Source organism: Rhinolophus hipposideros (genome assembly GCF_964194185.1).
Source record: "Rhinolophus hipposideros genome assembly, chromosome: 2".
In the NCBI taxonomy this organism is placed as follows: Eukaryota; Metazoa; Chordata; class Mammalia; order Chiroptera; family Rhinolophidae; genus Rhinolophus; species Rhinolophus hipposideros.
In genome coordinates, this window is record NC_138048.1 from 56,785,125 (window position 1) to 57,073,482 (window position 288,358).

The 288,358-nt window shown below is 36.8% G+C and overlaps 3 protein-coding genes across 9 annotated transcripts in view; 1 reads left to right on the top strand and 2 right to left on the bottom strand.

Moving 5' to 3' along the window:
* Positions 1-457: 457 nt before the first annotated feature.
* On the bottom strand, positions 458-133,666 carry IL1RAP (interleukin 1 receptor accessory protein). Of its 6 annotated transcripts, XR_013994506.1 has the most exons (14): positions 133,477-133,659; positions 80,053-80,125; positions 47,555-47,840; positions 43,175-43,361; positions 31,539-31,704; positions 28,992-29,063; positions 26,900-27,026; positions 23,815-23,963; positions 17,533-17,682; positions 16,084-16,227; positions 13,049-13,233; positions 5,518-6,096; positions 5,150-5,233; positions 458-1,111 (listed from the first exon to the last, which is right to left on the bottom strand). XR_013994506.1 is itself a non-coding variant. In XM_081067231.1 (12 exons), exons 3-12 carry the CDS (start codon positions 80,114-80,116, stop codon positions 5,378-5,380), a joined length of 2,064 nt encoding a protein of 687 aa, XP_080923357.1. In that variant the 5' UTR covers positions 80,117-80,125; positions 132,434-132,533; positions 133,477-133,620; the 3' UTR covers positions 5,271-5,377. The 6 variants fall into 6 exon arrangements, 4 of the variants coding, with proteins under 4 accessions (XP_080923357.1, XP_080923356.1, XP_080923359.1 ...); XR_013994505.1 differs by lacking the exon at positions 13,049-13,233; XM_081067231.1 differs by lacking the exons at positions 458-1,111; positions 5,150-5,233; positions 13,049-13,233 and adding an exon at positions 132,434-132,533 and having other exon boundaries at positions 5,271-6,096; positions 133,477-133,620.
* A 52,171-nt stretch (positions 133,667-185,837) lies between these two features.
* Positions 185,838-209,424, top strand: TMEM207 (transmembrane protein 207). The gene is made up of 5 exons (XM_081071562.1): positions 185,838-186,048; positions 187,996-188,033; positions 194,297-194,341; positions 198,727-198,869; positions 207,525-209,424. The coding sequence occupies exons 1-5, from the start codon at positions 185,974-185,976 to the stop codon at positions 207,659-207,661; spliced, it is 438 nt and encodes a 145-aa protein (XP_080927688.1). The 5' UTR covers positions 185,838-185,973; the 3' UTR covers positions 207,662-209,424.
* A 9,393-nt stretch (positions 209,425-218,817) lies between these two features.
* Positions 218,818-288,358, bottom strand: part of CLDN16 (claudin 16) — a 75,930-nt gene continuing 6,389 nt past the window's right edge. The window contains exons 3-10 of one of the 2 annotated variants that reach the window (XM_081071577.1): positions 284,084-284,186; positions 247,697-248,356; positions 241,774-241,971; positions 241,027-241,234; positions 228,334-228,436; positions 225,025-225,189; positions 222,291-222,482; positions 218,818-221,645 (exon numbers count right to left, since the gene is read on the bottom strand). In XM_081071577.1, coding sequence (XP_080927703.1) covers positions 221,512-221,645; positions 222,291-222,482; positions 225,025-225,189; positions 228,334-228,436; positions 241,027-241,140 — 708 coding nt within the window. In that variant the 5' untranslated portion in view covers positions 241,141-241,234; positions 241,774-241,971; positions 247,697-248,356; positions 284,084-284,186 and the 3' untranslated portion in view covers positions 218,818-221,511. Of the gene's footprint in view, positions 221,646-222,290; positions 222,483-225,024; positions 225,190-228,333; positions 228,437-241,026; positions 241,235-241,530; positions 241,563-241,773; positions 241,972-247,696; positions 248,357-284,083; positions 284,187-288,358 lie in introns of those variants that run through there. The other variant, XM_081071578.1, reaches the window with a different exon arrangement.

Sequence of the window (288,358 nt, forward strand, 5' to 3'; positions counted from 1 at the left end):
CAAACAGAGAGTCCAAATCACAGAGAAAGCAGATGCATAGATAGCAGCAGACTTCATAATACCCACTTTTTGTCAGCTTTTGTCTCTTCCTTTGTCTGAGCTTTAGCACGTTCAGTTTGAATTCCCTATTTAGCTCTTCGGATAAATGGATCAAGTGATGCTTTCTAATGACCATGTTACATGCTCTGTTGTGTTCTAAATATCTTCAATTCTTCTGAGGCTCCCTGAATATTGAAAAATGAAATGGCTCATTGGCAGATAGTTTGAGCAAAGCCACTGAATGGAAATTAACCAAATACAAGAACTTTCCAACTTTTAAGAATGCTTCCTCTTAAACAGGAACTGTAATTATTATTGTGTATTCCATCAACAGCTTTTCTTTGGGGAACATTTATATACAAGGTCAGGCCAACTCTTTTCTATACATTTTTGTTGTTGTTTTGTTTTGTTTTTGTTTACAGATACTAACTTGGCACATCGGCAAGGTGAGGTGAGATGTTGGCCACAAAGTCCTTCTCTGTTTGAACGTCTCTTGCCTCTTCAGATGATCTTAATATCTCATTCTTAGACAAAAGCAGCAGTGTTCATCAATCATCATTTCATTTATCTCTTCCTAGGAACACAATAAAAGTGCATTTCCCAGCTGTCTCTATGACTATAGTAGTACTCATTGGTAGTTTTGGCCAATAAATTGCAAGTGAGAGTAGTAAGAGTAATATTTAGGCTGAAACAGAACAGCAGGAAGCCACACATTTCAAATGGCAAAGCTACAAAAAAGTAATCCCCTATGCTGGGCATGTAGCATAAACAAGAAAAGTGTCTTGTTAATAAGAAGCTACTGAAATATTGGGGTTATTTATTAGCACAGAATAGCTTATCTGATTCTGATTAAGACACATGATGATCACAGCAATCCTACCAGATTCCAGATGTCAGTGCTTGATGTTTCATGTTTTAGAAATACACTCTACTAACCACTCTTCTATTCAACTGTCTCCTTGTGCCAAGGCAACTCCAGGGGCTAAACATGCCCTACATTTTCATCTATTGCCTGTAAACACCTTGTTAAAAGGATGATTCGCAGTCCTCCTTGGCTGGAGAAAATCAGAGCCTATAAGGGTAAAAGAGGAGTTAAAGAGAGATAAAAATTACTTGTTCTTAAACTTTTTGTGCATCAAAATCACCTGGGAAGTTGATTCCTAGTGCAAATCTGCCCCACTCTAGAGAATCTATGTGGTTAGTTTTGCATGGGGTCAATAAATATGCATTTTAATGTAAACCCAAAATGGACCTGATGTGGATGCATAATGATCTGAAGCCTTGGACTTAAGAAACCTTGGACCAGACACTAATAAGACTTTTTCCTCTTATAACTTGAACAATAATATACAAAATATGGGAAGAGTTTGAAAGAATTCTCAAAGGTAATAGTTTGACCCATGGCAAACCTTACTGAAATCTCAAGGGTACAGTATTAAAAATGCAGACTCCCAGACAATGCTCAGTACCTAATAAATCAGCCCCTCTGGGGGAGGGCCTTATCTGGGATCTTCACTGTAAGATGAACCCCCAAATGATGCTTAGACACACAAAAGTTTGAAACCATTGCCAAAGGAACTCTTTGTCCTTCTGTGCATACCTTTACGATTAGTTTATTATTTGTGGCTTTTTAAATGAACATTAGTTCAGGAACATTATTTTTATCAACCACTTCAACTCTTCACACTGGAAGTGAATATATTATTAATATTACTATAGTTTTTACTAGTTATAAGAGGATGTAATAGAAACTCACAATGTAAATCACAGCTGCTGAAATATTAAATTTCTTTTGCAAAGTAAATAATGAACATATTTTTATTTTTCCTTAAGACAAATACAAATTCTTTATTTCGGGAAAAAAAATTATAGCATGATCATAGAGTATAGAGGACACAAAAAATGACTCTACTTTTTAAATGCTAAAATGAATGTTATAATATTCAAAATTGAAATCATATAAATTCATAATGACAAGGCCAAATGATACATCAGACAATTGATATGACATTTAATTAGCTGCAGTGGGTTTGCATTAACTGCCTTTTTTGATTTGAATGTATAATAGTTCAGATTAAATAGTTGCAATTAGGTGAGAAGGGAAAGAGAGGGGTAAAAAAAAATAGGTGGCTTTGTAATAGAAATACTTCCTCTTGAATCTTATAGGAATAGTTCTAGAATTGGCACTGGTTAGGTGTAATAACCCTAGATTAGAAGCCCAACCCTATCGCTAATTGGCTGAGTGTCATTAGAAAAAGCATTTAACCTAGATAATACGTTCCCATTTTATACTGCTTTGGTGCATTTTGTTAGAGTAAAAAAAAAAAGAAAAAAGTGATGAATATGAAATCAATTTGTAGACCATAAATCATTATGCAAATGTAAGTTTTTGGAACATGAAAATGATTTTATTATAGGTATACTACTGGCCAATACTTATTGAGCAATTATAATGTGCCAGATACTGTGCTATTCACTTACATGCATTATATCTTTTAATGCCCATAAAACCCAATGAGGTTAATCAAATTATCCCCATTTTAGTTAGCAGGAGATTGAGGTCCAGATATCCCGTGGTCAGTTAGGAGAGAAGCAGGACTCATATTCATCTCTACTTGACTTAAAACTTGTAATCCTAAATAGGCTATATTCCCATGTAAATAATATCCATTTAACCCATAACCATATCATTTCAATTATGAATATTCATGACCCATGAGGAAATTTTCTTTCTTATTATCATTTGCCTTACTGAAATATGGCACTAGATATTACATTCATTTGCAGAATGTTGGGTCATAGCCTAATAACATAACCTCCTAGCCTTTCTCCATATAGGAAAAGTATGGTCTATTATCTTTCTGACCCCTGAATAGCTAATTTAAAAATTCATGACTTTATACTGCTTACACTGAACTTATATTGTAAGTGGAAATTGATACAGACCAAAATTTAACTTTTGAGAACACCATGATTATCTTGTTACTCATTCATAATAAGAGCTTATGTTTCATTTTCATTCCTTTGCCAGTAGTCCTTTCATTTATTTTTCTTCACTAAAAAATAATTCATAAAGGACAAAAGTAATTTCTCAGCTTTTACAAAACTATTTAATTGGGTGGGACACTGCTAATAAGGAATAAGACTGATTATGGGGAAAAATATTATCTTCCTTCTTAGGATATGGAGTGACTTTTATTACCCACAATTAACAGATTTGGAGAGAGTCTGCTATCTATTTTCCATATGAAGATCCTTGAACATACATCAAGGATCAACTAATCTTTTTCAGAAGTAATGCAACATAGAACATGGGCTGTGCTCAATAATTTTTTGCTGGACATTCAGGTAGGATGGCCTGTCATTTCCTCATTAGAAGTTCCATGATGAGTTGCATTTACTCTGTGGGGTCCTTATTTTTCCTCATCTTTGTGTTTCAACAGGTAAAAAATATAATAATTTCTTGTTTCAACAGAGAAGGGATCTTTTGCTTTTCTCTGCAAGAGGAGTAGTGTGATAAAACTTCTGGTTTATTTCTCCACCCCTCATTCACCATAAGTGACTAAGAGAGGCTGACACATATTGGGCCATAGTTCAGGAGCAGCCCTGACTAATACATTGACAGTCCATGTCTGGTATAGCCTTTTGCTCTTTTTATTCTGCTCCTGTTCAAGGGTAGTAGATTGTGCTTCTAATTTTCTTGCAGTCAACCCACAGAGTAGATAGAAGGCACATTATCATCCATCTTTTTCTCCTCTGATGGAGTGTTAGGTCAGATCAGCCCTATTCTGAGAGTTCAGATATTTTCAATTCAGGGAGGGAATAAACATCTCCCATTATGTCCTTAGGCCAAAAGGACATAGAAGATATTGTTAGGGACACTTGAATATCTATGTGTACTTATTTTTTGGGAGGTGAATATCTTAGTTCTGAAACTGCAAACTAGTGGCCCACAGACTGAATGTGTACTCGTGTATTTTGATTGGTTCTTTGATTTTTTTCCTTTTCTTTTAAATTTGCACCATCCCATAATTGAGAGATTACATAAAAATCTGAATCTTTTTGATTCACCTTAAAAACGGAACAATCTGCCAACAGTGAGAGTTAACGCTGGGGCTAAATCAGTGACAACAATCCAGATGGAGCTTAAGTAGAGGTTGCTCCCTTTTGAAGAAATAAATTACTCTTCAATTACCTACAAATCCAGTAATCTCCATTAACTCCCTGACAGGGTGATCAAATGTTGTGTGCCTCTTATGATGATGTTTAAATATTTAAAGAAGCACGTATCTGAACCTATGTCCCTATACACATGGGTCTTAAATGGAGAACCTTATATCTGGCCCTTTTTTTTCTTTTTCTTTCTTTTTTTTAACCTTCTAATCCCTGTAGGCACTTGAATTCACTATCCCTTCTCAGAATACTGAGTAGGAAGAAGGGATTCATGCACCAAACTCTACAGCAAACCCCTAACAATACTAAACTTTTCAGCTGTCAGTTCTAAAAAAACATAGATTTTTTGCGTAAACTTCTATTTCATTTGAAATATTTTCTCCACTTTCTTTTGGTCCTTTCCCTTATCTCTCCTAATATCCATTAGAAAGGAAATGAAGATGCATCTCAGCTTTCCCAGTACCTAAACCAAATCTTGATTTCCTAAAATGGAATACTCTTCAGATATAAATTTGAAAGCCATGAAAGTAGAGAGGGAAGAGAGAGGGGTAAACATTTGTTAGTACAAATGAAATCACATAAAAATATAACTTTATTGATGCTAACAACTTTAGGCAGTTTAGAGAACACTAGTTTACAGTGAGACTGAGAACACCACGTATCCCTGTGTGGGTGTGTTTGGTTCTTCCAGGGAAAATATGCTGTAGGTTTTCTGTTGAGCTTAGTTCTACAGCTTTCACTGAAAACAACTCCTTTCCATAATGTTCCCTTGAGATATATACATACCCTGTAAGTCTCATAGCCCAACTACACCTGACTAACTCATAACTTGAGGTTTATCAACAAACTCAAAGGAAACACATTTAAATTCTTTGTTCAGTTTTAAACCATTGGGTGAGATAGAGGATCAGACTTTAGGCAACTTTCACATACTGACCTTCTAGGGGCCAAGAAGAGTGTGCTCTTCTGAGGCCATTAGAGGCAATAATTCTGGATGCAGGTCCTTCGGATCTTTTGTCTCCTAGAAATATAAATAGTTTTTAAAAATCAATAAAGGAGACACAATATGCTAGTCCATTAGATGATAAAAATGTCAGTTATTCCCATAGGTTCGTGACACAAAGAGGGCTGGTACAGATAGCAGTCACCTCCCACCACACAGTTATTATAGGATATAAAAGTCATTGTTATTGGATAAATCCGTGAAATGGTGAAGAGCAAGGGCTGAGATCTGGGGAGCAGGGGTTTCCAATCTGGTGCCATTTTGTATCCATTGAGTTTCTGACTCTTGGGGAACAAGCTTACAGAGGTGTGTCTCCCACTGGGGCTGTGTATGGATCTCTGCCCGGCTCTTGCTCCTAAGGTGACTCTCTCCTTCACAGTAGGTGACACAGCAGCGACAGGCTGCAGAGGGCTTCCCTCTATGCTTGGAAATCGTGCCTGGACCTGGAGAGGCACCTGCAGCCCTCCCCGAACTCTGGAGTTCTGGGGGCTCTTTCAAGCGACTTCTCCTCCTTTGAACATGGTCCAGACTGATGTCAGATTGGGAAGAACAGCTCTCATTCCAGCCAGAGCTGGCACTCAGACTTCTCAGGGGAAGAGCCAACCGCAAGGCCTTCCAGAATTTAGAGCCAGAATGTTTGGACTTTTCTCCCTTCCAGCTCACAAATGACACAGACTCCTTTAGCTGCAGGATGCCGGGGTGTGGATGCTCGAGGGGACGATACTCAACCACAATGAGCTTGGTAGCAATGGAGTTCTGGCACATGACACCCAGTTTAAATTCCAGCATGCTGATGCTCTTTTCTGTCACATAGTCTGGGCTCAGGACAACAATCATCCTTCGGCTCCTCTGAATGAAGTCAAACACTGCTTCCACTGTATCTACAGGAAAATGGAAAGATAGGACAATGCCTAGTGAAAACATATAAGTTCCAGCTTATCATTGTGATTCCTACAAAGGACAGGCAGTGAGTAAACGCTTGAGAATATAGGATCTCATTGTCAAATAATCTACCCAGTTAAGGAATCTCATCTATACCACTAGTACCAAGGGTTGCTAAGTGTCTGCTACTATCAAAGATGAGAAATTAACCACCTTCAAAAGCACCTAATTTAGTTCTGTTGGTAAATTATTTGTTGGTTTGAAATATTTTTCCTTACTCCTTTTTATAGTGATCCTAGATCTGATATCCTCAACTATTTGAAATATTTTGCAACCATTGTGATCTCACTGTTTTTTTCTCATATCTAGGTTAAACAACTTTTATCTTATTCCCCATATGACATGGTATCAAATCTCTTCCCCACTTTTATTATTTTCTTCTGAATAATATTCAGTTTATGTAAGTGTTTCTTAAGAGTTGTATCTTGAACAGGGCTGAACACAATGCACCAGACATAGTCTGATCAGCAAATACCAATATGGAATTACCGTCTTCTAAGATCCATATAGCTACATGTCTTGATACTTAAAAAAGTTTTTGGATACATCAGACAATTCATAGTATTGACCAAAATTCCTTTGTGTGTGTGTGTGTGTGTGTGTGTGTGTGTGTGTGTGTGTGTGTGAATATATGGTCTAAAAATCAATTAAAGGGGCAACAACATTGACAACGGATAAGAATCAATCAGTTAAGACTTCTGGCAAAGCATTCAATTCTAATAATTAACTGAAGTGCATTTGGACCGTTCTGAATGGGAAAGATCTTGAGTTAAATGCAGTTGCATAACTCACTGTTCACTCTAAGTGCTTAATGAACAATGTTATTTTCTAAAGGAAAAGACTTGCAAATATATGAACCACAGCCCTTGACAGCTATGAAAACAGGTGCTGCAGACATATCATGAGGTTGAGTACCAATTCTTGGAGGGTCGGGGGTGAAATAATGGCTTAGAGACGTTTCAGCCTGTGAAGACAAGCTGAAAGTCTGCAGGGAAATTGATCATTACAGATTTGACAGGGAATGAAGGAGCTGTGGACCAGATTAGTTCTTTCCAATTAGTGAATTTAACATGAATTTGAAGGAAAATTAGAAGAGACATGGGCTCAATTTTTAAGAACCTGTGAAGGGTTTTATCAAATGTGAAGAGTGTTTTAGAGAATTGTCTCAATCTTAAAATATAAATCTAAATTTTCACTTATTATCAAAGCCTGTGTGTGTGTGCATGCATGCATGTTTTATAAATTGCTGTGTTCTGTCTAGTACTGCCCAAAATCTTATGTAGCTGCCTTTCATAAACCTGAGAATGTGAGAGTAGGAAGCCTACTGCTTTTCCTGTCTCATGATACATATGATAAACACTTAAAATAACATGGATAGTTTTTCATCAAAAGGAACTTGTGCACTCAGAGTGTGTGTGTGTATGTGTGTTTTACTTCAAAATAGCCACATTAGGAAAATGCACATCCTGTTCAATGGGGTTACCACTATTAAAAATAAAGTTTTATCCTAGATCCTCTAACAAAGAGCCTGTGGCTTTTTAAATTTTCACTTACTAGTACCCCATCCAGAAAGTGTAGGATTTGCATTTGAAAGAGGGCAATGCTAAAGAAACAGATATGAATGGTGAAATTCTCTGACAGGGGATGGTCTATTTATACTTAGAAATCTTCACAGAGTACTTTGAAAGAAGCTGTGCTCTTTATGGCACATATAGCTTACATAGTGTCAAAACTTCGTATCTGAGGATGCAAATTGTGATTTTAATGCTAAAGATTATTTGAAGAGGTTCCTTTATTCTGTCTGGCTCAAATGAGGTGTGGCTATATAGTGATGACACTAGTTTCCTTGTGTGGTACCACCTTTGTTTTGAAGTAACAATTTCTGGTCTAGAACTCCTCAATATTCCAGAATACTCCTGCCTTTATAAACCATAATTCTCTGAAATTCACCTAGAAAAAACCCCAAAAATCTAGGGCTTTGATTTTGTTCTTTGGTTAGGTTATTGGTGTGTGAAAGAGCAGCACACCACTCTCTTTCTTAAAACTTGAAGTGTAGTTAAAAAAAAAGGGGGGGTGGGAGGTTGTCATCCCATTTGGAAGATGAATCTGAATTCATATATTGGTTTTGTCATTTATCAGTCTTTATCTGTTTTTTTCTCTTAACATCTTTAAGTATGAGTTCACCTATCTATAAAACACATATGATAGCAAACATGGAGTGTTGTTAGACAAACTAGAGATACCTAAATGTAAATGTCTACCAAAACCAATATTAAAATAAAGTGTGCTGCAAACACACTAATGTTGATTGAATCTGAATCAATTCTTGATGATGATTTCAGAGAATCACCTTAATATGTAGATTTATGAGAATCATAAGTTTTAAAAGTTCTGTCTGTTCAGTTTAAGATAGATGTTGATTTAAAAAAAATTACTACTGAAACACTTAATCTCCTAGCCCATTGCTAAAGATACTTCATATTCCTTGGTAGAAACAGAGAAACAAGACAGAATAATTGCTGATTGTGTCTCTCCTATCATACTGTGAATTTACTTGTGTGAAAGACCTAGTGACATCAGTAAATGACTGAAGAAAATATCTTGAGAGTTTTAACAAGGTCAGTAATATCCAGTTAGCTGTGATGACCAAACTACTGACACTGAAACTGCTATTATTGAAAGTAATTAATCACCACTATGTTCTAGGAGGTCATTTAATATGTTTAGGGTTGGAAGCAACTTCAGACTCATCACCACTCATCCAATGCACTGAACCCATATACAAAATCTCAGGAAAATTCATCAAATCTCTGATTGTACATCTCTAGTAAAGGGGGCATAGTATCTCCAAAAAACAATGAAATACAGTATTGCTCAACTCTGCTTTAAAGTAGTTTCCGGATTGAGTAAAAATCTGTCTCCTTGTAATGTCCATCTATTGATCTTAGTCTACGTTTTGGAGATGGATTTCAAAGAGAAAAAATTTTCAGTAGGAAAATTTTTATTAATCTAACCAGTTCAGTTATAGGGACTCAATAAATATTTTTTAGTGTAAGTGAACAGAAAAGAAAAAATTAAGCATAAGGCTTCCTGTCACTGTGAATGTAATATTAAAGTATGGATTAACTCAAAAGAAAATGCATTTCCAAATATTTATCACTGATTTATTTGTGACAGAAACACATCTTTGAGTCATTCATTTATATTACCATCTATTAACTAAAAGTAAGGCATTAATTAATTGATTTCATTCTAAAGCAACTGCATTAGGGTTGCATTAAATCGTGTAAAAGGTAAGAGATTCCTGCAAGCTACCCAAGTTCCAAGTTGAACAAAAAGGAACAGGCTGTGTCTTTGTTTTAAAAGAATCTCTCTCTCTCTCTTTCTCTCTTTCTTCTTCCCTCTTCCTCCACTCTCTGCCTCTCTATTATTATCTCCCTGTCTCTCTGGCTTTCTACACACACACACACACCTGGTATACTAGAGCAAATCGTTTTACTTAAGTAACTCTTTTACTCACATGTAAAGAAAATGTTCTTGAGATGAAGTTCCCATTTTTCTCAGATTTCTCTCAGAAAGAGAAACTGAACTAGCATAAGTTATAACATTTTCACATGTATCATTCTTTTTATTCTCATTACGTATCCCCAAACATGAAAATAAAGACATGCAACACATGCACAAAATAAAATTCAAAGCTGAAAATAAGGTTTATTTTTAAAATAAACAAATTTACAAATCAAATGAAAAATGGAAAATACAAAAATTTATGAATAAAATAAAAAAGGTAATCTTAAAATATTAAAACCTATGGAAAGAAAATGGATAATTAACAAGTGGAGTGATGCTTTTATTTCCCAATACAATGGTGTGCTTGTTTATAAGAATACTAGGGACCCATCTAAGTTATAATACAGAAGAGAATTAAATAAAATTCATATGATTGTATAATTAGACATTCTATATATCATGATTGTTTGTTAACTTGTGTGCAGAAGATCCTTATATGTCTGAAACCATTAAGGTTCTTTTTTAAACTTTTGGGGCATTTTTTTTAACATTAGAGAGCAATTTCTTCCTGATTTCTAAATTATGTTTCTCCAGCTCCCTCAAATAGTCTATATGTGGCATCTTCCAGGAGATAAAACAAAGAAAAAATTCTTGAAACAAAGTTCTCTTAGAATGAGCCATATCATGTAAATTTGAGATGCTTTAGATTTTAGCATTTGGAAGAAAACAGTTCCAAAGACAAGAATATAAATAGGGGGGAAAAATCAGGAAGTTTCTAGGGGCACCCCACAGCATTTGGGATAAATATGGAATCCAAAAGTGCAAAAAGAATGCAGTAGTGGCATAAAAATGGCTCCTTAGTGATGGGACTCTCCCCCAGTTACCTAAAGCTAATGCAAGAATTGATATACAACGCTTATTTGGAGTCAGGTCTCCTCTGGACTTGTGAGTGAAGGATTATTAGGAGTTATTGTGCTTTGTAACAAGGAACATCATTAACAAGGCCAAAAAAAAAAAAATAACATCCAAGAATGACTCCCTAGCACAGTTTTATGGTCAAGAATTCACACTTTTCTTCAATTTAAAATAATCAGTAACTCCTTGATAGAGAAATGTTTTATTGTGGTCATTAATACTGTTGAAAGACTTAAATGTAAGAGATAGTTTTAGAATTGTTTAACAGCATTCACACTACTGGATAAGAGCTTCCTTAAATTATGAATTATGGTGGTTCATAGGATACTTAAGCTTATTTCGAGGTATTTTATTTTCCTTTCCTTTATGACTCAATCGTCCAAATAGAGATTTACTTCCCCAACAGTTGAGCACTGAGATTAACACAGCTTAATTTTTAAGTGTGTGCTCAAAGCACAGTAGACGATAAATTAATGCCAGAGGACTGGCTGGCTATTGCTTAGCAGTGACCTTGGAAGCTCTGTGAACAACATATTCCACTGCACCCAGATCAACTGTAGCAGTAGTTATTTATACCAATTTAGGAAAGGCAAGTATGAACAACAGCTACTAGTCTATGATCTGTGAATTCTCAAATAATATTAATGTGTAGAAAACACTGACACAAAAGCATTATAGTAAAAACAAAATTTAAAGACTGGACAAGTGTTCCAGTGGCTTGTGCCAATGACTATTTAATGTTATATGCATGTGTGTGTGTGTATATATATATATGCATGTATGTATACATTATGCAATGTGTATATATGTGTGTATGTGTATATATACAGATATATACATAAATTAATTATGCATATATGTGTATATACACATATATAATTCATGTGTATCTATATGTAATAAATTACATATAGATACACATATATACATATAATTCATGTGGTGTGTATATACACACACACACATATATAAGACAGATATCATCACTCTGTAAACTCTGGATTTAGTTTTCACCTTTTCAAATCTTAAGAACAGTAACATTTTATTTAAAACAAGCTAAAACAAGTTACATTGACAATGACATTTCGGATGACTTGTTTGGAGTGAGTTCATTAACTGTAGCAGTGAATAAAACAGGGAAAACACTAGGGGTCCAGTTAATTCTCTTCGAATATTAATGCTAAAAGCAGCTCTCATGGTCACTGAATCTAACTTCCACACTTTACAACGGAGGAAACAGATACAAGCAAGGAGAAATCTCTTTCCTAATATTCACATTAGCAAGGATGAGATTAAAAGACAAATTGACAAACACCCTGTTCTGTGCTTTTCTCACAAGCCAGAAAATGCCCTAAAAGCACTCAGCTGTTATTTCACTCTCTATTAGCACCATTAGGAGAAGTTTCCTATCAGACTGAATCAAGTATGGAGCCACCTGTAAACTCTGAATTACTTATACAAACAAGATACAGTAGACAGAAGATGGAGTGATAAATGTGAGTTGACATATAGATACTCAGAAGTTTACTATAATAAAAACATTATGATACATTTTTCAAGTTGACAAATATGACATCAATTACCTGAGATAAAGGGTAGAGGGGGTATAGTAGGAGAAAACACAGGCAAGTCCTTTAAATAAATTAGAAGAAACACTTTCAGTAATACTGTTCTGTATCATCCTAAGTGGGTGTCCGTCTTGCTGTGATGGTGTGTCATACAGCAGAATGAGTAAAAGAACTCATTATCCTCAGCTAATATAAACTTAGACCGTGATCATATTTTTAAGGATGAATAATGATGAAAGAAAAAGAAAACTATACCTAGAAACTCATAATGACCCTGTTAATGTACGACTTATCTTTAAGGGGTCTTTCAATCCACAGCAAAGGTCTTCCCCGTAATGTTAAATTATGAGAGAGAGAGAGAGAAGAGAGAGAGAGAGAGAGAGAGAGAGAGAGAGAGAGAGAGAGAGAGAGAGAGAGAGAGAGAATAGAGACATGTAGGAACAAGGACAGAGGATGAAGGTGGCAAAATTCACGTCAACCAAGTCTTTGCCTTCAAAGAACAGTGACATCAGAGACCGGTGACAAACTGGTGGCACTATCATTCTAAATCTTAGTATTGCCTGAAGAAGCAGAACAGCCAGTCATACAGTCACCCTGAATTTATCTCTATGGCGAGGCTACCATAGAACGTTTTTCTGCCCATGAAACAATAAATTGGGTATAAAAAAGGGGGAACTCTTCCTTCCTGGAGTACCCCTGGATCTTTTTACCCCTTTCATACATTTTTCAAAGATGAATAGGAGAGACCCTGCTCGTCACTTCTAGACCACCTGGAACTTTTCTTCACTGGCATGGCCACCTGCAGCTGCTTCCAGAACCTGCCCTGTGGATACTTGGATTTCTCCCCTTTCCATTTAATGACCGTGAGCACCGTCTTAGCCCTCTTCAGCTCTTTCACCTTCGTCTGCTTCACAGCTTTGTACTGTACTAAAATGACGTTGATGTTTCCCCGAGAGGCCATGTTTTCTAGGCCAGCCTTGAGCTCCAGGAGGGCTTGGGTTCCCTGGAGCACGTAGTTGGGGCTTAGAACAACCAGGAGGCGTCTGCTTTTCTGAATGAAGCTCAAGGTCTCGTCTGTGACAACTGAGAAAGAAAACACCACGGGGATTAGTGTTGGCCAAGAACTCCCCAAAAGTATGGGGCCTGAGGAGCAAGCATAGGGAACTTAGGGGAACAGGCTGAGAATTGAGATGAAACTTTTTACCAAGAACACTTTGAACAACTTAATCCTTAGACCCATTCACACTGTTCACTAAACACCAGTCTCCTTAGGAAGAATAGAAACTATATGTACATAGTCCAACCCAAAGAGAATTCCAAACAGGCCAGAGGCCAAAACATACTACTGTGACTTTGGTCTTCAAAAACATTAGTTGGGACATCAAGGAATAAATGAGTTGTACTGAAATAAATTTCTTCATACTGGGTCGCATGTTGGGCCCAGCCAAAGCAACTCCTGAGTCCTTTCTCCCCAAAGATACCCATGTATCAACTCTCTATTGTCAATGAGCATTCAAAAAGATATACATTATAGAGTCAAAATCATAGAAGTTCATTTTTTTTTTTTGCGAACACAGGACAAGAAGAACAGGAAACTTCATTTTTGAAAGTCCCTTTCTGTTGCCACACACCTCCCGACTAGAATGGTATGACTATGTCATTGGAATAGGAACTTAAAACAAAACAAAACAAAACAAAAAAACATTTAGCCAACTGAATGGCATTTTGGCTGGCATCACATTCTCAGATCAGCTTTCTGTTCTGTTCTCTGCTCTGGAGGCTAAATTAATCCCTGGGTCTTTATCCTTAAACTCTTATTGTCACAATGAAGTCATGTGTTTTGGCAGCTGCTGGCTGATGTGTCTGCCTTTACTACCAGGCAAATGTTTTCTTCAGATTAGAAAAGAAGAGCAAGTAAAATGGAAATGCACTGTAATTTTATTCTGCTGTCAAGGGCTTTGACTAGTTCCTGTCACTAAATTCTTGGGAATAATCCATCTTCTCAAGGTTTCTTATCAAAGACCATATAATTCTTTCCCTGGGGTTCAGAAAGGAGCCCACTCCAGGGAATGCACTAATGTTGTGGAAAGCTATTTCATGGCTTATTATACTTTCCTAAGCAGTCATTTTGCCCCTTAATCTTCATAGATACAGAGGGTGTGTGTGTGTGTGTGTGTGTGTGTGTGTGTGTGTGTGTGTGTGTGTGTGTATGTGCGTGCGTGTATGTCTGCAATTAAAACAGTATGTGCAGCCTGGAGAAGAATCCAGGAGAAAGTAATTGTGTACTCCAAGCAGAGTTGCTGGAAGCTGACCCATGTGTAAGCATGGCAAGAGACCCAGAGGCAAAGAGGACCCAGTTAAGAGCAGCAGGGAAAATGAGAAAGATGACAAAGATCAACCATCAAAGCAGATGTAGTAGGGCATTATGTAGAATTCAAATTCTTCAAAGAACTATCAACCCCTAATGGAGAGTCTTGCATTGTTGTTATACTGTGTATCTTTATATACTTTCCACATAGTAGATAAATATTTGTTGAATGGCTGTATAAATGAACAACGACTGAATAAATGATTTCAGATTTTAAGTCTTAAAAGGAGTGGAATTTATTCTTTAACTATAGAATCAAGTCATCATTTCCTGGAAAAATTAACTGAAAGAGATATTCACTGTAGAACCCAAGTGAAATGGGACTTTTGGGTGATGACTGAGGAGATAAAATAAGGGATCCAGTTACTACAAAATGAGAATAAATATTTTGGTCTATTCTGTATTAGAGTTAAACTGAGATATTTTCCATTATCTCTATAATATATAAAAAACAAAACATGTGAAGTGATTAATATAAACAGGATTTTAAGGAAAGAAAATTAGTTTGTTGTGCTGAAGATTAGAGACGTCACATGCATTTCAACAGTACAAAGATTAACACTGGGTTTCGGAATGCTATTATGTATTTATAAGACAAACTCCAGTGGGCCATCATTTTGTGTATTACTGTGTCGATTGGAACAGAAGAGACATACTTTTATTTTAAAACGTTCAACAATTCAAATTTCTTTTTTTTTAACCTACTAGAATATACTGGACTTTGTAAAATTTTAAACATTATCTCAAACATGTAAGCTGATAGAAATGAAGAAACAGACCCAAGGGAAAGGAGAATTTGAGTGGTGTTGGTTTGCTAGAAAACAAAAGTGAGGGAAAGGATTAGCAAATGCCAAAGTGAAATATTCTAATTATTATCAGTGAGTAATAGAAAGAAAAATTCCATGTACTCTATCCTGTAATTCATTTTTAGTAAAATTGAGTAAACCTCAGTCTTTGTAAAAATGTTTTGTTTAAACTTAGTCTTTGTAAACAAATTTAAGGCAAATTAATGTAGATTAGCTAAACCTTCTAAAAATCTAAATGTGGTTAGACATTTATATCATTTATGCAGTGATCCCCTCGATTAGTCTAGTACCCACCTGGCCCTATACATAGTTGCTGCAGCATTATTGACTATGTTCTCTATGCTGTACTTTACATCCCTGTGACTGTTTGCTGTACACCTGAAACTAATATAAAATAATATTGAATGTCAACTGTAACTGAAAATATAAATGATTTTTTAAAATTTGAGTCAACAGGACATTTAAAGCTATGTCATTTAATAGAGCTCTGATCTACGCTGCAACTACACTTTTTTGAAATCGAGTTTTTAAAGCTTACCAGGGAAAATATTTTATACCATAAACTGCACTTGAATAGTCTATACCTTACAAAGTGGTTTCATTCCTAGAGAGTCTCTGCCTATTACATCAATGAATTGGACATTAAATGTCCAAAGATGCCAACGTAGAGTTGTGCCACGAGTCTCATCCATGATCCAAAGCAAACAATCCCTTTTGTCTTTCAGAGTAGCATCACTGGTACCCATCTTAAATACCTACTTCCCCCAGGCAGACTGTCGCGGTCAAAGATGCACAGCTTGTATCCGAATTCATTCTCCAAAACTCCACGGAGGGTCAGTAATACAAACTCTTCTTCTTCAGCATTCCTTGCATAGGATACATAAATATCATACTCCTTCCCATCTAGCAAAAGAAACACAGATCCAATATACATTAAGAAAGTTTCTCAATAGTATTGCATATTTTTCTTAAATCAAACTTCTGCAAATTAAACATTCTCATTTTTTATGTGTATGAAGTATCTGACAGATTGTAGTGTGGTTTTCTACTTATGACAGGTTTCCAGGCAAAATGACCATTTTTAAAGTGTAATTGCAAATTTTATCTGATGTATTTTCTATGCTCACCTCACTGAGTTCAATTTCTATGTTGGAGAATAAGTGAAGATTGATTCATTCAACTATGAACTAACAGAATCAGGAAGCAAATAGTTAATCATAGGTGCTGGCAATTAATACTACGCAGAAAACTTCTAGTTCCTGTCTTAGTATGTCACTCACTAATACATTAGAATTATAAATTGAGCAAAACTTTTAGAAATGGTTTAATTTATACTTTAAAATAACTATAATTAAAAACATATTTAGATTCAATAAGCCAATCTTTTACAAAGTTGCCTAATTATAAAAACTACCTCTCTTTAAAAATATAGGTTCTGTCTTTCTTCTCAGCTTACTGAATGAAAATCTTTATGGGATGGGTCTAAGAATCTGTACATTTAATTGTTTCATTCTTGTCACCAGGAAATTACATAACAGAACAATGCTTCTTAAACTTTAATGAGCACATGAATCACTCAGAAATACTGTAAAAATGTAGATTCTGATTCAGAATAAGGGTTTGGCTTACGATTCTCCTTTTAATAAGCTCCCATGTGATTCTGATGCTTCTGGTACTTGGATCAGACCTGAGTACAAAGAATATGGACCTGCACTGTCCAGTACAGCAGCTATAAGTCACAAGTGGCTATTAAGCACTGGAAATGCAGCTGGTCTGAACTAAGATATGCTATAAGTATAGAATACAATACATACTGAGCTTTGAATATTGTTAGTACCAAAAATAAGACTAAAATATCTCTATTAACTTAATATTAATTACAAGCGAAAATCATAGTATTTTGAACATTTTGAGTTAAGTAAGATCTATTACTATTAAAATTATTTTCTCTTCTCCTAATGTGACCACTAGAAAAAATTTAATTACATTGTGGTTTGCATTTTATTTCTATTTGGACAGTGCCAATATAGACTAAATGCCGTATTGAGCCAAGAAAGGAGAAAGATATACATTAGACAGGTTTTCAATAGTAAGGGTTGAAACAAAAGATAGTCTGATTACACATTCCAGTTAATTTTGATTTTATTAAGCCAACATCTTTCTAAAGATGACAGTAGAATAGATTCATATCAAATTTCCGTAACTCACCTAAAATGGTTTCATCTGTTCCAAAATGAGCCCGGTAAAATAGGACCATCTCCAGCCAGTAAACATGGTAAATGACAATGAGAATCACCACCAGCAGAACTGTGACCCCAAAACCACATGCCAGTTCCACTGTGTATCTTGGAGCTACCACTGGAGTGGACAAAAAAGAAACAATTGATTTCTACATGGTGATCAGAGCCACAATCATCTTGCAGACAGCTGGATAAGCCAAGCAACTGAGCCATCTACCTGCTCTATTTGTGAACAAGCAGAGGTAGTATGGTAAGAGTCAGGCACTATATTTTAATACTAAAGTGTGTAATAGTTAGCTTTTTGTTTCCAGGAACTGGCATAGAAGGCGTTTTTAACTATTAGATGATTTGATAGACTTTGATGATATACAAATTAAAACAGAATCTTAGCATTGGGGAGGATTTAGAAGGTCATCTAATTCAATTTACTATCTGCTACCTGAATATAATCAAAAATATTTTTGGAAAGTGTATTTCCATCTTCTGTTTGTCCATTTCTTGGCATAGAATCCTTATTACTACCTGGATCGGCCCACAATATTGTAGAGTTTTAATATTAGAGCAGTTAAATTAAGCAAAAATCTCAATGTGTTTCCTTCCATTAGTCTGAATTTCATCCTCTTGTCCAGAAACACATGGAAGAAATTGAATTCCTTTTCCTCTATATTTGGAAGTAGGCCTCAAAAATCTTATTTTCATCAAGCAGAAACAGAGGGCATTCACCAAATGCTGAGTGTGCTTGGCTCTGAAAGGATCTTTTAGGTCTACAGTTCTAGGATATACATTCCAAAGACTGACTTGCAATATCCAGGTATGGACAGATTTTATTTTATAGCACTATGTTTACAAGCTTGCTTCTCCACTCTCTCTCATTCCCCACTAAAATACATATTTACAGTCTTCTAGGTAGAGACTATGTCTTCTGCATCCATCTTACACCTAGGATCTGAATGAGCATCTCCAGATATAATATTGTATGTTTCTGGGGTATTTATATAAATATATATATATATATATATATAATATACATAATTATATATATTATATATACATATATATGCATATATGTACATATATACATACATATGTATATATAATATATATAATATATACATATATATATATTCACTACACTATGTATGAGCAACTTCATATGGCTGCTTTACTAGCTTGTGATAATAAAGCTTAAGAATTTGAAAAATGAACAGAATATTTACCACATCTAAAGCAGGAGTGGCTTAAATTATGTATTAATTGATTTGACAATTACCTCTCAACATCTACTATTTGCCAGAAGCTGCTGGGGTTATAATGGTGGATAAGACAAAAAGGGTCTTTATCCTCTTAGGGCTAATATTCTAATGCAGGAACATAAATAAAGAAATGAATAAGATCCTAAATAAGATACATACAAATAAAACCACACCAAAGGATATCATAATAATAATTTTCAGAGAATGATCAGTACTATAAAGGAAATAAACCAGGGTAATGTGATGGAAGTGATTGAGGGATGGGGTTGGGGTAGGAGAGGTATTTTAGTAGGATAATGAGAAAAGGCTTCTTTGAGCACTTGAGCATTGTAGGTGGTTGAGTGTTTGCTGAGACAAGGCAAAGGAGACTTTTGTTCAAAGCTGGGATTATTGAGGCTCCCTGACTCCAAAGTCCAGATCTTTGTACAACACTACCATGAAGTTCAATTAATGATCGTAACTGGGGGAAACACTCCTTTTAAAATGGGTATCTATCTTAAGGGGAAAATGGTAAGCAGCCTGAAGCTGAGCTTGAAGGTCTCTAATTAAGGGCAAATCATAGAGTTTCGAGTTCATTATCCTAAACTCAGGATACATACGAATCCTGTTACAAATATAGTCTGAGACTCACCAGTGCAGAATTATTATCAGGTAGTTTTGAACTCGTTCCATGAGTAATGGTGCTTTAAGAAAACTCCATCATAGAATGCTATAAGCTATGTCTGCAATTTGTTGAGAATATACTAAGTTCAGTTTGGGTAGTTAGCATGAAAATTTCTGTTTCTTTGGTAATTTTGAGTACAAATTAACAGTACACTGGGATGATTTACACTGTCATCTTCATTATTTGCTCAGTTATTTTGGCTCCCTCTGGGTAGACATTTTGTAATAGGGAGGAAAAACAAGAGATCAATGGACCCACTTACCTGAAATGGATTTTTAAAAATATCAATAGACATTTCTCTAAAAAGGACATACAGAAGGCAAGAAGACATATGAAGAAATGCTCAACCTCACTAACCATCAGAGAAATGCAAATAAAAACCACAATGAGATACCACCTCACTCCAGTCAAAATGGCTATTATCAATAAATCAACAAACAACAAATGCTGGCGCGGATGTGGAGAAAAGGGAACGCTAGTGCACTGTTGGTGGGACTGCAGATTAGTGCAGCCACTATGGAAAACAGTATGGAGGTATCTCAGGAATCTGAAAATGGAACTACCCTATGATCCAGTAATTCCACTCCTAGGCATCTACCCGGAGAAATCCAAAACTCCAATTCAAAAATCTGTATGCACTCCTATGTTTATTGCAGCACTTTACACAATAGCCAAGATATGGAAACAACCAAAATGCCCATCGGTAGATGACTGGATTAAGAAGCTGTGGTACATTTATACAATGGAGTATTACGCAGCCATAAAGAAGAAAGAAATCTTATCATTTGCAGCAACATGGATGGATCTAGAGAACATTATGTTAAGTGAAATAAGTCAGAAAGAGAAAGACAAGTACCATATGATCTCACTTATATATGGAATCTAAAGAAAAGACTATGTGAATGAACTAATCAGAGACAGTTTTGGGGACGCAGAGAAAAAACCGAGAGTGGTTAGATGGGTGTGTGGGAGGGGGTTGGGGATAAGGGGAAAGGTGAAGGGATTTGGAAGCAGCTGGTAACCACAAGATGGCCTCAGGGTTTTTTTTTTGAAAATTAATTTGGGGAAGGTATTCTATAATGTTGTAAAGATTTTGTTGGGTATCCGATGGACATGCGTCCTATTTGGGAGACCACCTCAGGGATACTGTGGATACCTGATCATGGCATTGTACATCAGAAGCTAAACATTAATGAATGCCAACTATAATTTTATATATATAATATGATGGTTCAGTGTGAGGTCGGAGGGATAGTGGATGGGGGGAGGGGGGTTCACAGTATGAGGGATATAAATGATGAACGTCTAAGTATTACCTTGTTTTGTACACCTGAAACTAATAAATAAATTAATTAATTAAAAAAAATAAAAAAAAATAAAAATATCAATAGATACCTTGCTTAATGATCAAGAGATCAATGACTCTCATAAATTTTCCTCTGTTACGTTCATTTCATTACCGCCTATTTTATTTCTAGTGGGGCTTAAATTTTGTTTTGTGTCATATAATTACCTGTGTTATATTTACAGATTGTATTTTCTGGGGCCATCTTGATGATATCAAGAAGTTCTTAATGTTTTTTAACTAACTGAACAGTTAAGATAAATAATCTACAAACCTAAATTTCTAAGTGGCTTAAATCACATGCAGGGCATGCTCTAAAAAAGCTTTCATATAAAGCTTTGCTGGCTTACAAGTTATATGTATGCATGTGTATATATATATAACTTACCTGCCCCCACATTTTGTTCTTCATTCAGCCCACATTTTCTGTCTGCCCCAGCTGGGATGTCTCATGTTTTGGCAGAAAGATTTTACTTTGATGCAATCTCAGACCAAAGGGTTTCCAATCAGAAAGGGGTGATGCAATTTGATCAGATTGGACTCCTAAACTGCTTCTCTCTTTGATCTCACTGATAATCTGTTTCAGGATGGAGCCAAATTTAACCATTTGCTCTGCTCCCTGAATCAGAATCCCCTCCATCCCTGTTATGATCCAATAGTGATAAATGGCTCTAAAGCCCACATTTCCAGCTAACTACCCTTGGTGAAACCAGTTCACTACCTTAACTCTACCTGGTCTTTTTCCCTGTTTCAAGTTATTTTTTCCTGTTTCAAGTTATGCGGTATGGTCTACTCACATGTTTCTCCTTGGAAACCTAAGTTATTCTCTTCATTTTCATTATTCCAGCTGGGGCCTTGCTATTTGTTGATTCTCTCAACCAAAACACTAGTTGCTTGGACTTCCAAGTATTCCCTGCCTATTCTTTGCTAATTTGCTGGGACTTCTTGATGATTTTTGCAACTGTGGTGATGACCATTTTCCTGAATTGCAAAGAGAATGCTTTATTTAAAATGATAATAACCCAGAAACCTGTGACTGAATTGCCCTACAGACCTGATTTGTGTGGCTATCATAGTGGGTTAAACCTTGTGCATTTTTGGACCTCAGCTTCTTGTCCCAGAGGAGAAATGCATACTGGAGTAGCCTTCCCTCCATGATATCTAAAATAACGGTTTTTCAGAGTTGGGTAACTGATAGTGCAGGAGTGTGATCTGCACAAAAAAGGTAAGCCCCACTATCACACAGGCTTATTGCCTGAAGGCACTTTGGAGACTGCTACAGAGAAAGGGGAAAACTGTAATTTCCATAGTCACACTGAGCTAAGCAGACAGTATTCAGAGTTGAGAACTGCTGAACTTACAGGCTTAGGTACTGAAGAAAAGAAAAATGTGTAGAAAAGGACCTCTATAAATATGCAAGTTTGGAAAAATACAAAGCTTTGCATATTAAGGATGACACTTCACAAGATCAGGCAAAGAATAGCTAGCTAGCAGTGAAGAAAAAAAAATGACCAGGGAGGAAACACCTACAAGAGCGCTGGGAACTGAACAATTCTTGGAGTACATGCAGGATTGGGAAACACTTGAGTTAAAATCACTCAGAGTGAAGAAATTTAGTTCCTCAAGTATTAAGTAGAAACCCCAGTTGGGCTATGTCTAAAAAATAGGTCCAATCTGGCCTTGGAGAAAAAGCTATTTTAGACCTACTCTAGCAAGGATAAGTAAGATGCTTCAAAACAAAAAAAGCAAGCTGTTGTGTAAGTAAATTAACTACTTGCCAGAACAAAAGTTAACACTCACAAAATTCATACACTCAATGATGCAACATCCATGATGTCCAACATAAAATTAAAAATCTAGACAGATGAAAAAGCAAAAAAAAAGACCCATAATCAGAAGAAAAGTTAGCCAATAAAAACAGGATTAGAATTAAAGGTTTAAATCTCATTGCAAAATGTGACAGGTATGAATTAACTTTTTTTATTTTTTATTTTTTTTACTTTTGGTATAAATATTATAAGCTCCATCTAACACAAGGATCCAGGATAACGCTGAATGACTTGACTGTATGTGTGATAAATCATCATTATCTTTCTCCAGATCATTGAAAAACATTCTTGAATTGGTGTCTGGGATTAGGTGTCTGGGGTTCTGTGCTCAGTGAGAGAACCAAACAGAATTTTAGACATAGTCTGTTTCAGGAGCCACAGCTCACACAAGAAAGCTTTATAATTTTTATTTATTGTAGAAAAATATAGTAATATCAACATAGAAATCATTGTCTATCATTTTAAGTCATAGTTTAAATAATTTTTGTTTCAGCAATTATGGCTAGTAGTATATTATAAACCTGCTTAAATATTGATACACAGTGTTGAACATGAGCATTTTAAAATTATATTTTTTGAGAATTAATATTTTATATATTACTGTTTGCATACAATTAGATGGTTGCTAATTTATAATGTTTCATTCTTATAGATAATGCTTCTAAGAATATTTATCTATAATTCCCTTTCTGTTAATAATTCTGTACATAATTTTCTTTCTGTTATTTATTCAGGAAAAATTTTGAAAATATTGTCATATGGTATGAACATTTTTATGACTCTTGAACTCTTCCAGCAATGATTACTAAAAGGGTCTTTATGATTCACCAACAATATGTGTGACTCTACCTGTTTTATTATACCTTTGGTACCTTTAAATGTTGTCTTTATTTTTCACGACGGTGTAGATATGAAATTATGCCTCATTATCATAATCACATTTTTTAGCCACATTTAGGCACTAAGTTACTAAAACTATTTTGACTATCTTTACATAGATGGAAACTTTCTCTCCAGATTTTTCATGCAACTTTGAGTCATGACTATGTGGTAGATGTGCTAAGTGCGGGAGCTCTTGTCTCAATCTCTCCTTTTTTCCTTAGTCACCACAGCCGTTACACTGGAGTTCACAGATTCGTCCGCTGAGTGCACCCGTTACCTTTCTGTTTCACCTTGGCTGGCTTCTCAACCTCCCCTTTGGCATTTCTAGCATGACAGACATAGTTGCGCTTGAGATCCTCTGCAGTAACTTTCTTGATGCTCAGAATCTGAATTCTTGTTTCATCTTCTGTTTTAGTCTGTCTGACACTAGAAACAGGGGAAAGAAAATCAGAGCATTAGTGAGACTCAAGGACCATGTGCTACGTGCGAATCGGGAAGCAGACAACCAGAGAGCCCCTAGGTGAGGGCAGATGCAATGTCCACAGTGCCAATTGCCTTGTGATCCAATGGTTACATAAGGAGAATAGCTTCTAGATTCCAATATTATTCTTTACCATCTATACTATACACAAGGATGATACCTAGACAAATCTCAGTGTTGGCATTATACTATAGATATAGATCTCTCTTCAAAGCAAAATGTCTCCTTCCCTCAAACTTCTGAGGCAGAATGCTCTGTTGGTTTAGAGAAAAGTTTCTGCTGCCAGATCCATTTGGGTTTTGATTCAGGCTTTGCCACTTACAGGCTATATATTCTTTGGGCACAGTAACTAACCTTTCCATGTCTTCAGATACTCCTTTGATAAAGATGAAAGTAGCAATGCCTGCACAGTGCATTACATGTATTAAGTTACTCAAGAATTCTGAAAATAGAATATGTTAATGCATAAATATTAGAACAATGCTTAATAAATATTTATATTGGCTATTATAATTATCTCACAGTAATAATTGATGCATTTCAGGGATTCCCAAAGATTGGATTTTGAACACAGGTAGATTATTGCAGTCATAATTCTGAAATCTCACAGTTAAATCCTAAGATAAAGAAGAAACTTCTCAGAGCAAGTAAACTTTGTGAAATTAAATATATGTAAATTTCAGGAAGTCAGAGATAAAGTTCTTTGGATCTGAGATCCAGATTTAAAATCCCTTCAAACTACTTTGCTAAAAAGGGGAACAAAAACATATATCTCCTACAGCAGACTGATCCAGTTTCTCCTTGTGATGAGGCTTACTGTCTATCAGTCATGAGAACTTGGTTAAGGGCTGCAGCCTAAGCCTAACTGTACTGCTCAACTGTGAACAGTGACTTGTATTTCAATTGCTTCAAGGAGAAACACCATGACTTTTCATTATTATCCTTCATTTTTACTATGAGAATAGGAAGCACAGTCTTCAGAATTCCTGAAATGATCAATAACTCCCTCTGTGTCTCCAGCCATATCTTTCAACGATTTCTTCTTAAAAAGGCGCCGATTTCAGGAAGCTCCCTCTGTACCTTTAAATATGTTCTGCTTCTCAAACCTCCAGACCTTTGCACATGATGTTCCTTTTACCAGGAACATTCTTTCGATTTTTCCCTCCCTTCCTTCCTTCCTTCCTTCCTTCCTTCCTTCCTTCCTTCCTTCCTTCCTTCCTTCCTTCCTTCCTTCCTTCCTTCCTTCCTTCCTTCCTTCTTTTTTTTAATTATTAATAGTTTCAGGTGTACAAAACAATGTACTACTTAGATATTTACATCCCTCACAAAGTGATAACCTCCCTCCCTCATTCTACCACCCCTCTGACATGGTATATAGCTGTTACAATTCCAATGACTCTATTCCCTATGCTGTGTGTGTATATATATATATATATATATATATATATATATATATATATATATATATATTTGATTATAGTTGACATTCAGTATTATTCAGCTTCAGCCTCAGGTGTACAGCACAGTGATCAGGCATCTACACCATCCATGCAGTGGTCTCCCTAATAAGACAAGTGTCCATCTGAGGACACCCTACAAAATCTTTACATTATTGATTATATTCCCCAAACTATCTTTCATATCCCCGTGGCAAAATTTTGACTACTAATTTGGATTTTATAATCTCTTTACATTCTCCCCCATCCCCGCTCCCCTCTCATCTAGCAACCATCGGTTATTTCTCAATATCTCTGAGTCTATTTCTGTTTGATTTCTTTACCTAATCTATTTCTACTCATCTTTCAAAGTTTTATTTGGGTACTGTATGATCTGAGAAGTATTGCCTAATCCCTGAAAACTGACTGGAATCCCCAACTAAATCTTCCCATAACATGTAATACTTCCTAGCCACTGCATTTATCACCTTACAGTATTGAAATTTCTGCTCTATAATTGTTACTCCTATGAAATTCAATCAGGGACTAAGTATCTGGCACAGTATACTTGAGACAAAACAGATATTTCATAATATCTGCACAAAATCTGAATTTACTACTAGGAAAGAAATATCTTTTGAATTCTAGAAGTTTTAGTAGTCTAAGGTCTATTTACACTTTGGGGATAAGTCTTAAGGTTTTAAAAATACTTTATCATGCAGTTAGTCACCGGCTAATTTTTATTAATTGTTGCAGTGAACCAATTGCTCCCTTGCATTTGTATGCTTCATTTATTTACAGGAACTTTTTTGTCTTCAAAGACCCGTGTTTTTCTCCTTGCCTACCGAACCTCCTTCAAAAAAATTCATGTTTATTTAGAAATAAAATGACCCAGCTTGTTATTTTAAGAGTGAGGTATATTACCACCGCATCCACTTTAAAAATAAAATTTAAAGAACATGAATGGTCATTATTTAAAAAGTGACTATCAATTCTAAATGTGACACATATGTATGTGAATCAAGAAAGACAAAAACGACAATAGAAAATACATGCTTACTGCAAGACAAGAAACTAACACAATTATCTAAAGCACAAATACTTATGGGCCCAAGCTCCAGACTTGAGAAAGAGAAAAACAGGGCCACACTGACAGGATTTCATCTCTCTATAACTCTATATTGCAGCCTTTTCATTCATGTAAAATACACATTCCACCTCCTTTCAAGTATCATAAATGTATGATCATAAAATGGCGTCTGGGCCTCAGATTGCAAGTCTAGCAATCTTACTTTGGGATGCAGCCATTAACAACTTCAAAATCTTGCTGATTTTTTGAATGATAGGAAAAAAATATTTTTTTTAATTTTGTAGATTAGTATCCTCCAGAAAGCATTAGATTGAGGGACAAGTGTGAACCATCCCCTTCACTGCAGCAATGATACCTTTCATTAATGGTTATGTCAATAGTGGTGTCATCCGGCTTTTTTCCATCAATGGTCCACCAAACCTCGTTGCGAGAGTCCTTCAGGAAAGTAAAAAAGACTTGACAGGGAATGAGTAGCTCCTCTCCTAAAAAAAATGAATTAATCCATTAGTTTGTAACCTTCACATGGCTATCTATATTGGTTTTACTCTGTGACTAATTGGAAGCGATAAATGTTATGTGTACCTAACATCCTATTTGGACTAATTTTCTAGTGGGCTCCATAAGGTAACACACTATTCTTCACTGCAAAGCAAACTAAGAAAAGCAGCACATCAGCTTTATATAAAATTAGTAGTATGACCATCTTTTAATAGAATCTATACATGTTCTAAAATAACAGCATTTGTTCAAAGAGCTCTGAAATCATCCTTTTTAGCGCTGAACCTCCATAGTCTACTTTTTTTGGTTATTTCCCTCACAAACAAAGAATGACTAAAGAAAGGTTCTCCAAATCTTTGGTTCTTGTGCAGAGAAGATGAGACAATGCCATTGCTGAGAGGACTGGCTGAGTAGGCCACGTCTTGAAATGCTCCAGTTATTAGGGTGCAGTCAATAAGTGTAAAGACAATTTATCAATAGAATTTCTATATTAACCTTTTGAGATAGAATAAATTGGGGACTATCTAGGCAGAAAATGCGAGTGATAACAATAGTAACGGCAGCATACTCACTGAGACTTTTGTATAATTTACTGTGCTAAATATTTATAGTTATCAGTGTTCTAATTTAACTTTAACAAAATACTATGAGGTTTTCAAATTCATGTTTTACACATATGAAAACTAAAACTTAAAGATGCTAAATGCCAGTTCTAGATCAAAGTGTTGCTAAGCGGCAGACCAGGATTTGACCTAGACTGCCCTTCTGTTCCAGGTTGCCCAGGACAGTTCTGTTTTACGTTTGCCTTCCTATTTAGCTGTTAATATTGATGGCTTTAACTCTCAAAAAGCATCCAGGTTGAGATGATAAATTATATTGTCCAACTAATTTGAACTCAGGTTTGCCTCACTTAGCAGTCATACTCCATCCTCTCTTCTAATACATGGTTCTTATGCCTTCCCCTCCAGTTTTCTATATCAGTGTGTAGAAAGATAAAGTGAACATAGCATGCTTTTGTAACAATAACACGATAAGTAGAGGAAACATATCTAGAGGATTAGCAAGCATTTACTCCGACAGTAGGAAGATTGTTGATATTACTATAGAAAGCCACAACTAATTTGAGGAAATTTGGTTCATTTGAGGTTGGCAGACCCCTTGGTGTGTTCTTGGTATTTTTATAAGGCAGATCACTATTTGAAACCTTATCTGAATTGGGGGGAGGGTATGCTTGTTCTCCATCTATGGTGATCACTGCTTCTATTACCGTTAGTGCATTTTAAACAAATGTTCTTTTATATCTCTCATTGGGATTGCAGTGGCTTTATTATAAAAGATACAATATAGAAAATGTTAACACTTCCTATGGTTTTCAACTTAACTGTGGGAGGCTTAAAGTCAGGAGACTTATAAACAATAGATTACCTGGTCAGTTACAAGTGATTTTTGTGTAGAATGAAAAATTATGAAAACTAAAAAGAGACCCAGACAGCCATAGCGGATATTTGATAGTGTTCCGAATCAGGGTGTATTGGTTCTATCAGTTGTCACCTGTTACATGCACAGTCCTGACTCTTAGCTCCAAACCTGCCCCTTTATAGTGGAACAGAATCGTAAAGGATGCCTTGTGCTTATGTTGCAGCCTTGGCAAACCAAAGCTCTGTGCAACCTAAAGTTTGCATCCAACAGAAATCACTAATCAGGATAGGAAACCCTCTCGCAGAGGAAGAAGGGAGAAGCTGCTGAGAGAGAAGTAGGGAATCCCTGAGCTCCCCATGAGATCGATGAGCTAGCTAATAATACCCAGAGCTGCCTTGGTTTCTGACATCAGTTTCAATTCACGAGTGTTTTTACAGTAGCCCTCTATTCTCTTGTGTTAGCTTATGTGACACTCTATTCCTTGTAATTAGGAGAATCTAACTGAAATTCAGACGCACAGCTATAATTACCTGGTTCTTTCTCATAGACCACAAGATCATTGGGTGAATGGATCTGGGGAGGCAATGCATCTTTTGGAGCGCCTGTGAGAGAGCAAAGAACAAAGGGGGGGATGATGTGAAATCATGTAGTCTTTATCCCTTACAACCCATTTCAAAAATCTTCTCTTCTGTGAATCGTTGCCCAACTTCCTGGCATAGTTTGTCAATTGTTCTTGAGAGGGCCCACAGTCTAATATATAGTCAATTACAACACTTCAGTCATTTGAAACAAAGAAACAAATGATTATCCTCCATATTTCAGGATAGAATGTTAAAACAGTGTTTTTGCTTTCTAAAGCTTTTATGAGATAGACTCCTCATACTACATCATAATTGTTTTCATGTCTTGCTCAATTGTTTCTTTTCTACATTTTCCTCCTCAACAAGTCCAGAGTGTCTAGTATGGGACCTGGTTAAATAATAAGTATTAAAGGAATAAGTAAATGGAAAATTCAAAATCACAACCGTGAGGCCAGTACATAAGTCTATCTGATATCTAATTATGAGTTGAAGGTATATTCATAGGATTGCTGCTCTTTATAACAGTCTGTATTCCTAAATTTAAAGAAAAATATCCTGAAGGAGCTTTACATTGTGTTTAAGAGTAAAGTACAGCCTAGGGAATATAGTCAATGGTATTGTAATAGCTATATATGGTGTCAGATGGGTAGTAGACTTTTTGGGGTTACCAGTTTGTGAGCGGTGTAAATGTCTAATCCTTTTGTTGTTTTATATACCAGACTAATAAAAACTAATACACTAATAAAAACAAACAAACAAAACAATACTGTGATGCAAAAAAAAGAGTAGAGGCTTCAAAGATTTAATGGCCAGGGTGTTCTAATCCAAACTTGGTCATATACTAACCATATGACTCTGTTTTTTAACTAAATCTTTGAAAAGCTAATTTTGCTCAACTCTAAAATGAAGGTGATTAAACTCATCTTATAGGTTCATTATAACGATTAAATTAAGTAATGCATATTAAAGCATCCACTACATTTAAATATATATATTAGAAACAACTGCCAAGATGAATGTAAGTCTAGATTATTCACTTGACTTTTAAAGTCCATTCATGTTAGGCTTTAAATGTAGTCTGATTTTTCTTCTGAATTAGTCCCCAACTCAACACTATGCAGAAAGTAAGCAGAGAAACAGGAAAAGTGATTATAAAAGTGTTTGATTTGAATTTTATTTGCATTATTTTAAAGACCTTTTTAAAGAAATACATATGTTGAATCCGGTGTCAGACTGGTTGAAAAATCCTTAAACAAAAAGTCAGAAACCTGGGATTTAGAATCACTTCTACTAACTCATGGAATGTTTCTAAATAGGTTAATTTTTGTTGTTTGGACTCATTGTTTCCATCTATTAAAAGATGGGGTTTGACAAAATCTCCCTCTTTTTTTTGTTTGCTTAAAATTAAACTTTTTTATTAGTTTCAGGTGTACAAAACAACGTAATAGATAGGCATTTATTATTTATACCCCTTACAAAGTGGTAACCCCCCTCCCCCAACCTACTACCTCTCTGACATCACTTATAGCCATTACATTTCCACTGTCTCTATTCCTTACGCTGTACTCCACTACTTGTGAATATATATATATATATATATATATATATATATATATATATATATATACATATATATATATAATTATAGTTGACATTCATTATTAATCAGCTTCTCTTTCAGGTGTACAGTGCAGTTATCAGGCATCTACACTGTCCCTAAAGTGGTCTCTCTAATAAGACAAGTGTCCACCGGAAAAATCTTAGTCTTGATACGCTCTAGTTTTAAATGCAGTGGTATTTAGGGCTCTTCTGTGACTACTACCTATCCTGACATTGGTTCTCTTGGTTTTGGGTTTGATAGGAGTCTGTCATCTCTGCCTACACACTGTCCTTTCCCTATTTCCCTATTTTCTCATCCCCTCTTATCTTAGTGCAAGGCAATGTTTGAACACTAACGGCAAATACCTTCAGCATTAACTACAACAATTCCAGTACATAGAAATAATACAGAGTTTACTTAATTCGAGAAAATCACTTTTTTTTGTAACATTAACTACCATTCACTGAGTCTCTACCACTTGCCTGGAACTGCATTAGCAGAATATGTATTTTTCTAATCTAATATTCTCAGCTATCCTGAATGTTAAGTAGTCTAAGTCTCATAGCATAGATAAGGAGACTGAGATTTTGACCAAAATCATATTGCAAATAAATGGCAGTGGTTCAAATACAGATTGAACCCAGATATGTCTGGCACTCCTTTCACTGCTCAGACTACTTTGCTTCATTTAGTTACACATTCATTCTATAGACCAATAGTTATTGAATGTCTACTATGTACATGGAATTGCAGAAGGCTCTGGGGATAGTTCAGGAAACAAAAAAGATAAGTCTCTTTTCTTATAGACTTTACACACATGTTTGTAATAAACTATTAAGAGCCAAAACAAGATTATTACATTTTTGTTGTATGCACTTAATGCAAACCATGCTTACCTACCACCTTTACCGTCAGAGTCCTGGTGAGATGGAATGTACGCCCATTTTCTGGATACGTAACAACACATGTATAATTTCCATTATTTGAAACCAAGGCTATGAAAAAACTCAAGTCCATGCCTTCAGGTATCACATTATTAAAGTTCTGTATTTTGTGACAGCCCTAGAAGTAAAAGATGTTTACTATTTAGATACATGCATAGAAAATATACGAGCACATGCACACATCTAATTTTGCATAGAACATACAAATGTCTATGCTGGCCACACGTTTCACAAAGCTGTTTTGCTCAAGTATTTGATGATGTTTCAGTAAAGGGTGAATGCAATAAGTTTCATTATCTTTTCTGCAAAAGAAAATTAAAAGTTCTGATCTGTGATATAAATTCAAATGTACCAGCTTCTTGTCTCAGGATCCAGTATTTGAATTCTGGGAATCTCATGTTAATAGTGAAGCAAGGTTAAAGTTTTGAAAAAACAACTAAGCCAACTAAAACAATAAATAAATAAATAAAATAAAAATTGCTTGCTCCGCTATTTTAAAATATATATATATATTTTTTTTTCATTTTTCTACATTTCTTCACTGTTTATATTAATTCAGGAATCCAGTCAGTCTTCTTGACAAACTAGGCCTTGATTTAGATGTCTGATTCTGGCATTCTTAATCATGCTGTTGAATCACTATATCAGTTATCTCCAAACTTTTTGTGTTTTTCTTATAAATATCCTATTTGTTGCAATTGGATATCATAGACTCCAGAATCTAAAAAATAAAATGCATTTTATGAGTGTTACCAAGAGTTGAGTTATTTCTACTCCATATAACTCTGCTTATTTAAAAAGAAAAAATGAGATTGAAATATCTCATTCAATATAATTAGAATACTGTGTGAATCTCTCAGCCCCACTAACTGGTCATATTGTTTTAATTTGATTGATTTATTTGTTTGTTTTGTTTTAGAGAAAACAACTGATGTAATCATCTGTGTCCAAAACATACATTGAACATGTTCTTTTAGGAAAATTTTGTGTTTGTTTTTCTTTTAAAAATCAATAATTCATCTATGTCAAAAATATTAGGTATCTCTAAGCTCTTTTAGATCTTTAAAATTCTGGAAGTCTATTGCTTGTATTGTCATATATAACTTTAATTCTTACATACTTAAAGTTTTCTTACTTCAATTCCTGGCACATGTTTTGAAATATGACAGTTACACTAAGTGGCACATTTTGTAATTCTTTATAACAGGAAATGCGTCTTTTAAGAATAACACTAAACATTTGATTCATGGAGGTGATCATCACAAGGAAGATGACATATGCTCAGTTAAGCTATCTTCTAAATGCAATTTATCCTGTTTTGATAAAAGTGCTTTTAGGCACTTGTCAAATCAGCAAAAGATTTCAATACTCTTAGGTTATCACAAAATGTAAGACCACAAAGTCTTATACTCTTACAATGAATTTATGTCAGATTCTGTTTAAATTGACTTTAGACTATCTATAGAATTCTGTTTGATTTTTGTGACACCTTCCATTTAAACAGTTCAAAGTTATTTTCATCTTTCATTTGTTAGTGTAGCTGTTCTTAAAGATAAAGAGATATTCGAGATAACACAGTGCAGAGTTAAAACTCAGTTTTCTATACAGCTGAATAAAGGTCTTCTACTAGTTTCTTAACCAAGAACGAACACTTCTCCTCGGCAGTTAGTTGAGGCTGTTTGGAATGCTGTTAGGCCCATTTTATAGATGAGAATACAAAGGCCCGGAAAGGTTAAGGAATTGCCATTGTCAAAGAGCTAGGGGGTGAGTGTCAGCAGGAACCTGAACCTACATCTATCTGTTTTGAGGCCCTTGTTTTTAATCCCACCTGGCATTGTCTCCTTACCCAATACTGTGGTCCTGCATGAATGTCACACCTGGACCAGCTCCAGTATGAACAGTGTGTTGTGGATCTACCACTTATCTGAGGCTGACATCTGCAGTTGGTGGTCAACTTCTCATACTTTTCAGGATGAGAAGTTAGCTATTAGTACTGAACTTGTAAACAGTACTGATTAAGAATAATTGAAAGAAACTCTTTTTGACTTGCCAAGTATAATTTATACAAAAAAAAAACTATTTAAAACACATCACTTTAGGATTCATAATAGGTGCTACAAATATAAAAAGAAAAATGCTTATTTTCATTCATTCATTCACTCACTCATTCATTCTTTCATCCTTGAGTATTAATCAATAAACCATATTGCAGGCACTGTTTGAGGTTCTGAGAATACAGCATAGAATAAAACAATGTGTCTGTCCTCATGGACATATCATTAATAGAAATAGAATCAGACACATATCAATAGCAAGGAAAATGGTACAAAATAGGTGTGTGCCAACCTCTTGCTAGCCCCCTACTACTTTCTCTTCATCTTATTCCAAACCCATGAGAATGAATTTGAATTTTTGTCTGAATATGCTTAAGGCTATTCATTGGGCGTGTATATCAGTGGCATGAGTCTGCTTTCTCTGCGGATTTTCTCTTCTTTCCATAAGGTTGGATAAAGATGTAGGACAAGTACAGGTTTGTCTTGGAGCGCCTTTATTTAGAAAAATATTTCAAATTGAGGCATATTTCACAAAAGCAAAGGTCAAGTGTGGTGTTTAATGTGCTATTAAGAGAAGGCTGACCATTCAAAATTGTTCAATTATTTAGTTTTAAGCAAAATAAATAGAAAGAAAAGAAAAAATATATATTTCAAAGCTACCAGACCTATAGCATGCAAGAAAAGGAAATGAAAGAACTGTTTTACATTTTAAGTATTCCTGTGTGTGGGGGAGGTGGCTTCAGGGTATCACTGAATTACAAATAACCACTACCTTTGGCCTGTAGTGTGTGATGAGCCTATCTCTAGACTCTTCAGTACATGTACCTGAGTCACACAGGATATTTTAAACATAATAAACTATTCCTGAAAATAAAGTCTGTAAATTTTCATATGATTTTAAAATCATTTATTTGGAATCCAGAAAAGAAAAAAAAAAGATAGAAACAAAAATCTAGATACCCACAGAATTAAAAAAAAAAACAAAAACAAAAACAAACATGTTTCCAAACACAAGAAATAACGGTAAGTGGATTTCCACTATGAAGCAAACACTTGTATGACTAGAAGACAAATCATCCATTTAGTTGATCCATCAGTTCCTTATTCTGAATTCAAAAGAGAGAAGTTAAACAAGAGGGCAACTTTTCAACCACATAATAGTAGCCATGGCAACCTTCCATAATATATAGGTTAAGAACAAAATGACTGAGATCCTTGAGAGGAAATACATCATGTGGGTGGGCGGATGTCATGACTAAGGGCAAATATTCCCAGTCAATACACCATTCAAGAACCATGTGAGGGCACGAGAAAATGGAAAGGACACAGTTTCTAACGTACAGGTATGCACAGTCTAGTGGAGGATGGCAACAAATACTATAAAAAGCATATCGAGGTGGGTGGAACAAGAGCAAACATAAAGTCTTTAGGAAAACTTCACGGGGAAGGAAGATTTGAGCTGGATCTTAAAGGATAAGTAGAATATTAAGAGGTATTAACTAGAAAGGGACACATGAGGCAGCGACACTCCAGGCATGGGAAAGGGTTGAGAAAAACTCCCCTGGACTGTCATAGTGTTTTCGCCTCCACATTAGTACTTAACTGACTTTATTATAATAATCTCTTTTCATGTTTACATGGCATATGGTAAGTGCTCAACACATTTGTGTTGCATGATAAAAATATGAATGAGAAAAGCAAAGGCACAAGAATGGAGTTGAAAGCTCATGTAGTATGATAATAAGAAGATAACTATATAAAATATAAGATGTGGGATGGGTGAGTTGTAGGAAGGGTGGGGAAAGTGGGAGTAAGTATATGAAGAGTTTAATTGAGATATAAGGTTAGAACAGTTAGGGATATCTATTTTCATTTTTGTACCAAAGATTAAGTTGGCATAAAAAACATCATACTTGTTGACAAAGTCTCATAAGAATTCTATACATCACTCACTGTCAGTGAACAAAACTAAAGTCACCCAATGTTTAAGCAACAAACATTCATAAAATCCCTCCTATGTGGCAGGCACTGTGTTAAGAGCTGGGCATAGAATAGCCAGTAAAAACAAAAAGGGTCTTTATTCCCATGGAATTTTCCAGTCCAATCTATCTCATTCAATTATTTAATCAATTTCTAAATACAAAGTATATTGGCTCAGTTTTGTGCTGTGTGCTTGGTATTCAAGGGAAAAGAAAAGAGAGGTCACCATCTAGTACAGAGGAGAGAAATACAATCACTATAGTAACAAATATGAGATATAAATTAAGTGCTCTCAAAATAGAGAGAAGTGATTCATTCAGCCTAATTCAGCCTCAAGGCTTCACAGGTATCTGAACTGGGTTTAAGTTTAGAGGTTGAATCTTTGGTCCTCAGAAGCCCTGAAACCATATGTAAAATGCTGTGTACACATGGAATTAAACATGCATAGTTTGGAAAGAAAACTGCTATATATTTCCTTCATACCAAAGATTGAAAATCACTATAGGAAACTGGAGGAAAAGAAAAGAGATAAAGAACCAACCAAACTAAATAGTCAGATCAAACTGAGATAAGCACTTTAAAAATAATGTCTATTACATAGACTTTCAACTTCTCAACAATATGTGCTATGCCAATAGTAAGAAGGCCAAACTTGGCACTTTTTCAGAAATGTGCTTTCCTGGTGGCACTTTGTTAGAAAAAGCAAAGATTTTCCTATTTTCTGAGAGAGATGTATAAATAGTATCTGACCAATCCTGATTAATTTTACACGGAAAATTAGAAGTGGAGGTAATATACCAATTTTAACGATTACACTAAGTACAAGGAAAACCAGTTTTTTGCAAACTGATCTCTGCCAGATACCGATTCTCCTAAATAGTAATGGACAGCACTTCCCCAACTGCTATAAATGTAATAACTAAAACAGCCAATAAAGTAGTTCCTGTGATTCTCAGTAAAAAAGGGAAATTTTCCTTTGTTTTTATAATGAGGAAGAGAAATAATCCAGTAATATGAATGTTAGGATGGCTTGTCATATTTTAAAGTTCAGGTCTCTGAGTAAATCTAGTAATAATTATAAAAACAACAAGATCTCACTTACCTGTGTCTTTACTGCTATTTATTCATATAGAGCCTATGTGAATAAACAGACAATCTCCAATTTATACACATGTCGTGTTCCAGAAGTTCTTTTTAAGCTGGCTATTTGAAATTCAGTAAATCACTTACAAACCATGGTCTGCTTTCCAGGCTGGTTACAAAACCTGGCTCATTCAACAAACATTTACTGAACATCAATTTAACTCACAGGATTGTTGAATTAAAGCACTATGAATTCTGGGCTCTGAATAAGGAAAACTCTGCCATGCAGAAGAGAGGAGGAAAGAACAAAAGACATGCCAAGGAGAAAATTTCAATCCTGCACCATTTCCCCTGGAATTCTGAAATACAAAATTTTCATTTTCTGCTCCCTCCAATCTCAGTTTTTCTGAGCTGCTTCTGGTTTCTGAGGGCCCTCTCTCCACATTGTGTTTCCGTATGTCCCACAATTAGCCTACAACTCAATGCATGTTCAAAGACTACCCTTCAAAGACTACCCCACCCTTCAAAGCACCCTAAGGTCTAAAAGTAAAGATTGGACCTCCCTGTCTGATTTCTGGACAGTACAGGTTTTCAACCAAACAGAACTGGCTTGAAATCCCACATTCTCCCCTGACAAGCTAGGTTGTTTTTGAGTAAACAATATACAATAATGGATACAGATTGCATAGGGCTGAATATTGGCTCCTCTCTCTGTGGCCTTGGGCAAATCTCTCAACCACTCTACCTTTTGGTTTTCTTAACTACAAAGTAAAGAAAACAAGATAACCTACTTCATGCTGAGATACTTAAGTAAAATAATTAAAGCATTTGGAAGAATTCCTGTGCTTAATAAACTTTAGCTTTATTGTTTACCTCTCTGAGTTCCTACTTCCTAATCTGTAAAAGGATGATATCTACCTTGAAGGATTCTGATGAGTATTACATATAAAGTACCTAGCACAGTGTATTTTACTAGTTAAATGCAAAAATTGTTAGTTTCCTCATTTCATTTAATCAGTTTTCATTTTTCTACTAACAGGAAGCAAATTACTGAAACTGATTAATGTCTTTTAACTCTCATAGACTTATTTGTGTTACTAAAACAGACTATGTTTGCCATGTCAAGGTGGGGAATTCAGTGAATAACAATCGAAAGAGAACTACTCTAGGAATGCCAGGACATCTAGGTGGACACAGGGAGTCGCTGTAGAGGGTAGAAAACAGAAAGCAATGTTAGCATTGCTACACAGTGATACCGTAGGAGAATGCAGTTACCAAGAACACTGGCTTTATCCCAAGATGGCAGAACTCTTAGGATAAAAGTTGTCATAAAGACATAAAAGCATTATATCACATATCAATAGTCACCTTTTATAATCATAGAATAGAAAGGCTGGCTGGTTACCAGTTTCTATTTAGACAACCTGAACACTGATGACGGTTTGACCAGTATGACTTTTTGTCTCGGTCTTCTTTCCAGGCTTTCTGCTTTCATTCACCCCATACACATTCTCTCCAGATTTTAACCTTAGCCCTTTTCTCTTCTCACATTTTTGTCTTCTTAAGGGCTCCAACGATCATATAGATGCATCCAATTCTCGGTCTCCACTTTGATTTTTCTTCAGAGCTCCAGACCCATATATACATAGCCAGTACTTACCTGGTCACTGCCACCCACGTGTTTCACAGACATCTCTCACTCAATGTGACATTTTCTAAATATTTTACTTGCTTCCTAAACCTGATCCTCCTGTGCTATTTCATAACTTTGTTTATAGCACCAACATCATCCAACCAGAAAAACCAGAAATCTAGGAATCATTGGCGATACAGAGATGGGCATGACAACCTTACTATCAAGAAATAGTCAATCTCATAGAGTACATATATGTAAATTTCTCCCTGCTATTAAAATCAACAATAAATTCTCTTTGGAACTTAGTGTGGAACTTAGAAGTCTGCTTTTGGATGAGAATAGGAATTATTCTTATTTATAAACTCATCAATTAAATTGTAAAATCCTTTGGAACTACGTAGGGTGGGACATACACATATATCTCATTCATTACTGTATTCCCACAAGCCCCTGGTGTGGAATACAGTTGATTTTCAACAAATATGTGTTGAACGTATACATGAATGAATGACAGTGAAACAATAAAGGAAGTGACAAGTGACACGGAAACAGGAATACATAAATAGCTATGGGATTATAAGAGGGACAATTTTTTTTTTCAGCTGGGAAGAACAGGGAACATTTCATAAGGCAGAATTTGATCTGTCTAAAGGAAAAGGAGGGGGCATTCCAGGGAGAGGGAATACATGAAATAAAAAGGAGAGGAGAGAATGATAGAATATGTAAGAAAATAAAGTTAATTTTTTCAGACTATTGAGTATTCAAATTATAGAAAAAGTGAATAGAACGAGACACAAGAGACTTTGATAAATAGATGAACACTTTTTTAAAACTAGAAGATATATTACACTTTCTCATATAAAATTGTTAATATTATTCTTTAGATCACTTTTTACGCTTTTTACCATGGGAAATTACAGTCATAGAATATACAAGGATCCCTTGCACTCATACCTGGCCTCAAAAGTACCAATTCAGGTTATTTCATCTGTACCCACTCACTACACCCCAAGATTATTTTCAAGCAAATCACAGATAATATATACTTTCATTTGTAAATATTTTTGTGTATCTTCAAAGGACAAAACCCCTTCTGCAAGCATAACTACAGTGCCATCATCACAGTTTAAAAAGTAATAATAATTCATTGATATCCTTAATATTCTGTGTTCAGAGTTCCCTGATTTTCTCATAACTTGTTTTACAATTTGTTTGAAAAAAACATGATCCAACTAAGGTATGTATTTTGCAATTGGTTGTTATATAATCTTAAATCTCTCTCTCTCTCTCTCTCTCTCAGTTTCTCTCTTCCCTCTCCTTCCTTCCCTCTTTCCCTTTTTCTTAATCATTTCATTGCAAAACATAACATGTAGAATGCAAACACTGAAAGCATATGCATGAGTTAATGAGTTATACAGCAAACACCTTTGTAACCACCACTTAGGTTCAGGAATAGAACGTTGCCACTCACCTTTGAAAGCCATCCACATGCCCTGTGTTAATCCCAGCTCTTCAACTACCCCCTAAAGAAGCCACTATCTATACTTTCATAGTACAATCACTTCTTTGTTTTCATTTAAATTTTATCACCTATATGTGCAGCCTTAGACCCTAGAGTCACATCCATTTTTAAATTTATTTTTTATGTTTCTTTTAATCTATACATTCCTACACCATGTCTTTATTTTTCTCACAATTTATCTGTTGAATAACCCAAGGCAGCATTTGGTATATAGAGTTTTCCACAGTCTGGATTTTGCTTATTGCAAACTCATGGTGCAAATCAATACATTCCTCTGTTCTCTATATTTCCTGCAAAATAGCAGCAGGATACAAAGGTCAATCAAACTCAGGTTTATTCCACTTGACACAATTATAAGTAATACAGTGTTCTTTCATCAGAAGGAATATATCTGGCTGATACTCTTGTAATGTTTGCTGTCATTGATGCTTAATGCTTAGACTTATTAAGTCATTAGGGGTTGCAGAGTGATTATATACTTTTATAAAAAATACACTTCTTTACACTATTTCATAATTCAGTGTACATTTCTGATAAGAAATGCAGAATAAATACTTAAGATAACAAATTCACTTCCTATTATCAATTAAATGTGACTGATTAAATATTTTGAAATAGCATTATGAACATTATGGGCTTAAATTTAATTAATGAGATTTGACCCATCGCAACTAATCACCTTACTGAAATTCAGATTGTTCCGTTTTTGGCAAAAGGAAAACTCTTAAAGTTGGCTCCTAAGTCATTTCATTAATGACATAAACAGAGAAAGAAGCTAAAATTTTCAACGATGATTATGAAATTGTCTATTTCTTCATTTAATTCTGTCAACTTTTGCTTCATGCATTTTGAAACACTGTTATTAGGCAAATATACTTTTACTATTTTTAAACATTCCTGATAAATTAACATGTTTACTATTCTGAAAAGTCCTCTTTATCTCTAAAATTACTCATTCTCTCAAAGTCTACTTTATATGATTTTGGTATATCCATTCTACCCTTCTTATTTGTACTCATCATTTATTCTTGATTTAACTTTTTTCACCCTCCCACTTTCTATTAACCTTAAGGAATTATTTATTGTATTCATTAGCTGTTCTGTTCCTCTTAGTTTAGCTTCATTTCTAAAATGACTTACTTGCCTCTTTCTAAGTTTTTACTGAGTTTTATAATTTCTGGACTTTTCTAATTCTTATTTATTTATATTATTCTGTCTCATCTTGTATCATTTCTTAATGTCGTATAGCTCATTTTTGAAATGGACAATATGCCCTTCTAGCATCTTTTTTTTCCTTATAGAATGTTATTCTGCTTCTTATTCTCCTTTTTCTTATAATTTTGAATAGGATTTTATCTTGATTATTTTTGCTGCCAGTTTTTATATGAAACTTTTTTTCTTTTTTCCTGAGCTTTACAATCTGGCAAGATTTTCTAATTTCACAAAGATTCCTCTTCAAAACTATGGTCTTGAGATTTCCTAATTCTCTTCCTATCCTTCTCTGTTCTGCTCTTCTGGTCCTTCTCTTCCTTTCCTCTACCTTGTCCTGATCTTGTTTACTTTCGATTCCACTACCAGACATTTCTCCTCAGTGTGGGTGGTTATTTTTCACAGTTCTGAGGCATTAGAACTATTCCAACCCCTTCAGAATTTCTTAAGATCCATTCACGTTGTCACAAATGGCAGTATTTTATCTTTTCTTATGGACGAGTAATATTCCATTGTATATATGCGCCACATCTTTTTTATCCAATCATCTATCCAAGGACACTTCAGTTGTTCCCATGTCTTGGCCACCATGAATAAAGCTACAATGAACACAGGGGGTACATATATCTTTGCAGATAAATGTTTTTTAGATTTTGGGGGTAGATACCCAGAAGAGGCATTGCTGGGTCGTATGGCAATTCTAGTCTTAATTTTTTTGAAGAAATTCCATATCATTTTCCACTGTGGCTATATTAATTTACATTCCCATCAGCAATGTATAAGGGTTTCTTTTTCTCCACAACATCTCCGAACTTGTTATTATTTGTCTTGTTGATAATAGCCATTCTAATGGCCTTGATTTGCATTTCCCTATTAGCTAGTGAAGTTGAGTATCTTTTCATATATCTCTTGGCTGTTTGTATGTGTTGTAGGGAGAAGTGTCTGTTCAGGTCCTCTGCCCACTTTTATTTCACTCATATGTGGGATATAAAATTGAAAGTAACAAATGAACAAGACAAACAAACACAGAAAAACTCATAGAAACAGACAACAGTTTACTGGTTATCAGTGAGTAAAGAGGGAGGGGAAGAGGCAGAAGAGGGGAAAAGGGATCAAACATGTAGTAACGGAAGGACTTTTGACTTTGGGTGGTGAACATACAATTCAATATACAGATGATGTTTTTAGAATTGTACATATGAAACCCATATAATTTTATTAACCAATGTCACCCCACTAAATTTGATTTAAAAAATTATTGGACTCATCCTCTATTAGAGAGCAAAACGGTTCCCGAATTCAGCTGCTATTTTCAAATTGGCCCACCATAATTTCCAGTGAGTACCCATTGGCTATTTTTGGGTTCTGTTTTCAAGTTTGCCAGACACCACACTACTTCTAGCTATGTACTCCCTTCCCTACTGACACTAATTTTATATGGGTTGTGTTATGGTTTGTCTTAATTGTTTAATTGAAAGTGATTCTTGTGGATAACTTGCCACTGACTTTTATTTTAAATGTCATGTAGTTTTTGGCTTTGGCTTATGTGAATATTTTAAGAGGTTAAAAACAAAAGAAAACAAAACAAAACCAACAAAATAACTATGCTGCTGCCACATGTGCCACATTCCAATACTTTTTTTTATTTTTATTGAATACTTCCCAAATCCCTCAGATGTAGAAGATACTACAGATGGATTATGACCACAAATGAGGGTAAACATGAAAACACATATAAGTAATAAAATATAGTACTGAGTAGTCAAGGAGTTAAAATTCACCAGATGAATTAGCAGCGTCTGATTTCACTGAACAATGAGTAGAAGTGGGCAAAATTTCCGAAACTGTATTTCATAGGAAGTCAATAGAAATAAAGTAGTTCTAGTAGTTCAGTGAATGTAATTTAAGACATGCTAGGCTGAGGCAAAGAGCTCTCTACCACTTCCTTTAAAATGTTACAAGGTGAGGAAGAAGTAAAAGATTTGTATAAAGTCACTAAAGAAGACACTAAAAAATCTGATGAGAAAAATTTCAGATTCTACATTAATTCAACAAATAACTATTGCCATGTTAAGGAGGGTAAAATTCCCTCTAGTTTGCTTACCATATACCAAGTGATGGTTGGTTTGACACTGGAAGGAAAAAATCCATCTACATTTGGACAAGTGATCTTCTGAACACCATGTTCGAGATACAGTCTATGCACTGGCAGTTTCATGGGAGAATTGAAGCAGCTATCTTTTTGAACAACTTCCAGAGGAAATGCAACTTTGCTGCAATATGTGGTGTTCCTGAAAAAAGAAATAAGCAATGAATAAGCAGTCTCATTTGCATTTGTTTTAATGCCATAACACATTAAAATCAGCTAAGTGAAGGAATGCTATGTGTTAAGACTTTATTTATATGTATAGATCTATGTAAGAATTAAATGTATTATAGAGGTATTTCCTATACCAAATGACATCACAGAATAAAAACAGATGCAATTGACTTCTATTGATATATGAAAATATTTATATTTTTAGAAATGCTCTTAAACATGTGTATGTGTTTGTGTGTGTATACATATACATATATACATACGTGTGTGTGTGTGTGTACACATACATACACTGGGGGTACCAAAACAATATATACACATGACTTGTATTCATCTTTTGTTATCGTTGTATATTGGATATTATTACAATTTTAATACAATGTTCTCCTTTTTTAAAATGTGTATACATTTTTTTGGTACCGTATGTGTGTGTGTGTGTGTGTGTGTGTGTGTGTGTGTGTGTGTGAAACCTTACCCTTAAAACATTCTTAATAATACTCAGAATTGGTAAGGGAAAGGTGAAAATAGTATATTAACTCACAGTTGATAATGGTATAAACAAACTTTGGAAAATAAGTATGTTTCTAAAACCATTTTTTAAAGAAGCCTTAGGTTTTGCCCTAGTTATCTCATCTCTGGAAATTTTTTCACCCCATAGAATTATGGAAAATTGGGAATAGAGAGAGCATATGATCAAAATGCTCATCCAGGGCTACATCAGCAAGGAAAACGTTGGCTTCAATGGGAAAAAAAAAGAAAAAGAAGTCTGTGAATAAAATGATGGTACAGCTGTTCAATGTTGTTGTATGCATCTATAAAAACAATCGAGCATGAAAGAAAAAAAACACTAATAAACACATTAAAGTTGTTAGGATGGCAGGAGAATTGTATTTATGTTTTTAATGATCGTAGAGGTCATTACATCTGCCTAGAGGGCTCTTCCGTTATTACACCTTGCACAAGGCAGTCTTCCATGCCATTCTGTATGTATCCCATATCTAAATTAGGTCTCATTCTCTGAGCATCTTGGACATTTCCTTGATTAAATTTATCATAGTTCAAACTAAGGCATTACCATGTGTGTTTTCTGTTATTCTTTGCATCTAGTACAGTGTCTAAACTCTCAGTAGGTGCTGAATAAATATTTGAAACTTGTTTATACATACAGGAAAACAACAAAGGAAACATAAATAAAAACAATTGACTTTTTAGGGTGATGGATAAATGGGTTCACCTTTTTTATAATTTTATTTAAGGGACCAAACCACATAGATACTCAATGACTCATGAATTAAGTCTAAATACAATGGAAGGTGTGGGGGAATGCATCCCCCTCCTCAAAATGGGAAGACAGGGCTTTAAAAATGACTTATGACAATGGCAATAAGGTGGAAGGGATAGAGGCAGATATGATCTCTACCAACAACAAAAGGTGAAAGTTAAAGAAGGTAAATTTCAGTTTAATAAGGTACATGATCTGATTTTTTCAAAAAAGGTGATATACAGTGGTTGGGCTGCCTTTTCCAATTCCAAAAGTCAAATCTGTATGTTATCTTAATTGATAAGAGTATTGAAGCAAAAATACAAGCTGTCAAATCATGGAAGATGATTTTGAACTAGATGGACTTAAAGATATCAGGTTTATGATTTCTCGTGGTTCAGTTTAAGGTCATTGTCAGTTTAGGAATCACCTCAAGGTCTTGAGAAGCTTCTGGTGCCCCCACCAGACAAATTCAATTCTAGATTTCCTTTAGAGGCCTAGATGGACAGACAGGTAAATTGAAGCAGCCATCTGGAAATTGATAAATAACATTAAAGGTATACTTAGGCCTCAACAGCCATGCAACCCTGCTCTTGTAATGTCAAAGAACGTTAGAAAAGCAGCGGGTTGCTGAAGAAAAGGAAATAGAGATGCTGAATTACTAGAATGCATAGGAGAGACCAAGGTCATTCACAAAGCGACTGATGACCCCTTCCCAGATATTGCTGACGTCCATGCAGAAATATTAATGGATTAATAATTGTCACAGATGAAAAAGAGCTTAAAGAGCTTTTAAACTGACTTTCTCATTGTGCGGACATAGACGTGGAAGCTCTCAGACGTGGACTGACTTGACAACTGTCACCAGCTAAGTAGTGACAGAGCTGGGATGATAGCCTAGGTTTTCTGTCTTCTCACCCACTGCTCTTTCCACTGTAATTTTTTTCTAACTTCTCCTACAAATCAGCATTAGAATATAAATAAAGGACACATGGATATTTCAGCTTCCTTCGAAACCCACACACCAGTCCAATTTAATAAAATTAAAGAGTCATGTGAAAGCTTCAGAAGGACATTCAGAAATTACAAGGGACTCCCAATGCCACAGTGATCAAAATGCATTTCTGTGATAGAGAAGAGGTCCTTCTTCACTTAAGCATTACACAGTTTAAATTTATCAAAGCATAGCCATCCTTCTCCATCAGAGAACAGTTAACATCCGTAAGTGGCATGGGGCATGCTGAAGGTCTGGGATTACCTGTCATTATGTTATGTGATTCTAAACTGTTGCGTTGCTATGTTATCCAGCCCTATTGTCATGGACTGAACTTATCCTCTCCAAATCCATACGTTAAAAACCTAACCCCCAGCACCTCAGAATGTAACAGTATTTGGAGATAGGCCTTAAAGGAGGTATTTAAAGAAAAATAAGGTCATATAGGTAGGCCCTAATCCAATACTACTGATGTTCTTATAAAAAGAGGAGGTTAGGACACAGAAGACAGAGAGGAGACGATGTGAAGACATGGAGAGAATACGGCCATCTGTAAACCAAGAAGAGATTAATTAAACCAACCCTGCTGGCACCTTGATCTAGCCTCCAGAATTCTAGCCTCCAGAATTGTGAGAAAACAAAATTTTGTTGTTTAAGCCACCCAGTCTGTGGTATTTTGTTATGGCAGCCCTAGAAAAGCAATGCATTTATTAAATAGCAGGAAACTATGTAAAAAACAAACAAACAAAAAATCATACAAAAAACACACACAAAAACAAAGTCTATAATACAGTTGGGAAATTAAAAAACAAAGGAAAGTCTGGAATCTAAAAAGGAACCTTGGGAGAAAAAATAAAAAAAAAATTCAGAGTGAAAACAACATTAATTGGTAGTAAAAGAAAAATAGATATATTGTGGAATCAAATGCAAAATCTACATGAACTTTCATGAAAAAAAGTGGATTTGAAAGATTTTGCAGTAATAGGGTGCTTTGAATTATATTCTTAGATCCCCCAGGATATTTTATCTACTGTGTTTCCCCAAAATAAGACCTAGCCTGACCATCAGCTCTAGTGCATCTTTTGGAGCAAAAATTAATATAAGACCGGGTATTATAATATATTAGACCCAGTCTTATATTAAAATAAGACCCGGTATTATATTATATGATATTATATGGTATTATATTATATGATATATATTATATGCTATTATATGCTATTATATGGTATTATATGGTATTATATGATATTATATGATATTATATGATAGCCGGTCTTATGTTATATTAAAATAAGACTAGGTCTTATATTAGTTTTTGCTCCAAAAGATGCATTAGAGCTGATGGTCCAGCTAGGTCTTATTATTTTCGGGGAAACACGGTATTTGCTTCTTAGGGGAATTTTGGAAAAAAAGTTTGGTAAAAAAGGTTGAAAAACATTGTTCTAAGTACGTTTGAAGCCTCCCAAATATTCTTTCTCCTATAACAGGCACCTCGCGGTTTTATTCTGTGCCAAGCACTTTGCAATATAAGACTAACAGATAGGAATGGGTTCTACTTCCTGCTCTGCTTATTGTCTAGGGAACGGTATGCCTCCAGATGGGGCAGAAGTGTAGGCAGGTTCCATTGTCAGGGAAAGGGGCCAAACAAACAGGGCTCTATCTTTGGACAACCTTGATTTATGTCAGGGTTTGAAAAGGAACCACCTGTGGAGAATGTTCTTAGGACCACAATCATTTTCTCCTCACCCCTTTTCCAATCAAACTCAGTTAAGCCACTGAGATGAAGTGCATGTAGCTCTTTCTAGAGGCTTCTTTCCCCTCCCCAGTTTCATAGCACATACATCATCTGGATAAAAGCCCAGGAACTAAAGGGAAAAGAGAGAGTTGCCACCAAAAGCCAGGCTACCTTAACATGCAGGTATAGTTGCCAGTGTCATTAAGGAGGGTGGGCCGGAACCAGAGCACATCTTTCTCCTTACTAATGCGGTTCTCAGGGAGGCGGAAGTTAATTGGTTCCTCAAGGTCCCGGTCCTGCCTAATCCAATACCAGATCAGAGTAAGGCCAGCGGAATGGGCTGTACTGTAGTTATATTTCAAGAAGTGTTCAAAGAGTGGGCACTTGATGCGAGCTGGCTCATCTTCAAACACTTGGATCTGCCTCATGGTATCTAGTCCCCAGTCATCGCAGCGTTCTGGAACAATTAAAAAGGGGGAAAAAAAGGCATATGAGTCACTTCATGTTAAAGGCCTCCAGGGAACACACTTTCTCTGCATGATACCGATCTTTCCCACCCTTCTGGGGTCATCTTCAATAGCTTTTCTTTACTATTTGCATTGAATAGGGACCTGTGGTGTGAAGAAATGACTTCTCATTCTTTACCATTTTCTGACTATCTCTTGAATAACAATGTGATTTGACAGCTTGATCCTGTTGACCCCTACAAGGTGTGGGGGAGGATCTCACCTGAAAAAGATGTCAGATGCTCTTTGAGTCCTCTGGGGACAGAGGAAGTTCTAAGGAGAAAACTGTAACTGCAAAGACAACCCTCCAGAACTCCTCAGGGCTCCTGATTTGGGCACCAGATCTGAGCTGTCCAACAGCAATATGATTTGAGCCACATATGTAATTTTATATGTCTTAGTCACCACACTAAAAAAAGTATTATGAAGCAAATACAATTAATTTGCATATTTAGTTAAACTTGATACATCCGGATACATCCCAAATATATTAACAAGCTATTTTGCGTTACATTCTTGTTTGGTACTAAGTCTTCAAAACTCAGTGTGTTTTATACTGACAGCACATCTCAATTGGGGCTAGTGGTGTGTCTACTAGATACCACATTAGACAGTAGAAGTATAGCTCTGGAGAAGTCAAGAGGGTTCAGCGATACTCATTGGGGAACACAGGTGTGATAGCTTCAATGACTCAGAGTCAAATACAATTTATAGTGACTTCTATAATTTATTTTTTATAATGAAAAGTAATCACTATCTATATAGGAAAAAATGATAATAAATATACATATTTTAAGAATGACATGTGAATGGGAGATGCTAGATGTCACCATAAGGAGGTCAGTGGTAATGGAGTACTGTAAGGACAAAAACAATCAGCTTACAATAGTTTTCTTTTTTACTTTGTAACCTAACATATATACATACATACATACATACATACATATGCATATGTTTGTGTGTGTATATTACATATCTTTTTAATTATGTAATAGTCCCTATATTTCAGCTTGAAACCGGAGGGCAACCGAGTCTGGGGCTTGTGCTGCATGCGCAGCTCAGCCAATAGACCAACACACGAGTTGGACTATAGGAAAAGCATTTATTGTCAGAGCACCAGTGATCTGAGAAGACAGTAGGTTAACACCTTCAACAATTGCCTTAACATTCTCAGAACAGCTTAGGGTACTTAAGGGAAAATCTGGGCATTGCTCTAGAGGCTACGTGACAGTTCTGGGGGGATCTGCATGGAGCCTTCCCTCCAGGGACAATGATGGGAGTAGCAGCATGGAAAGAATGCTAGACCATAGAGATTGTGATCAATAAGCCTAAGAGTATTAATCATAAATTTAAGGGTAATTTTCTAAACAGGGAACTGGGACAGGGGACATTCCGAGCTCAAGCCACAGGGGGATGATCTATTGGTAAGCTACAGGTAGGTCAAGGAAAGGTGAGGCTGGGAACGTTGTGAGGCTTCTCCTACAGGGGTCTCAACCAGGACCTGCTGCAAGCTGACATTTAAAACTTTTCACCCTCAGTATATCAGTTGGGAAGGATATACTTCATGTCATATTGTAAATAATAACATTTTAACATAAAATGGTTATACCACTCATTCAAGTATATCCAATGGACTAGTGATTTTCCATACACCAATATCCACCTAAAAATATGTAAACAAGCATTCTTTTAACCATTGATAATTCTATACTGTTCTTTTTTCTCCTTGAACTTGTATTAATTTCACTATCTCCAGACATAATTTTACTTTAATGAAATATCTTTTTGTTTTATAGTGTTTTTTTTTTAATTTTCATCACTTTATTTTTCGTGCAGAATATAATACTAAGTGTTGAAAAATGTTTTCTTCTGAAATAAATTTTATTATGATTATAGTATACACAATTTAAATAATATATATTTTCAACATATAAAATGTAAAATTATATTGGAAATTATCTCTTGATAATAATCTGGATGAGATATTTTTTCTTATTTATTTATTTATTCACTTTTTTTTTATTAGTTTCCGGTGCACAAAACAATGTAATAGTTAGACATTTATCATTTATATCCCTCACACTGTGTCAACTCCCCTCCCCCTATCCACTATCTGGATGGGATATTTTTGAATGAGAAGGGTTGGGCATTAGTTCAAAATTTTTATTTATATGCAAGCACTAAGGAAATTTGTTCACAGCCAAGAAAAAAAGGAGTTTAATTCTGTCAAGGTTATTCAATTTTTTAAAATTCCTTTGGAGGTATTTGTACCATTTATATTTTTAACATCAAAAATTATTTTAATGACCTCTCACTGACATCTCTGGAAGACAGAGTTTGCAAAAGCAGACCTAATTCTCACTCCTCCATTATATCCACATTCTTTGCAATTTAATGCTATGAATCTTCTAATGAAGAAGAAGGGTCTGTTATCCCACACGTTGGATTTGAGCTGTCCTTGTGACTTACTTTGACCAACAAATTGCATCAAAAAGTGCTTACCTGTCAATTCCAAGCCCAGGACCTGCAAGCTTTTGCTTTTTCCCTTATAATTCTGTTAACACCATGAGAACAAGCCCAATGTAATGAACTGAATGTTTGTGTGTCCCCAAAATTCATATGTTGAAACCCTAATGTGATGGTTTTGGGAGGTCAGGCATTTGGGAAGTAATTAGGTCATGAAGGTGGAGACCCTATGATAGGATTGCAGTCCTTAGATAAAGAGATCTCTCTGTCTCTCTCTCTCTCTCTTTCTCAATCTCTCTCTGTCTCTGTCTCTGTGTCTCTGTCTCTGTCTCTCTCTCTCTCTCTCCCCCCTATGTAAGGACTCAGCAATAAGGCAGCCCTCTGTAAACTAGAAAAAGGGCTCTCACCAGATACCTAATCAGCTAACACCTTGATCTTGGACATCTCTCCTCAACTGTTTGTTGTTTAGTCCACCTAATCTATGGTATTCTGTCGCAGCAGCCAGAACTGACTAAGATACCCAGGAAAGCTTGCTAGTAAATAAGAGACCGCATGGAGTAGAGCTGAGACACCCCAGCTGGCAGCAAGCTCACTTCCACAAGCACTGCTATCTGAAAGGAAGGAAAGAAGGAAAAATCCACTATGTAACACAATTGGCAAAGCTATTCTCAGTGTCAAACCATCCTAACCATATCTACTTTCTGTTAGAAAACAGTATCCATTTCATTGTAATCCCAAAAATTGTATTCATATACAATGCCATGACAGTCATTCACTTCTGAATTATAAAATCTAGCTTAAAAGCGAGAGAGAGAGAGACAAACAATTAGACAGCTGATGGAGTCTGAAACTTCACCATATTAAGTTTGTTGTCTGGATTGAAATAAGATCATAATGCCTTTTGTATTTCATAAAAAAATATATATTTATTCTGTTTCTAAAGGCATCGCTCTCAAGAGTTCTTCAAATTTGGATGATGGTAGAGGCAAGACTATTAAATGAAAATTATCATCCTTCCTGCAACCCTACTCTGCAATATGTCTCAACTCAGATCACCCCAACTTGGGCCAGTAGACTAAAGTTCTAATGTTAAGACTCACTCTGGTAAATAGGAGAGAAAAAAGAAGCCCTTCTGGAAGTGAATGGTATTTTGATTAAAGGAGACTGTCTGACACTAATATTACAAACTGTAATTTTGTTTGGCCTTGGAGGTCTTTATAGCAGTGGACAATGATTAATAGTAAGATAGATGATAAGTGAAAGATATCTATATCTATATCTATATATCTATAGATATCTATATTTATAGATATCTATATATAGATATCTATATGTATAATGACTATCTTGGTACTAAAATACACACACACACATATATATGTGTGTGTGTGTATATATATATATATATACATATATATATATATATATTTTTTTTTTTTGTAAAGTAGGAGAATGCTGATTGTAAAATGGGACATGGGAAAGGAGTGTTAATATGACGTCTCAACCACAAGCATGTACTCAAATGGACCAATTTAGGAAGAAGTATGAAATGGAATTTTGGTGCTCACTAGGGCAGACTGTAGCAGAGGCTGGCTATATGTTCCCTAATCCTGTTGTCTCTTCCTTGGCCTATAGGAAATCTACACTTAGTAATTGGGTTAAAGTCATGTGATTTGGTTCTGGCCAATGGATGTAATCAGAAAGGCTGTACAACCTCTAACTCCGAGCAAAATCTTTAGTGCTTTCTTTTTTCCTTACATGGACACCTTGAGGGCCAGACATTTTTGAAAAGGGTACCATCCAAAGATGGACGGAGCCTGGCTCCCTGCCATAGCTCAGAGCAGAGATTCTCAGGAACGCCATCTCAGACTCAAGGGGTTGTAAATGAGCAAAAAATAAACCTCTGTTGTGTTAAGCCACTGTGATTTGGGGGATATTTGTTATAGAAACCAGTATTGCCTATCTTGACTAATAAAAGAACACAGAACTTTTTTTTCATAAAATAACTTAATAAATCAAGAGCAGACACTTTAAAAAAATAGCATTTGTTAAAGGCCCTTGCATACTAAAATTTAAGAACAGATCAATAACCAAGATTTTTGATTGCTGCCACAGGTTTAATACCTTTTCAACCAAACTAAATACAATATAGTTTAAAGGGGAAAAGAAATTACTATACCTGTTATCTATCTCCCTTACAGAATGTTTCATGAGACAAATTAATTTATCTGTAAAATGAATCAGACTCCTTTACAATAGGGACTGAAGCACACATATTAGTATTCATAAACATTAGCAAAAATGGTATTATTATTGAGATTATTTTCTTCAGGGTGTTTGCCCATTTGAAATTAGGTCTGTGAGTTTTCAAGTTTCCCTAGCTAGCCACCGGACCGTATTTTGTCAGTGCTTTTTAAATTATTCAATGAACAAATAAAAATAAAATCTATGGCAACAGGCTGGAGTGTCATGTAATACCAAATTAATTATATGATTCATTGCAGGCACAGGCCGAGAAAAAGATTGGAGAAAGGCTGTTATGCAAATACATTTGTCTCTAATAACAGCAAAGAAGTAATGGATTATTGGCACAGTGAATTACTTTTTTGTTTAATATGTCCCTTCTTATCTAGTTTACTGCCCTCTCTAAATCGTCCCCTCAACATGGGGGAACCACAAAGTCATCATTCCCTCAGCCAAAGGATTTCTTAAGGCTGAGGCTGGGTGGCACAGAGGACTAATGGAAATGTGCAAAGCCTTGCGAAGCCAAGTCACTGGAAAATCCAACCCACGCTCCTGACAGCAATTAGCATTTATAAAACAGGGTATACATTTTAACTAATTAATCTCACAACACTCTCTTGCGCTTTCATGCCCATTCCCACATTACATGCCAGGAAACAGAGACAGAGAGATTAATTGACTTACTTGTGCCTGAGTGGTAGCACAAATAAAAGCTGCCTGAACATAAATCTGGGATGCTTGTCCCACATCTATGCTCACACATTCAAAGCAAGCTATTTCTCACAGAAAAGCTATTCATATATTTGTATTTATTAAATATTTACCGAGAACCTGCTGTGAGCAGAGCACTATGCTATGTGCTGGGGCAGAGAGATATGTAGATATAAAAACTCAGGAAGCTCAGGTATAAAAACAAAAAGAGGAAATGGTTTAAATAATGGGGAGACCCAATGTGGAATTAATTTCTATATGTGATTATTCGCCCTGTGCTACTTACTTGCCGTATCATCTTGGACAGAATGCTTTCCACTCTCAGACTCAATGTCTGCATATAAGCCTAGGATATAAAGTACCATAGAAACCGTGAAGTTCTATGCATGTATTAGTTACATGCATATCTTATCATGCTGTATGAGAATTAAAGGGTCTGGCACATGAAAGGAACTCAGTACATTTTAGGTGAATCTGCATAAATCTCAATGGGTCCTTGCCCATAACGAAGTTAACAACCTTGGAAAGACAGAGACAAATTAACTAAGTAAAAACTGTCTCATCAGCACATTCTAGTAGTCCTATCTAAGCCTGAGGACAGATACTAAATCTAATGGAAGGGCTTGTGTTACATCCATCCTGGTGGTTTTGATTAATTTTGTTTTTCCAGTGTCACACACGGCTCCTCAGGAAATATTATCATGGGGCTGTGCACATTCTCTCCAGAGAGAATCCATGATGTGAGCAAACTGGTTAGGCTGGCTAGCAACTTTGAGTGAATAGCATGAAGACAAAGAGTAAATCAACAGGTGAAGGGATAGTTTCTGAGGCAAAATATAAGAGTGCCAGACACTAAAGCATTAGCAGGAGCCCTAAAAGAAGAGCACAGAACATTGGGATTAGAGGTAACAGACATGATTCAAACCGTTGACACCCACTGGCTTTATTAATTCATTTTAAAACTATGTACTGAGCAGCCTGTCGGGTGTCAAGTCCGAAAGTAGGTGCTCAGGACGCATTTGTGAAGAAAACACAGGCCTCCTGGAGCTCACCTTCTAATACAGGGAGACTGACAATAAACAGTCAACAAGCTAAATAAGAAAAGTATAGAGCCTGTTGGAAGATTATTAGTCAATGGGACAAAGAAAAACACAGAACCTGTTAAGAGGGATCAAGAATGAGAGAATGGGGGAGAAGGGAGAGTCAGGAGTATGCAATTTTAAAGAAGGTATTTAGGGTAAGTCCCTCAACCATTATAAACCTCAGTTTCCACATTTAAAAAAAAATGAAGCTTGTAATAATAGTATAGAGCAGTTATAAAAACTGAATATAAAATACCATAGAAACTGTGAAGTTCTATTTACATATTAGTTACAATTAATCTGTGAACTTCTATTTTCTATGTGACACTTGAAAAACTATTTCCTCTCCCCAGGTCTATGGCAGATACTGCTAGACATGTCCCATTTACCATATCCCCATACCCCTCCTCTTACAGAGTATGGGAAGTTTTAGCAGGGCCCGTAGCCATTCAGAATAAAGACTACATTTCCCAGCTTTCCTCTCATTTGTATGTGGTCAGGTGACTAAGTTCTGGTCAACTGAGTATGTTTGAAATGGTCATGTGACAGATTCCAGGAACTTTCCAGGAGACACTGGCATGTTCCTATGTTTTCTATGCTCTTGCTGCTACCCCATATCTTCCATCTTGCTACTGAGAACATGCATATGACAATTGGAGTTACATCATGGACCATAAGAATAAAGACCAAACCCTAAAAATGGTGCAATGTGAAAGTGAAAGGAAGTGGGAGCTTGAATAATATATGGAGCTAAGTCACCAGTCCTGACTTTCCTACCTCTAGATTTTATGAGATAAAAAATATTTATATCTTTACTAGTCAATGTCTGATCTACGGCCCATTATCATCAGCAGCATCCCTTGGGCGCTTGTCAGAACTGCAGATTTTCAGGCCTCACCCTGACTTCCTGAATAAGAATTTCACAAGATCCCCAGGTGATTCCTATGCACATTTATATTAGAGAAATACTAGTTTAAACCTCTGCTGTTTTGAGTCTTCTTATTCATAGTTGATCATCATCCTATCTGATAACATGTCTTATTTCATCTAAGTGGGTTGTTGAATTATTTCTGAGGTTTTTACCCATCCCATGAGTGTATATCTCTTTGATTAATATTTACGTTTAAAAACATACTGTTTTTGCTTCTTCAGTTTTTTCTTCTTAAAGGATCTGGATATTTTTCTAGCATTGTCTTACTGACACACCACCAGTTTTCAAAAGCATCTACAAACTACTTTTCCCAGAGTATGATTTAAGTGGGAAATTATTAAAACTTGGATTTTTTTATTTATAAGAAAGCTACTTCAACAAAGGTTTAGAAACTCGTGCCGAAATTTGACAGTTGTGAACTAAGCCATGAAAAGGAGAGAGAGAAGTTCGGGTGGGGGGGGGAAGCTGGTGTGGTATCCCTCAGACACCCTCATGTTGCCGGTACTGTTCAACAATACTGAGCTCCTAACTCGGCAGATGGCTTTCCTGGACCAGATCATTAGACATACCTTACTCCCACCAAAAAAGGGAGTTTTCTTGATTCAATAATTTGAAGAAAATATAAAATAGCCCTGAGTGCTTGATAGGATTGCCAGATAAGGAAAGAATGCCAAAGTCAGAAAGCCTGTTGGGAGAGGGGCGGAATCCACAAGCTATAGCTTCAGTTTTGCAGGGGTTGTTAGAGTTTGTTCCTAGAACAAGTTTCATTCCCAACAGCGTTCTACTCCTCCCTCAACACTGGGCAAATATCTTTATACCACCCGACAGACTGCCATTTTATATCAATTGGAAGTGGTAGGTAGGCATGGCGAGTTAACAAAAGAAATAAAAATGTGAAAGCAAAGAAAATAAAAAGGAAGAGGTGAAAAAGGAAAATAAATCCTTATGGATGAAAACAACCAAACCTATGAAGTTTAAATTCAGAACATATACCATAGTAGGTGATATTTAAAGTTACAAAATCCAATTATCTAAAGGATGGATTGTGTTGGGGTCTTTCAGACTCTAATTATTATCACAGGACCAGCACTCTAGGATCTCTGAACAGTTTGGGTTTCATTCAACACCTGCAATGTGGAGGCTCCTGTCTTAGTTTGTAGACATGAGTGTCTCTTTCTAAAAAGTATCACTTGTGGCAGAGGATTTGAGGAAAAACCCTGGGTTTTCTAGAGAATTGTAGTTCCCAGGTCTAGAGGGGTTGCTGAAGGACTTCAGCCTCTTTCTTAGGTGCCATCAAGTTATTTCACAATTGGTTTTTGGCGTTCCAACAAAAAGACCCGTAAATCATCATGTGTTAATGTCCAAGGAGGGTCCAGCAGCCACCCTTCCTGCTGCTGTGCATAATAAGGAAGAACATGGAATAGCATCATCTAATAGCTACCTATAAAAGGCTCTGATTCTTTCACCATAGTGGCAGCAGGGCTTAGCAGGCTAAAGAATGGATTCTGGGTGTGCTGCCTCTGTACCACGGTTCCATTATTTTTTTTTTAAAGAAAATCACTGTAATGAGCATTCTCATGTGGCTGAAGGGAATGACTTTTCTTTGCAGGGCTGTTGTGACAATAAATAAACTGGCTTATGTCAAGTAAGTAGCACAGTATACTGGGAAACTCTCTACAGTCATTAGCTGGTTTTAGGTTGTTTTTTGTTTTTTTTCCCCTTAGCAATCTTTTCTAATCCATGATCAAGATGTAAAGACCCCAATTGCTATTCTCATAATAACCAAGAAGCCTTTGCTCTTTTTACTCTCATGATTACATAATATTTATTTAGGTTCCTATGAGTGCTAGGGGCTATAAACAACATGCAGAAAAAAAAGAAAAAAAACCTGTACTCTGCCTTTGAAACAGATTATCAGCATTGCAAGTAAAGATATTTCGCACGTTGTCATACAATCCCAGAACATATGGGTCTTAGATCTGGCTGTAGTCTCCAGTTCCAGTAGGATAGCTGGTAATATCCTTGTTCCACATATGAGGGGAATGAAACTAAGAAAGGATAAAAGGAAGGTCTGAGAGATGGGCCAACAATGTATGATGGGAGGTGGGAGGGGGGCGGGCAAAGAAGCAAACCAAGTCTCTGATATCCTGAAATCCCTTTCCTTAATGAGTATACAGTAGCTAGTCTCTGGAGTCTGACAATCCCAGTTCAAATCCTTATTCTGACACTTCTTAGCCATGTGAGTATGTGCAAGTAAATTAAATATTCTGTCTGTCAAAAAAGGCTGGTTTGAAGGTTAAATAAGACGACGCTTGTAGTGCTTATCAGAGAGCTGTTTAGTAGTTCTCACTATTATTAATATTACATTCCTTTCTTTCTTTATTCTAAACTAAGTAAGGCCAATTTCAAACTAAATATGGTCCAACAAGGGTTGATAACATTTAACCTATGGGTGCTCACTTCAAACAAAGTGTCTGAGGGTGCTAGACAACAAGGGAGTTTTCCTTTTTTTTTTTTTTTTTTAACAAGGGAGTTTTTAAAACATTTAGAATAACTCTCTCATTTTACAAAAATGAGGTAACTAAGCCCAGAGAGCTAATGTAATGAATAACACAGAGCTCACAAGGGGCAAGAATATAAGCACTTCTTTTCAATCCAAATGTCATCCCAGTAAAACATATATTCCAAATACATATCTGCACAAACATCCCCATTGGGTATTGGGAATGTAAATACTGCAATACTATATTCCCCTTTAAAACGGGGGTTAGATATAGGCCAAAAAAACAAAACAAAACAAAAAACAAACAAACCCAGAGAGGAAGATTAGAACAGACAGCACTGATACATTGATAGTAGAGCACAGAAGACAACTTTGCATGCATTCTATGTGATCAAACCACACAATTATTCTTCTCTGTCATTTTACAGGTGAAGAAGCTGACATATGGGTCTTGTCCCTGAGGCTGGCAGCAAGGTGGTAGAAATGCTGCTGATAGATGTGGCATTTGGAAAGAAGGATCCCATACCTTAATTTCCTCATATGTAATAGTACATAAAGCAAAATACACAGCTAATAAAAGTATCTGTATCTCAGAACTATCGACAGGGATAAAAACAATTACACATGAAAATACCACATGCTCAGATGCAAGTAAGAACTTAATATATTTTAGCTACAATTATTATGCTGATTTTTAGAAAGAAAGTAGGGAAAGTAAGTTACTGGGTGCATTTGTTTTTGAGTTTTTATTGCATTTTACCAGAGCCAGGGACAGAAAATCCAAAATTAAGATTTGAGTCCTAAAATGTAGAAAGCAGGCTAAGCATGCTTTTATTAATCAGCAAAGATAGCTCAAGCAATCATTTTTCCACACAACAGCATGATGGACATTTAAAGACCTCCAGGTACTCAATGGGTCTCTATACCCTCCACCACCACAACTTATGTCCTAATTGGAGGGTGAAGGAGGCTAATTCAGTGGAAGCACATCAGAGGCTTTCAATTTTCAGTTAGGAGCTATATGATTCCCCCAGCTCAAAATGTTCAGCCATATTCTATGCACAACTACAAAGGAAAGGAAAGACTGCCTTGTGATCCTTGCCAGTAACCTCCCCAGTAATTCTCAGGAAATTGCCTAGAGTAAAAGGGGGCTTGAGATCTTCATTACCTGACAGAGGAAGAGATGCGGGCTACATTCCTGCCATTGCATTTAAGAGAGGCATCACCTGTGAAATGCCAGTGCAGTCTCATTCAATTTTAATAATGTGTCAAGCATGTAGATTTTTCTTGAAGGCTAGTAGTGACAAGCAGAAAACAACAAAAAAATCAGAGAAAATTGGATGAAGCAAGCATCAAAAGCTGAGAGCATGAGGAATGGGCTTTAGGGAGATGTCTGGCAGTGAATGATGATGGGGTGATAGGAAGAATTCACGAGGTAGGGCTTTGGATGGGTGGTGTTTTCAGTGTTCCCTCATTAAGAGAACAGTGTCAGATCCAAAGGGTAGAGCAGGGTCCAAGTTTCTGAATATTTCAGGCACCTATAACAACAACTGTGCATGAAAAACACTACATGTTGGAGCTGCAAGGGGCCTTACAAATCATCCAACTCCATGACACATTATATGGATTAGGCTCTAAGACCAGAGGGGTGAAGGAATGCCTGAGCGAAAGACAGGGATAGTAGCAGAGGCAAGAAGAAGCCTTCCAGCTTCTCGGTTATTTGCTCTGTATCACACATGACTTGGGCCTTTAAAACAAACTACAAAAGAGGGTTGACACCACACTTACATCAGGCTTTGGTTTTCTCTTCTCCTGGTATGTCAGAGGTTGAGTTTTTATACCTACATTAACATTCAGCTTTTTAACTCACTATAGTCGTCAAGTTGAGGAAAATTGCCTCCTCTATATTAATTGTTGAAGAGAAAGCAGAAACTACAAACCAGTTTTTCTGAACTCCAGAGCTCCAAAACAGAAGAAGGAGCTTTTCATATATGAAGCAAAAGCAGACACTAAAGAAATCAAATGTAGAATCTCTTATACTCTTATATAATATCGCTGTTACCGTCAGCCCTTTTTTTACTGGTACACATATTCCCTCTCCATTCACACTTGCCATGGGGCTATACACCAATGTTCTGCCACAGAAAAAAAAAAGGAAAAATAATTAGCACAATGTAGAAAATAGAAAATAAAAGAAATAGGTGCTAGATCAGGAGAAGGGTCCGCAGGCATGCCCAGGAAAAGGGGGGCTTTTAGGAGCTTGCCAGTACAACTATAACTGTCCAGGTAGATATCTCTTGGTGTGTGTGTGTGTGTGTGTGTGTGTATGTGTGTGTGTGTGTGTGTGTGCCAAGCACACTAACTCTGTCTACTTTCAGCATCCCAATGCTATGGTTCTCTGCCTTGTAGGGAAATTGATAATGAAGGTGGTTGATTAGAAACACAGCTTTTTATGTCTATAGTCTTTGAGGAAAAAATATGCCCCAATTCATCACTTAGAAATCATTGCCTTCTCCCCCTGACCACAAACCACCAAAGATTACAAAACCATAACTGTTGAGATAATCTGCAATAATGTACATTTCACATGACAGTTTCAGGCACATTATGTTCTTGGATCACAGAGGTAGGGGTGTTGCCCCATTTTGGGCTTTGGAAACAGAGGCTCAGCAAGTGACTTGAAAAGCTCATGGTGCTATTAGGCAACAGGGCCTTTGTGATTCCCAAACCAGCCCCCTCTCCACTGATTCTCTCAGGCTCTCTGGTATCATACTCAGTCCTTTCTGGTTTGGAGACTTTATGTATAATGCAGTCCCTTCTCTCAAAGAGTCCACTCACATTGATTCTTTATGTTAACAAACACATCAAACTATGTTCTTTCTTTCTGTTTTATAGCAAACTAGTTATTGAAACTTTCTTGAATATATGAATTCATTTCCAGACAGATAGCTTTAAGCTTTCTTGCCACTAAATATAGTTCCTGAGGTATGCCTTCTAGTATTCTCTGTGGAGAGTAACAACACAGGGTCGGAAGCTCTGATTTCTTGTCCTAACTCTGCCAGTGTGATCACCATTATTACTACTATGACTACCACCACCACCACCACCACCTAATATTGAATGCTCTTCATATGCCAGGCATTGTTTTACTTTATTGTCTTCTTGAATTCTCAGAAGAACTCTTTCAGGTGGTTTTATCATTGGCCTCATTTAACAAATGAGGAGCATGAGCCATAGATAAGTTAAAGAGTATCTGCACGGTTAAACAGCATTAAATTAATTGAACAAGGAGGCCATTAGCCTGAGGTGGATCTAATAATTAAGCAGCCTACCTAAGCACACACAAACCTAAGCCCCTAATGCTTCAAGGTCAAGAAATGGAAACCTAATGAAATCATTACAAACACCACCTAGTCTTTCTCAACTAATGCAACCATTTAAGCTATCTATCTCCAATCAAATAATTTCCTTGCTTTGCTTCCCTCTTTTCTCTATAAAAGTCTTGTCCTTAACTCCTATTGGTGGAGCACTCCAAACCACATCCAGTTTGGTGCTACCCAATTCAAATAGATTTTTGCTAAAATAAATGAAAAAAATGTAACGTGCCTCAGTTTATCTTTTAACAACAAATGACAGAGAAGGATTCTAACACAGATCTGTCTCATTCCAGAGTCTAAAAGTTAACAATGACTGTGGCCAAGTAACTTCCTTTTTCTTGGGTTCAGTTTTCTATAAGAAGATAAAACCAGATGATCTCTAACCCTTTCCATCTCTATAATATATAGGTTTAGAATCAGTGCTAACTTCAAGAGCATTTGTTTTTTTTCAGCTTGAATCTTAAAATGTAAAAGCAAGCCAGTTTTTCCGGAAAAACAGTGGGCAGTGGTTTGGGTCGGCGCTAGTTAATAGAAAATGGAACAAACTGAGTGAGTCTCTTTAATGAGGATCCGTGATTAGAAGTTCCCAGCATCAGAAGGCACATGTCACAGCTAAGAGTCAGTGTGGCAGAACACATCTGTCTGAATTAGAGAGTGTCATTATGTAGACCTGATTCCAGTGGAGACTCCAAAGCTATCTTCATGCTCAACTTTCCCCATAACACCCACTTTTAAAAAGCAGAGGAGTCAGAAATGGCAGCTTGTCCTCAAAGGCAGATCCCTCAGGCTTTAGCTGCCTCTGTCTTACTAAGTATAGTCAGGCATGACTCAGCTCCTCCATCAACTGTCTGGGAAGGAGAATATTTCATGCTGGTAGAAAATTACCTTAAGAAGAAAAGTGGAAGGAATTAAAGGTAGACAATTAGAGCTGGGTTACTTACTCAAAATCAAATCACCCTTTCCCTGTCCTAGACAGAAGAGAATATTATCCCAGCCAATAGGTAAACAAGACCGTTCTAAACAAAGTATTTTAGAACACATCAGATCACCCTGTCACCACCAGCTACAACTATCAGCCGCTCAGACACCTCTTCTGTCTGGGTCACAAAGAAAGGTGAACTGTGGGTTATGGCATGTCCTTCAATCAATAAACCTCCAGCGAGAACTACTACATGCAACAGTTTATAACGGGCTCCAGTGTGGGGATAAAGATACAAGGAAGGCAGGGTCTCTGCTCTCAAATACCTCACTATCTAGAGAGGGTAGACAGACAGGAAAATAATCACAATGCAAAGCAAAGTTAAGTAAATGCTAAAAAGTAAAAGCCTGTGACAAAGAGCAGAGGAGCTCTTAATTCTGCCAGGGGTATGTATGTATGTGTGTGTGGGAGGATGTTCAATGAAGCCTTCAGAGCAGAGATGGTATCTAATTTAAGACTGACAAATGAATAGATTGTGTACTGACAGATACAAGGGAAAGAATCCAGGCTGATGGAACACTGGAACTAAAGGCAAAGAGATGAGGGAAACATGACCAGTCCATCAATCAGTTGAGGCTGGATTACTGGGTGTGGGATGCTTTGTAGAGCATGAGAATGGGGGACTAGGTTTATACAGGAAAAGAAATTCATACTTTATCTTGGTAGCAACTGAGAGTCACTGATGGTACTTGAAGAATGAAATGATGCAGAGCAGTGACAACTATGGCGGAAGACCCCACTGGGAAATGTGACTGCTCTGAGGCTGTCTAATGGGTCTCACACACACACCTCCAACTTCACACTGTCAACAATGCCTTTTGTTTTTTTTTTGATCCATTTGTCAACTCTGCTTTTACTTATATAAACCCCAATTACAGCAACCTGAGACGGGGCTGGGGGGAGAGGCCATGAAGCTTATGGCTTCTGAGGTGGCCCTTTTGTTCTAGTTGTTGGAGTGCAGGACTGTGGTTTATCAAGATGAGAAAGACACTGCCCAGTGCCTGTGCTTTCTCCTTCCCTCAACCCCCATCACCATGCCTGATAATACACAGGGTCGTAGAGTGGGAAGCCACTTTATTCCAGTTTCTGGAACCTAATTATCTAGATCTTTATTGATTCTCTCTTGTGAAGGCTGCCCTCAAAGTATTTTAATAACCAGAAGCCTCAATGAATAAGAGAGATTTGGGGTGGAGTAATGGAATTTTTTTAGCATTTTAATTGTAGTGGTCGTTACATGGCTGGCCTGCAGTTGCCAACATTCATAGACTTCATATAAAAAAATGAATTTCACTACATGTAAATAAAAGAGTGGATAAAAAACTAAATTTTAAAAGGTCAGTGGTTGTGTAGAGTAAAATTCAATCCGAACAATTCTAGCCTCTTAATTGGTGATTTGGCTCTACTTCTAACAGCTGGCAGGGAGCAAGCATTCAGTTGTGGACCCACTCTGCAATGCCTTTCCTTACCCATCTCCAAGTGGTCAAATCACACGAATCCTCTAAGACCAACCTTGCACTAGCCCTTTAGATACAGCCGGCTGCTCTCAGTTTAAAACAATTTCCTTCACTTCTAAACCACAATAGCAATTTCTCTGGACCTCCCTTGTGACACTAACCACTTTCCTTGCATAATTTTTATTTGAGGTTATAACTGATCCTCTGCTAGATTCTGAACTTAGAGACAGGGCTTGAGTCCTGGTCACCAAGCACAGTGCTCAGCAGAGTTCGGTGGATACTAGTTTCTATGGGGTGGAATGAGGAAGCTCACTGTAAAAACAGAGATCAATAACTGCATGGAGATCAAAGCTGTTGCTTCCTCAGAACCTCCTGACATACTCGCTATGCTCTCTCATACAGAATAATCTCATAGTGTATGGAAAGAATGACATTTTAATCATATATCATATCCATTCATTCAATCACTGAATATTCACTGAGCACCTAGTAAGTACAAAACCTTCTGCTAGACATCAAAGATACCGAGGAGTGCCTGTCCCCATGGATCTTTCATTCCAGAAAAAAATGACAGATATTAAATAGCTAATTAACTAGGTAATTAAGTAAGTAATTACACAATTAATAACTAAGTTGCTATTGGAAGGGGTACCATGAAAAAGAAGTACAGGATAATATGACTATATAACGTATGAATATATGAGTATATAACAGGGATCTTATTGAGCCTGAGTACTTGCAGGGATGGGGACGGCATTCCCTGAAGAACTGACTTTTGAGCTGAGTACTATAGAATAAAGGTGTGAGGGGCAAAGTTGCGAGGAGAGTGTGTGAAGGCCTTAGAGTAAAAAGGGAACACTCTATATGCATGTCTGAAAGATCTCGGGAAGCTTCATTGCCACAATGAAGAAAGAGGAATACATAGAGGTTGAATCAATAGGTAGAAACCTGAACATGTAAGGCTATATAAGCCACTGAAAGGAATTGAAATTTTATTCTAAGAATAATGAGATATACTTCCAAGATTTTCATCAAAGCAGGTACACGATTTAACTTACCATTTTAAATAGGTTGCCGTGTGAAGAATGGATTGGAGGGAGTAAGAGTGGGGGAGGGACAGCCAGTTATTAAGCTACTGCAGAAGAGTCCAAGAATGAGATGGTGTGGCTTTGAAGGGTGATAGTCAATATGGAAAGAAGCTGACAGAGCCTCATGAAAAAAGACCTAAGATGGACTAGCGAAAAGTACAAAGACAAAGGAATGCAACTTGTTTCAGAGGCTCTTAAATCTAAAGTTAATGACTTCAGTTACGAAATCCTAGAGCGCTAGAATCAGAAGGAACTAAAAACAACTTTACAGGTAAGGAAACACAGATTCAGAAAGGTTAAGTAACTTGCCCAAGGTCGCCCAGCAAATTAGCAACCCACAGTAGCAAGATCTTTTATGTTTCTTGTGTTATTTTTCATTTACACTTTTTAGAGCCTAAATTCGACCTCTATTCTTCATTTTTAAAGTAAACTCAGTAATGGTTCCATCCATAGGTCATGGTGAGTAACAAGGGACCCCAAGATATTTAGACAATAAGCACAAAAGATTGTAAGCAGCATAAAGAAAGACGACCTATTTTGTTCACCACTGTATCCTAAAGCTTGGCTCATCGAAACACCTCAAAGAATTACTGTTCAATGAATGAAAAAATTTTATTTTGGAATTATAATGAAAAATAATATAAATCTCAACTTATTTAGAGTCATCAAAGCCAAAGGAGGTATCAGAGAATCATGAGACTACAGACTGATTTTCAAGCAACTGGTTTTGAAGAATATGTGATACTGGCCTTTGAATTCTTAGAAAATTGAATAGTAAGTAAACATCTGGAGGAAATGAAAACCCTTCTGCACAAGGGTTAAATTACATCTGGAAATGTGGATTCTTGTCGACTAACACCCACCCTCAAATGAAAAAATCTCAATCCTAATCTTTTAATACAGAGAACCAGTTGGTGTTTATCCATATGCCAAGTGTGTGGTGTCCATTTTCAGGCTCCTTTGACAGAGCTTCTGTTTCCTTACCTGCTTTTGCTGGTTACAGAAAACTTTGATATATATTACCTCTTTAGACCTCCATAACAACTGTGTGAGGTATGTAGGGCCAATGTTATCATCTTCATTTTACAGATAAGGACAGAGTCACAGGGAGCCAAGGTTTGACTTGAGTCCAGGATTTTTTTTTCCCCCTCTACATTATATACTATGAATTATTGAGGGCATTTTCTGACCCAGGACCTTTTCTGAGCTTCCATACCACTGGGATTTAAATTTGTTACACTAACAAAAAGAAAATGTTCAAATGCTCCTCTCCTGGGACAGAGAGTAAGGGGCTGAGTTAATCTCAAAGGGAAGACCTCTGAATTTCCCATGATCTCTTTTCTGATGCAATGTGTTTTGCCTTAAGGAACCATTCGGGAAAAGTGGCTGTTTTATAGCACCCAAACTCAGACTCATCTGCCATCCAGTGATCAGAAAGACATTTACAATGGTTCAGTCACTTCGAAACAAAGACAGTTTGGCAGTTCATCAAAATGTTAAACATATACCATATGACTCAAAAATTCCATTTCTAGGTATTTACCTAAGAGAAATGAAAACATGTCTACACAAAAGCTGTACACAAGTGTTCACAGCGCCATTATTAAAGATAGACAAAAAGTGAAAACCATCTAAATGTCCATCAATGATGAATGGATAAACAATGGAATACTACTCATCAATAAAAGGTAATGACGTATGGATACAGGCTACGGCATGGATGGACCTTAAAAAACATTATGTGAAAACATGCTAAGCCGGTTACAAAAAGTCATACATATTATAATTCCATTTCAATGAAATGATCAGAACAGGTAAATATAATGACAGCAAGTAGATTAGTGGTTGCCTAGGGCTGAGGGAAGTGCGGGGGTGGGGAGAATGGATGTGTATTGGCAGATAATGAACACAGAGTTTTTTTTCTTCCTTTTCTTTTTTTTTCAGGTGATGAATATGTTCTCAACTTAGATCGTAGTAATGGCTACAAGGCTAACATGACTGGTTTCTATTATTTTCAACACACAGTCTTTAGAAAAAAATACAAAATGAATGATACTTTTAGTAGTAAAAGGGTTGGGAATCCCCTGGGTCTGCCAAAAAGAAGAATAATGGTCTTGGGACTAGATGATAAGGGCTTGAGTCCTAGTTCTTCTGTTTATTTCATTTTACATAATACATTTATGATTATGGATGAGTCACCTAACCTCCAAGTCTCTGCTTCCTGATCTGTGAAATGTGAATAATAATATACTTTACTGTTATACTATACTATACTTTACTGAATAATGACATACTATACTTTACTGTTATTCTAATCATCACATACGCGAGCATTTTTAAATTAAAAGGAAACACCGGTACTTTTGGGGCTGAGTATCCAATATTGGCAAACTTTGAAGCAGAGAAGTAGGGACTCACTGGTTTCAACTTTCAAAAATATTGGTGGCTAATGTTTATTTTCTTAACATTGCATATCTAACAAATATGTAAGTATCAGCCACAGTTATAATTCAGGAAGTTCAACAGTTACATCTCTTCTCTCACAAATCTCCAAATTTAGTAGTCTATTAAGGTCATTCATAAATACTGAAATTATTCCTGTATTAAGGGAGTTATTAACATCTCAGTTTAAGAGATGTTAGATAGAAACAAGGAGCGTGCTTAAACAACAACATATTTCACCATTGCCCCTTACCTACCATCTCAAGAACTCCAACTGTACAGGTCTTCATTCTTTCTTATTTCCAAAACTTAAGTTGCTGTTAATGTCTAATTGTAAATATAATCAGACTGTAATATACTCAGATGATACATAAAATTATTTTAAATGGGGATAGGTACATTCAAACATAATTCCACTTTCTAAAGATAATCACTGTTAAGATTTGGGCATATTTGACCAAAGGTTTTCTACATATACTATGCACACAGTGTTGTGTGGTAAACCAGCCAGCTTCTGGAAGTGAGAAAGTGACTTGTAGTATGTGTTTATCAGTTTCCTTGGAGTAAATGCTCTTATGGTCAGTTTCAAACTACCAATGATTTAACAATTGGCTTGCAAAATTCCTGAAAATTAAACAACTGGCTTTCATAAGCCTGTGTGATATACCTTCAGCAAATGCTGCCACAATTTTTAAAGGTTTCAGACTATTCTGGCTATGCAGTACCTGAGTTTAAACAGAAATATCTATCATATACTCACTTCTATATCAAAAAATATAAATGTATATTATACTTTTAATGGCTCAGTAGTATTTCATTTTATTGATATAACAAATTATTTAAGCATTCTCTATAAAGGGATATTTATATTGTTTCTGATGTTACCTATTTTAAAACAGTTAGAAGAAAAATATAATTGTGAACACATTTCGATGCATTTCTCTTAGGACCTATGTGTGGAAGTTCCATTACGAGGTCAAAAGAAGGCATTTGGTGTCTTTAAAACAAATAGCCAAGGTGCCCTCTACAATGTCTATTCCAGGTACACTCTCACCCACAAGGTGTGAGAACACCACACCTGGTCATTAGATCAGTGAGTCCTGACCAATGATAGGCAGGATTGTTCTCTTAAATTGTTGCTAATCTAATGGGGTGAGAGATGCCACTTCATTGTTGGCTTAATTTGCATTTATCTTCTTACCCATACATTTGAGATTCTTTTAAGTATGATCAATCAATTTTTTACCTTTTTTGAACTGCCTTATCTGCTCATTTTTCCACAGAATACTTTATATTGAAGGAATTTATTTTGTGTGCAAGAGCTCCTTGCGTTCTAATGACATCAACCCTATGCCATATACCGATATTTTTTCCTATTCTTATTTGTCCATTAACATATAATATTTTGATGTTATGCTAATTTTGTCAGTCTTTATATAGTCACCTATATCAATGATATCTACCTTTGATGAAATATCTAGAAAGGGCTTCTCAATCCGCATATTATGTAAATGTTTGCCTATATTTTCTTCCAGTACTTTCAGAGTTTATTTTTTACACTTAAACATTAAATTCAACAGAGATTTGTTTGCTATAAGGCATAAGGTAAGAATGTAATTTTATTTGTAAAGAAATTATCCAAATATCCTGCACTGAAGTACATCTTTTCCCACTAACTCTAGAGGCTACCTTGGGTAGCCGCCAGTTGCAGAGCTTGCAGAACTGGCTTCCGTTCTTTTCTGGATCCCTGTTTTCACTTTAGTCTTGTTCTCTAAGGGTTTCTTAGCAATTCAGCAATTCATTTTAAAAGACACTTATTTTTAAATGCATCACTTCTAGCTGTTTTACAGCAAAAGGGTCATTTAGGGGACCTTGTCCAACATACTGACAGGAACTAAAATCTTCTCCATCTATTTCCCACATGGCAGCTAGTAGGAACATTTAATAAAGAGATACTGTCAGGGACCTGCTCAAATTCTTTCAAAGACTTTTTGTTGCAATGCAGGTAAATATCACAATACTCTTCGTATGCACTAGTCCCTACCTCTTCCTCCATATCTCACACCCTCTTACCCCAAGTACTTGCAGGTCCCGCAGCCTTAGCAGCATGGTCCTTATACCTCGCGGCCTCCACACACGCTTTCCCACTGCTTTCTGTCTCCTTTGCATAGAGTTGGCTGTTTTGCATCCTTCAGTTGGAAGTATTGTCCAGTTACTTTCCATCAATAGAATGCCCTATAGACAGTCTTCACAAAACTTTTTTAATGTGATTATTTACCTATTTAATGCTGCCCTAAAACGCTCCTAAGACTATAAGCTCCATAAGGGTGGAGATCATTTCTGTCTTGTTGACCAATAAATATGGGCGAGCACAGTGCCTAGCACACAACCTTATGTGCTAGGCACAAACACACCCTTATGTGCTAGGCACTGTGCTTGCTCATATTTATACACTTAAATGAATGAATGCAAAGTGGCTCCCTATGGTACAAAGCTGTGCATATAGCAGGTGCCTAGAAAACATCTGCTCAGCTGGGTTTCACGTCTAATCAAAAAGAAACAGCTTCCCTAAATGTGGAGGTTATATAGGTCTTTGACCTGTTTCTTCTCAATCACAAAGTGCATTCTGAAAATAAAGGGGAAATACTTGTCATCCTCATGTGATAAAAGTACCACATGCTTTAAAATAGATCACTAGCCTATGAAAACACAGATTTCCTTGGGACTAAAAAGGTCTTGTGCATTAATCCTGAACACATTTTCAGGTTTTCAATCTGGGAGAGTCCACAGTGAGTGAAATTATATACCTATGCATGGAGTGGTGATAATGCCCCCAGTTCCGTCTTTTGTGCACTTGCTGAATTCAGGTGACAGTTATTTTAGCTGTTTTGTTGCCACACACATACACAACAATGACAGCTTCTGAGAAAGATAAAACATTCCAGCTCCACCAGGAATAAAATGGAACTTGGAGTGAAACCACCATCAAATTTCAAAATGCACACCAATCACTGCCAAAGTCTAGCAGAGAGAGAGAGGAAAAAAAAAAACTGGTATTTTTAGATTGAAAATAATTTTCTAGAGCTATACACTACTGGATACCAAAAAAATCTCTGAGCTGCATGTAAACATCATTTACTAAGTGCCTTAACACCTAAGGGGAGGGACAGAACCTACGGTAGCTGGATGAAAGACAGCAAGTTACAGTTAGTATTTAAGATAGCCACATGGGAAACCAAATGAATAATGCCAAAGCAACCCTGCCTCATCCTAAAGTGACCAGCTTTGCAATCCTCTCCAACACACGCATCTGTACTGAACCACCTTTCCTTCAGCCGTCTCTCACCTTGTTTAGAAATGATTTCCTATGGGAAATTTTCTATAACCTTGGAAAAATGTATATAACCTGACTAGATGCAAATGGAATGCACTGTATACATTTCAGGAAGCTTGGAGCAAATCAACTTGGCATAGTATCTGCAACATAAAAAATCACATTTCATGTTCTACTTTTTAAATTAGTTGAATGTTTCTTTGGAAATGTGTATTCAATTTGATCAACCATTGACAGACAGCATTGGTTGACATTTAGAAAGTGAAGTTTTAATTATAAAGAATTCAGTGGCAACATGATATAGGGCAAACAGCATACATTTTAAAGTCAAACAGGTATGTAAGTTTTACTGCTTAATAGCTATAGTAAGCTATTAGGTTAATTTAACTTTTCATTCACTTTTCTGAATCTGTAATTCCTCACTGGTCAAGACAGATTATAACACCTATTTCTATCTTATGGGGCTATTCAGAAATGTATATCACATTTATATAGATCGATGCAGATATAGATATAGATATAGATAGATATGATGTATCTATATATCAATATGATCTATATCTCAATATAGATATATCTATTAGATATGATATCTATATCCATACCTCCTTGTTCAATTAATATCATTTCCCTCACATTCCTTCTTTTCTCTCATACACACACACACTCCACTATATAGTTATGAACAATTTACAGAGAATTAGAGTAAAAGAGATTTAAAGCCATGCTTAGCTTAGCATGATCTTCCTTTAGTAATTTAAATAAATTCAATATTGCATAATGCTTCATGGCTATTATTGCAGTCATCGATTATCACTGTATTGTAAATGAGAGGAATGACTTTTTTAATAACAGGATATTTAGAGCAATAAAGGTGAGATATCTAAGAGTTTGCTTTACCAAAGCAACCAGGAACAAAGACCAGTCTTCACTTTCTTTCTGAAACCCCCTTTTGTATCTCACTAAGAATATTGCATGCAACGGGAGGGAGCCTCTAACTCTTCCATTTACTAATTGTTCTATTCATCATCTCCATGATTTCAATTTTTCTCCAGACAAAGCTACACCCTCCTCCTAAGTCTGGATACAAGCTGGGTTTCTACTGGGCCTCAAACAATACATTGCTACTAGGAAAGATATTTTACAGCTCAGTGTCAATTGCAAACAAAGGCAATTGCTTCTGCCTCAGACCTTTTGCATGACTGCAAGGTGCAAAGGCCACACACAACCTCTACCATCTCTGCCTTACTTCAGAATGCAAGTATCCTGGTTGACAAAGCATATCCCAGAAGATGCTGATGGTTCTCACGGCTGGAAGTGCACTAGATGTAAAGAAACCTCTATAATAGTTAAGGCTTCAATTTGCTCTCATCATTTTAACACACTAGGACGGAGGGAAATAGTCAAAATGTCGAAAAAAATACTAGAATAAAATGAATTGTTCAAAAAGGATACCATCCAATGCAAAGATCAGGAAAAAGGGCAGGGGGAGTATTTAAGTGTGGTACTAAAAAATGTTCTTTTATAATCTAAAACAGAATATATCTGGGTTTGCATCAAATTCAGTAAGTCCCTCTGTGAAAAGACTCTATATCTTTTTTCTTTTTGTATCTCTCTATCTCTATTTCTATTTCCATCTCTCTTCTCTTCCTCTCTCCCTTTGCTGTCCTCTTCTCTCCTCCTCTGCTCCTTCTCTTCATTTTCCTTTACTTTAAATGGACAGTAAAAAAGGATGAAGAGGCACTTAGAATCAAGCCGTGGATGTTAAAAAGTCTTGCATAATAGCCAAGATATGGAAACAACCGAAATGCCCATCGGTCGATGACTGGATTAAGAAGCTGTGGTACATTTATACAATGGAGTATTACGCAGCCATAAAGAAAAAAGAAATCTTATCATTTGCAACAACATGGATGGATCTAGAGAACATTATGTTAAGTGAAATAAGTCAGAAAGAGAAAACAAGTACCATATGATCTCACTTATATGCGGAATCTAAAGAAAAGAATATGTGTATGAACTAATCAGAAACAGTTTTGGGGACACAAAAAACCGAGAGTTGTTAGATGGGCGGGGGGGAAGGGGTTTGGGATGGGGAGAAGGGTGAAGGGATTGGGGGGCGGCTGGTGACCAGAGGATGGCCTCAGGGTTTTTTGAGAATTACTTTGGGGAACTTATTCAATAGTGTTTGGGGATTTTGTTGGTTGTCCGATGGACATGTGTCCTGTTTGGGAGACCACCTCAGGGATGCTCTGGATGCCTGGTCATGGCATTGTACACCAGAGGCTGGACATTAATGAATGCCAACTATAATTTTATGTGTATAATGTGATAGCTCGGTGTGAGGTCGGGGTGGTGGTGGATGGGGGGAGGGGGGTTCACGGTATGAGGGATGTAAAAATAAAATAAAATAAAATAAAATAAAATAAAAATAAAAAAAATAAAATCAAGTCTATTTGGATATTTAAAAAAATAAATAAATAAAAATAAAATGTATAGACTTGTCCTCCAAAAATAAATAAATAAATAAATAAAAATAAAAAGTCTTGCATAAGAGACAGGCAATATTCTCTAGGGTACCAGATAGATCAAAAGGTCCAAAGCAAATTAGAAAACATGAGGATAAAATTAACACTTTCTCCCTGAAAAGCAAAACTTAGCTCATTAAGCAACCTGTGGGGCAGTCTGAACTCCCAAAGGATCTAAAGAGAAACGGAGTTATCTCAGGTGCATCATTTAAGCTCTTAGGTGTAATGTGTTTATACAACAAACAAGTCATGGTGAACAATTAAAGGTTTCTCCCCAAAGGAAAACAAAAAAAGTCAAACAAAGCTATAGTAAATAATGGTGAATAATGGTTGAGATCCACCTGGGAACAACAATTTGTATATCTGTGTTTACTTTAACAATAATTGAGTTCTGTATTTTAACCATAGTACTAGTGCAAGTTTATGTAATAATTAGAAATCAAATAAAATGCACAATATTATATTAATAAAGAGCTATATTTATGTAGAAAAACTACTACTGACTAATGGATGTGCTCTCTGTTTTGTCCCTCTTCAGTATCTATACTTAGGGAGTAGGTCCCAGAGGTTCCACTGAGGAAGCACTAGTTGGCAACTACTCTTCACTTGGTCCCTTCCACTGGTATGGCAAGCCCCAGATTTAAAGGGAACACAATGTTCTGTTACACAAGTTAAAGTAAAAATGAAACATCAGTACCTCGACATACACATAAAAATGCAAACTCCTGCGTACTTCAAGAAGCACTTCAGAAAATACAAAAGTATACTGGAAGAAGAAAACCCAACAACAATGGGCTGATAGAAGAGCCTTAAACTATTATTACAGACCCAACAAACACTGCATGAAAGTGATATCTATTTCCCAATAATGTACAGCTATACCAAGAGTTTTGATTCTGGTGGCAGAAGGAAAAATGAAATTCATGAAAACAACAGAACTCAGCCAAGTCTAGATTACTGAGGGTATGAGTATTTTATCTTTTTCTCTCATTTTCTCAGCCATCTTGCATTTTCATTGTTTCTAATGCCTCTAAAACAAGAAAAGACAAAAGAAGGCAATTCTGTATTTCAGATTTTATAGGGATGGATGGCAGGTACTTGAAGTTATTGGCTCAGGTCCCCAGATTATTTTTAAAATGCATCCATTTTCTCTTTGTCCCTCAAAAATAAATAAGCAGCAACACCCAATGGATTTTAAAATAAAACAATCACTGCATTGGTATGTTGAGAGTGGATATATATTTCATTTTCCAAAGAAGCTAATCCCCAAATAGAAAAAATAAATAAAAACAGCAGAATAAAAATGGGTGATAACTGGCTTGGAGTCAGTCACTGACAATCAAGATAGGGTTCTGGTTCCATAAAACTCCTCTCAATAAGGCAAAAACAAATGTTTCGGGAGAAAACTGAGGAGGCAAAAGAGATTTACAGGACAGAATAAATTCCTATAAGCCAGATATTGTCACCTATAACTATATACATCCATATATTCCCTGTAAAAATATTGGGTTCTCTTAACTAACATAGTCATGTGAAGGATGAATTAGGTCATTTTCCTAAACATAGAATTATCACTCTGATAACAAGAAGCTGTGCTGGACAGTTTACGTTTACAAAGTCAGCATCAGGCCAATAAACTGTGGTGCTCCGATCTCTTTTCAATCAGGCTACAGAATACCCATCCTTCGGAAGTATAAATCACTTAAAAATAAACATCAGTGTGTTTCAAAATACAAACGCAGCTCAAAAAAAGAAAACAAAAAATAGTGAAGATATTTGCTCCAGGGAGACAGTATTTAAAGGAGAACAGGGTGAAATGTCACAATTCCAATGACATTTAGGCCTAAGGGTAAACTGAAACTGTATTATTCAGACATTCTCCAAATGTGTAGACTAAATTGCATAGAAATGAAGGGTATTCAAGATGATCTGCCATGAGCCACGGACACAAGGCTGAATGTTATAAGTACATCCAAGTATGGAGTTTTCCAAAAAGCACATTCAAGTCACCTGAGGCCACTGGGCCTGACAACAAACCGAATCCCATGAAAAGCTGAAAGAACCATTACATAGCATTAAATATATTACATGTCCTTACAAAAGTAAGACAAAACTTAAAAAGAAGAAGTGGCCAATTATATCTAAAATTTATCAAACATAAATATTTTCTTTCCCTTCTACAGTCTGTTTCCAAGCTCCCTTTCCAGTTTGGCTTCTAAATTGCCATCACATTATCCCTTCAGTTGCACCGCACTATTCTGTTCCCAAATTAAAGACACATTTTCTCTTCCAAAGAGTGATGGTACTTTGATTGAGAAAAATTCTCAGCTCTCAGGGCATTCTGTTTGGTATTTATTTTCTCTTCTTTCTCTCAGACTTTACCATATAATAAGAACCTTCCCTTATTTGCCCTAGATTCTATAATATAAAATGTCAAGCATATGATCTTTAGAATGAAGTGAAATCACTGTATGATAAACACTTGTCATTAGAAATCACTTAAGTAAATAGGAAGAGCATATGCTCTGTATGCCCATGAGGTATAATAATATCCACAATCCTCTTTAATAAAAAAAAGCAACAAGGCAGAATTGGTTGGGGCTTTGCTACTGCGGGTTGGTTGGTTGGTTTGTTTGGTTCATAGGTAAGGACACGGTGACAGAATGATTAGACGTCTTCTTTAACATCATTCAACAACTCACAAAGTGACAGTCATAACTTAAACCAATGTGTCTTGATTCCTGGTAAACCACTATGTTTTTACTTAATTATTTTGCACAGTGTAATTCACTGTCAATTATCCAAAAGAATAATTCCACCCTCTGCAAATTTCTTATAAAGAATGGAAAAGAAATCGGGATTTTTACCGCCATTAGGAGAATAAAGTCTTGAAGGAAGGCAATGTGGTATAAAGGAAAGAGCTCTGCTTTTGCAGCCAAGGCAGCCTTGGAATCCCAGCTCTATCAGGCATGCCAACACCGAGCACTGTTAGCTCATGCCATCTCCCTGGCTCTTTATTTCCTACCACAAAACAGGTATAAGAATCTAAGAATCTCTAGCTTCCTCCCCTCCCCGCCACAGTGTTTTCTGTGAAGTAAATGATAACATGTGAAACCTAGCCCTACACCTGGCACACAGTCAACTGTTTGTTGACTTTTAAATAAAAAGCTATATTCAAAGAGCTGTATGTATGTGCACACTTGGAGAAGAAAATGCATTGCTATCATTTGTATGTGGTCTGTGTACTAAATAACTTTGATATGGCAATATTTTTAAAATTCACCACATAATATGTGGTACCATTCTCCCTCTCTCTCCAACTTAGAATCACAAGTTCTTAATATTTATTTCTACTCTAAAGGCAGCTTGAATGGTTTGACTTTCTAACATGCTGCCAACGAAACACCAAAAGAGAAATATGTCAGTTTGCTTTTGGAATTCTTGCAAACGAGAACTTCTTAGGGTTTAGTATGGGAAATGTTTCATACCATAACAAGCAAAAGTAGGAATACTGAGTTTTGACCTTACATTACAGAGATTTTACTCTTTAAAAAATAATATGTTAAGGGGGGTTGAGGGGTGAAAATACTCCTTATCTGAAGAGCACAGAAACCTATTACTGAGTTGTTCTTTAACAGTTAGCAAAAACTATAACCCCCTCCGCATCTTAATCTTCTTTCTGAATTGTTTATATACTAGTAGACTCCAAAGGGGAGTCTATTTAGTAAAAATAGCATGCATCTTGGGAACTGAGGAAATAGTTAAAGTCACAGTTACGCTAAATATTAGCTGTGGGACTTTGGCTAATTCATTTAACTGCTTTGATCTTTTTTATTGTTTTGTCTTATTCAAAAAAGGGGGTTATGATAGGCTGACTACTCCAGGGTCTGGATGTGAGAGTCAAATGACATAGAATGTGTAAAATGCAAAGTGTATTCTTAGCAAAGTGAGCTTTATTATTACCACTATAACTACCACATTATAATTATATTACCACTATTATAATTATCCAAGCTTTAGTTCCTTAAAGAAAGTAAATGCTTGCTTTTAATTATTCGCTTTTATCACCACCTGAGATGAAAATGAAGCTCCCATGTTCCCGAGCAAATAAGGAAATCATAGCACCGCTACCAGGAAGGCTAGATTCGGAAGTCAGAATTGCGTGGTTTGAAGTCCAATTCACTGCACTTGAAACACACTGCACGAAACTAAAGTTCTTATGTTGTTATGGTTCCTTTCTTAAGTTTGGGGCTTCCCTGAAGAGGAAGTGCCACACCCAAGGGCCCAGAACAAGACGAAACTCTTACTATTATCATGTACTTTTACAGTGCTCTTGAGTGTTCAGGCTAGTTCTCCTTTATTCTTCACATTAAGCTTCACATTAACCTTATGATTCCATTAAGAGGGGTACCTGAAGCACAGGAAGAGCTTCAGGAAAAGCCAAGAGTCTGCTGGCATTGACATCACTGTAAGAGGCACTACCTTGGTCCATGAGAGGCCGGTTGATCCCCTAGCACATGCGATGATCCCTGTTTTCCTAGTAGCCCAGAGCCAGTAGGCCCTTTTATTTTTGTTAGGAACACTTCCTTTTTTGTCCCTCTCCCTCCAACTAGGAAGTACATCACTGACACAGACACAATACACCTTTTCATAAGGAAGCAAATGAATGTGTGCCAGATGGGCTGGGGGGATTACAGCATGTTTCCTGGGTGACTCAATGGGGCTGGTATGAGAACGTATCTGATTCATGAAGTCAGCTTCCCCAGCAGATTTATGAGTCACAGTTTCCGGGTAGAAAGATCACTTTCCAACAGAATTTGGAATGGCGGGGGGGGGGGGGAGGAGGATCCTTGGATGGATTACAGTAAAGGTCATTAAGATAAGCAACACTGCTGGGACTTCTGGGGAGGCACCAGCACCCACTAACTTCTAAGACTTCACTGTTCCTTCAAAGAGTAATACGATCACTTCTCCCTTTTCCAGGATGAGGCGGCACATAAAACTACACTGACAAATCACTGCTAAAAATCCAAACAAGTTCCATTATAAAATTGGCCAATTTGGCCAAAATGGATGTGAAGGGTGAGATATATCTATATCTATATCGTCTATATCTGTGTCTATATCTATATCCATATCTATATATCTATATTATCTATATCTATCTAGATATCAATATCTATACATAGATATTGTATAGCCATAGATAGATGATAGAGAGAGAGACAGACAGACAGACAGACAGACAGAGGAGAAAGAAAATAAGGAGAAGGAGAAGGAAGGAAGGAAAGAAGAAAGGAAGGAAAGAAGGAAGGAAGGAAGGAAAGATGGAAGGAAGGAAGGAAGGAAGGAAGGAAGGAAGGAAGGAAGGAAGGAAGGAAGGAAGGAAGAGAAGAGGAAGTCAGAGGGTTGGGGGAAGAAAAAAGAGGAGAAAAAAGGAGAAGCAGGGGGAAAGGGAGACAAAGGGGAGAGAACAGAAAGAGTTAATATCAAGAAATAGTAAGTGTTAAAAAAAGAAATTATAAGTGTTATGAAGAAAACTAAAGCAGGATAGAGGGATAAACACTGATTGGCAGAGCTATTTTAGTTAAGATGGTTAAGGAAGGCCTCTCTAAGCAGATAACATTCAGGCATAGAATTAAATAAGAACAAACTATAATCAGGGGTTATATTTAGCATATTTAAAAATCAGGACATCATGGCACTGACCAGTCAAATGGGACACTCAGTGGAGGAGGACAGATGATTGTCTAAACAGGCAGTAGAGCTATAGACTATTGCATCCCAGCTGAATATCAGCCTTGGCTATAATATATGTTTTCCTCTGTGAAGACCCCAGGGGCCAACAAGATTGGAAGTTATCTCTACTTCTCTCAGCTTTGATCTCCACTCTGTCCTAGTTATACCTCGCCTTTAGTATTATGTTTGGTTTCCAATAAAATGCTTTAAGTGACATAGCAAAACTAAAGCAAACCCACCCAGAAAAGATAATCAGGATGACACAAATCCATGCCATGTGACAAACAGATGAAGGCATATATTAGAGAACGTGTTCATGGTTATACAATCACTGTTTTAACATTTCTGAAGGCTTCTCAAATAGAAGAAGAAATAAAATAATGACAATCAAAGTATGGTCCATGGTCTTCAGGGGAATTATACATGGAAAGCTTTTTAAAATTAGAATACCTAGGTTCCTTGTATTAAAATTAGAAAACCACTGGATTACGTATTTTCTAATTAAATCAAGCAGTCGAACCAAAGAAATGTGGGGAAATGACAAAAAGCCAAATTTCAGTTATATGTACTAAAATCTTTCAAAGAATTTGATCAGTCCAAAGACATAATGGGCTGCAGTTAGATAATTACTAGTTAGAGGTACTATAAAATGGTTCTGAACAGTAATTCTGGAGATGAGAGGAGACCTGAATAAATGGAATTTTAAGTTCCTTGTAATTGTGATTTCATATAATCCAGGTCCATGATGATTAAATTTGGCTATTCAAATTCCATAAAGGCTTTGGCTGGCTCCCCTTATGAAGCAACACCCAAAGAAAGAACAAACTTAATGTCAGGTCTTTCCTACACCTGCAGTGTGACAGAAATCCATCATTTATTTGTTTTTATAAGGTCTCAAATCACCAAGGCCTCTCCACCACTGGTTCAAGTTTAGAAAACAGAGTTGTGTTACCATCACTATCTTTTTCTTTTCCCATAGGACCTGAGGTAAAGAAAAGAAGCAGTATTCTAGTTGGCTTGGCTGTGAAGGTGATGGGAAATTCCTATGTTTAATTATACCCCAGAACACTGCCCTAAGTGCACTGTGTCCCATGAAGACTAGAGATGTCAGTGGTTCCTGCCATCATCAGAATTCTATGATTCTGTCAAATCAATGATCTATGCTACCACAGAAGACAATGGAAATAAACATTATGTTCTCTTAGCTCATTTTCAGAAAACAACTTGAGACATTACCCTATGCATGATTTGTATTTCAATAGATTGTCAAAAGCCATTCACTTACCCGAGGCATCACTTTGTAGGATCCCATAGAAGGAGAGACTCATTATACACCATAGAAGTTCCATCTTGTGAACCTAAATACAAAGGTAAGGGAGAGTACTTATTACTTTCAAGTGCTTAAATAATATTTAGTGCATATGCATGCTGACTACCGACTAGGAACTTTACTAAGAAATTTACAATATTAACAAATTTAACTATCAGAACCAACCAATAAGGTAGGCTTTTTGTTAAATATACAATGTAAAAACACATATGTGTATGTATAGATAAGGAAATTGAGACAAGTTTAAATAACATAACCAAGATCCTTTGGGTAGAAAGTGGTAGAGTAACGATCAAACTCCAGCAGCCTGGTTCTAGAACTGTTCCTTAATCACTGGACTATAACTGCCTACTTAAAAAATACTCTCCGGATTTTTTTCATGACAGTCACATTTCTGGCAGATAAGTTCAATCTTCTTAACATTCTTCACATTCCATTGGTTTATTCCCAATTGAAAATATTTTATAATCCAGGCACTTTTCCTACTTCATGATGAATAGAAAGTCTAGAAATCCTGAATTCAAATGTGGTCGTCAGTCTATCACATTCTGAATCTACAGTAAAGGGTAATATATAAACGTCACGCCCTGTTGTGCCCACTCTCCTCTTCTCACTGGAAAAAGACAAATGATGAGGCTGAAATCCAATTTCTGAGATCTTTGGCCTTTCTGCTGATAACCAGCTGAAACAGCCCATGAGAAAGAACCATGCCCTTACATTTGGTTGTGTGATCTTTAATGCAGAAGGCCTGGCAATTTAACAACTCTGTGAAATATTTCTTTCCCTGCTACTCTAGACATATCTGGCCCCTGATAAAACCTCTCTAGGGTTATAAACACTGAAACCTGGACATTATCAAGAAATTCTATACTCAAGATCTCTGCTTCCTGTTTTGAACACAATAGCCATCTATAAAGATGCTTACAGAGATCTTGGAAACTTGTCCAGACCATATTTCTAGTAAATGACAGAGATCGAATTTATACCCACATATGCCTAACTACAAGTCTATTATCCTAAACATTAGTCTGTGCCACGAATTTCACAACCAGAGGGGCCTACCAGTCTAAAATGGTCAAAGAGCTATTTCTTAAATAGTGTGACTATATAACAGCATTTAACATGGGGCACTGTTAAGAATGTCACACTGTCCATCGGATACCCAACAAAATCTTTACAACATTATAGAATACCTTCCCCAAATTAATTTTCAAAAAAACCCTGAGGCCATCTTGTGGTTACCAGCTGCTTCCAAATCCCTTCACCTTTCCCCTTATCCCCAACCCCCTCCCACACACCCATCTAACCACTCTCGGTTTTTTCTCTGCGTCCCCAAAACTGTCTCTGATTAGTTCATTCACATAGTCTTTTCTTTAGATTCCATATATAAGTGAGATCATATGGTACTTGTCTTTCTCTTTCTGACTTATTTCACTTAACATAATGTTCTCTAGATCCATCCATGTTGCTGCAAATGATAAGATTTGTTTCTTCTTTATGGCTGCGTAATACTCCATTGTATAAATGTACCACAGCTTCTTAATCCAGTCATCTACCGATGGGCATTTTGGTTGTTTCCATATCTTGGCTATTGTGTAAAGTGCTGCAACAAACATAGGAGTGCATACAGATTTTTGAATTGGAGTTTTGGATTCCTATTTGGGAGACCACCTCAGGGATACTGTGGATACCTGATCATGGCATTGTACACCAGGAGCTAAACATTAATGAATGCCAACTATAATTTTATATATATAATGTGATGGTTCAGTGTGAGGTCGGAGGGATAGTGGATGGGGGGAGGGGGGTTCACAGTATGAGGGATATAAATGATGAACGTCTAAGTATTACCTTGTTTTGTACACCTGAAACTAATAAATAAATAAATTAATTAAAATAAAAATAAATAAATAAAAAAAAGAATGTCACACTGAAACAAAAGGTATAACCTGGGACTGTTTAAACAAACCAGAGCGTGTGGTCACTTTAAAGAACAATGCAAGTAAGTTTCCAACACCTGTTACCTCTCTTAACCACACATCATCAAAAATCTCTGTTTCATATTGTTCTTCCTTCTTTAGCACTACTGTGCGAAAATAAGTTGATTACACAAATCACGGGTGAATTTATTCTACCTTAAACAACTGATTTATCTCAGAGGTTAAATGTCTCTTTCTTATCACCACCATTTCTTTCCAATTCTTATACCATTACCTTGGGGAACTCTTCTCCCTAGCAGTCATTCATGTATTCAGTAAAACATGTACGGAACAATTTCTGTTTATTAGTCACTATGATACAATTGCAGGGGCCTCTGGTAAGTTATGTATAGGGCCTCCTCTGAAGGTACTTCTCCCCCATAGAGGAGTCAAACCACATGCAAATCACTTCAGCATCATCAACGATGAACAATACGCATGCAGAGACACTATCAGACATGCAAAGATTTAGGCAGAGTCTAGCAGAAATTTAAAATGTGTACAAAAAAATAACTGCAATCCAAAGTAACAGTGATAAAATAGTCAGAGAGAAACAGATAAGTGTTGTTGAAGATTAGCAAAAGAAAGAGATGACTCCAGCTAACACGATGACTAATCAGAAGAGGTAGCTTTTGAACTGAGCAAGAACTGGTTTGGCAATTTAGAAGTGAGGCGGAAGGAAATTGTGTGGGGAAGGAAGCTCAGTGGAGAATAATGTTCAAAGATAGGGAAAACATGGACCATAAGTAGGAAATAGTCTATAAATAATTCAGTTTGGCTCAAGTACAGGGTATCAGGAAAAGAACTATAGAAGATTTTGTTGGAAAGCAGAGAGTGTTAGGATCACAATATAACAAGGCCATGAATAGCAGACTAAGAAGAACTTGGGATTTAACTTAAACAGCAAATAGGGAATCACTAAGGTTCTGATTAGAGGAGTGATATGATCATCAACTTCTGCCTGATGGAGATCATTCTTCCAGGCACAAATTGGATGGATCGTCAGTAAATTCTGTCTTGAAATCATTTTTTGCTCCTGAGTCTATCAACACAATAATTGTTATCCTCCTAGCTTTGTGTCATCCATAAACTTGCTCAGTATGACACTTATGTCCTCATCCACATCATTAATAAAAGTAATTAATAATTCTGCATTAAACCTTGTCTGTAGAGAACAACTAGATATTTCATTGCAAATTCAGGGCACAGTACTTTTAGCCCCGATACTATTCCTAAAGCAACACTTAGAAGACATTCTAATTAGTGTGATTGAGGACCATAATTGATATTCTCATGAGTAACTGGATTATGCCAGAGGCAGAAAAGAGTCAGGTCACCAAGGTAAAGCTAATCTAAAGATAACCTGTGTGCAAACACAAATCCTGCCCTGTGATGAATTAGAAATAAGCGTGAAAAAAAATTTGTATGTGTAGACTGGTTTACACAGACTAACCAAGGTTAGTGGGAGGCAGCTGGCTAGCCTGAGACCTCTCCAAGAAGGCAGGCTCATTTAACATCGACTCGCATTCTGCCTCGGAATTTTATTCTTGGAACTAGTAATATACTTTCGTTCTTGTTTCTTGAGGGGAGGGAGCCTTGAGTACTTTCAGAGATGGAGAAACTGTCAGAAAGCAAAGGAACCTACCTGCTTAATAACGCATGGCTTCTCATAGTCTGAATTACAACCTAGCTTTAGATTACTGTGATGGGGTTTAACAGACTCCGCCCTTGCTTCAGAGGATTAGAACCTACATATAATAAATGTCCAGTCAGCCTTTCCTGCATTATTTATTTTATTTACTATATGATCATTTTCGTACTTCCCCTCTGAGGTATTGATACTTTTCCCATATTTCATACCATTGTTTCCTGGTATATCAACTTGGATGATTATATCACCTGGCGAGAAATTTCAAATATGTACTTAGTTCTATGTAATCGACAACAATGTTAATGTTGATTGTTAACATGTGCTCAGCACTTTAATATTGAACCCTGCATGTGAATCTTTCTTTTGTGTGTGTTCTCTAGGCTTAGTAAGTGTCAGGATCTCCTTATACCTGAGTTAGCCCTCACCATGGAGTCTCTCACTGGGCTAGCGGGTAATAGGGTAGAAGTACATTTGTGGCCCTACATGCTGTCATTTTTCTGATTTACCATTTGTTTAGCCTTCCTTCCACCCAGCAGCATTTCACCAGGCCACAGGACTAGATTTCTTCCTCAGTTTCCTGATTTCACATATAGCTCCATACTCAGATCACAGCTACTCTTTGAAGCCCATCAGCCTGGTTGGGTCTTGGGCTTTCAACCTGGTGTTTGTCAGCACTCTTTCCCAGGAGCCTGCATCTTGTATCCTGTAAGGTCTTGCTCCAGGCTGGATAAGCCTTCTGTAACCATGAAGCTGCTATCAGCTGCTTCATTCTTGGTCAACAGATGTCCTTTGCTGTGACCTGCCCACTGAAAACTCGGTCATTAACACCAAGACACCACATGGTCATCCCCAGGTGAGGTCAGCCCTGTAGCCACATCACATCCTGAGTACTGATCCCATCCAGAGCCTTCTTTTCCCTTCTCTAACTTACTGATGAAGTTTGAGCAGGTCTTGTACACCTATGACAAACAAGCCTTTGAATGACATATGACCAATTACTAATTATCCCATTAGAAAAGGAAATAGCATTTACTAAGATATTAATTTCATCACCAATCCTTATCTAGTTTTTTGAACCAAAAATAGTATTCTTGTGCAGAATATTTCAGAATCCAATATTTATCAGTAAACAAAAGTTTTGGCAAAGTGATATCACAGGATCTGATTCTGGGTAAAATGAAGTAAACATCCTGTCTTTCTAAAAAAATGCAGCTACAAATCTGGGCAGAATGTATGGAACAACTATTTGAGGATTCTAAAAAGTATATAATTGCACATTATTTTCAAGTACACATAGAACATTCACCAAGATAAGCAATGTCATGCACCATATATTACACCTCAACACATTTAAAAGAATTAAAAGTGTATTCTCTAACTATATAATTAAATTAGAAATCAATAAAGGAAAAATAACAGGAAAATCTCCGAACATTTAGAAATTAAGCAATATACTACTAAATAATCCCTGGGTCAAAAAGAAAGTGTCAAGGGAAGTTGGAAAATATTTTGAACTAAACAATAATAAAAACACACCATTCTAAAATATTTGGGATATACAGGATAATTTGTGGCATTAAAGACTTATGCTAGAAAAGAAGACCTTAAGTCTATAATCTAATCTTCATCCTTAAGAATTTAGAAAAAGAAAAAAAAAAAACAAGCAAACCAAGCAAATTGAAGAAAATAATGAAGAGTAGAAATAAAAAGAAAAAAAAATTTAAAACAGAAAAAACCTAAAGAAAAAAATAAAACGAAAAGTTGGTACTTTGGAAAGGAACAATAAAATTGCTAAACCTCTAGCCAGGTGAACGAAGAAGGGAAAATAATTCACACATCAATAATATCATGAATGAAAGAGGGTACATCACTACTGATTACACAGATATTAAAACAGTAAAAGGCAATACTAAAAATTTTAGGCACATAAATTCCACAATTTAGGTGAAATAAACCAACATTTTAAAAACTAGAAGCTACCAAAGCTCACCCAAAATAAGATGGACAATTTGATTGGTCTTATTATTCTTAAAAAACTAAATAAATTTGCAGTTAGAAACTTCCCAAAAAAGAAATTCCCAAGCTCCAGATAATTTCACTGGTGAATTCTATCAAACATTTTAAAAATAAAAACATCAATTCTACATGTTCCAGAAAATAGAAGAGCACAAAACAGTTACCAATTCATTTTATGAGACAACATTACTCTGATTCTAAAAACTGCCATAGACAGAACAAATGTGCATGCGCCGCGCACACACACACACACACACACACACACACACACACAAGCTAGAGACATCCCAAGCAGAGTTTATCCCAGAAAGCAAGGCTGATTTCAGTATTTGAAAACTCTAAGGAAGAGAAACCATATGATCATATCAATTGACCCAGGAAGAGCCTTTGACAAAATTCAACATCCATTCATACTAAAAACTCTCAGCAAACTAAAAATAGAAAGGAACTTCCTCAAGCCAATAAAGAGCATCTACAAAAAACCTAACAGCTAACATCGTATCATACGATGAAAGGCTGAATGCTTTTCCACTAAGGTCAGTAGCAAGGCGAGGGTATTCATTCTTAGCACTATTCAACAGCATACTGGAAGCTTTAATCAGGGCAATAAAGCTATTCATAGATCACATAATTTTGAACATAAAAAATTCTAAGGAAGCTATTAAAAATAGGACTAAATAAGTAAGGTCATCAAATATGTAGTCAACGCACAAAAAAATTAAACATATTGCTGTATACTAGCAATGAAACATCAGAAACTTTTTTTTAAAAGACTGGTTACAATAACTAAAAGAAAAAAATGAAATGCTTTTAGCTAAAAGTCTAACCAAACTTGTATAAGATCTGTACGCTGAAATTTGTAAAATGTTGATGAAAGAAATCAAAGAAGACCTAAATAAATGGAAGTATGTGGTTGGCTGAGTGGCCCTATGCCCTAAATCCCTGGAACCTGTTATGTTACCCTACTTAGCAAAAGGAACTTGACAAATATAATTAAAGTTATGAACCTTAAAAAAGGGAGATTATACTAGATTACTCAGGTGAGCCCAATCTGTCACATGAGCCCTTAAAAGTAGATAACTTTCTCTGGTTAAAGTCAGAGAGATGCAGCAGAAGAATAAATCAGAAATGCAGGGCAAGAACTCAACAGGCCATTGACATTTAAAGATAAATGTAGCAATATGTCAATGAATGCAGGTGTCTTTGGAGAGCTGAGAGAGACTTCCGTCTGACAGCCAGTGAGGAAATGGGAACCTCAGGCCTAGCCAAAGGAAATGAAATTCTGCCAATGACTTCGAGGTGTATTCTTCTCCAGCGCTCCCAAAAGGAACACAGCCTTGATGACACTTTAATTTTAGCCTGTAAGACCCAAAGCACAGAACCAGATATGCCACACTGTATCTGGTCTTCTGACTCACAGAAACTGTGACATAATAAATATTGTTTTAAGCTACTAAGTGTCTGGTAATTTATTACAGTAGTAATAAAAAATAGTACAAAAGACATACCATATTCATGGACTGAAAGACTCCATGTAAGAAAAGATGTCAATTCTCCTCCAAATTAACTGACAGATTTAATGAAATTCCAATCAAAAATCCTACCAAGATTTGTTTATAAATTTAGACAAACTGATCATAAAATTTATATGGAAAGAAAATGCCTTAAATATTGAAAACCATTTTGAAAAAGAACAATGAATTTGTAGGAATCACACTACAAACAACCCAATTTTAAAATGTCAAAAATCTTAGAGATATTTTACCAAATATGATACAATAGTTCCCCCTCACCTGCAGTTTTACTTTCATGGTTTTAGTCACCCGAGGTCAAGAGTGGTTCAAAAATATTAAATGGGAAATTCCAGAAATAAACAATTAATAAGTTTTAAATTGTATACCATTCTAAGTAGCATAATGAAATCTCTCATAGTCCCACTCCATCCGGGCTACGATGTGAATCGTCCCTTTGTCCAGAGTATCCACACTGTATAGGCTACCTGCCCATCTGTCACTGAGTAGCCATCTTGGTTATCAGATCGACTGTCATGGTATCTCAGTGCTTGTGTTCGGATAACCCTTGTTTTATTTACTAATGGCCTCAAACCACAATAGTGATGCTGGCAATTCAGATATGCCAAAGAAAAGCCTAAAGTGCTTCTTTTAAATGAAAATGTATGTACGTATAGGGAAAAAATATATCAGTACTATCCATGATTTTGGGTATCTTCTGGGGGTCTTGGAACATACCCCCTTGCAGATAAGGGAGCACTGACTGTATTCAGAAAGTAAATTAACACATGAAATGATGTTCAACATTATTAGCCATAGGGAAATTAAGATTCATACCACAAAATTAGATGCTACTACACACCTTTCAGGATAACTAAAGTAAGAAACATTGACAATACCACGTGCTAAAGAGAATACAGAACAACTGCTGGGACTACAAAATGGTACATGGCCTCTCTGGCAAACAACTTAGCAGTTTCTTATCAAGTTAAACATATTCTTGTTTTAGGATCTAGCAACCCCACTACTAGGTATTTACCCAAAAGAAGTGGAAACTTATGTTCACACAAAAACCTATATACAAATGTTTACAGCAGCTGTGTTATTAATTGCCCCAAACTGGAAACAACTCAAATGTCCTTCAACAAGCAAATGGATAAACAAACTCTGGGACATCCAAAAAAATAGACTACTTTTCAGCAATACAAAGCAATGAGCTGTTGATAACAACTTGGATGAATCTCAAAAGCATTATGCTAAGTGAAAAAAGCCCATCTCAGTAGGTTAAGAACTGTCCAGTTCCATTTAAATGACATTCCCAAAAGACAAAATTAGAGTGACAGAGAATTAGATCAGGGGCTAGAGATATTAGGTTGGTGCACATGTAATTGCGGGTTTTGCATTGTTGAAATTTGCCTTTGACATTGGAACACATTCTTAAATAAATGTGGTTATGTTATACATCATTTTAATGCACATTTCTCATTTTCTGTCTTTTTGCTAATGACTTATTACTTGCTGTTTATTTTATATGTATTTTAGACTATGGAAATGATGTTAGACAAAAAGCAAATTTGAGCTCTTTTCTTATTTGAGCTCAGAATGGGTAATAAAGCAGTGGAGACAACTCGCAACATCAACAACGCATTTGGCCCAGAAACTGCTAAGGAACGTATAGTGCAGTGGTGGTTCAAGAGGTTTTGCAAAGGAGATGAGAGTCTTGAAGATGAGAAGCATAGTGTCCGGCCATCAGAAGTTGACAATGACCAATTGAGGGCAATTATCAAAGCTGATCCTCTTACAACTACAGGTGGAGTTGCCGAAGAACTCAATGTCGACCATTCTATGGTTGTTCGGCATTTGAAGCAAATTTGAAAAGTGAAAAAGCTCGATATGTGGGAGTCTCATGAGCTGACTGAAAATTTAAAAACATCATCGTTTTGAAGTCTCGTCTTCTCTTATTCTACTCAAAAACAACGAACCATTTCTTGATCAGATTGTGATGTTTGACAAAAAGTGGATTTTCTAGGACAACCGGCGATGCCCAGCTCAGTGGTTAGATGGAGAAGAAGCTCCAAAGCACTTCCCAAAGTCAAATTTGTACCCAAAAAAAATGTTATGATCACTGTTTGGTGGTCTGCTGCCAGTCTGATCCACTACAGCTTTCTAAATCCTGGCGAAACCATTACATCTGAGAAGTATGTTTAGCAAATCGATAAGATGCACCAAAAACTGCAACACCTACAGCCAGCTTTGGACAACAGAAAGGGCCCAATTCTTCTCCACGACAACGCCCGACTGTACATCGCACCACCCATGCTTCAAAAGTTGAACGAATTGGGCTACAAAGTTTTGCTTCATCCACCATATTCACCTGACTTCTCTCCAAATGACTATCATTTCTTCAAGCATCTCAACAACTTTTTGCAGGGAAAACACTTCCTCAACCAGCAGGATGCAGAATATACTTTCCAAGAGTTCATCGAATCCTAAAGCACAGATTTTTATGCTACAGGATAAACAAACTTATTTCTCATTGGCAAAGATGTGTTGATTGTAATGGTTCCTATTTTGATTAATAAAAATGTGTTTAAGCCTAGATATAATGACTTAAAATTCACGGTCCAAAAACCACATTTACTTCTGCACCAACCTAATAGTAGGAGGGTATGACCCCAAAGGTATAACACTAGGGAGTCATTTGGGGGACAGGACAGTTCTGTATCTTAATTGGGGCAGTGACTAAATGAGTCTATATAACAGTTACTACTCATAAAGCTGGATTTCAAAAATAAAGTCCATTTTATTGTATGTTAATTAAAAATATTTTTAAAGTGGTATAATTTTTCTTTTTTAAAAAGCTCCACAAATGATTTGTGAATGCTTTTACACAGTCTAAATAAATGAAAGCTGTTTTAACCAAAATACGGTTTCTATTTTCAACATTTACTTTGAAAATAACATAGCCCTGTTGTTAAGTACTGAATGTTCCAGAAAAGTCTAGCGGTACAGGCACATAGAGAGATCAATGAACTGTCCCAACTTTCAGCCTATCAAGCCACTGTTGCTAATCTTGATACAACAGCAGAGTCAAAGTTCATACCAAAAAACATTAGCACACTCCTCTTAGATATCTCTTCCCCTTTCTTACTAAATAGCTTCAAAGTAAAGTGTTCGGAACTCTGAGAAGACATATATAACATAATATACCACCTGCCCTCTTTAGAAGCTTGGAATAGGATGTGAGCAGATTGATTTCCTTTCATCCCTTAATATCCTGAATAGAAACATGCTCTGTGAGGTGAGGGAAGAAATAACATTAAGTCTCATCTTTCACAAGAGAGAACTAGAACTAGGTATTCAGTGGGATGAAGTTGAAAGAGAACTGAACTTGGAGTTTTAAGCTTGATTGATCTCAGACAGCCTCAGAGACGAGGAGAAGAACATTCATAGCAACGAGCTCAAGTTATAACCTGGTCAATGTGTTAATGACTAATTTAAGGTTAACATGCTAGGCATTCGTGGACACTTCTCAGTGAGAACAAGAGTGTCTCACTGTACCCTTTCCTTAGTGGGTGGGCAATTTGATGATTAAGTATTCTGTACTTAGGGATACCAAGGGAAGGGTTTTTCATGGGGGTGATAGGAACTAATACCCACTTAATCAGTTATGTGGAAGGAGTGTCCTTGATAATTTCTATAGATTGATTAGCACTACTGTCCAGGAACATAACTATCCCTCAATAAATACTTGTCATCATTAGCTCTTATTAAATGAGATAATATATGTGAATCACCTGAGAAACCGTGGAGCAGCAGACAAATGTGAGCTACAATGAACTTATTTACAAAGAAGAGCCCAAGTTACTTGGTTCAAGTTGACCACTGACCATTGGGCAAAACTTGCCATTTCCTACACTTTGCACATACTAGTTCCAAGTTTATTGCTCTGTTCCCCAAATATTGCAGAGAAGACGGTCACAGTTGTACATCTTGCCTATGTAATGTACAAAAAAGACAAGATTGTTATGATGTGCTCTACAGTGAAAATTTTTAAAAAATTATTTTTCAATTACAGTTGGTAAACAATATTATATCAGTTTCAGGTGTACAATGTAGTGATTAGAAATTTATATACCTTATGAAGTGCTCACCCTGATAAATCTAGTCCCCATCTGAGACAATGAAACTTGAACTTGGAAAAATTATGGTCCAGAAAATTTCCCTTCCAGAATTCTCAAATACCTCAGCTTTTAGTGGAAGTAAAAGCCTCTGTCCTAACTATCCCATCGGGTGGTTGTCGTATATCAAATGATGTGACACATAAAAGGAAACTTTGTAATTATAAAGTGTTATACTAATATAATGTGTTATCACATTGGTTTCATTACGGATTCATTTGTTTGTTTGTTTAAATTTGAAAGAATTTAAAGGGGTGCTTAATTTATAACTTAATTTCTGGCTTACCTTCGGCAATACTGACAGGAGGCGCAAGAGTAAGGCTTCTGAGTTCTATTTCTTAGTCAGATGATGATTACATCATGATGTATTTACAAAAATCAATCAATCTGTACAGTTACCATTGATGTATTTTACTGTTAATATGTTATGCTTGTGTGAAAAAATTATGGAAAAACTTTTGCTTAATTGAAGTTAAAGGGTAGTTTAAAACAACAGGGAAGGGTTAGAAAAAGGCACAGGATAACATTATGTACAACCTTTTAAATCAAGAAAGCAGCTTAAAATCCAACACGAATGTGACAAGGTGTCATGTCAGGGAACTTCAAGGCTGAGGAGAGGGGTAAGAATCTTTGTGATGAATACTCGTATACTTTGCATTTCTTCTCATTCACACGACACACATGTACCAATTTCTGGACAACATCAAAGAGAAAAGGAGGGAAGGAAAGCGTCCATGTCCTCATGGAGCCGGCGGTCCAGATACAAGAGCAGGGCTGCCACAGAGGTGTGTGGGAGTACAGAAGAGGAAGAAGTAGCTCACTGGGGAAATGGGACGTCATACGAGGTTCAGGTAGGAAATTGGGTGGAATTATAACCAGTAAAGACAGAAAACAGTCCTATCACCTTGTAGACTAAGATGTAGTCACCTACAGGTTAGGAAATTCATTACTTTCCCCAGCACAGAAAAGCTTCTTAGCCATCCGAGGTTTTCTCCTCTTAAATTTCATATAATGACATTGACACTAATAACCTCTCTAATTCAAAGGGATGGTCTGAAGATCACGATCCTGGCTGTGAGGCTCCCAAGAGAAAGACATCATCAGCACACTGTTAGAGAGGCCACAGGCAACAAAACCGCGGCCAAGTTTTCATAGATTTCTCCGTAAGGACAGTAGACTCTCACTCCTGCATCTACAGAATTGAATTTTGTTCAAATCAAGTATTTATTGAGCCCCTCTTTCATATACTTTAATAGAAACTGCAGTGTGCAGAAATAAACACAACGTTTCTTATAATCATAGATCACACAGTTTGGGAGCATAATCAGACTTATAAACACAAAGGAAAAAAAATGTTAAAAAAGTAGTGAAAAGAACAAATAAATGATCAAGTACAACACAATCACGCCAAAGTACATGATGAAAACTATCATATCCCATAGTAAGCACTCTGCCAAAGGACTAAGTGGCCAAATTGATTTTGAAAAATAACATGTCCCATATCTTTCTTGGAGATTCACAGTACACGTTAGCATTGTAAAAGCTCTGGTAATCTACCAAGTAAACGTTGTGGTTCATTTGTTTTAACACCACATTAACCATAGTTATTTGACCATGAACTCCTTTATTTATGCATTAAACCTCTTAGGGTTTCACTGGAAATACTGATATTGATAGTGAAAGCTCTAATTAGAGGAGAAGGAACCCAAACCCTAATTCCCAGATCAATTCTCAATCCATAAGATACAGATGCTTTTCAAAATCATCCAATTCCACTTGAGACCAAACTGGCCTTCCTGCTGTGTCAACACCCCTCTGCAGCCTTTCCTGGTTCTCTCTTATCTTGCTGCTGGCTGGAAGTAAAACATGCCTTTTCTAAAAACTCTGGGCAGCTATCTTCATCTCCCTTAGAGTGCTAAGAAATGTCTGTCTTGATCTGTTTTATTTAGGTTTTCCTCTTTTCATCTCGCTTTTTGGATGAGGACTCCAAGTTTGTATCCACAGTACATAGCCCGATGTGTTTATACAATAAGCACAAATACTTATAGGGCAAGTGCTGGGTGGTGAAAAGAACATCCCCCAAGGACACAGTCCACTTCTGTTTAGTTTGCTGTTGGCCACTCTTTAACTGTGTGCCCTTAGATAATTTTCTCAACCCCTGTGGATCCTGGTATCGTCATCAATAAAACAGGAAAACAAATATTAACTTCATAAACTGCTTTAAAAATCAAATTGGACAATAGTTATGAAAAGCCTTCAGAAATGGTGAAGAGTGATGCAAATAGAAGGTGCCGATACTTTATTTTACACAGGTTTTCGCAGGCACACTAGATTCTTCAGCAGAGCTAAAGTCCATCCAGAGGATGCAGTGGCCTCCAGGGGTGGGTTTGAACAGATGTCACGGTGAGCTCTGTGACTTCTCATTCAAGATGCCTAAAAAGCGAACCTGTCTTCAGAAATTAGACTGGAATGAATCTAAGGCACCCCTGGTCTCACAACACAGTCAGCTATCTTTTCACAAGATCACATCCCAATGTCAGCCCCCCGACTTCTGTCAGGTAAAATGATTGGCTTGCTAGGGAACATCTATCAGACTAGATTTCATCTGCCCGCCTATTCAGGGACTTGGAAGCTTCAGTAGCTTCAGCTACTCAGACCCTGCAGCACCCAGAGGTTCCTCTTTTTCAATTACACAGAGAAACAGGGGGATGAGTCAGGGTCCTATACTGACTCTCGCCTTAACTGGCTGTGTGACTTTGCCCAAGCACTTCATTGCCTTGGTGCCTCTGTTTGCACAACTAGCTTTATTAAGAAGAGTTAAAGTCAAAAGTTAAAGTAGAACTTTCATAGAATTCTTACCATGTACCGGACTGACATGGTGTCAATTAGGAAAAAGCGCAGGGGCTTCAGGACAGCCTCCACCTTCAGTCATTTTGTCTGCTGGAGAACATGGCCCATGAGGCTTCCTCCTCCTCATCCCCATCCGCAACCCCAATCTTGTCCCCAAAATGCAAAGATAATCTTCTAAGTCTTCCTGGGAACCACATAAGCCCAAACTAGAGAGCTTGAAAGGAAATATCATCTCTCTGTATCTAAAGTGTTAAAGAAAATCCCCTTATGAACTAACACTGAGAAGGTCTGTGTGAGTCTGTGTTCCTGTTGAGAAAATTCTATGGCTTCTTTCACTGATTTTTGGACACCATGATCATCCTGACAGATGGCAATGTGCACGCACCAGTCCCATAGTCTGGGATGTGACCTCAGTCCACCAGCTCACTCTGGATGGAGGGAGAAGGTGGGGGTTTCTGGCCACAGTTCTTTACATACGCATTTGACTTTTGGTGACTTTACTGCAAATAAAGTAAAAGCATGCAATCAATCGGCTTTTCATCAGAATGACAATGAGCTGGAATTCTATAGTGCTATTATCTAGTGATCCGTAAACTAAAGACTGAAGTGACCCTCTTTCAGCAAGTGTGCTTTCGCTTCACCATACAGCTACTTAGATAATAAGAGTACCCTCACAGAGAAGTTCTCAGCTGTGCTTAATAACGCGGTTTTAAAATGCTTTGAAAAATTAAGCAGTGGGGCAAAACATATACTAAATATTTATATATACACCGGAGGTGCCCAAAAAATGTATACACATGACTTGTATTCATCTTTTGTTATCGGTCTATGTTGAGTATTACAATTTTAATATAGTTTTTTTTTTTTTCCTTTCTTAAAATGTATATACAGCGGCTGGCCCAGTGGCTCAGGCGGTTAGAGCTCCATGCTCCTAACTCCAAAAGGCTGCCGGTTCGATTCCCACATGGGCTAGTGGGCTCTCAACCACAAGGTTGCCGGTTCAACCCTCAAGTCCCGCAAGGGATGGTAGGCAGCGCCCTGCAACTAAGATTGAACACGGCACCTTGAGCTGAGCTGCCACTGAGCTCCTGGATGGTTCAGTTGGTTGGAGCACATCCTCTCAACCACAAGGTTGCCGGTTCGACTCCTGCAAGGGATGGTGGGCTGTGCCCCCTGCAACTAACTACGGCAACTGGACCTGGAGCTGAGCTGTGCCCTCCACAACTAAGACTGAAAAGACAACAACTTGACTTGGAAAAAAGTCCTGGAAGTACACACTGTTCCCCAATAAAGTTCTGTTCCCCTTTCCCAATTAAAAAAAAAATGTGTATACATTTTTTTTTGGCACTGTGTGTGTGTGTGTGTGTGTGTGTGTGTGTATTACAAGTTGGATATTTTGTGGCTGCATCATAAAATTTTTAAGAGCATTTTTCTAATACAAAACTAATTAATAGCAACTGAACACCTACTACTGGGCCCTCTGTGCTGTGTGCTAAAGGATGAAACAGATTTCAGCATGCCCCAGCCAACCAGGAACCCACAACCGAGCAGGGTCTCCAACAGGCATGTTGCTAATTATCACCTTGTAGTTAAAAGCTTCTTCTTTTATTGGGGTGACAATTGTTAGTAAAGTTACATAGGTTTCAGGTGTGCAATTCTGTATTACATCATCTATATATCACAGTATGTGTTCACCACCCAGAGTCAGTTCTCCTTCCATCACCATATATTTGATCCCTTTTACTCTCATCTACCACTCCCCCCGCCCTTACTCTGGTGACCACTAAACTATATCTCAAAAATAAATAAATAAATAATAAAAAGCCCCTTCTTTTAGTTCAATGTTCCAGTCCCTGACTCTGCCACTCAGTACTTGTGGAACATTGGGCACATATAATCTGTCTGCAGTTTAGTTTCTTCAACTGTAAAATGGGGAGACTAACAGTACCTACTTCGTAGGTTGGTTGACAGAATTATGAGTTAACATATATAAAATGCCTAAAGGAATATTTGTTATTGTTATTTCTCTAAATGTACAAGTCAGTTTAGCTGGGCTTGCTCCTGCTATTAAGTAAACAAATTAGTCCAAGAGACATGCTCTGAGGAATGAAATACTTTCATTTTAATGGGGGTTGGGGGTGGTTTGGGGCCAGGTTGGCATCACTGCTGGACTCGCGAAGACAGGTAACACAATGAAATGCAGCCATGCATAAGGAAAAAAAGACATTTAGGGCAAGATTAAAATAAAACAAGTCTTACTTTTTACCACTGAACTGAAACTTGTTGGAAAATACTAATTAGATGAATATTATCTTAGTTATGAAGTCCCTAAAATCATGGACTAGGAACAGCAATTAGAAATCGGAATTGTATTCTGCACATCATTTCAAGGGCATACACTCCTTGAAACCGTTAATCATATCAATGCCTGGTGACCACATTCTGCCCTAGGTAGCAGTACTAGTGATTACTGGAGTCAATAGGACATTATCCAAGCAATTCAGCCACAGAAAGCATGGTTGATTATGCTGACATTGCTAGTTCAAGAATGGAAGGCTTTCTCATTAGCCAAAAATATACATATTTAAAACACTTTGCCATTCATAAAGTTATTTTTTTTTTCTCACACACATATTCATTAAAACCCATAAAGACTGTCAGGAGTTTGGTATTTAATATCAACTGTATTTTATGGAAAGAGGAGTGATTTCTTCAAAGTGGAACAGATAATAAATAACAAAACAAGTGTTCAAACTCAGATTATCTGGACACCACATCTCATGATATTTCTACTATAGAAATATATTTCTGCCCTTTCTGTTCTCGTTGCCCTTACTTTATAGGTTTGTATTAGAGACACGGGGCCACAGAAACACTGTTTTCTACTGGAGTCTGAATGTCTATCTCCTGCTTAGCAAACAATTTCAGTATCCATTCTGTCCTAAAGAAAATCTCATGTTGCTTCAAAGCATTGATCTGTAACTGTCCCCAACAACAGGACCGGAATGCCTCCCGTGGCCCTGGGAATTTTAAATAAGAAGTCAATGAGAGATGCTGGTAAGTGGTTCTATAATTGTCTAGGGGCGGCTAAAACCTCGGTGGAATAATAATCATATCAATATGCTAGCTACGTGAATGATCCTGCACTGAAGTACAACAGGGCACTTCAACTCCAAAGCATTAGGTGGCACATCTGCATAATTAATCTCACTCTGCAATAACCCTGCAGGGTCAGCAAGATCGGCATTCTGTAGCCGAAATTAATGTCTTATTATTTCAGTCCCCTTTGGTGTTTCTTCAGCTTCAGGAAAATAATAGAAGACATAGCAACTCTGTTGATATAGACAGGGTTTTAAAGGATCACCAAGTTACAAAAATATCCTCACATAAATCTTGGTAGGTAGACAGGTGATGAATTGAATACATAGTTCTAACACAACCTACTAAATGCAAGGCTCCTGATACACCTATATTTTAAATTTTTATTCTTGGATTAAATTAGACACTCTGAAGGCCACACAGTGATCCTTATTGTCCAGGTTGGGTTTCTACAGAATGATTTAAAAAAACATATATATTTTGGCATTGTGCCTTCATTTTAGAGAAACATTAGGTTATTAATATTAGGTGAAAATTAGGCTAAAGTTATCTTTTGCTACAGGATTGCTCAGAGTCTTTAGAATGCTTATGTACACTGCAAGACTAACTTACTTAGGAATCATTTACAGTGCTCGTCAAACTTAATTGACTTTATGAATTCTTGTTTGAAATATCTCTAAGCACTAGGATTCTTGGCAGAGTTTAGAAATGCTGACTGAAGTTCTTTCAGAAAAATGAGGTGGGGGGGAAGATTTCATCTGTATAAGGTACCGACAAGAGACCAAGCTGTGAGAAATTCCTGTAAATTCTCTCATGGGGAATATTAGAAAAAACTCTTGGTGAGGTAAGGGTCATGAATTCTTAATTGGGGGAAAAAGTGGGAAATTCAAATCAATTTTCTAATTTACTAAGCCATCCTTGTGGCAAGCTGTTGGAGAAACAATAGCATAATAACTAGCTAAAATGAGACATAAGCCATGCTGCTGGATGTAAGTATGGTAATGCTATGCTTGGTCAGTATAGCTAATTGGAGTTGATTATGATTTCACTTCTAGTGTTTTGGATGCTTAGAGACCGCTTCCACATCAGTACACTGGACGCCATAGAGAAAGAGTAGGAAAACAGAGGGGAGCTATTATTTCTCTGATTATAAAAGGAGTCAGCACAGATGAGGAGATCAGCGAAGAACCCTTTCACCTCTGTGACCTTCATATACGCTAGAAAAAAGTAAAAATGCTATTATTTTTAATTGGTATGCCCTTCTCTGAAAAAGAGAAAGATGTAGAAAAGGCTGACCTAAAAACCACTTGTATTTTTGCATGTAAATATTCTTTCTATCCATTGATGCTTGAAAAGCAGACCAAAATCTTGTTCTCAAAAGCCAAAAATAAATAAAATAAAATAAAATGTTTACCACATCACAGACAAAAAGGCTGTAAAAGCCTTCGAAATGTTTTGGGGGCCATAAGGCACCTGTAAAGGCTGACTGATGACAAGGACCAAATCAATTTTCCCACGCAGCACATCATAATTGTATTTCCCTGATGTCCTTCATATGACATTCTGGATCCTCTGGGATCTGGCGGCAAAACTCCTCTATCCAACCCTTTCCTGCTCCACTCCTCATATAACCTGGATTCCAGCCACAGGCGCACATACAGATGGTGCTATAAATCACTTGCGTGTCTCCCTTCCCTTTTAATTATCCCTCTGCCCGGAATGCCCTGTGTGCCCGTCTTCACATGTACAAACACTGCCCATCCTTCAAGATCAGTTTCCAAAACCATTTCCTTCATGAAACCTCCCTGCTTCTCTCAGCCAGATGTAAAGCATCCCTTCTTCCTACAGCTTTCCCTATGTTCTCTGTAATGTAATTCTTTACCCTATACTACACTTAAGTGTGTGTGTCTTCTTTCTTGAGACCCTTGAGAACAGGGTCTACCTTGGAGGAAGGTTTGTCTCGCAGGGCCCAGCATGAAGCCTGGCACACTGAAAGTGCTTAGTACTGTGGACTGAATGAATGACTGTGGTCTTCTGAAGAGTCAGCTGGTCATCTGCCCTGATTCTACAGGCTGTTCCTCAGTCTAGAAAAATACCACCACTCTTTCAATTGTTTTCCACACCTCTGTTCTCTCAACACTCATTTCTTATTCCAGACCATCTCCAGGGAGGTGTTTTCTCAGTGAAATCTGTCAGACAATTTACAAGTATACCATGAGATTATCACCTGCTTTATCAGTGTAAGACTTGATCATGCCTTATACTCCATACATTTGCATTTATCCTGTGCATGGTGACACTGAAGAAGACCCCCAGTGAGCTCTTGCCCAAGTGTCCACAAAGGAAATGCCTGGGAGTAGCCCCGGATTATTGTTTAATTTGGATTCACAGTGTCTGATTCAACATTACTGCAACTCATTATTTTTTTGGTCATGGTGAAATCTTCTGTGTGTGCTGCTGCTGGGGGAAAAAAAAATTCTCTTCGTCCTAATGTATATGTTACAGTGGATGACTGTATTTCTAACTGCCAACTCTAGAAGCTCAAAGGAAACATCTAGACTTAGAAAGAAAGAGTCAGTGAAAGGATGTAACAGACATTCCTTTGGCCCATTCCTATCCCTACCCAAACTCTGAACTCTAGAGTTTTTAAACTGGAAGCATGATTTGGGTCAGGAGAGAGGGATGTGATCAGGAAGTAGAGGAAAGTAGAGAGTGGAGAGGTCATAAACCAGGCCAGGAATATGTGTGGTGAAGATAGAATCTTCCCAAATGTAAGTTTCAGAAAAATATCTGTTCATTTATTCAACAAATATTTTCCAAATCCCTACTATATGCTACCGTGTTTCCCAAAAAATAAGACCTAGCTGAACCATCAGCTCTAATGTGTTTCAGGGAAACAGGGCAGGTACCTTCTTCAACTGAAATAATTCATGCTTTGACAGTACACACAGTGCTTCTTTGCATGTCTTAGTTTATTTGATATTCACAACACTCGTTCAGAAAGGAATATAATTTTCCTGTTTTACAAGATGAAGAAATTAGGTGCAAAAAAGGTGAAGTATCTTACTCAAGCTATCACAGCAATCAAACAGGAGAGCTTGGTTTTAAATAAGGTTCTCTGATTGCAGAAGATCACCGGCCCTGATTCTTTTACATCATTCTCCCCAGTGCCTGTAGCAGGCTATATGCAAAACATATGAAGAAACATAGTTTGCTGTGTTTCACAAAATAACCCAAAAGATCAATTAAGAAAGATAAAGATTCAGTGGAGCAAAGGTCATAGAAAATGTCAATCTATGTAAGTAAAATTTTTGAATTATAAGCAAAAAATATTTCACTCAAAAAGCAGTTTTTATTACTCGGAAAGTAATGGGGTGGCACAAATGAGATGTGTCTGGGAACTGCACAAACTTAGGTTATTTGTAATTAGGGTACCATTACTTGAATAAGTGGGAGCACCGCATTCAAAGGTTTTGAAGTTGTTTTTCCCAGTCAGTTTCCCAAGAAAACACTCTTATGTTTCAAATCCTAGTCAAACAGAACTCTACTTACTGCTATAGGTAGGATATTGAAATTTCACGGGCAGTTTTTGATAGGTAGGTTATGATGTTAATGACGGCAGTTGCCAGGGGTTGGAGGGAATAGAGAGATAGTGTTTAAAGGGTACAATTACTGTAGAAACCTGGGAATATGAAAAAGTTCTACAGACGAATGGCTGTGACAATTGAACAACAATGTGAATGCACTTAATGCGACATATCTGTACACTTAAAAATGAGTAAAATGGTAAATTTCATGTATATTTTAGTACAATATTTTTTTAATGCTAATGAATTTTCAAATCAGATTCCAACATGAAGGTATATAATTTGCTACACGTGGCCAGCCTCAGCTGAATCTCAACTCAGTGAAAACTAAGACTTTAATTCTGACCTGCATTAGTTAAACATACTAAAACATGCCCTAGCCTCTGTATAAACAAATACAAATGAAAAACAAGAGGCTTACTTCTCCTTGTTGAAAACAAAGGAAGAAATTTCCTTCTCCTCCTTTTTGTCAGAGCACTGATTTTAGAAAAATAGTAATTGTTAGGTATTTTCTCATCTCTTTATATAAACCCATTTGAAGACTAGGTAGGTCTCGTCAGCTTTGTGACCTGGGAATGTCTTTCTCTAAGACCTAGTGAGCATCTTTCTGAAATGTAAACATCGAGATAGGGATGGTATCTCCCAGTTTCTGTGGGATGGCAAGAGCCCAACTTCAGTGGGGCACCTTCCTCCGAGTTGCAAAATTACTTCCTGTCAGATCCTGCAATTCCACTTCTGGGTATGCACCTGGAAGACATATCTTTACTCCATATTCACTGAAGCACTATTCACAAGAGCCAAGATGTAGAGAAAACCTAAATGTCTACCACTCGTAAATGGATAAAGCAAATGTTGTATATACATACAATGTAATATTATACAGCCATAGAACTAAAGGAAAATTCTGCAATATGTGACAACATGGACAAACTCTGAGGACATTATATTAAGTGGAATAACCCAGTCACAGAAAGACAAATATTGCATGCTTCCACTTATATGAGTTATATAAAATAGTCAAATTCATTGAATCAAAGGGTTGAATGGTGGTTGCTCAGGGCTGGGATGAGGAGAAGTGAAGTTAGGAACCAAAGGGCATAAAGTTTCAGTTAAGAAAGATACATAAGCTCTACAGATCTGTCTTATAACATTGTACCTATAGTCAACCGCAATGTATTATAGACTTAAAAATCTGTTGAGTGTAGACCTGTCACGCAGGGACTCTGGTCCTGCTCCCCGCACAAGAACGCAGGATATGGTGAGGCCAAAAAGGAACAACAACGGAGCCATAGAGAGGGGAGTTATACCACTATATTCTCACTGGTGGCTGGTCGAGACACAAAAGCAAACATCTGCCAGTAACCCAATGCGGTGTCTTCCTGCACCCCCGTCTCGTTGGCGGCCAGGCGAGACACAGGAAGTAGGATCCACACAATCTGCAACCTGCCATCGGCTTCTCCGCCAACCAACCAACCAATCAACTCCCTAGCATAGCCATGGCAGTTATTTTAGTGGCTAATAGCTAACTGGTTACAGCTGATGGCCACCCAGCCATAGTGGATGGCCATCTAATTACAGCTGATGGCCATCTAATAACCAAACCAGCACCTTTTCACGTGAGGCTGAGAGCCTGGAAACTGCTCTCTGGGACTCTGTCCCCACAAGACCTTAATGTTAAGTATTCTTACCACAATAAAATACAATTAAAACAAACAAAGATATGAGATGTTTTCCCTTTGGATAAAGCCAAATAACTAAAACAGAGAGTTATGCTTCTTACCATGTAATGTCAGGATGAACTATGTGTGACAAATAATACTACAAATTCCTCTTACTTGAGGACAAACTATTGTTATCTTGAAAACTTATGCAATGGGCTGCATGGCTATATAAAAGGGTGGGTTTTCTTTGTTTTTGCAATCTCAATGGATTGCTTGTGATGCACACCACATTCTGTTTAATACTTATTGAGTAATAAGCATATTGAGTAATAAGTGTTTCCTTTCTTACCTTTGTGGAGAGGATTTCTCTGAGTTGAGAGATTTTGTTTGTAATTATATTTCCCCAACAGCTCCTAAACCTATAACAACTATAATTTTCACTATAGTAAATTTTAGGGAAAAGTAAACTAAAATACAGACACACACAAGAGAGAAAAGACTAATTCTCACTATTATAAATTAGCAGGAAAACCAGAAGAAAGGGGCAAATAAACTTCTAGAAGAAAAGAAAGAACAAATTTTAAAATAGTAAGTGAGTATTGGTATCTATGAAAACAAATAAATGGTTAATTGTACATCCAAGACAGGAAGAAATTTCCCTACAGACAAGCTCATGAAAAGGCTTTGTAAAATAACTTCCAAACAGAGAATTTTGTGCTTTTTGAGGCTTTCAGCTTCAGAATGAACATCATACAAACATTAGTCCATCAAAGACAAAAACTGGATGGATAAAAGGGAAGACAGACAAAAAGAGACTTGGAAAGGAGGAAGGAAAGGAGTGAGAGAGGGAGGAAGAGAGAAAGAGGGAAGGAGAGAGAGAGAGAGGGAGAAGGAGAGGGAGATGGAGAGGGACAGAGGGGCAGAGAGAGAGAGAGAGAGAGAGAGAGAGAGAGAGAGAGAGAGAGAGAGAGAGAGAGAATAAATGTGAATAACAGTAACCGGAATTCATAGAAACTAGTCCCTCAATGCTCTAATACACTTCCTGCCATTTCTGCATATCTAATACCTCCTGGATTTCTCTAACCAAAAACTATGACAATTCTGTTACATGATTGTTAGTATTTATCACCTTCTACCTTCTGTTCTGGTGACTCCTGTCCATCTCATCTCTTCTATTTTATTGTAAGCACCTTCAAGTCTTGAAGGCCAAACAAGTGGTGTTTCGTTGTTTTATAATTCACTTTGCATCCATTACAATGCCACATGGAGAGAGCACGGAACTAGCAAACATCTTCTAAATAAATTAATGAATATAAGTAGAAATAAGTATACAATTTCATAATCTTAATAATCTAAGAGAAATGATGAAATACGTATTACATCTTCCAAATTTGTTTTTAGTAACAGTGAAAACATAGCAAGTGTCCACTAGGCTTGTTGTTATACAGGTTGAATTATTATTTATGTGGTTATTTATTTTATTTATAATTATATTATTTGTATTTATTTTTATTTTACTTATTTTATTATTATGCTATTTATTATTCTCATTTTGTGTACTTATTTTATACATTTATTTTATATATTGTATGTATTTAATTTTACTAATTACACTCAGCATTTTTGTGAAGAAGCAAGGACATCACCAGGGTTGTACAACAGAAAGTATTGATTATGGAATTAATCAGCGGAATAAGTAAGAAAACTACAAAACAAAGTGGTAGAGACTAGAAGAGAAGATGGAAGTGACAGACAATAAGAAAAACAATAATCCAGGGAAAGTGGGAAAGATAGAGATGCTGGGAGAAAGAATCTGAAGACAATCTACAAGGGGAAATGGAAAAATCCCTTTGGAAATTATGAAGCTTCTCTAAAACAATGTTTATTTCCTGAGAACAGATGTACCCAAATCTGATTCTTACTCTGACTTTGTGATTAATTAGGCTTCCAATTCTTGAAACAAATAAACAATGATGCCAGTTGTCCAGCTGGAACCTTATTAATAAAATAGCAACACAACATTTCCCTGTGCCTTAAATTGAATCCCCTGGACAGCGAATTCACATGAGCTTCTGAAAGCTCAAATACCCCATATCATTGTGGCACTTCTCAAAGAAGTGAGAGGAAGAAACAGATTTGATAATGGGGTGAGCTCTTTTGTACGAAGGTCTGTAAAACCCAATCACAGCAATGACAGAAATGAGACAATCTGAAAGGTATCTTGCTGACAGGACTCATGAACAACATATCCTGCATACATAAATTTCCCTCCCTTACCTCACCTCATTGAAAGCGCAGGCTTTCATTCAAAAACACACACTGAAGGTCCTCTACTGTGTGCCAAGCCATCCACTGTGCCCTGCCGATGAAAGATGAGGAAGACTCCATTCCTGATCCACAGACACAAAGCAGTCAAGAGGCAAAGTTGGAAGCCTGTTCTAAGACAGCGTTTCTCAAATAGCAATGTAAATCAAGATGATCTTGAGGTCTTGGTAAAATCGAGGTTGTGACTCAGTAAGTCTAGGACGGGACACAAGAGTCTGCATTTCTAGTCAGTCTCCAGAGGCTGCATTTGCTGCTGCTCTGCAGACCACAGATTGAGAAGCAACCCTCTAAGTGATAAAGTAAATGGAAATGCTAAGTAAGGAGTGATTCCTTCCAGCTGATAGGTTTACATAGAGAAGACCTGCATTGAAACAGGTAGAGATGTGTGTGCCTGTGAGGGTAGGTGGGGATCAGAGAGACCACAGAGGACCGTGGGGGAGTGAAAAAGAAAGGAGGGAAGGAAAGAGGAGGAAGAACTGCAAAAAAGAGAAAATACTTTGAACAAAGTTCTGAAAGCAGAAAAGTACATCAGGTATTTAGAGGAAAGCAAGATATCCAGTAAGACTGGAGTATAATCTGCAGGGGAACAGACAAGGAATTATGGGAACTAGACCTAGAGTGCTAAACCAGGGGAGAAATGATGGGGATCTTATATAGATTTGACCCTTTTGGTGGGCAAGGAGGGACATCTGATCACCAAAAAGGGAGGCAAATTCCAGCTGTTAAAATAAATTATGCAGAATACGGCATCCTAGCATTTAGGTCATCCTAGCATTTATTCATAGTCCACATTTTCATATTTATAACTAAGTACCCAAAACTGTTATTGCTCTTCGATATAATTGTCTCTCTGCAAATCATAGTGCATCCTCAACTGACTAGCTTTTCTTCAAACGAGACTATGTAGGCCCAAAACAAAATATGGTCTGTGCCATGCTCCTTAAAGTATCTGACATTCAGAACCCTAAAATCAAGTAGTGGCTCAGTAGAATCACAAATCATTTCTATTTATTCTCAAAAGCTGATAATTTCCAGAAACATTTCATAATGCAGTATCATAGAAAAGGAAACTAAATGAGGTTCTAAGAGTATACAGGGTTTACAAAGTGCCTACACAGAAAAGCATAGTACAGTGTCAGTGCATGGTGGCAGGGAACAGGGGACCCACAGGATGCCTAGGAAATTCAAGGACAAGTTCATTGCTGTCTGCCAACATTATCAATAGTAAAAAAGAAAAGTTATCTATGGTACCTAAGGTAAAGTATTTGTCTCTATCAGTATTTGTTTCTGTGTCTGAAAATTAGTAAAATCTGTAAATATGGTGTTATAGCCCTTTGAGATAGGCTATGAGTCTCACTTAGCAAGAGGCTGAAGGCCAATTCCTTTAATAAGTCTGAAAATACTGAAAAAAATGCAAATACCATGCATAGACACATAAATGGATATATGATAAAGCAAGTCTTTTATAATGCTAATCATAGAAGCTAGGTGGTGATACATTGGTATTCATTGTAACATGTTTTCAACTTTGCTGTATGTTCTTAATTTTTTTATAATAAAATGATAGGGGGAAATAGCTATAATCCTACTAGCCCTCATTTTATAAAAAATATATTAGATAGGAAGGAAAAACATTGGGACGGCTGGTTAGCTCAATTGGTTAGAGCACGGTGCTCTTAACAACAAGATTGCCGGTTCGATCCCCACATGGGCCACTGTGATTTGTGCCCTCCACAACTAGATTGAAACAACTACTTGACTTGGAACTGATGGGTCCTGGAAAAACAGACTTAAAATAAATAAAAGTTAAAAAACAAACAAAACATTATTTCCCCTTTTCTCTTTTTAGCATTCATCAATTTCACTCCTAACATAATCATACATTAACTACTAGATTCAGATTTTTCCATCTTTTCATATACTCGTATAACATTTTCTTTTTCTTTTTTTTTGCAAAAGTTTAATAATATGTGAGTCTACAAGTTGCTTCTGTTATTTAACAATATATCATTCATGTTTTTCCAGATCTGTTCATGTAAGTACACTTCATTCCTTTTAATGGCAAAATATAATTCCATTGTCCGTAGTATATTGAACCATTTCCCTATTGATGATATTTTGATTTTTTTTTTTTCAGTTTGCTGTTTTCATACTTACGGATTATGGTGGTTTTCCTTTAGCATTAATAAAAATCCATAGAATTCCTAGCATCTACCCAGAAGACCACAGTAATAAACTAAAATGATTCTACTGTCTAAGAAGCTTAACAGTGAAAGGAAGTGGAAAGTGCAACCCACAGAATAAAAGTCATATAGTTCTACCTCTGCAGTTAGTGATTCAATTACTAAACAATGTGTCAATTATCAAGCAAATACCCAGTAGCCAACAATGAGGCAAACTAGTACTCTAAATAAAACCAGGATGAGTTCTGCCTTAAAATCCAAAAAAATAAATAAATAAAATAAAAAAGAAAAAAGAAATAATCAACTTCACTTATAGTACAGATCCTCAGATATTTATTCTAACAATTGGTTATCTAAGCCCGTACGCCAAAGCAAGAAAGAGTAGCCAATTTGGATGGAAGGCAAAAGGTTTTTATAAGAAGGTCTGTTGATGGCAGTGAGAAAGTTGAGCTATTACAAAAGTGAAAAACAAAACAAAACGAAACAAAATGAGAGTAATCTCAGAATCTGGGGCCATTTAGTGTTAGAGTCTTACATATTTCATTATATCCTGGGGACATCAATCATTGCCATGAATTACTAACTAAAAGTATAATTTTCAGGATACCTCAGGAAACTCGTATAAGACAGCCGTGTAATATGGAATATACTTCAGAAACACATGTGATTTTAAAACAGTTACAACAAGATCCTTGATTATAGAAACCTCAAGAAGCTCTTGGGCCAACCACCTCACTTAACAGACAGAAAAATAAAAGCACAGAGATAACATGATATCCAAGGTCAGTTAGTTGTTTGGAATAATCAGATTTATAATCCAGGATAAATAAATCTTATACTATTGCATTTGTGGCTACCCCATGATTATAAAATTAGTAATTAGAAACTGAAATCAACTTTTCATAATGCTCTGTGACCTAAAATGCACCGATCATTGAGTATTTTCACAGAGCCGAGATTTTACATTTAAGGAAGACTGTGATCAGAAATGTGAAGGTTAGTGTTCCTGGTGGAGACCCAGGAGTGAGTTATAAGGCACAGTTTTTCTTGGAGAAGGTAGACATTCTAAAACCTACAAGAAAGAATAGCACTATTGGCCAGGAACAGAGCTGCACAAAAGGGAACTCATGTCCAATACATATACCATGGGGAAAATAAATCATATATATATGTGTATACACACACACACACACACGTATACATACGTACATATACACATATGTGTATATATATTATACATGACAAATCTCTTTGCTAGTATGTTTTTCTTTTTTTTTTTTTTTTTTTTTTTTTTTTTTTTTGCCTTTTTATTTTATTTTATTTTTTTTTAATTAATTTTATTGGGGTGACAATTGTTAGTAAATTTACATAGATTTCAGGTGTACAATTCTGTATTACATCGTCTATAAATCCCATTGTGTGTTCACCACCCAGAGTCAGTTCTCCTTCCATCACCATATATTTGATCCCCTTTACCCTCATCACCCACCCCCCACCCCCTTACCCTCTGGTAACCACTAAATTATTGTCTGTGTCTATGAGTTTTTGTTTCTCATTTGTTTGTCTTGTTCTTTTTGGTTTATATACCACATATCAGTGAAATCATAGGGTTCTCTGCTTTTTCTGTCTGACTTATTTCACTTAGCATTATTCTCTCGAGATCCATCCATGTTGTCACAAATGCTCCTATATCATCTTTCCTTAACGCCGAATAGTATTCCATTGTGTATATGTACCACAACTTCTTTATCCATTCATCTATCGAAGGACATTTTGGTTGTTTCCATGTCTTGGCCACCGTAAACAAAGCTGCAATGAACATTGGAGTACACGTGTCTCTGTAGAGAAATGCTTTTATATTTTTGGGGTAGATACCCAGGAGAGCGATTGCTGGGTCATATGGTAATTCTATTCGTAATTTCTTGAGGAACCTCCACACTGCCTTCCATAGCGGCTGCACCAGTCTGCATTCCCACCAACAGTGTATGAGAGTTCCTTTTTCTCCACAGCCTCTCCAACACTTGTTACTATTTGTTTTGTTGATGAAAGCCATTCTGACTGGGGTGAGGTGATATCTCATTGTGGTTTTCATTTGCATTTCTCTGATGATTAGCGATGTTGAGCATTTTTTCATATGTCTATTTGCCATTTGTATATCCTCTTTGGAGAAATGTCTCTTCAGGTCCTCTGTCCATTTTTCAATTGGGTTGTTTGTTTTTTTGTTGTTGAGTTTCATGAGTTCCTTGTATATTTTGGATATTAGCCCCTTATCAGAGGAACTGTTTGCGAAAATCTTCTCCCATTCAGTTGGTTGCCTCATTATTTTGTCAATAGTTTCTTTTGCTGTGCAGAAGCTTTTCAGTTTCATATAATCCCATTTGTTTATTTTAGTTTTTACTTCCATTGCCTTTGGAGTCAAATTCATAAAATGCTCTTTGAACCCAAGGTCCATAAGTTTAGTACCTATGTTTTCTTCAATGCAGTTTATTGTGTCAGGTCTTATGCTTAAGTCTTTGATCCATTTTGAATTAATTTTGGTACATGGTGACAGATAGCAGTCCAGTTTCATTCTTTTGCACGTGGCTATCCAATTCTGCCAGCACCATTTATTGAAGAGGCTGTCTTTTCTCCATTGTATGTTTTTAGCTTCTTTGTCAAAAATTATCTGTCCATATTTATGTGGTTTTATTTCTGGGTTCTCAATTCTATTCCATTGGTCTATGAGTCTGTTTTTCCGCCAATACCAAGCTGTTTTGATTATTGTAGCCCTGTAGTACAAGGAAAAATCAGGGAGTGTGATACCTCCAGTATTGTTCTTTTTTTTTAATATTGCTTTGGCTATTCGGGGTCTTTTGTGGTTCCAAACAAATCTGATGATTTTTTGTTCTATTTCTTTAAAAAATGCCATTGGGATTTTAATGGGGATTGCATTAAATCTGTATATGGCTTTGGGTAATATGGCCATTTTAACGATGTTGATTCTTCCAATCCATGAGCACGGAATGTCTTTCCATTTCTTTGTGTCTTCTTCAATTTCTTTCAAAAATGTCTTATAGTTTTCAGCATATAAATCCTTCACATCCTTGGTTAAGTTTATTCCTAGGTATTTTATACTTTTTGCTGCAATTGCAAAAGGAATTGTTTTTTCTATCTCTTTTTCTGAGATTTCATTGTTGGTATATAGGAAAGCAATGGACTTTTGTACGTTGATTTTGTAGCCAGCAACTTTACTATATTCATTGATTGTTTCTAATAGCTTTTTGGTGGAGTCTTTAGGGTTTTCTATGTATAGCATCATGTCATCTGCAAAGAGTGACAATTTAACTTCTTCATTCCCAATTTGGATGCCTTTTATTTCTTTCTCTTGCCTGATAGCTCTGGCGAGGACTTCCAACACTATGTTGAAAAGCAGAGGTGATAGGGGACAACCTTGTCGTGTTCCTGAACGTAGAGCAAAGGGCTTCAGCTTTTCACCATTAATTATGAGGTTAGCTGAGGGCTTGTCGTATATGGCCTTTATTATGTTGAGGTATTTTCCTTCTATACCAATTTTAGTAAGTGTTTTAATCATAAATGGATGTTGTATCTTATCAAATGCTTTTTCTGCATCAATTGATAGAATCATGTGGTTTTTGTCCTTTATTTTGTTTATGTGATGTATCACATTGATGGATTTGCGAATGTTGAACCATCCTTGTGCCCCGGGGATGAACCCCACTTGGTCGTGATGAATAATCTTTTTAATGCATTGTTGTATTCGATTTGCTAGAATTTTGTTTAGGATTTTAGCATCTGTATTCATCAGAGATATAGGTCTGTAGTTTTCTTTTTTTGTGTTGTCCTTACCAGGTTTTGGTATCAGGGTAATGTTGGCCTCATAAAATGAGTTAGGGAGTACTGCCTCTTCTTCAATTTTTTGGAAGAGTTTGAGCAGGATTGGTATTAGATCCTCTTTGAAGGTTTGGTAGAATTCACTGGTGAAGCCATCTGGTCCAGGAGTTTTGCTTTTGGGAAGGTTTTTGATGACTGATTCAATTTCGTTACTGGTGATCGGCCTGTTTAGATTTTCCACTTCTTCTTGGTTCAGCCTTGGAAGGCTATATGTTTCTAAGAACTTGTCCATTTCTTCTAAGTTATTAAATTTGGTGGCATATAGTCCTTCATAGTATTCTTGGATAATCCTTTGTATTTCTGTGGTGTCCGTGATAACTTCCCCTTTTTCATTTCTGATTTTGTTAATTAGTGTCTTCTCTCTTTTTATCTTAGTGAGTCTAGCCAAGGGTTTGTCGATTTTGTTAATCTTTTCAAAGAACCAGCTTTTTGTCACATTAATTTTTTCTATTGTCTTTTTGTTCTCTATTTCATTTAGTTCTGCTCTGATTTTTGTTATTTCCTTTCTTCTGCTGACCTTGGGTTTCGCTTGTTCTTCTTTTTCTAGTTTTTTAAGGTGTAACATGAGGTTATTTATTTGGGATTTTTCTTGTTTCTTGAGATAGGCCTGTAATGATATAAATTTCCCTCTTAAAACTGCTTTCGCGGCATCCCAAAAATTTTGGTAGGATGTATTTTCATTGTCATTTGTTTCTATGTATCTTTTGAGCTCTCCTCTAATTTCTTCTTTGACCCAGTCGTTCTTTAAAAGTATGTTGTTTAATCTCCATGTATTTGTGTTTTTTCCTGCTTTCTTTTTGCGGTTGATATCCAATTTCAAAGCTTTGTGATCAGAGAATATGCTTGGTATGATTTCAATCTTCTTAAATTTGCTGAGGCTGATTTTGTGTCCCAATATATGGTCTATCCTTGAGAATGTTCCATGTACACTAGAAAAGAATGTATAGTCTGATGTTTTAGGATGAAGTGCTCTATATATGTCAATTATGTCCAATTCATCTAATGTGTCATTTAGGGCTGCGATTTCGTTATTTATCTTCTGTTTGGATGATCTATCCATAGCTGTCAATGATGTATTTAAGTCCCCTAGTATAATTGTGTTTTGGTCAATTTCTCCCTTTAGTTCTGTTAGTAGTTGCTTGGTATATTTCGGTGCTCCCTGATTGGGGGCATAAATATTGATGACTGTTATGTCTTCTTGTTGTATAGTCCCCTTTACCATTATGAAATGTCCATCTTTGTCTCTTGTTATCTTTTTCACCCTGAAGTCTGTTTCATCGGAAATCATTATGGCTACACCTGATTTTTTCTGGGTACCATTTGCTTGAAGTGTCAATTTCCACCCTTTCACTTTGAGTCTATGCTTGTCCTTGTAGCTGAGATGTGTCTCTTGTAGGCAGCATATGGTTGGGTTTAGTTTTTTGATCCAATCTGCTACTCTGTGTCTCTTTATTGGTGAGTTCAGTCCATTTACATTTAGGGTGATTATTGATATGTGAGGATTTCCTGTCATTCTGTCTTTAGTTTTCTGGTAAGGCTGTATCTCCATTGTTTCTTTGCCTTTTTGTTGTTGTCTGTTATTTCTGTGTGGTAGTATTCTATGATGTTTCCCTCTGTTTTTTCTTTTATTACAGTATATATTTCAGATTTGGATGTTTTTTGAGTGGTTACCCTTGAGTTTATGTAAAAGAAAGTTTGATATTTAGAGTATTCCAGTTTCTTCAGTCTGCTTACTTTCTCTATTCCCATATTCCAGTTCAGGCCTTTACGCTCCCCCTTTTTATGTTTCGGTTGCCACAAGTTGTCCCTGTTGATGGTGGTCTAATAGCCTCCTTTAGTATTTCTTGTAGTGCAGGTCGTGTATTAGAAAATTCCCTCAGCTTCTGGATGTCTGGAAAGGTCTTTATTCCTCCTTCATACCTAAAGGAGATCTTTGCTGGATATATTATTCTTGGCTCATGATTTCTCTCTTTCAATAGTTTGAATATTTGGTTCCATTCCCTCCTAGCTTGTAGAGTTTCTGCTGAAAAATCTGATGATAATCGAATGGGCTTTCCTTTGTAAGTTACCGTCTTCTTTTCCCTGGCTGCCTTGAGGATTCTTTCTTTATCATTGATTTTAGACAGCTTCAATACAATGTGCCTTGGTGAAGGCCTGTTGGGATTGAGGTAATTAGGTGTTCTATTTGCTTCTTGGATTCGAGGATCCAGTTCTGTCCACAAGTTTGGGAAGTTCTCATCGACGATTTGTTTGAATATATTCTCTGTTCCCTTCCCTCTTTCTTCTCCTTCTGGTATGCCCATTATTCTTATATTGCTCTTTCTGATGGAGTCAGAAAGTTCTTGTAGAGTTCTTTCATTTCTTTTAAGTCTCAAGTCTCTTTCTTCTTCCCTCTGTGTAAATTCCAGGTTCCTATCTTCGATGTCACTGATTCTTTCCTCCATCTGGTCAACTCTACTACCTAAGCTGGATATTTTATTGTTAATTTCTTCAATTGAGTTCTTAATCTCCAGAAATTCTATTTGGTTCTTTTTCAAGATTTCAATCTCTTTTGTAAAATGCTCATGGTGTTCTTTGATTGTGTTTCTGAGTTCATTAAACTGCCTTTCTGTGTTTTCTTGCATCTCGTTCAGTTTTTTCAGAATTGCGATCTTGAATTCTCTGTCATTTAAATCACAAAGGTCCATATCTCTAAGTTCCTTTTCTGGAGACTTTTCACTTTCTTTCTGAGCTATCTTGTTGCCTTGGTTATTCATGGCAATCACTGATTTACTATTTCTCTTCCTAGACATCTACAGGAGTGGCTTCTGCAACAGGTTGATAGGTATGCGAAGAGCTTTTGGAGTTCCAAAGCTCTTTCTGCACCAGATTCAGAGCCCGTTTGTTTCAGCAGTTCTGTTTACTCCTGCAGGGATCCGCCCAGATAGGTGGGGCCAGGGGCGGGGTGAGTTGTGAGAGGTGGCCCAGAGCAATGGCGGCGACCACCACCACAGCCAGTCCTGCTTCCACAGCTCCCTCCCCTTTGCCGGAACTAGTTGAGCTGCGAATCTGTGTCTGCGGTCCACAGTTCTCAGAGCAGCAAATATTCTGTCCTTTGATCCGACACTGCTACTTTATGGCTTCTAGCACGGGGCAGGTGGGGGCGGGGCGAGCTCTGGGAGGGTAGGGAGGGGGCGGCTAGTCTCCGTGCCTAAGGCTTCCGTTCTCCGCTCGGCAGTGAGGGCTTAAACCACCGATTTCAGCCCTCTTCCCTCAGTCTTTGCTCCGAGGTCTGCCGTGAGCGAGCGTTGGGTTCAGCGGTTTTGTATGCTGCCCCCTCAGCCCTGCGGGCCGTGAGCGGAGCCCTAGCAGTCAGAGTCCTTCCCTCTCCCGCAGCGGCGGTAGTTCCGGGAGCAGCGGGCTCTGAGCACTGAGCTAGGTCTGTGTCCTGCGCCCGCGCGGCTCCGTCTCCGCACTTCTCCTCTCCCTCCTCCCCCGCTCGCAGGATTCACCCACCTGGAGGTGAATTCAGTAGTCGGCCTCTTCGTCTTGCCTGTCTGCTGTGCAAGGAGTCCTTTGTGGAGTTATTGTTGTCCGATTCGTTGTAAATTCCAGGGGAGCGTTACAGAGGCTCACCTCACGCCGCCATTTTTTTCAGTCTCTCTGCTAGTATGTTTTTCTGGTCACCAAATTCTATTTTTGAGCATCAGTCAACTTTGAGAATCCAGCCTGATTCTTTTCGCTAAAGACTCACCACTGCTAAATCGAACAGGCAATATATTTGAAAGCCATTCACACGACTCAGGAGACTTAAGTTCAAGGGTCTTAAGTCTCTTAAGATTCCCTCTGTAGTTGGCAGCATATGTCTTTGAGACACTTTCTGATATGCTGCCAAGTACAGAGGGAATCTTTTTCAGGGAATGTAACTCTGGAGAAGGGCCTTGGGGTGGTTATGTGGAAAATGAGCAAATTGTACCTGATGATCTCTAAGCTTCCTCATGGATATGATTCATGGTTCTAGACAGATCTTAACAAATAGAAGTGAGACAAATAGGGGAACTCCAAATATTACCCTGTAGTACAGACAGTTTCATATATTTGTCACAGAGTCTTATTGCAACATGGCTTTTTAAGTCCTATTTAAAATAGAGGACATATTTTCCCTAAGCAATATCCTCTACTTAGCTGCTTTTTAATTCTCTCCCCTTTTACCTAGCTGCTTATCAAGATGACCTCTAGTAAACCAGAAAGGGCCTCAGAAGTCAAATCATGTTATTTGGGACACTGTTTGGGAAACAGGAGCCAAGGAAAGAGAGGTTACTTTCATGAGGCCAACAGCTCACTTGTGAAAATGTGAGATGGCTTTTGATTCCCATTTCAAGCCTTTCTCTGACAAAGCCATGCTGCCTCCCATCTCTGCGAAACTACTAGAAATTATAATTGTCCCCTAAAAAGAACACACCATTTATATCCCTGCTAAGAATCATGTCTAAACAGGCAATGGTCCTGTGTCAAAAGAAGACAGCTACTTGGGCCCAGGAGCAATGAGCAGGCTGCTAGAGAAGCTTCTGTTCTCTTCCCACGACTTTGTGAAGATTTATGGTGTACATGGGAAATCCTGGCCAAACTACCTCCAGACAATGTTAGACAGATCCCTATGGATTCCTTGCAGCTATGAAGTTTTATCACATTTATTTCCTGGGGACAGTGGGGCTGACCTGACTTCAGATAGCTGTGAGTTCCTGAAGCTTCCCTGTAAACTATAATACTTCATAGATTTGAGCAAAGCATACTTAGCTATAACATTTCATTATATACACAGACACACACACACACAGACACACACAAGGCGCCAAAAAAAATCTATACACATTTTAAGAAAGGCAAAAACTGTGTTAAAATTATAATAATATATACTGATAACAAAAGCAGAATAGAAGTCATGTGTATACATGTTTGTATATATTTAACTGGGTTGGATATTGGTAAAGTCTTTGTAAATCCTAAAGGGAAAGATCACTGTGTTTAATTGAAAAGCATTGTCCGTTCTTAATTGCAGCACTGGTTGGCATGACTGGTTGCCAGTTTGGGTATCTTTCTTTTTATTCTTTCAAATCAAAGCCGTTAATCAACTACCGGATACTTTCTATTAGTGTAATACTCCTTCCTTCAAGAACTGAGAAATTGTCTCAGTTCTGACATTAAATCAAAGGATTATCATTTTTGAACAGCACAGCTTTCAGATAAGTAGTAAGCCAATTTAAAAAAGAAAATAGGGAAAAAAAAAAAAAAGCAGCCTTACATTCCTGACATCCTGGCCAGCAAGCAGCTCTCCTTTGAAATGGCACGGCCAAACTGCTCTCAAAGACACTTTCTCATATGCTGCCAACTACGGAGGGAATCTTTTTCAGGAGATGCTTGTCTGGTCTGACTCGGACTTGTTTCAGGGCGTGTCTTCATTCCTACAAGAGGTCTGCTCTGGGCAAGACTGCATTCATTAGTAATTAAATCAAAACAAAACAAAAATCCCGAGCTGGCAGCCAGTGGGAGGTTTTCCTACACGGATGTGTACCTCCCACGTGCTCTGGTCACAGACACGACTGGGCTGGTAAAATGGCCTCACGGATCTGTGCCAGGCCCAGCACAAGTCTTCCATTCTGACACAGAGTGCTGCCAAGGGGGAAGGAACCACATCCTTCCTCATCCTAAGTCCCCTTCTTAAATTGAGTAGTTGTTCAGATGGGGGAAGCATGGGGGGGGAGAGAGGAGGCGACATCACTAGTTGGTGTTAATTATAACAAGGGGAAACCTTTATTCCCAATATGAACTTTCTAAGTGAATTCAAGACAGAATCTCAAGGCCGGAAAGGCCCTCAAATGTCATTTTGACGCAAACTTATTTTTCCAATGTTCACATCTCCCTGTAACATCCTTGCCAAGTGGATGTCTAGGCCCTCTTTACATATCTCTCGTGATGGTGAATGCATGACCAATTTAGTGTTCATATAGCCCGTACTGTAATAAATGTCTCATTAAGGTGAGCTGGACTCTGATTCCCTGGAATTTCTACCTACTTGTCCTGGTTGAGGACTCTGGTGCCATGTCAGAAAAGTGCCTCTCTCTTTTACACATCTTTGGGCATTTAACCCATTGGTCCTGGTATCTGAAGGAAACACTTCCATATCTCCATAGATCTCACTTTCAAAAATAGGACAGTAGGGCTTCTGGAAATCATTTGTTCCCCTACTCAACCAAACCTCAAAGTCAGAAAAGCATATACTAAGGAAATGAAAATGCCATTAAAAGAGGGAGAACAGGCATTGGTTCCTTACTGCCTGGGCTTAAAAAGAAATTGAACAAAGGAGAAAAGGAAGTAATAAGAGGCCAGAAACTCCAATGACCGACCAGTGGGCTAGCTCACCCAAGCTGGATTTCTAGGGAATTGCTAAACAGATCAGTGTAGTAACCAAACATCTGTTACTAGGTGCTCATGTATGAGTATGTGTCAGCTAACTGGACAGGGCCAAAAGAAGACACGCCTCACCAAAGCCAAGGTTTCAGCATGGCTTTGGAATCACACACAACTGGACTCAGCTCCTCCATAGCTGTGCAAGCTTCTTAACTATGAGCGTGCTAAGTCTGTTTCTTTTTTGGTGGAGACGTCAGCAACGTACCTCATGGAACTACGTATGAGGATTACATGAGATAATCTTATAAAGCACATAATAAGCACTCCAATGTGTTAGCAATTCTGTTTTTGTTTGTTTGTTTTTCTTTCTTGTTACTAGAAGTCTAGCCTTTGCTTCACCCAAACTTTTCTCTATGTACAAATACAAGGAAGCAGAAAACCTATATATCTGGTAGGGAGAAATGAGGCCGGTTCTCAGCTGGGAGAACCAAGGCAGGAGAGGCAGCACACTACAGTAGAAAGTTCACTGTCCCAGAACTCGGAAAGCCAATAATAGACAGGTTGGCTGGCTCTAAACAAGGCACATCCCTCTCTGGTCTCTTTGCAGTCAGAGGGTTAGCCTTTTGAACTTAATGATCTAGTAGTCTCAGAGAACCATTAAAGTACTGTTTAGTGGCAGCTGGAGAAGCTTGATTTCTATAAGCCCCCTGCTCCCCTTAGCCATCTCTCTACGTGAACAACTGCAACAATCCCAGATGCCCCAAAGCACAGTATCTGGGGTTGTCACCCCAATTTCAAATGCCATAGGCATCCCTCTAGGAAGACAGAGCACTGCAGGGGTACACTGAATGGAGGTTATAGCTTTTGTATTCTCTTGTCATTGGTTGCTGAACTCGCAGGTAATATAGCACAGGGTGTAAGTGTGTGTTTTAAATAAGTCAAAACAAATGAATAAGTTCTGCTGTGTTTTGACAGGTCAGAAGCCAGAGATATGTTTTTTAAACATTTAGGAGTCTGTGCTTGAAATCGCTGACAGGGAAGACTTATGGAATGACCTAATTTAAGGATGTGTGGATCTCCTGGGAATGTTAAGGTACCCGCTCAGGTCTGCTTTTGTGAAGGCTTTGCTCTTTACCCTGTGTTTGGTGTTCTGTACTTTAAAGCAAGGCAGTAAAAAATCCTGCAAGGAAATGAAGAATTGAACAACGATAACATGTGGGTTGTGAGGAGTTTGCTCTCTGGGTGGAAAGAGACATTACATGTAATGAAATCCAAAACGTATGGACAGATTTAGAACAGGACACCGCATAACCAGATATGTGTTCCAAGAATATTATCGGTAGGTACAGAGTGAAATGTAGGGACAAGTGAGAGAAATGTGTCCATTGAATCTATGGAGCTGCAGTGAGCACTCTTGACTCACCAAAGGCTAAGTGGCCACTTGATGGTCATCACAACCTCTGAGCTTCAGTTTTCTCACTTACATTAATTCAAGTTTAGACCAACCTGACCTTGCAGAGTCAATGTCAAATCAAACGAGGTAACGGACATGTAAATAATTTGCAAATTGATAGGCACTTGGACAAACATAAGGGGATACTACTATTGCCATTCAGTAAAGACAAAAGCCATTAGTATCTTACTAAGTAAAATAAGTAATATTTATTTTTCCCTCAAAATGATACTGACGTGGCTGCATAAGCCAATTTCATTTTACTTGATGTTCCCAGTGCACATACACTTTCTCTTCTCTTCACATACTGGAGGCATAATCATCAGGGAATTTTAAAGAACAGATATCGAGATATGCCACAATGACATTATCATTGACAATAATAACCATAGGTCAAATCACCTTGGCTGGCAATGTACACTAATTTAATTCCCAGGATAATCCTGAACAACTTCTTAGGAAGACTCTGAGTCACCTCCTTTGGTGAGAACAGAACAGAGCTCTGGAGATGCAAATTTTCTTGTCTGGATGATTGTAACAAGATCATCACTAATTGTTCCACCTATTCTCTTTCTAAGTTCCAATGTTTTGACTCCCAATGCAAGATCTGTCTAATACACATATCTGATAATGTCCCTCCCTTGCTCAAGAATATGCAGTGCTTCTCCGTGCCTTAAAGGATCAAGTGCAAATTCCTCAGCAGGGTATCTAAGGTCCTCTATAACGGAGCCTCACTCATCTTTTTAAAGTCTGATCGTCAACGACTCTGTTGCTCATATACCATCTCCCTGACAAACGGGGCTCTCACCGAGCAAGGCACAGGCCTCCCTCCTTCACTTTATGTTTTCATCCTCTTCCCTTTATTTGGGATATCATCTGTGGTTTTTAACTACCTCAACGTCCAATGGAATTATGTTTTCCAGAATTCCCCTTCCTGTATGAGTCCCAGTTAGCACTGCCTACAGGGAAATCTACATGAGTTGAATGCAATAAGCGAAGCAGTGGCCATAGCTTTGGGAAGGTCCTTTTGGTGATCTGTGGACGACTGCAGCTCACACACATTATTGCTGAGCTGGAGGCTCAGCTCCTAGAGGGGGGCAGCAGCCACACCCATAGTGCTTCAGCTCCATTCAACTCCAAGTGTGAAGCCAGGCATGGGCGATACTGCACTGCTGCGTGTACCAGCTCCTTCTGCAGGCCACCCGCATAGTAGGGGTTAGATGCAGAGAGAGACAGTTAAGCGTTGAGGTTTGCCCTCATGAGTTCCACATTACTTTCTTCCACTTCACATCCAGCTTTTCTTCCTGACTGATTGCCTGCCTGCCCACCATAGGGAGAGGAAACAGTCTTCCACAGATTTCTTCACCGGCTCCCTGTCAGGATCCTTTGTTAGTGACTTTTATTTGATCTCCCAACTGTCCCCTTTTGGGGCTTTAATTGTCCCCTAAAAGCCCCCACAACTGTAGATCTATTCCCCGTGATATGTCCCATATTCCATATCATTGATCCATATAATTTCTACTCTTCTGGTCAGACCCTAACTCATATACCACTGCACCTCACCAATTTCTCTCTGTGTAAAACCTGTCCATCACTAAGGCTTACTTCAAATACCACTCCCTCATAAACCCCTTCCGGAGTGACACAAGCAGTCTTCTCCTTGGAACAACCAAAATAGTTTACCGTATATCTTTTAAAAGTTATGCCATACACTCCTACACTATTCCAAATATTATACAGACTGTAATATCTTTCATCATAATTTATAAATCTTTATTCTTCAGGGGCTGCGTTTATGGGATTATATTTTAATCTCCACATCCCACCAGCGTCTCGCCTACAGGAAATCCTCAGAAATGGCTTGTTGTCCAAAAGAGTAAACGAATTTGCCATGCCACTACTTTCTTTTTAACAACACAAGTAACTGAAACCCAACGCCACTGTGTAAGTATGCGTGGTATAGTCTCACTCGTAAGAGACTATTTCTATAGTCACTTTAATTTTCATTCCCTACTCTCAAAAAAAAAAAGCCTCTTTAGTCCAAATTCAACACTGCTTATTCTTATCATACACATAGTTCTAACACAACTCGTTACCTGGCTCCCTAGTCAGTACTAAAGCAGAAACATCTAATTGAATGGGGAATGGAGAGAATACTGCTAGCACAAGACAGGTTGAAAGCAGGAAGAAATAGCAGACGATAAGACAGAGAGAAGACTAATAATATACAAAAATCAGATCACACAAATTTAAAAGTATATGGTCTGGGGCCATTTAATATATGAGGTAAATGATCTCACCTCAATAAATTCTAAAGGAATTACAGTCTACTCCAATAAACTGCCCTGCATCACGAAGATCAAGTAATGCCACATATTTTAGAATAATCTCTTCATGTTATTTTAAAATAAAATTCAGTTATATCTGAAATTTTACCATTTAAAAAAAAAATCTCACAGCAGCTCTTATTCTCAGAAAGAGGAGATTAAAAAAGAATTTGTCATGCATTCTTTCAACAAATATAGCGTTAGCTATAACTCACACGCTGCTCTGTGTGTGTGTGTGTGTGTGTGTGTGTGTGTGTGTTGTGTAGATCTTTCCTCAAAGGAAATCATCGAACTTGGGAGATGCGGGAGGATAGAAGTGAAACCTTTTAAATACCCTAAAGGAAAGAAAAGGTCATTGCAAATCAGCACCATATTAGTTTATTACAAAGAAGCAAATACATGCAACCAACAAATTGGACTCATTTCATTGTTACAGCTTCTTCTAGGGTAAAAACAAAACAAAACAACAACAACAAAAAAACCTGTTAACTAGAATGAAGCTTCTTGCCTTCCCTATACAACCTTTGCCTTATTTCTCTGCCAAACATCTCTTCACTGCAGGGAAATTCCCTGGTGATTCCAAAGGTGTTGCAACCCTGCAAACTCGGTTTGGAAGAAAAAATGTGGCAAAACACTGGTAAGAAATATTTGATTTTATCATCATAATCCCTCAGTATACAGAGGGAGGCAATTGTGGCACTTTTTGATTTTGTTTACAACTAAAATTTAAAATTCATACAGGGTTGCAATAAGGATTGAATGAGATCATGAGAATAAAACACTCAACTCCTGGCACACGTGAAGAACTGGATCAATATTAGTAATTATGATTAGCAAGAGGTCCTAAACTTCAGGCAGGCTTTGTAAATTAGCCTCATTAAGTGTTATCCAGGGCAAAATTTGGGTGTTCTGCTGTGTTTCCCTTGTCATCCAGAATGCTCTGAGGTTATTACTGGAATGTAAAATAACTTGCCAGCAATCTAAGCCCTGATGGGGAGAAGGCTGAGCAGTTTGGAAGTATTGACATACCAGATGTTACATGTTTAGAAGAGAGAGACAGGGCTGTCCTACAGCACCTTTGCTCCCATGTAGTTCCAAAGGATTGGCCCTTCAACCTACAGGAGGGCCCTGCTGAGTGCAAGGTGCCAGAATGGCTCCTGGAACCAAATGAACATCACTGCTGATGTGATTCGATCTTTGGTTTTGATTTTTAAAGTTAATAAAACAAGCACAACTGAGAAACTGCCTGAGTATATAAGTGTAAGCATATTTGAGGACATTATTTTAGTTCACAAAATAATAATAATTAAAAGAAAAGCTCAAATGTACTGAACACTAATTATGTTGCAGGCACTTTATGTACATAATTAATCCTAACGACAGTTCTATCCTGTGCCAACAACACAGATGAGGAAACAGGCTTAAAGATGGTGAGTACTTTTACCACATCCCAGAGGTAATAAGCCCCATTACCCTACCCAGGTTGTCTCAGTCTAAAACCCATGATTTTATTACTCTATGCTCCTGAAATGATACAATCTGAAAGAATAGGCCATGCATTCGCTCACTGATTCAATACATTTATTGAACTATTACGTCATATGAGGCACCGTGAAATGGGAGAAATAGACATGAATAAAATATTAGTGTCACTTCTTACAATCAAAGGGTAGAATGGTACAGTGGTTCAAATTGCCCAAGTTCAAATATTGACTCTACCACTGACTAACTCTGTGACCTTGGGCCTCAGTTTTCTCTTCTGTAAAACGATAATTATAATAGTACCTGCCTCATAATGTCATTCTGAGATTTCAATAAGCTAATATCTGTAAATGCCTAGCACATATTATGAAGCTACTTTTAGCTCATATTAAAAGCTACGTACGAGACTATATATGCGTGTGTCAGTGACGACTTCTAGGAGTTCTACTTCTTGAAGAGTTAGGCACCAGTTAGATTTGTAGAGCCAGAAAGAAGAAATTGATTTGATACGGAATTAAATTTGCCTTTCACATGCTCACTCTTCAGTACAGCATATTTCAGACACTGGTACCTAAAATCCTATAAGGAAATAGCTCTAGGTCTAATGTTTTGAGGCACTGATTACAGAAAACACCTACACAAGAGCTGTAAAGTTTCCAGCTGAACTGAATTGAGCCATAGTGAACGCATACAGTTCCATCCATTACTTAGTGGATTTGGAAATAAGAATGATATCATTTGAGAAAAGGTGAAAAGGTTTTAGCTATTTTACTTGTGTTGTTTTTTTTTGAGACATTCTAATGGGAAATAAAATTATGAATAACATCATAAAAATGACTTTATATGTGTATGTGCATGATGCTTCTTGTTTTTTTCTACTTATAAGAGTAATGCCCTGTATTACCAACTATCAGAGGCCAGCTGAGCCCAGACGTCGGCTGTTCCAGGTATGTTCCTGGAACTGGAACTGGTCTTGGTTTGCAGCTTGACCTCTCCAGGCACTTACAAGCATGGCACACGAGGCAGCTATCTGTAGATTGCTTTGTAGATCTTGCAGGGTAGCCCTGGGTGGGGCACAAGCTGTGGCTGAACTTGACCTGTAGTGGGTCCCCTCCCAATTGGCCCTGGGGCTGGTGCCCCCAGTGGCCAGCTTTGAAATGAGCTGGAATATCACCCAGCTGTCTCCAAGAATAAGACACCCAGAGGACAGATTGGGCAGGCACCAGAGAACTGCAGAGGCAGATCCTGCTCTGTAGGGTCAGCCCCTGCACCAAAATTCCTCCACTGTAGTCACAGACAGTTCTCACAATGAGTTTGAGGGTCAATCTTTCCTATTGATGTACAAACAGCAACTAAAACAGGCTCAACTAAGGCTCAACTAAAACAGGAGGGCACACACACACTCAAATAAGGGACACACCTCAAGTCAGGTGACCAGGAAGACTGCACCACTGAGTCCCACAGCACACTTTCTACATAAGGCCACTCTACTAAGACTGGAAGACACAGCAACCTTATACATAGAAGCAAACACAGGGAGGCAGCCAAAATGCGGACACGAAGAAACATGTCCCACATAAAAGGACAGAACAAAACTCTAGAAAGAGAACTAAAAAAAAATAGAAAAGTTCCAAACTGGTTATAAGGATGCTTAATGATTTCAGTGAAAACTTCAACAAAGAGATAGGAAAAATAAAAATGGAGATAGAAAACATAAAAAAGAACCATTCAGAAATAAAGAATACAATAATGGAAATGAAGAATACAGTACAGGGAATCAACAGTAGATTAAATGAAGCAGAGGATAGAACCAGTAATTTTGAAGATAATGTAGTGGAAAACACCCAATCAGAGCAGCAAAAAGAAAACAGAATCCAAAAAAATTAGGAGAGTTTAAGGGACCTCTGGGACAACATCAAGCATACCAACATTCACATCATAGGGGTACAAGAAGGAAAAGAGAGAGAGCAAGGGATTGAAAAACTATTTGAACAAATAATGACAGAAAATTTCCCTCATTTTGTATACAAGCCCAGGAAACTCAGCGAGTCCAAAACAAGATGAATCCAAAGAGGGCAACACCAAGACACATCATAATTAAAATGCCAAAGGTTAAAGACAACGAGAGAATCTTAAAAGCAGCAAGAGAAAAGCCATTAGTTACCTACAAGGGAGCTCTCATAAGACTGTCAGCTGATTTCTCAACAGAAACTTTGCAGGCCAGAAGGGACTGGCACAAAATACTGAACGTGATGAAAAGTCAGGACCTTTACCGAGGAGGCTATCCCCAGCAAAACTATCTCTTATAATTGAAGGACAGGTGAAGAGCTTCCCAGACAAGAAAAAGCTAAAGAATTTATCACCACCAAACCAGTTACAAGGAATCTCAGAGGGACTTCTTTCAGATGGAAAAAAAAAAATTAAAACTATGAATAATAAAATGGCAATAACTACATACCTATCAACAATTACTTTCAAAGTAAATGGATTAAATGTTCCAATCAAAAGATAGGGAGTGCTGAATGGATAAAACAACAAGACCCTTGTATATGCTGCCTACAAGAGACTCACTTCAGATCAAAAGACACAGACTGAAAGTAAAGAAATGGAAAAAGTTATTTCATGAAAATGGAAAAAAAAAAAAAAGCTGGGGTACCAATACTTATACCAAACAAAATAGACTTTAAAACACAGACTATAGTAAGAGACAAAGAGGGACCTAATAATCCCACTTCTGGGTATTTATCCAATGTAAAACAAAATGCTACTTTGAGGGGATGTGCTCTTCCATATGTTCATTGCAGCATTATTTCCAACAGCCAAGATATTAAGGCAACCTGGGTGTCCCTGAATGGATGAATGGATAAGGAAGAATATATATAAAGGAATATTACTCAGCCATAAAAAAGAATGAAGTCTTGCCATCTGTGACAACATGGATGGACCTAGAGAGTATTGTGCTGACTGTACTGTGTTTCCCTGAAAATAAGACCTAATCAGAAAATAAGCCCTAGCATGATTTTTCAGGATGACATCCCCTGAACATAGGCCCTAGTGCATCTTTTGGAGCAAAAATTAATATAAGACCTGGTCTTATTTTCGGGGAAACACGGTAGTAAGTAAGACAGCAAAAGACAAGTGTCATATGATTTCACTTATAAATGGAATCTGAAGAACAAAATAAACAAACAAATGAAATAGATACAAACTCATAGATAAAGAGAATATTTTGATGGTTACTAGATGGGAGAGGAGTTGGGGGTAAGTGAAAAGAGGGAAGGGATTAAGAAGTACAAATTAGGTGTTACAAAATAGTCACTGGGATGTAAAGTACAGCATAGAGAATATAGTCAATAATATTGTAATAACTATGTATAGTGTCTGATGGTCACTAGATGTCTCAGGGTAATAGACTGGAGAGGGGTTAAGGGCAGAGTGAAAAAGGTGAAGGAATTAAGAAATACAAATTGGTAGTTATAAAGTAGTCACGGGGATGTAAAGCATAGGGAATATAATCAATAATATGATAATGACTATGTACAGTGCCAGGTGGGTACTAGTCAGGGGGATCACTTTGTAAATTACATAAATGTCTAAGCACTATGCTGTACACCTAAAATTAATATAAAATAATATTGAATGTCAACTGTAATTGAAAAATTAAAAGGGGGGGAAGATAAAGAGGAATAAGACATTCAAATTTCCAGGTATAAAACAAATAAGTCATGGGGATGCAATGTACAGCATGGGGAATATAGTCAATAATATTGTGATAGCATGGTACAGTGTCAGATGGTTGCTGGATTTATCACGGTGATCACTTTTTTTAGCATAGGCAATGTAACCAATAATATGGCAATACCTATGTATAGTGCCAGGTGAGTACTGTTGAATAATTATTATGTATACCTAAAACTAATATAGTATATGCTAGTTATATTTGAACTTAAAAATATAAATCACTCAATCAATCAAATACATCTCAAGATGGCAAAAAAAAAAATTAAAGAAATAATAGCCAAATATTTTATCGCTTTATTTTTTTATAGAAGATTATGGTGATTAACGGTGATACAGAGCTTGCTTCATATTAAAAGACTCTTTTCACTTTCCAAACAAGAAATGTCAATGTGCCTCATGCAGCCGTCTGTTTTCTCTCCCCACCCCCAAACCTGGATCCTAATGTGGCACATAGCTTGTAGGTGATAGAAATGTGACAGAATCACATCCTTAAGGATATAAGAGGTGTCTGTATGCGTCTGACTCGTACTGCAATCTGTTGTGATTCCTGAGGCCAAGGAGGCTGCCGGGTAGGGGCCTTACAATACTCCCCAGGCCACGCCAGGTGGACGCCTCTGTGGAAAGAAGAGCGTAGTTCTGCTCTTAGCTTTTCATGTCATCTCCTAAGTAGTTACTCTACAGGCACAGATTCATAGCACACTGTACTTCAGAGAGTGCCTTGTCCAAATTCCTCATTTTAGAGGTAAGAGAGTAGCCTTGTAGAGAAGGAAAGGAACTAACACAGTACTAGGGCTGATGTACTGAATGACTACAGGGAAAAAAAACACATAATCTTGGAGTTAGAAAGCTAGGGTCCAAGTCTCAGCTCCACTCTTTACTGGTTGTGTGGCCATAGCAAATATTTAGCCTCTCAGATTCAGAATATAAAATTTTGTTGGCAGCATTTATCTTCCTTACCTCAGAGTTATTGATATATAACTATCATATATAAATATATAACTATCATATATAAATATATAACTATTATATATTATCATATATAAATATGATATATATTGATATATATGCGTATATATATTTATATTCCAATGTGTGTTCATAATAACAAGCATATTGAGGATTTAAAGTGCTATATAAACAAAAACTGTTATTGTTTTAACCTAGGTCTTCTACTTTCTAAGCCAATGTTGTTTTGGGCACACAGCTGAATATCATTGCAGTTGTGAACCATAATCAACTTTAAAATCCCCATGTACCAGGCATATGATCAACACCTACCAAAATGTTATATGATTGACATCTACCAAAAGCATGATAAAATGTGTTTTATTATCTACTTTTCACAGAGAGTGAAAATAAACCAGAGATAGACCAATTGTCCAAATCAAACAAGGCAGGTTTAGTCTGATGCCAAAGCCCATGATTGTTACACAGCCACAATTTTAAGTCACCATACCATCTACCATTACTGGCTTAAGAAACTGTGTTATCTATGCAAATAAGGTATCAGAGCTGACGCGTATAACATGACTGATCCTCTTTTCTGTTGCCTTTAGTATTGATTGGAAAAGAAGGAAGCCAGTGTAATCATAAGGACTTCTGTACCAGACAGCTAGATACCACAGGCATCTCCTGGATATAAACTAGACATAAAAGGTCACCTGTCCCTATGTCTAATTATGTCAAATAATAGCTAGATTGATGTGAATTCTTTACTGCTTTTAGAATTATTGAAATTGGAGCTCATTGTAACTTCCTACTTCCCTGAAAAGTTCCTTCTTTCTTTCAGGTGATTTATTTATGACACTGGCCTTGCTGTCAATATATGCAAGTATGCACTTCCGTGTCACCCCTCACTGTGTTTGCTGCAAATCTCCCTTTATAATTTGGATAGAAATGTCTTTTTCCACCACTGAGCCAGGGATGTCCAACCTTGTTCGAGTCTGTGATTCATTATCATTTGTCTGATTTTGTGACCACAAAATTAAAGGAAATTGAAGTTACATTATTAGTCTGTAGAGACAGCCTGTGAGATGATTAATGATATGAGAAAATATGAGAAAACTGGGAAGCAAGTGCTGGGCCTACCTGACATTGTATGAATCCATCATCCATTCCACCTTGAACCTTTTATGTCTGAGGCACTGTGTTAGGCACAGGGAAATTCAATCAAATGACAGAAGTACATGCACAAACAAATGCTGATTTCCCTTGCCCTCCTCTTTTTGACGGGAAAAATGATCTCTTGGCATAAAATGATCAAGATAATTTCTCTTTATTCCTCTTCTCCCCCCTTTAGCCTTGACTTACATAAAGAGGTATGGTGACAGAATTTCAGAGTGGAAAAGAATCTTAAAGAAAAATAACAATGTATTGTAGCAGAAGACCCTTATCGATCTTCTAGTGCAGCTGCCTCACATTTTAGACCCAAAGGTAAAGAGACTGCATATAGTCTCAGGCAAGGTGATGCCAGGATCACAATGGCAGGATGAGGATGGGGTGGGTTGTCAGTCCTCATCCAGGTCAGAATTGATTCTACGTCAGAGGCTGCACCATTTCAGGTCTTTCCTAATTCTAAAATGAAATACATGGGTGAGTCTCGGCATTGGTATTTGTTTTGTGCGGTGTGACACAGGGTCCTGATACCCAACTGCACTGAGCCTCAGCTGTCTGAAAAAATTCACCAGATTATTGCAAGGAATGAATAAGATGATATATGTAAAACAGTTCAAACCATGATGGGGTTCTTTAAAGTGTAGCTATTAAACTTTGATTTTCACAATTTGACAGACTAATACATTGAAAGAATTGATAGCAGAAGAAAGAAGCCATGTTTATTAAACACTTCCTATGAATTAGGTGCTCATAGGACTCTAGCTTCTAAGCAAGCATCAGTGTTCCGGTTTCCTAGCTGAGGAGACTAAGGCTCATCTCAACATAATAACTGGCCTCAGGAACATTCTAGACTCTAAAACTCCACACTGCCACAGCTGCTAGAGCTAGTCAGAATAAAGTCAGGCTAGAACAAGGTCTCTTAACAACCCCTTCAGGGTAAACCATGCCTTCTCATTTCAAAAAAGAAAAAGAAAAAAAAAAAGTTAGCGACAGTAGCTAACCTGAATTAATCCCCCAAAATATCAGATACCAAATGTTCTGTAACCTTCCTGTTTTGTTGGGGTTTTTATTTCTCCTCCAGAACAATTTCCAAAATGGGCAAAGAACACAGTAGGTGGCTCTCTAATATTTCACATGCAAGGCGACACTGACTCACCAGAACCTACATCTGCATCACCAGCAAAAGACTCAGAAAGTTGAGCAACGAATGAAACTGTGTGTTATGTTGGAGATAACCTTTTATTATTATTATTATTATTATTATTATTGTTGTTGTTGTTATTATTATTATTATTATTATTATTATTATTATTATTATTATCTCTGCCTTCTCCTCTGACTTCCTCCAGCCACATTCTGCTGTTCTAACTGTGCCAGGTAAGATGATGCTAACGGCCTACCTTTTAGCAAAAGCAAACATATGTTCCCAAATGCCAAAAGCAAGGAGCAAAATGTTTCTCCCAGAACAGGATTTGCAAGCCTGTCTGCTTCCTGCAAAGCAGAAAAACTTGATGGCCTATAGGGAATCTCGATGGATAAATGGTCCCACTTCCTGGGCTGGAAACAGATCTGTTCATTTGCTACATAAGCCTGCAGCCATCAATTTCCACAGGAAGGATGGGAACTCCAGACCAGTGATCAGTGCCACCAGCAAGCACTAGACTTTTCTGCAAATGCTGCCTCTGCATGCTGCGGTCTGTATTCTAACTTTTACCCACAGAATTGGCGAAAGAAGTGAATAATGATATGGTCACTCATGACATTTGTTCCTCAATCTTTTTACCAGCTTGTGAATTAGCACAAGGATGGTAGAGGGAAGAAATTACTCAAAACAGGAAGAAAAACGTGACATAAATCGGAACTTTATGTCTTCATAGTACCCTACCTACCAGGAATTGAAGGTGCGTTACATCAAACACAGGAGAGTGGGAAGAGATCATGGCTTTGAAACTTCCTCTCCTGAGAGCTGGCTCTGCTAAACTCCTTGAACAGAGCATGTTCAAGGATTGTTCCCTTAGCAAGGAAATACCCTCTTTGGGACAAAAACGATATTCTGCAATGGCTAGCCAAATAAGGTCAACCTAACAATAAAGTGTTAAAATCTCATAGGAGAGGCTACAGGATATGACAGTAAAAGCCTTTAACTAGAAATCAAAATGTGTGAACTGTATTCCCAGGGCTGAAGTTTAATAGCCACATGACTCTTGGCAACCTCTCATTTTCCTGTATCTCATTCAGTTTCCTTCTCAACAAATTGAGATTCACTAAGAAGGGATATCATTTAATGAGCATCTACTCACTACATGCACGTTATATGTATTATTTCACTTAATTTAATCCTCACACAAACCTCTTTCCATTTTTGAATTGGATAAAGTAGACACTCTAAATGGTGGAATAAACTGCTCAGTATTACCTACCTACAAATGAAGGACTGAAGTTTGAATTTGACAGCAAAACCTGGGCTCCGACCACTATTGATATGCTTGCCGTGTCCTTCCCTCTCTCGGGGCTATTGCAATTAAGAAGGAAGGTAATATATATGGAACACATTTTGGAAATGTTAAATGTATGTATGATTTTGGTAGAAATAATCTGGATAAGGAAGACAGGTATAACTGGGAATCCTTTCTTTAAAGAACCAGAACCAAAAGGAGTTAGCTTTCAATCTCCCTTCCATCCCCTTGCTGACCTCACTTTGAACATTTTCCTTTTCCCCCAAAGTCCCCAGTCTTTCAGGAACACATTACATGTAGCCTTACCAGCTCCTCACAATGCATGCACATGGCCAGGCTGACAGAAGCAAGCGACCCATCCTCTACAAATGCTTGCAGTGGGAGGTATCTGTACAGGGGCACCACCAAGCTCTTCCCATCCCTCGATATGTGTCTCCCTCCCTCCCATGTACTCATCAATGCCACATGCAAAGGCAAGGGATTATGAAGCAGGCAGCCAACTACGAACGCTGGACACTCAATTCAGGGACTTACGGGATAGCCAAGATATAGAAGTAAATAATTGTATGAAGTTGGTCAGAATGAAATCACTTGTCATGAACAGGGAGGAGACACTATTTCATTTTAAAATATCATAAAGGGAGACGAGTGTGGGCATGTGTGGGTGTTTGCATTTAAATAAGGTAAGTTTGTGTCCAGAAGGGACTGAATTTAGCAGAATCACTAAATGATCCAAAAGATATTCATGGGAATTTTGTTGTTGTTTTCCTATACCAATAAAAAACAAAGTTGCTTGTTTCACTATAGACAGTAGGAATACAAGGCTTATAACAGTCTGTTACATGGATGAAACTTTCAATGTCTCCTCTTGTCTTCCTAACTCTCATCAAATTCAAGACTCCTTTGCCAATAAAGAATGCCTCAGATCAGAGCTTCACCGATCTGAGGCTTGGCCTAAAAATGACTAGGGATTGGCATAACTGAGAAAAATTCAATATTCCAATTCAAGCATTCACGGTCAGAGTCACAGGCGGACAGCATTCAGAAAGCATGTACTATTACAGAGCTGTTCAAACTCCAAAGAAGAAACCACAGCATTTCGGATTAAAAAAAAAAAAAAAGTCACTATAAGGTAGTAAGAAATCACCTTTATGAAAACCCACTGTCTCCAAGGTTACTATACAACAATATTTACAATAGTGTCCATTAATCTCAACCTGACCAAGTGCCAGGCCAGGCACTGTGCTAAACATGTTATTTGAATGATCCCATTTCATCCTCCCAGTTACCCTAAGGGCTCCCTGTCAGCATTATGATCTCCATTTTGCATCTGGAAAAAACCTGAGTATCAGAAAGATTGAATAACTTGCCCAAGTTCACCCAGTTAACAGCGGCAGAGCTGGAGCCAAAACCAGGTACATTCTCCTCACCGGTAGCTTACCGGAAGAGCTGTGGAGCAGAGCAGCAAAATGCTTTGAGAGGCGATGTGGTTCACAATTTCACAACCAGGGGGTGGAGGGAAGACAGGCTGGAAACTGGCTCTTAAAGGAAACAGCAGAAGTTTGCTTTTATGTTTGTGATTTTTTTTTCTCTTTAACTCGCTTCCTTGTTCTGTCCCAGTATTCAGAAGTGAGAGGAGCTAGGGCTCCATGAGGTCAGCTGTTCCGAAATGAGGGGCATCCTATGCCCCACAGGACCACCAGCTCTGCTTCCTCCCCCCAGGACTGGAGAGAGAACTGTAAGAACCATAGGCAGTCACCAGAGCCGGGGCGTCCCTCACCTCTCCACTTAGTCCACGAAGACCCTGACAGGCACCCTCGGAAGGGGCATTTCTCTGAGAAAGCAGGTCAGGGGAGGAGGCAGCAAAGCTGCAAGCAGCCTGTATGTACCCAGGCTGTCACAGCTCCAGGCTGGGAGCGACGTGGTACATTCAGGCTGGGACACACTGCCCTCTTCTATCCTCTCCGCTCACAGCAGCGCTCAGGAGAAACCGAGGCGAAGTATAGATACCGTGTTTCCCCGAAAATAAGACCTAGCCCGACAATCAGCTCGAATGCGTCTTTTGGAGCAAACATTAATATAAGATCGGGTATAATATAATGTAATATAATACCGGGTCTGACGTTAATGTTTGCTCCAAAAGACGCATTCGAGCTGATTGTCCGGCTAGGTCTTATTTTCGGGGAAACACGGTACCAGGGAAGATCCCTTAAAGGGCTGGAAAGAGGGGTGCGGCAACGCGCAGCCGTCCTGCAACTGCATTACTTAAATCCCTACAAAGCAAAGATGGGGCTCTGGACAGTTGAGTTCCAGTCCTGGCCACAGCTGCGTGATCTATCCCAGCCGTTGCCTCTCTCTGTGCCTCAGTTTGCCCTCCTGGAAACAAAAGAGGGTTGGCCGAGAGGATTTGTACAAATCCTTCTACCCTGAGATTCTGTGGATCTGCGCTGCTTTCGAGCCCTTATCGACAAGAGCGAGACTCACCTTTCTGGCAAAGGCAGAGCCCAGTGCAGCGAAAGCGGCGAGGAAGGAAGCAGGATTTCCCAGCACTGCTCCTTGGCGTGCGTCTGGCCAAAGCGGAGCCCTGGGGACCCCGATCCGGCCAGTCTTCCCCCAATGAGCCTCTTACTTTCCGCCGCACTTTCTTTTTTCCCCCTTTGGGGCTCCTCCCCCGCCGTGGCGCGATTGGCTGCCACGGCGCGGCTCCGGCTCCACCCTCTGCCTGGGCTCACCAGCCACCGGCTCTCTGGACTTCCCGGAGCTGCAGCCGGGGCGTCACCCGGGGCCGCCCCTCCAGCGGTGAGGAGGAGTAGCGCGGGGCGGGACTGCGGGGGGACGCGAGGCTGCGCTCCGTCCAGTCCCTTTGGTGCCCAGCTACTACCTCTGCCGGCTTGAGCGGGCAAGGGAAAAGGAGGGTTGGTCCTGCAGCTTGGAACGCTTCCAGGCACTCTGGGCAGGTTCGCCTTCCACTATACACATAGACGCACAAATGCGCTTGTTGCAAGATTCTGGTCTCACAGGCGAGGTAGGTGCCACCCTGCCTTTTCTTCCCGGCTCTGTGTATTTAGTTATCATGCTGCGTTAAGGCTGTGTATCAATCCAGGCTACAGAATTTGCGCGCCCACCATGTGCAAAGCACAGACCGAGGCAGGAAGTAACAGACTTCATCTCAGTGGTACGGTGCTCTTACTCTGCTATAAGTGACAGTCGTGGGAACAAACAACTGGTCATAACAGCAAAATTGGATCTGTATTGTCCACTAGTGTGTACCCAGTGCCTGGCACAGAATAGACACTCAGTACATATTGGTTGATTGAATGAATTAATGAATTAATGAACGAACGAACGAAATACTAATGGTAGAAGGAAATAATCTCAAAAGAATTATTTCCCTTTTTTTCATTCCCATTTCTCCCCGTTTCTACAAGAGCCCTCAGATGCCCTCTCCTACTCTAGATGGTAGTCTGTATAATCATCCTGAAAAGGTTTACGCTGGCTTTGAAAGTCAGCTCCTTCCTTTAAGGACCTTCTGTTGTTTCCTATTGGTAGCCCATCACAATGTCTTTCTGACTGGCAAGGCCCTTTATCATCTGTCCCCATTTCTGAAACTCCCTAACAAAGGCAATCTACCAAGTTGACTTGTCTCTTTACACATGCCTTGCCCACCACCACCTCCTTGATTTTTTTTCTGCTCTTAGAGTTACCTAATTGAACCTTATTGATTTATTAGTCCAAGAAATTGAGATCCACAGAAAGCAATGAAGAAGGATAAAAAAGGCATGAAAGAAGAAAAGGGCCTGGGTGAATTAGCAGGTGGAAAGAGCAGGTAGCAGTCTCGACGCACTTGCTGATAATGGACAGCAGGGCAAAAGTCAGACATTGCCCCTGCCCTCAAGCAGTTTAACTTCCCAAGGGAAAAGAACAATAAAATCAAAATTATAGAAATGTTCATTTTATATCATTTATCGGAATGGTATCACTTATGAAAATTAATCTTGAGAAATTATCATATGTCTCTGGATACCTGGCATGTAACACGTGCTTACAATATTGTTACTGCACCCAGTCCCATGCAGCCTTGGAAGAAGAGAGGCAAGAAGGGGACCTCTTGGATCCCATCCAGAACTCTCTTTGCATAGGGGTAAAGGTAAACCCCATGAATGAGAGTTTCTCCCACATAGAGGAATAAAAGATAAATACAGTAAGACATAAGTTAAAATTTGTTAACGTGGTGCAAACAGATTGTATTCAGTAACTACTGACAGTAGGTGAAAGAGCTGAGCTCTATTCCAATCTGTGTGGAGGAGATTTGGATGTTTTAAAAGGAGAATAAGGGAGAGGGGGGTGGTAGGCGCTTAGTAGCATCATGAAGTGAAAAAACAGCAATGGGCTGGTCAATATAAATAGTTACTGAAGTTACTGACAGTTACTGAAGTTAGGATTCTATCCTCCCACAGAAGCTGGGAGACTAGGCCCTATCCTTTCTAACAAGTACATCTCAAGGGAATCACTCTGAGGTCCTTGAGAAAGATACTTCTGAATTGTAAGGGATACATGTTCACAACTGGAACCATTTTTTAGTAAATGCTCTAAGAAAGGGAGGTCAGAGGAACAAACTGTACATTTTCCTGGTAGCTTTGGGCTTTTTCAGGCAAGCATTTTAATGGGGGGGTTGGGGTCCTCACAGGCAGCCTTCTGCTGCTAGACGCCATGCTAGAGTTTGGACAAGTCTCTTCTAAGAGAGTTTAGACAGCGTTGTTATGTCTTGAGAGTTCTACAGTCCTCAGAGGTCTGCAGATTCTCCCACAGGATACCCGTAGTGGGAGAATCAGCACCTCAGTCTCCCCGTTGCTTCTTCTTTATAACCGGCTTCTCTTCCCTTGGAATGCTTGTCAGCATGGTGATGTCCTCTAGCACCACCATAGGAGCTCATGCATGGATGTGACTGGGCTGATAGGCCAAGAAGACATGTTTTCCAAAAGACGGAGTCTTCTTGGCCTATGGCCTAGAACTTCTGGAGACTGTTAGAAAAGACCTGTTTTTCTTTCCTTGCCATTCTCCTTCCAAACAGAAGCTTTGAAGCAAAGGTCAGGATTTTAATAAAGTCTTGGAGGATGATTATTATGCAATGTTGACACTTCACTACAGCAGGAAATTTAAAGACAAGAACTTGGCATGCAAAAAGGGGAAACTTACTTTTGTGGTTCTAAGTTGGCCTTGCAAGCAGTTTCCAGCCTCCAAAATCTAAGTTGAAGGCATGCCCTTCATATAGATACCATCACCTGTATTATCCCATAAGCCAAAACATTGCAATAGATCAGGGCAGACTCAATATAAATTGCTCACCATCTGGTGAATGTGTAACCAGTCAGTGACAGTTAAAATCATGCTAATATTTGCTTGTTCATCCAGCAATATGAGAGGGCTGTGCCAGTCAGCTTTTTTCTTTTCTTTTCTTCTTCTTCTTCTTCTTCTTTTTTTTTTTTAAATGTGCAGCAACAGGAAGGCCAAATGACCCCCTAGCAGACAGGCACTTGTGATATTATTTCTCTCCAGGGAAGGATTTTCAAACAGTCATCTGGGGTTCAGAAACCTTATATAGATTCTTTCTCTTCCACCAGCAATGAAAAATTTGTTTTACTCATTCATTTATTCAAATAGATGTTGAATATTTGCTCTACACAGGCTCTGTGAAATATGCTGAAATAGGATAGACGTGGCTTTTTCATTACTGAAGATGCAATGTCTACATAGATTATAAAACATAAGGTTGAAATAATATCTCCTCTTTAGTGAGCATCTATTATGTGACATGCCCTTTAAAAACACATTATTTCTAAACCTTACAATAGCTTTAAAAGGTAGACATAGCTTTCTCTACATTTAGTGGTGAGGAAATAGAGTCGGAAAGGCTTATTTGGCTGAGGCTACACAGCTACTTAATGTTGAACCCAACAGCAAACCCCAGATTTAACAGATTCTAAAGGCCATACTTTCTCATGTTACACTGAGGTCTATAAAAATTTTTCTAATAAAGTACTCTTGGAATGTTGAAGAAGGAAAATTGCTTCAGTTTGTAGGAGAGCAAGGAAAGAAACAGAGAGGGTGTCACTAGCAGGGACTGGAAGGAGAGACAGAATTAAGATTTATGGTGACAGGCAAGAAATGAGACACCACAAGATAAGGGAAGAGCATTCATTCATTCATTCATTTATCCATCCATCCAAACATTATTCAATATATAGACAAAATAACTGCAACATTATGTAGTAAGTACTTTTGGAAAGACAGCGGGGTACTCCACGTAAGCCCAGAGGATGGTGTTTGCACATGACACTGAGAGGTAGGAAAGGCGAACATGGTGAATCCTCTGACTAGAGAGGAACATGTAGGAGGTAGTAGGAGAAAAGGCTGGAAACTATATTTAGTCACATATTTGGAGAAAAGGAGGGGAAATACTGTTGCAATTACACATTAGAGAGAAAGAACTGTAACTTACTGGCTTTTACATCCCAGAACAGTGCTTGAGATGAAAAATGTTTGAACAAATGAATGAGTTACCGACACATACTGAGGGCCAGGTGCTCTCTAAGCCTGGTACATTTAACAAATACTACATTATATTACCATCACAGCATGTCTATGAGTTAGGCATTTATTTTTCCTATTTAAGAGATATGGAAAATTCTGAAACTCAAGGAGGTAATATGGCTTGCCTAACATCACAGAGCTCAGAAGATATAAAGCTGAGTTTTAAAGTTTGACTCTAGAATTTGTAATTTTTTCCCCCCACTCTCTGCCCTCCTCTAAATGCCAGACTAGGGCAGTGCTGTTTTAGTAGTATTTTTGTTAACAGCTTAAATAATCATTTTAGGGAAACATAACAGGAATACATAAAATCGCATTAATCATGTGTGGATAAGCATGATAAATTTCAATAAAGTAAACACAACAATGTAACTAGCATCCAGAAAATCATATTTTTACGGGTGACAGTGTTTGATATTATATGATAGTCAATATCTCTATTTCTGTCAGGGCAAAATATTCCACCTGTGGTTTGTATTCATGCACACACTATTCATAGGAAGGCAGGAGCTACTGAGTCATAATCTGCCTGGAAAATTAGTTAATTGACAAATGACAGCTTCTCTTTGGGGAGCTTTGCGTCCCCTCAAGTCAGAGGTTATCTCTATTAAGCAACAGCGCTACAAATATACCTTGGGATTATTGGACCTGGGGCAAATCTGGCTACCTCTGAATCCCAAGCAGCGAAAAGAAAAGCAGCACTGAGACTTTGGCATCTAATTTTAAAAATTATCTATAAATAAAATGCTGGTTTGTTATATTTCTGTAGTTGCAACCTGCAAAAGTTAAAGCACTCAGAGAGTTAACCCAGATGTAGAAAAACCCTGAAAAAGATAAGCAAGAGTGGAGTTAGCAGAGAGTAAAGAGGCAGAATGATGCTTAACTGGTATAGGTGACCATTCTAGTTTGGCGGCTCATTCCCTGTGTCATCTGGACACAGCCACTTCTGCTTTCTGAGCTTCTGGTTCCTTACTTTGAAAGTGGTCTCAACTTGCAGTATTGAACAGTGACCCTATATAGCACTTACTAAGTAGCTAAATCACCTGTGGCTTTTTTATTTTGTTCTATTGTTTTTTGGGTTTTTGTTTGTTTGTGTTTGCTTTTTTGCATGGTTTATTTTGTATTTAATAATTAGAGATGCCCAGTCCTATGTTACTTGTGGGTTGTGGGATTTGTGTGAGATTAATCATCTCACTCCAGAAGGGATTCTAAAATTGGAATTTGATATACAGAACAACTAGACTTGCCGATTCCTTAGTTATCTTCAAGGTCTGCCTTCCTGAGATCTTATATTAGTTCAAACACACATTTGTATACGCTCACAAATGATCACTTAACCTGATTCCAAAAGAAACTGCATAAAAAAACTACATATTTAAAATGGATTCATCTGAGAGAATGACTCCATAATTTCTATCACAAGAGACAATTCAATTTAAAATATACTTGGTAAAGTTTGCATGTTTTTAGTGGTTGAATATCACCTAAAGTCCACAGGAAGGAAGAACAATTAAGGGATTATTTGACTGTGTGTATGCTAATTAACCTCAAATGATCTTTGTTTGTTTCACATCTGTTTTGTTATTTAAAAATGTTATCACCTAAAAATAAAGACTAAAACAATTCAAAGATTTAAATAATTAGTAAATGTAAAATCCGGAATTGTGTTCCATGGAAAATGAGCAGTAAATTTAAAAAAGATAAATTTCTAGTGTAAAAGCTATGACAACCATACACATTCACATCCATGCTATGGAATACATGATGACTTCCAGCTGGGAAATCAGTGAAGGTTTTATGGAGATGGTTTTTGAGATCAATCTTGAAAGATGGATAGGATTTGTCAAGACAAGAGGGCACCAGGAGACACTTAGGCAGTAGAAACAGCAGTGACAGAGGCATAGCAGCATGAACTTGCATAGCAAGAAGAGAAGAAATGGACTGTAATATCTATCCCTGAGAGTAGGTAGAGAGAAGGTGGGAAAGGCTAGTTAGAGACTAGTCTTGATAGGGCTGGCTGTGTGCTCAGGCATCATTTTCTGAAATCATGGGAAGCCCTTGAACGCTAATGAGTAAGGGAGTGAATTGCTTAAGGTGACACAGGCAATAAGAGTTAAAGGAGTTGGACTGGAATTCAGATTGTCTGATTAGATCTTTTCTACTGTCCCCAACTACAGAAATGGGGTCAGTAGGGTCACGGGAGAATACCCCTGCCAAATATAGACTTTTCTATGACAGTCTAAGTGTTTGGAAGTAGGATTCTTTAGAAGTGAAAGACAGAAATGACATTTACAATGACTTTTGCCCTGGTGGCTTCAAGGCCTTCTCCAGGGTGGAGGGCATCAGTACTTATCAATGCAGCATAGCAGCTTGTGGTAATGTTGGCCTTCGGAAACACAGAAGGGCATTGCATTAGAAACTGCAGTGGGAATTTAAAATGGACTGAATGCAATTACCCAACTTTGAACTTGGCCAAGGTCTCAAGACTTAATATCACCACTCATCCTAGGTCTTTGTCAAGACCCCCTGTGGTCAGAAACCTTAATTTTATTGTTCCTGTGAAATTCATGGGACAGCATTTCTCCACCTTCCCCCCCAAAAGGACTCTATTTTCTTGGCCATGATGCTTCCAATGTGGCTTTGATTGCTGTTGCTGAAACCAAGATACTCATTGCCCCTGAAGGCTGTTTTATTTATTGGTGCTGTTTCCAAAAGACGCATTTCATTCCACCAATATGTTTAACTGGCTACATAATAGCATAGGCTGACATTTTGGTCACTATTTGGGAGAATAGCGAATTAAGTAAATTCTACAGCTCTACATGTTCATTGTGAGGTACCGCTAAAAAAATTGTACAGGTTGACCTTGCTTTAAAAAAATAATAGAAAATATGCACTCATAGGAAATATAGCAGGAAGTTGAATTTAATATCACATTTCAAAAGTCAGAATGATTTAACTAACTATTCTGCATACACACACATAACTTTCTACAATGAAAACTGAAGCATAAATAAAAGAAAAATATGTATAGAGACAATATTGCAGAATAATTGAAAAGTCATGAGACAAATATCCAAATTCCAATAGTTAAGTAGGCAAATTTGTGAACAAACTATTATAAATGAGGGACTGCTATTCTGCCAAAAACATGTATTCAAATTCACTAGTAATCAAAGAAATTCAAAGGCAGAAAATAATAAAATTTTTACATTTATTATTGAAAAAAACTTGAAACTAATTTTTTTAATGAAATTTGGAGATGACTGGTTCACTGCTACATTTCCATGATGCTAAAGCAAATAGACATAACTCTTTGAGGAAACAATTTGTAAATTAAAGTCAAGATTGTAAAAATGTTATATTCATCAAGCCAAAAATTTCAATACTGGAAATTTATCTAAAGAAATAATTCAAACAAAGAGGAAACTGTATCCTCTTAGATACTTGCAAAATACAATGGTAACCTGATGTTAATATTTAGAATATATAAAGAACTCCTACAATTCAACAACAAAAAACAAATAATCTGTCTAAAAAGTGGGTGAAGAACTTGAATATACATTTCTCCAAAGAAGGTATACAAATGGCCAATAAGCACATGAAAAGATGTTCCACATTGCTAATCATTAGGGAAATGCAAATTAAAATTATAATAACATACCACCTCACACCCATTATGATGGCTACTATAAAAACGAAACAAACAAACAAAAACCCAGAAAATGACAGATGTTGGTTGACAAGGATGTGGAGAAAGTAGAACCCTTGTGCACTGTTGGTAGAATGCAAAATGGTGTAGCCTCTATTGAAAACAGATTTTTGGTTCCTAAGAAAAGGTAAAAAAATAAAAATAGAATTACCATATGATCCAGTAATTACACTTTTGGGTATATATACACAAAATAATTGAAAGTAGGGTCTTGAAGAGAAATTTCTATATCCATGTTCATAGCAGCATTATTCACAATATTCAAAAGATGGAAGTGAACCAAATATTCATTGATTAACAAAATGTGGCATATACATACGTGGAATATTATTTAGCCTTAAAAAGGAAAGACATTCTGACACATACTACATTGTGGATAAATACTGAACACACTTTGCTAAATGACATAAGCCTGTCACAAAAAGAAAAATACTGTGTGATTCCACTTACATGAAGCATATAGTCTAGCCAAATTCATAGAGACAGAAAGCAGATGGTGGTTACCAGGAGTTGGAGGGACAGGAAATGGGGAGTTATTGTTTAATTGGTATAGAATTTAAGTTTTGCAAGAGAGAGAGAGAAGAGTTCTGGAGATTGGTTGCATAAGAACATGAATATACTTAACACAACCAAACTGTACACTTAATAATGGTTAAGATGGTAAATTTTATGCTATGCATATTTTACCACAATTTAAAAAAAATGACAAACATTTTCTTAGAAAGTAGAAAAATGATTTAGTCAATTTTGAAAAGTCATGCGCTAGAGTCTGACAGTGGTTAGATATTATAATTATACATAGTATAAAATTTCTTACATTTAAAAATTTGTAAACAGAATTAAAAACTCATTTATAGACACACAGTCAAAAATAAAAATGAAAATAAATAAAATATTAAGATGGTAGGACTATATGTGTATAAAATTTGTATTATTTAATTTATATGAGTCTATAATAATGTTACTTGTAAAAGAAATAAAATTGGTACTACACCTTCAAAAAGAATGTTTCAATATTTCTTCTCTGTGGGAAAGGATTGACAATAAGTGTTCTTCCTCCCCACAGAAAAGTGAATAAGAAATTTGTACATAGAGAAGTCACTTTAGAAAGAAAAAAACAAAATACAATATTTAATTTGGGATAAAAACAACAAAATAAATTGGAATTTAAACCATAAGCTATAGAAAATCACAAAGATATAAAGAAACAGAGTATTACTTAACATTTTATGTTTTCGCATATCTAATTTGTGGTTCATTTTTTGATAATAATATTGTTTTACAGATTTTTTTTCTTTTAGATGTATGGATTTATGTGGTTAGTAATCTTTCTTTGTATTTGTTCATACCTAATTCTTCGGAACAGTTTTCTATGGGAATATGTCTCCAATTTTATAATGGGTATCAACAGAAAAATGTGATTTGGTATGTATTCTTTGTATAAGTGGTTTTTTTAGAAGATACCAATGCTAGCTTTAACTGTTTATTCAATAAATGTGCATTTGTTTTTTCTTCTCTAAGTAATTTATGATAACTGATATAAAATTTACAAACCTGTCAGATGTTCCTGAGATGTTATTTAACATGCCACAATTTGTCTAACTGCAGATATGAGGATAAGAACCCTCATCCCCTTTGTGATAATCAAATATTCTGTGAGGGTAAATAAAATCATATAAAATAACCATATATGAAATTAGGTTTAAAAGAAGAGTTCATTGTGAAGTAGGCTACTGGTGAGAGAGAAAGAGAGAGAGGGAGAGGGGGAGAGAGAGAGAGAGTGAGAGTGAGAGAGAGAGAGAGAGAGAGAGAGAGAGAGAGAGAGAGGGAGAGAAAGAGACAAAGACAGAGGAAGAAAGGAAGGGAGGGATGGAGGAAGGGAGGGAGGGAAGGAAAGAATAGATAGATGATAGATAGAGGGTAGATAGATAGATAGAAAGGAGATTGTGTTTCCCCAAAACGTTGCTCTATGTACACATGAAAATGGAACCACAGCCAGCAAGATATGAAGGGACCCTCCCGTCAATCCCCACCATTCTTGAACAGCTTTTCCCATTATTTGCCCAAGACCTGGTTTAGGTTAGATTTCCAAATTCCTGACTGATTTGGTAGTGAATTCTTGAATAACTTATCTGACTTTTCTACACATCTGTGATTACACATGATAAACGGAGATTTTAAAAAGCCTCCATCTCAAGAGGTAAGTTACTGTGCATTAAATAGGATAATGCATTTAAATTGCCTACCTTGGTGTCTGGTGCATTATATGTGAGCAGAAAATGGAAATTCCTGCCCTTACTCCTGACTTAAAAATGTGTTTCTAATTTGTATCCTGTCCCCAAGGAACCTTAAGGGAACCATAGCTGATATTAATGCTTATTCTCTGCAAAGTCTAACACAATTCCTCACATATGACAAGTACTTGATAGATATTTATTGATCAACACAAGCATTCAATAAACACTTCTTGCTTGATCAACATTGTAGCAGGAGATACCGTGTTTCCCCCAAAATAAGACCTAACTGGAAAATAAGCCCTAGCATGATTTTTCAGGATGACATCCCCTGAACATAAGCCCTAATGTATCTTTTGGAGGAAAAATTAATATAAGACCCGGTCTTATTTTCGGGGAAACACGGTATATGGTTTTAAAATGCTTTCCTCATTTATTGTGAGACATCTGAGGTACCAAATGGAGAGTGGCTGAGGAGTCAGCTCTTACGTTACTATTTAAGAAAAGGAAAAAGATCCTTCCTGGAATCCTAGTAATAATTATAATGCATTATGTTTTGCACTTTGATATATCTTGCAAAGAATTATCACCTATAACTTGATCCTCAAAATAATTATGTAAGAAAGCTAAGAATCAGGAATTATTATTCCCATTTTAACTTGAGGCTCAAATTGGATTATGTGACTTTCAAATTATAGTAAATGCCAGTCAAGGGACCTGAATCCAGGGCGGCCACACCATATTCTCTTTATGATGCTGCTTTAGGGTAAGTTGTTCTGCCAGAAGCCCTCACACAGCCTTATAGTCCTAGCTTTATTATTTGCCTCAATCCATGAAACACAGAGCTAGTCAGTTTCTTCATCACTCGGCTTCAGAGTGTTTAGTTCTGAGTCTCCACCTAACATTGCATTCAATTGAAGTTACATGACTTAACTTGACTTCCCCTAAAGAAAAGCACAAGGAGACAATTTTATTAAAATTACTGTAATAATCATTATTTCATATGGCCTACTCTACTAATGCTTTTCAGACTCTATTCATTTTAAATAATCATCACTTTCTGAAGTTCCTTATCTTTAAATACCCACAACTCAGAGCTGAGGTTTTGAAAAGAACCTCCGTGTAAAACGAGTGAGTGAAATTTGTCTAGTCTGCAAACTAATTAAATGAAGTTGGCATCTCCAGAGGGAGATTTCCAGCATCTTTCCCAGGCATCGCTGACAGCAGCAGTCTGACGTGAGAGCAAATACCATGTGACTTGGTTTCACCAAGCCAGCCTTGCTGATATAACACCTAAGAAGCCCTGATGTATTAGGCAATATTAAATCACGTGGCTGCCTTTCTTATCCCATTAAAACATCTGACACTAAGGTATAGGGAGCAAAAATGGTTCTCTGAAACTGACTGAAAACACAATGCAGGGATATAGAAACCATACCCTATAATCCACATGCCCTTAATATTAGCCCTATATCCCTTCTCATGCCTGCAGACAATGAATCAGTTTACCGGTGCATCTACTACGTACAAAAAGTACTGTGCAAGGAATTATGGAGAAGGCTGTTCTGAATCAGACCTAGCTTCTTCTCTCAACAAATTTTGGAAGCTCAGAGGAGGTAAGAGTATACAAATAGGTATCACAAAAGATGATGGGATGAGAACTATAGACAGTTATAGAGTACAATGGAGTTCAGAGAAGTTAAAAAAAAATCACTCCAGTTGGTTCCATCTGGCAAACTGTCTCCCCATGTATATTCGTTGGTTTTAAACAATTCTGTTAAAACCTAACACCCCACACTCTCACTTAGTATCCTATGTTAGTTCTTCCTGAATTAATTACCATCAAAAAATAAAGATCTTTTTGCCTTTCCTGTTCCTACTCTTTCTTGGATTTAGAAAGAAAAGGGTTAGTTCTGCTCCTTAAATGGTTTTCAATATTATCTTTTATTTTCTGCTAATGAAAGTGTTGGCATCCATATAGTTAAATTTTCAAAGGAGACAGAAAAAGGGGGATTTGTCCAGTTGTCTGAACTTAAGCTCATGTCTTTTGATTTAGTACCATCTCTTACAAAGGGCAATGGAGGAGAGACAACATCTGACAGCAAAACATGCATCCCATTACTGAGAGTTTTAAAGGTTAGACAGCAAGTGACCTGCTCTTATATGTGAATTTCACGATGACTAAGAACAAATGTTCCGAAGAGATTCGCTGGATAAAATGACTATTATAAACTCACCATTTATGTATGTCAGGACAAATGGAGCAGCATAAAAGCATTTCTTCTTAATTTCTTTGAGGTATGACAGAGAAAATTAATTTGAGACTAGAGAATAGGAAGGGAGAGTTATAAATTTGGAATTTGACAAATAAAGCATGCTTATACAATGTGCCAAGTGTGAAATAAAAAATGAAGTTATTAGAAAATTTCCAGTCCTTGTGAAGAAGTCTCTTTTTGCCAGGCAGGAGTTTTTCTATTTTTCCTGTTTTGTTGTTATTATCATGTTTACTATGTTTCCACTATCATCACCACTATCATTGTCACAGAAAAAATACATAAGAAGTGGGTGTAAATTTTTTCTGAATTATATACAAGTTAGCACATAAACACTTTAAATTTCACTTTAAGCTTTAAGACCTGGAAGAAAATATAAAGAACCTACTAAAATTAAACAATGGCATTAATATACATCTATTTACATATATATGATATGTATATAGGGCAAGCATAAATTTATGGTGCTGATTTTTCATATGCACATATACATGAATACGCACATACACACACATCCTACACACACCAGACAGTACTCTTACTATATATGTGCATGTGTAGACACAAATGCACATGTACAACACTTTATATAACATTCTGCCCATCTGTTTAAGAAGTTTTCATATATTCCCTTCAATTAGAATTAAATATGAACATGTGTTTCCCATCTAGGATCCGGTGAATCCATCTCTTTATTTCTGCCCTGAATATGGTATATTGTGCCAAAAACACAGTAGGCACTTAGTAAATATTGTTTGAACTAAATAGGGTTGAGTGGTGAACACTATAAAAATTAATTAAATCAATATACCACTGATATGCTGTATAACATAGGCTCGGCAATACTTGGTCTAAATCTATAATCAGAATAGTTCAAGTCCTGGAGTTTGGAAGTATTATGGTGTAGTAAAAAGGGCATATCCAGACATAGAAGTCACACAACCTGGGTGTGAATTTCAGCTCTGCTACTAAATATCTGTGTGACTGAGGGTGATTTGTTTAACATCTCATAAAAGTACTTTGTTGCCTGTACATGCTATTTAGCTTGAAGTATGAAATATCAAACTAAATAGCATGTACAGGCAACATCTACATGGTAAGTACTTGATATATGTTGTTTTCTTTCTCCTTTTCTGTTCTCATCTACATGGTAAGTACTTGATATATGTTGTTTTCTTTCTCCTTTTCTGTTCTGACCAAATTTTAGCGGTTTAATATTTGGAAAGAATAGCTTTGCCTTTTGTAAATTTTAAATCCTTCTCCTACTTACAAGAATATTAAATGCTTACAAATATTAGACCTTTGAATTCTTTCAGTTATACTATCCATTATTTTATTCAGCAAACATGTGTTTTCCAGTGTAATAGGTAACTGTGAGTTATCCACTTATATACCAGGGTGGTAATATTGATGGAGACCTTCTGGTAGAACAATGATAAGGCTGGCCTGTCAGTTAGGAGACTGAGGTCTAGTCTTCTGGCTTCTGTGACCACAGAAAAATCATTTCTTCAGTCTCTGGACCACATTCCTCTCTCTTTAAAATGAAGGCATTACAGCATATCTAAGGGTTATCTTAAGAGTTTTGTGATTCTGCAGGCAGCAAAATATTCTAGTTTACTAGAATTTATGGGTAAAACCAGAGATGGGAGGAGGGAAAACACAATTATTTAGTCTAGCCAAAGCATGAATTCATTCTTTCGTCTGTCCCATAAGTATTTAAAATTGAAGTGCATATTGTTTCAGACAATTATCCCACAGCTAAAAAGTATAGATCTTTGATAATGCTTGCCTTGAAATTTGAATTATCATTGCCTCAAAGAAGGACAGTTTATCTTAGTCTCATATTGTCTCTTTGTGTAGCGCATCCACTTTCACCACTTGCTGAGAGTTTCCTGTGTGTCAGCTGCATGGGTCTGTGGGCATTGCACAAAATAAGACAAGGTCTCTGTTGTCGAGCTGTTCATAGCCTGATGAGAGACAGAAAGAGGGACAAGACAACTTAGGAAGCAAAAATAAATTTGATAATTAGGGCATGAGGAGGTAGGGGAGAATGATTAATTTTGACTGAAGGAGGCAATGCTTAGTAATCTAAAATAAATGAAATGTAAATTTTCCATACACCTTTCTCAAGATAACTGTTTTCTTCAAAAATAATAACATTCGAGAATGAAGCAGATTTAGGTCCTGCAATACTGCCCACAGAAGGTTTTATAACAAAGTGCTGGATCCCACTTGCCTTAATGAGAGGAGAGTCAGATACCAGGAGAGGATTCTGACTCAAACTGTCCTATTTCTTAATCTGGCTTCCAATTCATTCACTCATTCATTCAACAAATATTTATGGAGCTGGAGCAAATCCTCTGTGCCACGTACTGTTCTAGGTGCTGGAGATACAGAAATAATTGAACTGACAAAGATTTACCTCTGTTCCTTGGAAAAGTGGCTGAATTTAGGAATAGGGCAGGAAATATACAAAATGAGCCTGGAGCACTCTGTAATATCAGAAAGTAAGAAAGTACTAACAAAAAAAATTGATGGAAATATGTCAAATGGGTACAGGATCAACTGAAAGGGCTCCCAATGACCACAGCTGAAACAATTTGAGCAACAGAATAAAGTAGTATTGGAATATAACCCAAAGTATAAAATAAAATGTCCTTGAGTTTACAGTTATAAAAGTGATTGACTAAATTAATAAATGGGTGAGAAGAGACAAATACGCTATATAAAAGAATTTCAAATAATTTGCATAGATACTATGCCCTCAAGAAGTTGGAGTATAACTCCCCCCTCCTTAAGTATCGACTATGAGTACTGACTTCTAAAGATTACAATATGGATTGGGGAAAAGTAACAGTAGAGTGGAGAAATGTGTCAAACACCATATCAGGTAGGTGATCAAGGTCAAAATCATCAGTCTAATAATTCATGTTGATAGTATGCATTCAGTATGATGTGTTGAAAAGGACATTTTACCTCTGTGGTCTTCTCCAAAACCCATAACCGCAGTCTAATCATGAGAATAACATCAGAAAATTTCCAATAGAGGGACATCCTATAATATACCAGACCAGTACTCTTCAAAACTGTCAAGATCGTCAAAAACAAGGTAAGTCTGAGAAACTGTCCATTTGGCTAAAACGGAGTCTAAAGAGACACGACAACTTATTGTGATATAGTATCCCGGATGGGATCCTGAATTAGAAAAAGAACACTACCGAAATCAAAGGCAATCTGAACAAACTAAGGTCTTTAGTTAATAATAATAATTTTTAATATCAGTTCATTAATTATGACAAATGTAGCATACTAAAGTAAGATGTCAATAATAAGAGAAACTGGGTACCAGGTATAAGGGAACTCTCTGTACTATCTTCTCAATTTTTCTGAAACTATAAAGCTATTTAAAAAATTAAAGTATATTTTGAAAATGTCACAGAGCTTAATAACGGAAATAAAATAAATTGTAATATACATAGCATGTCAGATAAATTAATTCTATGGAAAAGAATAAAGCAGGAAAAAAGTAGGGAGTAGTCTAATTCTATCTAGAGCCATCAGAGAAGGTGTACCTGAGAAAGTACATTTGAACAAAGGCTTAAAAAGTGAGGCAGTGAATCACAGATAACTGGAGAAAGAGATTCCAAGAAAATGGAATAGCAAGTGGAAAGGCTCTGAGGTAGGAACAACCTTGTCATGCTTGAGAAATAGCTTGGCACCAGTGTGGCTGTAATACAGAAGAAGGTAAAGAAAGACATATGATAGTTGATCAAGCTAGGTAGGGCCTTTAACCATTGCAAGGTATTTATCTCTTACTCAACATCAGATTCAAAGCTGTGATGGACTTGGGTTAGCAGATTAGCATGATCTAATCTGTTTTGAACAGGATCTTTCTGAATGTTGTGCACAGACTGCAGGAGGAAAGGCCCAAGCAGGCAAGGCTTTTGTAATAATCAAGGTGAGAGATTATGGTGGTTTGCGCTAGAGATTTAGTAGAGCTGATGAAAAGTGGCTGATTCTGGACACATTCTGAAAGCAGAGCTGAAAGATTGCTGAGTATTCACAGGAAAGGTGTGAGGGAAAGACTCCAGGGAATAACAAGCATGGAGTGGCCATTAAATAAATCTGGGAAAGTTGTAAACAAAAAAGCAGGTTTGTGAGAGAAGACCAGATGTTCACCACCAGGTTTCTTTTCTTCTACCTCTTTAATATATATTTCAGCTTTGCATTTTTGTTTTTTCCACTGCCATCCCTCTCATCAAATATCTACCATTCTTTCTCCTGGACATTTGCATTCTTTTCCTCCTACTACCAGTTCCTCTCCTGAAAATGTGATTTTTTTTTAAATGTGAGTGAATTAAATCATTTACTGAATAAAGCCCTCTCAAGGATTCCATTCACTCACTGTAACTAAAATCAAAATCGCTGTCTGTAACTGCAACGTCATCTCCTTACTCACTGACCTCCCACCACATTGGTCTTTTCTCAGTTCCTCTCCATCTATCCACTTCTTTTCTCACCTCCCACCCTGACACTGACACTCCCACCAGGGCATTTGCACCTTCTGCTTGAGATACTGTTTACATGATTGGTGCCTTCTTGGTCTTTGTACCTTGGTCTCAAAGAGCCTTCCTCTTTATCCTCTATTTAAAACAAACTGTTTCTCTCCTTATTATTTTGTTTCTGCAACATTTTATTAATACATTTTGTCATTTTGGTATTTTTATTTGTCTGTCTCTTTTCCCATCTAATCTATAAGGTATATGAAATTGGGGCCAAATCTATTTAGCTCAATAATTTATTCCACATGCCTGATACAGAGCCATAAACCATATTAGGGGCTCAATAAATACTTGATGAATTAATATATTTATGAGTTTTTCCTATTATTATTTTTTTCAATACATTTCTTGAGTAGGTCCTTGGACTCAGTTTGACACCCTCATCCTGAATTCTAAACTGTGGATTCCTTAGTTTTCACAGAGAAACACCAATAAATGCTTAACCTGCAAAGGCTGCTTGGTAACTAGCCTCAGTGACAGAATCTCCTCGAGTGGGCTTCTATTCAGCTCAAGTGGAGTAAAAATAGGCACTGCTTAGCAACCAGCATTGTGTATTGAGCTCCTCCTCTGAGAAAGGCAGAGCAATGTTAGGGCTAAAACAGTGAGGGGATTTAGGAACTGGTAAGTATATTAAACAATCAAGGAAAAGTGCCTTTCAGAAAAGGCTCCAAACAGTTGCTCCAGAGAAAGCATGAACATGACATGTTAATAATGAAATGACCCCTTTTTACAGGAAACCTTTGCATCTCCTAAATTAGGGAATATACTCAGGTCAGATTACAGAAAGATCCTCACAGAAACTAAAATAAACTCATTGCACACAAATCTTCCCTATCCTTCCTTTTTAACTTGATTCATTCCTCTTATTTTCATACTCACCAAACATAGGAATAAAGTTTAAACCAGATTAAAAACTGGGTTTTGTTTGTTACTTTGGGGCTTTGGTTTTGGTATTGATTTTCATTGTTAATTCTATTACTGCTAGTTGGCATATATAAGTCTCAACTTTATTTTTGCCACTCCATGTTTGTACAAATTTGGGCAAGTCACTGTGAGACCCATTTTCTTCAAAGGTCAAGGGAGGTGATTCGGGGGTGAACTCCAAAGGCTCTGTAGACCGAAAACTAAATGATGGAATTATTTTATTTTTGTCAACAATCTAGGTTCCAGAAGCATTAGCGTCCAATTTATTAAAAAAGTAATGCAATGATTTCAAAAGATATAGACTACATGTTTCCGTACCAGACACTCTCACTTACATATCTCATTTAGTCCTCCCAAAAGTCTTCTGAGGAAGGCCATGTGCATATTTTACAGAACTAAAGCTCAGCAAAGCAAAATGGATAGCCCCAAATCACATAGATGTAAGCGACAAATATTAGTTAAATAACATAGTATTTTAATCCTGATTGTCTGATTCTTAAGTATAGAGAACTTTTCCCCATATCACAAGTGAGTTTCCATAAAATTGTAAAAGATAGTTAGCAATTTATTGTTTTTCTGCTGCAAATGCATCCTTCAATACATGCTCTGTGATCATTAACAGAATTTCTGTAATTTCATGTTAAACGTGAGCACCAAGCTTCCTCAGTAGAGGGCGCTGGAGGGACACTGGAGAAAGAAGAGGCTTCCTCTGAGGACAGATGGTCAGCAATATGGATGCCAGAACATCTGGTGGAGCCTGCTCCAGCCATGGTCCCAGAATGCAATCTCAAGGATCTTGCAGCCTCTGCCTTGTGACAAACTTTCCGCCATCTGTCCAGGCCCTCTGGGTAAGCCCTAACTGACCCATGGCCCAGAAGGTAACACACCCATCCGCGGTTTCATCTGAGGCATCTCCTAACCCCCATGATGGCCTGCCTCACTCTGAAGCCCTCTGCTCTTTCAGGGCCAAGACTCCCACTGCACTCCTACACCACAGATTGCTGACTCCCTGCAGTTCACGTGCAATCAGAGGGTTACCTACTGTTTGTTCTGAAACTCCAGACCATTTCCACTATCTCTGCTGTCCTGTGCCTAAACCACACCTCTTCAATGAGGCCAGAACCCCTTCTTAAGTTTGTACTTTCTTGAGCACTCCATCAGCCTCAGGGTACCATATAGATTATTCTTATGTTTTACAGTTACTCTGTTATCATCATTAATGATTATTTATATTCTTCTTCCAAAGTTGAATCTAAGTGGTTTCTATGTATCTCTTGTTTACACCCAGACTACTTGTGGGGGCAGAGCCAGGAGTGCAGTTTCCAGGCTCTCGGCCTCACATAGAAAGGTGCTGGCTCAGGTAGTAAATGGCCATCAACTGTGATTGGATGGCCATCAGCTGTGGCTAGTTGGCCGTCAGCTGTAACCAGTGAGCCATTGGCCACTAATATAACTGCCGTGGCTACATTGGGGAGTGGAGTTGAGGGGAGTCGAGGAGAGTCTGTCGGTTGGCAGAAAAGCGGAAAGCAGGTCACACGTCGTGTGACTCCAGCCTCCAGTGAGACTATAGTGGTATGACTCCCCTACCCATGGCTCCGTGGGTGTTCCTTTTTGGCCTAGCCACATCCTGTGTTCTTATGTGGGGAGCGGGAGCTGAGACCCCGTAGGCTGCGCTGCATGACACTGCTACATCAATGGGATTAAATTTAGGATACATTTCAACAGAGTATTATGTTTATTAGAGGGAGGGTAAAGCTCTTAATCATTAAAAAAATATCTTAGGGAATATCATATTTTGGAGAAGATAATTCGATTTCAGTATCATCCTAATTGACTTAATGGAGCGAGGAGGGAAGACTGTCAATGGCAGGTCCAGCAACTAACCCTCAGGAAGGACTGAGGCACAATTTGGGTCATTGAAAAATGCATATTCAGTTTTGTTCTCTCCCCATATTTTTAAAATTGTGAAATCATTTTGGAATTAAAAGAGAATGGTAGGAAATATCAATACACCTGAGAGTGAAACGACTTCTCAGGATCCTTCGGAAGTTTCTGACTGGACAGTTCTATCCATTAGGAGCATGTAGAGTATCCACCTCTGTTTGAAAGGAAGATTTTAGTACAGTGACAGGAACCCACCTTGTGTCTAATTTGGTTCTATGCTTATGCTACTGAATAAAAGCAAGGAGAGAGATTCACTGAACTTTCAAATAACAGATGTGGAGGAATAACAAATATACAGGTATAGAATAAAGGACCACGAAAATCCATATAGACTTGAAGCTAAAAGCTCTATAATTTAACAAGCTAAATGAAGCTGAGTCTTCAGCAGATTTATATTTTAAGACAAGTTCCTGAATTTTACAACACTCCCCAAAAGAGAAAATGTTTACTATTTTCTCAATAAGAAATTATGTGCATTGCCTGTCTCTGCTGATTTCTCTTGATGAAAGTGGAGCCCTTGATGAATTTTCAGAAAGATTCATCAATATATAAAGAATTCACTCTCTTCATCTTGTTTTTTCTTAACAGTGCCTAAGGATCAGACATGGATTGTGCCTACACAAAATCGTAAATCTGATCAATTTACGTTGAAAAGAAAAGCAAGTCCAATGAGTGAGAAACAATTCAAGGCAATGTCAGCTACAAAACAAATCCTTGCATGATTCTGTTTTTCAGTTTCCATGACCATATGAGTTTCTCATGCAACACACATAACCACAGACATTTAGAGGTGAGCTTATGGAAGCTGTAAGTGGACATTTTCATCCCATAACTGAAAAGGAGCTACCTACCACATATATGTGCCTTAGATAAAGCCACCTTACTGAATTTATAATGATCAAGAATAATATAATAATAATAAAAATTTCTAATAATTATTGAAAGTATCCTATTTTCCAGGAACTATGGTAAGCACTTTACTGGTCTCAGACATTCAGTAACTTGCTAAATTTGTACAGCTGGAAAATTAAAGATGTTGGGTTTGAATTCTGCTGTGTCTGACTAGCAGGCCACTTTTTTGCACAGCCAGAGTTGAAAGGAACCTAGAGATCATTTAGCCCTCACAGTGTTTTGTGAGAGAAAGAGGCAGGAGAGGAGAAATTATATGTGTAATATGAACTTTACAGACTCAGAACTCAAACCTAAGTCTTCTGATCCCTTGTCTGTTATGTTTCCATCATGTACTGTGTTTCCCCGAAAATAAGACTTAAGCAGAAAATAATCCCTAGCATAATTTTTTTTCAGAAGCACATTCCCTGAACATAAGGCCTAATGCATCTTTTGGAGCAAAACTTAATATAAGACCTGGTTTTATTTTCGGGGAAACATGGTAAAGCTCAAAGGGGATATTTGGTTCTCCTTGGTACTGCAGAGTGTGTATTTCTGAATCTGCCGTATAAAGAGAGGGTAAGGTATGGCAAAGCAGGCGAAGGAAGAGAGACAATATTTAAATGAGTTCAACTCCGTATGTGGAGTTTGAAATTGTCAGATATGTATTGTCAATTAAATACACATTTTGTGATGCTTGCTATGGGACAGTTACTGTGCCAGGTGCTATAGGAGAGCAATGAATCAATAAGATATGATTCTTCCATTCAAAAGACTGATAGTAGAGCAAATATATAAGTCTGTAAACTAATTTTATACAAGGCAGCTCTGCTTAAGTCCATAAGAATTTTTCTTTTTTTTTTTAAGAAAAGTATTGGCTTGGGTAAACTAGGTGGTATCTTCACTATATTGCTTAGTTCCATGGTATAATGTTTAAGAGCTCAGTTTTGGATTATGCTACCTGCTGAGTTTGAATCCCCTATATTAAACTAGTCAGAGGAAGGGAGGCAGGAAGAAAGAAGAGAGGGAGAGAATGAGGAAGAGGGTTGGGGAGAGAGGAAGGAGGAGAAAGAGGGAGACAAAATGTTACTGGGTACAGAGGAGAAACCTATTAATTTCATTTGGTAAAGCAATCCTTGTTGTCTCCAGGAAAGTCATGGAAGGTATCTGAGCTAAGCTTCAAAGACTTCATAGAGTTTCAAAATGTGGAGTAGGATAATATCTTTAACTTCAAATACGTCTTATTCTCAGAATTGTAACAGATGTATACAAATAAAAAGCCAATTTTTTCCCCTTTTTTCACTATTCTAGGTGGATAGGTAAGACTTTGTACCCTAAAGTCTAGGACAAAAATCACCAAGTTCCAGCCTCTGCGCCAAATTTGGCCACAGATTTCTTTTGACAGATCCATGGATGTTTTTTAGACATTTAAAATTTTCTAACCTCTAAAAATAAAATATAAATTAATAAAAATGGCATTTTTCTGTATCCTTAGCCCTGGTAGAAACAGCCATGAATGACAAAGGTCCAGAAACGATTTTCGAAGTTTTCTGGATTCCATGAGCCTTCCATATTCTTATATGATCCTGAGGAAGGAAAGAGAACTCTCTGGCCCTCTAAGAACAATGACTGAGATAAATTTCCCTGTCAATCCTATTGGGTAGAGATAAATCCAGATATATTTGATTTACAATAATAAAGAAATGGGAGTATGGGGGCATACAAACAAAAAAATTATTTTCATAAGCATAGACGGAAGTAGAAAGGAACATTCTATGTTGAAAGAAAAGGCAACAACTCAAAGTGTGTTCAGGGAAAGTATTAGGTTGGTGCAAAGGTAATTGCTGTTTTTGCATTTATTTTTAACCTTATAAACTGCAATTACCTTTGCACCAACCTAATAAAAAAGTGGAAGAATAAATATGTGGGGTGGATGAGGTGGTGGTGAAAGGAGGAACAAAGTAAGAAATGTGGAAAAGTGGGTATGTTACGATTACATCATAGAAGTTCTTCAATGCCAAACTAAGGAGTGTCTATTAAACTCTTTTCCCATTTTTATTCTTTCTTGAGGAAAAGTTTCAAAAGTTTACTGAACACAAAGAACAATCTAAACAAAAATTAAAAGTAAAAATATTCAATAATATTAAGAGGATGGCTTCTTTTTTTTCCCATTTTCCCCTTGAGTTTTTATCTATTATCGTAATCATGCCATTGCAATCCATTATCATATTATATGATTAAAATGATCACAAATATTTTCTAAAATATGTCCGTAATAGGGATTCAATGTGAAAAGTAATTTGATCCCATAATCACCTCTCAGGGAAATTGTGCTTTAGTGCTTAGCTTTACTAAGTGTTTCCATACATATTATTATTCAAATCCCATGACAACACAGATACAGGTGAAATTACATTTACTATTAGATGAAGCAAAATCCCATGTTTTGTGCCTTCAGGCCCATGCTCTTTACAATATGCCCCAATCAGCACCGTGGTCCATTTGTTCTTTATGCCCTGGGTCCTATGAGTACAGAAGATTATACCCTATAGTACAGGGCTCATTAGGACAGGCTGACCTAGAACCAGCTGTGTTAACCAAGACGAAGTACGTGTTGAGCAGGGTAGTGTGTGACCAGCCTGCAAGTGCAAGCCCTCTATTCTAGGAGTGGAAAATGGAACATGAGTGAGAGATGCTCAGAGTGCCAGCAAGCAGATGAGAGAAACAACTCTGTGGTTGGTACCAGGTTACTGAGCAGAACTATAGTCTATGTAGGAAGACTGCAAAGAGTAAGGGAAGGCTTATATCCACAGCCTCCTGAGCACATTAGGAACCCAGGGATTTAGGAGTTGTAATGAAGTTTCCAGGAAACTGCTAGAGTCATAGTAGTATAAATGGCAAACCTTCTCAAACTTTCAAGTGCATTTAAATCACCTGGGGATTTTTTCAAGTGCAGATTCTGATTAGGTCTGGGGTAGGTCTGGGGTAGCACATGGGGTTCTGCATCTCTAACAAGCTTTGAGGTGTTGCAGATGCTGATGGTCCTTTACCGAGTAGCAAAGCTCTAAAGAAATACAGAAAGTCAGGACAGATTAGCTACCAGGAGTCCTAGAGCTACCTTAGATGAGGACATATCCTCACCTGAATAAGCCAGTGTGAATCACTCAACCTCTGTTATGTTGAATGGAAGGCTGAAAGACCTCAACACCAAGGCTAAGCTTGACACACATCCCCAGGCCCTGTTTGATGGTGATTGTGATGGAGGAGACTCCTAATTCAGCAAGCAAGAACTCCTCCAAAACCTATAAGCCATGCCAGGTCATTCTGAAGTAATAATTTGATGTATGAAAACTTTTTAAACTGGCTTTCAAATCCTTGCAGAAAAATTGGAGTCAAACATTTTAGACACTGCCCTAGGTCAGTAGGAAATAATAAGTACTAGATGTTTATTTATTTTTTTAACTGACAATAAATTTGGGAGCATGGCTTCTATAGCTCACCCAACAGAGCTGAAGATAGGACACACTGGCAGTGGATATCATCTGGTGTGTTTGAGATTGAAACAAAACCCAGATGGGCCCCAAGGGCAGAAGAAGAGGTGGGACAGATGGGAAATGCCCACCATCGGCTACATAAAATGCAGGATGAGAAACTTGCTTCCATTTTATCCTTTTGAATGGAAAGGGTATTAGGGAAGTATTCACCTTGAAATGAGGAGGGCAACTGTCTAATGTCAAAGATAAAGCTGGATACTAGTTAAAGTGGTGAGGACAGATTTTAATCAGCAATATACTATTGCAGTAAGGAGAAAAGTACAACATGAATTAAATTCAACTTTGACTTGTACAGAGGTGACTGGTCATTTAAAGGGAGAATGAGGGAATAAGGAAGAGAATGAGCAAGAGCTCAGTAGAATCAATGAAGTGAACCATTACAAAAAGCAGCAATGGGGAAGAGTTGGTCCATGTGAAATTCATCTGAGTTTGTTAACTGGCACTTATCAAAATTAGGCTCCTGGTCTCCCATAGTGGCTGGGAGACAGGCACCCTATCTTCAGCTGTTGGCTGGAACAAATAATAAATTCTTTTGGAAGCCTTGAGATTCTCAGGCAAGTTCTGACAAGGGGCTAAGATCATCGAGGGATGCAGCCTTAAGCTGTTAGAAACTATGCTAGTGTTTTGTTCAAGCCTTTATAGAACAAGGATAAGGCCTAGGCGAGAAGAGGGCTCAGCGGAAAAAATCTTTGTCACTAAGTAGTGTGATATTGAGGATGCTGGAAAGTTCTTAGATGGCTCCACCTTTAGGAAATTCTGGAGGCTGGAAAATATGCCCACAGATTCAGCCCTTTGCTATGATGGAATCACAGCACTAAAGATATCATATTTAAAATCATCAGCTATATTTAATAATCAGCAAAGCAAATCCATAAAAAATTATTGCGAGAAGGATTTAAAGAACTCATGCAGACAGCCCCATCCTCACCATCCTCATCTTTGGTCCATTTCACAAATACGGACAAAGTGATTCAAGAAAAGATGTCTTCCCAAGATCATGCTTAGACAGACAGAGAGTCAGACATATGTTTTAGGCAAGAAAAAAAAAAAAGGAAAAAGAAAAAAGAAAGAATTACTGAAGCAATGTGGGGGGAACTGGATTTCACCTATATTGGGTCTTCCCTCCTAAATGGATTTTGCAGTGCTTTCCCAACTCTCCCCACACCCACATCCATGCCCCTCCTGCAGCAGCAGCCATAGCCTCAGGTGGGAGGCAGTGAGTCCTGATGCCATCTGTGCTGCTAGTATGCCCCAGTATTACCACCCTCCGCCCCCTCCATCTCATCTCCACTCTTATATTTTTTTCTGTAGAAAAATCTGCACCAGCAGCAGAGAACTGTTTGATAGCATCACTCCCTCCTCAACACACAGAAATACGCATTTCTCCCTTGAGTCAGTTTGTCAAATTTTTTGTTATTTTCCCTTCAGCATCACAAATAAGTCTGGTCTTGCCAACATTACCCACAATGAACTATTATTTCAATAGCAGCAATTGCTTCCTGCATCTGTGACTCTAACCTAGGGGGAAGAACTAGAGCACTGCCTGGTCTTTCAAATATTTCCTTTCTGCTTAAGTCATTCATGTTTCAACATTTGGTGCAGGTTTTATTCCATGGCGTTTAGCCACAAAACTAATATTACATTAAATGATAAATGATGCTATAAAATGAGGGACCCCAGATGAGGGATTAATGTGAGGTGCCCTTTAAAAAAGGATTTAGATTGCCTATGTTGAATATGTTTGTTATGAGATTCCTTGTGAATTTTAGTAATACAGCAGCTTTAAACCCTTACACTCTGATGTTGTCTGTTTAAACAATGTCAGAGCAATTCTCTCTTCATAGACACCAAAGATAAATCTTCTCATTAAATAAATCCCTTTTGGTTCTATCCAGATAGAAGCCCATGGCAGGCAAATGATTGAGAGACTCCTCTGAACTATCATTCATTTGGCCGGTTGTCTTCCTCTTCCTAAACTCTTCCTTTCCGCTTCCCTCCACAAAAGCCACCCAGCTTTTGCACACCAAATGGGTGTAGCCCTGCTCTGTATCCTCCCATACACAGATGGTTTGGCAAAGGATAAAATTTTCATTGCTAAGAACTCTGCAATTTAGTCTTCTCCCTAATAAAGAGATGTTTTATGTTTTCAGTCAGTTCTTCCAGGCCACTTAGGGGTTAGTCAATGAAAAGTTCAAACATTTTCCCACTTTTATCATAGGGAGAGTTATTTAATTTTATTTTTTACATTTGTGAGAAACTTTTAAAATAAAACTCTCTCTCAACCAGTCTCCTAAGTACCAGCTCTTAAAGTCATTGCAATATAAGACACATGCGCTAATATTTGCTATGAAGATAATTAAATTCCCATTAACCAGAATACTGACACTAAATTATTCCTTAATGTCACCTTTAGTGAGTAGATCTTTGTTCCCTATGTCTTTAATCTTATGTCACTATCCTATCTTCTTTTACTATTACTCAAAAACACCTATGATAATGGATGACATAGGTATAAGAGGCATAATAGCAACCAGAAGAAACTAATTATTCTTCAGTGCTCTCAGTTTGGCTTTGCAGGGTGTTACGGTTGAGAGAGAGAGAGAGAGACAAAGAGAGAGAGAGAGACAGAGAGAGAGAGACAGAGAGAGAGAGAGCTTCCTTTTCAAGAGAAAGGAATTAAAAGTCTGTGCAGATTGACTATTACATAGAACCTTCAAAAGCACATTTAAGGGAGATCCAAGATGGCCAAGTAGATAAATACTGCACCTGCTTTCTTCCATGAGCACATTAAAATTACAACTAAATTATAGAACAATTAACCTGGAAAATCACCTGAAGTCTAGCTGAACAGAAGTTTTATAACTAAGGATATAAACAACAAGCCATGTGAGACTGGTAGGAGGGCAGAGATACGAACGGGGCTGGCCCCAAACCTCTGTGTGGTGGTTGAGAACCATGAGGGATATCTCAGACCCATAGGTTCCCCCAGAAGAACTGAGGGACCTCAGCTGCAAACCAGTCTCCCCATTCTGGAGTACTGGTGACAGGAAGAGGAGTCCCCACAACATCTAACTGTGAAAAACAGTGGGGATTCTGACCATTCAGGTAGGGAAACCCAGGTGTCCTCTAAAACGGCGTGCACATAGACTCTCTCACTCGCAGGCACTCACCTTGAGCTCCGGCGGAGGGACGGTAACTTGGGGGATGTCAGAGACACACAGGGGCAGACTGAGGTGTCTTGGTAGACACCTTGGTGGCTTGGTAGAGAGGTCTTGAGGACAGTTACCATTTTCCTTGTCTGGGGTCCTTCATCCATGCAGCCGGCAGGCAGGTGCCATCTTTCCTGTATTGAGCCCTTCCTCACAAGTCAAATCTGTATCTGATTGATCTGATGAGCTCTGCTGGCTCCACCCTACTGACTCAGCTGGGACCCCACCCCACCCAATTTGCTCAACACCAGAGACACTTTCACCAAAAGCAGCCAATCCCTCCCACATTGCACTCTTTTTTGGAAAACTATCGAAGAGCATGGGTCTCACGCAGGGGGTAATTGGCCTTGGTATGTTCTGACACTTTTGCTGGGGGCTACAGGCTCAGTACTGCCACAAAACCAGCATCTACATTTACATGTGGGCTGCACTCTTCCCACTCTAGTGACTCCCTGAGACCCCCATCTCACCCAACTTACGCAGTGCATGAGGTTGTATCAGTGCTTGAAACTTAAGGGAACCAGCAGGTGGTAGTAGTCCTCGGGATGTGCTGGCATTTTGCAGAGTTACCCCAGGCCTGGTCCTGGAGGCAGATGTCCTATAGGAGAAAACTCCAGAAAAAGAACTTAATGAAATGGAGGCAAGCAACTTATCAGAGACAGAGTTCAAAATAATGGTTATAAGGATGCTCAAGGAACTCAGTGACAACTTCAACAGATAGATGGCAAGTATAAGAAAGGACATAGAAACCATAAAAAAAGCAATCAGAAATGAAGAATACAATACTGAAATGAAGAATACACTAGAAGGAATCACCAGCAGACTGGATGAAGCAGAGAATTGAATCAGTGATTTGGAAAATAAGGTAACAGAAAACACCCAATTGGAACAGCAAAGAGAAAAAAGAATCTAAAAATTAGGATAGTTTAAGAGACCTCTGGGACAACATGAAGTGTAAGAACATTCGCATCATAGAAGTACCAGAAGAAGAAGAGAGAAAGTAAGGGACTGAAAAACTATTTGAAGAAATAATGTCCAAAATTTTTCCAAACCTGGTAGACATACAAGTCCAGGAAGTGCAGAATCCCAAACAAGATGAACCCAAACAGGCCCACACCAAGAAATATTATAATTAGAATAGCACAGGTTAAAGACAGAGTTCTAAAAGTGGCAAGAGAAAAGAAACTAATAACTTATAAGGAAGGGAGCTCCCATAACATTGTCTGCTAATTTCTAAAAAGAAACTTTGCAGATCAGAGGGGATTGGCAAAAATATTGAACATGATGAAAAGTAAGGACCTACAACCAAGATCACTCTACCCAGCAAAGCTATCATTTAGAATCAAAGGACAAATAAACAGCTTCCCAGATAACAAAAAGCTAAAGGAGTTCATCGCCACCAAACCAGTATCACAAGGAATGCTAGAGGGACTTCTTTAAGTTGGAAAAAAAAAAAAAAAAAAAAAGAATAATAAAATGACAATAGCTACATCTCTTTCAAAAATTACTTTCAATGTAAATGGATTAAATGTTCTACTCAAAAGACATAGGAGGGCTTAGTGGATAAGAAAACAAAACCCCTACATATGCTGCGTACAAGAGAATCATTTCAGATTGAAAGACACACACACTGGTGGGAAGTAAAGGAATGGGAAAAAGATATTTCATGAAAAAAATAAAAAACTGGAGTAACAGTACTTATACCAGACAAAATACTTTAAAACAGGGCTATAACAAGAGACAAAGAAAGACCCGGTGATCTCACTTCAGGGTATTTATCTGAAGAAACCCAAATACTACTTCTAGGGGACATGTGCACCCATATGTTCATTGCATCATTGATTACAACGGCCAAGATGTGGAGGCAGCCTTGGCGTCTGCTAATAGAAGAATGGATAAAGAGAAAGTGGTACATATATTTAATACAATGGAATATTGCTCAGCGGTGGAAGCGAATGAGTTCTTGCCATCTGCAGCAGCATGGCTGGAGTTGGAGGGTGCTGTGCTGAGTGAATTGTAAGGCAGAAAAAGACAGATATAATGTGATTTTGCTTATATGTGGAATCTAAAGTACAAAAAAAAAAAACAGAAACAAACTATTAGATACAGAGAACACATTAATGGTTGCCAGACGGAAGGGGGGTTGGAAGTAAGTGAAAAAGGAAAAGGGATTAAGAAGTACAAATTTGTTGTTACCCAGTAATAACAGGGGTGTAGAGGATAGCATGAGGAATATAGTCAGTAGTATTATAATAACTATGTGTGGTGTCAGATGGGTATCAGATTTATTGGGGTTATAGTTGGATGAGGTTGGGGGGCAGGGTGAAAAAGATGAAGGGATTGAGAAGTACAAACTGATAGTTACAAAATAGTCATGGGGATATAAAGTACAGGGAACATAGTCAATGTGGTAATAACTATGTATAACGCCAGGTGGGTACTAGACTAGTCAGGGGGATGGTTTCTTAAATTATACAAATGTCTAGCCACTATGCTATACACTTGAAACTAACATAAAATAATGCTGAATGTCAACTGTAATTGAAAAAATTAAAAACGGGGAAAAGGTGAAGGGGAATAAGAGGTCCAAATTTCTAGGTATAAAACAAGTAATCATGGGGATGTATGTTCACCATAGGGAATATAGTTAATAATACTGTGATAGCGTGGTACAGTGTCAGATGGTTGCTGGACTTATCATGGTGATCATTTCTTTAGGTATATAAATGTTGAATAAATATAGTATACATCTCAAAATAATGTAATATTGTATACTAGCGATATTTTAATAAAAAATCTTTTTTTTAAGTAAGTATAATATAAAGAAAAAAAAACTAATCGAAAAGTAGTTTTTTTTCGATTAGGGGATTTTTATCACAAACCTTCTAATCTGCTAAAATATTAGCAAATCATTAGATCACTGGATCCAGAGGTCAGATGTACTAACTCTCACATCCATTTATAGAGCTATGCTCAATTCCCCTGGAATAGATTAAGAGATAGATAGAAAATAATGGAGGGGAGGTAAAGGGAGCATAGATGAAAAACTTAAATGGTATATATAGTTCTAAATTATAATAAGGGAATCTTATAAAAGATTACTTGTTCTATCATAGCCAACTTTTTTCTCACCATTAGTTATCTCTTATCTAGAATAGTCTAATAGCTTACTCCTGGTCTCATTCCTCCTTTGTATATGTCTCACAAAATAAAATAAAATATTATTATGGGAATTCCCTACTTAAAAAAATCTATGTCAAACTGTTTCAAGGTGTGGTCCACAAACACTCTTATTCTGAATCCCTAGAGAAACCTACAAAAAGGATAGATTCCTAGGCTCTTCCCCAATCTAGTGAATCAGACCTCTGTGCTCTTTTAACAAGACCCCTTGGTAATATTTAAGCCATCAGCTATTAATCTATACAGTGCTGTCTAAAATACACACCTTCCACAAAGGATACTCTAAAATGTGGATTAAGTACTCATTAGCTTTCTCAGTCTCTGGATTAGCCAGGTTCTTTTGGTTTGAGAACCAGCGACCACCGCTAGGTTGGTCAGGACGGTTTACAAGACACAAGGACTGAGGGAACTCTGGGGACAAACCAGGTAACTCTCTGACTCATAAAAACCCCATAGTTGCTCTACATGGAGTTTTTTTCCCCTTAAGATTTCATTTTGCCATATCTTGGATTCTATTTTATAGCTGCTCTCTCTTTATCTTCTCTTCCAGCTGTATCTTCCACTGAAACTTTTGTGTTTCTAAATCTAAACAATCAAGAGAGGGTATGTTATTGGATTTATTCATCTTTTTGGCCAAGCCAATGCATGTGTTGTTGTTATTTGTTTGTTGTTGTTGTTTGTTGTTGTTTTTACTGAGCCTGTAGAGTAGGTGACCTCTAATCCAATAGCATTTAGAGAGAAGGTCACATGGGAATGTCATGGCTCCCTAAGGGAGAGTCCTGAGTGGTGTCTGGATACATGGATGGCCGCAGAGTAGAGGCTGTGTATGGGTAAGCATTGTAATCAGTAAGCCAATTGCAATCTCTCTTTCCCCACTCTAAATACACAGAACCAGTATACTGTATTTGTTTTCCCTGAAACACAGTCCAGACTTTCCCACCTCTCTGCCATTGTTTGTATATTCCTTTCAATCTAAAATGACCTACTTTCCCAATCTATGTCCACTGAAATCTTAGTATTCCTTCAAGATCCTTTCTCAATTTAATTTCATAAAGCTTTCCCAAACTGTCCAAACAGAATTAAACTCTCCATAACCTAGTCTCTCAATGCTCCTTTAAGATGCCTTTTTTTTATTTCCTTGTAATTGATCTCAGTTGGACAATTGAACCACTGGTGGTCAGGAAGCACATTGAATTCATTTAGGGTTCCTCTGCAGAGTTAAACACAGTGCCTGTAAACGTTAAGCCTCAAAACAGTGTTTTTGAATTTGATTTAATATAGTGGTTAATCCAAAATTATAAAGTTCAAATCGTTATTTGGGGCTTTGGTTGTGATGTGGTGTGGTATTACATCCACTGGTGTGTATCAATTATATAATGCTAAAATATTTAAATATTGTTATGCAAAAAAGAAAGAGTAACAAAACAATACCTATAATACGTGTTCTTTTCAAAAATCAGGGAGATTCTAAGAGACATTATGTGTTTTATAGTTTGTGTGACAAATAAATTAAGAACATTATGAACATCAAGCCTTATTACCTTAATTACTCTGAGCCTTTTTTCCCCATGTATAAAATAAAAGGTTTGGTCTGGATGGTCTGGATAGTCTCTAACATCTTTTCCAGTTCTGATATCCTGTAATCTTAGAGGCTTATGAATCACTATCAGTATCACTTACTCACCCCTTCATTTCTCTTCTCCTTTTATTTCTGCCTCCATTAAGAGGTTTCTTTTTGTTTGTTTTCACAATATTTATTTTTTTCTCATCTCTTAAAATATAATTTAAGCCTTCTAATTCATTACCTGTGCATTAGTCAGACTCGGCTTGCTCTCCACCTTTCTTGTTTATAACGGGACTTTCACATTGACCATATTTCCTTCCATTTCAAGCTACATTGAAAGAAGTGCTCTACACCTCAGATCTGTTTTAGTTTAATTTTCTTCGACCTAATTTAATTAAGATGTTTAGAATTTTTGAGTAAGTACATAGTCTAATTGTTATGACAAAATGCACAGGGACTTCCAGAAAATTTTTTGGAGCACGGGGGATTCTCTCCCTCCTGCCTCTCCTCAGGGAGCCCCAGCTGGTGAGTCAGGGCTGTGCTGGCAGAAACCTTGAAAGATTCTGGAAAATAAAATTCATGAGAAGGGCAGATTATTCTTCTCTGTGAAAAATACAAGGTTGTAAAAACAGAGGTTGGAAGACTGAATTTACAGCAGTAATTATCTCAGAATAATTAACTATTTTCTTCAAGTTTTCAGAGATTTAAATGCCTCCTACTTTGTTGTACCTGTATGTGTTTTAATATGAGTTTGGATTCCTGGGAATGACTGAAAACTCGTTTTTCTTTTTCTTACCAGGATTTTTGCAATCATTCCCCGCTTGGTCTCATAGTCTATGATGGAATTACTTTTGTATAACTAGATTTTTTCTGTTTGTTTGATTGTTTAATTTAAATGACCATGAGTGAATGTATCCAGTTTTAGACCTTACCATTAACATAATTTTTTAACAAACTGTGACAATTAAGAACTCAAGGTTTGGGGCATCAAATGGATTTGAGTCTATAGTATTTTCCTGAAAATATGACCTAGCCAGACAGCTCTAATGTGTCTTTTGGAGCAAAAATTAATATAAGACCAGGTATTACATTATATTACTAAATTATGCTATATTATATTTATTATATTATATTATATTATATTATATTATATTATATTATATTATATTATACCCATCTTACATTATAGTAAAATAAGACTGGGTCTTATATTAATTTTTGTTCCAAAAGACACATTAGAGCTGATTGTCCAGCTAGGTCTTATTTTGGGGGAAATACGGTAGTTTGGTCTCTGCTGCACAGAAGTGTGCAAATGGTGGGGTGGCAAGAGTGGTCTACCCCAGGTGCAGGCAATAATAGGATGTATTGTTGGTAGAGAATTTATAAACAATAACAAAACTGACTAAAAGTCAGTCTGCTTTTTATTATCACCATGTCAGACACATCTAAGAAATGTCAGTAATAAAATACTCCTTGAAAATGTTCCTTTTTAGGTCCTAGATCTAAAGCAATGTTTCTCAAAGTATACTTTGACCCAAAACCGCTGAGGGGTACTAGAGACGCTTTCTGGGGGGACTGTGAGTTAACAACTAATTTTTGTAATAATATTAAAATGCTGTTTGCCTTTTCCTCTCATAGTCTCTCAAATGTACATTGAAGTTTTCAGAAGCTACAATGTGATATAATAGTACAACATGTTGAATGATGAAGCAAATAGGAGTGTTTTACATTAGCTAAAATGTAAAGCAATGTAATTTCATGTTAATTTTAATGTATTTTTATTCAAATATGTTAACATGTAATGTAGTATTCTTTTAAAAGAGTTATAAAGACACATTTAATTTTTTTTCCATTCTAATTTCTAGTATGGTAAATATATAACCCACAAAAATAAAAGATATTTGATATTTTAAGTGATTCCTAATAGTTTAAGGGATGCTGACACCAAAAAGTTTTGGTCAAAATCACTGTTGTAAACAATTGCTGAATTTGGTTTTCTTTTGATAGCTGCAGAGTATTCCTCTAATAGTACAAACTATATATTTAATATATAATATAAGTATGCAATTGATGGACATACTTTCTAATCTTTACTATTATGAACAAGTTCACAATTAATATGCTTATGTATAATTACTTTTACCCTCACCTATAAAGTGCCTGTATAATCATCCAACAAGGACATCTTTGAGACTAAGAGGGCAGGGGTATTAGTGATAGGGCAAGTGCAAACCAGGGCTATATCCTAGGCAAACTGAGACGAATGGTCACTCTACTTGCATAGCACCTATTATGTTTCAAGCATTTTACATATATGACCATATTCAGTAATCATGGCAACTCTATGAGGTCCGTACTATTATTATTCCCACTTTATCAATTAGGAAACTCTGGCATAGTATATATTCAATAATTTACCCAAGGCTACACAATTAGAAAATTCAAAACCAGGATTGAAATCCAAATAGTGTGGCTCCGACATCTATTCTGTTGACCCTCACATTATATTATCTCTCTTTGAGATATGAGGGAGATTACTACAGGATACATTTCTGGAATTATAATTGAGAGTAAAAGAGTATGTGAATTTTTATGTTGATAAATATTTTTCCTTAAGGTTGAACCAATTTTCTCTAACAAAGAATGCATGAGATCATCTATTTCTTCATATTTTTATCAATGTTATATATTATTGATCTTTATATAAAAAAATTGCCATCTGATAAGTGAAAAATTGTATTTCAGTATATTTGCATTGCTCTTTTTCTAACGGTAGTTGAGCTTATTTTCATAAGAGTCATATGTTGTGATGGTTAATTTTATGTGTCAACTTGACTGAGCTAAGGGATGCCCGGATAATTGGTAAAACACTATTATTGGGTGTGTCAGTGAGAGTGTCTCTGGAAGAGATTATCATTTGAGTCAATAGACTGAGTAACAAAGCTCTCCCTCACCAATGCGATGGGCATTATCCAATCCACTGAATAGAACAAAAAGTGGAAGGTAAATTTGTTTTCCATTTGAGCTAAGACATTTATCTTCTGCCCTCAGAATACTCCTGGTTCTTAGGCTTTCAGACTGGGACTTAGACCAGTGGCCCACCAATTCTCAGGGCTTCAAGCTCAGACTAAATTTTACCGTCTGCTTTTCTGGTTCTCCAGCTGGCAGACAGCAAACCATACAACTTTTTGGCCTCCATAAAACTATGTGGGTAAATTCCTATAATAAATCTCCTCTTATCTATATCTATCTTATTTGTTCTGTTTCTCTGCCAGAACCCTGACTAATGCATATGTACTTCCATTTCTGTTTATAATTATTGCACTTTTTAAGTTACTGTTTATCTTTTGCTTACTGATTTGTAGAAGCATTGCAGATTTAAAAAATATGTAATTCAACAATCTTTTCTTTCATGGCTTTTAAATTTTCTTTCACACTCACTCCATTTTGTGGTGTGTGTGTGTGTGTGTGTGTGTGTGTGTGTATGTATGTGTATTCGTGCACATGTGTATGTATGACTCAGGCTTTCTTTTGGGTTTTTTTATGGCTTAATTTTCACGTTTCCATCTGTGAATTATTTGTCATTTATTCTAGTGTAGAAAGTGAGGTAGGTAATTACCTTTGTTTTTATTTTCTAATATACATTTTAGGTCATTATATCGTGATAATTCACTTCGTATGTGGTAGTGTTAGTCACCTCTCATTTCTCTACTTTACGAAAATATCCTGAGTATTTTACTTGTCTAGTTTTTCATATGAATATTAGAAACAGCTAATATAATTATAAAACTATAATTCCATTCTATTATAAATTAATTTCTGTTATATTAATTTATATAGACTTAAAATTTATAATAGTTCCCTTGGAGAAACTCGCGTTCTTTTTCACTTTCAAACTTGTTTGAGTTGCTAAATAGGTCTAAACTTGTATTTACATAGATCTCTTTTTAATATAGGAGGAATATTTATTTTTATATAATAATTTTGTAAGAACCTCACTGAATTCTAATGTTGCAGTCTTAAATATGAATACACAAATAAAGATCAAATGTAAAATAAATCATTTGACAGAAAGAGTAGAACAAAAATAATAAGCAGAGAAAATATATAACAGAACTAACACAGATAAGTAAAAAAAAAGTGAAAAAATCTTCATGTGAAATCAATATTCTAATCAGAGGCTTCAAGAGATTAGAGAAACATATTACATAAATAAAACAAAACAGAATGCCATGGAAAAGGTACAAATGAGTACAAGGAAGAGTTCTTAGAATCTAAAACAATTGCACAGATAAACAATTCAAGAGAACTACTGAAAAATGAATTCAAGAAAATCACCCACTTTTATGCAAACCTAATAAAAATTCCCTATTTTGGAAGGAGATGATTTTGTTAGTGTTATATCTCTTTATTTTGCATTTTATTTTTTAATTCTAGTTTACCTGGTCAAAATAGTCAAAGCAACTTTCCAGTGTAATTGTAGATGAGATAGGTTCTGGTTTATTTTGATTTTGGAAGGAAATACTTTTGTTACTGTTATATCTCTATATCTTGCATTTTATTTTTTAATTTTAATTTATCTAGTCAAAATGGTCAAAGCAACTTTCCAGTGTGATTGTGGATGAGATAGGTTCTGGTTTACTTTTATTTATTATATAAAATCTTTTTTAGTTCTTCCAAACCAAATAAAACTTGGTTCTCCAAAGCACTTTGTGCAGAAAAAGGGCATTGGTTTGTTGTTTGTTACTCACTGTAATAATTAATTTTATATGTTACCTGGACCACAGGATGTCCTGACATTTGGTAAAACATTCTGGGTGAGTCTGTGAGAACAGAAGGCTCTGGATGAAATTAACCTCTGCATCCATAGACTGAGTAAAGCAGATTGCCCTCCAAAATGAAAGTAGGTCTCATCAATCAATTGAAGACTTGAATAGAACAAAAAGGCTGAGTAAAAGAGAATTCCTCCACAAGACTGCATGAGCTGGGACATCACTTCTTTGGTTCTTTTCCTGCCTCCAGACTCAAAATGACACACCTGCTCTTTCTGGGTATCGAGATTGCCAACTTTAGGACTGAAAATATACTATCAGCTCTTTTGGGTCTTCAACTTGCCAACTGCAGATCTTGGATATTGTCAGCTTCCATAAATGTGTGAATGGATTTCTGTGTGTGTGTGTGTGTGTTCTGTGTGTAAAACAGGATCTTCTTAGTCCTGTTTCTCCGTAGAACCCTGACTAATACATTGACTGAATTACAAAGAGTGCAAAATAGCCATACCATGTCTCCATAATGTTTTGAAAATATGCTGCTCCTTGAACATTAGGTGAAGTAGGGCAATGGGTAATAATAGAAAAAATTAGTAGACAGAAATAAGAAGACCTGGGTTTTAGGTCAGTCTCTGCCATGACCTCTCTGAGACACTGTCAATCACTTTACCTATTTAAACAAAAAGATAAACAAACCAATTAAAAATGGGCAGAGGACATGAACAGAAACTTCTCCAAAGAAGATATACAAATGACCAACAAACATGTGAAAAAATGCTCAACTTCACTAGCTATTAGGAAAATGCAAATCAAAAACACAATGAGATATCACCTCACACCTGTTAGAATGGCTATCATCAACAAGACAAATAGTAACAAGCATTGATGAGGCTATGGAGAAAAAGGAACACTCATACACTGTTGGTGGGAATGTAAATTGGTACAGCCACTATGGAAAACAGGATGCAGGTTCTTTAAAAAATTAAGAATAGAATTACCATATGACCCAGCAATTCCTTTCCTAGGTATATACCCAAAAAATATGAAAACATTTATCCATAAAGACATATGTGCTCCGATGTTCATTGCAACTTTATTTACAGTGGAAGACATGGAAACAACCAAACTGTCTTTCGATAGATGATTGGATTAAGAAGATGTGGTATATATACACAATGGAATACTACTCTGCCATAAGAAAAGATGAAATACTGCCATTTGTGACAATATGGATGGAGCTTGATTGAGATTATGCTAAGTGAGATAAATCAGAGAGAAAAAGTTGAGAACTGTATGACTTCATGCATATGTGGGATATAAAACTGAAGGCAACAAAGGAAGAAGACAAGCAAATAAAGAAACAAAAACTCAGATACAGACAATAGTTTAGTGGTTACCAGAAGGTAAGGGGAATTGAGGAAGATAGAAGAGGGTAAAGGGGGTCAAATATATGGTGATGGAAGAAGAACTGACTCTGGGTGGTGAACACACAATGTGACATAGATGATGTATTATAGTATTGTACACTTGAAACCTATGTAGTTTTGTTGACCATTGTCATTCCAATAAACTAAAAACAACAAAACAGAAAAACAAAACAAAAAACAAAACAAAGCAAAAAAACCTCAGCTGCCAATATCTATAAAATGTGGGGTTTGAGTAGATGAACTCTAAGATCATTTCCTGATTTGCAATTCGGTGTTTTTATAAACAATTACTTAACCCACTGCTTTTATTGGATTTGTTTTCAAAGTGCTAGAATAGAATCATGTATTCATTTATGTGTCACAATTTGTATCATTCTGGAATTCATTCTTTTAATTCTATAATTCATTCTGAACTTCTTACTAAATTTCTGTAAACTATTTTTATCATTTTAACAGGTCTTCTTCTCTGAGATTTTCTTGTGATCCTGGACTGTGGAATGTCTCTTTAGACTGATTTGATATTTACCTATGTTAAGCACACATTGCTTTGGAACATATATTTATCTTAATTATTGAGAGGGAGGTTTCATTTGCAATTTAGACTCTAATGTTAAAAAAACTTGGGTCCAGGTTTACAAATTATTTTTTTTTGTTTGTTTTTCCCATCCATACTCAAGGCAGAGAGGAGCTTCATTGTTCTCTGTGTGCTTCCTAAGTCAGTGTATAGGTTTATTCCAGTTTACCATTTCACTGAGGTTTCAGTTCTCTTAGGGCCCCAGCTATATGTATCAACCTCTTTTCCAGTTTCTTACTAAAGCAAAACTATTAAGATCCAAGGACTGAACATATTGAGTCTGATATTCAATACTTCTATTTACTATGCCTTATTGTTTCCAGAGATTCAGCCCATGAATTTTAACTTCCTTCACCTGGGGATTCTCATCAGTTCTCATTAGTTCAGCCACACGTTTTATATATTGTACTACATATAACAACTCTAGTTGTTCATAGTAGGAGGGATATTATACCATTTTAGTCGACCATTTTACCAGAGTCAGATGGGCTAACACTGTGTATAAATATCAATACTTTGTATTTGGAAAGCTCACCATATAAAAGACATCAGAGGAGAATAAGACAATACTTTTCAAAGAACTTTAAATTCAAACTTCTGTTATGGTAATGACAATAGAATTTCTCCATTAACAAGCTGTAGGAAACCAGAGTGTTACTTGGTTTGTCGACAACCATTTAGCAAAACTTAGAATAGACACACAGAACATTCTTCTGGCTTCACATCTAAGATCTTCCTATACAAGTTCAAAGAGCAGAAATTAATATTCAAGTCATAATAATACAACAAATCATGCATTGTGGTTCTAGAGATGTTATGAAAAATTATGAGTAAAAAATAAAGATGATACAATCATATAATAAAGTGAGAATTATGGACATGTTCTTTGAAAATTGAAATAAAGAAGAAGATAAGTTATTCACAGCCATTACAATTCAGAGGTTCTCAACAACAATTTTTGGTATTTACCATGCTGCCTTCATGTATACTCAAATGTGAAATTTCAAATTCAGTGTGCATGAACTAGGTGAGAAAATACCTTAATGTAGAACATATTTCAGTAGTTATTGCTAAAGGAATGAAGCATTATCATGGAAATTGGTTTGATAATGCTTTATGAAAAGTATCAGTTATTACCATGTAATTTCAAAGTCCAGTCTAAAACTACACCAGTATTTCAAAAATGGAATGAAAAAAACATAACTTTTAAATTTTTAAGTCATTTGCTCCCTTTTTGTCCTTTCCTTCCCAGGATTAAGTGAAACTGAAGGCTGAAAATCCCAAATAAATTATTTTTATTTTAGTCTTTTTTTTTAACCTATGTGCCAGTTATAAATAATATCTGGATACAAATTTGTATGAACAATTGGGTAAGTTGTGAAGAGACAGAAATAAAATTAACTGCATGAAGGATCAAATACAACTTAAAAATTACTTCTCATTCATTTACTGAAGAGCAAAATCCTTATGAAAATCAAAAAATTATAGTCACAGTATTTTAAGTCTGAAATCCATTAATTTCAGATGTTTTTTTTGCAGGTTATTTTCCTAACCATAAAGAACTTTCAGACAGCCTTTCTTACTGTAGGCTCATCATCATCATCATCATCATATTATTATTATTATTATTATTATTGTTGTTGTTGTTGTTTTTATTATCTTAAGGAGGGCACAGCTCACAGTGACCCATGCAGGGATGGAACAGGCAACCTTGGTGTCATTAGCACCATTGGTGTTATTAGCACCATGCTGTAACCAACTGAGCTAACCGGCCACTCCATGTCATCATATTTTCAGTTGCTTTCCCTAAAAAATGAAACTAGGAGTGGCCTATAAGCTCAGTTGGTTAGAGCATGGTGCTGATAGCACCAAGGTTGCTGGTTCGATTCCTGTTTCATGGGCCATTATGAGCAGTGCCCTCCTTAAAAAAAATAAATCAATAAAAAATACATAAATAATAAAAATAAAAAATGAAACTAACCTATAAATTAATAAGCAGATAGGATAATTTCTAATTTACATCCCTAATTCTAGGCAAAGAAAAATATGCTTAGGGGATATGATGGATCAGCAAACAATGATTGTCTCAGCCTCAACTAAGGGGGTGGCAACAATGTAGCTAAATTACAGATCAAAACCCAATCTCTGTATGCTGAAGTTTCTCTTTTACTTTGGCAAAATGGGTGTGTTAAAGTTAAAATGCTTCTTAATGACCAAACATACTAAACAAAATTATCTACTTAAGATAGCTGTGTCAGGATGCCGAGTACAACCCCTTATTTTCTGTAGAAATATGGAGCTTATAAAAAATGCCTACAAAGAGGTCTGGTAATGTGTCCCTAAGTAAATTGATGCTCTGAAAAGCAAAGTGACTTTCTCAAGCACAAACAACTGATTAATTCCAAACAGGAATAAAACTCAGACTTTCTTTCCTCTGTAGCCTGAGCCTCATCATACACTGGAGGTGTAGGATAAACAATGAAATAACCCCTCTTAAGTCACAGCCCCCTTTCCTTCACTATAATCTAAATATAACTTCTTCTGGAATGTGTGACCAAAAAAATGACAGAACAATTTACAAAGAAAGCACTATGAGTTCCAATTCTACTATGGTTATATGAGCCCCCAATAACCCAACCCTTCTGCTGATAACAACTATAAACTCTAAATAAAATACAAGGAAAGACAGCTACCTTTTGTTTACTAGGTATCTAAATAGATTATGAAAAGTATAGAGAAGCAACAATATGGGTGGAATTTTCAAGTTGTATTTTTTCTTCTTTGGCAGTATTTGAACACGAAGCACAGCTTCAGAGTGACGCGGTTTGAGCAACTAAATTCCAACAACTCACCCTCTTCTCTGGCCATAGGGGCAAGGAAAGGAATGGGGTGGGCTGGAGGTGAGGACAGATGGCAGAGAGCTAGGAAAAGAACCTTTAATTGTGGGAATGACCTCACACAAATCTCAACCTAAATGCATGTACAGGACTCACTCAAACAATGGAGTGATGTTTTAAGAAACTAAACTAAGACTTGAGCCACCATTCTCAGATGGTAAGATAGAACTTATAATTTAAATATAACAGGACTGATTGACTGCTAAAAATAAAAATAAAAATGTTTTCCACAGAATTATAGCAGAATCTACAGTTAAGGATTAAAGCCTTCTAGGAAGTTGAACTACTTGATCTGCTTCTTACTATTTCTCTCCTTTCTTGTGCTAGATTAGGGAACTTGAATTTTATCCTGAAATCTGTTAGAAACCAATGCATATATGTTTTTAAGAAGCAGAATTACTTGATTAAATTTTATAACTTTGAAAAAATCAGTCTACCTGGGAGGTTATATTGGGACAGGAAGAGAGAGGTGAGAGGGACATAAGAATATTAAAACCATAAACAAAGACAAAAAAGAAAATGTACTACAGACATCCAGTCATGAACCAGTACAAATAGGAAGGGATGGTTTTGGGAGTCATTAAAGAGATAAAATTTGCACTTATTAGTGATTAATTACTTTTGTGTGTCCGCGAGAGAGTGGGGTGCAAGCAGAGAATAAGAATGATGGTATCAAAAGACATCTATGTCTCTGTTTTGACTGATGGGGTAATAAGACAGAATACAGAATAAATGATAGCTAAAGATAATACATTGTGGACACGTGAGCTGTGCATATGTTTAGCTGGAAGTATAAATGGAACTTCTACTAAGCAGAGATATCTATAGGGCAGTTGAATAGATAGGTTTGCAGTTCAGAGAATTTTCATCTAGAGCTGGAAACATTTAGCATGTAGATGACAGTTGAAGCCAAAGATGCGATGAAGTCATCAAGGGTCCTATTAGTGAGCAAGCAAAATGCTAAGTATGAGCCACCGAGAACACTGACATTGAAGGGGTTAGTATAAGAAAATGAAGGAGAATCTGAGAGGTAGGAAGAAAGCCAGAGCAGAGGAATGTTACCGCACCTCAGAGAGGAAAAATATCGGAAAGATGCACTGCCCAGCATTTTTAAATTCCAATTTAGGATTACCACATTTTGGGTGAGGCAACTAAAGTATCTAACCCAGAGAAGGTAAAACCACAAAATAAGAACAGAAATAAGTGCAGAGTAGGTTTTCTCATATCTGAAGACTAATTATGTATAACAGAGTATATTTGTTGTGTTTTGTTGTGGACTCAAAAACCAGAGCTAGAACCACTGCGAAGAAGGTCCAGAAAGAAAGAGTTCAACTCAAGTTAAGGAAGAAAAATTCTACATTTTTGTCAGAATTATCTACAGATTAAATGGGCGGCCCCAATGGAAGTGTTTAGTACTAGCCTGATGGGTCACCTGTCAGGATCAGGGGTCCATGTATAAAGATACCATATATCTATCATGATCATCGAAAAGTACTTAATGAGTAGTAGGTTGAATAATATGTAATTGCCAATATTTAGCCATGTTTTTTACCAATAAAAATGACAATTTGATATGGTTCAATCTAATATGTACTGAATAAAAAATCTAATTAATTAATAAATAAATAGTGAATGAATGAATGAGTATTGGACGTAGAAGTCCCCTTAATTTTCAGTGAATAAAAATATAGTTACTTTTTAAAAATCAGTTCTAAAAGCACTAAGGGAAACAACAACACAAATTGACTACAGAGTTTGCTGGAAGAAAAAAATGTTTCCTCCTACTTTCAAGTAGAAATTTTTGAAGGGATCCAAAGCAATATGGTAGTTAAGGATTATGTATATATATATTTACTTGAGTAAATTTACTCAGAGATGTTGCATTGAAAAATCCATTGCAATATTTATAAACTGAAAAGCAAAATTATTATTTTATTTATTATTATCATTTATGACACCAAAAAAAGGAAAAAAAAAGTTACCTCATAAATATACCTCTGACTAAACAAATACAATAGCAAAATACATTTTTTTAATTTAAAAGGAAAAGATCTATTTATCAATTCAGCCTATTATGATTTAATTTCTGTTGGCTTTTGTCATTCATTTATAAGAAACTTAAACTACTCAGAAGGAAAGAAATTGCTAGTTGCTGATTTTTATTTAATGATTCTGAGTTACTATGAGTCTGATTTCCTCACATTATTGCTGGGAATCATAAATGTCACCACAAATGCAATTTTTTGTTCTTATTTTGATTTCTATTGACTAAGCCTTTCCCTTTTCAGCCACTTAGTGTCACTCTATTACAACCCAAATTACAGTCTAAATTACAAAGACAAAGTGCTCCTTTCCTCAGTCACAGGGCAATGTGGGCTCCATGGAGCATAAATTGTTCCTTAGGGCATGCGGTCGTCATTCTTTTCTTTTCTTTTTTCTTTTTTTTTTTTTTCCACCTTCCTCATTCAAAAGAATTTCTGGCAAAATTATGTAATAGGGAAAAGAATATTTTGCTTCTTTGACATTTTGGTACAGTTATAGTCTAAATTATTTTCATAATTCTGTTAGCAATCCAATTAATTATTAGTATGTCTAACATCTGAATAAAAACTAAGAAAGCTCGTGATTAATTTTAATAATATGGTGAAATACATGTAGCCATTTTCTGGATCTAGATATTAACAACTTCAAACACTTCACTTGACATTTTCTCCAGCCAAAGTCATCTCTAGATGAAATCTGATCATAGTGTCATCTTGTTCAAAAACCTTCTAAGCAGTTTTATTTCCTGAAGGGAAAGACTTGTCTAGCCTCTTATGCTGGTATATATTTAAGGCCTCCATCATCTGCTCCTACCTCCCTGCTTCTAGCCACATGGGACTTCCTAGTTGCCATTCTCCAACTGTATCTTACATAATGTTGACTCTGTACCTTTGTTCACTATGTTATTTCCACCTCAGATGCCCTTGAAGTTCAGTTTACTTCTCTACATCCTAACGGTCCATCTCCAAAATTGCCTCCTCCATGAAACCTGCTATGAAATAAACATAACATTTTAAACACAAAGCATCCAAAGTCAGAAATGTTTTATCATTCTCTGGTTATTATTTCTTAAATATGGAGAAATGTTTTCTATAATCCATGTCCCCCACAGCATATTTCCTCTCATGTCTCCTTGCCTATAACTAGGTCACTGGTCCATATGGGAAGGAGATTACTGGACAGATTAATAGTAAAAATATTATATCATGGGTCGCAGATTATGGCTAAACTAATTATTAACTAGGTGAATAAATGGACACCATAAATTGTTGAGCCATGCATGGGGATGGGAAACGAATAAATAGTCCAATAAAATCAGTGTTTAAACAAGGGGGGATGGTTAGATTTGAGATAGATAATCATCCTTGTTTTCAGCTTTTTCCAATGCAAAATGGTTTGCTATTTATTTAAATTCCAATTATATTTTCTTTTCATGGTTATCAAAGAAAACTTATTCTAATCAGCCTGTGTTAGCAATGAGGAATAGACTTGAGAGCTCATCTCTGTATCCCCAGCATCTGGTACACACTGACTACCAACAAAGGTCTGTGTAACAAAACTCATTGAGTGACCATCACTGATACACTTCAATAACAGAATGACGATGCTAGCTCATATCTAGAAGGCAGTAAGTGTAAGTTAAAGGCGAAAGAGCATTTGTGTATGCATACTGCTGCCGATCTCCGTCATCTGTTTCTAATTCCAACCCTATTACATCCTAGCTAGTATGTGAACTTTGGCGAGTTACATAAATTCAATAGCTTTACTTTTCCCATCTGCAAAATGGGATGCCTTTACATGAAATTAAAATATGGTAAGGCTTAAGCAAATCAATATTTGTAAATTGCTTAGCCCAGTGACAGATACTTAGTAATTAGCAGCGACAGTTAGTCAGTCTCCTTGGATTAGAAAGGTGTGGCTATTTTGTCAGCGTAGGATACAAAAATAAAATCAGCTTTCTGGAGCATGTATTCTTTCCACAAATCAAAAAGAGCCAGTTACCATACTGATATATAGGTCAAGATGTTTTTGCCTTTTACTGTCATGGTAACAAAGTTAGCAAAATTGGTAATCTGAATTCTCCCATTACTCCTCCTGGATTTAAAACAACAAAACAGTTAAAACGGATTTTTTGACTATTAGTTTTAAAGAAACATTAAATCTAATCTTTATGTGAAAAGAGTGAAAACGAGATACCCCAAAATGAAAGTAGGGCAGGAAGTAATATGAGCGATGAAAGGAAAACTAAGAATACTTATCCCTCATGCATTCAAAAAGGTTTGAGTAATGTTTCATAAAACCAAATTTGGAAGTTAGAATCCTAAAATTTTAATATTTGACTAGAAAAAAATTCCACTGCAATTTGTGAAAGGACCTAAGAAGTAGATTTTAATATCTGTCACATTGTATTTAACGGAGCAATACACTCAGCCATTTAGCAACTGCAATGTTTATCCAGTGGCTTTTAAAACACAACCAGAATTTGCAATTTTCAGGAATTCAATAATGTTACCAGTTAATAAAAAAACTACTCTCAGTCACATCTAACCTAAGCATGGTTTGTCAATTATTACCATAAGCTGTGGCACTTATAGCAAATGTTTAACTCCGAGTTATGTCAAAGCACTCTTCAGAGTGATATAATTTGTGTTAAATCTGCAAAGGACTACATTTAATGGTCCATTTCAGACATGGCCTCTTAGTTGCTGGTACAATCTAGTAATGAATGTAGAACAAACCAATGTCAAGTTTTTCCATTCAGAAAGCCATAGAGACACTATCTCCCCAAGCTGATATTAGATTTGTCTGACTACTGTGCCTTTGTAGCAACTCTGATCCCCTTTTTCCCTCTGAATTGTTTTTTTTTTCTTCTGATTGACACTTTCTTATATTTATAACAATAACTTGGTTAGCAAAACTCCAGCAAAAATAACCTAAAACGTGGGCTTATTCATGTCCCTTTTCTCACGATCTGGAAGATGCCTTCACTGTAAAAGAATGTCTGATCCCCAGAGCCCACAAGCAGCTTGCTCTCTAGTCAGCCAGCTGTCTGTGGTGCTCTTTAACCAGTCTCCCAGCGAGCTCCTTCACTCATTATTTAATTAATCAATTAGTTCATCTAGTCAACAAATGTTAGTGCTGAGTATGTGAAAGGCACTGTTTTTGGGACAAGAGTTACACAGTGAAGAAAAGAGGTACATTTTCCTTTCCTCATTACGTTTTCATTCCAGAGAAAGGACGACAACAATAAACCAAGGTCGTAAATGTAATGTGGCAAATAATCATTTCCCTAAATTCTTGGTTAAACATAAATTACAGAAAGAGGGTAAGGGAGTGTTGGCTGGGGAGAAGGTTGTAATATCAAACATGGTCAGGGAGAGCCTCACTGAGAACGTGGCATTTGAGCAAAGAACTTAAGCTAAGGGAGTCAGCCATGTGAACAAATGAGGAAGGTACCTGTCAGACAAAGGAAAGAGAAAATGCAAAGGCCCTGAGGTAGGAGAATGCCTGGGAATTTTAGGAAAAGCAAGGAGGTCAGTGTTCCTGGAACAGAGTGAGTCAAGAGCAAACCAGTAGAACATAAGGCCAGACAGGAAAGAGAGAACAGACCCTGTGAGGCTTCGTAAGCCATTACACAGACTTCCTTTTTTCACTCTGAGGGAAATGAGAAACCACTTGAGTTTTGTACAGAGGAGTGACAGGATCTAACTTATAGAGAGGAGCATCACTGTGGTTACCAGGTGAGAGGTAGACTCAGTGCGGCCAAGTGTAGAAACAGAGGAAGCTATTGCAATCATTCAGGTGACAGAGGATAGTGGTTAGTGAATAATTCAGGTGAAAAGTTGCTTTGAGCTAAAGGCAACTTTAATTGCATGTTGAAGAGAAACTTCTGCTCCTCCCTTTAACTGCCTAGAAGAACTTGAATTAGGGGCCTTGCCTTTAATAAGCTATTATCAAAGACAACTTCTTTTACCTATCTATAGAACAGGACAAACTTCTGTTTGCTAAATGTCTATTCTTTTTATCATCCTGCAAAAACCCTTTGAAACCCCCAAGGTACATTACCTCATCCCTAGCTTAGGATGTCTGATATACCTCAATTACTTTTTCTGTCTCTGAACCTCTTGTGCATGTGGGATCTCTGACTCTCTCATGTTATTTGGGCTTCCCATACATACATAAATTTGGTCCCTTTTTTGCTGCTAATCTGTCTCATGTCTCAGGTCTAATTTGATTATTAGACCAGCCAGAGGAAACTTGAGGGTAGAGGAAAGTCTGTTCCTCCCACATAGTGGTGAAGGTAATACAAAGTAGTAGGGAGGGTTGTATATATCTTGAAAGTAGAGACAACACGATTTGCTGATTGATTGCAGATAGTATATGAAAGAGAGAACTCAAAAATATTTACAAGTCTTTTGGCCTGAAAAACCAAAAGGAAAGCATAATAATTTACTGATATATGGAAGCTCTGTGGGAAAAAAATGAGTAGAGGGGAGATGGGAAAATCAGAAACTAAATTTGGGTCAAGTTTATTTGCAAAAGCCTCCAAGACAACCAAACGGTGATATGGAGTTGGCAGTTGGTTATACAAGTTCAGGGAAGAGATACATATTTTGGAGTAGTCAGTTCATAGATGCTACTCTATGGGACTAAATGAGATTCCCCAAAGTGTGAATGTAAATATAAAAGAAAGAGGTCTGAAGCTCTCAGCCTTAAGGCACCCCCAACATGTCAAGTTTAGGAAGATGAGGGGAAATGAGAGAGAAATAGTCAATAAAGTGGGAGGGAATGCAGGAAATATATTGTTCGGCAAGCCAGATGAAGAAAGTGTTCAAAGGAGAAAGATGTGAGTCACTCATGTCAAATTCTTCCCGGGAGGTCAAGTAAGATGAAGACTGAAAATTGACCATTGGTGAGCAATGTGATCAGTATTTCTTCTCACTGGAGAGAAGAAGCAAATGATGGAACCAGATACCCAGACATGCTGCCTTATTTAAAATACTCTTTACGTAATCCTAGCTTCCATAGTTTCATGACGTAAACTAATTTTGCAGTTCTTTATTTTGTTTTATTATGCTTCAGTAGTCAAATCCTTATGTCTGTGCCTTGTCTATTCCATGTTGGTATTTTTAAGTGTTTTTTTTTTTTAATTATGTGAGGGCGATAAGTCAATGTTATTATTGTTTTGTAGAAAATAGTTTTTAGAGAAGACAGATGTTTCATTGTCACACTTTCAGTTAGTGGCAAAGTGGTGACTTCAGCACAGGCCTTCTGACTTCCAGAACCAAATCCTGCTTCTTTAACTTCCATAAGAAGAGTGGCTGACGCCTCCTTTCTTATCCTTTGGACTTTTCTTGATGCATTGCCAACTTCTATTCATACCTTCTGTTGATTCTTACTTAATCCCTTAAATGTTGATCCTTAGGATTTTTGGAAAAGCTGCGTGCCATGACCTTTGAGGACAAATATCAATAAGACTTTAGAGCTTCAGGGAATTTGGACTTCTGCCAGGCTCTGAATCCAGAGAATAGTTTTCATATCCCCTCATCTCCATCCTTTCCTACAGGATGTACTTCCTCCTAGTATAGAAGAAATGCTGGGTAAATGACCAACACTGTACCATTAAACATATATCTACCATTCTCTTGTTACAAAGATAAGGATTATAGGATCCAACATCCAAGTACCCAGTAAATCTTGTGAATGTAATCTCATATATAACCACAATATATGTCCTCTTCCTTCTTGATTCCTTCCAAGAGTTTTGCTTCCTTCCACCCTTATATTCAAAAGTCTATAGACTCTTAGTTATGTAAGAGATTATATTGTTATGAATAGCCATCTTCCATCTTCCCGGTTGACATCCCAATGATAGTAGTTTACTAATGTAAATTCATACACATAAGCATGCACTGGACAAAATTATTGGATGAATCACAAATTTTAAATGATAAAACATAAATCCCCAAAATCATGTAGGCAGTGGATTGCATTACTGTCAAATTCCTGGTGATAATATTGTACATTAGTGAGGCAAGATGTTACCATTGGGGAAAACTGGGTGAAGAATATATAAGACCTCTGTGTTATTTCTTAAAAATTGCATATGAATCTAAAAATTACCTTTAAATAAAAAAGCTTAAAAATATGCAGGTAAGAGGATATTTATGCATGGACAGACTTCATTTTCCCAGGACCATCATTGTCATGATGCTGGGAAGGGAATGCACCTGGGAAAACAAATGTTTCAGGCGGAATCTACCATGTTGGCCTTTGGGGATGGAATGAAAAAGTCACAGAAGTAAATGGATTACTAGCAATCTGGAAAGAGAATTGTGGTGATGAATGCACATTTTTATTTTAGCACCGAGTATAGTAGTGATGTGTGCAGTATTACAGTGATTTTGAACTCCACTTTCATTCAGCTGCTATATTCCCAGTCACGTGCTAGAGGATCGTCTTTTTATAAGAATTATTTAATCTATGTATCTGTTTGGTCATACTTCCAATTTTTAAATGTAAACCAAACATGCTGCCCTTATTTCTGTTTTCTAGTCCTCTGACCTTCCCTTCCCTTCACAGGAATTCTTAAGATCCTTGACTCCACAGACAGAAATCAGGCTTCTGACCACCTACTAAGTAAGTCACCAGTGAAAAGCTTATCTTTTTATTCTGTTTAATTGCAGGCTCTAGAGACACTCAAATGGTGGATGTCTTAAGGACAAATAACACTGTAGGCTTGGTTTATTTATCTCCTATTGGCATTGGCACCAAGCCCTTTCTCTGCTTTGAAATTCATGGCCACGTCTGCGGCTGCATGCTAAAGGGACTGAGGCCACCACACAGCCTGTTTAAGCATCTGGATGCAGCTCAGGTGATCCACGTGCCTCATGGCCAATTCAGAACGGTGGTTTAGATAACTAACACGGCTGGGTTATTTCTAGTACAATCTGTGTATCACATCATAAATGAATTCATATAGTATCACTTGACTTGGACTTGGGGAACTATACTGAGGTTTGAATTATCACATGCCTGTTGTGAATTCTAGATGGTTGGCTTCAGAATTGGCTCTTAGAAATGAATGTATAAAATGAGAAGATGACAGACAGGGAATTTTTTTTTTAAATCAAATATATAAAAAACTAACAGTGGAAAGTAAATTTCCCTCCTACTTTTGTCTCCTCAGACTTTCGTTTCCCTTTTACAGAGACAATTACTTTTGATAGTTTCAAGCAGAGACATTCTATGTATATATGAATATGTATATATATATATATATATATATGTAAGTTTTATAGAGAGAAAAAAAAACATTGTAGCTATACTTCCCTGTATATTACATAAAGATAGCATGATGTACACAGTGGTCTACAGTTTATTTCTTTTAATTAATAACTCATGGAAGGCTTTTACTAACAGTATCTGTAATCTGCCCTCACCTTTTTAAATAGCTGCCCGGTATTCTGTTGAGTGGATAAAATCATTCGTATTTAACCAGTCACATTTTGATGGATATTTGCTGTTTCTGATATTTTGTCATTACCAACAATGCTTCAGTGAACATTATTGCTTGTAATTATTTGTGCCACGTGTAGTAATATCTGTAAGATACATTCCTGGAATGATAAATCTTGGCCAAAGTATATATCCAGTTTTTAGGTTAATAGATATTGCCTAGTTGCCTTTCAGAGAAGCTGCACATTTTCCCCAACCATATATGAGAAAATTTATCTCCCCATATCTATCTCTCCTCACTATATGTTATCAATTTTTTGAACCTGCCAATGTGATTATAAGTTATATTTATCTAATTATGAATTTGGTAAAGTACCTTAAAAATCAGTTCTTACATTCTTTCTACCTAACTACTGAGTTCTTCATCATTCCCTAAATAATAGCTATCCCTTACTGTTTTGAAATGGAAGCTAAAATAAACCTTTATGTTAATTTTAATCTATTTCTAAACTCTATTCTGTTATACTCATCTTATTGTTTACATGTGTCAGTACCAAGTTTTGTAAATTACTTTCACAGCATTTAATATACAATAATTTAGTGCCTCTGTATTTTTTTTCAGAATTTCTTCAGATATTTTTGCACTTTTTTGTTGGTGATTGTGTTAAAGTTGTTTCATTAAACTATACAGTGGAATATATCCTGTTTAAAAGTAGGGTGCAATCATAACAGAAGGAAAGCTTTAGGCCCAAGGCTGGGTTAGACCGGGGACTGAAAATGATGTGTAAGAGCAAAGAGACCAACAAAAGGAAGAAAACTAAATGAGTGTTCCAAGTACAGGATTCTATATAAAACCCAGAAATACTCTGGAATAAAACAGCACTTGAATGTCATAAGTTATTTAAGCAGCCAGCTAGTTTTGCAGGTCAGCGAGTATAACCCCAGCTTTTTAAGGGCCTGACAAACAGTACCAAGCATCTGACTTTAACCTGAAATTCTTTGAACTCTCGGTACCTGTGAGCATGCACCCTACATTCCTGGCCCCAGCATACACTTTACCAGTCACAAGTAACCATCGTTAATGAGTGCTCTGCTAAGAAGCATAATTTATAGAGAAGCTAACAAGTTTTAAGAAAGAGGAAAATAAACACAGACATCTTTGAGCAGCTTGTCCTTTAAGTATGTCAAGATCCAGACAGTTTAGTTTCACTTCGGTGATCTCCAAAACAGGAACCTTGTGTTTGCCACTATTCCAGGTAATTATCTCTCTTTCTGGGAAAAGATTTTTGGAGGTACTGTAAAGATCTGATTTGTTATAGATAACTCCTATATTTAAAAGAATTTCTTTAAGAACTTGTTACCAGAATCTTATGACTACTTCTACTTAAAGGTCAAAAATACAGAGATCAAATGGTCTGTGACATTAGTCTTATTTCTCCTTTATTTGGTACTACTGCTATTTAAATAATGTGACACCATTAATTTTATTTGTTTGTTTAACTTTGCTATGCTGTATTTTTTTTTAATCAAAATTGCCATTGACATAGCAAAATGCTATGGCAGGATTAATTAAAGACATTTTTGTTTACTGTTTCCCACAACCACACTTGAGGCTTGTCAGTTTTCCAATGCTGAACAATGTAGGCAGAATTGTGTTAGAGTTTAGTTTGGTTTCTCTGCTCTAGAATTTCACTTAGACTAATACTTATATCTCTGTTATCTGCGTTACTTGGATGCAATGTATCTGAAAGATTTAGGTCTGAAATATATTAAGACTTCACTCCCCATTTTGTGATAACCAAGTCTGACAGCTAACGCATTGGTAGAGAGTGGTCATAACGTCAAGTTGTGTACTCCTTGTGACGGTACAGCACACCGGAAGATCTGGAAGTGACTTGAAAGTGAAATGCTGGCTTTATTTGTTTATATGTTACACTGGATCACAAATAATTTCATCTACTCATAAATAAACTTTTTTTTCACGGACATAATTCGAATGTTCGTTTTCCTCTCAGTAAGTATGCAAATCTATTTGCAGTATTCTAGCAAAAGAGAGAGCAGCTCATATTCTGTGCTTATAAATTGTTCATTACCATGCTCTCTGATGGCCAGTTCATAGCTCCATCTGCAACTCCACAAATCTCCTTGCCCAGATAAACATGGTGGAGTGAATATAAGGTGCTGACAAAGATGTGTTTGAGGTTAAGGGGGGAAAAAGACATCTCTCACACAAAATTCCCCTGTGTGGCATTTTAAATTTTGTAACTATTCACTTGGCTTTATATCTCTGTGTTACACACCAGGAACATAAATACTTCATTAAACTCATCAACCCAATATTTAGGACTGTACATAAATGACATTTAAAGATTTTCTCATTGTACACGGAAGGATCTCAGTTCAAGGGAAAAACAAACAAAACCTCTAGAAAGGAGTACATTCTTTCCTCTGTGATATGAATTACTATAACCTGTAAGGCTAAACACAGAGAACTGAGATAATTCTGTTGGATTGCTTATGGTTTGGGTTTTTTAAAACAAAGCCAGCAAGATGATTACTTTTCCCCTCTTCTTTGATAAGAAGAGAAATGTGAATCTCAATAGGAATGTCAGATGATCTTAAATCAACCTAGACCTTAGACTTAGAGCAGGTTAAAGTCACTCGTTCATGCCTATATTTAACATCCATTACTGCTAATTGCATAGACTTCTGTTTTCTGAATCAAGAATCAAAGAACTTGATTCTGAATCAAAGAACTTGATTCCTTTGTGCGAAAATAATACGAAAAATTAACCTCCTTCCTCTAGCTAAAATATGAAAACAAAGAAAAAAATCCAAGGTGCCCAAAACCTCTTTAGAGAAAACAAAATCTGCCTATAGAAAAACAAAAAAAGGGTTTTCACACCCATCTATAGTGGTGTGTAGGATAGGAATTTGGCTTACAATGTATATCTCTGGTCACTGCTAAGCTGGAAAATCTACCCAGAATTTTTTTTCCAATTAAAATTCTGTGCAACAATAAACGCCGCTATGAAGCTCTTAATTACACACATACACACACACACACACACACACACACACACTCACACACATATATACATATGCATGTATATATATATCCACATTGTCTGTCTGTGCTGTTGGTATTAAAGAGTTAGACTGACGAGATGTTTGGATTTTATTGTTCTAAACATGTGTTTCAGTTGGTGCTCTCCGACTCACCATGTGAAGAAAATGAAATGTAAGTAAACAGCAAGAGGCTACGTGTTTTTCTTTAGCATTTTCAGAATAAAGAATATAAAAGACTGCAGTCCTTGGAGAAGTCCCTGATGAGTTTTAAAAAATCATCATAACCATTCTAGAAAAATATAAGTAAAGTGTTTTAAATGCAAATGGATGAATTGTTCTAAAGGCAGGAAAGATGCACTTTTATTATGATCAGCGTTGTTAAATAACTAAGAGGCTTAGTTGACTTATAAGGATTTTTGCTCACTACCTTCTCCACTCTTGAAATTTCAAGGGTTAAGTCTATGAAAGAATCACGACGTCACGTATGGCCGCATCCACACCTATAAGTAATATCAAGGATGGGGGGCAACTTTCTGGATCATGTAGTTTCAAATATAAGAAAACCAACAAAATTTCTAAACTGTATTATGTGTAAATTTCAAAGCGTTTTTGATATACAGTCATGCGCTGTTTAAGGACTAGGATATATTCTGAAAAATGCGCTATAGGGTGATTCATTGTTGTGGGAACATCATAGAGTGCACTTACATAAACCTAGATGGCGTAGTCCATTGCTCCTCGATTACAAGCCTGCACAGCATGTAACTGTACAAAACAACACAAGATTTAAGCAAGTATAAGAAAAAAATGATACAATCAAGTGCCTCCGTAAACACAAGATACATGAGGCTGCTCCCAGCGTGATATGGCATAGTTTTACAGCGAACTTCTTTTTTCATAAGTAGAGAGAGTACACTCTAAAATAACAATAAAAAGTATAGTATAGTGAGTACCTAAACCAGTAACATAACATACGACACATTTTTCAGAATGTATCCTGGCCCTTCAGTAGCTCATGACTGTATATCAAAAGCACTTTGAAACTTACACATAATACAGTTTAGAGATTCTGTTAGTGTACTTACATAATATAGTAAGTACCTAAACCAGTAACATAGTTGGCAGTCATTATCAACTATCATGTACTGTACATAATTGTCTGTGTTATACTTTTATACGACTGGCAGCATATTCAGTTTATTTCCACCAGCATCACCACGAATACATGAATAATGCCTTGTGCTGCAATGTGATAAAGGCTACAAGGTCACTAAGCGATAGGAATTTATCAGCTCCATTTTAATCTTATGGGACCACCGTAGTGCATGCAGTCCATCGTTGACTGAAAAGTCATTATGCGGAGCAAGACTATAAAGTGTGAGAATAATTGACTCAATTTTGTTACTTTTCCTGCTGTAGCGCTCAGAATTCTGTTTGGGAGATGAGAAGAAGGTGCCATTAATAATGCTGCTGATGATTAATGACACTGTAATGTACTGTGACTTAGTGCAAGTGTCAGAAAATCACGTCTGCCAAGCCGTGTCTTTTCCTGGGTGCAGCTCTCACTGCCAGTTAGCCATTTTCAATGTCATTGCCCATTACCCTCAAGACCAGGGGCTCAGGGCAGTGCCTCCAGACTAAGAGGCCAGGGTAGATGGAGTGATTTCCCTGGCGCTGGCATCATTCACCTGTTTTTGGCAGATCATCTCATTATTGATAAGCGGCTTGTGAAGTTGGTGCCACTCTTTCAGCTTTTGCATGGCTCTCCATTGCTGTCTCTTGGCATTCATTCTGGACTTGCTTATTCTCTGTCTTCTGCGGTTGGTGATGTAATAGACTTTTTGATTATTGGTGTGCTTACCTAACTCTGGACCTCATGGCTACCTCATCTTGCCCCATCACTTCTGCTTTTGACCCAGAATAATAGAATAAAGAAATTTGTAATGGAAAGCATTGTAAATGTTGAATGTAACTCTTCCATCAACATGACAGGAAAATAAGCTATTGAGGAAACTTATAAGCTGACTTTAGAGTCACTGAGACTACCTGTTTCCTTTTCAGGTGAAGAAACTGACACCCAGAGAGGGATAGTATCAAATGAATTGCAGGACTTCAGATAATACTTAGGCATAACTTTTTTTGGCAACCTCGTTTTGTATGTAAGATTCTGTTATATTTGTTGTTATGTAACACCACTGTTTTTGAGTGAAAACAAGAAACCATATCAAATAAAATTCAAATTAGCATAAAATAAATACAAAGAAGGAAAAAAAGTAGCGAAAGAGATTTTGTAGGGAAGTGGTATAAAGTAAGTAACTACCGAAGACAGACACAATATCTCAACTCTCTTGCCACAGCAAGAAGCTGTTTGTGGGACTTATTATTAGTTCCATTTAAATTTGTTTTCAAACACTAAATGCTTTTCTGATCTAACCTACTCCATTTATTTTTACAATAGCATTTTTAGTATGAAAAATATATTGTTGTGCTTTTTTACATAAAAGTTAAATACTGTAAGAACTTTTGTGTATACACTAAAACATGAGAGTCCCCTCCATAATTACACCTCTAATCCTTTCCTCTTTCCAGACATAACCAAGTACCCTGTTGTGCATACGAGTATATGTACATGAGTACTTTGCAAAACATAAATATGACCATATATATGTACAAGATTCTGTACATTAATTGTATTAATAGATTCCTTAGGAGAGACCACCATCTTACCTGGCTTATAGAAGTTAAGTATTTTGCTCAAGAGTAAGCGAGTAAAAGGCAAAACTTGGATTTGGAATTAGGACTGACTCCTGAGCCCAAAATTTTCACTACAAAGTCATATTGTATATCTAATATTTAAATAAAATTATACACTAGGTGAAATACCCAAAGGATGTACGATCCATCCATTCTTTTAAACACTATACAATTTACCTCTGAGTAATTAGGCCACCAGTCTGTGGATGATATAATTTGGCACCCATCCTTCCTCCGAATTATTACAGCTGAATTGCACTCTGGCCTATGTTAAGGATGATTAAAAAAAAAAGAAAAAAAGAAAAAAAGAAAAGAAAAAAAGACCCATGAAATTTATTATTGTATTTATTCTAAAAGTACTATGAAGCCCTATAGTTTGAATTTTTCTCTGGTTTCTCTACCAGGAATAGTTGTGCCTTTGGTCAGTAAGCCTGACTTGTTTTATTAACTTTAGAGCACACTATCTGACTTCTAATTCTCTCTCTCATCCTATCAACTGCTAGAAAGCTTAAGGTAGATCTAGAGTTCAGTTCTAATTTTACATATGGAATCGCCTACATTCAGTTTACAAGCTGATCTCACTTTTGGCTTATTCTCTTTGTCTAATACTCTCAATGTTCTCATTTCTAACTTTTGTTTGCATTTTTAACATTTCCTTTTTGGAACACAGGATATTGAATGCATTTAGGCGGTACTCCATACAATAATATGGGGCTGGAGCTGCCTGTTACTGTTCCCAGTTGCAGCGTTATATGGTGGTAGAAGATGCCCAGTCCCTTGGATTGAAAGTCTGCCTCTGCTACTTCCAGCTGTGTGATCTAGGGCAAGTGACTTAACCTCCCTTGACTGAATTTTCTCAATTGTAAAATGTAGGTGATCATAGTGTGACCCAACCTTATAGCACTGTAATTTTGAAAGTGAGTTAAGTCACATGAAGTTATACAACTGGTTTAAAGATAGCCTGGCACCAGAAATTCTGAGTGATTCTAGAGGAGGAGCCAATGGAACAACTCTGCAGTTTGTTTCTTAAATTTGTCAAAGTAATGAAATTGTAGGTCCACAGATTCTCAACACTGAGAAAAATAATAAAGACCTACTAGTCTAACCATCCCTATGAAGCAGAAATCATCTTCACAATATCCAAGTAATATAGGACATTACTCGTTCTGGTAAAGATAGAAATTTCTCTCCTTCAACAAATAGTTCTAGAGAACTCTGATAATTGGAAATGTCTTCCTGAAACATATGGTCAGTTCTCACTTCTCCCGAATGTTTTTTTTTTCTTTTTGGTATCATTATCCCAATTTGACCAAGTATATACAAATCTCTGACTAACTTCATCTTAAAAATTTTAACTTTTCCTTGGGGTGGCCAGATGGCTAAGTTGGTTAGAGCACAAGTTCTCAACAGCAAGTTTGCTGGTTCAATTCCCCCATGGGATGGATTGAAAACGGCAACTGGACTTGAAGCTGAGCTGCACCCTAAAAATTAACTGTTTCCTACAGTGAAGATATTACATCTAAAATTTGATTAATTAGAATATTGTTACAGTTCAGGTACTGTTTTTTTGTTGTTGTTTTTGTTTTTTTAATAAGGCAAATGATTTCTGTTTAAAAAAAAAGAACTTGACAAAGATGTGTAAATAATAGTGGGGAGTGAAGCACACGGGGTCAGACAACCCATATTCTAGTTTTAATTCTTTGGACAGCTAGTGATCGCCCCACTTACTTTCCCACTATGGATCTCAGTTGTAGACTTGTAAAATCTTACAGGAGAAATACATGATGCTAAAGGTGCTCGCAATTCCTAAATTACATGATCACTTTACATTTCTCTAGCTAACTGCTTCCTGACCATTTTGTTGCATATCAGAAACTTGACTAGTGAGTGCATAGGGTCATAAGGAGAAAATGAAATGAGTCAGTTTGCATAATTGCCGGCACTGAATAAAATATTGAGTGGCTCAAAAATTAAAACTAGGAAACAAAAAGAGGTAGTTAATATTTAGAATTGAATTATAATAAGTATATGGTCTATTTTTAAATGTATAGAAGAGAAGCAGAGATTTAAACACAGAAGGGAATAAAGCAATCCACTCCTGGTCATGAGTTTAGATTTCAAGATTCAAAAACAAGAACATTCTATTCCTTTATTAGTCTAAGTCACCAAGAAAAGTTTTCTACATCCATCTCTAAAGTGGGATACTTCATTTTAAAGATTTTTATCTTTGTAATATAACATTTAAAAATTTTATGACTACAAAAGTGATGCATGTACATTATAAAAATCCGAATATAGAAAGATGAAAAATAAAGTGCTTCACAACACCGTCTTCAAGAGAAACAAGCATTATTAACAATTTGATGTATGTGTGTATATAACTATAATACTTATTTCATGAAATCACTGGATTCATATAAAAGAAAATAAACACAAAGTAGAATTGGGCCCTCTATATTATTTTACTTAATAAATCTTTTAATTATAAATATAAATCTACATTTTTTGATGAATGGATAATATCCCTTTAAAAGGACATGACATTAATTATTTTTAAAATCCCTTATGGAGGATCACTTACTTAGGATGCTTTTTAAAGTCACACTTCGGTGGCCATTTTTTTCCTATACTTCTAGATGCACACACCCCCACCCCAACCCCACCCCTCAAAAAAAAGCCTTACTGTGTGGGTGATTCACTTACTTTAAATATTTGGAGTAAGATCTTTAAGTTAACACTTCACATATGTTAAAAAGTTCTGAAGATATGGTAATAAATAGGACACACTCCCTCCTTGCGGAGAGATGCGGAGAGCGATAAATTAGCTGATATTTATGAAGGCTTTCAAGGTGAAATGCATTGAGTGTTATTTTAACAATGGTTGAAGAAGACATAATTAAGTATAGCTCCATCTTAGAAGTTTATTGGGCTGTGATGTCTCATACCAAAATATATTAACAGTGGCCCATATACTGAGGTACACAAAAAGTCCATCAGTAAACATACATTCAATGATACACTGTGTCTGGCATAATGAAGGACTCTGGAGTGAAAATCACAAAGTGAAATTTGTTTTTGTGTGATCTTTTAAAACCTGGAATGGTTGAGTTGTGCCTAGGTAGTGATTTGACCATTGTGAGTAAAGTGGTCATCTTCTGACTCCTTAGTAAATGACAGGTGTCGCCACATTCATTCTTTTTCCATTTTTCCTACCTTTTTTCTCCAGTCAAGACTGCAAGCCATCTATTCCCTACTAAGACATTAAGGGTTCACAGAGACCAAACCTTCCCTGGAGAATTTGCATTTTAAAGAACTCTAGGCCTCTGAATAAACAGAATAGTGGAATGGTCATCTGCCTAATACCTAATGCCTATAACATGTTAGTCCTGAAGAGTTAGTCACTATCTTCTTAAGGCACAATAGTATTTGTAACTCTAGCATCAAACTTAGTACTGTGAAATACTCACCTGTTTAAGTATCTGACAATTTCACATTAAATGTATTCTCAGTGCCTTGAATGGAGTAGGCATATAGTAAACCTTTGCTAAAGTGTGTTGAAGGATTGCAGTGAGTAGGTGATTGCTGGGGAAAGAGGTGTGGTCAGGACATATACTATGGTCCAAAAGAACAGGGTTTGGCCATCTAGAGGTCCAACACTAACTGCTCTTTGTTTATCACCAGGTGCATAAACTATAAAGAGCAATACACAGATGACTGGTATATCTGGTAAGGACATCCTCACTTTGTTTTATAAAACCTTTGGTGGCGTATGCATACTCCTTTTCCTAAATAATTGAAATGGCACATGAAATCATACAGCTTAAGAAAATTTTCAGGTTCATGAATCAATATATGTGAAAACCTCATTTTCAGGTTGTTATCTAGTATTTACTTAAACACTTTCTGCAATAGGGAACTTACTATTTTTGAGAACAATAGTGTATTCCTGACTAGAAAATCTTTAAAGGTAAAATAATTGTTCTTTCTCTTGATATCTCCTGAAATGCCTCCTCTACTGATTGCAGTTCTGGCCTTAAAACCTATTCAACAGCTGGTCAAGATGGAGGAGTAGGTAAACGCTGTGATTACCTTCTCTCATGACCACATCAAAATCACGAGTAAACTACAAAACAGTCATCATTGAGAATCACCTGAAATCTTGCTGAACTGAAGCCCTACAACTAAGGACACACAGAAGACGACATCTCAAGACTGGTAGGAGAGGCAGAGACGTGGGACGAGCTGGTCCCACACCCGTATGTGACCATTAAAAATCGGAAAGGAAATCTTGGCTGCAGAGGTCCCCCTCAGAGGAGCAAGGGGTCCCAGTGATACACCAGACCCCCCCAGTGTAGGGTTCCAGTGCAAGGGAGAGAAGTCCCCATGATTTCTGGTTGTAAAAACCAGAGGAGATTGTGGCTGAGTGAGATGAAGGGCTGCTGGAGTCCCAGGCCCTCCTTCTAACCTGACCCTCATGGATTGACTCACCGACAGAATCACTGGCTCTGAGCTTCAGTGCTCAGGCAGCAGTTGGAGAGATGACAGGGACATATGGGGAGAAATGAATTCTGGTGTCAAAAGGAGGGCTGGAGGGGCAGCTTTGTTTCCCAAATGGAGGAACTGGAGGAAGCCATTGTTTCTTTTTTGAGCCCTCCCTTTTCCCAGTGTGCAGAGTCAGGTGGCCATTATATCTGAGTCTTCATTAAGCTGACTGATACCATCTGTTCACCATGCCCTGATGATTCTGAGATCTCGCCCACCCAACTTTCAGGCACACCCAAGGTGATTCCAGTGGATTTTTCATACAAACCTCCTGCCTGGGCTCATGCTGCACAGTTTCCCAGAGTCTCTAAAAGGTCTGCAGAATCCAGACAAGCAGCAGCTGGCTTGAGTGTGTCCTGTATTTCTGGCTGAGCAGCCCTAAGCCTGCCACCAGCAGCCTTGGTTCACAGCTTGGCCTCTCAAGGCACCTCCAAGTATGGTGTGAGTGGCAGTCATCTGTGGATTGCTTTGTGGCTCTTGCCAGGTGGTTTCAGGTGGGGCACAGGCTGTGGCTGAACTTGATGTTCAGTGGGTCCCCTCCCAGGCGATGCTGGAGCAGGAGTATCACCCAGCTATCGCCAAAGACAACACAGTCGAGGGGTGGGTTGGACAGGTAGCAGAGCCCAACTGAGGCAGATCATTTCTGTAGGGTCAGTCCTTATACCAGAACTCCTCCACTGTAGTCACAGCCAGTCCTTACGACCAATCAGCCTGAGGGTCAATCTCTGCCACTGATGTACAAACAGCAACAAAGTCTCAAGTACAATGGAAAGACATACACCCCACACAAGGGACACACCTGGAGTGCACTGCTCAGGTGAAGACTGTGCTATTGAGTCCCATAGCACACCTACTATACTAAGACTGGAAAACATAGCAGCCCTACATAATACATTAAATAAATAAATAAATAAATAAATAAATAAATAAATAAATAAATAAATAAATAAAAGTAGGGAGGCAGCCAAAATGAGGAGACAGACAAACATGTCCCAAATAAAAGAACAGAACAAAACTCCATGAAAAAAAAAATGTGGAGACAAGCAATCTACCAGATGCAGAGTTCCAAACACTGGTTATAAGAATGCTAAGTGATCTCAGGGAGAACTGCAATAAAGAGATAGGAAACATAAAAATGGAAATAGAACACATAAAAAAGAACCAGTCAGAAATAAAGAATATAACAACAGAAATGAAGAGTACATTACAGGGAATCGACACTAGATTAGATGAAGCAGAGAATCAAATTAGCTATTTATAAGATAAGGTAGCAGAAAACACCTGGTCAGAACAGCAAAAAAAAAGAATCCAAAAAAATGAGAAGAGTTTAAGGGGCCTCTGGGACAACATCAAGGATACCAACATTTACATGTTTTACCAGGAGAAGAGAGAGAACAAGGAATTTAAAACTCATTTGAAGAAATAATGACAGAAAACATCCCTAACCTGGTGAAGGAAATAGATATACAAGTCCAGGAAGTGCAGATAGCTCTAAACAAGATTAACTTAAAGAGGCCCATACAAAAACACATCATAATTAAAATCCCAAAGTTAAAGACAAAGAGAGAACCTTAAAAACAGCAACAGGATAGCAGTTACCTACAAAGGAGCTCCCATAGGACTGTCAGCTGATTTCTCAACAGAGACTTTGCAGACCAGAAGGGCGTGGCTAGAAATATTCAAAGTGATGAAAAGCAAGGGCCCACAGTCTAGATGACTCTACCCAGCAAAGCTTTCACTTAAAATTGAAGGATCCATAAAGAGCTTCCCAGACAAGAAAAAGCTAAAAGAGTTCGTCACCACCAAGCCAGTATTCCAAGGAATCTTAGAGGGGCCTCTGCCTGAAAGAGACTCACTGCAGATCAAAAGACACACGCAGACTAAAAATAAAGAGATGGAAAAAGATATTTCACAAAAATGAAAACAAACAAACAACAACAGCAACAACAAAAACAACAGAAAGCTGGGGTAGCAATACTTTTAACAGACAAAACAGACTTCTAAACAAAGACAATAACAGAGACAAATAAGGACATAGTAATTCCACTTCTGGGTATTTATCGGACGTAACCCAAAACACTACTTCGAGGGGACGTGCTCATCCATATGTTCATTGCAGCATTATTTACAATAGCCAAGATATGAAGGCAACTTGGGTGTCCCTGAATGGATGAATGGATAAAGAAGAGGTGATACATGTACATAATGGAATATTATTCAGCTGTAATAAAGAATGAAATCGTGCCATCTGCAACAACATGAATAGATCTATAGAGTATTGTACTGAGTGTAGTAAGTCAGACAGTGCAAGGCAAGCATCATATGATTTCACTTATAAGTGGAATCTAAAGAACAACAACAGGAAAAAAAACACAAAAAAACAAAAATAGCAACAAACTCATAGATTCAAAGAACATTTTGATGGTTGCCAGATGAGAGGGGGGTGAGGGTGGGTAAAAAGGTGAAGGGATTAAGAAGTACAAATTGGTTGTTACAAAATAGTCATGAAGATGTAAACTAAAGGATAGGGAATATAGTCAATAATACGGTGTTAAGTAGGTATTGTGCCAGGTGGGTACTAGTCGGGGAAAGGGGCGGTCACTATGTAAATTATGTAAATGTCTAACCACTATGCTGTATACCTGAAATTAATATAAAATAATACTGCATATCAACTGTAATTAAACAATTTGAAAAGGGGAATAAGAGGTTCAAAATTCCAGGTATAAAACAAATAAGTATTGAGGATGTAATATACAGCACAGGGAACATAGTCAATAATATTGTGATAGCGTGGTACGGTGTCAGATGGTTGCTGGACTTATCATGGTGATCACTTCTTTAGCATAGGGAATGTACTCAATAACATGTTCATAACTATGTATGTGCCAGGTGAGTACTGTTGAATAACTATGATATACACCTGAAACTAATATAATATTGTATGTTAGCTATATTTTAATAAAAATCTTTAAAAAATGAAAAAAACAACAACTCCTACCCGCCTCCCCTAAAAAATAGCCATTCAGAATAAGATTGCTACCTCTTTTACCAGCTAGTCTTTTAAAAAAATTGAGAGTTCTTATAACCTCCTAAATGTTGACTTTTCTATTTTCCAAACTAAACATCCCCAATTTTCTCAGTTGGATAGCTCCCCCAAGACAGAGATTATGTCTTATCTTGTCAACCTTTGAATCCCCAACCCAAACATTTAAAATCTGCTCAGTTGCTTAAATACTAGTTGAATGAAAGGATTCATGGCTGGATGAAAGATATTAACACATAACGATTTAAAGAACCATGACACTGCTCCATAGGACAGCCTTCCAATTGCCAAAGAGGAAAGTACTATGATCACCAGGCAAGACAGACCCGCTCTGAGCTCAGCGAACATTCCAGGTTCAGTGAAAATGTGTAAGTGGTGGTGGGGCATTGCTTAAGGAATTCAGCCTTCCACGTTGCTTGCAGTCAGTTTTGCTGAGTTCTTGCCCCCTTTCCAGGAAGTAACAGGAGCTCTTAATTTTCCTGCCTGCTCCCCCTCACTCAGCCTCTACTTCTTCTGGAATCAGGTTCCTGCTGCTGATTTTTCTGGTGGCTCTGCTCTGTGGAACAGTGCTCTGCTGCCTCCAGTGCTGGCTGAGGAGACCCAGAATGGGTTGCCCAAGACGCACGCTGGCTGTTTTTGCTGTTGGAGACTTGGACCCTGTTTATGGTAAGGTCTCTGCACACTTCTGGACTTCCTCTTTGAAACCTTATGGTTTTGTGGTGTATTGAAAAAGTAACAAGTCTGAAAAGCAGATTTGTGACCTTACAAGACGTTGTTTATTGAAGGCACACATTAGAGAGAGGGTCTCAGTGAGAAAACTTCAGAAAAAAAAACTCAAAAGGAAAAAAAAAAAGATGTGTCTTGGGGAAAAGACTTACAGTTGAACATGGTGATAGAATCTAAACATTTTGCTCAGTCAAATAAGACAAGAGATATACAAGTGAGTGGTAAGGGTTAAGGTGTAGAAAACTATCTCTGACATTTTGATATTAGTCGACCTACCCTGTGTTCAGTCTCCTTTATTAAGCTCTCTATTCCCCTCTTATCTGCAGTAACACTGAACAACACTTTCCAGGTTGTCCACTGCCAATGCACAGTCTGAAAACCTTGGAATTGGGCAAGGGAGTATCAATACTCATATGTTTTTCTCCCCAGACACTTTAGTAGAATCCTGCACTTCCTATTATTTTCCAGTCTGCATTAGAAGGTAAAGAATGGAGAAAATTGAGGTCTTAGAGTTATTTGTAACTGCCAAGCATTGTCCTCATCCAGATGGCCTGTTATGAGACTTTCGCTCTAAGGTACTGCATTCTATATCACAGTTGCCTCAAGAGTGCTTCTTAGAGATTAATAGCTGTCCTTCAGAAATTTGGGCCAGATAAGATTTTCAATAGATGGAGCAGGGCATGTTCTGGAAAAACTAACAGCTAAATAAAAAGTGGGATAAAAATAAGCTAAAATGTTATAATACTAAAACTCATTCTATGACCTAAGGATTATATTCACTATTGACTTTTTTAAGTCATTATTTAACAAGAGAAACACATTGTCAGTTTGAGAAATGGGTATTTAGCGAAAGATAATTAAAATCTCCAGTGAAAATAATTCTTCCTCCTAAAATAAAAAATACTTTTCAATGAGCACAGAGAGAAATAGGGTCACTGACCTTCTGACAAAATACACTAGTCAAAGAGGTTAACACGATTGCCTTGGTCTATTTTTCTTTATTTAACTAGAGGTATTTAATAAACAAATGTAATTATGTTCCCTTCAACTTGACTTGAATTTCTAAAGAGGAGAATCAACTCTGGTCCTCTTAGCCTTCCTCTTACTCTAAATAAGACTTTTCTAGACTTCCTTGTAATCTTTAAAAAAAGTATATCTGTTTTTAAATTTAAATAAGTTACCCAGTTACACTGTTAAAATTTTAAGGCAAATATGTACCATAGTTATATCCCCCTCTATCTAATGCTTTCATATTTTTTGGATGGTGGTTTACATACATGCTTTGAATTTGCCTGAACAGGTATGAGTGTGAGAGAAGGGGTCAAGGTTGATAAGGGATTTTGATAATCTGCAATAGCACTGAGAGCAGAGCATTAGAACCATATTCTCTGTATTACCCTGAAGTCATTATTGACAAGAAAAGAAAATACTTGGGAGGAAATCTTTTTTTTAATAATATAGCCACAATTTATGTCACATGTACCAAGTGCCAGGCATTAGGTCAACGGCTTATCAAATATTATCTCTCATTCCTAAATACTGAGACTTGGAAAGTGGCTATTACTTCTCTTAGAGGATATTGTATACTTTTCTCACTGTGCTAGAGAAACATACCACACAAATCTTTGCTGCCAGTCCACTAGTAGACTTCAAATTGTCCAGAATTGGGTGTAGGGAGCCAGAGAAAATTGGGGCAGGGCATTCATGGCTTAGCCACCTAATCATCCCTTGACACTAATACAGCCCTATACCCCGAACCTCCAGACATTTCCATGTTGTGATTCCTTAATGGTAGAGATTGCTCTCCAGAATCTTCATTTCCTTTTTTATTCTAGCCGTTGACGTCAATTCCAATGGTATAGTTCTGGATCTTACTGTGGGCAAGGGACATTTAAACACTCCCCCAGCTTAAGTTATATTACAAAGTTCACTTTTATTGATTTCCATCTTAGAGGCCACAGTTTCAATTGCCCCTTCCTGTTTATTTTTTCCTTCACCCACCCTGGCTTGCGTGTTAGGTTATCCCATCCACTGCCCGTCTCCCACCCTGTCCCAGGGATACCTAGGATGGCTGTACAGGCAGTGAACAGCCATTCACATGGTCTTTGACGTGGATGTGGCTCCCAGAGTTGTGCTTCCTAGCATTTTTCTTTCTCCTCTCTAAAACAAAATATTAAAGGGTCATTTAGGAAGTGGTATTCTCTGTGATCTCTAGTCATACCTTCTTAAGTAGCAATTACTTCTGGAAGTAAATTCCAGGGAGTCAATATTTTAAGGCAGTCTGAAACCCAGACCCACACTGGATTTCCTTTTCCCACTGGTTCCTCATTATGCTTTCGTTTCTCCAGACAAATGATTCTTCCTACCTAATATTTCCATAAAAGGAGCTGCTCTCAAAAAGGGAAGTGAGAGAACCACTACAGGATCTTTTTATGACTACAGAGCGAGGGATGTGGCAAAACCACAGGCTCTACCAACACAGACCCCACAAAGCATGCACTCACAGCTTGGCTTGGAGTCCAGTTACTGCTGGCTTCATAGGCCCACTCTGCAGGTTATGGGTTTGCACTTCTGAGTCTCTTCCCAGTCATTGTTCAGAAATGGAAAGACAAATGAGAACTCACTTGAAGACACTGGTGCCACATTAGAATATGAAACAGGGTTTCGGACTCCCTGCTACTCCTTGCACACAAAGGGGACAATAGGTTTTTCTCTCTTGAATACAGAATGTAGGAAATAAGTTTATTTAAAACATTTTAATGGAGAGACAAGGCTTGCTATATGAACCTTGGGTTCTTTCTAGACCTTTATTTTATTTTCTCAGAACTTATTTCCTGTTATCACCACAATTTGCTAAATACACTAGTTGAAGCAGCTCTGCTCTTCCGACCTGTGGGTCAGAGGTTTGACTCTCAGGACCTCACAGAAGCTGTCTCAGCTGAGAAGAGCCAAGAGGAGAATTTTGACTGACTATCAGGCTGGAATGGACTGAACTTTACTGATGTTAAAATACATAAAACAGGAAATTTCTTTTACTAGGAATTTCTGAAAATATTACATCATTCAGGTTGCTAATTTTCTTAGAAATGTTAAAGGAAGAAAGGAAAACATTGGTCTTGGGAACCTCATCAAAGGTGTTTGAGGAAGCCCTTGCCAGCACAGCCCATCTGATTGTCTGATGAGATTTCTCTCTGAGAAAGGTCTTTGGAAATCTCAGCCAGACTCCCGGCCCCCAGGAGCTTTTCCTGGGCCAGTAATCATAGTTATCTGCTTGTCAGCACTCAGGTTTCTCAATTCTTCTGCTCTCATAGGATCTGTTTCCATGTCCATAATATGTTATTAATGAAGCTCTTTATGCACCAAAAAAGGGAGAAATAATCCCTCAGATACCCCATAGAGGATAAGCAGGAAAAGGGGGTATTATTAGAGAAAAAGTCAAAGAAAGACCAGAAGGAAGTCAAGAAGGTGGAAGAGAGGAGAAAGGATGAAGTGCAAGAAGAGAAGAAGACTACAGTTTGAAGTTGAATATATATTAAGGACTGCTAGTTAAAACATATTTATTTTATACAAACCCTAAAATTATGTTATTTTGTTCTGCTCAGGCTCACTGCCTCCTCCTAGACCCAGCCACAGGGTCTCCTAGACAATCCCTTCTTCCCTTGTTATCCTACCTCCATCCTTGGATCATCTTGATCCAATTTCCCCTCACCATCTCCACTCTAACCTCAGAAAGGACCCATTCACTGCCCTGTATCTTCTTGGATGAGACCATCTATAAAGTGGTCTCTGAGTCCTTCTTGCTCTCCTCTCTTAACCATCAGGGACTAACAATTCTAATATAATTCAGGCGTGTTTTGTTTGTTTGTTTTAGCACCTGTGTAAGGAATAAAAATAGTAGAGTGTTTCAATGGTTTTTATCTCATTATGTTACCTATGTTAATGATGCTTTTGGCATCCTTTCTGATAATTCAACAGAAAACACGGGAGATTTGCAACCATTTTCCCCCTCAAATGTGTAAATGGAGAGTGAGAACACATACCGTGTTTCCCCGAAAATAAGACCGGGTCTTATATTTAAAGTTTTCTCCAAAAAATGTATTAGGGTTTATGTTCAGGGGATGTCATCGTGAAAAATCATGTTAGGGCTTATTTTCCAGTTAGGTCTTATTTTCCGGGAAACATGATACTAGGACACAGAAAGCACATTTTTTAGAGGAATGCATGCAAATTTTTAACAAAGGTGGGGAAGGAAGAAGAAAACATCATTAAAATTCTTACACAATCATTTGTACCCCAAACCTTTATCATTTGTGATCAACTTTATAAGACCAAGGACTGACTAGGTACAAAACACAAGTGATTTAAAATAGAAAAAAAGAAAAAAAAAAGTTTGGGATTTGTTAGGCTAGTTGTTTTATGTTTTTTCAATTTGTACTTGAAAAATATAAGTAATGGCAAAGGAATCATTAAATGGGGTTTTAAAGTTTATTATAAACATGTTTCTATAATTCAATGAAAATATGGATGATAATGTTTCCTTTGAAAATAAGGTTGTGAAGCTGAATAAATGCCTTTATCGATAAAGAGATAAAACATCTAAGAATAATAAAGGGAAAGAAATTTAGGGTTTGGGAGAGAAAGATGAAGGGCTTGAGACAGAAAACAATCTATTGTTCATTAGGAAAGAGATGATCTGAGAGCCTAAGAGTGGGATCCCTGTCATTATCACTTCATATTTTTTAACAACAGAAAAAGATAAGTAGCCATAAAACTGACATTGAATCCTTTCTTTCTATTTCATGTGGCTAGAGCTGGGTCCTCTCAGCCCTAACAAGGCAGCAAGCAGGTCCCATGCCTTTCCTGAGAAGACCTTGAAGTGAGAGTCTGCCTAGACACCCCTTCTGAGAACAGTCATTTTAGGTTAGCTTCTCCTCAGGGCTGATCTCCGTGATAATGCTGCCTTTCCACTATCCAATTTCCCTGACCCCATTTCTTCTGCAATTTCAAAGATAACTTTCCTTTTTCTTATTCCAGGGCAACAGAAATACTAGTCTTCCAGCAGTGATTAAATGTGAATACTGCAAGTTGGGGAGGGGGAGGAGAACTGGAGAGAGACTGCTAAGAGCAGGCCCTTACATTCTCTGCTTTTTTCTCCCCGCACCTCTTCCAGGATCCTGTCTTATTAGAATCCTTTTTGAAATGTCATTTCCCTATACCTTATGCTCTACATGTAGATATTCTATAACTCATTTAGGCAAGGAAAGAGGGTATTTTATTCAGACACTTTCGAGGAAGGGCATGATAATTGTAATTACTCACTCACCTTTATTGAACATTTACCATGTGTTGTGCCCTATATTAACACTTGACATTTCGAGTCTCATTTGTTTTTCCCTACACCTCTATGAGGGATTCATTTTCATTCTGAGCACTCTAAAGATGATGAAACAAAGACACTTAGAGATTAAGCAACAGTTTGTGGATGGTAGAACTGCGACTCAAGATCAGGCATTTTTAGCCACCCCCTTATGAGAGACAAGGATGAGATATAGAAGGGAGAAAATAAAAAAGAGGTTGAAAGGACATGTTAAAATAAGCAAAGTCTCTTGGAGTGATTCTTAATGATGTGGTAAATCTGAAACCTGGCTATAAAAACTCAGCAGTAAGTGTATTGGTTTTACACACTTAAACCACACATTCTATTACATTCACTAACAGTTCTGTCAAAACCATAGCACTTTTGCAGGCATTTTTAATAGAGTTCTCTCAGGTTCTTAATTTGTCAAAAGATTAACTCGCTCCCCTCCTAGTCACGTGATATTATAAGCAAACATGCTTTGGAAAAATTGAAAACTGACATATGTTCGATTTTACAAAAGCTCTCTGAGCACACTGGCTTAGTTCTGTTTATCAAATGAATGTCTTGTGGTTTCCATAACAAGTTTAGGAGCAATGACCAAATTTGTAGTAAAGTGATAACAGAACTTTCCTACCACAGAGAGCAGTTGTCAATAACCTCTTGCTTGGAGCACAGCATTTATGAGGGCAGTAGTGGAAATACATTTGAGCTAATAATTGTGTCAAGTCAATCTGATCGAAGACTCTAGGCAGAATGATAGCTAAGTTACCATTGACCATGTATTGAAAAACTAGGAGCAGTTCACCTGGAAAATGGCGGTGCTCGGTACAAGTATCCACAATGGAGAGAAGTACTGGGGCAAGTACACTTTACCCATGTTAACTCTGTTTTATCAAGTTCCTCAGACTTAGCTTACATCATCCTAAACTTCCTAACTGCATAAGACTCTAACTCCACAAAATTTTTCACTCAATAATCTCTGTTATAACATTATTAATTATTAATAATGATAATGATTAAAATATTATTTGACCATTAAAATAGGATAGTTTGGGAAATAATATTGTAAATAAAAGAAAATACGCATATTTCTAGCATAGTACCATTCTTGATATATAGTAATAATATAATATTTATACTAATAATAATGATAATTGACCATTAATAAGTAATTACTGTGTGCTGGGCTTTGTTTGAAGAACTTTACATTCATTTAGCCTTGCTTTTATAGATGTAGATACTGTCATTATCCTTTTATTGAGCAAAAGAAAACTGAGGTACAGAAAGACTTTGTAACAGCCTAGTAATAGATTTTTCATTTAAATAAATAACTCCTTAAGAAAAGTCCTGAACCAAAAGGTGTGACATATTCTAAATACAGCTCTACCCTTTACATATTATATTAGTATTTGAAGTATTGTGCTTTGTTCTGCAAACCAGTGAGATATAAGACAAATGTAAATATGTGGAACTCCATGATTCTCAATAAACATTATCCACTCCAAAGTAATAATTCTGAGTAATTTACAAATGGATTCCAGCAATGCAGCTATTGCCTAATATGTAAATACTGAATTATTTTGATAATTGTGGCATGGTCTTTGGAATTTCCTCCATAGTTTCCAATCTTCATCTTTTAAGGAAGTGGTCAGCAAACTTTTTCTATTAAGAGCCAGATAGGAAATATGTTTAGCATAGCAGGCCATATAGTTTCTGTGGGACTACTCACCTCTGCCACACCGATGCAAAAAAAAAAAAAAAAAAAAAAGTCAGAGTCAATATGTAAATGAATGAGCATGGCTATGTTATAGTTAAATTTAATATACTAAAACAGTTAAAGGATTGACTGTTTAGTTTAAGGGCCTAGTTTCTTCTTTAAAGGTGAATTTATGGTTATTACTATTGTTTTGGGAAGAAGCCATCAAATCATTCCTGGTAAAGACCCTGGTGACAAAAATGAAAAAAATATAAAGTGAGAAATGGTTATAAGATATTACTATTGATTTCCCATGGCTCAAAAACAGTCTTTCAAGAAAATACTAACGGAAGATTTCCAAAAGAGCTACTGGAATAAGTGCATGGTCTCTTAGGGTGATCAGCTTGAGGAATAAAATGATTATTTTTGATACTTAATGGCTTGTAGTATAAGCTACAGGTCAAGAAGTTGGATTTCAAAATTCAAAATTTAAGAATTTGTTTTCTTTAATCTGTGTGTATACTTTAATTGCAAACGTTTCACAACCTAACACTTTTACTATTCATAATAGAGAATTGGTTCAAGTAATTAATTGCATTATTTGCAGTTTTCAGAGAATACATATCAAATAATGAAGTTCAAATGTAATAGTTTGTTTCTAGTGAGACTTGCATTTCCCATGATGGGAACATTAGTGTTTGTAGGAATCTTATCTTCTGATTTACCAAAAATGGTATTCCTTCTAGTATCAGCTGCAAAATTGTAAATGCTTCCTGATGGGTTAGTCAATGATAATGTTCAGTAGTCCTCCCTTATCCATGAGGGATATGTTTTAAGACAACCTCCCCCCCACCCCCAACCCCAGTCTGAAACTGCAGATAGTACCAAACACCATATATATTGTTGTTTCCTATACAAATATACCTATGATAAAGTATAATTTATAAGTTAGACACAGTAAGAGATTAACAACAGTAATAATAAAATAGAACAATTACAGCAATACACTTAATAAAAGTTACGTGAATGGTTTTGGGGCCATTATGAAGTAAAACAAAGGTTAATTGAACACAAGCACTGCAGTACTTTGAGGGTCAATTTAATAACCAACATGGCTGGCTACTAAGTGACTAATGGGCAGGTAGCACATACAGTGTGAATATGCTGGAAAAAGGGATGATTTACATCCAGGGTGGGAGGAAGGGGATGGCGTGAGATTTCATCACACAGAACAGCATACAATTTAAAACTTATATATTATTTATTTCTACAATTTTTCACTTTACATTTTTGCTCCTTGTTGACCTCGGATAATTGAAATTGCGAAAAGCGAAACAACAAATAAGGGGGCACTGCTGTAATGAGCTCTTGAAAGCAAATTTTCTTGCCATAGTGACTAAGACTAATTTTTTTCCCTAAGTGTACAAATAATTTTCTGTTGCTCTAGTGATCTAAGAAATGCCGCATTTCCCTAGGAACTTCATGTACTTCTGTTTCATGCTGAGTAGAATGATTACAAATCCCTATCTTCTCTTTCCAGGGACAGAAGCAGCTGTGAATCCAACTGTTGGAATTCACCTTCACACTCAAAACCCTGAACTGTATCCTGTTCCATGTTTCAGCAATTCAGGTCCCCCACCTCCATATGAAGAAATTCTGAAATCGAGCCGATTTTAAATCTGGATCATCAATTGAAAATACTTGAAATATTTTTAAGTTCAAAACTTCAAATTTAGGAACAATTTTTTTCATTTGGTGGGGAATTCCTAAGGATCAATGAATGTAGTCTACACAAGGACAAATAGACAAAAGAATAAACATAGGGAAAGGATTTGGGTGAGGAAGATGTTTCAGTAGTAAATGAGTGGTATGGCCTGGCTGTGTTACACTTTTGTGCTATACAGCGAAGTTAACACCTCTCCGTTAGTACTCATATAAAAGGTAATTAATGGGCAGAGTGGTCTCAATAAAGTTTATGATTCTACTCCAACACATATCACAGCTTTCTCTGCCTCAATAGCTCCATTTTAATCTGACCTCTCTCCTAAGATGTAGTCAATAAAAAATATAATCATTTAACAATCCAAATAGAGATTCAGACGTGAACGGAACTAGAACCAGAAAGAGAAAAACAAAAAGTTGAATTAATTCCTCAAAAATGGGTAAGCCTCGCATAATGTAAATAATTAACATTGAATTTTAAAATGGGTCTTATTTATTTGACAAGCTAAGCAGAGGGGGAAGTGTGTGTGAAGGAAGGTGGCAAGATATAATAAGAAAGCTAAATCTTAATCTCAGATTGTAGGAAGTCAATGAATAATATCTAAAATTAGAAGAAAAATTAAGAGATAATGGTAAAGTACATCATCTGGAAATTAAGTCACAAATATCTGACGTAAAACACTAAAGAGTTGAAAATGATTGCCTCAAGAAATAAGACTTAGAGATAATTCAATGTGGGATTAGGTAGAGCAGAATAATTCTTATTTTTATCATACGTCTGTAATACGATTTCACTTTTAAAACTAAATGCATGCCTTACTTTAATAAAAAGAATATAAAGTTAAACATAAATGTTTGGCAATGTTATAAATTGCAATTGAGAACAAACAAAGGAAATTATGCTAAAAGAAAAATAAAATGTTAAGCACCAATATCTTTAAGTCGGGGGGCTACAGGTGATTTAATTTTTTATTCATGTTTCTGAATTTTTGTTTATATCCTATAAGTTATATATATATATATATAAAAATCCATTCCACTTGCAAAACAAGCAGTGGTTATAATTTAAACCTAGAAAAATGTAAGCACATCTGGAAATGGGGCTAATGAGTCAGCAGTTGGGGTTGGCAGAAGTTAGTGAAAGTCCCGGTTGAAGTGATAGGAATTTATTTTTAAGTGAGTTGCATTCATGTGTCAGGGCAAGTCTAAGCAAATTACATGCTTGACATGCGATTGCCTGGTTTATTTATATGGGTGGGGGAGGGAGCATGGGGAGAGGGTTCAGGCAGGTGTGGAGGACTGGTAGAAAAAGTTGTTTTTCACAGAAATTTCTCTGACAAAGATCTCTTATCAAATATTATACCACATTTTCATTTTCATTTATTGCCTAAGGAATACTTACTAAATGACTATTATATATTAATTATTGTACAAGGTCTGGATATATTTCTCCAACAAACAGTATTGTTTTTAATGATACTAGAGTTTCCAACACTTTGCTCTGACCTCCAGGTAGAGACGTGGAAGTTCTGTAGCAGATGTTCTTTAAGGCCCACGGAAAACTACTACAAACAATACAATAATAAAACTAACTTAGATTATATGATTATCATGACATTTAACAGATGAATTGAAAAAGATAAACCTGTGTTCCTTTTCTGTCATCTAATCTGTTAATCTTTGCCTGCATCTTAGTTCATCAATAAATTGTTAAAATTCTATTTACCATGGTGTCTCGGATTTTAATTCTGACAGGACTAGATTTTTTTTTTCCTTCCCATGTTAAAGGATATCCATTTTAAAAACAAGGTTTACTTAGTGCTAAAGTGTATAGCTTTTTCTTTGAACATCCACCAGAGGGCATGAAAGCCTATCTGTGAGTCTAGCCCACAAGTTAGATGCGATTTTAGTGGCTAAATGAAACCATGAAGCTGGGTTACCATTGATATCAGAACTTTAACAGACCCTAAAAGATAGTAGATAATAAATAATAAGGTTCAAATTTTCAAAGAAGAATCTAGTACTTTAGCACATATTTCTCAAGATGAAGCTGAGCATCAGATTAGATGCCTGCCATCAGAGAGTCTAGAAAATTTGAAATATTCTCCACTTCTTAGGATGAGATTTGTGAATCTGAGGTGCCTGCAAAAGGCAGGGTAATTTGTATACACAATGCTGATATGGTATGTCACCTCTACAGCAGTGACTCTCTCGGTCTAGCCTATTTCTTTTTTAGCTGATCACGATTTCCCATTTAATTTTCAGTTTTGTAGTTCCTTTTTTTTTTCCCTTTGTGTTAGGAGCACACCTTTTATAAAAGACAACTTTAAAATTCATTATCTTTCACCGAAATGAAATGGAACTGGCATAAGACTGAATAGCATTTGTGTGGACAGTGAAATGAAACTCAACCAGAATATTATACTTAAGGCAATATGTGAAATGCTTCAGGATTGTATAAGAGAAAATGAGACAAGGAACATGTATTGGCTATGAGACCCTACTTTCAATAGAGAATGATTTAAAATCAGACTAAGGAAAAGAAATATTCATTCCAAATTAATCTTTTACTTTTAAATTCATTTTTCTTTGTAATTTTATACAAAATAAATCTAAACAGGTTTTGTTTTGTTTTTTGTATTTAATACTGGATCCTGGAAAAGAGTATTGTTATCTTATTAAATGTAGTTCTGGGAAAATGGAATAAAAGTAATATCTGTTTACAAAATGGAATAGTTTAGTGATAAAATTTATTTATATTTGTGCATTTAGAAAATAGTTATCTTTTCTTCTAAAATTATGTCAGTCTATACCTACTCTCACTCATGAAGTAAATAATGTGTATCAGTCACGGTGTCAGATTTTTATTGAATAAGATGAAAAATGGTATTGCTTAGAAGCACTGTAATTATCAATGAATCCAGATTTCTTAGTTTATTATCTTGCTTGTGGGAGGGGGTTTCTTTTTGGAAAATCGGTTTAAGGGATGCAGTAAGCAAAACTAAGAAAATTTCCCTTCCTCTAGTAATTAACATAATTACATCTCTCTATATTTAATAGCCATATTTATTTTTTCCATTGGATATGAAAACTGAAGTCATGTGCAATTCAGATTATGCTCTCTTTTACGTATCTAGATCTGGATACATTTATCACGTTTAAGAGTCTTGGGTACCACTGACTAATTACCTTCTAGATTTAGAAGCACCGTGGCTATTATTATTTATTTTTTAAAGAATTTGAGAGACACAAAATAAGAAAGCCTAAGGGTTTATTTTAAATAATCAGTGGAGACTGCATGCTTACCCGATAGGTGGAATGCTTGTCACAGTCCAACAAACTAAATCACTGCATGAGGAGAATTGGATGAAGGGATGGGATGCCAGTCTCTTAAGGATGCCAAAACATTCCTGAGGTGCTAAGAACTCTGTAGATGTAAGGATTTTATTTTAAAGAAGGGTATGTGGCTAAAAGGAATGCTTTGATAAGCTGGTAAACACTGAGGCAACGACCCCGGAAGACACAATAACAATAGATGGTCACTGAAAATGGTGATTCTGTGTGACTGCAGGGCTCTTGTTTTGCTGTTTGAAGTATAGAAGTTTGGGACCAGAGCTAAACTGTGTAAGGCTTTAGAGGAGAGTTGTTTACCATATATATGTACATTTTGTTTTACTATAAATTTTATCAGCACAAGGAGAAGAATCCATTGAGAAGCCAGTAAGAATTGGCATGTGCTCAGGACAGCCATTACTGGAATAGTAACTTTATATGTTTAAGCTTTCAGTGTGTTTTGAGCTCCCTGATTTTTTCTCCAATAATGCATTCTTTTCCTCAATTTTTCTTCCTTTTTATTTTGTCTGGTTTTGACAGGTTTTGCTGACTGCTTCCATTTCTGCTGTATTAACCAAGTTAGCTTGTTTTGTTTTTGTTTACTAAACTTGAAGCTTTTCCCTTCTCCAACAAAATGTAATCTCTCTGTGATTTCCTTCTCTAATCAATACTTCCCATTCAATAGCTTTAGAAAACAAAGGCATTGCATAATGTTGGTTTTAATTTAGTAAAAGGAAACCTATTATTTGCAACTAGAGCACCTCTCAATGCCTTTCCCCAATTCTCTAGGCTACAATTTGCATCTAAAAACTTAATTTAAAAAAATAACAGAAAAGTCTGATGAGTTCAATCACCCTCTTCAGTTGTCCACCTATATCCATCCCCCTCCTCCAACATACTGAGTAAGACAGATAAAGGGCCAGGTCTTCTTGGCTTCATTGCCCTTTACCTGTACCTGTACAAAGGCTATTTCACAAAATTTCCCCTTTCCTTCTTTAAAAATTCCATTTTCCTTTTCAACTCCAGCTTTTCTCACTACCCCCACCCACCCAAAGTATTATCAACAAACATTTAATCTATTAGTTTTGTGGAAGGAGTCAAGTTTTTGCAAAGAAAACCTTATAGTATTTTGCATTTTTCAAAAGTCTCCTAAAGCCTGATTCAAATAGAGATTATAGAAATTGAAATTACAGTACTTTATTTAAGTCTATCAACAGCAAAGTGTAGATAATTTTGGATCCAATTGAAAAGGACATTTTTCAGACAATTGAAACAAAACAGACATTGGAAAAATTGTTAATGTTACTGTGATAATACCTGTGGTTATTATTGTTTAAAAGTCCTTATCTGTTATATGTGGTCTGACAATTAAGTTTGCAAACTTGTTGTGATGCTGTTGCTGACCTTTTTTGATATCAGAGGGATTATTCATTAAGAATTTGTACCAACTGGACTAACAGTTAACCAAGTTCACTATTTGGAAATGCTAAAAAGGCTGCATGAAAAAGTTAGAAGACCTGAACTTTTCACCAGCAATTCATGGCTCTTGCATCAGGACAACGCATCAGCTCACACGGCACTGTCTGTGTGGGAGTTTTTAGCCAGTAAACAGATAACTGTATGGGAACACCTTCCCTACTCACCTGATCTGGCCCCCAATGATTTCTTTCTTTACCTGAAGATAAAGGAAATATTGAAAGGAAGACATTTTGATACATTCAGGACATCAAGCGTAATATGACAGCAGCTCTGATGTCCAGTCCAGAAAAAAAGAGTTCCAAAATTGCTTTGAAGGGTGGACTAGGCACTGGCGTTGGTGCATAGCTTCCCAAGGGGAGCACTTCGAAGGTGACTATAGTGATATTCAGCAATCAGGTACGTAGCACTTTATCTAGGATGAGTTAATGAAATGAATTATCTGACCTCGTACATATATAATGAAGCATTTATGAATGAAATGACTTCTGAGATCTGTTTTAAATAGCCAAATAAATAAACAAATAGTCTTATTTTCTTATTTTTTTGGCTTTGGAGCAAGCTTATATATTGAACTTGAGCATATGTTCATTTTTTTCACTTGATAATTGGACTCCTAGTTTGTGACTCTACTTTTCAAGATGCAGGCTTCTTGATAAAATTTAACAAACTATTATACCTGTTGCTTAGATTATATTTTATTTAATTACTACTACATTGATTAACCCATTGTATACCAAAATTTAATCACTCAGATATGGACTTTCTCATTCTTTTATATACCTGAAAAGCATTTTATTTATTTTTTAATATGTATTTAAATCAACTCAGCTTCAAACTTAAATGTGTTTTAAATGGAAACTTCAAGTTGTATCACAAGTGGAAAACTGGTGCTTTTCTAAGTCCACATAAAAATAAATAGATGTTTATAAAATAAAAATGTTCAGTGTACCATCTAAAGTATTTTAAATACCATTGAAAGTAAGTATAACACACTTTGAGAAGCTCGTTAATATGTGCTTTGAAATTGGGGATACACAATAGCATGGTACCAAAAAGAAGCTTACAATTTTCAGAAATACTCTAACAATTAGTGATTGCTTAAAAAGTTGATCAATTATTCTCAATTTAATTAAATAGATGCAAATTAATACAACAATATGGTACCATTTTTTTTCACCCATAAGATGGTAACAATATTAAAGATTGCTAATATCTTGTGTTGGCAAAGGTGTGGGGAAACAAGCACTTTTATACACTTCTGGTGGAAATGTAAATTAGTATAACATTTTTGGGGCCCATTTAGTAGCTATATGTTCAAAAATGTTAATATACATTTACATGGATTCAGCATTTCTATTTTAAGACACAGTTAGAAAACAATTCTATAGTTATAATGCTACAGGAAGGCAAAGATGTTTTTAAAAGAAACATTCATTCCAACATTGTTTATAGTAACAAATAAGAAAAATGGAGACATTTAAGGGAACACACTAGATAAATAATGGTATATATGAACAATGAATTATGTAACCATTAAAAAGAATGAGGTGACATGGAAAAATGCCAATAAATATATTTAATTGTTAATTTTATTTTTAAAGGGAAGATATAGCATAACAGTATGGTGTATACATTTTCAAAGGATCTATATATGCTATATATTTCAGTATTTTTCTTTGAAAGGATATAATCAGTATGTGATAGGTACATCTCTTGGGAAAGAGATGGTGGGGGAAGACCCCAGAAGTGGGTAAGAGAGACATCGTTTAATATTTATATTTCTGTACTGTTACTTTTTGAAAAATCTATGCATGTGTAAATTTTTTTTTCTATATTAACAGAGATTCTCTGGGTGCGGGGATAATTGGTGTTTTTTTTGTTTGTTTTCTACCTTATCCTTTTCTGTTTTAGGCAAATAAAGATTATTTCAATAAAAATTGTAAATGACAAATTACCAGCTTTTTCAAATGGAAACATAAAGTGATCAATATTGGATTGCGCATTATATTGTTTTCCAATTAATTACTGCATATCAGGGGCCAATGTGATTCACTTGAGAACAATTATTTCTGAGCTCAAAAGCTGCAGAACCTGTTCCAACAGTGATTATTTTTTCTTTATCTAATTTATCTAGTTTATCCCCTTAAACTGAGATTGGAACTGTTTTCTCCAGTATGAGAATGTTGACATAAAGAAACAAAACTAAAAAGGTAAAATAATTATTTTGAAAGAAGACTAAAGTGTAAAGGAGAGGATATGGCAGGAAGATTAATTTGGGAATCGGAACGATATCTGTGATGGTGAAGATGGGCTCGCTAAGACTTGACAACATAGATTGTGCTTCAAAGAGGCATCTGTAGGAGGAAAACCAGGATGACCGTCTGGTTAAAACCAGCACCATATAAACTTGGACTGTATTTCTAATGATGGCATTGAGGGCTTTTCAGCAAACATCTTCCCGTCAGTTTTCCTACGTTTGAAAAAGGGAAAATGCTGTCTACTCTTGGTTTTTCATTTTATAGTAATTTGTGAATATCAAAACCTCCTTCTTCCAGTTATGCTGTATGCGCATGGGACTGTTTATAAAGTTTAGCATATTAGTTGCCCTCTCTTGATTCTATTTCATTGTGCATGCTGTTTTCTTCACATAACTTGTTTTCTTTCCCCTAACTTGTTTTCTTTGAAAATGCCTATCATTTTTCTTTACTCAACTGAAGAAGCCCTCTGCTCTATGAAGCCTTCCCTGACTCCAGCGCAGCTGTAGACTGCTTTTCCTATGACATTTCCTATACCCACATGATGACAATTATTTTATTGAACATGAAGTTTTATTTTTTATGTCTCTGTTCCCTCTAGGCCTTAGGCTTCTTGAAAACAGAGATGGCCTTTCGACAAAATGGCACACATATATGAATAAATAATGGAAGGAATAGTCCAATGAACAAATAAAGTGCATACAAGGCATGCTTAGCTTTTTCAGGCCAGTGTATTATCGCGATTCATTCACTCACTTTTTCAAAAATATCTGTTGAAGGCTGGCTATTCATCAGGCACTGTGCCAGGTACTTGAAATAGAGCAGTACACAAGGATAAAATGTTTTGCCCTCTTAGAGCTTGTAATCTTTACAGGAAATTGAGATATGAAACAAGAAACCACACTCATAAGTGAAGCACAATGCGGGCAATAAGAGGAGAGCTTCGATGTTAGAGACATGCCGATATCTAACCTAGTCTAGTGGAAGTCAGGGAGGCCTCCCTGAAGAAGCGAGGTGTTACTGGAGATAGGAAGGATGTTAGGAGTAAGAATTGGAAAAGGGAGATGGTGTCTCAGGGCTAGAGGCAAGAAAAGCACAGGGCTTTTGAGGCAGGGAAAGAAATGCAGTCTGGTTGGAGGGTGAAATGCAAGGAAGAGGGTGCTGAAAGGAGAGATCAAAGCAGTACCCAGGGACCAAGTCACATCCAACATTAAAAATTTTGTTTAAATTTGTGTTGCTTTATCTTAGAAACAATAGAAAGACATTCAAGCAAAGGGATAACATGATTGGATATTTATTTTTGAAAACTTCATCTGGCTGTAGTGTGAAGCATGGACTAGAGGAAGAAAAAGAGGAAAAAAGACAACTTCCTCATTTCTCTTTTAAGCATGAAACACCTGGTATCGAGCCCACAGAACAACATGGTTTTAAATTAGTTAACAACAGATTCTTACAGATTTAGACACAGTGTCATTTAGAATGAACAAGATGTTTGTTTATTGATACCTACCAGATACTACACACCTACACCTACAACAAAGGCTAAAAGGACCAAAGACAATCCTAAATGTTAACAAGGATGTGGAGCATCATACAGCTGTGGGAGCATAAATTGGTACAAGCACTTTGCAAACCTGTTTGACAATATCCACTATGTCTAAACATATGCACATCTATGACAGAGCAATTCCATTCCTAGGCATCAAAGAAGGGAGTGCAAGTGTCTCCCAAAATCACATATAAGAATGTCCATAGCTACACTATTCATAATAGCTAAAATTTGGAAACAAACCAAATATCCATCACCGGTAAAATGGATTAAGTATCTGTGGCATATTAAGTATTTGTGGCATATACATTACTATACAGCAATGAAAACAAACATATTAAACTACACACAACAATATAGATGAATCTGGAATCTTGTGTTGAGTGAAAAAACTTAGACACAAACAATTAAATATACAGTAGTTCAAACACAGACAAATCTAATCTATGGTGTTGCAAGTTACTCATGGGATAGTAAGGATAATAACTGAAAGGCAGAGAAAGGAGTAACTTCTGGGGGAAAATTATCTTCTATTTCTTGACCTACACACTGATTTATTATACAGGTATATTCACTTTGTAAAAAATTCATCTAGCTATAAACACACTTTTCTGCATGTACTTCAATATTAAGATTACTGAAAAATAAATTTTTGAAGGACTGTGTCCAGAAAACACAGCGGCCAAATTAAAGAAAGCCCTATTGACCAAAGGTTAACAATGGAAGTATCAAAATAATAATGATAGTAAATTAAAACACATTGAATCAATGAAAATTTATAACTCCATGATACCCTGAAATGAAAACTATTGAAAAATTGTCACATTTGAGCTAGCAGAGTGATTTGGGCTACCTCCCTCGAGGGATAAAGATTGTAGAGTAGGTAAATGCTGTGCTTTCATGAACACATCAAAATTACAACTAAACTACAAAATCACCATCGAGAATCACCTGAAGTCTTGCTGAACCAAAGCCATATGGAGGAAGCCACCTGGAGACTGGTATGAGGGGCAGAGATGCGAAATAGGCTGGCCTCACATCCACGTGTGACCGTTAAAAATTAGAATATTTCGGCTGCGAAGGTTCCCCTCCCCCAAGGAGCAGAGCGACAGACCAGGCTCCCCAGCCCAGGGTTCCAGTGCCAAGGAAAGAAGTCCCCACAATTTATGGTTGTGAAAACCAGCAGAGACTGTGATTGAGTGAGACGAAGGCAGCTACATTCCGAGATACTCCTCTTGGAGGACACGCGCACAAACTTACTCACTGATGGACTCACTCACTCTGAGCTCCAGCGCTGGGGCAGCGGTCTGAGGGGCACGAGGGACATGGAGTGGGGAACTGAGTTGTCTGGCTGCAGTGGGAGAGCTCAAGGGGCAGCTTTCTTCCAGATGGAGGAGCTGGCAGCAGCCATTCTTTGTTGAGCCCTCCCCCTTTCCAGTGTGCAGACACAGGTGGCGGCCATATCTGAATCTCCATCAGCCTGGCTAATACCATTCATTCACCCCACCCTGGTGTTCTGAGACCACACCCTCACACAACTATTGAGCACACTCAAACAGCTTGCAGTGGCTTTTTCGTATAAATTGCCTGCCTTGAGTCATGCTGCCGATTTTCCTAAAGTCTCTCCAAGGTTCACAAAACCCAAACAAGCAGCATCTGGCTTCTGTATGTCTGGTACCTCTGGCTGAGCAGCCCTAAGCCCAGCACTAATGGCAGCCAGCCTCAGTTCCCAGCTTGGCCTCTCTAGGCACCTCCAAGCACAGTGTGAGTGGCAGACATGTATAGATTGCTTTGTGACTCATGCCAGGTGGCCTCAGGCAGAGCACAAGCTGTGTCTGAATTTGGCCTCTGGTGGTCCCCTCCCAGGTAGCCCTGGGGCAGGCATGCCCAATGGCCAGGTTCAAACAGCTGGAGCATCACCTGGCTGCCTCCAAGGACAAAAAACTCAAAGTGCACACTGGGCAGGCACCAGAGCTCTGCTAAAGTGAATCCTGATCCATAGGGTCAATTCCTGCACAACAGTTCCTTCACTGTAGTCACAACCTTTCCTCACCACCAATCAACCCAGGAAAGAATCCCCCCATTAATGTGCAAACAGCAACCAAGGCTCAACAACAACAGAAGGAAACACATAACCCACACAAGAGCATACCTGGAGCACCTGGCTCTAGTGACCAGGAAGACTGTACCACTGGGTCCCACGGAACATCTACTACATAAGGCCATTCTACTAAGACCAAGAGACATAGCAGCCCTACCTAATGTATGTTTATGTATGAGTGTCTGTGTGTATGTGCATAAACACAGAGCATATGGAAGGATGTGCAGACATTCAATAAGGCTTTAGGAGTAGTGATGTTCTAGGTAGAGAGAATATGATGCCATGCTATTTACATCAGATACATTTTTCCAACTGTCTACAATGCACATATACAACTTTTATAATAATAAAATGTGATATTAAAAGGCAATAGCTAATAAAGTAGAAGATAAATAAAATTGTTTAACTTGTAAATTTTATTTATTTTTTATTGCCACTAATAGGACACGACTACATTATAAATAGTACCCAGACTTTAGTGAACTTTGATATTTCAACCTAATCCTTTGGGCTTATATTATTTTTTTCTTTCTCAGCATGTTGAGCCACCACCATGTTAATGATTACTTCTTAACTATTTAATATTTGTTTTGTCATTCACTAGTTGCTATACAAAATATATTTTTATGCTTTATTTGGAGATGCTTTATTAATTATTATGGATTAGAAGGAAACATCTCCTAGGCAATTAAAAAAATATTAATATTCTTTCCAGGAATACTAGTATTAAAAGATATAGTATTTTTGTATTTGTAAAAGTACTAATGCAAAATGTTCGTATTAAGAAAAAGAGTCAAAACAGTCATAGATGTTAATTATCATCATAATCCTTTGAAATATTTCCTCATACAAATAAAATATTTGAGAAGGGAAAAATTTGTATCACTAAAATCTAGTGAACTATTTAATTCATTTTTAGCCTGCCTTTCCCCAGAATTTCAAGAGAACATTAGAGTACACAAAACATGACAGAGAATATATCATAAAATAAAAGTGAACATAAAAATTTTAAAAACCAAGGTTGAGAAAAAAATAACACAAATAAGTTTTTAAATGCATAGAATAATACCCATATAACTAAGAATCATGATCTACAAATAATATTTTTTCAAAGTCAATTACACAGTTAGTAATACCTATGAAATGAAAGTGAATCAGTTGCCTGTAATTCTGATTAGATTAGAACTTCTCCTGAGAATACTGGTAAAATCATGAACACCACTCTCAACAACATTAATATGTGTACTAGGCTTTCATCATCTCATTTTCACATCATTTTTAGCTTTTTAAACTTAAAATACTTGTTTTGGGATCCTCAGAAATTCACAACTATATTTCCATTTTCCTAAGACCTAATTTCTAGTTTAGACAATAGTCTATTAAGGTGCTACAAGGATATTAATGCCATTCATATGGATTACTAGGAATCAGAAAACCTGAGATTAAATTTTATAACCTTTTTAAAAACTCTACCATTTAAAAGATTAAAGATGATTACATTATGAATATGAATAAACTCCCATTAGCAATCATTCACTGATTTTCTTCTTAAGTGTCTATATAATTCTATTTTTTCAAAAAAGCACCAATTTATGAGGTTAATTGATTTTGAAAGAGAGTGGTGAGCCTTTATTTCACTCAATCAACAAATATTTGTTAAATTTTATATGTCAGATATTTTGCTAGGCGCTGAGGATCTAGTCGTGAAAGGACAGCTTAATCAGTGAATTCTAATATGTGCATTCATAAAACATATTTGGATGTCCAATTAATAAATGTGTGAACTCCCTGTCTTAGCTATGAGGTATGATAAAAAAATGTGAGTGTTTAAATTAAAACAATTATTATAGTAAAAAACACATTGACATGAATACTCCTCAAATTACTCCCCCTCACTTTGAACATACTTATCCCATTGTTCTTGCCACTTTCTGAAGCAGTTCTGGAAGTCTTCTTTCATGAGTATCTTTAGTTGCGCTGTCGTGGCTGCCTTGATGTCCTGAATCGATTCAAAATATTTTCCTTTCATGGTTATTTTGACTTTGGGGAAGAGCCAGAACTTGTACGGTGCCAGATCTGGTGAATAAGGTGGATGAGGACACAATGTAATGTTTTTATTTGACAGGAATTGCTGTACCAGAAGCAATGTGTGACATGGAGCATTGTCATGATGGAGGATGAAGCAAAGAAACTCACAAAAAAGCACTTCCAGAACTGCTTCAGAAAGTGGCAAGAAGCATGGGATAAGTGTGTTTGAAGCGAAGGGGAGTATTTTGAGAGGGATTAATAGCAATGTGTCTTTTCTGTTAATTTTTTTTTTTTAATTTAAACATTCACTGTATTTTTTGATCACACCTCATATTACTGCCATAGTCTAATCATTTGGGAATGTAATGGCAAACTGAGAGTAGTGATACCATAATACACATATCTCTTATGTTGCTAATGAAACAGAAAGTCACCACTGACTAGGTATTAATTTAGTATTTGCCTTTGACGTTTGGAACATGGGAGTTTCTTATCTTTAACTTCCACCAATGGCTGACACATAAAGCTATTTTCTTTTTCTATTTTAACAGAATCAGAGCAGTAGCAGGCTCTGATATACTAGCTTAAATTTGAAAGAACCATCTTCTTCAGAGTTATCAAATAACTCACTCAGCTGAGAATACAAAGAGTGAACTGAAAACCAGGGAAAGAACGAAGAGCTTGTCAATCCCTTCAAAGATGAGAATCTCTGGCCTCTTTTGAGGGTTGCATTCTACTCTTAAAGTGTCGTTTTATTTTAATATCACAATGTCACAGTCTCTAACAGCAATATAAGTCACAAACATTTTTATATCCTAGCAAGCTTGTCTTGAAATATAAGGAAAGTGTTTGTATGTGCATGTATGAGAGAGGGAGAGTACACAGAATGAGGAAGAACCTGAGAATAATAGAAGTGACACACATTTTGATTAAGGTGAGCAACTATTTTAGTTGAACATGAAGTTTAAATAACTGTTTCTGGGTTAACCCACTATTTTATTAACCTGAACTTTGCAACTGATTAGTTAAATAACATAAATACAGACTGATATGCAGCACTTTAAACCCTTGTGTCAACAGCATACATTTTGGCAGTCTCCGTCCGAGGAGCCACATATGACTTGGCTATGGAAATAGCTGCATTTGAGTAGGCCTTCCTCATAGAATAGGGATAGTTTCTTTCAGGTCCAACATCTGTTTGAGAGAGAGAATTGTGGAGATATGAAAAAATAATTATGGCTGAGAAAATTTTGAGAAATAAAATGTCATTTTATATATTCTTCCCCAAAAGAAGCAAAGATATACATATTCTAAGAAGAAAATCATCTAAGAACTCTGGATGAAAATCTAAAATTTTTTTATTCCAAGAAAGTTATTTTTGGATTTAAAATTCAGCCAAGTATCCTCCTTTTATTTTTCCTGATCAAGAGAGGGATTCCCTTAGCTTTTTAAGTGATAGCTTTATAATAGAAACCATATTACATTCTTTCACAACAAATATTTGGCTTGCCTCTCACACTACTTCTCTGTTTAATTCTAGATATAAATTTAATAGATTGAGTGAAATAAGACATATAAGATATGACATGTCAAAATAATCATTATATATCTGGGTATTAGGCACACTTGTAGCTTTTCTTTTCAACGACTGTAACACTAACTGGGTAATGAGGTTCAAGTATTGCAAATCAGTTGTCCTTGAACAACTGAAATTTTAGGGATCTGAAATGGTAGGGCTCAAGTAAACAACGTTACTTTGGACTGGTGAGACGTGTTGCCATTTGTTTGGGAAGAATGATACTAGAGGGGAGAAAGGAGGCTATTTTACTTTGTTCTTACCTCTGAACAGGTATAAGCAGCATGTGAGGACAGCACCAGCCAAAAAGCAACCCAGAGACCCAGCCATTCCAAGCCAACAAGACCAACCAAACTTATATTGGATGCCAAGAAATATATTGTGCAAAACCAGAGAAGAACGTTCCACATAAACATCAACGGCATACCACACAGAGCCAATGATTCCTGGGGCACCTGAAAGAAAAGAAAGATGTAAAAAAATAAAAAAGATGCAGGCCTTTTCCAAATTAACACCCAAGGAAATCTGCCTGATACCCAAAATTGATGGCATTATTTAGAAGGATAATAACACCACTATGAATTCATGGACAACACAAATTTGGGTCACCTCTTTTATATCTTCCTTTTGCCCTCTATCTTATATTTCTCCCAAATTATATCTCAGTTTAAACATACATAGAAATACAAAAGTAAAATAGTGCAGTGCTCATTTGCTTGTGGAAACCTAAAATGGTCACTGTGGTTTTCTTTAATTTTGCTATCTTTCCAACGTTATTTCAGTGTTGTAGAAAAACAAAATATATTAAAAACAAAAGAAAAAAGAGAAAGAACACAAAATCAAAGACAAACAATGCAAAGCATATGTTCATTCTATATTGATTTTTTAAATTGACAGTATAAGTCTTTAAGAACATTTTGTCACTCCCCTATACCACCCAGACCCACCAAGAAAGCTATGTCAGCTACATAATCAGCACCCATATGGAAACTATGTTTTACAGTCACTTATTAGTGTCTTAGGATTAAAAACATATAACTGAAGTAAAAATTGTCTTTATTTTAAAATAAACTCTTATCTATCACCCCCACATCACATAAGAATGAAATAAGAAACTTTATTACTTTTAAATAAAACTCACTACTCATACATTAGTTTCTCCAACAATTGGCTTGAAATGATGCCACTAGGTTTCTCTTGTTTTAAAGGTATAAATTGCATGTCAGGGCCTAGACGCAAGAAAAGAAGATGGGGAGTTGGAAGATAAAAGGCTATGTGAAAAGGATATTTCTGAAATTTGTAGTGTCTAAAAAACGTTTTACATTTTTTTCTAGAAAATTGTGATTTCTATTTAAGGCACCATTTCATTGCATTCTTCTCCCAGTTGTTCAATGCAAGAAGTTTAAGAAGAACCAGATCACGAACATATAATCTTTAGATAACAGGGTATAAATTGTCACCCTTTTCTATAATACTGTAACCCACGGGTTTAGTATGGGAATCCCTTTTTTTGAAATTTAGAAACAGATTTCATATACCTATATCTATATCTATACCTATATCTATCTACATATATCATATTAATTTCAAGTGATGGTTCCAAGACTTTGGCCATGTCTGACAATTGGATTTAGTCATTTATTCAAACATCCCTGCAAGAATTTTCTTTATTGACTTAGTTTTCTTTAAATTTAGCTCATTTTGTTGTTCTATAAATATGGACTATCTAGTGATATATCAAAAAGTATTCTGGAACAAATTGTATAGCATTAAATGATGTTTAAATTTGTCAAGCAAAACACAGTGTAACCTACAAAAGCTTTATTTTATCACTAAACTGGATATAGAAATGAATGCCTTAAAAAGAAAAAAAAATACTAAATTCTTGTGACCTATTATAATACAAACTGAAGATCATCAGGGCCTTGACTCGATACATGTGTGTGGAAAAATCAGGGAAGCCTGGTTTTGAGTGTATGATGGGTTAGGCTCCCCACTATAAGCTTGCTCTGTTCCCACTGGATCTTCATAATAGCAATTCAAAATAGATGTTATTTCTGGAAATTCAGCCTATTTTGCAGATCAGAAAACAGAGATAGGTTAAGTAACTGACCTAGGGTCACATAGTATCACACATATATACCTCCAGGTATAGTTAGTTCCAAAATCCTTATTCATTCACTATCCTACACTGCCTGGTCAGGTTTCCACTTAACATTTGCTTGGCTAACTTTTTGCTGCTACCATAAATGAAGATGATTCCCCGTTGCGGGCATTCCTAACAGTTTTCAGTCTTCCTGCCCTTTGATTTCTTCCACAGACGCTTCCTTCCAACTTGCATTAAGATCCAAAGAAGACATCATGTTGTAATAGAGGAATTCTACATTTTGAAGTTGATGACAGACCTGAGTAAAATATCAATTTTGCTGTTTCACTAATAAACAACATGTAAAGTGCTTTTCGACTTGTGGTTCATTAGTCATGCTTGATTTATTAGTCTTCAGAACTCCATTTATTCATGCTTCTTAAGAGGAGATAATAACATGATCTGTTTATTGTGTCATTTTTGATCAAATGGGTGGGCACATGAGAAAAGTCTAACATAGACCTTGGCACAATTTAGTTCATTGCCAGAAAGAATTGGTGGGAGTGGGTACAGGTAAGGAGGTGGTGGCTCGGGGCTTAACTGAGGATTTAACTTCAGGAATAATCACAAAAGAAATTATATTTTTAGATTAAAGCATTATACAGCTGCTTTAGATGGTTAAAAAATAGTTTGAGGACGTCAGTAAATCTTGATCTGCTTATTAACAAAAAGAGATTATCTGATTCCACAACAAAAGAAAGTAGGACTGATGGATGTGTTCTTTATTCCTTCAGTCCAGAAAAGCAAGTCACATATGACCTTCAAATGAACTGCTTCAGAACAGCACCCTCCTCCTTCACCTCAAAACCTAAATGAACATCTCTACTCTATCTCTAAGTCCAGACCAATACCTGCGATTAGTAATGTGGTTCCGGCAACAAAACAGAGGCGGACTTTGACGTACGGCTCATCAGGGAGGAATTTCACGCAGTCAAGACCAAGGAGTAGGGTGATAAATCCAAACCCAGCTAGAATATCTGCAGTAATCATCAACGCTCGGGTTACCACCAGCTTCACTGAAAGATCAGGGCATGTGGTTACAGTATAGTCAGATGACAAAAATATGTTAATTCACAGAAGTACATAAAAAAATATACAAATACCAATAAAACCACATACAGTAACACAGGCAACTGAAAGAATCATGCATTTAACTTTGCATGAACTTGAAAATGAGTACCCTTAAATTTTTCATAAAACACAAAAGTATTACGAGACTGTTGACATTAGTTGCTTAAGCATTGATTAGTACTTAGTCTTATTGGCTTCCTAGCAAAATGCATGGCATATAGTGATGATTAAATAAATATTTCTCTTTTGCCTTTTGTTCTGGAATGAGTACTGTTCACCAGTATTACAGCTGAACAGTGAATTGAAGTACATAGAGTAACTGTTCTAAGGAAGTTACCCAATAAATATTCAATAAATAATCATTGTATTTGTTTGACGTTTTATTGAAAACATATTTTAAATGATTTGTTAAAATTTGGTATAGAGGAACAAAGCAAAATACTTTAGGATGTCTCTTGCCAATTTAGGCTGGTGGGAGCCATCAGTAGAACTTCAAGAGGAGGAGCTTCTGTCATTAAGCAGAAGACTATTTCTGGAAGGCAGATCATATTCTCTTTCACCCTTTCAAGCCATGACCAAAGGAGGGTTAATTAATTCTGAAGTCAGAACTACTAGTATTTTAGCTAACAGAGAGGCGTAATAAAATATATTCCTTTAAAGATACAGGAATTATGTTTTATATTCATAATGATTTGGGTTTCCTTGCATTGTAAGTAATTTTCCTCAATGGTAAAGTAACTTTAGGGATTATTGAGTAATAGGTTGCTTGCAAAAATGTGGCCAATTATTCTTATTTACAATACAAAAAATATGTTTTGATCCATGTAAGAGAATACCAAGACATCAAATCAGCTTTACATTATCACCAGGTAAGTATACTATATATAATCATTGTCATTCATATATGAGCATCTATTTGTTTCTAGAATGGAATTTTTAAGTTCTCCAAATTTAGCATTCTTTAAAATAATTTATGCTCCAGTTTCAAATTTAGGCCGACTCTAAGGCTGATTTTTCTCAACACTGAGGAAAGAAAAAATGTGTAACTCATTAGGTAATTGTCCGTTTTTATATTTCAACAGATACTCTTGATTCTCCAATGGTATATATGAGTAGGCCTCCCGCTCAGCATCCCTAGCCAAGGGGTCCCACCTTTTGGAGTGCCCCCCCCCGAAATTTAAGTCCCTTTTTGGAACCTGGGACCATCAAGAGACAAGAATGCCATCTAGATGGGGTGTCCTGAAATCCTTGAGGGTCCTTGAATTCCCCTTTTCAACCTTCGATGCCACACAATGTTATTAAGATGCCACGCAGAACTCCAGTGCTCACACCGATGGGTCTGACAGGGCCCCATGGCGAGCCCACTTCCAAGAAGGCAGCTCTACAAGCAGGTGGCTAATGCTGGCCAGCCAGAAATTTCTTTTTGAGTATTGGGTGATATTTGACTGCCAGAGTACCATTAAATACTCTAATGGGAGGAAAGGAAATTAACTATATCAACAGGAGCCCTGAAAAAACTATTTATCTGGGTCTGTATATCCTAGGTTTAAAGAGCAATGGGAAAGATTATGAAATTTTGAATGTGAAAAGATATCAAAGACTAAAATAAAATTCTACTTTCTTATAGGTAACATTGTAATATAGAAGTTAGAGTTATAGTGTTATATTATTTTCTTCGAATACATTTTAATCTCGATAGAACGATAGAATTTTAAAGGATCTTTTAGATATTATTTGAAACTAACAGGTAAAAATATATCAAAAGAAAAATATGAGATAGTATAAGAAAAGACAAAAAAGGAACATTAAAATATAAACAATGGTTTTCTCTGTACAGTAGGCTTATGAGTGATTTTATTTTCTTGCATAAATGTACATAACCATATTGAAAAGGTTGAAATATTTCATCTTTCTTTTTTCTTCTCAGCTCTAACCATCTGATGGCATTTATGCAATAGCCTAGAGTCCACACAAATTTCCATTCTTATTGACCAAATCATGCTTCTTTGTAGGTAAAGCTACGTTAGCACAAGGAAGAAAAAAAGACAAAGAATTAAGAGGTCTTTTTAAACAAATAAACTAAAGGCCTTATGAATTATGTTAAAAATGTTTCAGGCACTCAAATCCTAAATGACAGAGGAAGATACTTTATAGCACTGCTCCTTTTAAGTGCTTTTCCCTGGAGGAAACAACTGTGTAGGGGAAAAGTCACATTCCAAGGTTTATTTTTCATTTTTATTAAGTAAAGAAGTTGCCATGTCGTACCATCACCTGTCAATTACTTTGAAAGAGACTAAAACCAATTTGCTTTAACAACAGGACCAGTATTTCTTGGCACATTCAATTACTCTAAAATAAATAATTGGTAAGGAGAAGAATTCAGAGAATCAACAGTAACATGTTTTATCTATGAAATCTCTTTATTCCTAGAAACTTGGACCTTGGTAACACTTAATTATAATTTAAAGCTAAGGATACGGAAGGCGAAGGAGCTGGTTTCACTATTCCCACTAATAATGTGTCATATATATTGATTTTTTTTCATTCCCCGATCCCAGAGTCGGTGTATCTCTCTTTGCCTACCTATCTCCCTATCTGTTTTTCTGCCTCTTTCTGTCTCTGTCCCTTTATCTCCACCTCTCTCTTTCTTAGCAAATCTTCCATTGAAATACTGTAAACTTCCTTTCTGAACTAAGTCATTGCTAAAAGATATCTCTGAAATGCTTTTCATCTAACTTGTCAATTCTAATCATCAAAATCACAACATCCTGAAGAACTTATTTCAATTTTAAAAGTGTTTACTATAAGCCTAGTGTGTATCGGGCACTATGCCAGGTCTTTGGAGAAAAGCAGAGATGAATAAGATAGCATTTTTACACTAAAGAATTTATAAATACATGGGAAAAGATAAAATACGCTAAAATGTTTCATTTCACATTTCAGAAATAAACAAAATTTCTAATCAAAACATTTAAAACTGGACAGACCCTTAATATAGTACTGTAGAAAACAAAACCATACAATGGAAACCTGAGTTCAATTTCCTTTGGTATTCCCTCCCTGCAAGGGGATGTCTAAGGCATACGTACAAGGGTGTTCAGCAAGTATAGAATCGTACTCGTCACAGGTGCGAATTCCATCAAAAGCATTTGTGACACACTCCCACCAGAGGCCCCGGCATTTTGTGCTCACCTAGATGTTGGAGAAGACACTGTGTGAAATGACTCACGCAGACACACTTCAGTTCCCCACGATCAAAGGAAGAACGTGGCTCTTGTGAGTTTGATAGCAAAGTACAGTGGTTACAAGCGTGATCAGAATTTCATTTACAACAAACACAATGCATTTTAGAGTATTTTCCCTTAAGCGTTAATAATTAAAGGCTTTCCCCACCAGGAAATGAACTCACTTCCTGAATGGAGGTGGGGCGGGGGGAAAAGTCATACCTAAGATGGATAAAATCAGAATTCCATACATGCAAATGCCTACAACTGGTTCCATCATGGCGTCATGGTTTAACATGGAGACAATTCTCTTCACTTTTCTGTGCTGACATATACTCATCTCCCCCAAATCAATATAATAATAGGTGATGACAGTTGACATCTTTAGTCTATTGAGAATGTACATTAATTTTTCTTCACTTTGAAGAACACTGGGTTCCATGAAGAAAAGTGTTATTATATATGAGGTTCATAAAGTTAAAATAATTGCCACAGAAAGCTATACATAAAACACGAATAAGTGAAATAGAAAGACCGCATGGCTTCTTCCTCCCTGCTCTTCTGACAGACTACAAATGCTTAAGCTATGATATGGATGTAAACAAACTGAGCATTAGTTTCATACGCTCTGACAGCTATAAACCACTTTTACTTAGAAATGTTGTACAGATGATTCTGTGTCCATTTAGAGCTAAAAGCTACCCGTGCCCTGAGCCTTCCCATACTTTATCTATAAACTGTAAGTCACAATAGATTTCTTAGAATTGTAAACATGACAACATTACATAGTTTCCAGTATTCTTAACAGTGCTCATGCATATGAAAACAGCTAATATGATTGTTTCTTCTGGCTCAATTACAGATTCACATTACCTTGGAAACCTGGAAATAGCTTAGTAAGATTTAATCAAGAACTACCTTGGAAAATGAAAACGTAAATTTTTTCTTAAAGACAGAGTAAACAACAGAGTAGAGTGGGAAGAGAAATGCAAATGCATGGGGATTATAACTGATGTGGAGAAGAAAGGAAGGAATATAAAACACTTCGGTTTGCAAAAGAAAATCCTATCAGGGACTATTTGCTCTGTGATCCTTTCTGCCCCACGTTCTGCTTGGAGGTGTGTTGTGTGCCAAATAAAGCCCTACTGCTCACTACTCCATCACAACTTTGAATGTAGTAGTTCTATTATCACTATCTATGTAAAATACTTATAACTGGTAGCAATGAATAATTCTATATTGAGTCTATACTATGAAGCAGTTACTGCTTAAGGTATTATTTCATTTATTCATTCAAGGACCCTGTGAGATATTATTATCATTGTCTATTTCACAAATAAGGAAAATGAGGTATAGGAAAGTTATTAACCCCAAGAAAGCATTGTTAATAAATGAAGGAGATAGGACTCAAACACAGCAGTCTTTGTCTATGCCCTTAAGCACTGCAACATACATAACACCTATTTTTGAAAATTTTAAGTCCATTTTGGGCTAAAGTACTCTAGCAATGGAAATTAAAACATAACTTTGGATGAAGTCATAAGTCCTAATTTTATTCTTATCCTACAACCATAATTCTACAAAACCTCACTTTGGCTTGTTCTTCCTAAGGTTAAATCTGGAAGTGATGTTCTGAAATTTATCAAGTATTTATCTTAGGAAGCTGAGGAATCAGAGACCAAAAATGTAATGAAGAAAATCCATCTTGTGAAATTTCTAAAGAATATGAATCTGTAAAGTTATGTAGGGATAAAACATAAGCTATAGTTGAAAACATATAGACTTGAAATATGAATTAACACTGTTATTACTGTGTTGTATCGTGGGCAAGATCTTACCTTTTTTAAGCTTCAGTCTTTTTATCTGTATAAAGGAGATAATGCTAGAGTGGTTATCAGAATTAAAAATTATAAACATACACAATATAAATAATATGCTCAACAAATGATAATGTAACTACTTAAATATCATAATCCTCTGGGTAGTGACTGCGTTCAGCTTTACTAACCATAACAACAGTGGAGAAAGGTAGATGTAATGGGTTGAATGGTGGTCCTCAAAAAGATATGTCCATGTCCTAATCCCCAGAACCTGTGAATGAGACCTTATTTGGAAAAAAGGATTTACATATATAATTAAGTTAAAGATCTTGAGATACCAAGATCATCTCAGATTACCAGGGTGGGCCCTAAATCTAAATACAAGCGTCCTTATAGGAGACAGAGGAGAGACACAGACAAAAGAGAAGACGGCAATGTGACCATGGAGGCAGAGATTGGAGTGATATGGCCACAAGTCAAGGAATGCCCACAGCGGCCAGCAGACAGATGAGGTAAGGAACAGATTCTCAGCTAGAGCCCCCAAAGGTAGTGCAACCCTGCCAACACCTTGATTTCAAACTTCTGGACTCTAGAACTGAGAGATAATAAATTTTCCTAGTGTTAATGTGAGTGAAAAAGGAGCTCTATAATAACTCTGACAAGTCCGGTGACAAAAACTAACCTCACAGTGTGAACTGATCATAAACTCCTACTGGGAAGGTCATGGTAGGTAGTCACACCCCAGGTATAACTTCTGTAGTGAAAGGTTTATCTTTGCCTTAAGCAAGTCCTGTCCATTGTTTCTGTGCCTCTACATTAACATACACCTTTGAAATGTCTCTTTTTCAGACCCCTCAGAAGCCAGAAGTGAAACCACCCTCAAGAGATCATATAATCTTGTTAGCTATCCTGTAATCTAATCTCTGTCTTGCTTTCTCTTACCTATGTAATCTTCCTCACATTCCCTCCTTAATTGCAAATGTCCAAAAGAAATTGCAAAATTGTCATTCTCCAGAACACTTGTGATCTTGCTTCTCAACAAAGTTGTCTGTTTGGCTCAAATAAGCTCCTATAAAAATTCTCTGGGGGAAAACAATTCTCTGCAGGTTTGGACATTCTTACATTGACATTAAGCCATTAAATTTATGGTAATTTGTTATGGCAGCCCTAGGAAAATAATACAGTAGAGGCAATTTGTACGGAACCATTATAGTATAACAGAAATATGGTACAACCATAACAGAAAAGAGACTTTCTCATAGCCAATTGCCAGTCTCTCACTTATAAGAAACACACTGGATCCAGTTTATTCCAACTTGAGCTAGGTACATGGATTTGAAGTTACTGCTTCATAAGCAAACAGTGACTATCCATAATTTTCTTCTAATGCAGCCACGAAAACAAACCAACAAACCCAATATGGTCATTCTTGTTATACATGAGATTATTTAGGACGTAGCCTGAGATATGTGAGAATACTTATTTGACATAAAGAGCATTTCTTTCTTGCCATCATAATCCAGTAGTGGTGTCATTTTCCAGGCTATTGATCATTTACCTGCAATGACCATATTTAAAAAAGCAATGAGCTCATTAGAGGAAACAAGGAATCCAATTTCATTAGATATTAATGCTCAGGGGCACACCATTAGATTGCTTGGTATTCACACTCAGTTAAGGTATGTGAGAATAGTGGCTGTAATTAACTAAACTTCTGTGTTAATGCAGCACTTACTGGAGACACCCTTAAAGGTGCCTTTGTGCACAAAAGACAAGGTTAAAAGATTTTATGTTGTCATATTTAAGAAAGCCCTCTTTGTTTATAATAGATAGTCTTCACGTAATTATCTTGGTGTTGTACAATGGCTTATTAAGAACTTTTTAAAAAGCAAGAAGATCGAAGTTCTTAAAAGTTTTAAGACAGATTCTTAAAAAGCAAACCGATGGTTAAAATATTATGGTTAACCTTTCTTAAAGGGCAAAAATGCAAAATGTTCACTTATAATTTTTAGTTCACAGGGTTGTCTAAAATAGATTATTCCAAAATTAAACTTTCATCTTTTAACATGTGATTTACATATTAATAAATAATATAGTTAATATAATATTATAGTTAATATAATATTTTATAATTATATAATATATAATTATATAACATAACATATATAATTATATAGTTAGAGTTAATATAATATTATAATATAATAATATAATTAATAAATAATAAATAATATAAACCATACTAGAGGAAATTTCATATTATTTCAATGAATATTTGTGGATCCTGGAGTGAGGAGGTGATAGTCTCTTAAATGGAGAGAAGTCAGTATGACAATAAAAGTACAAGTTACAAATATGAAGCCAACCGAAATCTCTTGATATTATTTAGTTGCCAACAGTAAAACATAGAGATTTTACAGAACAGTCCAGATTTCTGGCTTCCCTTGGAAACTCCATCAGTCTGGCCACCTGGACTTCCTGGCCCCACATAGCAATAATTAGAGCTGAGTAGTTACTCCCATTAGGTGGGATTTGTGTTTACATGTTCCTCACTATTCCTGTGCAGTCTGCCTTTCTCATGCATGTTGACTTCCTGGTTCCACAGGCGTTTGAGTTTTCCCGTCCTGATATATAATAATGAGAATAAGTCACTATTGCTTTCAACTTGTCAAATTTCTACCTATTATTCAAATCCCACTTCCAGTATATTCCTTCATTCATGAGATTCACCCAGTCTCTCACTAACTGTTTATATTTCTATAGCATTTACAATATTGAATTATCTTTTTGTATGTGCATTTATGTACATCTGTCTTCTAAGTTTGTCTGTTGTCATCTGTCATACCATATTCATTGAATGGCTATCATGCATCAGTCAACAGACTAATTAAATGCTGGGGACACAGCAATGATGAAGACAAGTATGTCACCTTGCTTCAAGGAGCTTATAGACCCTCCTTCTTGGTACACAATAATGCTCAATAGATGTTAATTGAGAGGAAAAAAATCTGTCAATTTATCTAATCCATACACATTAAGCCCCATGTGAACTTTGACATAGATAATGGTTACTGACACACTGTATGCACTGATGCATAATATGTGTTTTCAACTTGACTGAATAGACTAGAACAGCTGAATCCAAGAGTCAAATAACTATTATTTAAAGAATTTGTAACCGATTTGGTGTTTGCCTAGACCCTGTCTACTCAACTGGCTCTGGAAAGTATTTACTACAGTGCTCAGGATGAGCAGGTACCACTCAGAAAAAGCTTTAAGAAATCATATTGAGGATGACTCTTCCCAGTTGAGTTTATAAATTATTTCTTCAATCCTGATATTTATTATTCTGATCTCTTTATCACTTTCCCATTAAGGCTTCTCTATGGTAGTCTTTGCCAATTTCTCTTTTCTTACTTTGGAAATACTTGCAAGCAGCAACACACAATTTTGCTTGCCTTGTCTGGTTTACTGTAGTTTTAGGTATGTTTGTCTTGCCTCTGCATGTTTCATATATATGCTTTGAGAATTAGAGAAACTTAAAAACACTTTAATTGGCATTTATTTCTCCTTCAGTTACACAGGAGAAAAATACACACACACACACACACACACACACACACACACACACACAAAGCCAGACAATTAAGTTTGCAAACTCATCCTAGAAAAAGTGCTACATCCCTCATTGCTGAATATCACTATGGTCACCTTCGAAGTTCTCCCCTTGGGAAGCTCTGCATAGATGCCAGCACCTAGTCCACCTTTCAAAGCAATTTTGAACTCTTGTTTTTTCCTGGAATGGCCATCAGAGCTGTCATCGTATTACCCTGGATATCCTGAATGTCATTAAAATGTCTTCCTTTCACTATTTCCTTTATTTTTGGGTAAACAAAGAAGTCATTGGGGGCCAGATCAGGTGAGTAGGGAGGGTGTTCCAATACAGTTATTTGTTTAGTGGCTAAAATCTCCCTCACAGATAGTGCTGTGGGAGCTGGTGTATTGTGGTGATGCAAGAGCCATGAATTGTTGGTGAAAAGCTCAGTTTGTGTAACTTTTTTACGCAGCCTTTTCAGCAAATAGTGAACTTGGTTACCTGCTTGTCCAGTTGGTACAAATTCATAATACATTATCCCTCTGATATCAGAAAAAGGGTAGCAACTAGTTCACAAACTTAATTGTCACATCTTGTAAATTATACCCAGTAGGCTCAGTAAATATTTGTTGCTGGTTAACTACTATCAAACATATTTTTTCAATATGCATTAGGTTATAAATGCATATGCACTTTAATTTGTGTGTGAATATAATATACATAGGTAGGAGAATGCATAAACCAAAAGAAAAATTAAATGTCATGTAGATATATTTTAAAAACCACCTTGCAAACCCAAATCATAGGAAATTATGGTTTTCATACCACTTTACCATCCTTGTGCTAATAATATACTTTAACACTGAAGATTCAACTTGCCTGTTTCCAGTACTTAATTAGATATGTTTATTAAGATGAAAAAGTTTTAATAATACTAAATAACACATTTTACTATACTATACTAAAACTTGAAACATTTTCAATTTTACCATGAAATACATTTGATTTTTTTTATACTAGGATTCAGAACTTCTGATTTTAATATTTTATTTAAGGTTTTTTTTCCTATCCCACCATCTAAAAGAACTCAAGACAGGCATTTTATAAGGATGAGGAAGAAAGATTGAAATAAATAGATGTCACCTTTCCTTTGTACTCCATTTAGGTACCATGAGTTTATTTACTAAAATATATTTGGTTTAGCTCTGCCTCCTTATTTATGGAGCACTGGCTAAAAGTAAAAATGGCAAAAATATGATAATACAAACTTAGTAGGTAAAATATAATTTTTGTGTTCTTCACAGTTATATTACCTAATTTATTAGGTTGGTGTAAAAGTAATTGCTGTTTTTGCGATTATTTTTAACCTTTTAAACCACAATTATTTTTGCACCATCCTGACCCATCCTAATAATCTGACCTATCTACATATTTGTTTTAACATTTATTGTTTAATTCATTTAAGCCACAGATTTAATCACTTTAGAATGCCTATGAAAGGATCATATCACAACTTTGCAATGATTACTTCCCAGTGACAGATCACAATTTATGTTGAGTGAATAATAATAAAATACTAATTTTCTTTTTCCTCTCTTCTACATTTCTTTCTCTCTGAAACACTGGGCAGAAAAGCTATATCCTCAAGACCAGAATTCACACTTCACCAACTTTATTATACATCCTGGGGATTAGATCTTTGTTCCTATCTTATTAAAAAGAGAAACTAAAGCTATATCTTGAGAGAATAAAAATTGTAGCAAAATAAAAGATCTTGCCAAAAAAATAATGATGGTCTCCCTACAGAGATACTCCTAATTTAGGGATCAAAGTGAGATTTCTGAAGATCACTTCACATTACATTTCATTCACAATCATTTTTTCATCCTTTTAATAAGTATACCAAGTATCTTAATAGTCACCCAATCAATTTGTGTTAAAAACACATTATGAGTTCCTGTTATTTGGAAGTTCATGCTAGGTTCTGTACAAGACTATGAGATGAATAAGAGAACTTTTGTAGCCTCAGATGTTCACTGAAAAAGTTTAAAATCAGTTGGCAAGTAAAACTAGTATATAAATAATCAGAGTACATGCTAGATAGAATTATTTTAATATTTACTTTATGTCTGAGAGAATTGTAGTATCATTAATGCACATAGAACTCCCAAGGGAGAATCTGGTTATGGGGATAAAATTAATCGAAATGTGGGAAGTTTTCATTTGAGGTAATAAAATTTTAATCATAATAGTACTTGGTGTATTGCAGGTTCTGAGTCAATAATTAACAAAAGATTAACTGAAAATGGAATAATCTTGTGAAAACATTTACTTCCTTGTGATAACTGAGAGACCAGTAATTTTGTGAAGAAACTAATTTTTTATTTCAGTGCGGATTATGAAGGATTACATATGTTATAATATAGGTAATGTACTAATAATGTTATTAATTCATAAATTTTCTTTTAAAAATGTATTTAATAAATAACTTATGCTATTTTGCCTCTATTGTCTGTCTTATTCCCCTCGTTAGACGAAAAGGAAACAGTCACAAATATAAAAATGGGCAAACCACAGCTCAGAGAAGTAAACAAAATCTCTCCAAAAGAATCAATAGCAGAAATAGAACTTAAATCTCATATCTCTTCCTTCAGTGAACATTATGCAAAATGTCATTTCCTCTTCCAGAACAAAAACAAAACAATAAACTGCAAATAGACAATAATATATCTAACATTTATTGACTCATTCATATTTGCTTGGTACTGTGGTAAACGCTTTAGATACACAAGTTCATTTAATCCTCACAAGACACTTATAATGTGCATATTTTATGTACAGAAGAGGAAATGCGGTTTACAGCAGTTTGGACACCTGTCTAAATTGTCACAGCTACTACCTGGCAAGGTGGGATTTAATCTCAAGTCCTTCTAACATCAAGTCCAACCTGTAAGTCCCTTCACTATAAATCATTGTGTTACTGACCCCCTTAAGGTGTGGCATAAAAATCTAAGTGAGAAAAAATAATGAGATGGTTCAGGGACATTGATGCTTGATGACTTCTGTATAGAGACTAATTTTCCTCCACTTAAGCTCTGGGTGAGTCACTCCACCAGTCCTCCAATTGCCCCAAAACAGTAAAGGATTTTAATCTTGACTTCTCCCTCTTCATCAGCCTTCTTTTCCTACATGCAATCAATTACCAATCCTATCAATTTGAATTCTTAGGGTTTCCCATATTTTCACATATCTCCTTATGCTTGCTACCACCCCAGCACAGACCACCATTGTTTCCCTCCTGTTCTATGGCAAAAGTCTCCTCATTGGTCTCCCGATACTTCATTTCACCCCTTCTAAACATTTTCCACAAATAACCAGAATGATTGATCTTTCTAAAGCACATGTATATGTTTGTTTACAATGAAACATGCTTGTCTATGGTGTACCATCTGTATTTTACATGATACACAAAGTCCTTGAGATCCAGTCCCTATATTCTTTTCCCTACACTGAAAACTCTTACTATGTTGAAATATACACAAAGCCACAAATGTAAAGTGCTCTTATACTTGGATCTCTGCCTATACCATTTCCTGTGCTTGCAATACTCTCTTCTTCTCCTTCCTCACCCACCTGTCCTTCAAGTCCTTCGTTTAGATATTTCTTCTTCTAGGTAGACTTCACTTAGTATCCAAGATTGAGTGAGCTGGACACTCAGAGTTATTTGTTATCATAGCATGTGCATATCACACTGTAACTACCAGTTTACCTTCTTCCCCGATATGTTGAGAGCAACATAAGAAAAATTTAGGTCTCATCCTCCTTCATAATTCTGTACCTACGACAATACCAGGTAGACAGCAAGTGCCAAAGAATATTTCTGAAATGAAGAGAGAGAGAGAGAGAGAGAGAGAGAGAGAGAGAGAGAGAGAGAGAGAGAGAGAGAGAGAGAGAGAGAGCAATGAAGGAGAAAGCGAGGGAGAAAAAGGAGAAGAAAGGAAGAACATAAGTGACAGAAAAGGGAGGATAGGAGAGAGGAGGAAGAAGAAAGGGGGAAGAAGAAGGAAAAGGAGGGATGGAGAGAAACAGGGAGGGAAAGGGAGGAACGAAGAAAGGAGGGAAAGGAGAAAAAATAAGAAAGGAGAGTGAGTGGGAGAAAGGAAGAAAGAGCTTGTGAAATTGCAGAAAAAATGGAGAACATTCACTCAAGATTCCAGTGGAAATTTTTTGGGAGGCTCCAGATGCCATCAGTCCTTCAGTGACTGGCTATTTCTCTGGGATTGCAGACGTCATCATAGTCAAGGGGTCCTGATGTTAAAAAATGTAAAGACTAAAAGGGACCTTAAAACAACTGAGTTCAACTTCATCTTGTAATTGAGTCAAGGACAAGAGAAGTGGTTTGCTCAATAGGAGACAATTAAGAGGCAAACACAGGCTAGAATAATTTCACAATCCAAGTTGTCTTCACCACATCTGTCTTCCCAGAGACACAAATGAATCAATAATGACAGGAGCAGGGTATTAGCTTCAGGCTCTTGGTTTCTGATTTAGGGCTCTGCACACTGCAATTCTGTGTACTATTTCTTTTTCCTAATGCTTTTACTTAATGCAAAGAAATTCACACTTAAAGGCAGGTATAAGTAAGGCAAAATAATGTTTTGTAGGATTTGAGTATTCGCTAGTAAGACAAGAGTATTTGACCTCTTTCTGCCTAATACTTCTTGTTAACTCACCTTAATCCTCTAACAAGCCGTGAGCTTTTCCTCATTCTCCACTTCATCATGTGTCCTCTTGTCTAGAAGGCCTCTGCTGCCATTTTTATCTTTTGAAATCCTTTGCATCTTTTTGAGGCTTTGCTCTAATGTCTTTTTCTCCCTGAGACTTGCTTCATTGTCTCTTGCAGGAAGTAATCGTTCTATCTTTTCTGCTCCAATGGAAATTTCTTCACTTATTTCTAGATATGAATTGGCCTATGGCTTTTATTAGTTTCACGTGCATTTTTTTTCTCTCATTAAATGTAACTCCTGGAAGGCTGGACTCATTCTTGCTTTATCTTTATCTCACCTAGTGGGAACTACATTGGACGTTTAATATGACATATATTTCATGTTTGTTATGTTGACTTGAACTATAGAATGCATTTTCCAACTCTGATGCCTGCATCATCCTAAAAAGGGCTAGAAATTCATAATATTCCTTTTTTTTTTTAATTTTCCATGGGTATGCTGTGTTCAACAGTTGTTTAAAATGAGCGATTAATGTTGACCAAAGGTAATATATAAATGAGGAAGGAAGCAGGGAGAGAGAGAAGTATAAGTGAGCCAGTGAGTATCAGAATCTTCAAATTTATGGATAATAGCATGATTCATATGCTGGACAATTGAAGGAGCAATTATTAAGATAAATTTATGTCCCTTTAAAAAGATTGCCACATAAAGTGATTGTTGTAAGAGAAGGGGCCTCATTTATTACAGGGTTCTTTTAATGCGGAGGCTTCTTGGGGAATATTTGTAGCAATATATTTCAAGTATGGAAAACAAAGAAGAAGCTAAGAAACCCTAACTTTTACCCAAGGTTAGTAAGGATTTACTCGAGGTGAATAACCTGGCCTGCTCATTCCATTCATTTTATCTAGAAGTGTTCTTATACAGGGCAGGTGGCAAATTGGTTGGATGTAGAGAAATGAAGCAAGAGGTACTTTAAATGCCAGTACTTCCAATCTCTCTCAGCAAGGTTTGACCTTTTCTGAACCTCCATTTCTCATCAAGTGAAGTTAGCAGTTCCATTAGCTTAAGCAGAAAGATTTTCAAATTATTTTAGAAAATATTTTAACAGTGCTTTTTAGATGAAATTTTTTATATATTTTTAAAAACATAATTTTAAGTCTGCCCAAGTCTAACATTTTTCTGTATTAATCACCTACTACTGACAGCCCAGATTCTAGCAAGCTAATGGCTGCAGACATTTTTATCTGCCCTTTTCCCTGCGCATTGTTCAAAGGGCATTTTTTTCATCCACCACTTATATGCATGGGCAGATAAAATGCATCACTGGACTCACATATAGCAAACATCCTTTACAGTAGTTCAAGTCTATCACAATTTTCAGAAATATAATTTCCTAGCACGAAAGAAGTATTTATAACTCCAATGATTTTGAAATGCCATGTCGAGAAGTCAGAGGAAAATTAAAAGCAAGAAAAATAATGGCAGAATTAATACATAGCAAAAAAGAAAGATTATTACTTTCCATTTCTAACTCCAACTTGAGAGTTGATAAGTAAAATTATGAGAAAAAATACATAAACTTGCTCTTGGGTGTCTTTTCTAAACTTCATAGAGTTGACATTATAGCATTTGTTAGAGTAAATTGTTCCCTTCAGAATGTACATAAGAGGGCATATTGGGTTGTTATATACTCTTTATTTGAGTTCCTGATATATTGCTTCTTTTTCTTAGCTGCACTTTCTGAAACCTTACTGATGAATAATAGCTGATTTTGATTTTTACTCAGTTCTATCTCTCTCAGATTCGTATAACCACAGGAAATGCTTTTAAGCTCCAGAATTACTTCTTTCCGAGCTTCTCCAATAAGAAAAACAAAATCTTCAAATGTGAACCACTCACTCATTCATGCATAACAGTCGGTTCCCAAGAGTAATTCATTTTTAAGAGAGGGTTTCTTCAATCCATATCTGTTCCCTGCACCTTAGGACTCACTGGAAAGTCTTATTTTCCCTCAGACATGTTTGTCCTGCTTGGAAACTCCTCAAACCAACCTTTTCCTATTGCATGCTAATTCAGTAGGTATATGCAGTGAGGGAAGAGGTGAATTTCCGGAGGCCTCAGTGACAGGGATTATGTCATTACCCTTGTGGGAATTTATCATAATGAAAAAAAGGGAATATGCAGTTATTTCATCTGTGAAATGGCATAACAATACCTCCCTCATAGATCAGCTGGTGACATGAGCTATAGGATGACATGAGCTAATAATGTAAAGAATTGGAAAACAGTAAAGAAAGAGTAGGCCAGTCCAAATTGGCTAATATTATCATCGGTCCCAGGAAACACAGTGAGGCAGTGGGGCTCAGGGAAAATTTGAAAGGGCTTGGTTGAGGAAAAGAAGTTGCTGGCGTCTTACCTCCAGGGAATCATCAGCATTCACCATCCAACAGTCTGTCCAGGTAGCCACAACCAAGAACCCAGTAGAGAAAAAGGCAAAGAAGCAAGCGATGTACTGAAGAAGCTCCCTCATCTTGGCGAGCAGCCCTCTGGAAGGGATGCATGGGCAGCTGCAGCCCTGGGCCTCTCAGCGAGCTGGACGCTGTAGTCTCCTGGGCGTCTGGGACCTGGGGATGTGAAAACACCGGCCTTTTCCTTCTCCTCACACCCCACTGCAGGCGTCTTGAGTTACGGTAAGAGTAATACAAACAGGCTGGAACCCACAGAGGGGTCCTGGAGGTCATTATCCAAAGCAACCAGCCTCCAATCAGAAGCCAGGTCAGCGAAAGGACTGGGTATGTTTTGGGTGGGGAAGAAAAGGAGCCCTGGTTACGTTTTCTGCCCAGACTGTGGGCTAATGTGAGATGATGGTCCCCGAGGCACGTGCCAGCATCAAGATGGAGAGAAGGAAGAAGGGTCATACCCCATGCTGACGCCTGTAAACTGATCTTTCTCAGGCCCTCCAGGGAAAGTGAGCTATTCTCCTCCCCCTCCGTAAGGAGGCTACACGGTTGACTGCTATTTTATTATTAGGACTATTTTAATATTCGCTGACTACCTTAGACAGACAGGCCACTGGGGGAAACTATGCTAAACAAGTGCTTGCTCAAGGGAGTTTGCATTCCAAAGTGTTAGGCAGAACAGCCCCATGAAGGATTTTGAGTACCTGGGCCCCAGGTGAGCTGCGGCTCCTAACCAGTTGGCATCATAGGCATCATAGAGTGGGTAGAAATCCTTGCTCTGAAGTTTATAGACTGAAGGCACTTGGGCTGCAGTTTCTGTAAAATGGGGGTGTCAGGACCTCCTTCATAGATGTTTGGAAAAATTCAATGATATTGTGCCGGCAAATCACTTAGAATGGTTTCTGACACAAAAACAAAAACAAAACAAAACAAAAAAGCAAAAACAACTGAGCAAGAATTCTGCAGATATGATTATTTTTCTCCCAGGGACCAATGTTTTAAAATGTGTCTGGAAAAAGAAAAAATTGTTTTAAGTTAAGGAAAAAAAAATATTTTTTAAGTTTTTTATTTGTTTGTTTGTTTTGATATAGCAGGGGCCACTGTAGTGTTACCTATACTTGAATGGGTAGCCTTATTGGGTGTAAATAGTCCATAACCAGCAGTCTTTTAAAAATAGTTAAAATACATATCCCCATTTTATCATCATCAGATAGACTGTTCTATAGTAAAATACAAATTTTAAGCGATGATAATAAAATAAAATATTTTACATAGTTCTTAATGCAAGAGAGAATGAGAAAGACGAGAGAGAGAGAGAGAGAGAGAGAGAGAGAGAGAGAGAGAGAGAGAGAGAGAGAGAGAGAGAGGATCAGGAAAAAGGATTAGAAACAGGTGATTACTCTGGGAAGACTCAGCTACTAAGTTATTTTAGTAACGACTCATGAAGAGATTACTTTTTTCTATTTAATAATTTGGTCATAGTATTTAGGGCAAAAGGCTAAAACCAGTAATGATACAACATCCTTCAAGCGTATATTATAACAATAACTTTTGTGACTAAACCTTATTTTCTCATTTTAATTTATTTGCATTAAATATATATATATATATATATATACATAATGTAAATTAAATGTTCAACTAAATGTAAAAGTTGGATGTGCAACCATATTTGGAATATAAACCCAGTTAAATAATCAATAAGGATATACATATTAATAGTAGATATTATTATTATTAGTTTGTGAGATGCTTAAAGATGCTTTTAATTTTGCATATTTTATTTTACTTATTTTACTTAACAATTGGGAAAAATAAACTTATTTGTTAAAGTGCTCATTCAAATAATGGCATTACCTATGGTGTGAGGCAGCTCCAATGCACGCATGCTGCTTTGGTGACTCACAAGTGAATCTTTTCCTGTGCCCTAAACTCTAAAATGCTTATGCTCTATTGGTCTGGGAGAGGAAACGAATTCCAAAGCACATGCCCATTACAGGAAAAGTCCTGGACTTAGCTGCTAGCTTTCCACCCAGGAACCTTTCGCAATGTACTTTTCCTGCTAACAGTGCACCTCAGGGCAATGGTTCTTAAACTTGAGTGCACATTGGAATCTCCAGGGCCCTTTGTTGTAAATCCATTTGTTATAAACGCAGGTCCCAGGTGGGGTGAGGTTTGGATTCAGGAAATCGGAAGTGGAAGCCGGAAGTTCACATTTATATATGCCTTGTGTGTAATTCTGATTTTGTAAGTAATCATCTGAGGCAGATGAACATGCTTTGAGAAATTAAGAAAAAGAAAAAATCTGCATTATAAGCAGCATGCTACTTTTCAGAGCCATAAACTACAGGTCATGGACAAACCTTGGGAAGGGAGATATCACAATTACATTTTGGTAGCAACTCTTCCCTAACTAGTACCAATAGCAGGTCCCAAATCCAAATTTCAGAATGTAGTGGAGAGGATTAATGAAGGAAAATACATCGAGCACATTCATGCATCCTACATGCAAACATACACATGTACACATACATATATCTCTGGAAATCAGAGATTCTTTCACCAAAAAATATGTAGACTTTAACTGAATTATTTCATTTTCAAAACTACTGGGAATTGTATGTAGTTGAGGGGGACTATTCATAGGACTATAGAATAGTTTCTGAATCACAGTTTACTACTTTTAGAGAATAATATAAGATAATCATGCTTAAATGTTCATTTCTGTGGGTGAGACCATAACATGATAGGAGATCCAAGAAAGGAGAGCCATGCAGACTAACAGAGTACGCAGGACTGCATGGGTGGGACAGGAGGGCACTTCTAAGGAAGAGATAACTGGGCAGGGAGTTGTAAGGATGGAGGGTGCAGGTACAGAATAAATCATTCACAAATTTATAAAGACAAATCACTTTCACGTTTTGCTCATACTCTAGACTCCAATATTTTGCTTCATCAACTCAATCCTAGTTTAGTTCCATTCCATGCAGTACACAGTTATGGACAACCTATGTCCTGATGACCCAGAGAAAATAGAAGAAGGAAGACCTGGTCCCTGTCCTTATGAAGTACCAATGCGTGGACCAGAGCTAGACTCACGTGTAAAGTGAGAAGTTCCATTCTGGTAACTCTGAATACAGCCTTAAGCTAGTGTACCACTCCCAATAATAGTGCACAGGCACATGAGATAGAAACATGCAGAATTTCCCAAAGTAGAATAAACAAAAAGGAAATTGTCACTTTGCCTGTGGCTCAGTAGTGTTCACAAAATATTGTCAAATGCGTTATCTCATCTAAGCTCCATGAAGACAAGACAGTTTTCTTTGTTCATCTATACATCCCAAGTGCTAAAATTTTGCCGGGTATAGGTATACAGCAGGCTCTTGACAAATATACGTTGCATTTAATTTAACCCTCAGAGTTCCCACATTTTACAGAAAAGGAAGTAATGTTGAACTTGCTCTTTCAGAACCATCCAGGACGCCCCAGGTTAAATACTAGGCTGGCAGAATTGGTGAGGTCATCTTTGCTGTTTCAGAGCTCTTTATTCTGACACTCCGAGACATTTTGGTCATTTCATATGCACCGTGTTTCCACTTGCCCAGTTTGCACTACTCCTGGTTGAAGCGAGAGAGCCACCTGGTGATAAGATGAATGATGCCCTCAGCCTAGCACTATGGATGTGGGTCTACGATAGGAAGTGTACAACTAGAAACAGGGCAATTGTCCCTTTGACCTGCAGGTGGAAGCAGCTCTGCATTTTCAATTGAGAAAAACGGCAAGCTGTGTTAACTCCGTTGTTTCTGGTAGTTTCTCAAATTGTTCCTTCTATATTCATTATAATGAGTCCTTAGAAGGAATAAGCTGATTTATACCACATCTTATGAATAATCTTCTCACTCATTTTTGATTGCCCTGTGCTCACTGGGGAAACCTACACACTAAAATTAGTTGGTTCTGTCAAAGGCCATGCTGACTATAACTAACGGCAAAATAAATGGATGGTTAAAAGTTTGGACCTCAGAGTCAGGCAGACCAGAGTTCAGGCTGAGACATTTAATACATGTGAGCTCTTGGGGAAGCTACTTAATAGCTTGTTCAATAAAATAAGAATTATGAATTCTGTCCAAGATGGCTGTGAAAAAAATAGCGTTTGTAAAAGTCTTAATACAGTGCCTAGAAAATAAAAAATAATCAATAAATTATAGCTATTATGATTTTTATGTTACAAACTTGCTCTTCTACATATGTGCTATCTGTGTGTGTATATATATGTGTGTATATGTATTTATGTATGTGGGTATATTTATGTATATATGTGTGTACTCATATATAATATATATATGTGTGTATATATATATATATATATACATATAAAACAACTTAGTGCATTGAACACAGAAGAAACAAAAGGTGTAATCATAAATCAATTTTTTTTTTTTTGTCTCCTATGGTCCTTTCAAATCCATTTGGTTTGGGCCAATTCTTTCCCTGCCTTTTGGATAAAATCTAGGGTAAGTCTCATGACATTTCCATTATTCTTAGATAATATAAATTCTTCCGGTCATTTCATGTCACAAAAAAACAGCCTTATTCCAGTGGTATTACTATCTCTACTCCTCTATATAGGCCAAGCCCTGTTATACAGGATTATGAAGGCTTCAGAACAATGCACCTGCCACAGTCTCTGCCCTTTAGATTTCTTAGACCTAAGACATATACAGTAGTCCATTATGTCTCTCCATATCCAGGGAACAAACACTAGGCTTTCAGAATAAATGGGTTGAAACTCCTTTCCCTAGGCTTAAAGTGAGGTACAAGAATTCTCACCCTCCTTCATTGTGACAGGGAAGTGGGACTCAATATATACCAATAGCTGTCTCCAAAAATATTTCCTAATATTTACCTCTTTTCTTGGAGTCAATCTTGGATTTTTTGGGGGGTCCGGTGAGGGGTGGGCCACAGGGCAGATATAACTGATCCATTACGAGTTGGAAAACTGGTTCTAAGGCACCTCTTTTGCAACTCCTGCCTGGAGTTTCTCATCTCGTTTTGGAATGTGGTATCTATTGTCTAGTGACCTCAGTTGAAACGGAGACTAAAATGATTTCCATGGAAAAGCCTGTTACACGGGGTTATATGATATTAGGCTGGGATGCTAGTGTTCATCCACACCATACCACACCTGGGTTTGTTGTGTTTACTCTGGAGTGCCGCTCTTTAAGAACCTGCATCCCATCTAGAGGAGAAGATTCCAATTAGTGCAGTTAGTGAAGATATTGGTGTGGGGACAGAGCCAGGAGTGCAGTTTCCAGGCTCTCAGCCTCATGTGGAAAGGTGCTGGCTCAGGTAGTAAATGGCCATCAGCTGTCATTGGATGGCCATCAGCTGTGACTAGTTAGCCGTTAGCTGTAACCAGTGAGCCACTGGCCACTAATATAACTGCCATGGTTATGCTAGCAGAAAAATGGGGGCTAGCAAGAAGATGGTGGCTGAGCTGGCAAGCGGTGGAGTGCAGTTAGCACTGCGGAGTGCGGGTTGCGGATTGCGGATTGCAGAGAAGTGGACAGTAGGTTGCAGATAGTGTGGCTCCTGATTCCTGTGTCTGCAACCCAGCTGCCAGCGAGAATATAGTGGTATGACTCCCCCATCTATGGTTCCATGGGTGTTCCTTTTTGGCCTCACTGTGTCCTGCGTTCTCATGTGGGGAGCGGGAGCTGAGACCCCGCGTGACTCCCTGCCTGACAATTGGCAAACATCTCCTATTAGATATGACTGAAGGAAGTTTGGGTGAAGAGGGTATTTTTTTTATTAGGTTCAGGTGCACAAGACAAAGTAATACTTAGACGTTTATCATTTATATCCCTCACACTGTGTGGACCCCTCTCCCCCATCCACTATTTCTCTGACATCGCACCGAGCCATTACATTTCCACTGTCTCTATTCCTAATGCTGTACTCCGCTTCTTGTAAGTATATACATACATATATATACACATATGTATGTATATATATGTAAAATTATAGCTGGCATTCATTATTGTTCTGCTTCAGGTGTACAGTGCAGTGATCAGGCATCTACATCATCCCTGAGGTGGTCTCCCAAATGGGACACGTGTCCATCGGATACCCTACAAAATCTTTACAACATTATTGATTGCGTTCCCCAAATTAATTTTCAAAACCCCGTGGCCATCTTGTGGTTACCGACTGTTTTCTAATCCCCTCACCTTCCCCCTTATCCTTACCCCCCTGCCCATCTAGCAACCCTCAGTTTTTCTTCTTTGTCTCCAAACCTGTTTCTGATTAGTTCATTCACTTATTCTTTTCTTTAGATTCCGCATATAAGTGAGATCATATGGTATTTGTCTTTCTCTGTCTGACTTATTTCACTTAACATAATGTTCTCTAGGTCCATCCATGTTGTTGCAAATGGTAAGATTTCTTTCTTCTTTATGGCTGTGTAATAGTACATTGTATAAATGTACCACAGTTTCTTAATCCAGTCATCTACCGATGGGCATTTCGGTTGTTTCCATGTCTTGGCTATTGTGTATAGTGCTGCAATAAACATAGGAGTGCATAAAGATTTTTGAATTGGAGTTTTGGGTTTCTCCGGATAGATACCTAGGAGTGGAATTACTGGATCATAGGGTAGTTCCATTTTGAGATTTTTGAGATACCTCCGTACTGTTTTCCATAGTGGCTGCACCAATCTGCAATCCCATCAACAGTGCACAAGCGTTCCCTTTTCTCCACATCCTCACCAGCACTTGTTGTTTGTTGATTTATTGATGATAGCCATTTTGACTGGAGTGAGGTGGTAGCTCATTGTGGTTTTTATTTGCATTTCTGATAGGAAGAGGGTATTTTAAGTCTAAATGAAGGAGACAATAAATTTCACCATGGGTTTTAAATAGGATTGCCATATAGAAAAGGAATGATCTTTCTAGGAGGCTTCAGAAAATATTATAAAAGCACAAGAAAGCAGATTTATACTCAATTAAAGAACTTGCCAACAATCAGAAATGACAGAAAGAGAAACGGTCTGATCTGGTGGGTGTCTTGACATTGGACATGTTCAAATAGAGGAAGAATTTGGAGAATTCTTGGGAGAGCATGGGGCTCTGGAAAATCTATCCTCTTACTTTAAATCTTACCTTACATAGCATTTGAGTCTTACTTACGCCAAACTTCAGAGATGACTTGCTGACTTATTCATCAAAAATCATACCTCCAATTCAGCAGCAGTGCATATATCATTCCTCATTCTGTAATTTATTTCACCTAGAAAAACAAGATGTTCTTCATGGTACAGTACAATTAAGCCATCAAGAGTGCTGTGGGTGAACCATGATGGAATAAACCTAGTATCAAAGGTTACCATTTTAGGCCCTTTGAGTTAACAGATAACCCATGAGGCCATCTTGAGGAAAGGTAAAGGGGGGTGAATGTGCATCACCTTATTGAGGAATAAGTTTGTGAACAAGCATCCCACAAACAACTCGGGAGCAGGGTTCCTGTTATTTATTGTTTGTTTGTTTATTTATTTATTTATTTATTTATTTTTGCTTGTGATTTAAATGGTCAACAGTGCTAAGTACAGTGATAACTGCATTAATTGTAGAATCTCACAGGCTGGGATTTGTTTAAGGTATTAGGCCCCATGGAAATAGGGATTGTGTGGCTATCTTATCCAATGCTGGGTTTCCATAAATATACTTTGAGTGAATGAATGAATGAATTCTATGTGCCAATCAGTTGCTCAGCCCTAGAAATTCATCAAAGAATAAAATATACTAGTGGGGGAAGGATATCCAAGATATTTATGTTCTTAATAGATATTTGCTCTCTCTCTGTCAGATATATAAATTTACTACGAGCAGTCTAAAGAGGTCCTTCTAAGGTGACCCAGTAATAGGATAGTTTATTTGAAATATATTTTACATTCAAGAAGCAGGGCATTTTAATAGAAAATACTGGGCTGGAATTTTATAGATTTGGCTTCAGTCCCAGATACACTTCAGATTTTTTTTATTACGTATTATATGATAATAATCCAGTAATGATAATGGCCCAGTAAATTTGATCACTGTAGATAGCATCCAATAGAAACTACAAAAGCCAATGTAGATGAGTCAGGGAAATAGAAGTCCTTCTGAGGAAAGTGAGGCCTCCTCAAACCTGGCAAATGTTCAGGGACAGGGTTTGACTCCACTGATTACCTATCCAAAATCCTGACTCCTGAAGATCCTAAAGCAGAACTGCGATGTAAGATCCTCACCTGAATAGGATGGTATCAGGGCCTGGCACCCATGATATTTGGATTATCATCCCGGTGCCAGGAAAGCTCTCTGCTGAAACTATGAAGCCAGTCACTTCACTCGTTTGAATTTATCAGTGAGATAGTTTCAACCAGTCTGCCCTCAGCTAGGCAATGGAATTGAGTAACATCACTCATGAAAGATACTGTACTTTGTATCTTATTTTATACGTATGAGGAAATGCTGTGCAGTTCGACCTGCCTTCAGAAAGACTGCTCCTCCCAATCCTGCCTCTTCTCTCTCTTGTCGCCCAAGCATACCTGCTGAGATCCTCTTCCATCTTTAGGGAACTTTACACATTTATCTTCTTATGAATGCAGTGTGAGGGCCCCACTTGTATGTAAGCTCTCCTTTGACTTATTATTAACTCTTTTCTTGTAATAATAACAATAGTAAATATTTAGGGTCTTATTAAATATTTATTGTTATTAACACTTTTCAGGGCTTATTACATGCCACGAACTGAGCTAATTGCTTTTTTTAATTAAATTTTACTGGGGTGACAATTGTTAGTAAAATTGTATAGGTTTCAGGTGTATAATTCTGTAGTACATCATCTATAAATCCCATTGTGTGTTCATCACCCAGAGTCAGTTCTGCTTCCATCACCATATATTTGATCCCCTTTACCCTCATCTACCACCCCCCTCCCCAAAACGGAAACAACCAAAATGTCCTTCGATAGATAAATGGATAAAGAAGTTGTGGTATATATACACAATGGAATACTATTCGGTAGTTAGAAAAGATGAAATAGGACCATTTGTGACAACATGGTTGGATCTTGAGATTATAATGCTAAGCAAAATAAGACAGACGGTAAAAGCAGAGAATTATGATTTCACTGATACGTGGTATATAAACCAAAAACAACAAAAGAACAAGACAAACAAATGAGAAACAAAAACTCATAGACACAGACAATAGTTTAGTGGTTACCAGAGGCTAATTGCTTTTCAAATATTACCTCTTTTCATTCTCCCAACAATCATAAGAAGTAATTACTATTATAAACACACATTTTATGGATGATTAGGGTGATATTTTAACTTATGCCAGATTTCACAACTAGTAAAAATGCAATCAAGGTACCAGGCCTGATTGAGTCCAGAGAAGAGATGTGAGACCACACCTTTTCCTGCTAGATTACCCTGGCTGACACTGGAAGGCTGCCTTGGAGATAATCTTGCTCAGCTATCTCATTTTACAGATGAAGAAACTAAGGCTCCGGGAAAGTAGCACTGTGGAAGAGATAGATATGATCGAAACCACCTCCATGTTCTGTGTTCCACGTGGCCTGTAAGAGTCGTACAGGCATGGAAGGCAGCTTCTCATCCTCTCATCATCCACAGCATTGCACACATGCAATATTTGTAGTAAGTGCTTACAAATTAAATGTTATTGGATTTTATTTTGTGATCAGGGATCACTGATGAGAACACACAGAGATAATAAAGGGTCTGACTATTAATGACACAAACTAGTACCTATAATTTACTTGTATATCTAAGGAGACTTTAAACAGAGGATCAAAACATTGTTTTTTGTTTGTTTGTTTTGTTTTGTTTTATTTTGTTTTGTTTTTAACCAAGTGACCACTAAGCTAAGTTGCACTAAGTTCCACTAAGTTAAACTAAATTCCACTAAACTAAACTGATGTACAGAGATCCAACTAACAAAAATAGATAAAGTCTAAAATGGAGTCTAAGAGAAAAAACTCTTATGATAAGAAAGGCTAATTACGTGACCCCTACATTTTAGTGAAATGTTTCAACCACAAAATGTAAACATCAGTAAGAACAAATTCTTTGAGGATCCAATGCATTAACAGCGACTCCTTGGTACCTCCTTTACCACATTGCTCTCCATTAGAGATGCCCATATCTATCAGGATGAAATACAATGTACTTAGCATAGCACGCAAGACCTTCCCTGGCCTGACCCTTTCTGGGTATCTACACTCACCTGTTATGACTTCTAACATGCCTGCAGTCCCTTTGAACCAACAATACTCTCTGGCATCTGGAAAAAACTCTTCCCTCCGCCTGGAAGATCCCTGGTCTTCCCCTCTCCTCACCTCTTAACTAACTCCTCTGCCTCCTTTGAAACTTAGGCATCAATACTTCATAGCTGATTGATTCCAAAACCTATTTCATCATCAGAATCATCTAGGGAGTTGTTATGAAAACACAGATAGTCACAAAGATGGTGATTTCCGGGCAATATAATTTAATTAAAGATCTTCAGGAGATTCCGAGAAATCACTGCTTTAGATAAACCTTCTGAGCCTACCTTCCCCAGTTACCTCAGTTATCAAATTGTAATTGTGTCTGTCCTCCCTCCTGGGTTGGAGACTTCTTATTGGCAGAGACACGCACCTTCCATTTCTCTAAGACCAGCCAGCATTAGATCAGTGATGAGGGTTGGATGAATAAATAAACAAATGAAATTGGCAGATTATAAGCTTCTTTGCTCAAATTGTTTCCTCTGCCTACAATATGAGTATGTATATTTACTCCTTTACTTTCTGATAACCTTCAGATCCTCTGGGTTATAGTTACCTCTCCTTGCTATGAATTATTATGACATATATTTTTGTTCATTTTTCTCTTGTAACACTTTATAGCCTGACTTATATTTATGTATTTGTACAGCTCTCCCACTGAGTTCTGAGGTCCTGAAGTCAGAGGCTGTCTTTTTCAATTTTGTGATTCTTTCAGCTATCATCAAATTAACTCCTCCAGACTTTTTAAATTAAACCTAAATTTTGTATTTCTTCAACTTTCTAATCTTTTATATCACTGAGGTTCCCAGAATAAAATCCTTAGGACTTCACAATATAAACATTCCACAGAAACATATCCAATAATCTTGAGTTAATCGCATATGTAAAGGCTTTTGATTTAGCAAAAATTTCTCCAACAGGAAGATAAATGAAGTTTCAGGACATTGGAGTAGGATATGTTCCATATAAGGGGACAAGATTCTTAATACTAAATAAATCTGTAATTGATGTTTTCAGCAAAATTTATTCTGAAGGCAGTGACGTGGATTAGTTTGCAAATTGTATCTCAACCATCTAACTGTAATGTTCCTTCAGTTCCCAGTTATGCCCATAGGACCTATCAGTAAGAGCAGCACATGAGGATGATTGTGCTGCTTGGCAAAACAAAGGTGGTGGTTACTGGAATTATTGTTCAAGATGTGAAGATCTGAAATCAAGATACTGGGACAACAGAGATATCAATTTAGAGTTAGGTAATTAATCAGGGATATATATGTGTGTGTATATGTGTGTGTGTGTGTGTGTGTGTGTGTGTGTGTGTGTGATTAAAAACACAAAAAGCATAAAATAAAACAAAACAAAACAAAAAACAGCTAGGTCAAACAGACAAATAGACAAGGATTAGAGAAAGAAGGTGACCAGAGGAAGTTGAAAACTGAGTTGTAAAAGCTAAATCTTCTAAAACTGAAAAACCTATAGAGCACTCATTTTGGATGCAGCCATAAATACCTTGTTGGGTAGACGGAAGACTCTTGAGGGGAATAAACTGGAATCAACATTAAATGTTGAATAAATAGATAAATGATGAATGGGTAAATGCATGAAAGACTGTCTGGTTCAATTTATTAGGTTGGTGCAAAAGTAATTTTGGTTTTTGCAATTATTTTTAACCTTTAAACCACAATTACTTTTGCACCAACCTAAGAAGTCTATAATTTCAAGTAGTATCACATTCCATTTTTTAAATCCTCTGCTATCCTCTTTGGGCAGAAAGGTCTAAATGTCTCAACTCTAACAGGGTTCAAGCATAAAATGAACTGGTTTCTTCCTTCATGAGTCATGTTTCCTCTTACTTTCATCATGTGGGTCTCCTTTCACGTGAGTTCCTACAATGACCAATGGCTATCTCTGGTGTAACCCAACTCAGATCTATGATAAGGTTTCACTCATAACCCTGACATTCCAAGGAGCCCAGGGATTGAAGCAAAATTAAATGCCAAGTCTGCAAAACAAAGTAAAGCAGCCTAAATCTCTTTGGTCAGTTAACATTTGCAAAAATGCTGTCAGTAAGTTATTAAGCAAACACTATTTATTTGACTTTCAGAAATTATATGTGAAAGGAAAAGATAGTGCTGCTTATCATTTATCCTAAAGTGCATCTCACTAACTGGAATTTAAATAACTCTTCTGAATAAATAAAAATGGCATGGATTAGGTGTAGGAAGGAGAGAAATAGAAAGATAGTATTTCACAATTATACACCGGTATCTTTAAAAGTTTTATAAGCACATGCTCCTTTTCATAAAAAAATATACAAGTATATTTAAATATTACAAGTATATGTAAATATTTTTTAAACTTCTTGTAGGAATTGTAAACTTCACTCTGTTTTTTAACAACAACATGAAATATTCTTTTCTGTTTAACAACTGGTGTTGTCATCTTTTTAAAATAAATGAGCATCAACTAAAAAATTGTCTTATAAATAATGTGCCTGGACATAGCTAGGTAAGTTGGTGTCTGGTTGTGGGAGAAAACTCATGAATAGTACCTGCTGAAGTCCACCTGTTACATGTATTAGGGTAAACCACAAGAGGATGGCTTTCCAAGGAGATGGTTATAAGCAAGTCCAGTCCTGCAGAGTAGTAAGGAATGGAGTGTTTCAGGGTGTTAGAAAGGGCAGGAGGAGAGGGAAGTAAACAGTTTGCCACTCCTTTAGATGGCATTCTTCATATGCTGTGAACTTTTTCTGAGCTTAAAGCAATTCATGGAACTTGCTGGTAACTTAGACTTTGGGTTCTGTACACAATAAGGACCTCTGAGACCAGTGTAGGAAAAATAAAAAAGCTATTTTCAGTATTGGAAGGACAAAAAGAACCCCCTTTGTTGCCTCCAGTGGTTGATAGCCTGATCTCTCACAGGTAGATCAGCCTAGATTATTGGTACCTAGAATTCTTACTGGCTTCTTTGAGCTCTCTAGAACATCTCTACTTCTGAGTTCTATGATTACATGAGTTATCACCTAACAAGCTCAAATTCTGCTGCCTAAATCCATGTTCTTGCTTTCATCACCCTTAAAGGAATACAAACATCTGAGACAGACTCAGAAGTTTCTTCTTACAAAAATAGGAAAGAAAAGCGGGGGAGTCATGAGTTTCCTAATGAGTAAAGTGAGGGTTTTTTTTTAATTGCAGGGGAAATGTGTCTCAGATTCCTTATCAAACTATCAAAGCAATACTGTGTCTGTCTTATAGTTTTTAAAGTATGGACGCATTCTGGACCATCCTATATTTTCTTTGTCACTGACTGGTTCTTCAGAACCAGTCATATATTTTCTATGTCAGAGACTGGTTCTGAAAAATGTATTCATGAAGAGAAATGTTGCCTGAGCCCTGCATTAGATATTGAATAACCAAAGATGACTAACAGTTTATTCTCTAGGAGCTCACAATCTATTCTGAGCACGATAACATTATTTAGGGCTATGCAAATTAGTAAAATACCATGTGTTACAACTATATTTCAGGCATATCCACTCTTCTCACTTAAGAAATTCAGAAAATGAGAGTCCTTCTCAGAATTTTTATGTTAAAAAACATAATTAAGTCAAAATTTCTCTACTTAAGCTGTCAAGCAGATTAGGAATCAGGGAACATTTCTGATTCATAAAGGAGTCACTCTTAAAAATATGACATGTTTTTAGCCTGTATGCACCATGAAATCATTTATAAAATGTTTCTATTGTCATAGGTGTGAGGTAAGAATTTGCTAGCAAGGAGGTTCAGTGACCTCCTGGAGATGGAGGTAGAGTGTGGATGAAGAACAAGAAGTGAATGAATCGATACACTGAGGCTCTGGAAGACCCAATTTTCAGCCCCAACTCAGGTGTACATTCATTATTTTAGGGAAAATATTTCTCTGCTTTGAGTCTCATTTTCAAAGCACTGGGAGGAAGGGAAAGGAGTTCTCGACTTCTTGAAAGTCTTATTTTATTTTATTTATTTATTTTTTTTAAAGTCTTATTTTAAACTGGATTTCCTAAAGGCTGCATGCATCAAGCAAAGGATAATGAAAGACAGTGAGAGAACTGGGTTGGTTATGTCAAGAATTGAAAAGCAGAACACACAATTTATTTTGCACCCCCTGAATCAAGGCTTTGTCCTAGCCTGAGGTTACATCAGTGAATAAAGCAGACAAAATTGCCTACTGTCATTGAATTCACTTTCCATCGGAAGATGGAAACCATCAAGTAATTCAAGGAACAAGGCAAGAACATCATTTCAAGAGCAGGTATCAGTGGCCCACTGAGAACATCAGAGAGTCTGAGTCAATTCTCTCTGCCTATGACTTATAAAGTTGATTGATAATAACTTGATATGGTGGTAACCAAGATACATGACACTAAAATGATTCACTACAATTAGTTTGCAAAATATTAAGTTAAATTAACCCATTTAAATTAACTAGTATGTTCATAAGTAGATAGTTTTAGATACAGCATAAATTGAGGAAATTTCATATTAATAGTCCTCCAGTCTTTTTTCTAGACAAAGGAGGAACGTTCAAATTAAAAAACAAAAACAAAAACAAAACAAAAAACTGAAGAAGGAAGACGTACGACTGACTCTCCATGTGTTTAAAACAAAAATACATCTTTCAATCTAATCTTAAAGGCTCACAAAATAGCAGAGTTAGAATACCTCTAAGAAATTTCTGAAAGAAAAAAAGACCCTCCCAAGGCTACGTAAGTGCAGTGACAGTCCTAGAGTAGGAACCCAGGTTTCCTGCAGGCCAATTTAGTGTGCTGCCCACCAATACCACTTTGTCACGCCCTTCATAAAGAATAACATCAGGTCTTTAGGGTAAAAGAAAATGTTCTCTGTATGCCTCACATTTTCTCAAGATATAAAATTTGCCTTGAAACTTTGTGCTAATTCTGACTCAGTTCACAGAATCCTCACAGGTTTCATCTACCCACACCTACTTTTATTTGAGCAAGGGAAAATAACATTAAGTTCTTCCCTGTAACAAACAAGTCTCAACAAAGCCAAAGCTGGTTTAGTCATTTTTTTCAGCCATTCTTTCGTAAGATTTTGTTTATCATAATGAGCCTGAGTCACTGTTTTCCCTAAAGATAGACAGGAAGAAATACATGATAGAATGATTATTCTAACATAGAACTCAATAAAAAATTAACATATTTATATTTGTCAACATGGAAAGATGTTCACAATAAATTTTAAAGCAATAAATATCTGCTTAAAAATAGTAACAGCTCATTTTTTGTAAAGCACATAGCTTTTGTTACAAAAAGGGTAAGGATAATTTACACAAAACTTTAAACAGTCAAGAGTTCCCTCTGATGGATATATTTTATATTATTTTAATCAAGATAGTCATTTACTTATCTAGATTTTCTAATGTTTCTATCATGAATATGCATTGTATCATAAAAGTGGTAGAATGATCAAATTATGCCAAATTTTCAGTGCATGTTCCTTTATGAAACTTAAATCGCAAGTTAAAGAGCACTGTTATGCAGCTAACATACATTTATCGAGCAACTACTACAAATGAGACCTATACACAAGTTTATTTGAACCCCCTAATAGCTTTATGAGTGAGTTAGTTAAAAAATATGCTGGAACTGGGACCCTGATTGTAATCATCAGAGCAAAACGAAAAGATGTGGTCAGGTAAAGTGACCTGACTTCAGGACTGGCCTCACAAAGGCAGTTAGTTACTATCTGGAGGTAGGGTCCAGATTAGACAATGGCATACAAATACAGCAGCAGAATTTGCTACTCAGTAGAGACAGCCTAAATGAGGTGAACAGCAGGGTCCCGTTGCAGGGAATTCATCTATCAAAAAGCACGACTCAAGACAGTATAATCCAGAGAAAGGGAAAAGAGAGTAATCAGATTGTCAAGATCCCTGACCAGGTGTTTGAGATCTAGGGAATCAGGATGTTTTTACAAGCTACTCTTTGTTCTCTAATAATATGGTATAAGCTAAGATGCTTGTTAAGATTTAAAGGCATGATTTCTGCCTATGTGTAACACTGAGATATTTCTTGGTACAAAGTGACAGAAAACCCAACTCAAACTAGTTTAAACAACAAAAGGATTTGGTTGGCTTGCAAAGTGAAAAAAAATATAGAGGAAAAATGGAATATCAAGCATTTTTTTTTTTTATCAGGGTTCAGGCTCTGTCGCCACAATTCTTTATGTTTCACCCTGTTTAGAATGGCAGCTTTGTCCTCCAGCTGGCTTTCCTCATTGTGATAGAATGGCTCCAATATTCACATATAAACATTTCACCATCTAGGAGATAGGAGACTGTCCATGTACTGGAATGACTACCAAAAGTCCTTTAAGTCACTTTGAATGGACCAACTTGAGTCAAATGTCCACTTCTGTAGGAATAGAAGGAATGTGCTAAGAGAAATGAAAGGCACTGATTGACTCAGTTTAAATTATTGCATTAGGTATCTATGGCTGTATGACAAATTATCTAAAATTCAGCATCTTAAAATAACAAATTTTTCCATAGGTCAGGCTTAGTTGGGTGGTTGTGATTCATTCAGGATCTCTTCTGAGGTCAAACTGCTGGCCTTATCTGAAGGTACCACTTGGGGAGGGTCTGCTTCTGCTCCACTGTTGGTGGCAGTCCTAGTTCTTCACTAGTTTATTGGCTAATCACTGCAGAGCTTTGTTATATGGACCTCTTCACTGGCTGCCTGAGTGTCCTCATGGCATGGCAGCTGACTTCCCACAAAGTGAGCAGTCAGAGAGAGACAAAGAGAGAGTGTGATCCCAAGAAGAAAGCCACACCCTATAACCCAATCTCAGTAGTACCATAACAGCAATTCTGCCAAATGCTGTCAGCCACAAAGACCAACAGCAGTAAAACGTGGAAGGAGTGTGAATGCTAGGAGAAAGAGACTACTGGGGGCTGTTTTAGAAGCTGGCTACCACAGCCACATACAACAACTCTGCAGCAAGGAGCAGTGTCAGCTTCCTTAATACCACACAGGAACCCAACATAAATTGGATCACAGTGGAACACTAATCTAATTTTAGTGTTCCCATGGAACGCTAAAAATCTCGTGAATATAAGACATTCCACAATAAAGTAGGCACTATGGCCAGAAAAAACTCAGGCAACAAAACAAAACTAACAGATTTATTTTTAGATAAGAAATCCTTTTCAAAACAGAGCATTTTGCAGGCTCTGTTTTCTGTGGAAAATTCTTTGGCAAATAATTCACTGGACATTTGGAAAAATTTTCCACCTTGATCCTCTTGTAATTCTAACATACAGAGGATGCCAAAAAAATGTATACACATTTTAAAAAAGGAAAAAAAAAACTATTAAAATTATAATAATATATACCGATAACAAAAGATACATACAAGTCACCTTTGACTTCTGCAATGACAAGAGGCGCTCAAAGTGGTTACCATCAGCGTCCAGACACTTCTGAGTATGGCGAACTACTACTTGAGCAACGTTGACCAAAGTGTCCAATTGTATACATTTTTTGGCACCCCGGTTATTATATACTCCTTGCTTAGTCCACAAGCATATATTGAATGTCCCCACTGGATAAATTCATACTAGAGTAGTAGTTCTGAGTCTCTAGCTCACAGGCCAAATTTCACTATTCGATAGGTTTCCTCTGGTGTATGAGTAAATTGCTGAAGGAAGATAATTTACGCCAATAATTTCAAGTCTTAAGCATCATCAATTTTTCCAACAGGTCACAGGATAGAAAGATTGTTTCCTGGAAGTACTAATGACATATATTATCTTGTTTTCTATCACACTACAGTTTCACTTTTATATCCATCAAATACAAACCCTTGTAGCTATCAGGACAGAAAGTATTATCCTATCATAAAGTAAAGAAGTAAAAGACATTTTCTTTCAGGATGACAAATGAATCTCCTAGAGATCCCGAGAAGAAAATTATCTAATATGAACCCCAGGAATGTATCTGTTGAGATGGACTCAGGCTCCCTATGGTTAACTGACCTAAATTCAAAATCAGAGTCTAGCAGCAGGTCACCGAAAGGGACCTCTTACATACTCTGCTAGGAAGAAGCAAAAGCTGAACTCTCATCTCCGTTCACGTACTACGCCCTGCTTGCTGACACGGTCTGAATCAATGGCCAATGGCAGCAGGGAAATTCCTGTTCCCTTTTTGCCACGATATCACCCAACCAACTGACTGTGACCTGCTCCAGCCAATCAGGACTGTACAAAATGTACCTTATTTGCATTCATATCAACCAATCCAAACTGTACAATTTGGAAACCTCATTTACATGACATCAAGTTATATGAGAACTATGGGTAGAAAGTTTTCTATAAAAAACAAAAACAAAACAAAACAAACAAACAAACAAAACAGCCTTTCTTTGTTTCAGCAGAGAGCACTTTTGGTTTCTGACTGAGGCTGTCTCCTCAGTGTGCAAAAGATTGTTCTGACTAAAGTCTCCTTTTCTTCTCCAGTGCCTTTTGTTGGATTTTGTTTACACTCCCTACTTAAAAGGAAGCAAGATATGAAAGCTAGTCTTCTTCACAAAAGATAAAAAGGATTTTTAAATAACCCGTCCTTTAAAATTTTGTGTTCAAAGGATAATATTGAGTATTTATATTGATCTTATTCCTTGAACACTCCTGCATCCTGCCCTAGAGCAATTATAAGGCGTTTGCTATCCTCAGATATTCTTATTTTTGGAGGACTCAGCTCCCATCACATCAAATATAATGGAAGCTGTGATACATTGCCCAAACCCCCTTAAAACATAAGGTACTCACTCTCCCAAGCTTTCTGGGAGTGTTGGATGCCAGTGAATCACAGTTGAGACACTCTTCCAGTCATTGCTCTAAGTTATACGGAGCTTCTCACCCAAGTATACACTCCTTCTTAAGAAGCAGTCCAAATGGCAGGATGTGTAGGAACAAATTCATGGCTCCCTTCCCCAATCAGGGACAACTCTGAAGGGTCAAAATCAAGAGCTCCCTATGGAATTGGCCAAATTCTTGTTGCAACTACATCGTAGTTCATCTTCTCCCTCTGTCTAATCTTGTCCCTCCACCCTCGTACAGATGTGTTCCAACGAGCAGTTAGTAAATCTGCTTCCAAGCCTCCATCTCTTTTAGAGAGTTTTGCAGACCCGTTTCCTTGAACTAGATTGCTGACTTTCTGCTCTCATTCTTTGGGCATATATACTTGGTTTGCAAGGTTTCTTTGTTTCTTGTCTACTCTACCTTAAATATTGCAGTCATCAGTTTCTTTTTTGCTCTAGAATTTGGAGGTCAAGGGCCAGCCACACCTCAATCAGAGCTCATCCAATCCCAACACAGGCCAGCCCAGCCCAGTTCAGAATCCCAGCTTTTGTCAGAGTATCATGGGCTTGGCCAGCAGGAACATTCAAATACTTTACAGTGTCAAAACATGAGCATGTAGTGTTCTCTTGGTTTCTGGACCCAATTCCAATGTGTGTGTGGAAGCTTTCCCACACCAATAAGTAATTCTAGGACAGGGTATCCAAGAATTCAACTCAATTCAACTCAATTCTGACACAATCTACATGGAGATAGAACCAGGTTCCACAGATAAAGGGCTCAGTCTCACAAGACCACACTACACTTCAGACACCAATTGAAATTCCAAGGATTTTATCCAGGAACTATCTATGAAGACCAAATATATATATATATATATATATATATATATATATATATATATATATATATATATATATGGAATATTGGAATATATATTGGAAATATAGTTTGGTTATCTGAATGACCAAATATATACATTTCTTATAAATCACAATATCGTAAGTTTCTTTCCTATTAAGCTCCGTAGCTCTGTCTTAAGTCAGAGGTCACAGCTACACCAAAATTTCAGAAATTTCTGGACATGCCTTTATCTGTAATTTGTCTGCATGTTTATGCTGTTTTTTCTTTCTGAAATACCCTAACCATTTTCTCGGTTTTGGGAACACTAACTCATCCTCTAAGACCTGTCTCAAGTCTCATACACATTGAGAAATGTTTCCCAAGCAGAGTTAGTCTGCCTTCTTTTCCTCAATGCCCTCATGCTACTTTGAACCAGCACAGATCACATAAAATTATAAGTAGTATTTGCCTGCTCCAGCCATTGACCTGTGAGGAACAAGATTTTATCATTATATCCACTTTGCCCTTAGTACTAATATTGATGTTTGAAAAGATTTTCACTAAGTTGACTGAACTTATATTTGTTCCAAGTGAGAACAAGAAACCTATCAAAATAAGAATGGAGAGATCAACTGTTTATAAACAACTTTACATTGCGATAAAGTTGAACTGGAGTCATTCATTTAATTCAACTAGAATTTTTTGAGAACTTACATAGAGTTAGAGCTCAAGAGTATGTGGAAGGAACTTATGGTTAATAATGAACAGAGAGAGAGTCAAATTTAGAAGTCTTTAATGCAGGGTGTGTAAAGTCTGACCTTAATTTATATGTTAGGGTTGTTTATTTAGGAGTAAAATTAATGATAATCTTTATTCAGCAAAATTTTTGCAGAGATAAGGCAAATTATAATACAAACAAAATTGAAAGAACTGCGTAAAGAACTTCAATGACCAAATTCTATAATTTTACTTTTCTGTATAAAAGTACTCAATTTTATACAGAAAATTGATGTCTTGATTACAACTCATCCTGTGCTATAAGAAAAGTTCCAAGACTGTTATTCAACAATGATTTATTAATTACTTGGAGTAAATATATTCATCTAAACAACAGAATATTAGAATGCTAACCTAGAATGAGACAAACTGCAATTTTACAAATTGTATTCTTTAAAAATACTAATTATAAATTAGATTTCATTAATGTCCTGGATCATAAATATTTTTCAAAGGAAGGGCCACAAGTTCTCTTATTTAGGCAATTTTTTTCTACTAAATGGAACTGTAAATTTCAATAACTATTAAAGTCCTTCCAAGAAAGACAATTGGAAGAAAGGAACATGATCTGTAGCAGAGTTGGATTTAATTAAAAGACTATGTCTATTTATTTTCAATTTAGGCCATTTTAGGTTAGACTACCATCTGTTTTCTAATACAATCTTGGCTTGTCGAAGTCTTGAGCAATAGACTTATGTTTGAGTTTTCCGTGAAAAATTCACTACAGAGACTAATTCACTACAGAGACAACATCCCAGGAATAAGCAGCTCGCTTTCATCTCAAAACCCCACACAATTCGCAATTATCTGACAAGTGCTGCTGTCCTTGGAAATGTTCTCACTTTCCAGCCCACCTTTCATGTATAGAACAGAATTTATAGTTTCTGTATCTGACTGATCCATTTGTTTGTACTCAGGAGGGATTTGCCAGATTTTTATTCTACTTTACATATTCAGTTGTACGTGGCATTTCTACTCTGAAAGTTGTTGAATTGGAGAAATGAGTGATTAACAGTTAGATCTTCTTACATTGTAAGAGAAAACATGCTTCATAATCATACTTTATTTTCATTTATCTTTATAGCACCTCTCACTGGCCCTTATAATATAGAATCCACAGAGCATACTCTGGACTTATGATACAGGAATTTCAGGCAAGAAGAAAACAATTTTCTCCATATTATAAAGACAATTATAATCAGTCTCATTTGTGGAAGAAATGAGAAGAGGACAGAACTTAAGGAACAGAGCTCAACATCTCACATTCATACTACTTTATCATACTTCCTATTCTTCAATTTGTAGAAGTCTCATGTTTAGAATCTCAATCAACAACTATGGACTGAACATTTACTACTTACACTCCTCTGAACATTTACTACTTACAGTCATACTCCCTATGACCTGGAGAGGATGCAAACATAAAAGTAAAATAAACAATCCCTATACTCAAGGAATTTCAAAATTGTGGTGGGAAGATAAGCTAATGCTAATATGAATTAAAATGTAATAAGGGCCATGCCACGAGTATACAGAGCTGTGGGATCATGGGCAAGAAGACATAAGTGACAGGGAGGCTCAAAGATGGATGTTTGAACTGGATTTTAACGAAAGGGAAGGATTTATAAATGGCAAGAAAGAGTGAGACCTGCAATCTGAGCAGATGGAAAAGCATGAGTAAAGCACCATAGTGGAAAAATGAAAATTGCAGTCCACATACGGAGAGGGCAGGGTGTGGGGTAACAAAAAGGTGAGTTCAGATCATGTTTGTAAAGGACTTTCAGTGTCATGCTAAGAGATTGGACTTTATAGTCTTTGGGAAATCAAAGGCCCTTAAAGATCATGTTTGGAGTTTAGAAAGATCTCACTAGAAGAGAGTATAAAGTGTGGAATGAGGAAAATAAGTAGAATGAGGAAAGAATAATAAAAGAAGTCAAAGAAAACACTTAGAGCTTATTGTTTTAGTCCAGGCAAAGATAAAGACTACTTGCATAGTACTGGAAATTCTAGCCAAAGAAATTAGGGGGAAATGAGAGAGAGAGAGAGAGAGAGGGAGGGAGGGAGGGAGGGAGGGAGGGAGGGAGGGAGGGAGAGAGAGAGAGAGAGAGAGAGAGAGAGAGAGAGAGAGAGAGAGAGAGAGAGAAAGAGAGAGAGAAAGAAAGAAAGAAAGAAAGAAAGAAAGAAAGAAAGAAAGAAAGAAAGAAAGAAAGAAAGAAAGAAAGAAAGGCAACCAAACTGGAAAGGAAGAAGTAAAATTATCTGTTTGCAGATGATATGATCTAATTATTACACACACACACACACACACACACAGACACACACACTCACAAACTCTTAGAACTAATAAATGATCAAAGCAAAGTAGCAGGGCACAAAGTCAACACACAAAAATCAGTTGCTTTTCTATATGATATTAATGAACACTCTGAAAAGTAATTACAAAAACAATTCCATTTACATCAAAATGAATAAGACACTTAGAAATTAATTTAATCAAGGAGGTAAAAGACTTGTACCATGAAAACTACAAAACATTGCTAAAAGAAATTAAAGAACACATAAATAAATGGAAACACATTTCCTGCTCATGTATTGGAAGATTTAATATTGTTAAAATGTGAATACTACCCAAGGCAAGCTACAGATTCATTGCAATCCCTATCAAAATCCCAATGACATTTGTTTGCAAATATAGAAAAACCCACCTGAGAATTCATCTGGAATCTCAAGGGACCCTAAACAGCAAAATCAATCTTACAAAAGAAGAACAAAACTGGAGGACTCACTTCCAATTTCAAAACTTACTATAAAGCTACAGTAATTAAACAGTGTGGTATTGGCATAAAGGCAGACACTTAAGTCAATAGAAGAAAACAGAGCCCAGAAATAAATCTTCATTTACGTGTACAGTCAAATGGTTTTTGACAATAGTGCCAAGACCATTCAATGGGGAAAAGGCAGCCTTTTCAACAAGTAGTGCTGAGAAAACTGGATATTCACATTCAAAAGAATCAAGTTGAATCCTTACCTAACACCATATATAAAAATTAACTCAAATTAGATCAAAGTTCTAAATTTAAGAATGAAAACAATAAAACTCTTAGAAGAAAACAAGACAAAAGCTTCACGACATTGGTTTTGGCAATGACTTCTTGGATATGAAATGAAAGGCATAGAGAAGAAAAACATAGAAAAGATGGGCCTCATGAATATTTAAAAATGTGTGCATCAAAAATAATATCAAAAGGCAACCCACAAAATGGGAAAAAATATTTGCAAGTCACATAGCTGTTAAGGGATTAACATCCAGAATATATCTATAACTCCTAAACTTAGCAGCAACAAACAAGACCAACAACCTAATTCAAAAATGGGCAAAGGACTTACATAGGCAGTACTCACAAAAAAAATGTACAAATGGTCAATAAGCCTATGAAAAGATGCTCAATGTCACTAATCATTAGGGAAATGCACATCAAAACTACAATGAGATACAACCTTACACCCATTAGGATGGCTACAATCAAAAAAACACAAAGCAAGGATTGGCAAGGATGTAGAGAAACTGAAACCCTACTACATTGCTAGTGGAAATGTAAAATGATACAGCCACTATGAAAAACAGTATGACATTAAAAAAGGAATTACCATGTGATCTAGCAATTCCACTTCTGAGTACTTACCCAAAAGAACTGAAAGCAGGGTCTCAAAGAGTATTTGTATACCCATGTTCATAGCATTGTTATATACAATAATTAAAACATGGAAACAATCCAAGTGTCCATCAAAGGATGAATGGACAAGCAAAATGAAGTACATGCATACAAGGAATATTATTCAGCCTTAAAAAGGAAGGAAATTCTAACATATGCTACAACATGGGTGAACCTTGAGAACATTATGCTAAATGAGACAAGACAGTCACAAAAAGACAAGTACTATCTGTGTGAAAAATAGGAAAAATACATGAGTACATATATTTATATTTATACATATGTATTATATTATATATATATATTCATATATTTGTATATCTATATCTATCTATATCTATATCTATCTATCTACCCCCAGTTCCTGACACAGAGCTTCTAAAACCCTTATAATTTCCTACGTCTTAAGAACACTAGAAGCATCTTTTGTTCTAATGTTTGTCTTTGACCCCATTCCCGGCTCAGGGTTCCTAAACCCCTTGTAAATTCTTAAGTGATAGGAGCATAAAGAGCATCTTTTGTTCTAATGAGACAATGCTGGGTGGGCTCCTGGAAAAGGGTTGGTTAACAGAAAAACCAAGCTATGATTAGGATCTTGGAATTTTCTGCCCCTTCCCCCTTCTCCAGAGAGTGTAGAGAGGCTGGAAATGGAGTTAAAAATTGATCATGCCTATGTGACAAAGCCTTCCATAAAATCACAATAGTGTGGGGTTCAGGGATGTCCCAGGTGGGTGATCACGTCCACACCAGGAGGGTGAGGAACCCCAACTCTAGAGATAGAAACTCCTTTGCTTGGGACACTCCTAGACCTTACCCTCAAGTATCTCTTCATCTGGATGTTAATCTATATTCTTTATCATATCCTCTACTAGACGTAAACATAGGTGTTCTCTGAGCTGTTCTAACAATTTAATGGAACCCAAGGATGGGGTTATCAGAACCTCTGATCTACAGCCAGTTGGTCAGAAGCACCTGGGCTTGCGACTGGAATCTGAAGCGTGTGTGTTGTTGTTGTTGTTGTTGTTGTTGTTGTTGTTGGTTTTGGGTGATGGGGCAGTCTTGTAAGGCTGAGTCTTTAACCTGTGGGATCTGACACTATCTCCAGGTAGACAGTGTCACAATTGAGTTAATTAGTAGGACATCCAGATTGTATCACAGAGAATTTCTTGATGGATGCATGGGGGAAAGCCCCACACACATTGTAATTGGGTCTTAGAATCTTTACACGTATGATTCCACTTCTATGAGGTACTTAGAATAATCAAAATCATACACAGAGAGAGTAGAATGGTGGCTGCCAAGGGCTGGAGGGGAAGGGATAATGAAAAGTTATTGTTTAATGGGTACAGAGTTATACGATGAAAAGAGTTATGAAGGTGGGTGATGATATTTACACATATCATGAATGTATTTAGAACCACTGCACTGTACATTTAAAAATGGTTAAGATGGCAAATTGCACTACACTATGTTTTTTAAAAAAGATAAAGAACACTTGAACCAAAGTGTTGGCTATAAGGATAAAAAGGAGGCAATGAATGTAATAAATTTTTTCAGAGACAAAATTTAAAGTTGTCAGTTAGAGAAGAGTGTGACTTAATAATTAAGTAGAATAAAAGGTGATCTTGGTTCAAATCCAACTGTGGTCCAAATACATAGTATTGGAGAAGTTTCATGTCTTAGAAACAAGTCTCCAGAATTCTGCCAAAATTGGTATTAGAACATACTCCACAGGAGAATAGTCACACCATATCAATACCCTCTATAAAAATGGAGGCAACTTCTTTGTAAATTTTAAAAAAATTGAAGACTGTGATTAAATTAAATCCTTTTAAAGTGGATATATTGGAAAGGACTTCACATGTATTAGATAATAATCAGTAGGCATTTTCATAATATGAAACATTAATTTTTATCTTTTCAGAATGTAAAATGCAAGACTGTGTATAATTTAGCCAACAGAGAATCATATACCAACTATACTAATATTCTTGTATATTAATTTGTGCAGGATAAATTCTCAATCTGAATGCAATAGTGTATAACATGCTTAGTAATTTAATGATAAAATATTTTCAACCAAAATTATGAATGTTATTTGCAATCATTAAAATTCAAAATTGTATAAGTGAGTCATGGTTGTGATGACTATCCTTTATTTTATAGCATTGAATATTTCAGCTAGACTATGGTGTAAGAGAAACATAACTATTTTCTTCAAAATAGAGAGCTATCTCAATACCAATTATTTAAAATAATATCCCTACTGCTTTTAAATGTCATCTTATTACAAAGTAAATGATTTTATTTGAGTATGAATAATATTGTAGTTGAAGTGAGACTGAGAATAAACATGGCTTTGGTTTACCACAGATCTGTAATTAACTATAGTGTTATTTGTGCCCGGCACTTCAAAAAATTTCCAACAGGCTCATCAGTCTGCAAATCTACAGATTAGTCCAGACATGATGAATCTATTCTATGTGTATACAAACATTTTGTTTCAAAAAAGAATCACTTAAATTTGAAAATTATTGTAGCTTTAAGATCATATTATACTTAATGATAGCAGTATTTTATTAGCAATTAAAGCAGAATAATCTGAAAAAAAGATACATTCAAGTTTGTTTGTTAATCTCATAAAATTCAGTTATACAAATAATCTAAAAAATCAATTATTAATATATTGTTGGCACCTGTGTGATATAAGAACCTGTAAAGAAAAAAGATTTCACAGGCTCAGCCCACTAAGATAACAGTCTACTATTTTTCGCAAAAATCATATTGCTTTTCCCCCTGATTTCTTTTAGGCTCAGATCAATTTTTAATGTGATCTTTATGTGAAAGATCCTAAAAGGTAAAAAATGAGGACTGCAGATGTCCCTCAAATATTTTTTTTTAAAAAAACCCCAAATTAGAAATCTATCTATGCACCTAGATATTGCTCCATTTTTTTGTGTGTTTACATGTATAAGCTACAGCAATTAGTTACACCACAATTTCCCTTTTCTATGGGTGATCTGCTGGAACTGACTATGTGCAGGCCACCAGGATATGAGTGACTATGAATACTCCATTAAAACGTCCTATGCTGGTTCTCACAGGGTGTGAGAAAATTTTTCTTTTAAAATAATTATAACAACATAAGTGTGTATTATTAGAATTACTAGAGGATAATTCGTAAAACCCATCAATTACACATTTTTCTAATAATCTGAGATCTGATGTTTTCTTTTAAATTCTTAGTATTTTTTTAATGGGAAGAGGACATGAATAGACATTTCCCCAAAGAGGACATAAAAGTCAATAGACATATGAAAATATGCTCATCATCATTAATCAGCAGAGAAATGCAAATTAAAACCACAATGAGATATCACCTCACTCCTAAGAGAATGGCTATCATCAGTAAGTCAACAAACAACAAGCGTTGGCGAGGATGTGGAGAAAAGGGAACCCTCGTGCATTGTTTGTGGGATTGTAAATTGGTGCAACCACTATGGAAAAGAGTATGAAGGTTCCTCAAAAAGTTAAAAATAAGACTGCCATATTTCCCAACAATGCCACTTCTGAATATTTATCCAAAGAAATCCAAAACACTAATTTGAAAACATATATGCACCCCTATGTTCATTGCAGCATTATTTACAATAGCTAAGATATGGAAGCAACCTAAGTGCCCATCAATGGACGATTGGATAAAGAAGAGGTGGTACATATGTAGAAAGGAATGTTAGTCATAAAAAAAGATGAAGTCTTGCCATCTGCAACAACATCGATGGACATACAAGGCGTTATGCTGAGTAGAGTAAGTCAGACAGAGACAGACAAATACCATATGATTTCACTTATATGTGGAATCTAAAAAACAAAATAAATGAACAAACAAAAGAGAAACAAACTCGTGGATACAAAGAAAAAAAAGATGGTTGCCAGATGGGTGGGAGATTTGGTGGGCAGAGTGGAGAAGGTGAAGAGATTAAGAAGTACAAATTGGCAGTTACAAAATAGTCACGGGGAAGTAATGTACAGTATAGGGAATATAGTCAATAATATTATAATAACTACGTGTGCTGTTAGATTGATACTAGACGTATCGGGGTGATCACTTCATAAGTTATATAAATGTCTAATCACTATGTTGTACACCTGGAACTAATATAATATTATATGTTAACTGTTACAGAAAAAAAATAAACAAATACATGTTTTTAAGTTGTCCAAGAGAAAGGTGGCCTCTCTACAAAATTATTTCTCACATATTTTATTATTAGAAAGATTTCAAAACACAATATAGAAACAGAAGCACATAGCCCTTATTTTCCTAAATCAAAAGTTTAAAGAGAAAGGATTAAGACTTAGGGATTTTTCCACAAGTCAGTAATTGTTTAAGTGTTTGGCTAAAGTGGGGTAAGGAAAAATCACAGAAATCAATACGTTGGTAGAAATGAAAATATAAAAACAGCAAAGACAAATGTGTCAACAAGTCCAAAGCAAATGAGTCTAAGTCTAGCCATGGCAATCCCTATTTATCATAGACATTTAATTACCTCTGATAGTGTGTAATGATGGTGTGAGAGAGGCCAGATTACTAGGAGGGGTTGTTGTGTATAAGAGTAAGTCTACACAAGGGATTTCTCAAAATAACTTAGTAATGTTTTGTATATGTTTTAGACTCTAGTTTATTTTCTTCAGGTAGATATAATAGTGTTTCCCTCCCCGCCCCCCACAAAAAGAGAAAGATCTTTAGAACAATGTTTACTTATTGAACAACTACTGTGAACACCTTCTGTGAGCCAGTCCACTTGTTACGTACTGTAAGTGTGTTCAGCAGAACTTTGTAAAGTGTATAGAAACCCAATTACCCCAAGCAAAAGAGAAGATTTTCTGAACTCACATGAGTTAGGGATATCAGAAGTGGGTAGGAATAGATCTAGTCTCAGGGACATTCTTATCCAGGATATTAAAACATTTAAGATTTCCCATCTCTTCTCTCTGCTTCTCGTTATCTACTGTCTTTATTCTGTAATGACAGAAATGCCACAAGGTCTGACCCACATTGTCAAGCAGTCCTATGAGTACGTTCTCCACATTTTCACTAAGAGGATGGAATTCTTCCCTATTAGCATCATTTTTCGATAATAGAAGGGGCTCTTATTGGCCCAATTTTGGTCACATGCCATTCCCAACTGCATGTGGCCCAGGAATCAGAGTACAATGATTGGGTCATCTGTCTTGCCATCATGGGAACAAGAAGATTGTGATGGTCAACCCAAAACACATAGAGAAGAAATAGTTTCCCAAAGAAAAGGGTGTGTTATTATCAGAACAGAAGATGCCCTACCACAATGAGGAAATGAAGCTTTGATAAAATGGAGTTCTTGGCCTGAATATTAAAGTAGTCACCATAATTAGAAAAACCTTTAAACTAGTGTTTATTTAATCTTGATACAACTTTTTCAAGGTTTATTTTTCGGTGTTTATAAGTAGTCTGTAAGTAGCATAACAACTTAGTGACCCATGGATATAATAAATAAATAATTAAATATTCATATTTCTGAGGTACATGCCTCCACGGCTTTTTGTTTTTATTTTTTTATTGTTAGGAGTTTGAAGGCCATACATATAAAAAAAAATAGAAAACTATTCGAGACAGCGTCATGGGATTGTAATGATATAATTTATATGTTAGAAAAAATAACTTTGGTAATGATATAGAAAGTAGGGTTTGAAGAGAAGAGACCAAAAGCAGGAAGATCAGTTAAGAGGTTCTTGGAGTAGATTACTCACACTAGGTCACTCAGACTGCATTATGGATGAAGGTAGCACAATCTTATAGTTAATATAGTTAATATATACATTGCCAAGAATGTGGCAGTATCTAGAATTCTGTATTAATCCTCATAATAATTCTTTGGGATAGATCCTATGTTGATTCCATTTTACAACATCATTTAGTGAACAAATAATATTGTGCATTTATGATGGGTATAGTCCTTTATTAGGGATTGAGGAGGAACTTAAAATTAAGTTTAGGCCAATGCCCTTTCCAAGGTCACATAATTTCTTTATGTAGAGCTAGTACCACATTCAGGTCTGACACCTATTTCTGAAGGACAGAATGAAGGGCAGAAGAAAGAGGAGAGCAAAACATGAAATAACTCAGCACTATCATAATTGTTTAAAACCAGTGACCTACTTGTTATCTGGAGGCAATTGATAGGAGAAAAACAGCAGAACCCTGATAAACTTTAAGGGGGTCCTAAACTATTTTGAAAGCAACAGTAACATTTCACGGTCCTTAGGATATCCTGGAATTGTAGTTTTGGCTTCTACTAATAAGATACTGAGAAAAAGAAAGCCATCACATTCAAATATAATAGTTTTCCATGCAACATATCTCAACCATAGCTAAACTGATTTCTAATTACATGATTAGAAGTTAACCTGTTAGCTCTATCTGGGATAAGTAATTCAAACAGTACATTGTTACACAAAGTAGAATTTACTGTTGGATTAAACATGCCAGAACAGTGTCATGAATATTCCTAAAATTGGAAATGGCATGGAATGTTCATTGTCTTTATCCTTCTATTTTCATTCTTCTGCTATAGATCTATCTGTGGGTCAGATCTACATAAAGATGGTTCCAATCCTGTATTCTAGTTCTGAAATATTCCAATATAATTAAGTACAACATATTTATTGAGAATGTATGCACTAGGCACAATCGCTAGAAAAGTAAAACTAAATTCGCTTGGTAATCCTTCCTTATTTAAAAAAAATAAATAAATAACTGTTTGACATCAGAAACAATACTGAACTCCCTTCCTCTTTTCTTAAGTTTTATAAAGTTATTGTCCTTTTATTTTTTTAAACAAACCCACTCTCTCAGGTGCCCTTCAGTTTCGTTTTCAGACAAATAATGTTGAGGAAAGATGATCCAAATTGTAATCACTGTCAAATTAAGACCATTAATTACTGGTACGCCCTCAACCTAAGCAAAATATAGAATGTATGTAATTACTGGGATAATTCAAGCCAGGAAAAAACATCTGGCTGCACTTGCTAGACCTCTCCCTGACGTTCTGATTTATATTTGGGAGATGATAGCCCAGTTTAACCTGAATGCACTTGAATTTTTCCATAAAGAGAACTTACTCCCCACGTCTCCCTAACACCAAGGCCAGGTTACTTCATCTGGGATCAAATATCACTTTTCACTTTAGATGACTAATAAATAAAGTAACCTTAGGTCTTTGTGATTTTTTTTTCTTGACTACTTATATTTCCATTAATTGTGTATATAGTATGTTTTTGACTATTACACTTTCCATTTATTTTTACACCTATTTCTCCCTAGCAACAGTCCTCAGCCCAAGATTGCTAAAGTAGTGCATGTTATTGACCAAAAAAGAAAAAAATCTTAAGAATAATAACAACACTAATGAAAGTTTCCATTAATTAATTCCACCATTATAAATTCCAGTCTGTACAATTTTGCTTTAAATTCATTGGTTCATTTAAACCTTAATACAATTCTATGGAATAAGTTCTATTTTACAGAAAAGGAAACTGAGACTCAGAGAGGCTAGTGTGTTTAGTCTGGGTCCTCAAGAAGCAGCTTCCAAGATGGTATTGAATGTGCAAAACTTTTATTAGAGGGAATATTTGTGTGGAATACAATACGGAGGGGCCTGGAGGAAGAGGGGAGAGAAACCAGACACGATACAGGTCTGACCCAGGATAACAGAAGGAGAAAGAGGAGGTTGGGTGAAAGCATCTTAGATTTCCTGCAGTCTAAGAAAATTTCAGCAAAATTGTTGGAAGTCCACGAACCAAAGTCACTGACAAAAGAGAATGGGTCAGACTAGTATCTCTGCCACTCAGCCATTGGTAAGAGAAACCCATGGAAGTCATGGCTACAACCCAGACACAGTAATGGATTTCAAAGCCAGCAAGGGAAGCAGTAAATCAATTATGCGACTTGTGGTCCTGGGAGGTGCATTCTCATGGCTGCCACAGCTAGTGAAGTGGTAAAGCCGAAATTCAACCTGCATATCCTTACCTCAAGATGCTATCCCCTTTACTGCTAAGCTTATTATATTTTTCATAAGCTTTGCTTGCATGTTCTCTTCATTTTGGTAATACTCTTTTCCACATTTAAAAATCAGAATGAGTAATTTTAGTTGCTTTTAAAAATAAGCTTTGACTACCCCAAAACTCAGTGGTTTTAAAAGACAAACCTTCAGTTTCCTAAATTCTATGCTCCTGAGTTGACACAGCTGATTTAGGGTAATTTAAGCTGGACTCACACTTATACACCTGCAGCTTAGTAATATTCCTTAACTTCACAGTGCCTTGGTTTGCTCACCTTTCAAATTGGGTTAACCTTTTAAGGTTATTGTAGTAGGTGAAATAGTGTCCCCTGAAAATTCATGTCTATCCAGAACCTCAGAATATGATCACTTGGAAATAGGGTCTTTGCAGATGTAGTCAAGTTAAGATGAGGTCATACTGGATTTGGGTGACCCCTAATCCAATGACTGGTATCCTTATAAGAAGAGGGCAATTTGGACATAGAGACACAGACAGAGGAGAGAAGAAGTGAGGCAAGGAGAGAAGGCCATGTAAAGACAAAGACAGAGATTTGGAGCGATGAATCTACAAGACATAGGAACCAAGGATTGACAGCAACTACGAAAAGAAACAAGAAGCAAGGACGAATTCTCCCCTCGAGACTTCAAGAGAGAGCCTGACCTTGAAGACACCTTGATTATAGACTTCTAGCCTCCAGAACTGTGCAAGAATAGATTTCTGTCATTCTAAAGCCACTCGCTTTGTGGCAATTTGTTGCAGCAGCCCTTGGAAAATAATACAGTTTTTTTGTGAGGATTTACATAAGTTGAGCAACTTATGTAAAAACTTATAGCTGTGGCTATAGTAAGTATGAAATGAAAGTTATTATTCTATTTTTATTATCATTATAAATCCAGATTGAAATTCTTAAAATGTAAATATGATCAGGGCACATTCCTACATAAAACTTTTCAGAGACATTTTTTCCCCGACATGTTAGAGTCGAAAACCTTGAGGTAGCTCAGAATGTCGTGAATCTGACCACACATACATCTCTATATATAATACTTCTTCCTCCTCCATATTAGAATCTCCAGACATTCTAATATGCTATTTCCTCTGTCTTGAGCATTCTTCTTTCTTTTTTCCCAGGACACTTTCTCAGTCTTTAGGTTTCTACGTAAATTCCTTTAAGGGCGGCTTTCCTGATTAGAAGAAATCCCTCTGTCTATATCCTTTAGTGCCCTCTACTTCTGTCTTCTGCTGTGCTCAGTACATTTGTGAATGTTCATTTGTATGCCTGGTTATACTGCAAACCCTGAAAGGACTGGCTACAGTTGTCCTGTTCTCTGTGCTTAGCCAGTACCTGGCATATAGTCAGCACTAGCTCAGTACATATCTATTACATAAATAAATGAATGAGATTATTATAGGCAATGTAATAAATACAATAATAAATATATAATTATGACTTCATAGGAAAACAGATGGGTAGGCTCACAGGTCATCTAGGACAAACTAAAGAGTCATAAAATTTTATGGATAGGAAACTCAGTAAACTGCAAATTTGTTAGCCCCTTCCTATATTTTGTTTTAGTCAGAATGCGTAACCAGAAGTCCATGGGCTAAAGCATTGGCCTCAAGCTAAATGGCCATCAATGGACAAACTTGAAACAGAATTCCCAAGAGTTCTTTCATAGCATTATGCTGCTTACACTAAAGAGAAATAGAGCCAGGACTTTAAAAAAAATAAATAAGAGTTAACACAACCAAAGGAATGGACCCAGGGAAAACACCAGATTTGTTTACAATAGCGATGAGATGAGAATATGTTTAAATGACTCCAGGATTGCCAAATAGGATGTTTTCAAAACTGATAGGAAGCAACTCAAATTTCTTAAGTGTACTGAGAGAAAATGTAACTAAGGATAAATTAAATTCCTGAATTGCAGCAAGTGTGTGATCTGGGAGGAGGGTAAAATAAATTCCCTACATTAAGATATATTCCAGAAGAAACAAAGAAATTACGAAAGACTAGTAGTAGTCGTACTTATCTAGTGGTACCCATACAAGCCAAACTCCTGCCTGCCTACTTGCCCTCAAAGCAGTGGCCAGCCGCTCATTTCCCTGGTTGCCATCAGAGGTGGTGAGACAATAAGAACCGGGAACGTACAATGCAGTTTAACACAGATAACACAGCAGCAGTGTGTGTGGCAGGGTGTCTCCAGTCATATTGCTTTACCCCCTAAACCCACAAATTCCAGGGTCAAATACTAGTATTAGGTCAACTCTTCCACTGTCCCAGAATGCTGCCTATTTTTCCTACACATTTTTTTTTTTTCTGAGTAAAAGCTCAGGCTTCCTATTTTCTCTACTTATATTTCTGAGTACAGGCATACCTCACTTTAGTGTCTTTTCTTTATTGAGCTTCACAGATGTTGTTTTTTGTACTAACTAAAGGCAAAAACCTCCACCATCTAAAAGATTACAACTTGCCTTATTGCGATACTTCATTATGGTCACCTGGAAAGGAACCTGCAAAATTTTTGATGTGTGTCTGTGAATAGGATTATATCCACTTAATCAACCAATCTGGAAAGCTCAGTGACCTGACTCTCCTCTATTAGTATCTGATCAGTCCCCAAATCCCAACTAAATTCCTAGCATGGTCAAACAGGCCTTTCGTAGCTTGGCCTCAGCCAACCTTAACAACCTTCTCTCTAGACATTTATCCTTTTATATCCTATACTTCAGCTACACTCTGAAATCTTTAGGTACTTTTTTACATTTTCATATTTTTGCTTATTATTCATTACTTGAGGAACAAGGGATAACTTAGACATTTAATTTGAATGTTTTACCAGAATAAAAATTTGGTTAAAATTAGGTATTCATATACAATTTTAATATATTATATAATTTTAATATGTGTTCATATACAGAGAATATTAATATATAATAAAGTATGCAGAATATATAATTGTAAATGCTATATACATAACATACACACTATTATTCCACTATATTTATATGAAAATTTAGAGTTAGCAATTTGTATGCATATTAACCCCATCAAATGCTAACAACTGTTTAATTAATATTTAACAGTGATTTATTTGTAACTCTTTTAATAGCATTAGTGAATATAATTAAGATAATTAATTATATAAAAATATAGTCCCTGAGAGGTGAATGCTAAAAAATCCATTCATGGATTTTTTTTGGAATATTAAGTAGTTACTCAGAGATGTTTGGTTAATATAGCAATTTCTTAGGAGACATGTGTTTAGTTATAAAAATTAGCCAATGCTGTACTTTATAACCTTAGAATTATGGCTATTCCTTATTATGTGCTTTCACTGTCTTTTGCTTATAACTCGAGTATAACATTTACTTTCTTTTGCCTTTTAAAAGAACTATCCAAATGATTCTCCATTAAGACCACCAGCGTCTAACATAGATCAATGGAACAGAATAGAGAGTCCAGACGTAAATCCATGCCTATATGCCCATCGAATCTACGACAATGGAAGCAAGAATGTACGATGGGGTAAAGACAGTCTGTTCAATAAGTGGTGTTGGGAAACCTGGACAGACACATGCAAGAAAATGAAGCTGGACCACCTCCTTACACCATATACAAAAACAAATTCAAAATGGCTTAAAGACTTAAATGTAAGATCTGAAACCATAAAATATCTAGAAGAAAATATAGGAAGAAACTTCATGGACATTACCCGGAGTAAGATTTTCACTGATATATCCCCTCGCGCGAGGGAAGTAAGAGAAAAAATAAACATGTGGGATTACATCAAACTAAAAAGTTTTTTCACAGCAAAGGAAACCATCAATAAAACAAAAAGGGATCCTACTGTATGGGAAAAGATATTTGCCAATGATATATCTGATAAGGGATTAATATCACAAATCTATAAAAAACTTACTCAACTCAACTCCAAAAAAACAAACAACCCAATTAAAAAATGGGCAGAGGACTTGAGGAGACATTTTTCTAAAAAGGACATACAGAAGGCAAGAAGACATATGAAGAAATGCTCAACCTCACTAACCATCAGAGAAATGCAAATAAAAACCACAATGAGATACCACCTCACTCCAGTCAAAATGGCTATCATCAATAAATCAACAAACAACAAATGCTGGCGTGGATGTGGAGAAAAGGGAACGCTAGTGCACTGTTGGTGGGATTGCAGATTGGTGCAGCCTCTATGGAAAACGGTATGGAGGTATCTCAGAAATCTGAAAATGGAACTACCCTATGATCCAGTAATTCCACTCCTAGGCATCTATCCAGAGAAATCCAAAACTCCAATTCAAAAATCTGTATGCACTCCTATGTTTATTGCAGCACTTTACACAATAGCCAAGATATGGAAACAACCGAAATGCCCATCGGTAGATGACTGGATTAAGAAGCTGTGGTACATTTATACAATGGAGTATTACGCAGCCATAAAGAAGAAAGAAATCTTATCATTTGCAGCAACATGGATGGATCTAGAGAACATTATGTTAAGGGAAATAAGTCAGAAAGAGAAAGACAAGTACCATATGATCTCACTTATATATGGAATCTAAAGAAAAGACTATGTGAATGAACTAATCAGAAACAGTTTTGGGGACACAAAGAAAAAACCGAGAGTTGTTAGATGGGTGTGGGGGGGGGAGGTTGGGGATAAGAGGAAAGGTGAAGGGATTTGGAAGGGGCTGGTAACCACAAGCTGGCCTCAGGGTTTTTTTGAAAATTAATTTGGGGAAGGTATTCAATAATGTTGTAAAGATTTTGTTGGGTATCCGATGGACATGCGTCCTATTTGGGAGACCACCTCAGGGATACTGTGGACACCTGATCATGGCATTGTACACCAGAAGCTAAACATTAATGAATGCCAACTATAATTTTATATATATAATGTGATGGTTCAGTGTGAGGTCAGAGGGATAGTGGATGGGGGGAGGGGGGTTCACAGTGTGAGGGATATAAATGATGAACGTCTAAGTATTACCTTGTCTTGTACACCTGAAACTAATAAAATAAAAAAAAATTAAATTTTGGTACAAGAAAAATAAAAAATAAAAATAAAAAGACCACCAGCGTCTAGACAGTAAGCATATATTTATTTATTTGTTTATTCTATTTTTATTCTATTTTTTTAATTAAAGTTTATCGGGATGGCAATTGTTAGTAAAGTTACATAGATTTCAGGTGTACAATTCTGTAATACATCATCTGTATATCACATGGTATGTTCACCACCTAGAATCAGTTCTCCTTCCATCACCATATATTTGTAAATTTACTTGATCTGTGGGAATACAATCATTGTTTAATGAATTCACAAGACAACGTTAGGACATTTTAACCCTTAAACCAATTTTACTGCCTACCTATCTCTCAAAGTTACCCCAACAGGCTATCTCCATGGATACTGAAGTTTAAACTTTTTCCTTTATTTTCTGGTTTATTACAGTAACCTATTAAATGACCTCTTTGTAGCTGGACTTGCCTTTCCTATGATCTCTCCTCTACAGATCGATCTTTATAATAAAAATATGATCTGAGCACTTCCTGCTTGTCCCTACTTTATTAGTCAGGATTGGGAGAGCAAATCTGTGTCACACAAAAATGGGAGAATTGAGAAGAGTTAAATGAAGGGACTGTTTTCAAAGTCATGAGCAAGATTCAGGAAATGGAAAGACCCCAGCACTCTCAACAGGAGAAAGTCACTACCACAAGGCATCCTAAAGGGACAGGGGAGAGAGCCTTTAGAAAACTTTTGCTACAGAGAATGACAGCCATGGGACTATGGTCCTCAGTAGGCAATGCAACCATTGCCACATCCAATTGACTTAGATCTGGTCACCAGGAAGCGGAGTATAAGACAGGTAGTTGTGTGCAAGTGATTTATGAAGGAGTACTCAACTAAATCTGTAAGGGAGTAAGGAGCATGAGAAAAGACAAAGGACAGAGTTAGGCAAAAATGTGATTTCAGGAGAGGTTTAGGCTCAATCTAATCCCATAAAATGTTCTAGAATGTAAACAGTAAGAGGTTTTCCTGCCCAGGAAAAGGAGGGCTGCGGTATTATATCTGTACATTAGTCAGTCACTGGTTTTCCACTGGCTCCTGGAGGAGGGGACAGTTTAACTTCTCAGAAATCTCTGGGAATGGCAGCTTCAATCAGCATAGGATATTCTTCAAGAGAATTATAGCAGTTTGAGCAGTTATCAGCCAAGACCTGTGGCCACCAGGGGAGGAGTGCACCCGTCCAGCCAAAAGGATTTGGAGAGGTCCCCATAGCTACTGCCACAATCTACCACTTGAATTTCTCAGATCCATTTGCTTCTCACAATGAGCAACTCCCATCTGTTCTCAGCTTCTTCAGAATTTGGGTTGGTCTCAATTTCTGAGAAAACGTGTATGAAGAGCATTAGCAGGGTAAATTAAAGCCTTCTTTGCTACGACCAGTTTCAAATTTGTAAGTGATATTCATCATCTCCTTCTCCTACCCTTCTAAATTCCTTTTATTCTTACCTAGAACTTCCGGTGGCCTCAGTCACTTATTTGGTGAGATGACTCAGACTCTCACTCCTAAGAAACTTGATACGCCAGTTACCATACTCCAGGCAATGGTCACTGTACTTGTTCATTTATAATTAAAGTCAGGCATGAAAAGTACCAAGAGATACTCTGCGGTTCACTAGAGTACCAAACATATTCCTCCATGCCCTCCTTAAGCTATCTTACCTCCTTAGGGTAATCAGGTTAAAATACCCCAGTGTATACAGTTGTGCCACTATGCTACTTCCTTTCTTTGCTTGATGAAGAACTCGAAGTGTTCAGGTATCAGCAATGGCTTAACTTTAGTGGGACTCTTGCTGTGTCTCTGAGTGTCATCCCTCCTCTGGGAAATAGGGTCTCCAGAAACATAGGGTCTAAAGTTGAGGAGACAGGGAACACTAATTCTCCCAGTGGTGGACCAGGGCCACTACTTCCTCCATCTGTTGATTCCTGAACTCATGTCTTCTACCTGTTTGGGACACAATACCAGAAAATGGCCATTGGTTTAAGAGAAATGGACTACCTTCTGAAGGCTACCGTCCCCATCTCCAAGCTGATACTACAGCTGAGCCCTAAAACAGGCATTTTCAGGCTCTATCTGGTCAGCAGCTTCCAAATGATTGAATATATGGTAGGACCAGAGGAATCTGTTGCTATATTCCTACCGCCATGCCTCTTTTGCCATAAAGGGGTTATCTTGATTTGGGATAATATGTTCCCATCTAATAGGTCACTCTGTGAGTTCTTGCAGGTGATGCTGATTGATACTGCTGCAAAACATACTTGAAAAACATACATGGAATATGTGTCATTACTGCTCAGGACAAATCATTGCTCTTGGCAGTAGGGGAGGAGTCCAGTTTTATCAACTTACCTCCTAGTGTCTGATTGGTTTACTTAAAGGATGGTGTCATATAAAAGGCTCAGCATTAACATTTGTTTGTGGGGAGGTTGGACATTTAGCTGTGGCATTAGCTTGATCAGTTTTGGTGAGAGGGAGTCCATGCTATTGGGTCCATAAATAGTCTCCATCCTTGTACCATGGCTACCCCATTCATGAGTCCACCGAGCAAGTGCAGAGGTTGGCTGATAATCTATTGGACCAGTCTCTTCCATACCTGGTTATTTTATGTTTCTTTGACAGTGAATGTTCTCTGATGGGTGCCAATATTTGATGGTAAATTCTTCTTATTTTGTGTCTATTCCCACATGTCTACCCACATTCTTCTTCTCTGGACCTCCTTTGTCCCTAATCCACCAATTTTGCTCCTTACAGGGCTCCAACCAATGAAAAAAGCCATTTGGCATTGCACACACATTCATGTATATCCTTATTTTGAACCACTTATCTTTCAACAAAATTGAATTCTGAGTAATACTGACCAAAGCCCTGTTTCCTGTCTGGATTTTTCTCATTACTACTGTCTTTCAAGGCTTTCTCTGAGTGGGGCTATCTGGTAACAGCAGCCCATTTTTAGCCCATACTAAAGTACCAAGCTGAACCCCCCATAAAGCAAGCCTGAGTTGTTTTTGTCCCTCTATTAAACTGGTCATAAGGCGTCTCTCATGAGGTTACAGTATGAGTTGTGTGAGTGGTGACTGTTAAGACTGTTCTAGTGACATGGAAGTCTGGGATACTTGTTTGTTCAGCTTACTTATGCCCTTTGGACCTTCTTTAAGGCAACCAAGATGTAACCCTTCCATGTTTGAAGTACACAATTTTTAAAATACATATATCAATAGTCATAGATATATAGGTACACACACTTATTTGGGGTTCATTTGTTCTTTTTCTACTTTCTTAAAGCAGAAAGTAAAGTAAACATGTAAATCTCATTGTTTACCAATTATAACTGGAAGGTGTTAAAAAGGAGATAGCTGCCAAATACTGTAGTCCTTAACCCATTTACTACTCACAAAAATCCTCTGAAACCTTTTGATTTTCATTGCCATGTTTTTACTGAGGAATGGAGTATAGAAATAAAATCGAATCACTATAGCTGTTAAAATACAAAGTCAAGTAGGTTGATGTATGTGGAAACAGTTCTATTCTTGCTTTAAATGGCCTAGGAACCTGAACTTTCGAACTTTCCAGTAATCCCACGTCAATGCCAGGATATATGTCAGACCTTCTGACAACCCTCTCTCTACCCTTTAAAGGACTCACACATCCAGACCACCTTATACCCATTCCCCAGACTATCTGGTATCCATCACCCAGACTGCCTGACAACTTACTGAAAAGCATGCTCGACCAATTCCAGGGCTAAGAATGCTGCTGATTATTTTCAAGAATGAACTTTTTATTATAAGAACTCTTAATTTTTCTTTTCTATTTTTTTTTCTTTTTTGAACATGTCTGAGGTTTTGCCTACCTGTGTTTCCACTTTGTAAACTCTAAGACACTTAAATAAATCTTTATCATTTATTTATAATAAAATAATAATAATAATAATAATAATAATAATAATAATGTAATTCTTCCGTTTTATAAATAATTGCTTCTGGGGCTGCTAACACTTAGACTTGGTGGGTCTGACGGTAACCAGCTCACATAAGCAGCTCTGGTCTCATGGTTACTTGATGTCTCTCATCTAGAAGTTTACTCTCCCTGTGATCCTGACTACAAAGGAGAACTTAGACTACTCTTCCACAAGAGTTAAGGAAGAGTATGTCTGGAATACAGGAGATAATTTGGCACATCTCTTAATATTACCAGGTTAAAAACCATGACCAGCTAAGTTGCTTGCTGAAAGCAAAGGGAATATAGATAGAGCAAGGGAAGAGGTTAGATAACAATTTAGTTTCAGAAGAAATTCATTCTTAGCCTGAATCCATGAGGAGATCTGGAGTCTCAGTTTTTCACAGAGATTGTACAGTCTAGATACAAAGGGTCTGGGCTTTCATACCATTGCATTGGTCAATTACTGGTTATTGGCCACTGATAAAGTGTAGAGCCACATGACTTCCTAGACATCTTCTGGTAAAATGGCCCTCACCAGCCAAGGACTCTCCTTATTACTGCTAAAATGTAAGTTGCCAGCAGCAACCTGCAGCAGCTGCACAATGAGTGCACTATCCTGACAAAGGTAACATAGGGCACCAATGGCATCTGCCAGTCTACTCCCCTCGAGCCCTCTGATTTCCTACAGGTGTTTCTCTTTGATCAAAGCCACAGGGCAAGAGGGACCACAGATACAACTATAAAGATTCACCTCCTGGGCCGCAGAGCAGGGTGGAGATGACTGCAGAATGGATGTAGCGGAAGTATACAGAAAATGTCCAGTGCTCCTACATAAAAGCACTCAAGGCTTTCATATAACGTAAAAGATAAAGCTCAAAATCCTCAGCATGGCAGACTCTTCACAGCCTCTCTTCCTTACCTGCCTTGAGGCTTCATTTTTCATGGCTCCCTATCTGATATAACATATATTCTGGCCCAAATTTCTCCAACTTCCATTTTTGAAATGGTTTTCTTCTTCCCTGATGTTTCCTTCCCTAATCTCATGCGTCCTCCTGACAGCTTACCACAACATCCCCCTATTGTCACACACACACACACAGTTTTATTCTAACAATCACCCTGTACTCTGGTTCTTTATAGGTCAATTTCTCAAATAGATTTTGGATTACTTAAGAAAAGGAGTGGCTTTGTTTTTGCACTGCTTTGGAACAGAGTAGCAATCCGTGAATGAACGGAAAAAATAATTATTCATTCATATTCTTCAAAAGTCAGTTTTAAGTAATATCCTTTTAACGCAACATCTGGCCTTTCCTTCCTGTATCAATTTTTAGGTGCTCCTCCACACTGTTTCCATAACCCTTTACATACCTACCTATCATACGGCATTGCAATGATTTGGACAGGTGCCTGTCACCCCCGCACTGGAATATGAGTCTTTCATCATTGTATTTCCAGAGGCTGGCAAATAACAGGTCCTTTAAAAATATAAAAGATGAGTAAATTATTGAATGAGTGAATAAATGTAATAGATGGTGAAAACACATACAATTTCTAGGAGAGAGAGTATATATTTCTTTTTTCAAAATCAGAGGAAGAATTCCAAATTATAATGGAATTTTAATAAGTATGTTATATTCAGTGGGCTGCATAATAGTTCACAGAATATCATAGGTAGACAGATGATAGATGGGTAAATGGATTATAGAGACATAGGCGATATAGTCGTTTCACTTAATTAGTTTTCAATTTCTCTATAGGAAAATTTCTAATTGATAGTATATGTAATTTTATATATAGTTTTTTGAGTAAAGATACCTTTAGGTTAGAGTGTTTCAAGGTGCTCAACACTGCTCAGTTGTTAATATATTTAGGCCCAAAGATTTCTAAGAATCTGATATTTAGAGTAACACCCTTTAGACAAAATAGATTTAAAAAACCTTGGTCTGAAAGTTTGGGCTCTTCAGAGTTATCAAACCCAAGGTTTATTTCATTCAAAACGCTTCTTGCAGAATTTTATGGAGAAAAGGCCTTTCTTATTCTTTGGGATGATCTCTGAGTGAGCTCCTACATGACACACATGTCAATGCCTGCAGCAGAGAGAGTCTCACTTGTTTATGAACTTTGTTGACTGTGAAGACTTATTTGCGTAAAGTCAGACAGCTTTTGAAAAAAAGTGTAGCCCCTCTAATGGTACTAATGTTCATGTGTTTTTCTAACCACCTGATTAAAGTAAAGCAGGGAGATGAAAAGTTGTTTAACATGCTTTGGGCTAATAATTACTGTCAGTTTAACCCAACTGGAAATATAAGTGTTCTCTGGGCATTTCTCCTTTTCTACTCTTGATCCTTAATAAAGCACTGAATGTAATCACAATTCCCAGGCTCAGGTGGACTATCTCTACCTTTTTGTTTTTTTTAATCTCTTAAGGCATAGTATATCTTACCTTGTAACAAAAATAAAAAACAGGCTCTGCTATCTCTGATTAAACCATCTCTCTTTAGTCTTCCTGTGCCTACTGTTTTATTTGGAAAAAATAAGTGGCAATTCTGTACAGCTTGATATTGTGCTTTTTTAAAAAAAATTATCTTTTCTTCTACCTTAGTTCATAAAGGCAATTTTTAAGAATAGGAAGGGACCACACAGAGAATTTTATCTGTTCTTTTATCTATGTAAAAAAAACAAAAACTTAAATTCAGAGAAATTGCACAGATGAATAGGTATCTATGCTAGAAAGAGAACACCATTTTCCTGATTAATATTCCCTATATCTCCTTCATTTATTCCACACTACTACTTAAAGTGCTATTAATGTCTCCATTCATTGATTCATGTGTTCGTACACGCTCTTAGAATCATAGATAGACCTCAGTATCTGGTGCATATTAAGTATAAGCTATCAATATGTTATTTTTCTTGCAATTAACTAATTTAAATTATTTCATTACATGTAGCCAACTTTTTTGTGAAATCAGAAACATATGAATAATTATCTGTAATGAATTTACATAGAATCTCTCTTTAAAGAAAATCACTGTCCTCCATAATACATTTGCTTATCAACGTAGAATAATAGCCCCACCCAAAGATATTTATGTCTTGATTTCCCAAACCTGGGAGTATTTACATTACATGGCAGAAGGGGAATGAAGGTTGCAGATGGAATTAACGTTGATAACCAACTGACCTTGAGATGTAGAGATAATTTTGGATTATCCCAGTGGGTCCAATGGTATTACAAGGGTCCTTATAAGTGGATGAGGGAAGCAAAAGAGAGAGAACTAAAGAGATGACAAGGAGAAAAAGACAGCCCAAAGTTGTTGACTCTGAAATTGGAGGAAGAGAGCCGAGAGCCAAGGACTGTGGGTGGCGTCTAGAATCTGCAAGGACAAGGAACAGAGCCTCCAGAAAGATACCTAGCTCTACTGACAACCCAATTTTGGCCCAGTGAGACCAATTTTGGTCTTCTAAACTACAGAACTTTAAGATAATAAATTTGATGTTTTAAATTTGGGGTAATTTTTACTGTTTCCACAGAAAACTAATACACTCATTTTTAGAGGGATAGAAACTTTCAAAAGATATAGAACCTGTGTATTTGGCCATATCAATTACAGAACTGTGACCTGAACACTCTAGTATAATGCTGACCACTAGACAAATTTGAGATGATAGGATGTTCTACGTCGACATTGTCCAGTACATAACCATTCACTATATTGATCCCTTGAAATATGGCATCTACAACAGAGGAATTGAATTTTTAGTTTTAACTAACTAAAATTAAAATAGTCAACATGTGAGACTAGAGGCTACCAAATTGGACAGCACAGTGAGTTTCTGGATTATAAGTAAAAGCTTCTCTTCCATATCCTGCCAAGGGATTGAAAGACAATTCTCGTCAAATGATAATGTAGCAAATCAGAAACAAGTCTTTGCATGTTCTAAGTACTGGAGCCATGTGTAGTAAACTATGTCATTAGTAAATATTTAATGAAGTTTGTGGAAAAGTGGCAGCCACCATTAATGTCAAGGAGGTAAAAGAAGACAGTTACGGGGAGCAAATAATATTTAGAAGCCGATTTCCAGCCAGCCTGGTCTCTGCAGCTGTGAGGCCAAGATTATTCAGTCAGCAAAACCCTCTCATGTAGTGGTCCTGAGCCCACATATGTGTGGTATTACAGGTCAGAGTAACAGAAAATCAGTTTCATGTTCACTCCTAACTGTGGGACTTTTGCAATGCTGCGTTCTTTGTCCTATTTCTCATGTTTACTCATTGATTCTGATTCCATCTGGTTTAACCTCTAAATTGTGCAACTTCCACAGAAAAGTAGCCTTTTCTCAGGCAGAGAAAAAAATGGGCTGAAACGGTGGCAGATTGTATCCTGAGAGTTTAGTTTTTCATTTGAAGGTCAAAAGTACACACACATACTCCTTTGGAAAATTAATTTCAATTAGTTTTGATTATTTCTCTATGGGTTATAGGATTTGAATTATTTGCTTATACGCACATACATCCTTCATTTTATGGCATGATAAGGCAGTTTCCCCCATAGCAAAATCTCCCATCTTCACCCTATTCTCCATACTCATTGTTCCATACTGGTTTAGAGCCCTACCGTTTTCCTTCTACACAAGTTATTAGAAGAGATAAGACTTCTTGAGTAGTCAGTATGTGCCAGGCCTTCTTCTAAATGTATTTTATGTAATAAACCTCTCCTTAGCATGGCTCAGTGATGGTAGTAATACTAGTATCCTTATTTTGCAGGTGAAAAAGTGAGGCATCTGAGGATAATTAGTAACTAAAGTTGCCTAATGTTACACAGCTAGCAACCAGCAAAACCACGATTGCAATGTAAGAAATCTGGAGTTACAACTCATTATTAGCCATTTTTGCCACCTTGAGTTCAACAACTTCATTATGACTCATAGCCAGTGAACATTAGAATATGAATCATAATTCACTTGCTAGTATTAGTGTTATGCAGGGTGGTCTGTCTCAGCTCCCACTCCCCACATAAGAACACAGGACATGGTGAGGCCAAAATGGAAGACCCACGGAGCTATAGGTAGGGGAGTCATACCACTATAGTCTCACTGGTGGCTGGATTCACACGACATGCGATCTGCTGTCCGCTTTCCTGCCAACTGACTGACTCCATGCTCCAGGGCAGCCATGGCAGTTATATGAGTGGCCAATTGGCTAACCGGCTATAGCTGACGGCCAATTAGCCACAGCCAATGGCCATCTACTACCCGAGCCAGCACCTTTCCACATGAGGCCAAGAGCCTGGAAACTGCTCTCTGGGGCTCTGTCCCCACAATTATATAATAGTTAATTTAAAATTTAATGGCTAGTTAGCTTACTCCTTCGGGCCAACACTGGCAATGAAATAATACTTTTTCAGTAAAATAGAGGGAGGCCAAGTTTATGTTTCTAGAAGTCTCAGACAGAGGACCTAGAATGGTGAGCATACAGTTAGGACTCAATAAATGTTAAGTATTATATTCTTGAATTGGGAAATATTTATAGCTCGTGAAGCTGAAATGACACAGAATCTTGCAGTCTATCATGTATATGGTAAGTGAGGGGGGAAATGCTGAGCTCTCTGTCCTACAATATTTCAATGGCCCCTTAATTAGGCAGTTA

Excerpts from the sequence above, each read along its gene's own strand:
- IL1RAP (XM_081067230.1), bottom strand. The coding sequence starts at position 80,116 with ATGGAACTTCTATGGTGTATAATGAGTCTCTCCTTCTATGGGATCCTA. Across the intron at positions 16,228-17,532 it reads AACAGATGAAACCATTTTAG|ATGGGAAGGAGTATGATATT; the intron begins GTGAGTTACGGA and ends TTCTTTTGCTAG. Across the intron at positions 6,097-16,083 it reads CGACAGTCTGCCTGGGGGAA|ATACAGTGGAAGCAGTGTTT; the intron begins GTAGGTATTTAA and ends ATTTTCCTGTAG.
- TMEM207 (XM_081071562.1), top strand. The coding sequence starts at position 185,974 with ATGTCAAGATCCAGACAGTTTAGTTTCACTTCGGTGATCTCCAAAACA. Across the intron at positions 188,034-194,296 it reads CCATGTGAAGAAAATGAAAT|GTGCATAAACTATAAAGAGC; the intron begins GTAAGTAAACAG and ends GTTTATCACCAG. Across the intron at positions 194,342-198,726 it reads ACAGATGACTGGTATATCTG|GTTCCTGCTGCTGATTTTTC; the intron begins GTAAGGACATCC and ends TTCTGGAATCAG.